The sequence below is a fragment of the Clarias gariepinus genome, chromosome 3 (assembly GCF_024256425.1).
Source record: "Clarias gariepinus isolate MV-2021 ecotype Netherlands chromosome 3, CGAR_prim_01v2, whole genome shotgun sequence".
Lineage (NCBI taxonomy): Eukaryota > Metazoa > Chordata > Actinopteri > Siluriformes > Clariidae > Clarias > Clarias gariepinus.
The window spans coordinates 30749916-30999406 of NC_071102.1; the positions used below are offsets into that span (position 1 = coordinate 30749916).

At 38.3% G+C, this 249491-nt stretch overlaps 11 protein-coding genes across 25 annotated transcripts; 5 read left to right on the plus strand and 6 right to left on the minus strand.

Moving 5' to 3' along the window:
• Window positions 1-15288: 15288 nt before the first annotated feature.
• Window positions 15289-24240, plus strand: klhl7 (kelch-like family member 7). 4 transcript variants are annotated; one of them, XM_053491343.1, is made up of 11 exons: window positions 15289-15632; window positions 16793-16862; window positions 17016-17121; window positions 17739-17863; window positions 18740-18915; window positions 19011-19185; window positions 19355-19497; window positions 19931-20171; window positions 21265-21466; window positions 22425-22522; window positions 23467-24240. In XM_053491343.1, the coding sequence occupies exons 1-11, from the start codon at window positions 15498-15500 to the stop codon at window positions 23826-23828; spliced, it is 1833 nt and encodes a 610-aa protein (XP_053347318.1). In that variant the 5' UTR covers window positions 15289-15497; the 3' UTR covers window positions 23829-24240. The 4 variants fall into 4 exon arrangements, with proteins under 4 accessions (XP_053347318.1, XP_053347316.1, XP_053347317.1 ...); XM_053491341.1 differs by having other exon boundaries at window positions 15290-15632; window positions 16760-16862; XM_053491342.1 differs by having other exon boundaries at window positions 15290-15632; window positions 16760-16862; window positions 17028-17121.
• A 1141-nt stretch (window positions 24241-25381) lies between these two features.
• dennd3a (DENN/MADD domain containing 3a) lies at window positions 25382-55631 on the plus strand. Of its 2 annotated transcripts, XM_053493197.1 has the most exons (25): window positions 25382-25551; window positions 31215-31399; window positions 33191-33455; window positions 33540-33655; window positions 33833-33963; window positions 34039-34150; window positions 34770-34889; window positions 35047-35265; window positions 35961-36070; window positions 36864-37019; window positions 37169-37265; window positions 37381-37484; window positions 38316-38503; window positions 39110-39634; window positions 40869-40931; window positions 42270-42529; window positions 42690-42860; window positions 44814-44943; window positions 45511-45618; window positions 47469-47608; window positions 48900-49060; window positions 50456-50595; window positions 51676-51794; window positions 52869-53006; window positions 54522-55631. In XM_053493197.1, the coding sequence occupies exons 2-25, from the start codon at window positions 31316-31318 to the stop codon at window positions 54720-54722; spliced, it is 3858 nt and encodes a 1285-aa protein (XP_053349172.1). In that variant the 5' UTR covers window positions 25382-25551; window positions 31215-31315; the 3' UTR covers window positions 54723-55631. The 2 variants fall into 2 exon arrangements, with proteins under 2 accessions (XP_053349172.1, XP_053349173.1); XM_053493198.1 differs by lacking the exon at window positions 40869-40931.
• Window positions 55632-58125: 2494 nt separating this feature from the next.
• LOC128519466 (tubulin alpha chain-like) lies at window positions 58126-60125 on the minus strand. Of its 2 annotated transcripts, XM_053493200.1 has the most exons (5): window positions 60020-60125; window positions 59713-59932; window positions 59379-59527; window positions 58491-59171; window positions 58256-58390 (listed from the first exon to the last, which is right to left on the minus strand). In XM_053493200.1, the coding sequence occupies exons 1-5, from the start codon at window positions 60020-60022 to the stop codon at window positions 58355-58357; spliced, it is 1089 nt and encodes a 362-aa protein (XP_053349175.1). In that variant the 5' UTR covers window positions 60023-60125; the 3' UTR covers window positions 58256-58354. The 2 variants fall into 2 exon arrangements, with proteins under 2 accessions (XP_053349174.1, XP_053349175.1); XM_053493199.1 differs by having other exon boundaries at window positions 58126-59171.
• Window positions 60126-62222: 2097 nt separating this feature from the next.
• LOC128518817 (tubulin alpha chain-like) lies at window positions 62223-64209 on the minus strand. Its single transcript, XM_053492127.1, has 4 exons — window positions 64103-64209; window positions 63799-64018; window positions 63465-63613; window positions 62223-63257 (listed from the first exon to the last, which is right to left on the minus strand). The coding sequence occupies exons 1-4, from the start codon at window positions 64103-64105 to the stop codon at window positions 62277-62279; spliced, it is 1353 nt and encodes a 450-aa protein (XP_053348102.1). The 5' UTR covers window positions 64106-64209; the 3' UTR covers window positions 62223-62276.
• A 2621-nt stretch (window positions 64210-66830) lies between these two features.
• Window positions 66831-172496, plus strand: ptk2aa (protein tyrosine kinase 2aa). Of its 10 annotated transcripts, none has more exons than XM_053492122.1 (36): window positions 66831-66980; window positions 97437-97463; window positions 114466-114701; window positions 120359-120525; window positions 128187-128274; window positions 130957-131036; window positions 131142-131204; window positions 134727-134781; window positions 138619-138759; window positions 139001-139078; window positions 139671-139778; window positions 140960-141077; window positions 141755-141785; window positions 142029-142093; window positions 142921-142968; window positions 143805-143894; window positions 147316-147333; window positions 148019-148075; window positions 151987-152010; window positions 152870-152967; window positions 153311-153395; window positions 154438-154538; window positions 154644-154759; window positions 155684-155784; window positions 156507-156596; window positions 156809-157013; window positions 157764-157875; window positions 159237-159323; window positions 161505-161642; window positions 162222-162353; window positions 165171-165233; window positions 165753-165792; window positions 165939-166042; window positions 169249-169404; window positions 169498-169578; window positions 171236-172496. In XM_053492122.1, the coding sequence occupies exons 3-36, from the start codon at window positions 114498-114500 to the stop codon at window positions 171446-171448; spliced, it is 3357 nt and encodes a 1118-aa protein (XP_053348097.1). In that variant the 5' UTR covers window positions 66831-66980; window positions 97437-97463; window positions 114466-114497; the 3' UTR covers window positions 171449-172496. The 10 variants fall into 10 exon arrangements, with proteins under 10 accessions (XP_053348097.1, XP_053348094.1, XP_053348091.1 ...); XM_053492119.1 differs by lacking the exon at window positions 66831-66980 and adding an exon at window positions 87131-87322; XM_053492116.1 differs by lacking the exons at window positions 66831-66980; window positions 97437-97463 and adding an exon at window positions 112094-112169.
• Window positions 172497-177123: 4627 nt separating this feature from the next.
• On the minus strand, window positions 177124-180105 carry rplp1 (ribosomal protein, large, P1). The gene is made up of 5 exons (XM_053492128.1): window positions 179891-180105; window positions 179413-179487; window positions 178007-178118; window positions 177731-177841; window positions 177124-177333 (listed from the first exon to the last, which is right to left on the minus strand). The coding sequence occupies exons 1-4, from the start codon at window positions 179960-179962 to the stop codon at window positions 177759-177761; spliced, it is 342 nt and encodes a 113-aa protein (XP_053348103.1). The 5' UTR covers window positions 179963-180105; the 3' UTR covers window positions 177124-177333; window positions 177731-177758.
• A 3109-nt stretch (window positions 180106-183214) lies between these two features.
• Window positions 183215-193600, minus strand: clptm1l (CLPTM1 like). The gene is made up of 17 exons (XM_053493379.1): window positions 193101-193600; window positions 192877-192971; window positions 191816-192005; window positions 191580-191725; window positions 190049-190127; window positions 189825-189942; window positions 188796-188890; window positions 188615-188699; window positions 188409-188512; window positions 188119-188184; window positions 187972-188022; window positions 187801-187883; window positions 187504-187538; window positions 186678-186733; window positions 186493-186537; window positions 184346-184461; window positions 183215-184258 (listed from the first exon to the last, which is right to left on the minus strand). The coding sequence occupies exons 1-17, from the start codon at window positions 193263-193265 to the stop codon at window positions 184177-184179; spliced, it is 1611 nt and encodes a 536-aa protein (XP_053349354.1). The 5' UTR covers window positions 193266-193600; the 3' UTR covers window positions 183215-184176.
• A 2540-nt stretch (window positions 193601-196140) lies between these two features.
• snrpd1 (small nuclear ribonucleoprotein D1 polypeptide) lies at window positions 196141-199395 on the plus strand. Its single transcript, XM_053493068.1, has 4 exons — window positions 196141-196289; window positions 197967-198043; window positions 198158-198349; window positions 199114-199395. The coding sequence occupies exons 1-4, from the start codon at window positions 196276-196278 to the stop codon at window positions 199188-199190; spliced, it is 360 nt and encodes a 119-aa protein (XP_053349043.1). The 5' UTR covers window positions 196141-196275; the 3' UTR covers window positions 199191-199395.
• A 2872-nt stretch (window positions 199396-202267) lies between these two features.
• On the plus strand, window positions 202268-210636 carry ggcta (gamma-glutamylcyclotransferase a). Its single transcript, XM_053493067.1, has 4 exons — window positions 202268-202500; window positions 206347-206492; window positions 208582-208714; window positions 209268-210636. Exons 1-4 carry the CDS (start codon window positions 202390-202392, stop codon window positions 209391-209393), a joined length of 516 nt encoding a protein of 171 aa, XP_053349042.1. The 5' UTR covers window positions 202268-202389; the 3' UTR covers window positions 209394-210636.
• Window positions 210637-210762: 126 nt separating this feature from the next.
• Window positions 210763-226190, minus strand: znrf2a (zinc and ring finger 2a). The gene is made up of 5 exons (XM_053493172.1): window positions 225393-226190; window positions 216584-216682; window positions 212155-212260; window positions 211978-212055; window positions 210763-211886 (listed from the first exon to the last, which is right to left on the minus strand). The coding sequence occupies exons 1-4, from the start codon at window positions 225712-225714 to the stop codon at window positions 211998-212000; spliced, it is 585 nt and encodes a 194-aa protein (XP_053349147.1). The 5' UTR covers window positions 225715-226190; the 3' UTR covers window positions 210763-211886; window positions 211978-211997.
• A 5446-nt stretch (window positions 226191-231636) lies between these two features.
• mturn (maturin, neural progenitor differentiation regulator homolog (Xenopus)) lies at window positions 231637-244630 on the minus strand. Its single transcript, XM_053491639.1, has 3 exons — window positions 244203-244630; window positions 238605-238727; window positions 231637-233859 (listed from the first exon to the last, which is right to left on the minus strand). The coding sequence occupies exons 1-3, from the start codon at window positions 244371-244373 to the stop codon at window positions 233755-233757; spliced, it is 399 nt and encodes a 132-aa protein (XP_053347614.1). The 5' UTR covers window positions 244374-244630; the 3' UTR covers window positions 231637-233754.
• Between the last annotated feature and the right edge of the window lie 4861 nt (window positions 244631-249491).

The window sequence follows — 249491 nt, forward strand, 5'->3', positions numbered from 1 at the left end:
TCAGGCAGCCCCAGAGGGCAAGATGAGCCACAGCAGTAGAGTTGTACAATCACTATGATCTAGATACAGATCAGCTTAACTTTTCTTTTGCATAAGTAGGCAAGCTGCAGAAGTGATTATTCCCATATTCTGATGATCATTATGTAATGGATTTAAGGTCACATGCTAAAAAAAAAGTGCATTCTGTAAGTTAAGGGTTACCTCCTACTCAAATGCCATGCAAGCCCTGTGAGCACCTGTTTAATTTCTCCCTAATTACATTCTTCATGGCGCTAATCCTCCTTTGCTAGTGCACAGAAAAATTTGAAAAGGATGAAAAAGATGAACAAGTATTAATAGTTTATTTTATTTAGGCTGGATTGACAGAAATGTGGTGTTTGCTTAGCTTTCTGATTTATAGTGAAGAACAACTGTTACATAATGTGTGAGAAAAATGTGTCAGTATTACATTGTTGTTTCCAAGTGATGAGTAACCATACATAAAATAAAAAAACCAAGGACATAGTGCAAGCCTTCCATGGCAACACGGTCCTCCTGAAAAAGATTGCAAATCTGCTTCTGCTCAAAGAATCCTGTTCTCATTTTACTGAGAGATAAAACATAGACATCTCTCGTTCTTTCTCTCTCGCTCTTTCTCTGTCTCTGTCTGTCTCTTCCTCCACTGCAGCTGCATTTGCACCTTTCATTTTAAATTTAGATTAAGCCCATGAATATGAATGTTTGAGTAATCTTTGAGTAAACCTAATCTTCAAGAGCAAACAACACAGTTATGTTTAGATTTAAAAAAAAATCCTAATACTAAAAATCCTTAGTCTGAACGTTTGCTGAGAATCTAATGATCATAAGAACATCGCTGAAAAATAATGACTGCATGTCATTTATTATACAGGGAAGAATTACCTTGTGGGCAAGGTACCCTGTAGTACAGTTTCCACCATTAAATGCAATAGTGCATAACATTTTATACCATAATATATATATTTTAATATAATATTTTACAGTATATATATATATATATACAACAACAAGTCATTTAACCATAACTGATCCTGTGTGTAGCTGCTAATTTCTTAACTACACAACCTTGTCAGAAGACATACTGTATCCTGAGGTCGTGACAAATATGTAACTTTGTTTCCGAAGGGTCAAATTATTGTCCTGCATCATGAAAAGAAACAAACAAGGAGATTGCTGAAACTACAAAAATTTAGAACTATGGAAAACTGTCCAAAATGATCGTGATGGGAAATCACTTAAATCTCTTAAATGCTTAGTAAAATCTAATTATAAAAAAAAAAATTAAAAAAAACTCCACAATAATTTAAGGGATTGGGACTAAACAATCTGTGATGTAGGATTGCTTCAGGCTTTACGCAGGGATCTGACTCTCCCATCATCAGACATTGGAGAGAAAGTAATGACAACGTCAATAAACGTTGTGACATTGCATAATGCCATGACTTTAATCAAAGTAAAAGGTGGTCTAACAAAATATTAGATTGTGTAACTTTTTTTTGTCCAGGCAGTGTACATTGTACAATATCTTGTTTAAAAAATATACACATTACTGCTGGTTTCCACGTATGATAGCATGATTTATATTTATACAGTAAACTGCCTGGTCATCCTTGAAGAGACCATTCATATCAGGATAGAAAGTTTCACCACTGGATAAAGGGGATCAGTCAGAAGAACTTTGCTATTGATTTGCTGTGAAGCTTTGCTCCAAGTGGATCCAAACCAGCCAATAAAATAAACAAACGCACTTCACAGCATAACAGAGCCACCATGTGTTCCTTTTATTTCTCACCTGTTTGTATATATTGTACTACATACACTTATCATAGATGAGATGGACATGGCATTTAAGTTTTTAGGTTAAGCATATACATTACAGCACAGTAAAATTCCTTCTTTGCATATCCCAGCGTAACTAGGGTCAGAGCACAGGGTCATCCATGATACGGCGCCCCTGGAGCAGTTAGGGTTAAGGACCTTGCTCAAGGGCCCAACAGTGGCAACCTGCTGGAGCTGGGGATCGAACCGCCGATCTTCCGATAAGTAACTCAGTGCCTTAGCCCTCTGAGCCACCACTCCCCCATATACTGCCTATATTGTATATGAAGTGTTACTATCTAACTGTGTGTTACTGCAAAATGATTGAAATATTACTGTTATTGTGTCACAAAGTGTAGTTTTAGGTTTGTATGTGTGTACAGCTCAAAACATCAATTGGTTATTAAAGATAGGGTCTATTAAAAAATTCCCTTAAGGATTTTAGAGATTTGAGCTCCAGGCAGGCCATACAGGTGCTCTGTGCTCAAGTAGCCTCCCAACGCTGCCTCACCTCGGAAAGAACTTCTGAAAACTACCGCTGGCTGTGATGTCTTTCACTGTCTTTCAAGATTTATTTCACTTTTGTGTAATACGGGTATAATATAATATATCGCGGCTGTGAGACGCATCCTGTAATCTGCATTCCATTTGCAATATACCCGGTGTCCACAAACCCTCGAGTGTGCACTTCCAAGTCAAGGCTGTTGTTTGCGTTCTTGGAATTGAGACACGACATGACAAACTTTCTGTATTCTTCAGTATTCTGTATTCTTCTTCGCCACTTAAAGCTGGCAGTATTTTATGGTTAGTTATAATAAATTTTTAACTAAATTTTAAATGTTGTAGTTGTGGTAGGAGCAAGCTCATTTTTATTTTCATTCACTTTTCCACCAAGTCGCACGTTGATATGGGGCTGTGGGGAGCTCATGTTTTTATATTCCGAAACTGATTCCAAATGTATTTTTGTGTATTGACAAGAGAAAAAACGTTTGGTGATGGTGATGGTGACGTGATGGTGTGTAATCCACAGGTGGGGACTAACATGATGGAAATGATATCTGCATAATAAGGAGATGTCTGGAGCACTGTTCCATATTTTGTGCCTTGGGGATGAGACAAGAGGAACCTGACAGACCTTTTCCATTGTTGGAGGCAACACTATTGATACAGACTTTTTGGTGAAGGCTGTTGATGTTTGTTTTAAATGTTAACTACACAAAGCAGTGTCTTCTCACCTGCGAGTTTCTCCAGCACACTGTAGATCAGATTGATGGACACGAGTACTCATCTAAATTTTTGAGAACAACCGTTTTCTCACCCCACATTTAATTAATAATATTTTTTAAAGTTTTTGTTTTCAATGTCACTTTGAAGGAGATTAAATAGTAATAGTTAAATAACTAATAGTTAAAATATTAAGATGAGGAATGTTTGATGTTATGTGTACATTACATTATAAGATTTGTATTTAAACTTTCTATATAAAAAGTGTTTAATCATTGTATTAAATGCAAAAAAAAAAGAGGGGCCTCTTGTTTTTATTGTTTTACAGAGTGTTTATCTAACATTTATTTTATATTTAACAAATGGCCACCTTGGGATTATATGATTTTGTCTGACATTTTTGTCAAAATTTAATTATTATATAGATATAAATTTGTATATAATATTTGTGCCCTACGATGTGTTTCATTACATCCAGGGTATACCCTGCCTTGTGCCCAAGTTCGCTGGGACAGGATCTGGGCCCTTTATGACCCTACACTGGATAAGTGGTACAGACAATGGGTGGAAAAATAAATAATAGAATAATTGCCAGAGTAATGTGGCTGCTACAGGACTGGCTAATAATTTATTTATATTGAGAAACGGAAACATTGTTAGCGAGGTCTCTATTAGGGGTATGGATTTTGTGAATGCGTGATTGTTTCTCGTAATAGTTGGCTGACGCACAGTCTGTGGCCAGTTATAAAGATTCCTGATTAAAATATTAATAGTAGTTTCATTCTGTTTTTTTTTTTTTTTTAATTAAAATTGGGAGCAGCACTAATTATTTTTTATAACCAACAAAAATGACACTGGCACCTACAAATTGTACAAGTCTTGCACCTTCTTCCCACAACTCCTTTGTTTTTCCCCCCACATTCTTTAATTATTCTCTGTCTATGCCATAATATCAACCTCCACACAAAAAATTAGAAAACTTTTCCGAGGTGTGAACCTACTGTACATTGTTTAAATATTTATATTCATATATTGTTGCCAGTATATTGCTTTTGTATTATGAAAAACATACTGTGTAAAATGCAAGTCATTGAGTTGCAGCTACAACAGTGCCATGAATATATCCTAAAATCACAGTTGGTGGTGCAGTGATGCAAGTACACAGATGGTGCCTAAAGACCCATAACCAAAGCTAAACATTATCTTTATATTTATTATTTAGGTGGAAGCAGTTAGGTTTGTTTAGTGCAGGGATATTCAGTGCAGGGATATTCATTAGTAAAGAAATACCATTTTTTTCACTGTTGTCAGCTACTGTAGATTAATAGTGAGTTTGTGATGTTATAGCAATATATTTATGTCATGTTTTATAGTATTTTGTGTTTTTTATTATTGAAAAAACTATCATTTTAAAGAAGGATATATAATATTATTATCACACTCACATGGTTTTATGCTACATTCTGGCAGATGTGTGCATTATGAACCTAAAACCATTAATAGTTTGAAGGGCCCTACTGTAGGTACTGTACTGTATGTGAAAAATCCAGCTGCAGGTGGATGGCCCCGGTGCAATACTATATCAGTTATATAATATCTAATATCACTCAGAAAAAAAAAAGATCTGTGTGTATGGTCAGGGTGGGTTTGAGGCATGGCACCGTGTCATAGGGGAGACGGGAACCAGTTTAGATGGACCACCGAAGCTCCCGTCAAAAGAGATGCCTGGTGAATCCAAATTAACCCAGGAGTGTCATGAAGATGCTTAATGCACATCAGGTACAGCACATTTAGAGATTTCAGAGCGCATTGTTGTATTTATTTCGGCCCATGCAATTTATTACAGTCACCGGTTTTTAAGCACAATCAATCCAGCCAGTAAATTGGTTTGAAGGCATTAGATACTCAAATGAGTGCAGAACAATATGACTGTAATGATCGACTTTTATCTTTACACCATTTCCATGTTTCACCACAACTTCCTGTTTACAGATTATATAAAACCAGTTAAAAAGTTTTGGCCCCATTTTCATCTGAATAATAGATGACTTAAAAAAATATTGAAAAACCAAAAGTTACTGCACTTTTGGTCTTGTTGCAAGCACACGCCATAATCTTGAACGAACTTGATTCAATTAAATTGATTTAAATTGCTCTTGGATACACAAAAGAGTGCACTACAGTGTGACGATAAGGATTGACTTTACCTCAACATCACCTCAAATTCTCACATTCACCTCAAACTCCTGTGTATAGTTTTACAAATAAATTTGGTTCAAAGTTTTAGACATTACAAAGTCCTGCAATATTTTTTTTAGAATTAGATAAATTTTGTAGAATTAATCAGTGAATCATTAAAAGTATTGGAAACCAAATGTTACTGGGCTTCTATTGTTGTGGTCCTCATGTGGAATAATCCCAAGTGTAGAATTAACCTCCAGAGCCTTGAATTAACACTTCAAGCTCTTTATATAGGTTAAGTAAGATTCAAATAAACTGTTAATTGCGTTTTAATCTAAAATGTTTTGGGTTTTAATCATATGTATATGTATACAGTATGTTTATCCATATGTGTAGGGATATGTCTAATTTTACAATAAACCAGATTGGGTGAACAACTGTTGCTTTAAATTGATTTGACTTGGCATGTACAGTATACTGTAAGCCTTATACTTTACTGTGATTGCTATTTATGGGTTAGATTTGTTACTATACTGCCTACACATTAATTCTCATCTCCTGAGTCCACTTCATTACAATGATTTAAATGTCTACCTTTATTCCATCAATGTCAATTGATGTGTCAAAGAATGCATTTTATTTACAATATGCTATTTATACATTCGTCCTTTACTCTTTATTTACATCTTGACATTTACAGACCCTATACAACTCTAACTGGCATCTTATGGTTCACACAATCGGTTGACTCTTTAGGAGCCTTTGGATCCTAAATGCAAAAGATTCAGGAACTAAATTGTAACACTTCTCATAACGCTCATATGGCTGTGCTTTACAGTACCAGCATTATCTGGTAATGACGACTGAATACTGACTAAGATCAGCTTGGATGACTGTACCCGAAAACCTTTGCTGCTTGACTCATTCTCTGTATCGGCGGTATCTAATGTAAAGGTTGCAGGGTTTAAATGGGCAGGCAGTGAGAAAAAAATGTCAGGGATTTTTCTTTTGCCCATTTGCAATTCACATCAGCAACTGCTTGTTGGCATGTGCATCCAAGTACATTCATAGTGAATGGAGCATGAAAGTACTGGAGCTTACGTGACAGTACAGCATGAGTGCATTCAATGCCAAAAACGCTGGTTAAATGTTTACAAAAGTATGACAGTTGAACGGTCTGATGAACTGTCTAATTTTTGTATTCATTATTGAACGCAGCCCTGCTGTACTATCAAACCTGTTCCTGCACTCTCATGCCAAGCAGGCAGGCAGGCTCAGGAGACAAAAGAGTCTATAACAGGATCAAAGATCCTTACATTTTTTTGGGTGGGGGATGGTTCCCGCTGCTGACTGTCTTATGCAAAATAAAAAGCATTAGGTTTATTGACAACCATTTCGGTCACTATCTACAGCTGAATACGGAGAGTACCCTAGTTATCATTGTTTCTTTTCACACAGTGAGGATACAGTAGATAGTGGTCTGACAGCTATTTTCCTGAATCCTAACTGCACATTGAATACTTGTGTTAAGTCAGACATAAATTAAATGCTGACAAACTCAATTATTGAGATATGTAGGCAGTATTTAATAAAGCGATATGATCAAATGAATTTAAAAAACGGTCCATCTAATAGACTAATAAACTAAACATAACAGCGTACATACTATACAGTGCTGTAAGAACCACAAAGAACCAACGAGTGTTTCTACCTTAGTCAAATATGAAGGTGAAACATTGCTATGATGTTTTGTTTCCTTTTATTTTCTTATGACAATAGCTCTGACATCCAGCAATGTAAACTTTGAGCAAATCACCTCAGGCAGGAAGACATCTTTATTCTTTTTTTCCTTCACCATCTTTCATTTGAACTTATTTTTAGTTTCAGTGCTGCTGATCATTAGCTGGACTTCAGAATCGGGGGCCCCTGAGTCTAGTATGCAAATTTGGATTGGGACGAGCTGTTTGTAGAGAGAAATCCTTCTGTTTGCTTTCATGTGCAAACGGCAGCTTGTTAGCGCGGAGCTTTTCACGACTCGACGAGCCAAGCCAGGCGGGCTGGCGAGAAGCAGAAGAGGTGTCTGCTGGGCCATGTGTGGAAGCACAGAGCTTGCAGAAAATCCCAGAGCATCTTTTAATGTGAGGAATAAAGCATGTCTTTGTTGCCCCCCTATTTGCGAAGATGCCTCGTAAATTAATTTCCTCCCACTGAGTCCTATGTGTCTTATTAAAGACAGATTGGTGTCAGTGTCTTTGTTATTTTTGCTCCACTGTCCCTTAAGGTGGTCATGATAAAATGGTATTTGTGGAGGGGAAAAAAAAGGGTGATGCTTAATTAGGCTACCTGTATTAATAAGCATTATCAGATGTACTTTTTTTCCTGTTATATTCTCTTTCAGTATTATGCATTTATTTTCATATGCTAATACAAATTTCACTTTTGTTCTACTTAAGGTTATGGTGAGTTCCAAAATTCCCAGAAGCATTGTCTTTAAAGAGATACAGAAGTGACAGGGTAGATCATGGACCGTGAAGTCTAATTAGTTTTCAGAGCTCTAAACACAGGCCAAGTCCAAATGTCATTATTAAGCGACATTAAAATGAGACAGAGTTTTGAAAGGGTTTATGGGCACTGGAGAATATGGTGCTTTAAAGTGGATTGTGGTTAATTAGCTGGATCTCCAGGCTTTAATAAATCCAACTTTTTACACCATTTTCTTCTTCATACAGCAAAGTTATTAACCTGCCTTGCTGTAGGAAAGACTCAGTTTCATTAACTTACTTAATTACTAGATATTACTAGATGTTAAATTCTGTTTTTTGGATGCTTGCAGCTGTTAAAGAATTTGCAGAAGAAAGTCTAAGAAGAAGCTCAGAGGTTTATTTACAGCGTCAAAGTTTCTAGATTATTACAAAAGACCCGCAGCCGCGAGTCACAATATGAGACTTTACTCTGCTCCCTGGATCTCTGCATGGAAAGGCCTCAATTCCTGCAGGATCTGCATGACTCCTCCACTACGTCACTTAAAAGGTCCAGCCACAGTGCCAACTGGGATAGTATATGTTAAAAAAAGCATGGTTTTTGCTGCTAATTTCCTGGCCTTCACAGACAATCCACATGAGGCCATATCAAAACTCACTGCGCAGAAATGAGTCCAAGACTCAAGAGAAATGAATCAAATGCAATAATAGGAGAGCACTAATCTGTGGATAAAAAAAAAAAGCTAAAACTCCCACAAATAGGAAATCAGTAATAGCACAAAGGCTTGCTATGTATGAATGAGTTCAAAATATGCAGGGTCACAGGAGGTCAGGGACAATCCTTTGTGCTAAACATTTTAGCGGTGCGCACACACACACACACACACACTGTATAAACCAAATGGTTCCCCGTTTGCCACTAGGGCATGGTCTCACAGGGCCTTTGGAGATGTGCCGGGATGTCTGGCACAGGGACCTTGGCAGTGGACCTTTCTGCCGTTGTGGGTTATAAGGTGGGGCCTCCATGGACAGATCTGTCCAGGGCATCTAATGGATGCTCGACTCAGTTGAGATCTGGGGATTTTGGAGGCTGGGTCAGTGGCGTGCTTGGGTGCACTGGGAATTCTGGTGCCTTTCTAGAATTCCCAGTCAATTCTGGTTCCGCTTTGGGTGTTTATGATCTGTCTCCAGTTCTGCTGGTGTGAAATTAATAATCAATGTTGTTTAATTAACCTGGCAGTTGTGTTAATATTGAAGATGCATTAGCCATTCTATGATTGATTGTGATCTTTACACTGATCAGATCACGAGCAATCATACAACCCCTAATGCCTTTTCAATATTGCTAGTCTACTATATGTCAGATTATTTATAGTAAGGCAGGTTTTTCTGTAGAAGTCATACGAAAACTACACAGAAGGATATGAAGAATTATGGATGGAGTATATACTGTAATTCATGCAGTCTACAAATTCATCAGTTACAGTCATGGCAGGTGATAACTCAAAGTGAGAATACAAATACTCTAGATGTGATATTAATTTAACCTGACATATTTCAGACACATCAGCAGCAGTGACTGCAGAAGGTGCGAGCTGAAGGTCAAACTATCCACAGACCGCTGTAGAATTAAACAGGCACGGACTGTATACGGTACAATAAAGGACAGACAAGAGTCAACTAAGTAGTTGACTAGCAACATGGATATTCAAAATTAAATCTATCACACAAGGATAATATAATTATAATATGATTAACCATGTACTGTACCAGCATGTATAAGCATTAGTGAAGACAAAGAGAAAACATTAGGACAAAAGACATTACAGTCTTTTACCAGATACCCACATTATGACAGGGGTCAGTCCAGGTGTTCATTTTCTGATCATACCACAAATCTTACATTCTCCAACACAAAAACATGCACATGCACATGCAGATCATAAAATTATAAACTAGATAACGCAAACTATTACATGTCAAACATCAACTACATGTCAAAATCTCACAGATTATAGAATTGTTCATACTTTAGTTTTTTTGTGTGTGCACTGCTAGTTTGGTGGTTGTATTTGATCTAAGTGTATGTTTGTGTATGTGTATGGAGATGTCTGTGGTATGATGGGATAATTGCATCCTGCGCTGTGTGTCATCTTTTGATGTGATGCGTTGCCGTGTTATTTGAATTTACAGGAGCTAATGAAGCTTTTCTGAAAGCACAGACCCCAGTGAAAAACAGCAGATGACGACTCAAATAAGAGTGTGTGTGTGTGCGTGTGTGTGTGTGTGTGCGTGCGTGCGTGCGTGTGTGTGTGTGTATGTTTCCCAATCAGCCAACACATGATGCGATGAGAGATCTCTCTATCCCTTTTAGAGAGACCATGTGAACTGATACATATTTTGGCACTGAAAAAGTGTGATTTTTTTTTTTTTTACTTTTTCCACTTTCAGAATACATTAGCACTGACTCAGGCATTGAAAAGATCTGAAACAGCACCAACGTGCAAATATGTTCACAAGTGCACTGTATGTGTGTTTTATCCTGTGTTTTAACAGTCTGGTGCAAGATTGATATCAACATGATTGTAAATGACCTGAAAATCACTTATAAGGTTTTCTTTTATTATTTTTATTTTTATTGATTGTTTCTGATCAGATATTAAAATGCACCCTAAAATAGCTTGACTACATGAATAAATGCACAAATAAAAAAAAAGTGAATAGGTGTTAAGTTAGTACAAATGTTACATCCATGAACATACTGTATTTTGGCTTTATGTATGCTCTCTCTCTCTCTCTCTCTCTTTCTCTCTCTCTCTCTGTCTCTATCTCTCGCTGTCCTTCACACACTCACACGTTCTCCTACCCATTTCAGTTATCCCAGGAGAACCAAGTTTAACACAGGGATCTTTAGCTTGGGAATGTCATCAATAATATAAACCCATGGGGGCAGGTTGGAGCCCATCACATCTGCCCCAGTTAACAGTTGACACCCTTTTTAATATCCCAGCTTTATGCCACTTCCGTACCTTATCAATACAAATCTCTGTGCTAGTCTTTGAATTTCTAAAATGTATATTATCCTTGGCTTTGTATGAAAATTCGTGTGAAATAATTATTGCATTTTTATACAGTACAGTGTTGGTTATACAAGCTCTTGTGTGATAAGTGCTTTAAGGTAGATGGGTGCTGGTCCATTTTGGTTTCTTCAGGCAAGCTACAGAAATGGAGTAATGTGGGAGGAATTAGGAAATTTGAAAACAAGTCATGCATGAGCAGGCCTGCTAGGAGCATGTTGCAGTAGTCCCGTCTCGAAATGACAAGGGACTTAACAAACACCTGATGTTGGACAGTGGTGGCTTAGTGGTTAAGGCTATGAGTTACTAGTTAAAAGGTCAGGGGTTCAAGTCCCGGCACTTCCAAGAGATATTAATTGTTGGGTATTAATTGCTGGGTCCTTTAGCACTTAATCCTAAACCCTCTCTGCTCCAGTTAACAGGATAATGGAATATACATAGAAAATAGTTTCACCATTGTATTTATTCCCATTTTGTATGCCGTGGTTGGACATCCTGTCAACATTTACACGCAAACTTACACACTACATACAGATTGAGAATGCCAATTAGCCTAATCTGCATGTCTTTGGACTGTGGTAGGAAACTGGAGAACCCAGGGGAAACTCACCAAACATGTGGAGGATATGCAAACTCCATGCACACAGACATGACGCATGAATTGAACCCAGGACATGGATGTGCAAGGCGACCTAACCACTAAGCCTTATCCATAATAATAGCCATATCAAAATGATACCAATAGGAAAAACTGGTTTTCTAAGTTTTTAATGCTCTAGTTCTTTAGGACATCTAAAGGACAACAGTGACTTTATAACTTTATCTAACCTCTTCACCTACCTGCCAAAGTGCTTGGCTAATCTATACTTATTCTTGTTGATACAGTACGTCAATTACTAATATTGTAAAGTAATATTTTGTATGATATAAGTGTGTAATCTTTTTTTTCCTGTAGATAAAAACATAAATAAATAACAGTATATGTATGTTTTTCTTTATTCCACGCATTAAAACCATAAGAAAACCTTCACAGTCATTAGTATGCCAACCACTATTAAATCATATTAAAAACTCAACAGTCTTTCCCACACACAATAAACATGGAAATAACAGTAATCCAAAGATTTCCTCAACATTACCTCATCATGCCGATTACCATATCACCGTATGACAGCATTTGCATGAAGCAATGAGAGGAAAGAACTTTCAAACTTGCACATGTCCCTGTACCTGTATGTGTGGATTATATTTAATATATAGAATTTATAGACATATCAGAGATGAGGTCAAGTGGCAATTATTGTTGGAAATCCTATTTCAAGGTTTCTTTCCAACTTGAAAGAAGATGGCATAAAACAACTTGGGGTAAAACATATCATTCATTCATTTACTCATCTGCTATACTACGTATCCTGTACAGACCTTGGGCATGAGTTCGGGTACACACTGGACAGGGTGACAATCCATTCCAGGACACACGACTAGGCAATTTGGAAACACTGCATGTCTTTGGAAGGAAATATGATGTTGCAACCCTTAATGGGCGCAGTAAAAAAAAGCACAACAACATAACGTTGTTGTTTAATCAGTACTGAATAAATGAACTTTTTTATGTACAGTATATGGCACTTTAGATCATTCATAAGCAAGCTAGACATTACAGTGTTGAGGATAAAAGAAACCATGATAGAACATACTGTAAGAAAGAAACCTTGAGAAGAAACAGATGTTAAATTGGAACACATCCTCTTCTGTGTAAAAGGTCAAACAGTGTTATATGTTTTTTAGGGGTGTCCTGTATGTGTGGATTGTAAATAATTATGGAAGAGCACAGGAGAGCGTTTATGATTATAGCAGCAGTTTTTAGATACAACATTGTCTGAGATCCACAGTACTGAGATGTGATTTTCTACTAAATTAAAGATGCTATTATTAACATTCATTAAGTTGTCAGAAATAACCAGAATAAATACATATAAAGAATTCAGGAGCTGTTTTCGTCAGTTTTAGAGCCTGTGCTTGCCTGCAATACTAACTGCACATCAGAAGCTTGCTTCCATCTGACCCTGCGCCACCCCTGCTGAAGCTACATATGTTTCATGAGTTGTCTTTTATGCAAAACAGGATGAGATGTGTAGCTCTGCTTCAGCTGGAGCTGGAGCTAATTTCGAGGCTGGAAACTGCAAAATGAAAATCATAAATGGCACGACTATATGTGCAGTTTATATAACTTTTATATGACAAATTTACAACCAATTTATAAACTGAAAACATATAATTCACTAAACACTACTGTAGGAATTCATAAAGATAAGTGGCTGATTCAGTACTGTTGCAAAAACCTTTTCAGTACACCAATCATATAACACAGGTTTCTGTCTGTGCTCATGCCCTTGACTTGGGAGCCAGACAATAAAGTAAAGGTCTTTGTACAACAAATACTGCAGCTTTGCAGCTTGCTCAACATTTTCTGCTCAGCTCACTGAAATGATCTGGGAAACAGCAGGGCTCAGGTGTGCCATGGTACTTATTGCTCATCTAGCTTTTCGGAAAGCACCACCATCCCAGGGCAGATGCACGCTACACCGCACCTTAACCTACTCAACATCTCCAGGGTCAGATGGCATATTCTTTACTGGCTGGCTTCTTCATGGGTTTTTAGCCAGAAGTGGCTCTGTTATGCCATTAGGGCCTGCTTAAAGAAAATGTGCACATTCTATTCAACCACATGTGCAATCAAAGCAAATGCTGACAAATTGACAAAAGAATGAATGTATAAGGACAACAGTGTAATTAGACATCTCTCTCTCTCTCTCTCTCTCTCTCTCTCTCTCTCTCTCTCTTTCTGTCTCTCTCTCTGTCTCTCTCTGTCTCTTTGCATGGATACCTGGAGCTCCAGTGGGACTTTTCAAAGCTAGTGCTCCTAATAGGCAAAGGCCTGCACATCAACTTAGTGTGATTAAGCTGAAATCAGCTGAGACCAGATGTCAACCTGCCACCTGTCTTACTACAGGAGATATTTAACCTACTGTATCGAGCAAACAGAAACTGGCTAGACAGTTATCATGACTGATTCATCTACATCACCTGATTGAACACAATACAAAAGATGCCAAATTGCATCTAAGGATGTTAGACAGGCTTTGATTAGTCTTATTCTCACTTTCTAATATATTTTTTTTTTTGTGTTATATTTTACAATATAATCTATAAATGTTAGGAAATTAAAAAGCATTATCAGAGCACATTGTGTATGTGCAAGACCATTACCGACACCTCACCAGCCTGATACTTCATCAAAGGAAACAAGGCCATCTAGTGTACAACTCACAAACTTACTTCACACTGTTTTGGGGATCTCGTTTGTAAAATTTAATTTGCTAAGATAATTTTTAGGTACAAAAAAAAAGGTACATTTTCTTTATTTAATTATGTTTGTATTCCACATAATGTACATAATGAACAAAATACATTAGAGCATTAAGACATTCCCCTGTGTCTTCATGTGACTGTTTTTTTCTAGACAAAAACACACAGACAGAGACAGACAAATATGATAGATAGATAGATAGATAGATAGATAGATAGATAGATAGATAGATAGATAGATAGATAGATAGATAGATAACAGAATAAATATATAAGGACAACGGTGTAATTGGACATCTCTCTCTCTTTGCATGGATACCTGGAGCTCCAGTGGGACTTTTTACAGCTAGTGCTCCTAATGGACAGAGGCCTGCTTATCAAGTTGGTGTGATTAAGCTGACATCTTAATGCTGATAGATAGATAGATAGATAGATAGATAGATAGATAGATAGATAGATAGATAGATAGATAGATAGATAGATAGATAGATAGATACTACAAAATACTTTAAAGCAAAATTTAGTTATAATAATAATAATAATAATAATAATAATAATAATAATAACAAATAGTAGGGGATATTGGTTATCAATGTGGCCTAGCACCTCCAGGGTCGAGGGGTCAATTCCTTAGGCATGCTCTCCCAGTGCTTGGTGGGTTTCCTCCGGGTACTCCAGTTTCCTCCCACAGACCAAAGACATGCAGAATAGGCTAATTTGGTGTTCCTAACTTGCCCATAGTGCGTGTGTGTATGTGTGTGTGTGTGTGTGTGTGTGTGTGTGTGTTTGCTTGTGCCCTGCGATGGATTGGCACTCGGTCCAGGGTGTATCCTCCCTTGTGCCCATGTTTTTTTGGGATAGCCTCCAGGAGAAGGGATAAGGGATTTTGTGATAGTTGTTTGGGATAGGCTCTAGGATAAGCAGTATATAAGATAAAAGAATGAATAAATAAACAATGAGTCAGAGGACTAGCGACAACAAAGATATTTTCACAGGAATTCATTTAAAGCCGTTTATGTCGCCCCCTGTCGTTTTTATAATGTATTGCAGGAACAGTTTTTCTCTACGGCGCTGCAGGGACCGGACTGCTGTGCGCATTTTAGCTTAAACGTCCGTTTTGTTTAGAATAATACCCATATTGTTTTGCTAAAATCAAATTGCTAAACTTCAAATTTAGTGACGAAACCTCGTTTAGGTAACGGTTTATGACTTTTATTTTGACAAGCAACTAGGGACAGTTTGTAGGTGTTGTGGCTGTGTGCTTCTGGCTTCAGCTCCTCCTGACTCGGTGTCATTACTGTAAACACATTGACAGTAGTGTGATCAGGACATGGACAGGATGGCCTCCTCGTCCTGTGAGAAACCTGCAGGCATTAAAAAGAAAAACGAAAAGAAAATCGCCTCCAAGGAGGAGTATAGACTACTGTCTAATATAATGGGAATGATGAATAACTTGAGAAAGCAGGTAGGATGAAATGTCTAGATGTGTTACAGAGTTAGAGTTTTATTTTGAAATTTAGATTATATGCTGATTTGTTTCAGTGACTTGGTGCATTGCTGAAGTAAAGCTGCAAAAACAGGATTTTATAAATTAAAGCTATCTATCTATGTGCAGATAGCTATACATTTCCTTTTTCAATTAAATAATAATTTAACCTACTATCAAAAATAAACCAATCCTTCTGTACTTTCTTATCTTTGAAGCATGTTCAAGTCAAACCAGGATTTTTCATTGCGCAGAATAAAAAACTCCCTTTATGACTCTATACAGTATAATCCTCTGCATTTCACTAGTGCCTGAAGCTATGATCAACCTGCATGCTTCATGTCTGAAACGCTGGCCTCCCAAGACCTCCTTTAAAAGCCCAAACATGTTGAAATGGCTTGGAGCAAGGTCAGGACTGTATGGGGGATGTGGCAGTAACTCTCAGCCAAGTTCCTGTAATGTGCAAGTGGTGTTGGTGAATGACTGTGTGTACAGCTCCTACAGAATGCATGTCTTCTACAGGTTGGCAACAAGTTACCCGTTGATTTTTTAAGGATCAGGCATTCCCCTAGCTAAACGTTCACAGGAACGACTGCAGCAGGCTTTGAGCCACCTCGTCTGGGATCGTCATTCATCGATGTACGGCCTTCTATAAAATGTTTGCACAATTCAGCAATGCTTTACTGTGGATAAGAGTCTGACCACTGTACTGTGCTTAAAGTCTTCATTTATAGGATTTTTTTGCCAGTCCTGGTTTGACTTGAACGCCCCTTGTATCTAGCTAGGTATCCATCACATTTTTGTCTGCCTGTTTATCTGTCTGTAAATCTACTAATCTGTGCATTTACAGTTACTCAAAATTTACAAATCACTATTACTTACATAGATAAATAGAAAGATAGATAGAGATTAGATAGTATTAGATAAGACAGTAAAATTGTATTGTAAAAAAACTTATAAAAGTAATACAGAATATATAAATATAACAATATATAAGAGAGTCATATTGCAGTATAATGGCAATAGAGACATCCATACAGCTTTAAAAATGTGCCAGTTTAACTAACAAATACAGCTAAAAGCAAGCTGTCACTTTTGCTGTTCAGGGAATCTTGTGTGATGTTATACTGGTGGTACAGGGCAAACACATCCTCGCACACAGAGTGGTCCTGGCCGCCGCGAGTCACTTCTTCAACCTCATGTTTACCAGTAAGTCCTTGTGACTTTTGTACTGTAATGCTAATGCATTTATTATTAATGGAACTTATCATTGTGATGTGAATAAATCCAGCTGGACAGTTTAACTGGTTTGGGTCAGAAGCCAGAAAAGAAATACATGAAGTATGAATGGTAACGTTTTAGTCTCTGCCACAGCCAATATGATGGAGTCGACAAACCATGAGGTGGAGCTCGGAGGTGCAGAGCCTGAGATCATCGAGCTGCTGGTGGAATTTGTCTACACCGCTCGGTAATAACAGTATATTTACTAATCTGCATTACGAACATGGTAGCTGGAGTTAATTTCAGAATTCCAGGCTTGCTGCATGAAAATTAATAAAACATGGAGGTGAAGATATTTTAAGCTACATTTTAAAGAATTTAAATCATTGACAGAGTACTTGAATAAGAGCAAGAGCCCCTGCTCTTACTGTAATTTCTACCAAAGTTAAAAAGACTCAGATTTATATTATTATTTATATTCTAACATAGTTTTTTTTTTCTTTTTTCAAAAATTGTTAAGACCACACTTTTATAAAAAGACCAAGATCTAATGACTTACATAGAAGGAGGGAAAATAGAAAGAAGAAAAAACAGCTTTAAGAAAATCACACAAAGTCACACATAAACACACACCAACAAATTATTGTGTAGTAGATGAACCATTTTATATAATCACATTTACTAATACTATACTAATACTATTAGCTAATACTGTTGCAGTTGGCTGAAAATGCAAAATGCATTATCATGTACAATTGCTATATGTGCTAGAAGTTTCTCAAACTTTGGAACAGCTTTTTAAAATTCTATTGAGAAGTATACACTTTGGATTTAATAAGCATTTTCTTTTTTCTTTTTTTTAAGCATCTCTGTCAACAGCAACAATGTCCAGTCTCTACTGAATGCTGCTAACCAGTACCAGGTAGAACCAGTCAAGAAAATGTGTGTGGATTTTCTGAAAGAGCAAGTGGACGCGACTAACTGCCTCGGTAAGAGGTACTGTAGTAGGCAGATACATGCATTGAACAAAGTAAGCCATTTGGTTCCAGTGAAAATGTAAAATTGTTGCGATCCGAAATGTACGAAACATTACGAAATATATGTAAGTAACAAAAATTTTGTTTTTCGCCCCGAGGAAAAGCACATCCCAAAGTGTTTTTCTTTTTTTATACTGCAGCATTTTGCAATCAGTTATTATTAAGCAATATCACATGAGAGGGAGTGCTGATATTCAGCACAACAGCACAGTCTGTGTTATTGCTTTTATACAACAGTTCCACAAACACGATATACTGTATTATCAACAGATTATTAACTGATTTGTTTGTTTATGTAACCAATTATTTTGCCTCGCCAACACAACACAAAAAGTAGAATAAACCATGGAGGTGGTGGACGTATTCTTTTTTAGATTATCAGTTTTGTTACCTTCTGGGTTCCAGAGATAAATCCCAAATAGTGTTAAATTGCTAGTGCGCTATGTGGTGGCTCGGTGGCTTAGTGGTTAGCACTGTTGCCTTGCACCTCTAGGCCTCAGGTTTGATTCCCCCAATGGGGAATGGGGTTTGCATGTTGGTGGGTTTCCTCCAGGTTCTCTGGTTTCCAACCACATTCCAAAGACATGCAGATTGGCTAGTTGGCGTTTCGTGTGAACGTTGACTGGAGGTCCTACCAAGGTCATACAAAGGGGAATAAATACAATGGTCACCAGTGGCAAGAAACCTCCACGGTCCCTAGTGGGACTACAGAGGTCCCTAGATGGATGGATGGAGTCTGTTATGTAGGGTACAATCACTTGTCAAACACACCCACTAGTTTAAGGAAAGCAAAGAACCATTTTAAATGTCTTAAAATTAATCCTACAGGTATCAGTGCATTGGCTGAGTGCCTTCACTGTCCTGAGCTGAAGGCTGCAGCAGACGAGTTCATCCATCAGCACTTTACTGACGTGTACAAACTGGATGAGTTCCTACAGCTGGACGTGAAGCAGGTCACACATCTGCTGCACCAGGACACGCTGACCGTCAAAGCTGAAGACCAGGTGAGGAAGATTTTCCACTATCCTCTACCCCTTGAGGAAGCAGATCCCTTTCATAGCTAGATGTCTGTAGAATTAATATGTCTGTTCTTCTGCAGATCTATGATGCCGCAGTGCGGTGGTTAAAGTATGACGTGTTGAATCGGCAGAAGTACATCGTGGACATACTGAGCAAAGTTCGCTTCCCACTCGTCTCCAAAAACTTCCTGAGTAAGACCGTGCAGGCCGAGCCTCTCATCCAGGACAATCCGGAGTGCCTCAAAATGGTTATCTGTGAGTCGCTTTAACTGCACGGATCATTAAGGCATTAAAAATAATTAGAAAATTAAAAGCATTCATTCATTTTTAATAGCAGCTGTTCTATTAGGGGAAATACTTTAAATGTGTTAGAGGTGATTACAGATTCTTGATTCTTGTTTGTGCATCTGCACGTGTGTATCAGGTGGAATGCGTTACCATCTCCTGTCTCCTGAGGACCGAGAGGAACTGGGTGAGAGCAGTCGTCCACGGCGCAAGAAACATGATTTCCGCATCGCACTGTTCGGTGGCTCACAGCCACAGTCCTGCCGCTACTTTAACCCCAAGGTGCAAATCAGTTACTAATGTGTATAGGTATAAAGAAAAGTGCTGTACCTATCCCTAGTGCTATAGCTTACACAGGTAAAGCAGTAGGCAGAAGAAACACAATTAGGAATAACTGGGTAAAAAAAAAAGGCAGTTCACGAGAGGGACATAGGATGTTGGAAGACACCTTTGGTTACAATAGCGGTTACTTTCACTTCACTCTTTCCTTATCTGGTGCATTGAATTTAGTGAGCTAATAGAAACCAAGCGGATGTGCCTGCGGGCTCTTAAAACAAATTGAGGAGCTGGTCTTTTTAAATTCTATAGACTTGCTGTCTAATGAAGGCAACCTTGGCACCTCTACAACTATGTCATTTAATGTGGAGCAAAGATGTGAATTGCAGTGATATTAACATTGCCTCATGTGCATGTTCGTTCTTTATGGCCATTTCAGGACTACAGCTGGACCGATATCCGCTGCCCCTTTGAGAAACGGCGCGATGCAGCAGCTGTTTTCTGGGACAACGTTGTGTACATCCTCGGAGGATCACAGCTTTTCCCTATTAAAAGAATGGACTGTTATAATGTGGTGAAGGACAGCTGGTACTCCAAACTGGGGCCTCCGAACCCCAGAGACAGTCTGGCAGCCTGCGCATCCAAGGGCAAGATCTACACTTCGGGTGGCTCGGAAGTTGGTGAGTTCATAGAGGAAGTGAAAAACAAGGCTGATGCTGATAAACTGTACTAAGGGTGTTCAAGTCAAACAGGGATTTATGATTGAATTTATTGTTAGTGAAGTTACAAGGCACACACTTACAGAAGATTGCACAGTACAGTGATGAGGTTCTTAGATGTAGAAAAAGATCTGAATGGTACAAGCGTTTTAAAGAATGCCGAACATATTTTAAATGATTGTCGTTCATTAACATTCTGTAAGAGAAATGCCTGATCCTTAAAAATTAACAGATAACTTGTCGCTAACTTGCGGAAGAGACACATCTGTCTGTGGTAACTGTACACACCATTATTCACTAACACCACTTGTTATAACACGTTATAGAAACTCGGCTGGGAATTAATGCCACATCCCCCATACATCCCCCTGACCTCACTTTCCACATGTTTGGGCCATTAAAGGAGTTCCTGCTTCAGTGAACTAAGAAAACTTTTTACCTTGCACTAGTGAAATAATGGGATAAATGAGTGGTGCAGAGGATTATATAGAGAAATAAATGGAGTATTTACTCTCATAACTGTTCTGTTATTCTGCACAATCAAATGTCCCAGCTTGACTTGAACACTGTACAAGTAATTGAACATTATTGTAGGATAAATAAAATGTCAACACAGTATCAAATCCAAAGGCATAATCTGATCTTATTATTTGATACTGTATAGTGACAAATGTTTTTTGCAAGAAATCATTCATTTCTTTTAGACCTCCATTACAGATAACATTTATTATAGCTTTATACACATACATATATTTATACTGTTGTACTATATACAATGATTTTTCTTAAGTATATGGGAAACAAGGTTATCTTTAGTTCATGTCTATTTTGTGCTTATTTGAAAAAATACTAAAATGATCATTTTATTTGATGTCTGTAATCTGTTTTCTCTTTTCGCTTTGCTTATGTCCTCATAGCAAAAGATACTGTATATAGATTGCACATACTGTAGCATATTATTGCTTAATCAAATTAAAATACTAACACTGGTAAAGATTGTAAAGCCTGTCTAACGTGTGGTGTGTATATGTGTGTATGTGTGCACATGTCATAGGGAGCTCTGCATTAAACCTATTTGAGTGCTATGACACTCGGACAGAGACGTGGCAGAACAAACCCAGCATGCTCCAGCCTCGCTGCAGCCACGGCTCGGTGGAGGCTTACGGTCTGATCTACGTATGCGGAGGCAGCCTGGGGAATAACGTATCCGGCAGAGTTCTCAACAATTGTGAAGTGTATGACCATAACACAGAGGAGTAAGGACACCTCTCTCACACACTGACCTCATAGTGCAGATTCAAGGCTCTGAGGACTTCATGCACGAGTATGTTTTATTTCATTTGACATGCCTGCTTCAACCTATTGGCCTCTGATGAGAGAGAGGTGTGATTTCGGAATTATACATGAGATCAATTTGTATTATAAATTTGTCTACAGATCTTTAAATCAATCATGTCCAATCAAGTATGCCAATTATTGCATTACTTTTTCCAACAACTGTTTATAGGAGGGATGTTCAAGACAAACCTGGACTTATTCATAAATGAAGGCATAAAACGGGTTGACATTTACAGAATACTTCAAGCACAGTACAGTGATAAAACATTTTAAAGATTTTTTTTTTTATGTTTTAAAGAAGCCTGTATGGCTCTGTATTATCATCACACCTGAGGTGGCTCAAAGCCCACTGCAGTCGATCCCTTGGACATTAAGCATGTGGAACACCTGATCCTTAAAAATCTTCAAATAACTTGTCGACCACTTCATGCAATCAATGAAATTATTGACACATACCCCTGTACAGTCCTGACCTCGCGCTAAGCCATTTCCACATGTTTGGGCCATTAAAGGAGTTCCTGGGAGGCCAGCGTTTTAGACGTGAAGCAGGCAGTGTTTATTGCTTTGGCAAAATAAGAAAACATTCCTTCTTCTTGATGGTGTCCAAGCACTAGTGAAACGCTGGGATAAGTGCATTAGTGTAGCAGGGGATTATAGCGAGAAATAAATGGAGTTTTTACTCTCGTAAGTGTGTTCTGTTATTCTGCACAATCAAAAGTCCTGGTTTGACTTGAACGCCCCTCGTGTCAGCTCAAATTGTATTGAAGATGAATCAATACTATTTCGGGTAACAGCTCTGTCTGAATCTAAAACAGGCTCTTGGAATTCATTAATGTTAACAATGGCTGATGATTAACCTGTGTTCTCTCCTTTGAGATGGAGGGTGCTATGCGGTATGAGGGAGGCCAGGAAGAACCACGGCTTGGTGGTAGTCAACTCAAGGATCTACGCTGTGGGTGGACAAAATGGTCTCGGTATGTTTCCTCTACACAAAAACTAGTACTTGGAAAAGTAAAAAAAAATGAGACCTTTTTGTTAACAGGCATGATGCATTTTTAGAAAGCATGTTCACCTACCGTAGGTTTCAATCATAATATTGTAGCGTTTTACCGCCGGAAATTATGTTAGAGAGACGAGTGAGCTTACTTGCTGCCCAATGCAACGGCTGGGAGTACTTTATTTTACACACGCAGTCATTAAAAAAGCATGAGCAGCACATTCACACAAAGCCTACCTCCAATTCAGCCTAAGCATGAACCGGAGCACCTTCCACACGTCACACACACACCACACACAAACAGGGCCAAAGCCACTAACCCAAACACCCTTCCCCAACATGGTGAACACACAGACATCCCTGAAAGGCATGCTGGTCGTCAGCCGCCGCCCCGCCCACGCCACAATATGTAATATAAGACATGACTATAAAGTCTAATAATTGTGTTCTTTGTCAATGACTGTAACTGCTTATGAATGAACTGATAATGGGAATTACACCACTCTCTCAGAAGAAAGAAAGAGTCCATTATTCGTCACATGTACCTTATAGCACAGTGAAACTATTTATACATATATATATATATATATATATATATATATATATAGCCAGTTGGATACTGTTACAGGAGTCAGAGCACAGAGTCAGCCAGGATACAGCGTGGATAGGGTTGAGGGCCTTGTTTAGGGGCTCAACCACGACTTGGTGGTGCAGGGGCTTGATCCCACAACCTTTCAATCAGAAATCATTCACTCTCCACCACTGCCCACTCTCTTAGTGACATATCCCTGTTTTTTATTTATTTATTATTATTATTATTATTATTATTACCACTACTACTACGACTAGTAGTGAATTAATATAAAGCATTGGTATTATGTTGCATTGTGTGAACCATTATACCAATAATTCATACTGCAGGTGGTCTTGACTCAGTGGAGTATTATGAAATAGGCAGTAACGAGTGGAAAATGGCATCGCCGATGCCGTGGAGAGGTGTGACAGTGAAGTGTGCAGCCGTGGGCTCCATCATTTATGTGCTGGCCGGGTTCCAGGGAGTGGGCCGTTTGGGTCATATCATGGAGTACCACACCGAGACAGACAAATGGGTGATGTCGAGCAAAGAGCGTGCCTTCCCTGTCACCAGCTGCCTCATCTGTGTGGTGGACACCTGTGGAGCCAACGAGGAAGAAATTAGCTTTTTTCATGAGCCTTCACCATCAACATCCTCTGCCTCATCATCTTCCACGTCTGCAGCTCCTCCAGCACATGGACAATGCTAATTTTGAGTGTGAGCTACTAGATTTTTTCTTTGTGTGTGTGTAAATTATGTACAGGTTGTGAGCTACAGACTCTGAGATACTTTTTATTGTTTTTGGATTTGTGAGGGTTTTTGTCGTTGTTTGTTTTTTAATGAATGGCTGAGAAAGTATTGGCTTTCTTGTAAGAATGTTTTCATCATTATTTTTGTTATTAGTTCTATTGTGATTTTTTTTGTTGGTTTGTTGGGGGTTTTTTGTAGCAAACTGTCACTTTTGCTATTGTTGGTGTATCATGCAAAATATCAGTCACACTACTTTTAATATGTTTTATACATTTAATTTTTTATGTTTTGTCACAAATGCCTGTTTTATACCTTTTATGTTATGTGTATCTGTGAAAGATTGCAAATGTTTATTCAATTTAAATAATAAAGTGGAAGAAAAAGTAAAGGAGGTCAAATCACCACTTTTCACAAAAAAAACAAACATTTTAAACACACTACCGCTCAAAGGTTTGGGAACTAACTTTATGGTTGTTCCTCTTTTATTTTTCTTTCTACATTGTAAAGCAAAATATGCGCTAATCTCCTCTGAACAGTTAAATTTGAGATGTCTCTGCTACTCATAATCTATAAAGCTCAGATCCGAGGTGCTGTTTTAATCTTGTCTTACTGGGATGGTCTTCATGGGAGCTTCATCATGGAGCTTGATGGGTTTTGCAAATGCACTCGACAATACTGCTCTTGCAATTACTGTATTCCAGACCAGCTGACCTACATGTCTTAAAATAATTGACTGTTGTTACATAATTACCTAATTCCTTATGTGTTATGTAATAGATTTGAAATTCCCAGTATCGTTGTAGAATGTAGTAAATCACCGAACAAAAACAAAGAAATTTGCAAGTGATCCCAAACTTTTAGCAGTAGTGTATATACTAGAGGATATTCTGAGTATACCTGTAAAGCAAAAATCAACACACAGAACCTCCAAAAGATGCAGGAGCATGTATGTGAGAGTTTTAAAAGTGTAGTCACACCAAATATTACTTAAGGTTTTTTTTTTCAGAATTCCTTATGACATTTGCATAGTACTGAAAATTAAATACAGCATGACAAAAACAGACCCATTTATTATGAAGTCCATGGTCACTGTATACACTGTATACACTGTACATAATACGCATGTCTAACCACTAGATGGCGACAAAACGCTTTATTATGAATTTGAGCTCTCGCATGAAACTTCATGCATTTTTTCAAAAGTAACCTGTAACAGCAACCATGAGCAAATAACACTTTACTGAGATTAGTATAGTATTACTAGGGTTTGTTGACAAGCGCTCATCGTTGATAATACAATGGAAAAATAATGAAAAATGAAATCGTTTTCTAGATTTGGTCCCACTCAGCATATTACTGTAGTACATGAAAGGGAGGTGGAATTAATACGCCTTGTTTAGTAACAAGAGAGAGAGAGAGAGAGAGCGGGCGTACGTTCTTACAGGAAGTGATTCTCGGGACATGCTTCTGATTTAAGCAGTTGTGTGTGTGTGTGTGTGTGAGAGAGAGAGAGAGAGAGAGAAGCACACGGGAAATTGGCGGTGTGTGACGAAGGACTGTCATATTTTACCTGGAACAGGTTGGACTGTCACCTGAAAGCTAATTCCGGGTGGAGGAAGATTGAAATGTTTGGTTAGTGACTGACACTCGGCACATGGAACAGCAACACTTTCACGATGCAGGTTCGTTCACGCTTGTTTGTTACGTTGTTGCGTTGTATTCGTGACAGAAAGAAAGAAATTGCTGGAAACGAGAACGTGTGTATACAGTAATTGTAAAATGTCATGTTTAATGTTCAAGTTTTGTAACACGTCCCATGCTGTAGTAGTAGTTGTTGTTTTTTTCTTCTCCTAAACTCTAAAGCTCCAAGTAAATATGATTCGGTTCAAGCAAATATTTTTTTATATATCTAAAAAAAAAAAAAAAAATTTAGTTTTTAGACCTGGACCGTGTGATTTTTAAAACGTTTGCCAATATACATTTATTTATACAAATTTGTTTGTTTTTTTTTTTCCACTAACTCAACGCTTTTTTGTCGTTGTAACTTTAATGCTGCCACTTTAACCGTCTCAAGTCAGTATGAGATGGTCGCTGTACATTTCTGCCATTTTTTGCATACTAATAGTTCTAGTCAGTAGTCTAGTTATTGAAACACGACCGTTTCCAATCCTGCTGGAGAAACGCAAACGCTCACACAAGCCCAGGTCCCATTGCGACATGTTATTCCTTGCCATAAAACACTTTTTTTCCCCTGAGCGATGAATGCGCTTTCTGTCTCAGCCCTCATTACCTCAGACCTGCCCTGCCTTAAAACTAAAAGGTGGCCGCGTCCCAATCCACCAACTACAACAGTCTCTCTTTCTCTCTCTGTTGGTGCGTGCATATGTGTGTTTGTGTGTGCTTCTGGTTTTCCATGTCAATGGAAACCAGATGTCAGTTTGGGATTTGGAGATAAAGAAAACCTGGGCTCCAGTGTGCACTTTGGCAAGCATGAGCCAGTGTGATAAGAATGTTCATATCCCATAAAGGTTCAGGATTCACATGAAATCTAAACCCTGAAAATGTGAAAACTGGGTGTAACCAGTAACAGGGATCCTTGACAAAATGACAAAACAATGTCTAAATAGCTCAAAGGTTATACTATCTGCTGTATATTGTGTATGTAAGTTAATCTGTAATTACAGGTTTATCATATTTAGGGTTCAAGTATCATTTTTCGATAAAGTAAAAATCCAATGTGTCCAGACAAAATTCCTGAATATCTAGAATTAAGATTTGAAACATGATCAGGAAGCAATTTTTGGTTCTCATTGCTTTTTTGCTTAAGAGCCTGATATCTTTACACTCATCAATAAAACAACAAGGAAAGCATAATGTGTGCAACTTCATAATCACCAAATGCCATCACTTTAACAGTCTGTAATCATGAGTCAGTGGTGCTATGAATGAACTAATAAGAAGAAAATATTTAAGCTTACTTACTAAAGTAAATATTGTGTATTTTAAGAGATTTAATCAATTCATCATTTAGTACTTGGTGGATTCAACCATTTATATGACAGCGCTGTTAAATCTGCAAATCCAGTTGATCAGAAGGTGTTGAAAGTGTCTTCAATTGGCTTTGACTGTAGTTCAGCTACAACATTTATTTTACAGTAATGCACTTGTTCTAATTGGTCACAAAGGAATTTGAAAATATGTTGATATTAGCTGACGGTGATTAGCATGCTTCTTTATCATGTCATGTTCCACAATTCCTATTTATAAACAAACTTGGCTAATAATGCCATTTTACCACCTCAAATGCCAAACTATCAAAATTAACATTAACACCATGATTACAGTATTTTAGACAATGTTATCAACATCTAAAACTGTAAGACTCCCTTAGTTTATAGTTTTGGCAATCCAAGTTGATGCTACTTTAATATCAAGCTCCCTGTTCATTCAGTGAATTATTTAAATACATGTCTATTAATTTTAAATTGGCAATCAGTGAGGGACTGTGTTGTTTTTTTGTTTTTGTTTTTTCATTTTTATTCCATTTTGAGTGAGGAAAGGTGGGGACACTGTCTTTTGTTTTGGTTTTTAAGTTTCATGACTGATTTCCTTTAAGCTATTTTAAGGAGCATCAAGGATAGGTTTGTTTAATCATGAATCCCTTCCTGCCACTTAATCAGAACCGGACTAAAAATTGATCTTTGTTAGGACATACAAAAGCAGTTTTTTAACATCCAGTTTAGTTTCAGAATAGGTTATGGTCTGTTATTTGGTTAATTTTTATTTGTGTAGAATGTTGAACCATTGCTTGTCACAGAGCAGATTTACAAAAAGCCAGGTCCCTAAGGAGCAAGCCATGTAGACCATTACAATAAAAAATTTATAATTTGAAAAAAATTAAGAGGGAAAAAAAAACGTTTAGTTGCCAGGAACAACTATTTAAACAATAGGATCACTATTTAGCTGTTTACAATAATATTTGGTATATTTGCCAAATAAATTATTATTATTATTATTATTATTATTATTATTATTATTATTATTACAGTAGGTTTGTATTAAATCCTTTTAATCAAAATGACCAGACATGCTCTCTAATAAATATAATCATTTTAATAAGGATGGATTGTGATTTCCATCACTGTAATTAATTAATTAAATAAATAAATAATAGACTCCACTTTATAGTTTATAGTGGCTCAAATGTGTTATCACCCAAAAGATTTATTTATATATTGTATAGTTATGTGTATAATTTCTTACATTTAAAGGAATGTATTTTAAATACTGTAAGTATGGTCAGTTTGTAGTCAGCTTTTGGGCTTAGGAGGTTTCTGTCTAAAGTGACAAAAATTCTGTTGTGCTTTTATACAGTTTATTTATATGTAATGCGTTTCCCAAAATAATTGAACCATCAATCAACAACTTTTGCAGCAGTTACAGGTTGTAAGATTTGCTTTTTGTGCTGTTGGGACATAAAGTATTTCACTTTACACAGATTTCTAGCTAACTAGAACAGGTTTCCCTCAAGAATTTGACCTGAATTTCCACTTGGACTGTGTTGGCCTTGGGCCAACAAGATTCTCAGTTTCTCCTGTTGAACACCATGATGCTAAAACAACCATACTTGATGGAAGGACCAACCATAATTCATTGTGTTGTCTACTATAGGCGTGCTGTATTTTATCTGAAAAACATTATATTCGATAATATTAGATTTGATTACTAGAGTAGCTATTAGATAGATTAGATATTAAATTGGATAATTTATATACCATATAAGACAAAATTATTTATTTATATAATAATAGATTTAATCTTTTTTATTATAATTTATTTGTATTATAAAATCTGCCATATTTTGTTATTGTTAATCTTTGTCAGAAGAGATTCCCTTCTGGCAACTTTCCTATAGAGGCCATATCCCTAAAGAGTTAATGATATTGTTGAGGTCTGCACAAGTTCTCCAGTTTCAGCCGGTAACTGGCATCTTCTCATACAAGTGCCCAAGCACATAGTAGGCCATAGTGTCCAGGCCCGTAGCCAGGGGGGGTTCGGGTGGTTCGAACGACCCACCCCCCACTGCCAAAGGTCCAGAATTTTTTGTTATTATTATTATTATTATTATTTCTTTTTTTTTTTTTGAGACAGATTAAAATTGTTGGGCATTATTTAAAATAACACTTTATTACAAAACAATTTACAAAAAAAAAAAAAAAAACGCGACGTGACAAACCTGCGCAGCAACTGACGTTTTTTAAATCTGTGCGGCGGCATCCAGCGGTGTATAATATATGGGTCAGAAAGAGCAGGAGAGACGGAAGAGAAAGCGGGCAGCAGCGTCATTATCGGAGAATATTGAACATATGTTCAAAAAGACTGCCAAACAGAGTAAGTCTGTTACTACCTCAAGATCAAATTGCTAACACTAGTTAAGTGGTAGCTAATCGTCAACCCCACATCACACACAGAATAGTTCTTTTGTGCCTTTTCTTGAGCAGTCTGAATGGCTATGACAAGTCTGTAACATCTTAAATGAACATTAACAGACAGTAGCCTATCTGATGGATCTGTGAATTTATTATGTTAAATAATGTTAATTCATCAAAAAAAAAGAAAAGAAAAGAAAGAACGACGAGTTCAATGCGTAAACAAACCTGCTTGACCATGCATAATATTAGGATTTATTAACATTTTATTTTGAATTAATAAATTATTCTATTAAATTAGTAAATTTATTAAATTATTCTATTAACCATAGGCGATGCTCTCTAGTGTCTATACGCGGTGTAGACAACATTCGAATAAAGTTTATCATTAATAATTGTTACATAAAACATAAAATAAAATAAGCCCACAAAAAAAAATTTTTATCCATCCCACAGTCTTGTAAGTACATTAACTGATCGTCTTTCCCCGTAATATTTGTATATTATTATTATTAGATAATTATTGGTAATATTTTTATATTTGTTTATATTCCTCATTTCGATCTCTTTACTTCACGTTCTGAATGTAAATGATAGCCTACTGTAAATGCTCGACATGCCAATAAAGATTGAATTATGCTATATGACTGGGATTTTAAAGGTTGAATTTAACATATTTTATTATATTTCGCCTAATTAATAGACTATATAAATAACAATTCGTTGAATATTAAATATATTTTATATAAGTTCAATAAAGTGAAGAGGCAAAGACAAAGAAATGAGAGAGCATGTTGATGAGAGAAGTTGAATTTGTAGTTTAATAATATCCCGGTAAAAATTCCTTAAATGTATTCTGTTTTTAGTGTGGTTTTTAAACTTTTGAACTCTGTGGGTGTGTTTTTGAAGTGAAAAAAGTCGCATGTGATCTTGATAAGCAATTTGACAACATTGTAGTAAATATTTTTGGTGCATCAAAAGCATGCACATTATGATACCAGCAGAAAAGCTAATCCAGCACATGACACTAAAATGCAGTATTTAATCCTCAAAATGAAATACAAAATGAGTAAATACTCAAATACAAAATGCTGAGAAAAAAGGTCCACTTTTTAAAAAAAAGAACCCCCCCTTGCACTAGGCTGGCTACGGGCCTGGTGTCTGCGTTAAGCCTTAAATTTATTCTGCCTTGTACTACTGGTGATCACAGTACTCCAAGGAAGGTTTAAAGCTTTGCTTATCATTTATAACAGTCTTCTCAATCTCTGAGCTTTAAGGTAGTCTTGACCGAAGGCTGGTTTTATGGATAAACTTTCAGGCCTCCCAAAGTCAGTTAACCATACAGGTGGTTTTGAAATAAACACAAGAATGCCTTGTTTAACATGTTTAGTGCGGGGCTCAAGAAAACTATATACTAGTCCTAATTTGGATTGTTAAAAATTTAGTCAATACAATTAAGTTGTTTGTTTGTTTTTTTAAGGGCATCTAAATATTTATTTGTTAATGGTATCTAAATGTTTATTTGGTTTTATTTGGTCATTTTGAAATAAGCTTTAAAAATCCCATTGAAGCATTCTTAAGCTTGATGTTGCAAAACAGGCAAATAGCCACTGTAATAAATAATATAGTTGTTGCTTAATTCATGAAATGTAGCTATCATTTTGATTTTTTTTTAAATTATTTTATAATTAAGATGCAGCAGTTTTATGTTATTGTGTCTTTTTAATAAAATGATTCCTGAACCTCCTACAATACTTGTCTTAAATGTCTTGCTGTCATGTATCTCTGCAATGTGGTTGTGTCAGTTACATCCTGAAATAAAAAGTATAATCAATATTCATCCTACCTACTCTTTTGCTTTGTAAAACTTTATCAAGTGGCCTGAACACTGTCTTGGCGCATGTCTGTCTGAACAGGGCTAGACGAGGCTGATGTTCCAGCACATTATCATTGTGAGTGTGGAGAAAGGGTTGTCACAGGGACCTGAATGTGTGTGATCAGATGAGGCATCCTTCAAATGGCGAATAACATCCCCTTGGGACTGCTGGAAGCTTGTGTGGTTGTAGGAGCATCCAGTGATCACCTGAAGGATTTACACGCGGTAATGTGACTCCATACAGTTGAGTGCAAAAGTTTGCATGACTTTACTCTGAACATGCTTGCAAGTTTAAGCAATTACATACAGTGGGTACAGAAAGTATTCAGACCCCCTTAAATTTTTCACTCGTTGTTATATTGCAGTCATTTGCTAAAATTTATTAAAAAAAGAAAAACTGAAATATCACATGGGCCTAAGTATTCAGACCCTTTGCTGTGACACTCATATATTTATCTCAGGTGCTGTGCATTTCTTCTGATCATCCTTGAGATGGTTCTACACTTTCATTTGAGTCTAGCTGTGTTAAATTATGCTGATTGGACTTGATTAGGAAAGCCACACACTTGTCTATATAAGACCTTACAGTTCACAATGCATGTCAGCAAATGAGAATCATGAGGCCAAAAGAACTGCCTGAAGAGCTCAGAGACAGAACTGTGGCAAGGCACAGATCTGGCCAAGGTTACAAAAAAATTTCTGCTGCACCTAAGGTTTCTAATAGCACAGTGGCCTCCAGAATCCTTAAATGACGTTTTGGGACAACTAGAACCCTTCCTAGAGCTGGCCATCTGGCCAAACTGAGCTATCAGAGGAGAAGAGCCTTGGTAAGAGAGGTAAAGAAGAACCCAAAAATCACTGTAGCTGAGCTCCAGAGATGCAGTTGGGACGAGTGGAAGAGTGGCCCGACGAAGCCTCTCCTCAGTGCAAGACACATTAAAAAATGCCTGAAGGACTCCAAGATGGTGAGAAATGAGATTCTCTGGTCTGATGAGACCAATATATAACTTTTTGGCCTTAATTTTAAGCTGTATGTGTAGAGAAAACCAGGCACTGCTGATCACCTGTTCAATACAGCCCCAACAGTGAAACATGGTGGTGGCAGCATCATGCTGTGCACGACATGGTTGCAATCGAGGGAAAGATTAATGCGGCCAAGTACACGGATATCCTGGTGTTCAGGACCTTAGACTGGGCCGAAGGTTTACCTTCCAACAAGACAATGACCCTAAGCACATAGCTAAAATAGTGGCTTCACAATAACTCTGTGAGTGTTCTTGAATTGCCCAGCCAGAGCCCTGACTTAAACCCAATTGAGCATCTCTGGAGAGACCTAAAAATGGCTGTCCACCAATGTTTACCATCCAACCTGACAGAACTGGAGAGGATCTGCAAGGGGGAATGGCAGAGGATCCCCAAATCCAGGTGTGAAAAACTTGTTGCATCTTTCCCAAAAGGCTCATGGCTGTATTACAGTAGATCAAAAGGGTGCTTCTACCAAATACTGAGCAAAGGGTCTGAATACTTAGGCCCATGTGATATATTTCAGTTTTTCTTTTTTAATAAATCTGCAAAAATGTCAACAATTCTGTGTTTTTTTGTCAATATGGAGTGCTATGTGTACATCAATGAGGGGAAAAAAATGAACTTGAATGATTTTAGCAAAAGCCTGCCATATAAATTTTAGTACTTTCCGTACCCACTGTAGCTACCTCAATGAATCATGTTCAGATTAATAAGATGGAGTTCATGGGGGGCCACAACTTTTTCATGTCTGTGAACTCGGTCATATTTAAAGCATTTTCTGCCAGGTTTTATTTAACATATTTTAAATGAATTTATGGAAAACTTTTTTTTTTTTTTTTATTATTATAAAATAAAGATTTAGATTTTTTTTTACCACGAAACCAATGGGATGGAAACTTTTGCACTTAGCTCTATATTTTACCCAAGACATTAATGAATAGATAATTATAGGTCACAAATAATGGGTAATTATTATCTTCTCATTCTCAGCTGCAGAATGGCAAAGAGAAAGAGCCAGTGCTGTTGGAGGCTGAGGTGTTACAGGTCCATGCCCCACCTTTTGTGACTAAAGGAGACACAAGCGATGATCAAGGTTATGCCTCAGCCTTCAGTAGGGTCCAGAGGAGACGCTCGTTCTTAAAAAAGAAAAGAGAGAGATCCGAGTCATCCCTCAACGGGACCAAGATCGCAACAGATGATCAGAGTGTGCCTAAAGACATCGACCTCATTGCCCTGCCTCAGCTCTGTTTCCCAGGTGAAGCTTTCTAGACCTCCTTAATACTTCATTTCACCACTGTTAAATCTGATAACAGTTTCTCTATTCTCTCTCATTGGTTAGATGGGTTGAGAGTCGTCAGTGAGAGTCAAGAAGACTCTTATCACTTCCTGGTTTTCACAGACGTCCTTGGGAACCAGACACATGGAGTGGTCGTTCAGTATTATAAATCCATACAGGTGATGAGAGTTCCTGCAATACAGCTTGGGTGAAATATTTACCACTGGTACACCACTTTGAAATTAGAGTACTGCTAGTGTGTGTTATAAGCCATGAATCCCTTGGAACAAAAATATTTAAATTAGTTCATTTAAATGAAACTAATATTGTTAACCGCAATACTTTTTGAATTTTAGGTATCTGTGAACAGTATAACATACAAAAATGAGCACTACTTGTCCAAACCAAAAAAGCTATTCACAGCCTATGGAATCTGCCTTATTTCCAAATACCCTTACTACACCGCTCTAAGAGACTGCCTGTCCGCGTGAGTACCATCACCAATTATGCATGAAATCTGTTCTGAGAACTTGTTGACACTGTCTTCTGTGCACACCCCTAGCTTCCTTGTCCAGCTCAAGACATCACGGATGTCGGAGTTCGAGGAGCAGGTGAGGGAATTCTCAGCCAAATTGGCACTGGTTCCCATTCCGCCACCTGGACAGCTGCAAGTGGTGAGTTGCTTTAGGGAGATTAGTCAAAAAATTGGTCTCCAGTTCTCATTAGAAGTGTCTATTTCACAGGGACCATAAGGTACACCAAAATGATTCGAAGTTTAATAACAAAATATAATGGAATGATGACTATTACTTTTTTCTAAAATAAGTGTTTAAATAGTTATTATAAAGATAAAATAAAGAATATTAAAATTTAATCAGTCAACATTTTTTTGACAATAACCAAATAATTAGTGTTATATATTTATTTTTATTTTTTTACTCTTGTTAAATTCAAATTGTATTTCAAATTGTATTTCAAAACATTTGGTTTTGATAGAAAAGTATTAGGTTTGTCAAAGGCCTATATTTAATCAATTATAATCTTTTACAATGTAGAGATTTTAGCACAAAGTTAACAAGTAATAAAATAATCTATTAGTCTGCACATTCATGGAGGAAATTATGACATATCTTTCTTTTTAAGGGTCAAATAACACATATAAGCTAATATAAACCACCAACCATAATTAACCATAATAAATTAAATGTTTTTTCTTATAGAAAAAAAAAACATTTGCTACCATATATTTGATTTTTTTTGTTCATATTTATTTCTTACTATTTTTCTTTATAGGCATTTAACCTGAAACCCCTACAGATCATTCTTCCACCTAGAGAAGATAAGGACTGTCCTGCCGTGGACCTGGATCTCCATTTACCTTTTCTCTGCTTTCGACCTGAGCAGATCTTACAGGTACAAAACATTTTTTATTACATTTTTTTTTTTAATTTTATATATTTTTTTCATGTTTGATAGCTGATGAAGTTTTAATATAATTACCAATAAGTAAAAAACTAACTGAATTGTTGCATTTGGAGTCCATACCCAAGAACTCAGCATGTTTCTGCAGGTGATCTGTAGTATCTTGACGGAGCAGCGGGTTGTGTTCTTCTCCTCGGAATGGGCCAGGCTCACGCTAGTGGCTGAGTGCTTCATGCTGTTCATCCACCCACTGCGCTGGCAACACCCTTACGTTCCTGTTCTTTCCCGAGAGATGATGGACTTCCTCATGGCTCCTACCTCTTACCTCATGGGCTGCCATGTTCAGCACCTAGAAGATGTAGCTGCAGTAAGGATGATGATATTTAATAAATGTCAGTAGTGTAACGTGCAATCTCATAGACAAAAAGGGCACCACAGATCAAAAATGGGAAGTCAAAGTGATGATCAAAGCAACAATGGCCAGTAACAAATTCAGTCTCATAATCCCATACGCCAGACATGGTTTAAAAACACAAAAATTCACTTTTATGCATTAAGCAGAGGTTCATGTAATAAAAAAAGGGCAAAACAATGATCAAAAACCAGGAAATCCTACCTGAAAACAAGTTAATGTAATCCCACATCTGTGTGGTCGAGATAACAATAGTCTGGATCAAGATTGAAGCACTAGAATCTCTTGTTATCCTCGTAAAGCCGAGAGCTTTTTAGGTGCACCAGAGAGATAGTATGAATAGAGGAACCAGAGTTGAGTGGGCAAGTGAGAAGTGGAGTAAGCACGTTAGAAATTATGATGTGACTGTACCAACCTGTTCTGGCTGATCCATGACAATTCCTAATTCCTTCCTGTTAGCAATTTCCTTATAGGTGGACTAGCCTTTAGATCTCTTGAAATAAAAAAATTAAAAAACAAATGTGGCTTGTAATTGGAAAAAAATAAATACAGTACATACATACATACAGTACTGTATATTAAACATTGGTCTTGTAAGTATTATGAACTTGAATATTTGAGAATGAAGTTGTATCTTCTTACCTCATTAGGAGACAGATGATCTGATCCTGATTGATATTGATAATGGAACAGTAACTTCATCAAATGCTGCAGACTTGCCAGATATGCCAGTGGCTGCCACAGAATGTTTTAAAAAACGGTAAGAAGAAGCTGATACAGTTTTAAATATTCTTTCTCCAACACACTTCAGCTGAAAATGCTATAGTGCAAGCCCGAAACAGCATCACAAAAGAAGGATGTAGCAGTGGTCACTGGCTTGGTGAAGTGATTTGCAACCATACTGCATGTTAAGTGTTACTTACATTTTTTTATTTTAAGACTATATAAACTAAAAGTTGGGTGTGCTGCGAACAAAGGTCATGGTCTAACACAAAAAAGCAAATATGGTTGGTAGAAAGCTAACACTGTTGGCCCTTGTGCATGGCCCTTAACTCTGACTGCTCCATGGCTGACCCTGTTTTCTGACCCCAGCTTCCTAACAAACTGAGATTATATGTGCATTTTCATTGTTTATTTTAGAGAAGGAAGTATAAACTTAAATCATTTTATTATTGCTTCTGTGTTGAGTAAGATTTATTTTTTATAAATATTTTTTCTGGAACATAAATTACATGCAGTAAGTACAGAGGGGCCCAAAAGAAGGTATACATGCTTCAGCATGAATATGAATATCTCTTTTGGTGGTCACATGATGGCATTAACAATTGTGTGACTACTAACATCTTTAGAGGAAACATAATACAACACATTGCTGCCATAATTCAATTTGAGTATAAGAAAAGGGTATATGTAAAAACTGTTCAAGTATGTATACACTTTTTGGGCCCCTCTGTATACTGAAGGTGTAATTTTATGGAAAATAACGAACCAGAAAGTTCCATCAGATGGTCAATTAAATCAGCATGAGGAATAACTTGAGTGTGTCTGTGCAGCGTCGAGGGGCTGCAGATTCACTATGACCTGGAGTCGTGCAGACATGGCAGCAGCATGGACGTGTCTGAGGTGCGGAGTCGCAGACGTCAGTGGCAGCGCAAACTCAACTCAGAAATCTTGAATATCAGCCTCGAGCTAATTGTCAACATCTTTAGGTAAGATTTAACAACGCTGTAATAGTTTCCTGTTTTTTTAAATAACTTTGAAGTATCAGATGTCCTTCTGCTTCCTGCTGATAGTGAGACACTTTGAGTTATTCGAATAAAGATTTCTGAGTGATTATTTTGTTTCCCACTTTAATTAGAGAGGTTCATGACCATCTAAACTTTGAGCATCGAGTTTTCAACAGTCAGGAGTTTTTTAGGGCACAGAATCCAGCGGACCAGCCATTTTACAAAAAGGTATAGAAATCAAATATTCACACCTGCTGTAATCACCAACACATCCACACAATTACTGTTCATGTCATCATGTAGGTAAGCATAAATGAACACATCTTTCTCTTTGTTCGTGCAGGTCTTGGATACACACATATTTCATTTTTTTTTAAAAGATTGTTTAAATAGGAAGATGGATGCTTTTGCACAGATGAAGAAAAATACTCAAGCAGAAGCTTACAGGTAAATTGACTGATTGCAGCATTCTTAATAGTTGTTCACTGGCATGCGTTTTAGTCTCTCATAATGTTATGCTCCAGTCTATTGATTAAAATCTGATTTTATGGATTTAATACTTTGTTTTGTTTTGCTTATTTTTGTTATTATCGTTTAACATGGCCAGGCTTAAGCCTAGTTTCTGCATAGCCCCTGATTTTTTTATTATTTTTTTTAAATAATTTTGTGATTGAAAGTTTTTATGAATAAATTAATTTTTCCCATGTGAAGTAGCACATGATGCAGTAAAAAAACATTGGACACTGAAATATACAGCATGGCAAGGTGGCTTAGTGGTTAGTTCTTTCACCTTGCATCTTCAGGGTCCGGATTCAATTCCCGCCTCGGGGTCTTTGTGCATGGAGTGTGGATGTTCTCCTCGTGTTTGGTGGGTTTCCTCTGGGTGCTCTGGTTTCCTTCCACACTCACAAACATGGCGATTAGATTAATTGGTGTTCCCAAATTGCCGTGAGTGTGTGTATATAAATTTATCATAAAGCCCAGTTTGTAGGAAACACATAGTAGTGTTTTTGTAGCAGCAGTTGCACAGTTTGTGGCTACAGTTGATAAGTGTATAAAAAGAATAGTTTTATAATGTCCTATTTATACTTTTATATTGAAGTTGCACTGCATGGTTTTGCATGTGTTGCAAGGTCCTGCATTTACATTTGCCACTTTGGACAGTTAACCCTACATGCAGGTTAATTACACTACATAAAAAAATACAACATCAGCTTGTTCTGAAGCATTAAAGTTCACTTCACGGTTAATATAACGTACAGGCTCTTTGCCTTTCAGAATGAGGACCATGCCAGAGTCCCTGCAGAGGCCGGACTTAAAGGAGTTGGCACACAAAAAGCCGGATTACCAGTTGCGTAAGAGGCTGGGTATGAGTCTGCCCAACCTGGTAGAGGACTCTTCTCTGATGGCACCTATACGTCAGCTGTCCTTCCAGAAATTTGACAAGAGAGCCACAGTCAAGTCAGGTCTGTGTAATGTTATTTCTAAATAACAATATTTTTCACATGCAAAAATTTTTCACATGTGGTGGTATTTATAAACTTTTTTTTAATCACTTTCTTTAGTTTAAGGGTAAATATTTGAGTATATTTTAAATGGAAATTCACCTCTATTTTACAATAAATTTCCAAAATATTAGGCAGAGAACAATATAATGAAGCTAGGGCGTGGACACTATTAATATCTACTAATCTCTTGAGACCTTGTCTTTCCTGTTGTGTACATAAACTACTTTTCACTGTTTCTTTTTAATATCACATGATAATTACAGTATACACTTACAGTATGTAGTGGAACTTTAATGACATTCCGCTCTCAATAATAATTGATTTCTTATTTGATTGTTTATAAAAAATTATTTATATATATATATATATATTATATATTAATATATAATATATTTATATGTATATATATATATATATATATATAGATATTTTTTTTTTTTTTAGTTAAATTTCTTTGTCTTAATTTTGTGTTAAGTGTAAATTCAAAAACTGTAGCACTTAATTGTATATTGAAAATGTATAAATCATTAATTTTTCACTTTATTTCCTGTCAAATGTTTACAGCTTTTAAGATTCCCCCAAAGCCAGTCAAAACATTTAAACTCCCAGAATTCCCTCCTCCTCTGGCCTATCACTATGTTCAAAACTATTATTCTGAAATTATCAGTCAACTCAGCAAGGCCATTAACTCTGCAACACCAGAGGACTCGTCCCTGCTAGCACGCTACTACTACCTACGCGGCCTGATCTGTTCCGTAGCAGGAAAACGGCTGGACGCTCTAACGGACTTCCAGAGTCTTCACAAGACAGATATGGACATCTTCCCTCTAGAGTTGGTGACTATGCTGACAGACTCACTAAGGACAGAAGAGCGCCGCGTGGCTGAGGGACGGCCAGAGCTGAAGCGCCTCATCAGCCGAGTGAAGAAAAGCTGCAGCCAGGACGACTACCCTGATGGCGGTTCGGTGAAGAAGTTTGAGCTCCCGCGTACACACATGTTTCTGGAAGATTTTGTGCGACGTGTGCAGGAGTCGGGCATCGTCAAAGACCTGGGAACCATCCAGCGCCTGTTTCAGGCTCTTACAGTGGGTGAGTGATACACTAAGGGGGAGGGAGTGAGATTGGATCTAACAGCACAGAAGAGGGAGAAAAGAGAAAACATCAGTGGCAGGGAATTATTCGCGAAATTTGTATTATCTTTTCGTCTTTTTGTCTCAGGTTAATTTAAGTGCACAGATAAACGAATGAAGAGAACCATTGATATTTATCTTTCCTAAAAAAAAATCCCAGATGGCTACATTTTAAAAGGCTTCAGTATAGACTGAGAGATTCCTTTCTGTGAGATGATTTGTAGTCTTTTTTAATGTGATTGTTATGCTGTACGAGGGATCAGCCCACTTTCCCTTCCTCACGAGCCTGAACAAATAGTAATAAGTTGATTTAAGTCGGTTCCATAATATTGCCACCTTATTGTATGGAGACAATGCTACATGTATAAGACCAGTTGAAGAGGGATTTGGACCAAAGCCCCATATACAGTAAAGGTTTTCTATGTTCCTCAATATTCCAAGTCTTGTGCATGTTGATACCCCCTTTGCATTTTAACGACTGGTTTAAAATGGGGTTTAGATCAGAAAGGCTGAAAGTGATTTTTTAATGAAAACGAAAGTGTTTTGATGCATTTTTGTTGTCATTATCTGTTTGGGGGAATTATTTTAGGCCAAGTAGCACAGTGGCTTAGTGGTTAGTGCTGTCACCTTGCACCTCCAGGGTAGGCGGTTTGATTCCCATGTTTTTCCCGTACTATGGTTTCCTCCCACAGTTCAAAGACGAGCAGATTACTTGTGTGTGTGTGTGTGTGTGTGTGTGTGTGTTTGTTTGTTTGTTTGTTTGTTTGTGTGTGTGTGTGTGTCCGCACCATGTGATAGATTGCCACCCTGTCCAGGGTGTCTCCTGGGATAGGCCCCTGGCCCCCCGCGACCCTGTATAAGATAAGCGATACAGAAGATGACAGAATGAATTTTAGGCCAAGTCTTGTTATCATGGCAAAGACGACCATAATTTATACTAAAATGTCTGAAACGTCTGTGGTTTTCCCCATGGTGATGGATTACAAAGGCGATAATTACTGGCATGACAATAAATTTTCGGTCATAGTCTATTTATGAATCCTGACAGCAATTGGTGGGGAGGGGTTTAAAAATAACTAGTTTTTTGTATTTAGGAGAAAGAATATGGTCACTAAAAAAAGTTCTTGTAGTTTGTTTAAGTGGTGAATGCCCTGCCGCAGTACAGACTAATGAAAGTGGATGTGGTTTGCCAGGTATGGAGTCTACAGCGAAGGTCACAGCCCAGTCTGTTTTTTACCTTGATTCCTCACCAGATGGTAAGCTTAGCCCATGCTGCACCCGTTAATTCACTGCATCTAAACGTTCTGTGTGCATGTGTGTGCGCAAGTGTGTCATTCATTACTCATTTATTGCCGGATCTGCTTTTAGCTGTTTAACTTAACTGTTTGCTTTAATCTCAAACCCAGTCGGCTATTTAGCCCAAAGCTTTCATTCCCCATGCTTAGCTCTTTAGGAGGTCATCCTGGCATGCTGCTGGTTAATGATTGTGGATTTTTTAGCTTTGTAATCCAGAATAAATTTGAGGTAGTGTTGATTTTTTTTTATTGATTCCTCTTTTTACAATTTAAACCAAGCTCATTGTTGATCACTGCATGTTTTATATATTTAAGTTTTATATATGTTTTATATATATTTTATATGTTACTCATACTTTCTCTCACACTCACACACACACACACACACACACACACTCATAGGCACACACATTTCTTGGCTAATACCTACATCTATACGTAACAAAGATATATTACACACAGCTCCAGGATCCCCGTTACTGTATGTGGAGTTTTGAATGTTTTTGCATGGGTTCCCTCCCACCAGCCAAAAATATATTCATTCATTCAGTTCAAGATTCAAAGAACTTTATTAATCCCAGACAGAAATTGCTTACCAGGATTGGCTACCCTTACTTTCCACTAAGGGTGAATGCATGAGTGAACAAAACTTTCGGGTTGAATTCCCACTTCACAGCCAAGAATCTCAGGATAGGCTGCAGATCTACCGCTATCCTGGCATGGATTATGCCTTTACTATACTATAAATAAACAACAGTTTAAAATTTTTAATTAATGAAATGTAGTGTGCTATAATTTTGAGTGAGGGACTAGATTAGATTTGGCAAGCGAGAATAGATGTAGATCCTCAGTGACAGCCGAGAAATTGTACTTTATATGTAGCGCTGCAATGGTGGTGTTCCATATACTGTAATATGTTGGACATCTTTACACAAACATTTTACATTTAATGGACAAGTGAGTCTAATATGTCTTTGTCATTTATTGTTACTCATCACCTCACCCTTATAGTCTAACACCTAGAATTATTTTTGCACTTTGGACTCTCCCAAATTCCAGTAAGTCATATTCTGGAATCTGTCATGAAATGAGGAAATGAATTTATGAGTCATGCTGTACAGTTTACAGCATGACTCATAAGTATTTACCTTGACTCCTTTTAGGTATCTATACATTTCCTTCTATTTATAGTCGATAATTACAAATGCAGTCCATCTAAAATATTCGAGTGATGATGGAAGAGACAAACCTAATCTGAGACCAGTCCAATTTGAACAATGCCTCTGTTTCCCCCTACAGGTCAACAGAAGCAGGTGGACCCAGAGGTTTTCCGCTTCTTCTACACCATCTGGAAGGAGACAGAGGCTGAAGCACAAGATGTATATTTGCCTGTAGCTGTGCTTGAACACCTGGAGGCCAACGAGCAAGTGTACAAGCTCTCATCATCGGTGAAGACTAGCCATGGAGTGGGCAAGATCGCCATGACTCCACGCCGACTTTTTCTCCTCACAGAGGGACGTCCAGGTTATGTGGAGGTCGCCAAGTTTAGAGACATAGAGGTGAGACAGTATTCTTGCATACAAAGGAAATAAATCACCTGTGTTCCATTTATGTTATATATGTGGGATATTCTTTTCGCCTCTGGTGATGCTTTTAACGTGAGACCCGTTCTCAGTGCTCCTCCTGACTTTAAAGTCTTTGTCCCTTTTTTTCATTCAGGAAGTGAAAATATCGTCAGCGCCTTTACTTCTTTTGAGGATCCCTTCTTTAAAGATTAAGACCCGCACGAGGAGGGAGACCTTCGAGGCGAATCTGAAATCTGAGTGTGATCTTTGGCATTTGATGATTAAGGAGCTGTGGGCAGGAAAGAAAATGTCAGATGAACACAAGGTTTGTTTGCTTAAGTTTTTTTCTGCTGAATTCTCTGTATAACATTTGTTAGATTACCTTTCATGTCCACCAGGGCTTTAGAGGATTTTGAGCAAAGAACAAAACTACAGTAATATGTTGGATATGTAAATGTGTCCCAGCATGTTTATTCACTTTATACTGAAGCAATTTCACAATAGTTCAAATGTTGTGGAAATGTCAGTGTAAGATGTGATGACACTTAAGTTGTATGAGCTATAACTATCTCTTAAAGTTAATAAGAGAAAAAAAAATCTTTTTTTTTTAACAAGGAAAAACAAGTATATTTTTAACAAGGATCTATCCTCAGGCTTTGCTAGGAGGGTAGGAAAAACTAAGTTACAGCTTTACCTCTGACTGTAACAAACCACTGGCACTAGAGAGTCCTTCCATAAATGTTAAATAAACATTACCTTACAGCAAACTTCACCATATAAACAATTAGATTAAAGGCGAAAACCAGAGGAAATCCCTGACAATTACAGATTTCAGGTACAGTACAGTACAGTGATGAGGCTCTTAGCCACAGTAAAACATTTGAATGGTGTAAACATTTCAAAGAAGGCCATATGACCATGTTGGATGATCCCAGCCAAGGTGGCTCAGAGCCCAGTGCAGTCATTCCCATGAACATTCAACAAATGGAACGCATGATTCTTGAAAATCGAAGGATAACTTGTTGCCAGCTGGCAGACGAGACACATCTGTCTGTGGGACTGGTGCACACAATCATTCACACACACCACTTGCACATCACAGGGACTCGTCTGGAAGTTATTTCCACTTCCCCTGTACAGTCCTGACCTCACTCTCAGCCATTTTCCCATGTTTGGCCATTAAAGGAGTTCCTGGGAGGCCAGCATTTCAAATGTGAAGCACTGAAGAAAATTTCTACCTTGATGGTATCCAAACATTAGTGAAACTTTAGTGGAATAAGTATCAGGGGGGGGTGTATAGAAAAATAACAAATAGGGAACTCGTAACAGTATTGTTTTTCTGCACAATCAAAAGTCCCTGTTTGACTTGAACACCTCTCGTAGTACAATCGAGTAATGTCTACCATCCATGTCCCTGTGAATTAGGTTTTGCCATAGAAGCGATAATGTAAATATACTTTTGATTCATCAAGTTTTAAATCTGTAGACCTTTAACTGTACTGCAATTTACTGCAACAAATTAAATAAAATATCAACCTTATTTTTAGTAAAAGCACAACTTGACTATTGCGCTTGCTGTAGTGCAGAGTCTTGGTGACTGGACAGTTTTTCTGAGCTTTAGAAAAAGTCATACCTGTGATGTCATGACACTAACATAACGACATACAGTAAAATGGTTTTAAAAATATTTTAAATGTTTTAAATAGTGTGTCAGAGTAAACATGTCAAGATGGCATTGTAAGAAGTAATGACTGATGCCGTCTCAGATGTTCCCCTCTGGTCAAAAATGGACATTCCAGTTCGACATGTATGGCTTCTTAAATTTCCCTTTTAAACCTGGCATTTTCTTGAAAAGAAGTATCTAGTTCTCAAATCTAGTTTTTTTGTTTAGGTGAAGGTAGACAGCTATGACCTGACCTGTTTTGCCACATTTAGAATTAGTTTAAGTCAGCGCACACATCCCTGCTCCCTGTATAGCAATGCATTCATTCTGTTGTTATCTGGACTTTTGGGAATGCAAGTTTCTGCCTGAGTATGCTATTAGACCACAATATTTAATGAAGGTCCTCCCGAGCTTTTCTGACCCTTGGTCTCAAAAGGATAATAAGGACATTGTGCGTTCTGTTCTTCCTCTATGGTGATGAGCCTATTAAACCTAGTTGTTATCTTAACAAATGCCCAATTTAGGTACAACAAAATAAGTTAAAACTTTTCTGATATTGATATCTGATATCTGAAAAGAAATGTAACCTTGTGGACTGTTTGTATGCATCTCCAGGACCATCAGTACATACAACAGGCTCTGACAAATGCCCTGCTGATGGATGCTGTGGTCAGATGTCTCCAGTCTCAAAAAGCTATTTATGCTGCCTCTAAATTGGCCTACTTCGACACAATGAAACGAGAAGGTTGGTAATTACAAGCCAGATCAAGATGGTCTGTGAATTTTCTTGGTTGCAGATGCATTTGCTCAAATTTATGTCTGGTTCATACTGTATCTCAGCTCATACACTCTTAAAGCAGCATCAAGATTCAAGAGTACCTTTTGGAGAATTACTGTAGATTTGTCTTTTAAAAGTTGCTATCAGCAATATAAGTATCAGCTCTAAATGTAGTGTTTTTTTTTTGTTTTGTTTTTTCATTTGAACAAAAGGATTAGGGTCTTTCTGTATGCTCTGGTTTCAGAGAAACATAACATGGAGCAAATAAGCATTACATACTTGAAACACTTGTAACACATGTAATATTTTATCTTGTGTTTTTATTTTAACTATTAATATTATTATTATTATGAGACATTGCAATGCCTATTACTGTATGCATTTCCTATCCTGATTCTTTCACTTTTAATAGATTTTAGTCTTCATGTCTAAGATCATGCCCAGACACCTTTGCCTTGGATCATCAGTATTAATCTGTACTAAGATTCCACCTTGGGCAAAACAGAGTTTTTACAGATCATTGTTTTTCAACAGTACCGATAATGGTGCCTAAAACAACATCAGAGACACTGAAACATAAAATCAACCCTTGTCTGGACTTGACGTCTCCTCAGGCTGTGGATGTCCTGCTGTACACTCCAGGTCAGACATGATCTGTTTCAATTTTTACTTAAAAGAAACGTGAGCTATATAGACCAGACAATACCTGCTTTACTGTGACAAGTGATAACTGTGATAAAGATGATCTTCCCGGGAAACACCTTCTTAGTTTCTGTCTAAAATAACCTGGTACATTCTGCCATGATGTACGAATGCTTTGGTTTAGACAATTGCCTGTTAGGGATGCTCATATTGACCGTTTAACCGTTAACCGAAAGAATGAATTTTGACCGATTATGACTATTAGTTAAATGGTTTAAAATGTTTTTGTTATATATACTGTACATATACAATTATTTTTATTTATTTATTTTGTAGGAGTAGTACTGTAGTAGTAGTATAAAATTTTGCGGCATAAATATGCTACACATATGCTATTTGTTTACTCATGGGGTGTTATCACGTGCCTTCAGACGTATTTTGCCGGGCAAGCAAAATGAGATGCCTCCTGTTTTTTTTTTGTTGTTTTTTTTGAAAAAACTTAATAGTCAATGTCTGAAAAAAATTGCCTATGCCTGATCGTCAAAGCTTCAAAGGTATTTAAGCGTATTTTCGTTTTGTAATCTTAATTTGTAATATAAGTAAAAAATATTTAGTTCAGGCCTATTTATTTTATTCTTTTTATTTATATTACTTTGTTCATATCTGTTTTTGGAAACGCTGCAGGTGCATGAAAATTACTACCAAGGAAACCTTATACTTCCAAACAGCTTTGGATTTATTTATTTAACAGTTTCTACCTTTTTTAGGTTTGCACATGCATACAGTAGATTGTACCACAGGTTTGGACTTATGATGACACGGTCCAAAATAATAAACACTAACTCTTGGTGTAAAAGAAATATTGTTTTGAATCTTCTTTCCTGGTTACAATCCAGAAGGTGATGTAGGTTTTTATTCAGGAATCTGACTTGGCCTGTTTGAACATATGCATTCATTACATATATTTGCTCTTGAGGTGGAGTGGCCCAACTAGGATAGAATTACTAGACTTCCTGATCGCAATATAAGTTAATATAAAATTTTATTTATTTAACTTATTATTAAAATCTTAACCTCTGATTAAAAGTTAAACTGGATTTGCTAGTAAATAGCTGTCTTTTTTTTTTTTTTACATCAACTATTATTATTAATTTTTTTATATTTTAAGTGACTACAGCTATAAAACTTCTTTTGCTAACTGCTTTCATTTCCCACAATTTTTTAAATGCATAAATATAAATGATTATAATTAAACTAAAGCTATTTGTGGGCCAATTTTGGTGACAAGCTGGCAGTTTTTAAAACTTTAATCTATCTTTTGGGTTAAAAGAGTCATAGATCAATTAAACATATTATTATTATTATTATTATTATTATCATTATCATTATGGTTGTTGTTAAGACAATTTATATACTATAAGAAGTACTTTTTTTTTTTTTTTTTTTGAGTCTCGGAACCATAGGAGGAAAAAACAGGAAGTGAAAATTGTCTATTTATGTCTGTTTTAGTGACAATTTTGAAATTCCCTTTTTTTAATCAATCTCTCAGCAGAAAAGTTTAAAACTCACTTAATGACGTTCCCTCAAATTATTCTAATTTCATGTTGTCTTTGTTTTGTGACAGTGATATGCTCTTCTACCTGTATTTGCATTAAATCACATGCAGTATTTTAAATACACAAAACAAAATGAAAGCTTGTATTATATCTCCTGGCAGTCTTCCAAGAAGTGCTTTCAATTTTCACCTTTACATTTGCATGAAAACAAAACTATTAAAGCAACAGAATGTTACATTTGTTTTAACCCCATCATGCTTTTAACAATCTTGCTGTGACTGTGTTTTATTTTAGGACAGCTGAGCGCTTCAGCCTCGGACAGCGGTGGTTACCCAAAACTTTGGTGTGCTTTGAGTGATGGGAAGGTGGTGGTGTTTGATGCAGCCAGCTGGTCCCTGCAGCAGAATTGCATTCAAGTGGGGACCTCCCGCCTTGTAAGGGACTTTCCCACTTTTCTTAGTGTTTCCAAATTAATAAAAACGGGGTCACATTCTATACTACGTTCATTTAGGAGAAAGTTATAGAGAAAGAATAAATAACCATATAACCAGAATATATCAATAAATGAATTGGCTTGATTTTGCATATTTTACCATTCGCTAGCTTACAGCTTCACTGAACCCTGCAGGTTTCCTTTAACTTGCTTTCTGTTTACTTTGTTGTAGAGCCTCTGAGGTGTGAAACTATTTTTAGGAAAGCATGCTTACAAAATAATATATTGAGAGAACAATTTAATATTACATGTCTAAAATCACATGACTCTCAGCCATAACTTGTGGTCCCGACATACTTTAAAGTATTCACTAAAGGCAATGGTATCCATATCGCAATGCTGCTGACACTAAGATTTTATTCATCATTTTAAAGTAGAAGTGAAGTGGAATATATAAACTTATACTTTTAAAGTATAAGTGAAGAGTCATCGCTGTACTTGGGTTCGGTTCCTGTTGTTGTTGTTTTCTTGTTTTTTTTATTGGTCTTGCTCCATTTGAACATATAATTGTTGGTATATTGATATATTTATATATTCTATTATATTATATAGATATAATACAGTGAAACCTCGGTTCATGACCGCCCCGGAGTACAACCAAATCGGTTTACGGCCCCAAAAATCGCCTAAAATTTGTCTCAATTCTCCATTAAAACTCCTCCTCGACACACGAACCAGAAACCACCACCCAATTTGCCGCTATCAGCTGAACAAAGGCATGAGTGCGTTGCACAACATCAGTTTTACTCAGTGGTCACGGATTGCGCACATGATGAAATAATTTTGTGCAAACTGGAGTGACTTCCAAGCCATTGCCTAGATCCATCTAACCAGAACTGTGGCAAACAGAGTGCCTTCACGTCACGGAGAAAGGAGAAAGGTGCACAAACAGTACATGTACAATTAAATGTTCGCTCTCTCCTATACAGTTTATATTTAGTCCTATAATATTTTAATATAATTAAGGCTTTTTAATACTTTGTTTTATATTTTGTGATATAAACAAAATACATCCAAATTTAAATATAGTTCATGGTAAAGGAGAACAGATTAATTCTATTTACATGTATTCCTATGAAAAACATTTACTCGGTCTATGACCAAATCGGGAGTATGACCAGAACTTGGGAATTAATTAAGTTTGTGAACTGAGGATCCACTCTATATTAAATTTTTTAGCATGCTCAGTACTTTAAGTTGCTCCTAACCCACTCTTGTTTTGGCTGGTTTAGAGTTGCATGCTGGGCCTAGACCATCAGCATTTGTGGATTGGTTCTCAGGACTCAATCATTTATATAATCAACCCAAACAGCATGTCCTGCAATAAACAGCTGACAGAGCACCGCGCTGAGGTCACTGGCCTCGCCCTGGAGGAAAAGCTTGACAAATACAGGTAACTCAGACCAACAAAGCTTGTCATGTATCTCCATAAATGCCTTTTAGTCACATGGAATAAGACTAGTACATTATTAGTACGTTGTTGTTTTATATAGATATAGGTTTATTGCTTTATATAGAACTATTGTTTGGTACTATAAACTCTAGAAATATAGGCACAGTTTTAGAAAATATTTTTTTAAAAACACTGTATTTAACATTAAATTAAACATGGTGTAAAAAAGGGGGTGAGTTTTTATTTTAAGGTCCCTTCTCCCATGCAGTAAGGCTGAAAAATTATTACAGCAAAGGTTCTAATTATAAGAAAAGAATGAGGTATACATATGACAAAACATTCACACTTGCATGCGAAGCAGGATAAAAAGCACTGTCTAACTAAAAGCATATCAAATGTGCCTTTTGTGTCTACTGCACAATTTGATCAAAGAACCACATTACAATTATTTATATATTTTACGATTATAACAACAAAAAGGCGGTAGAAACAATTCGTGACCCACCTAACAAGGGAACGCATTTACTAATCACTATTTTTTTTTTTTTTTTTTTTTTTTTTTATTGTCTCATTAAAAAAAGATCCTGATTTTCATATGCCAGCTTGGTTCCAGAGTGAATTTGTTCCATCAGCAAACAAATATAAACCCAAACTAAACAAAATGTTAGCATGTCTACTGTTAAAAGCCTGAAATGTAACACCAGTGCAACCTGGCTGTGTATAGAATTAATCCACTTTTACGCCTTGCTTTTATGCTTCTTGAGTATCAGGATTTTAAAATAGAGCATGTACATTTGTACAATATAAAAGAAATTTCACACTAGGTATTGGATTTATCATTCCTCAATATCATTTCCACTATTTTTTTATTTGGTTTGATAGTATGAACCCGAAACTTGCATGCCTCTGCATCGTTTGATTAATATACAAAGAATTAAAGCATACAGTATGAGTAATCATTTTATAGGTTCTTTCATCTTGGAGTAAATGTCAGTTCTCTTAAGGTTTACTTGGGTATCTATTAGGGTGTCTGTGAGGATAGAGTTTAAGACAGATTTTAAAAGAAGTGTGTCTTACCACAATAGGTCATCAATTCTAAAGGAAAGATGGAAAATAAAATTACTATATTCTTAATACATCAGACATTTTTCAACAGAAATAAAAACAAACGTCTCAAAACAAACAAACAAAAACTTCCCCTCTACATGTTGTTAGTTTTCATAGGCAATGTCATACAGACATATGCAAAACACATGTGTGCAGACTTCAGATCTGGCCCAGTGAAGGCACCTCAAAAATGCACCAGCATTTAATTTAGACATGACTCTGATTCTAAATGGAGCCTTCTAGTAAGCAGAAAAATAATAAATGCTTCTGTTTTCGTCGTCGTTGCAGCCAGTTGCTGGCGTACTCCTGCAGTGCAGAGGGAACAGTGATCGTTTGGGACGTGGCCACGCTGCAGGCGAAACGTGACATCAAACTGAATTGTGACAGACTGCAGTCCATTCAAATCCACAGTGGAAGACTATGGTGCTGTAAGTAGGTTTATTGCTTTATATAGAACTATTGTTTGGTACTATGAACTCTAGAAATATAGGCACAGTTTTAGAAAATATTTTTTTTAAAACACTGTATTTAACAGTAAATTAAACATGGTGTAAAAAAGGGGGTGAGTTTTTATTTTAAGGTCCCTTCTCCCATGCAGTAAGGCTGAAAAATCATTACAGCAAACGTTTAAAGGTTCTAATTATAAGAAAAGAATGAGGTATACATATGACAAAACATTCACACTTGCATGCGAAGCAGGATAAAAAGCACTGTCTAACTAAAAGCATATCAAATGTGCCTTTTGTGTCTACTGCACAATTTGATCAAAGAACCACATTACGATTATTTAGACACATTTTTCTATATAGTAAAATATGATACCCTTAAGATGCTGAAAAGTTAAAAATTTGCCAAAAGTTAAAAATAATAAATGCTTAAATGATTGACGGCAACAGGGTAGTATAGTGGTTAGCAGAATACAATAGTCTTGCACCAAGGTCAAGGGTTCCGGGTTCTCTCTTGTTTCTTCCTATAGTCCAAAGACATAGATTAGGCTAATTTTAGTGTCTGTGTGTGTTTGTGTGTGTGCCATGCAATGGATTGGCACCCTGACTGGTGCATACCCACACCTTGTGCCCAAAGTCTCCTGGGATAGGCTCCAGGCCCCCCGCAACCCAGGACAATCTAACCGGTATAAAAGCTGAATAAATTAATGAATGGTTGACAAACTCTTTATAAATTTATGACTACGTGTACATACTACAAACACAATTTCGATTTTTATTCAGTTAATTGTGCAGCTCTGGCCTCACTACTGCTTTTGTAAAATTCAAGACATTCAATCTTCACCAAGGTCAAAAATATCCTTTTTTGCCTCTTAACAAGCTGCACAGCACATCATTTGTTTAAGCTAAAAATATCACTATTTGCATTTATTAGTCATTTTAAATGTTCATTTTGATTATTTTCATAAGGAGGGAGTTGACTGTTTCATCGGATGTCAATGTTTTAGCCATGCCAGAATTCATGGTCGAAGGTTGGTAAGGGTTTTTGGTGTTTTTTTTCAGGTGCACGGGACTGTGTCATGGAGGTGCGGCGGAATGGCCAACTGCATCGCAGGATATCTCTCCCTGATCACCTCAGGAGTTCAACATTTTCCTACAGCAGCTTCTTAGTCTTTATTGAGGTAAATAATACTAGATATTTTTCCTGTTCCCCCTCCTAAAAACCTACATCATGCTGACCTGCCGCTTTTGAACACACTGTTTATACCACTTCCTGCCTGCTGGGAAAGGCAGCGTGAGTCATAATGACAGGGACCTTTTTTTGCAATAATGGTTAACAAATGTTTGGAGCAAAATGGGAACACTTACAAATACTGCAAACTGCAAGTACTGTAATAATGCATTATTATGCAAGTATAAAATGTATTAATGCAGTATATTGATTTGAAAAAGGAAATGGATTGAGGAGGGAAGAAAACAGCAAATCTGAATTAACCTGCTTTTTTTCAACTCAGAGATGTTGATAAAGCACAAGAATTGAAGCGAGCCAAAATAAAATTTGAGGGCACACGAGCTAGAAAGCTAGCGCAAGAGAGAGAGAGTTGAAGTGAGTGAAAATGAGAAACATATTTAAAGCCATACCTGGCAGAGTTTGAGAGCCCACGCTTGAATGCACGCACACCAACAGTAGCTGATATTAAACACAGTAGCTGATATTAAAGCATATGAAATATCCCATATCCTCCTTCAGTTGTCACAGCCAGATTATTTAGGTCTCTTAGACATGATGGTGATGATGCATTGCTTACTTAACCTCACATTGGTATGACTTGGCCAGAAAACAATTGGCTCATGAGAGCTGGGGGCAGGAGGCCAGGGAACGAGGAGGCTTCAGATGTAGCGTGATGGACACCTTCCTCAGCAAATTATTGTGCTTACGGAATAAAGAGTCTACTGCTGTTGGTTACTCCAAAACCATTTTTTATTTTACCACCCTTAACAAAATGCTACTCTAAGCAGTTGCCTACTTGGTGTATACAGATGCACCAGCGCTAGGTGAAAGAGGGATATTTGCTTAAAACTGGCCTCAATGGACAAGTAAAGCAAACCTAACAGAACAATTTTACTGAAACAAAGTGCTTATTCGAGCGGCTCCTTCGATAAATTGTTTGCAGAAACCTTTACCACACCTCAATTATTAAACTTCTATAAAACATGCGTATTTGTAGTTGAACTAAACTGATCTTATTTTGCAGAAGAATCAGATGTGGACTGGCTGCACAGAAGCAGGAGAGTTGTGTTTGTGGCACCTCGCTGACCTGGAGAAGCCCTTCCAGAGGATCCAGCTGCCTGACTGCACCGGTGTCATCTGCATGATTAGAGTCAAAAACCAGGTGAGGCGAGAAAAACACCTGTGAAAAATGCATACTTCATTCACGTGCACATTTTTTCAGGCCTGCTAGACTGAGAATTATTTACATTTATCTATGGACTGCCAGAAAGATTTTAACACCCAATATTTTAAAATAAATTTTGTTTCAATACTTTAATTAGAAAGGTTAATCAGGAAATACATAAAAGTCATTAAGTAGTGTTTAATAAAATATAATATGCACATTATTTATTTTGGATATTTGACATTTAGAAAATTATTATTATTATTAATCAAAATTTTATTTGTCACATACACAGTCATACACAATATGAAATGCAGTAAACTGCTCGTGACCTTAAAATATAAGACTAAAGAATAGGGAATAAATATAAAAAAAAATGAAAACAGAAGGAAAATTTAACTAAGAAAGAATAAAATATGTATCAAAAATAAGAAAGCTGTACAATATAGATATATAGAATTTTATGGACATTTGTGTGGGAATGAAGTTGAATATAGATTGAATATAAATGGAAGTGTCACATATTTAAAGTGTTTAAAGTGTGTTGTGCATCCGGGTAACAGAACGTCCAGGGGGTGTGCAAATATTAAAGGTATGGCATATGACACAGGATTTAAAACTTTAAATTGTTAAGTTAAGAACTAGATTAATTGATAGGCAACCTTACAGAGACTTTTTTTATGTGTGGGATTTTACATATTCATCACTAATGGAACTAGATAAAGCAGAATAACACTTCCGATAATGACAGTGAAACCTTGAATCTCAGATAAAACTGATACCCCTATTTTTTTCACAGTTAATACCTTGCATTATAAATATGTTACTGTAGCTATATATTATGAAATAAATATATTAAAATCAGTCCTAACTAAGGATAAGTCTGTTTAATTTTTGTAGTCCAAAAAATATATTTCTTTTTAAAATCAATACCTGGTACTTCTAGTTTTTAGTTAGAGTATAAGATCTGATTGGTATGTTTTTCGTCAATATCCAACCATTATTTTGGTATGGGTCTCATTTCCTTACTGGGTTCAGGAGGGAATTATTCTCCATGATCCTGATGATGCTTTTTTTTCAGTCCAGAATGAATCCTGCATATCCTTTGAACTGGATGAGGAAGTTAAATGACACCAAGCGTGTGTATCATCTTGTATGTTATGTGATTCTGAACTTTAGTTTAGTGTCTATGTAAAGTTTTCCATGGTTACCCGTGAGTGTGTAGGTTTCCTCCAGGCCCTCTGGTTTCCTCATACTTTCCAATGACATATTCATTTGTGAATTGTAATTGTCAGGTGTCAATAAATGTGATAATGTGTGTGCACAGTCCTCTGAAATGTATTGCCACTTAATATCCACTCATGTTCCTGGGTTTGACCGTGGTAACAGGAGAATGACACACTCTGTGAAGATGAATGAATAAAAAGTGTTAAATTATTTAAATGGAACATTTATGCAAAAAGCCAAGAATTGTTCAACATTAATTCTTGTTCTCTCCTGTCTCTTGATCAGATCTGGGTGGGAGGCCAAAGTAACAGTGGGGGGAAAACACGTGGAAAAATTTATGTGGTGGACACTGAGCGCCTCCTAGTGGAAAAGGAGTTACTGGCTCATTCGGACACCGTTCAGACTCTGTGCTCGGCCGAGGACCGCTACATCCTCAGCGGCGCTGCGGCCAAGGATGGAAAGATCGCCATCTGGAAAGTGGAATAGTATACAAGTTATGTGATTTCTGTCTGGATTATTCAGAAACTTGACTGCATTACTGCAAGAACAGGCACAAGGTCACGGAACGCTGTTGTACACTTAAAGACCGAGAGAGTTATTGAATTTTACTGAGGATTTTTTATTATTCTCTCTTTATTTTACATCTTGGCTTCAGGGTGAACTGCCTGCAACAAACAAGCAAAGAAGCAGACTGAAGTAGAATCTTTCTTGTAACTGAAGATTCATCCAATGGTCTCAGGAAGGACTATTTAAAATAAATAACCAGATTTTTTTCCCACTCCATCACTGCCTACTGTGCTTGAATTCAGCAATGTTAACAGTATTTTGTTATCCTAGTAGTCTCCAAACTCCTCGACAAAGCAGTCGGTGTGCCTGCAGGTTTTTATTTTAGCTACATAGAAGCTATACCAAATTTTAGGTTAAAAACACAGGATGAATTTATTAAAAAGTGAACTTAAGGTGTGATTTTAGCTTGGAATAAAAATTCCTGAATGTGTAAGTAGAATGCTTTGGATAATACTTGTAGTAATTATCAAAATATTTATTTTCATAAGTACTATTTGTACCTCTGTATTCTTACTGTGTATATAATGTTCTGAATTAGATTTCTTCTTTCATCTTAAAACTGTTTGCTTGCTCATATTTTCTTAATATTGTAAAGTATCAAGTTTCCTTTTGTAAACTATATTGTATTGGAGATTCACCTCCTGCTTCACTGAATTGTAACTTTTTTGTAATTTAGTATTATAAAATGTGCCAAGTAGTAATTCCCCATATATTTGAAAATGGCTCTGGAGACAATTCTGAATCGGAATTCTTTGGATGTAAAGAAAACACAACTACACACAACCATTAAAAAACTCCAGGGGGCAGCAGTGTGCCATTTGTGCCCAATCATGACTGCAAGCGTATTTATTTCTATCTCATGTGGAGACTTGAAACCCAGTCTAAAGCTCACTAAAGAGCCTTATAAGACACTTTGACAGTATGACTTTTATTGTTCAGTTCAGAGTTTTTGTTTTTTCCAGTAGATATATATTATATTAAACAAGATGCATTTCTGTTTTTTCACCTCTGCAGATATAAAAAAACAAATCCTTATTCAACCTAATTTTAAATACCCTACTTAATTAATAAAATGTCTAAAGAATTCAGTATGTGCAACTTGCATTTTAGTGTGACCTACAGTTTAACCTTGTATGGCATGTTTAATATTTACCATTTCTACCCATTCTCATTCAGACAGAGAATGAAAGCTACTAACAGTCATGAACGATACACCAGTTGCACTTCTGGAATGTGAACTAAATTTCTGAACCATAGGTAAATGATCCATTAAACTGGGAATAACCTTCAGTGACGTGGCTGGATTACACATTATGCCGGGTCTACTGTGACTAATAAATTGACCTTTTTAGTACATGGAAATATAGTAGGTACTTCTGAGAAATTGTAGCAACATATGTCATCACCAATGACTCAGGATATTTAAAAAAGGGGCAGAAAGCAACCACAGACAGTTTGGGAAATCATAGTAGTTCTGTTGCAATACTACATTTCTAATAAGTAAATACCTCTGTTAACATGATTTCTGGTCCCGGTTCTGATTAATGATTTTGTACACAAGAGAAGATTTGATTACATGGCTTAAAGACTTGGGTCATAGATTTAATCTTAACAATTGGGTTATTTTACAAGAAAATAGGGGTGATGCCCTACTCTTTGTGGCCTTTTGGTGGTTTTAATAAAACAAATTTTGGCCAGCAGGGAACATCCATGAAACTAAAAGAAGAGTGTGTGTCTCCATGGCTTCTATTATAAACAATAAGCTTAGAATTATCTGAATCATTGGTATTCATGCAGAATCAACAGCACAGTCAGTTACACACAATGCTACTTATGTCTCCATCAGAAGGACTTGGGTAACCATACTTTGCCAAAAAAAAAAAAAAAAAACTCAATAACTCCATTAAATACATCTGAAACTGCTGGTGGTATTGCTAATTATATAACTTAAGCTATTCAGATAAACCAAATGCTACACTTAAACCTTGGTGTAATCCTAAATGGCAAAAGAAAAACACATACAACACACTAAAAAAAACTAGTTTACACTTTAATCACACTTAGAAATTGTGATTGATGCATGGCCTTCCTGGCTGCACTGTTGGCCCTCTATGTAAACTGACATATTCCAGAAAACATTAGAAAAGTTAAATTAACCAACATCTCTTAATTTTAAAAAGAAATCCTTTTTTGCTGCACATGCCATTTTTGGTTTTCTTAAACATGCTGAACATTTTAGTCTCCCTCCCATCGCTATGCTAGAATGTGTGAAAGTATCAAAGTAAGTATATTTCAAGTGTGCAAGAGTGGAAAAGGGAGTGCCACGTGGATGCTTTGAAAGGTCCGGAAAAAGTAATCAATGTATAAATGATGAAAATTCTTTTTAGAAAGATTTCAAGCAGTATGCATACCACCTTCCTTACTCAGCTGCTAAATAAGTTCAGAAAAATAAGTCTGTATGCCATTTTTATTTATTGAACATTGTACAAAAATCATCCATTACAACAGAACAATTCTAGTATTCCTCCAGACAAAAGGGTAGAAATGCAGCAATAGATAAATATTCTGATTGCCTTACAAATTAATTCCTGATAGGCATGGTCTTTTTCAGATAGCAATGTCCCTGTCCACAGGACATGTAGACGCACTGAATGGCTTGATGAGGCTTAAATTTATGTAAATTACACTGTGGTGTTTGCAATCTTTGGGAAGAAAGGTGTGCATCTTTCCTGCAGAGTTCCAGGGATGAGTAGAATTTATGCCAATGTACATTAAAGCTGTTCTTAAGATTCACTTAGGGCCTAAAGAAAAGCACCGATACTTTTGCTATCCTCCCCCAAAGGATATGCACCCAAAATTACAGACATCAGATTATTACATTGATATAATGGGCTGTCCCAAAACTGTTGGTTTGAAGTTGGAAGCATAATCACAAATGCCTTTGTTTAGGCTACTTCAGCATTAATTTTAATTCACTGATCTAATGCCAAAACCCGTTCCAGCATGACAATGCTCAAAAGGGATGCAATGGCATGGCTTACCATTATTAGTGTTAAAGAAATTAAGTGCCATACACAAAACCCTGATCCTACCCCACAACAGTGTTCCAAAAGCTAAGGGAAACCTTACTTTTAGAAGCAGGTACAAATGCAAATTGCTTAAGCCAGAACTGGATAACTAGTGTCTTTAACTACAGAAAACTGGAAATTGTCAGTTCTCTTCATGTCCCATCTTTCAAGGCAACCTTTGTATACATTTACAAATGATGACCGTTCATTTTAGAACAGTGTTTTCTCTTGAATTACAAATTAAAAACAAAGTCTACATGCTGATTTTTATTGATTTAACATTTGTACAAAAAAGAACCACCATTACAACAGAACAATTCTAGTACTCTTCATCTACATCTTCCTCACAGTCCTCAGCAGAATCTGCTCCAACCTCCTCATAATCCTTTTCCAAGGCAGCCATGTCCTCTCTGGCTTCAGAGAACTCCCCTTCTTCCATTCCCTCACCAACGTACCAGTGCACAAATGCCCGCTTGGCATACATCAGGTCAAACTTGTGATCCAAGCGACTCCAGGCTTCTGCAATTGCAGTTGTGTTACTCAGCATGCATACAGCCCTTTGGACCTTGGCCAGATCTCCACCAGGTACTACAGTGGGAGGCTGGTAGTTAATACCCACCTTGAAGCCGGTGGGACACCAGTCCACAAACTGGATAGAGCGACGGGTCTTTATGCTGGCAATAGCAGCATTGACATCTTTAGGCACCACATCACCACGATAGAGCAAGCAACAGGCCATGTATTTGCCACGGCGAGGGTCACATTTCACCATCTGGTTGGCTGGTTCAAAGCAAGCATTTGAGATCTCCGCCACGGACAGCTGCTCATGGTACGCCTTTTCAGCAGATATAATAGGGGAGTAGGTAACCAGTGGGAAATGGATACGAGGGTACGGAACCAAATTGGTCTGGAACTCAGTTAGATCCACATTGAGAGCACCATCAAATCGTAAAGAAGCAGTGATGGAAGAAACGATCTGCGCGATTAGTCTGTTCAGGTTGCTGTAGGATGGGCGTTCTATGTCCAGATTGCGTTTGCAGATGTCGAAGATGGCCTCATTATCCACCATGAAGGAGCAGTCCGAGTGCTCAAGCGTGGTGTGAGTGGTTAAGATGGAGTTGTAGGGCTCGACTACTGCAGTGGAAACCTGGGGAGCAGGGTACACCGAGAACTCCAGCTTTGATTTTTTGCCATAGTCAACAGATAGGCGCTCCATCAACAGGGAGGTAAAACCAGATCCAGTCCCACCACCAAAGCTGTGGAAGATCAAGAATCCTTGCAGACCTGTACACTGGTCAGCCTACAAAAACAAAGACCATAAGGGATTTGATGGCACAAGTGATCTTTCTATTAAACATCCCTTAAACAAGCAAATAATTTAATGAGATATCCCTTATTTCAGTTAGAATTGCTTCAGAATTGCATTTTTCTAATAAAATTAAAAAAAGGTACAGACTTGGACATTGTCATTGGAACCATTAAAGTATTCTAAAATATAATAGCATACCATTTTTCGCATGCGATCAAGGACAGAGTCTACTATCTCCTTGCCGATAGTGTAATGGCCACGGGCATAGTTGTTAGCTGCATCTTCTTTGCCACTTATTAGCTGCTCTGGGTGGTAAAGTTGACGATATTGTCCATTCCTGATCTCATCTGTAAGCAGTTACAATTAAATCAATAAATCATTCATCATAAAAACAGAACCTAAACTCCAACACTACAACAAAATCAAATAGCTAGCAAGGTAGAACCTAGATATCCCTGGAACCATCACAGAACAAAACCAGCCAACTCAAAACAAAGTTAAAAGCAATCAGACTCATTAACACACTTTTTACCTACAACTGTTGGTTCCAGGTCAATGAAAACAGCTCGTGGAACATATTTTCCAGCTCCAGTTTCACTGAAGAAAGTACCAAAAGAAGAATCTGCCAAAGTAGTGTTGCCAGAAGTGATCCTCCCATCAGGCTGGATGCCATGCTCCAGGCAATACAACTCCCAGCAGGAATTCCCCATCTGGACTCCTGCTTGACCAATGTGCACCGAGATACACTCCCTCTGGAGATATAGGACATTGTAACAGTCAAACATCAGTCATAATACAGGTAGTTAGTAGATATTTCATTAACCATTTAATAATAATACCATTTTTGATCCTCAGTACTGAAGTAAAAATAGATCAGAAATAAAGAGATACTTCCTATATGTTAAAAGTAACACAAAAAAACCTCGGCCACACACCAGAGGCTTAGCTGCTTGCTTAAGAAAATGCGGCTAATACCGCTAGCCTAACTTTATAACAGGTGGCGGCAATTTGGGGGCGTGGTCGTTCAATTAAGACCGGAAGTAAAGGTGCAACTGATGAATCTTAAAGTAGAATCCCAGAACGCTGTTGATACACGTATGGAAGAGAGAGAGAGAGAGAGAGAGAGAAAGAAAGAAAGAAACTTGCCTCTATAACTTTCCTAGTCCCAATATGCACAATATGAGACATTTGGGATTCATCCTTAATTCGCAATATGGAAATGTCTTTAAGACTTATGAATATTCTTTTAATATAGCATGCATATATTTGAAATGGAAAAAAAAGAGATTTAGTGCTTGAAACAAGGCTTTTGGCACATATTACAGAATTTACAAATTTGTAAAAATCAGATTTAGGTAATCCCAGCGTTAGTAAAAAATCATTTGGCCTCACTTTATCAGCGTTTCCATTCAAGGCTACTGTCTCCCCAGCCCCTGCTGTGCAGATGTGAACATGTTATATCAATTCATTTGTAACTCCGGTGCGAGCAAAAATGGATGCCCAACTTGTGATTTGCACGAAAGAAATGCAGCGTTGAATGATTCTGCGTTTTTTTTTTGTTTGTGTTTTTGTGGTCTGAGAGTGTATAGTACTCTGCCGTTGTTGAAGACTTTTGTTTGCAGTATTAAGTGTTTTGTTGCAAGGAAGTGTATATGAATTTATAGAGAAGTTTAAGGAAGGTCACTGAAAATTATTACTGGTGTAGGATATAGATTCATCACTATGAGCCTGAGAGTAAACAGCAGAGGGTGGAACGGACATGCAAGTTCCATGAACACAGAGGCAGGAATCGATTCCGGACCCTAAGGTCCAAGGCGACAGTACTATCCACTAAGTCCCGTGCCACCCATGGGTAACCAGATATCCAATAGAAGTGAAGTGGTTGGAAATGTAGTAGATGAAATAGATCATGATGATATAACATTAGACTTGTTTTCCCTTTACATAGGGACATGGTAAATATGATTTAGTCGTGTTTTGCATGCTCATTTTCTAACAAATTAAGAGAAATAATAAACCTTAATTAATGCCTAGCAGATGTATTACATTTTATTTAGCAAACTCATACCACAAATGGTACTTCTTTCTTGTAAATTTAAATTTTAAAGCAGAACCTACTGTATATACAGACCATTGAGAAATAGGGGGAGTGGTTCTTTTAAGCTATGGTGCCAAAAAATTATTTTCCTGGCCTGGTTGTGAGTCCAATTGTTCCAGACAGAAGGGTAGAAATGCAGCAATAGATAAATATTCTGATTGCCTTACAAATTAATTCCTAATAGGTGTGGTCTTTTTCAGATAACAATGTCCCTGTCCACAGGACATGTAGACGCACTGAATGGCTTGATGAGGCTAAAATTTATGTAAATTACACTGTGGTGTTTGCAATCTTTGGGAAGAAAAGGCGTGCATCTTTCCTGCAGAGTTCCAGGGATGAGTAGAATTTATGCCAATGTACATTAAAGCTGTTCTTAAGATTCACTTTGGGCCTAAAGAAAAGCACCGATACTTTTGCCATCCTCCCCCAAAGGATATGCACCCAAAATTATAGACACCAGATTATCACACTGATATAATGGGCTGTCCCAAAACTGTTGGCTTGAAGTTGGAAGCATGACCACAAATGCCTTTGTTTAGGCTACTTCAGCATTAATTTTAATTCACTGACATAATGCCAAAACCTGTTCCAGCATGACAATGCTCAAAAGGGATGCAATGGCATGGCTTACCATTATTAGTGTTGAAGAAATTAAGTGCCATACACAAAACCCTGATCCCACCCCACAGCAGTGTTCCAAAAGCTAGGGGAAACCTTACTTGAGTAGAAGCGTGTACAGATGCAAATTGCGTAAGCCATAACTGGATAACTAGTGTCTTTAACTACAGAAAACTGGAAATTGTCAGTTCTCTTCTTGTCCCATCTTTCAAGGCAACCTTTGTATACATTTACAAATGATGACCGTTCATTTTAGAAGTGTTTTCTCAAATTTGTATGCCACAACCAACTGAATTACAAATCAAAAACAAAGTCTACATGCTAATTTTTATTAATTTAACATTTGTACAAAAAAGAACCACCATTACAACAGAAAAATTCTAGTACTCTTCATCTACATCTTCCTCACAGTCCTCAGCAGAATCTGCTCCAACCTCCTCATAATCCTTTTCCAAGGCAGCCATGTCCTCTCTGGCTTCAGAGAACTCCCCTTCTTCCATTCCCTCACCAACGTACCAGTGCACAAATGCCCGCTTGGCATACATCAGGTCGAACTTGTGATCCAAGCGACTCCAGGCTTCTGCAATTGCAGTTGTGTTACTCAGCATGCATACAGCCCTTTGGACCTTGGCCAGATCTCCACCAGGTACTACAGTGGGAGGCTGGTAGTTGATACCCACCTTGAAGCCAGTGGGACACCAGTCCACAAACTGGATAGAGCGACGGGTCTTTATGCTGGCAATAGCAGCATTGACATCTTTAGGCACCACATCACCACGATAGAGCAAGCAACAGGCCATGTATTTGCCACGGCGAGGGTCACATTTCACCATCTGGTTGGCTGGTTCAAAGCAAGCATTTGAGATCTCCGCCACGGACAGCTGCTCATGGTACGCCTTTTCAGCAGATATAATAGGGGAGTAGGTAACCAGTGGGAAATGGATACGAGGGTACGGAACCAAATTGGTCTGGAACTCAGTTAGATCCACATTGAGAGCACCATCAAATCGTAAAGAAGCAGTGATGGAAGAAACGATCTGCGCGATTAGTCTGTTCAGGTTGCTGTAGGATGGGCGTTCTATGTCCAGATTGCGTTTGCAGATGTCGAAGATGGCCTCATTATCCACCATGAAGGAGCAGTCCGAGTGCTCAAGCGTGGTGTGAGTGGTTAAGATGGAGTTGTAGGGCTCGACTACTGCAGTGGAAACCTGGGGAGCAGGGTACACCGAGAACTCCAGCTTTGATTTTTTGCCATAGTCAACAGATAGGCGCTCCATCAACAGGGAGGTAAAACCAGATCCAGTCCCACCACCAAAGCTGTGGAAGATCAAGAATCCTTGCAGACCTGTACACTGGTCAGCCTACAAAAACAAAGACCATAAGGGATTTGCTGGCACAAGTGATCTTTCTATTAAACATCCCTTAAACAAGCAAATAATTTAATGAGATATCCCTTATTTCAGTTAGAATTGCTTCAGAATTGCATTTTTCTAATAAAATTAAAAAAAGGTACAGACTTGGACATTGTCATTGGAACCATTAAAGTATTCTAAAATATAATAGCATACCATTTTTCGCATGCGATCAAGGACAGAGTCTACTATCTCCTTGCCGATAGTGTAATGGCCACGGGCATAGTTGTTAGCTGCATCTTCTTTGCCACTTATTAGCTGCTCTGGGTGGTAAAGTTGACGATATTGTCCATTCCTGATCTCATCTGTAAGCAGTTACAATTAAATCAATAAATCATTCATCATAAAAACAGAAACTAAACTCCAACACTACAACAAAATCAAATAGCTAGCAAGGTAGAACCTAGATATCCCTGGTACCATCACAGGACAAAACCAGCCACCTCAAAACAAAGTTAAAAGCAATCAGACTCATTAACACACATTTTACCTACAACTGTTGGTTCCAGGTCAATGAAAACAGCTCGTGGAACATATTTTCCAGCTCCAGTTTCACTGAAGAAAGTACCAAAAGAAGAATCTGCCAAAGTAGTGTTGCCAGAAGTGATCCTCCCATCAGGCTGGATGCCATGCTCCAGGCAATACAATTCCCAGCAGGAATTCCCCATCTGGACTCCTGCTTGACCAATGTGCACCGAGATACACTCCCTCTGGAGATATAGGACATTGTAACAGTCAAACATCAGTCTGAAAGTGAAGCAGATATTTTATTAACAATTCAATTAGAATATTACCATTTTTGCTCCTCAGTGTTCCAGTAAAACTGATATAGAGAGCTATTTATTTTGTTTGAAAAGTAACAAAAACAACCAGGTAGGTAATTCTTAGAGATTACACACCACAGCAACAATTAAAAAAAAAAAAAACATATATACATTGCTGCTTAACCAAACACTGCTACTTCAATCATCTGTGCTAACTTTATAACAGGTGACCACAATCTTATGGGTGTGGTCTTTCAATTAAGACCAGAAGTAAAAGCAGAACGGATGCATAAAAACACCCGTGACACACATAGATGCAAGTACTCGTAATGAAGAAAGCACTGGGTTTGGATTCTATAATTCACATAAGCAATGCACATGTAGCCTACACTTAAGAGACATTTGAGATTTTGCCTATACATAATGCAGGGGGAATATATGCTAAATTAAATTACACTAACAGGTGTAAACACTCATTTTACATAAAAGCAGCAGACAAACTTTATCAGATAAAAGTACTTTTTTACATAACTTTGTTACAATGGAAAGTCTTTTAAAAGCAAAGTTTTTAGAAAAAATGTTTTTAAATAGTTCTGTTAAAAATGCCCATCTGCCCCACAACTCTTAGGCCTCTTCGACACTGACAAGGAAGCAATGCGATACATTTTTATTGTATCATTCAACCAGAAAACGTTGCATTTGAAAAATTGTAGTGATGTTAAATTTATAGCTCTCTTGCAAATGAAATGAAATAAGGACTGGCTAAAAGAATAGAAAGCCACTACACAGAACTACTTGAAATGCAGAGCTTCCAATGATTCAGAACACTTTAAATATTAAAAGAGTAGATGCCATTAAGCGATGGGTCACCATTTACCACATCAATCACACCACTTCCAATCCAACCAAGCAACCCATCTCATCCCACATATTGCTCATGGCACACCCTCTCTCTAACACACATGCACAAGAACTCAAATAAATACACAGTTCACAGCACACACACACACACACTCGGGTGAGAGTCTATTTTCAGTATCAAAGGGACTCAACCAGCTTCAGCCTCAACAAAAGCAGTCATGCATATTCAGTATGCTGTTTTCTGTAAATACTAGGCTCTGCTCATTCAAATGTTTCAAAACAGCTAAGACCTTGATCTTAGCATTTACAACCACAAGGTTTAATGAGGTTTTTAAAATCTTTTTAATGCAAAACATTAGGTTATGTCACATTAGTGTAGGTTAATGTAAATCTGTTTTCAGCCTGTTCCTTAAGACATATACATAAACTTTTAAACTAAAGCTAACAAACATGGCCTTTAGGTTCATTATATTAATCTTGTGTCTTTAAATGAAATAAAAACAAATAAAAATGCTGACCTCTGCAAATTGTATTACTACTGAATTCACTCAACAACAGCACTCTCTCAACACACACACAGATATTATTACTAATGGATAAAAGCACATTTCAGGGTATGTTTCCTAGAAGGAGAAACACAGGTCAAATTGTTGTCAGGAATTTCCCATGGAAGTGTAAGGTCCCTCACTCATGCACAAGATATGAAATGAAAGAAGTCAAAGAAAAATCTTTTTTATATTCTTTTCTCAATGTTGACTTTTTCAGCCTGTATAACTGTTATATAGCATTATTTCAAGCCAAAACCTGTTTAAAATGTAAAACATGAAAATATATGAATTTCCAGTATGTGCCATATATGCCATATGAAATTGGTCCTTTTTCTATATGGCATACTGTACATGTGCAAACATAAAAACAGACATTGTTAATACTGTCCAAAGGTCTCAAGCGACCCCTTATTCCTTCATATTTTGCTTATATAAGAGCCAGACACCAGAGTGAGTCTGCCTCGGGTCTGTGTGTGTACTGGGGCACAGTACAAACATGTGTAATAATTACTGGTGGATTTTGGCACACCTGGAATGTGATTAATAGAGAACCTTAATAAACCACATGGAAGACTAATTGAGTTCATGACAGGGCGCTGTTGTGTAATGCTATTGTGTATTTTTAGCCACCTGCTTTGTGCACTGATGATCTAATGTCACTGAGTGCTCATACTGACATATTAAAATACATTTTCTAGTTAAATTTTGTACCGGAGTACATACAGTAAACTCACCAACACTGTGCAGCCTTACAATGTTTTAGATATACAGTACATATTCATCTTCATTCACGTTCTATACCGCTTATAGGAGACTTCAGGCACTAGGAATAGGGTAGGGTGCCTGGATAGGGTGCCATCCCATTGCAGGGCTCACCACCCACACTATGAGCAATTTGAGATAACTAGTTAACCTAATATACATGTCTTTAGAATGTGGTAGGAAACCGGAGTACCCGAAGGAAACCCACCAAACACAGAGTGAACAAGCAACCTCTATGCACACAAATCCTCGAACCTGGAGTTGTGAGGCCACTATGCTACTTACAATGCCACTATGCCACCAGATATACATTTATGATTTTACAGTTTATATTATTCATTTATCTATTTATTGTAGGACTCTTAATGTATATTGAACATTTGTGATGTATAAATATGTAAATAATAAACATTAAAGAATTCTGTCAGTGTAAGCATCCAGGTTATTAGAGTTGGGACTCGTCCACTGTGTGCTGGTCAGAGGGGTGTAGTTGGAGAGGATGGGTTGCTATGCGGCCGCCATGTTGGAATGTTCGATTCCCGAGGAAAGGCGGGGGGGGAAGTGGGGGGGAAGCGGAGAAAACCAAGGGAACGACTGTGAGTCGGGAGTGCTGGAGAAGCGCACACTGGATCTCTGGTGTCGTTGATATTGGAATTTAATCACAGCTTTTTACACTTGAATCAGAGTGAGGTGACACCGGGAAGACTGACCAGGTACCGCACGTGAAGGAAAAGCAGGTGAGGTGATGAGTATTTTTCCGGGAAAACCAATTCAAAGTGATTCGGTTCATGTGTGAATGTTAAGGAATCGCTGTTAGTGTTTTTCTTTTAAACATTGTAACCAGTGTAGCGGTGTTTTAATAGACAACAAACACTTTGTTTTGTTAGTGTGAAACATTGTTTTAACCCTTTTAGAGTTTGAGTGAAAACATTGGCTTTTATGAGGTATATGTTCCGGCAGTAAATGTCTGATATTTTGAAAATAACCGTTACGTTGTTACTAAATGTTGCATTGAATCGGGCGCGTGCTTAGTCATTCAGAACAACGTCATGTTTTATTTCTTCACGAGCCCAATCCTGTCGCTTTAGGTCAAAATGGTCGCTAGGTAAAAGTTAGATAAGCGCTCTCTCCATGAGCTTCTGCTTCAGCTGTTGGGTTCAGATGTGCTCTGGCACCTCTCTCTCTCTCTCTCTCTCTCTCTCTGATTTTCCCGTGTGTATATATATATATATGTGTGTATATATATATATGTGTGTGTGTATATATATATATATATATATATATATATATATATATGTGTGTATATATATGTGTATATATATATATATATATATATGTGTGTATATATATATATATATATATATATATATATATATATATATATATATACAGTAAATAGGATTTTTTTTGTACCTGGTTTGTTTCTATTTTATTTTTATTATAGAAAATATTATATATGATATTATCTTTTTTTTCCATCCCCCTAAGTAGTGTATGTTTTTAGCTGTCTTTGTGCTGCTGCAAAACTGCAATTTCCCTCAGGATTAGTAAGGATTTATCTTTTATCTTTTGATCCTGAGCTCAGGTTACTGTTTGTAAAGGTTTTCATATTGTTGTGTTCATCGTGGTTCTTTGGTTTCCTCCAACCCAACAAAAACATCAGTTAGCTGTTCTTTATACCTGTGTTGGGGGACGTTATTTTTTAAAGTAACTAATTACATTTCTCAAGTTACTGTCATTAAAAAGTAATCAGTTACATTAAAGTGTTACTTTTTGATAAATGTACCTAGTTAGAATACTTTTCCATTGCAGAAAATGAAAACTCCTTTTTGATTTTTTATGCACTCGCGGTGGCTCACAGTGATTAACACTGCTTCTCACCGTGAGTCGAATTGCATAGGTGAGATAGGGGTATAACAGCAGTAATAACGGGGGGCGGATGGCGTGTTATCAGTGGGCGGAGCTTGTAGGACGACTTTCAAATGCAAACACAGACAATAACAGAATCACTGATGTCTGGCTTACGGATTACATAAGTTGACTAAATAATGTAGTACTTAAATGGCGGTCCTAATGCTTAAGACTACTTGTTGCATAAAAAAAATTATTCTCTAACGTGTTACTTTGTAACGCGTTTCACCCAACACTGCTGAATACTTTGTCCATATAGGTTAATGATGCGCTGTATTTGGAAAACTTTTAACTTTGGGATGGTGATTGTAACACCGCTATGAATATCATCTTACGACAGCACACCTCCGAGTCTTTCTCTCTTACTTATCAAACTGATTTCTTTAACTAATTTTAACATCTTTAGGTGCAGATAGAGAGAGTCTCTCCTAAGCTTACTGTAGGTCCTCCAAGTCCATTACATCAGAACACACTTGGTTTAGGACTATTGTAGTTGACATATATATATATATATATATATATATATATATATATATATATATTATTTTTTTTTTTTTTGCAAAATGTAAAAAAATAAATAAAATTCCAACCTGTTGCATAAAACAAATAGAATCCCTACAATAAGTTAGTTTTTGTAATGAGCTCATTTGCATGTTAAATAAAGTATGGATATTAACTTTTCAACCTAAAAGGTAAATGCACATGACTTAAAATTTAATCAGGTGGCTATTCAGATATGAATAAAGTCACTTGAAATGTAAAGTCTAAGATTAATCGTGATTTTGTGCTAAACCTCAGGGTCAGAGGAGATACCTGAATATTTACAGTGTTTATTTAGGGCTTGGCTTTGCGTATAGCCTAAAGGAAAGTATAACGATTCATGTGGAGAATGCATCTTTCAGGTTGCACCGATTATAAGTGGACAGGAAGGGGGTTGTGTTTATAACAGGAAGTCTAAATGAGTGGTGTGTGTGTGTGTGTGTTGGGTAGTGCAGTAAGTGCTGCACTTTACTTTGAATTGTTCAGATCCCTCACTGCGTCCCTCAGGATGCTCAGGAAGACGCCTTTTTCCTTCCAGCGGCCGTGGCAACTGTGTGTGTGTGAGAGAGAAAGAGGTTGAAAGAGGATGTTTTAATGCAGTTGAGTCAGATCTTCCTAATATTCTGTTTCTGGGGTTCAGGTCTCATCCTGTCATGGTTTCATTTCAAGAAAAATTGTAATTTACAAGAGTAAAGTTTTTCTTTTTGTTCGTTGAGTGTAAAAGCTTTATTTTTGTAATGATTCACTCCAATAATAAGCTAATTCTATCCAGTTGTTTTTTTTATTTGTAGTGACTTTGTGGTTGCTATATTGCCTGGAAACACTGTTTAATCCGTTTTCGAAGTCCTGACATATGCATGTCATAAACGAACATGCTGGCTGTGAATCATTCCCGATTACCCCACAGGCTGTCCATGTAATTATTATCTCTTTAGTCAGCACAAGACACAAACTGCACGGTTTGAACAAGGCTTAATATGAAGGTGTCAAAATGTTAAAATGGGGTAAAGTACTGTAATTGAAATTCACTGAACTATTGTTTGCACTCTTTGCTGAAGATGCGACTAATGATATTTTCCAAGTCCATTGTAGTAAATATGGGATGGGAACCACAAGTGATCACGCGACATGATATTATAACGATATTTAGGTACCAATTTGTAATTGATTTATATTTCGATGCTGTAAGTATCGCAATTTTATAAATATCCAAATTTATAAATATTTTTTCCCAATTTTTTTTTTTAGATTTTGAAGACCTTTGATCTTAAAATTTTTAAACAGCTTCACAACTGAGATGAACATGAGCAATAAAATATAGCCCATTTCTTACAGCAATTTTTAAATGAGCCGCACGTATCTCTGTGATGTCGTCCAGCATAATTGTCACGTATATGAAAATGTGTCAATAGTTTAGAGAGTACCACCTGTAAAATCATAAAGATGGTTTACCGCCTCAAACGGCTCCAATGTCTCAAAATTTAACTTGACATTGACACTTGAGCGGCTGCTAGCACATGTCCGAATTTAGAGGCTAATTTGCGCTTGCGGTGTGAATTGACTCCTTGTTCCGGTGTTTGAACTCTTACATGAAATCTAAACATAATCGAGAGCCATCTCAAGACACGTCCTGTATGCTGTGAACTTCAAATAAATAGTATAAAATCATACGCTGTTTATTTGCTGGTTTGTTTTTTTGGTCACTGTAGGTGACGCATCTGGTTTGAATAAATTAGATTTTCGAACTAATATTCGAGGCATGTTCTTTTAATAAACAACTGCCTTTAGACTCCTAGACTCCATCGCCGTCACAGAAACATTGAAGCATGATTTCAACGCTTGCTCTGTGTGTGACTGAGAACAGCGAGTATGTTGAGCTGTGGTGCGATGGAAAAGCCCCCCTTGGCCTGATCAGGCTGTACTTGCAGTTTCAAGGCTGATGAATGCTCCATTCACCACCAGCTTTTCACTCCGAGCTGCCGTTAAAACCGCTCCGGGTGTTTACCCAAACGTCTTACACAACTGGTTCTTTTTCCCAGCATGGTGTGGATTTGGTGTAGATGTGCCCGCGCAGCAGGGTTGCTTTTTAATATTCAGTTTTCAGTCAGGGAAGTGTGTTCATGCACAGCAGGCCCATGGGGAGCTTATATTCAGCATCACCTAGTATCCTACAGTTTAAACCTGTAAACCATGCAGCCGGGAAAGATGGTGGCCCACTTCACTGCTGCTCATGAATAGACTCCTTCATGAGGAGAGGCACGGCTTTGTATGAGATGGCCGTGTGTACGTGTGTTTGTGTGTAGGCTGAAAGGCTTTACTTTCCATCTTGCTTACACTTGGGTGACAATAAATGACATTCACAAGATCGGGAAAATAAATTTCTTTACATCCAGCCACTTCTGTTTCTACCGGTGTCACATGCAGCCATGTGCTCATCACCGAAGCTCCAACATAGCAAAATCTCTCAATTAAAAGCTTTTGATGTGCCTTAAATATTTATTTGTGCAATTTTTAGAAATGTCATGCATTAGCAGGATATATAACGTTCCAAATAAATCTGTAAATATATTGCAATTTTTCTGAGCTGAGAAGAAAACAAGCATAACAAGAATAAACACACACCTACACATCACGGTAGAAATAATCTGCTCATGATCGTTTTTGTTTAAAATGCCACTCAACAGAATCAGGAGCGTGTGACGCGTCAAGCAGTTATTGTATTATACGTGTTCTAGTTTGGACCATGCCTAGATGGAAAAAAGATTTAATCCGAATCTATTTTAATCCGAGATGAAGGCACAGATTATTTTCTAGCGATTTATGACGAGTCTAAATTTGTACAGTGTTGGCAGATTAAGATTCACATATTTGTCATGTCTACATTTACAGTGAAATTATTTTCTTTTTTTGGATTTCTCTGCTAGGAAGCTGGGGTCAGAGCGCAGGGAGAGAAAGGAAATTCCGCCCCTGCAGCAGATAGGGTTAGGGTCCTTGCTTAAGGACTCAACAGTGACAACATGGCGGTGCTGGGGCTTCAACTCCAGACCTTCCAGCCAGAGCCTTAACTCTTTGAGCCCATATGTCAATGCACCGACCATTCACACACTTTCCTGTATGTGCATTCATCTGTATAATTGTACATCCATATATTCACTAGACTGTCTTCTCGTCTGTCTGTCCATCCACATGTTTGTCCACATGTTCACTCCAATTTTTGTTTGGTTGTTTGCCCACCAAAATTTTTATTTGTCCCCCCAACTATCCACATGTTCGTTTGTCTTTTCGTCTCCCCTACACCTTATGTTCACTCATCTGGCTACATGTTTGTCCTTCTGATTTTTTTAGATCTTAGTCCTCCTGTCTGTCCTCATCCTTGTTCTTCAGTCTGTCAGCGTTTTTGTCTGTCCATCAGGCCCCATGTTCCTCTGCCTATTCATACACACATTTGTCCTTCACCAATCCATCCATGTGCTCATTTGTCCACCCCTCCATTTACATGTTCGTTCATAATGTAAACCCACGTTTGTTTATCTGCCCGTCCATACGTTCTTATTTGTCTTCCTTCATATTTGTTTGCCCTTCCATCTGGCCAAGTGTTTGTCCTTGTTGATCGTTTTCGTCTTTCCATTTTTGTTCTCACACCCATCAGTTCCTGCCTTTTATCCATCCACATGCTTGTTTCTCCCTCCCTCTGTTCATACTGTACAGTATGTTTGTCCCTTCATCTGTCCTTCTGTCTAAACACCTGTGCATACATGCGTAGGTAAATAACTGGCTGCCCAGATTTTGAAGCAGAATCTGTACACAAAAACTACTAAAAGTATTGCTAATGCAGTCCGCCGTCATTAGAAGGAAACCACAGCATCCAAAAAAACCTGCAATAACAATTAGAAATAATTTCCTCTCTGTTATAGTTGTTTTTCCACTTGAGCACACAGAGCTTTCCTGCTGGGCATGGTGCTATTTTTTTTTTTCATGGTGTTTATAAGAAACAGGAGGAACTATGTTTGTGCTATAAAGGGGAGCATACTTGTGTAGGAGTGAACACAATGGCTCCTGTTCCTCTCTGCTCCTGTGGGAACAAGGCCTCGCACCTGCATGCGGTGTGGCTTATATGGTGGCTTATATACCAGAGCCAGGCGTTCTCATGCAGTGCTGTGGAGGAATGTACATACACATAGGACCAGGTGCACCATACCTTCATGCTTTATATGTGAAAATATAAAAAGTAGGAGCTAATCATATAATACACCATATGATAATACTTGATCATTATGGTGGTTGTATTAAAGTGTAGGATTACAATAAAAGGACCATTTTCCTGAAATTATCAGTAGGGTTTAACGAGAGACATGGGATATGACATGGGATATGGCATGGGATATGACATGGGATATGTGTAATATTTAACTCATAGCTTCTTTTAATTGTTTTATATTTGTGATTCCGCTGGAAGTTTGTTCCAGTAATTAAAAAAATGGCTTCAACAATTGGCACTCGAACATGATAAGGTCTAAAATTGCTATAAGTTAAGAAAAGGAAAGGATACCATGATCCAGGTCTATGTCCTACACTCCAGCTATGATTCTTAAGTGTCGCACTGACTACATTTGTAAAATGTCTTTGTGATAAATGAATGATTTGAAAAAAAAGAAGCAGGTGCAAGAAAGTGCACTGCCTTATAAATGGGGCAACCATTATATCAGAGCTGCTAACATCAAAAAACGCACCTGCGACCTAAATGAAATCATCACACACAATCCTGTAAATGGTTATGTCCCTAGAAAGGTGCATTTTGTATAGTAATAGCTATTATTATATCCCACATTACCAACATGTTTGGACATTAGTGTAGCGCCACCATGAGCATTATTGATTGTCTCAGATCCTGCTATATTCCACTCTCCTTTTTAGATCATCTCGCTTCTCTAGGATTTGCATTTTCTTACTTGAACATCTCGCGCATCCAGCATTTGATCAAATGTGTTCTTGGCCTCAGTATGCATTACATGAAAGACACTTCCATGATTCTTGATTTTAAAGTACACTTGCTATTAAGTGTAGAAACTGTCACCTCAGTAGTGTTAAATGGCCTTGAGTGATAGTCGTCTGTTTGTGCACATGTGAGTTGTGAAACCTATTTTTAAGCTTTATTGCAATGACATAAGAAGCTTAGCACTCAGCTGTGCATGAAGAGCAGATGACAGTTGTATTCTGTAACTATTCTGACGGGAGCTGGATCCTTGAGAACACACACAGACAGACAGACACGCACACAGAGACGCGCACACAGAGACGCGCACACAGAGACGCGCACACAGAGACGCGCACACAGAGACGCGCACACAGAGACGCGCACACAGAGACACACACCCTCTTCTTTATTAAGTCAGTTATGAGAACAGAGGACAAATATTTAGGCAAATCAAATATTGTGTTGTCACCAAGTTTCCGGAATGGATTCAAACACAATTTTATGGTCAAAAGAAAAGTGGTGACATTCAAACCAGAATCTGTACAGCTAAAGCACAGTACGCTGCAAACCTCTTCATCCGTCACTCATTTCTTCCTATTTTTGCTTTCAAAGAGCTAATTTTTTTTCTTGCATTATCTTAAAATTTAGCCTTGAGAAATAGTTCTCCAGGCACCCTGAAGGACTTTTTTGGCTCTAATTTTCAGTCCAGTTCATGTACAGTAACTGAGCAGTTTCAGAGGCATGATTTTTGTTTATTGAGCCAGATATGACCTATGAATCGTTTAATCATAAAAACAGGTGGATATGATGACCGATAACCAGGCTGGGGATTAGTGTATTGGTGCTGCTGAATGCTGAGTGGTTGGAACAGACGAGAAGGGAAATGAGGGTGCTGCTGAGGTTGTATAATTGTTTCTTGAGGCACTTTGCAACCTGCTGCAGTACAACATTTGTTCCCTTTCCTCTGAATTAATCTATGTCATTTAATCACTCACTGAATATATACGTCACTGAATATAATATAAAGGAATTATGGGTGGAACAAGAACAGAACTTTGCACAGTACTGTAGCTCTTAACTGGGAAACTCAGGAAGGAACTCATAAATATGTAATTTTTAAGAGCAGTCAGGGATTCAGTTATCTGAATGACTATTTTTGGTTCCCTACGAACAGTTCTTTGACCATTGTATGTTGCAGCCACCGAAAACCATAAAGATCCTTCCACATTTCTGCTGGGAAAATGTTTGATAAAGTGGTAAAAGATGCATAAATCGAAGTGTTGCATGTCGAGGTAGGGGTATGGGCTGGTTTCAGGTTCTTCAATAAAAAAAATGCAAAAACATTATTGATGTGTGATTTTGAATTAACTTAAAAGGCATGTGCTATTTGTTTTTTTTCTACTGGGCATGTTTGGTACCATTTAAGAAAGCTGAATGAAAACTATTAATTAATCAATTTTGTCAAAAAGGAACAACAAAAAATGAATCTGAATTTGAAAACCTAATTTATCTTCCAGGTGGCAATTATACAGAACAGGATTTAAACCCATCTCCTGTTTTATGTCCGTGTGAAAACATGGTCCACAATCATGTATACGCATCAGCCATACTATTAGAATCACCTGCCCGATATTGTACGGTAGATCTTCTTTGGGATTGTCTGAGACAGAGCAGGAACACCCCACAAGGCTTGCCGTTTTAGAGATACTCTGACGTCCAGCCTTTACAATTTTGTCCTTGTAAAAGTCGCTTAGATTCGTAGATTATTGCACTCAATATATTGTACGTTTAATTTATATCACATTTGTAATTCATGCAAACTAACTTCTGTCCTTTTTGTCTTTTTAGAATGTATTTAATTCGTCAGTTTTTCCACAGATGGGCCAGTGAGATTTTCCAAAATGTATAAAGATGTGTCAGTATGATTTTAATGCAGCTAGACTCTGAGACTCTCATCAGTAGTTTCTTGTCCAGCACACTGTGAAATTACAGCAGGTGTGTGTGGAGATAACAGAGCGAACAGGTCTTTACCTTCTGGCCTTTTACCAAACTCTCTGTGTGTGTGTGTGTGTGTGTGTGTGTGTGTTAATGTTGGTAGTTGTAAACATGTGATTTTGGGCAGAAACCTGGTTTAAAGCTGCGCTCGGAAACTTTTTGTAAGTAAGAAACTAGTTTTGTTATTTTATAATGTTCGCTACGAAGTGCAGTCTTAATTTGTATTATCCTATAAAAAAAAAAAGAAAATATTTGCCCAAATTATGTTTCCAGAAATGAGTAAGTTCATGGACATTTCTACTTGTTTAAAAAAAAAAAACCCTGCGGTGACGTTCCTTACGATGGGTCAAAACCAAAATGCCGCACCCGGTGAAAATTTTTTTTTCGCCTTCATGACAGCACGCCAGCCCATTCAGCTCACGGAACAGTGAAACTTGCGAGCCACTTAAGGTACAAAATCCTGACTTACCATCCCCCACTCTCTCGACCTCGCACCCAGTGACTTCTTTCTCTTCCATCACTTAAAGAAACCACTTCATGGCAAACGTCTGACGATGACGACGAGATCCTAACCGAGGTTGAAGTTTTCCTCAATTTGGAGAAATGTGTCGCCTTAGGTGAAAGATATGTTGAGAAGGATTAAGCTTAAGGTCTACTTTTATTTTCTTAGCAATAATAGAAATTTTATGACCGCGTCTTGTAGTTAGCTAATTGGCTGTTTTAGCTAGTTTTGCTAATTGATGTTGTATGTAGCACATTGGTCCTGGAGGAACGTCGTTTCGTGAACTCAAAATGGCAGTAAAAGCTGACTCGACTTGACTTGAATTTGTTAAACTCAGAAACTTATTTTAGAAAGCTTCTCGGTACCGATAAATATTATAAATTTACAACAGTTAGTGCTGACCAAGCAACTTGATTGGACAAGAGGCTTTTAATTACTGAGGATATTCTCAAGGGGAATTAGTGGAGACATAATGAGAAACGTACAAGATTTATGAAGTGTCCACCACCTCCATGGTTGATTCTCCTCTCTTTTTTTGACTACATTGAACCAGTAAGAATTTAAAACTTATTCCGCCATTGTTAATTACACTGCCGGTCGCTAACTGTCAGTCACCAGCTTAACGCTTTTTCCGCTAGTCAAAGGAGATGTGTTGGCAGAGTAAAATAACTGAACTGAAACTAACAGAACATATTAAGTGTAAGGTGGCAATTATTCTTCTGATTGTTTTTGGAGTTATGTTTAATTAATGTAATCAAAGTGTAAATGTTTACAGAATAGTTCATTTTACTTTTAGAAGTCCATGTGCTTTGTGTCACCCCCACCACCCTAAGATGGGGAGTAAAGACTGACCGAAATTTGCAGCAATGTGGGTCCAGTTTGTGTTTAGCATAGCTAACACGCATTCCAGTGTGTAAGTGCAAGTCAAGAGTCTTACACACAATGGGAGGAAATTACCTCATCATGTATCACTTCATGTAGTTAGGGGTTTGGTTGGACTGCGGTTTTGAATACACACATGCGCGCGCACACACACGCACATGCACACACACATGCTCACATTACTACACCCTGGCAGCTACACTGACACCCTGGCAGTACATGTGTAACCTTTCCCACCTCGCTCTGATCTCTTTGGAAGGTTATTGTCTAGAGATGTGTCTTTGACTAAAGGACAGCATGATGGATGAGCAGAAGAGAGAGAGAGACCTGGAGAGTTTCCATTAGTGTGTTTGTGTCAAGGCCGTCCGTCATGATGAATGAATAGAGAGCGAGAGAGACTGTGCTGGCGTTTCACTGCACCAATGAGATTGCTGACTGCATGACTCAAATGAAACAATGATCGGAGTCAGCGTGTTTGTGTGGTCTCGTATTAGTCCAAGTCCGTCTATTCGTCTCTGCATGATACTTAATTTTTCAGCATTGCATCATCTGGGACGCTGTGTAGATTCCTGAATCAGACTCATGCAGGAGGCCAAACAGGGTAGCTCGTTATCACCTGACCTTCGGACTGCCAACGTAACATCAGTTTACCATCAGAGAAGGGTTTCTTTTTGCGTTAGAGTCTGGAAGAAGGTTCCTTTAACTCTTGAGCAGGTAGGAACGAAGGAACGTCCTCGCTCATTTAGACTTCGCATTTTAAATGCACTGTTTACATGTAGTTTTAAATATTAGTCGTCATCCTGCTCAGAATCGAATCATACAACATATTAAATAGTTTTAATATGTATAAAGCGATCACACAGGCAGTTTTTGCCCTGTTTTGGATCACTTGTTTTGCAGCCAGCATGACCTCAGTGAGCATTGTGATAAATAAGCAGCACTGCTTTCAACTTGCACGCCTGCATGTCTTCTGTAGATCTAAACGATTATGTCCGAGCCAAATACCTTCTTTGGTCATGTTTAAATTTTGCAGCACAAATTAAATAATGATGGAGACTGTAACTACATTTACATGGACATCACTTCTTCAATCTGATCAGAGATTCCGACTTAACTGTTTTATATAGACGCTGATCCGATAAGAAAGGCTTTTATATGTTTAAAGCATTTCATCAGAATGTAACTTTTTTTCGACATGCTCAAAGTGGTTCTGCCCGCTGTGAAGCATTTAATCACCAAGAAATATAACAGAAGAAGGAGCTCTTTGGCTGCTGCTGAGGACGGCACCGTGTGGTCTGTGTGGGGTGCTTGTGGTGACCGATGATGGTTCTATTTGACCATAAAGATGGACTTGGACTCGGCTGATGCAGGCAGTTTTTCTCTGATGGCTCATGACTGGAGTCGCTCAATAGTTTAAGATTGAAATTCCAACTAACAGATTTGTACAGTCTTATGCAAAAGTTTGGGCACCCCTTAAGAAATAACAGATTTTGGTGATTTTTTAAAATTGAAAATATGTTAACACAGTGTCTCTTGGAAATGGAAAAAATGCACAATATTTTCAGCAAACATTAATGCATAGTTACTTCTTATGCCATAAATTAAACCAAAATCTGTTATTTATCAAGAGGTGCCTAAACTTTTGCATAAGACTGTATATGAGCCTCAAACAATGAATATTAACTTTAAAACCTTCTCCATTATACTGAACTGCACACAGTATGACTGCAAATCAATCCCTGCTTTATGAATCTGAGATCACCCTAATGAGGACGGGTTCCCTGTCTGTGTTCGCTCAGGGAGTTTTTCCACGGCTACCGTCTCCCTGGTTTGCTCATCAGGGACAAACTGATTTATAATTTATACACATTTATAATTTATACACATATTTCCTTACATTTTTCAAAAAGGTTTAAGGATATAAAGAAATATGTATAAATTATAATAACCATTGGTTCAACCTCTAAATAAATAAAAACGATTTGGCTCCTCATCTTTTTCTACAAATCCCGCCTTCTGCATTATGATTGGTTACAAGAATGCAGTCTCCTCTATAATTGGTTAGCCGCTTTACTGCATGTGAAATGCCAGCCAATCCTCAGCCAAAGACCCAGTGGTGGGAAGTATAGATAGCCTGGTGGAAAAGAATTGTTCTTAAGAAACAGAAGCAAAAGATTTATTCCTGGAAAATCTTCACGTCTCCAACTGGTACAAAAGTGTGCAGAAAGAATATTTATTCCAACGAGAGAGAAACAATCAGATCAAGTGTTTACGTAGCTAATATTTTTGTGTTTAGTGGATTATCAAAGGTTTACACCACCTCCTTTCATTCCCACTGAAAATTCATTCAGATCGAGGTCATACTGTTCAAATTGAGGTGTTTACGGGATGCGTTTTTATTCCTATTGAACTAGTATTCCCATTATTAATAAAATGTTAGTCCATGTAAATGCACATAGTGATGTGCAATTTTACCTGGATATTTCGCTTGCCTCGTTTGGCATGTTGCTTCACATAGTGCAATTTGTTTGGACACAATAAATGAATGCAGCCACCTTCAACGTGCATAATTAAAAACAAGTAGAACCCTGTGCTTAAATGCACCTTTTGCATAACTGAGTAAGCATCAGCTTTTCAAATTTGGACAGCTTATACTGTACAGTGGACCTTTGGATTACGAGCATAATTTCGTTCTGGAAGTGGGCTCGTCTTCTAAAACACTTGTAAATCAAAGCATAGGAAATAATGAAAAGGTGAGAGAGTGTGTGTGTGTGTGTGTGTGTGTGTGTGTGTGTGTGTGCGCGCGTGTGTGCGTGCGTGTGAGAGAAGGGGCACGGTGTCAAATTATGCGCACGCACATGCATAACGACAACCAGAAACAGAGAGGGAGAAAATGGATCTTTAACCTCTCTAACGAGACTTTCTTTTGCTTTACTCGCATGCACACATGTACACGCACGTTGTACACATGTGCCCACAAACACAAAATAAAAGATGTTTTACGCACACACACACACATGTGGTCACAGTGTTATAGTAAACAGTACACGCATGCATGGATGTTGATTATACCAGTGAGAGATGCCCACTAAGACCGAGCAGGGGAGACGATTACCCACAATTCCGCACCGCAAGAGAGAGAAAAAAAAACATTGCTTCAGTTGTGATTACGTACACTCGGCATAAAAACAAGAAGCGCATGCGTGATGCATAATACTCAGTGCTCGTAAACTAAGACTTTTCTTGTTTTTTTACATAAAAAGTTTATTAAAAAGCTTAAACCATGTTACTCACAATCCCAGGTTCCACTGTATATGACTCCAAAAGATGTCTTTTTCTATTTTGATACAGGGACGTGTAATAAACTTGGTCTAATAGTTTTGTACTGTAAAAGCAGTCTTGGGGTTTCTTCCTGTTTAAACACGCTTTATATATAATCTTAGCATCATCTACTACCTCTAAGAGAGAGTCTTTCTATCATTAGAGCCTCTCGATGTTTACATCATGCTTTGTGTAATAGTCATAATACCAGGAATTACTGCTGTTAGTGAAGTATTTATTTTTGTGTCAGCATGTGTAATGAATCTGTCCCGGTGACCCATCTCTTGCTTTTTAAGTTTATTTGATTACAAAATCTGGTGTCATTTCCCGCTAGGATTTTAAAAGACGAATGAATACAGTAACACTGATGCACGTAGACTAAATTGCCTAATTCCTAGATCCTCAGTGTAAATTAGATCCTCTGGGGCGTCTGCACACACCTCTTCTCTCGCTGACACATCAGCATCTCCACATTTCCCAACAAACCTGTACACCAGAGCTTGTGACTCAGCTCTGCTCGGACCCTGTAATTAAGCCAAAGTGAGTCACGGAGAAAGAGAGAGAATTAATAGAGACACGAAAGCCGTCACTGCGAGACGTTGTTAATGTTAGTCAGAATGCAGGGAGAGACAGAGTGGAGATTCTCTGGTTGGACATGTGGTCTATCCACTATAAGTCACTGTCTTGCAGGATGACACGTCTTGTCTCTCATTCTGCTCTCTGAAACACTAGTAGCTTTGTGAATGACCCGATCTCTCATCTGCATGACGCCACCTAGAATCTGCTGTGTCTGGTAAACAGCTCCACCACCCTCATCAGTATGTTTGTTACCTGGTATGACGAGAATCATTGCGCGCACACATTTATCACATCAGTCTTTTCCTGCATTTATTTTATTTGGGCGATGAGGGGAATGAGTGATGCCCCATGGATCCTATCTCATGTCCCTGTTGCAAACATTTCATCAATGTGGTCTACTTACTCCAGTTAATTGATCTTTTGTAGGTCGGTTTTTGATTTAGAAGCAATGCCAATCTTTATATTTATTAAGGCTTTTTGAAACGATTTAAAGCGGCACGGTGGCTTAGTGGTTTGCACTGTCACCTTGCACCTCCAGGGTCTGGGTTCGATTTCTGGCCAGGTTCGATTCTGTGTGCATGGAGTTTACATGTTTTCCCTGTGCTTGGTGGGTTTCCTCCGGGTGCTCTGGTTTCCCTCCACAATCCAAAGTCATGCAGATTAAGCTAATTGGCATTCCCAAATGGCATGTGATTGTGGATAGGGTCCTGGGACAGGCTCCAGGCCCTCCGAGACCCTGGATAAAGTGGTATAGACGATTAGCGAATGAGTGAGTGAAACTATGTACGAAAAATTTTATGATTATTAAACTGATAAATATCCTAAAATTATATAACCGAAAACGCAAAGTGCTTGAGCCTTCCACAAATACTCTTATTTTTGTAAATATTACTTTTAATTCCATTTCTTTTGAGTTTAAGAGTGGACGCGACCAAACTGGAATGTGGTGCAGGAGATTTGCAGGAAAATGTACAAGACATGACATTTTAACAATCAACAGAACAGAAGTTATACAGCATTTTACTGTTTGTTAGATTACTACTTTTAGTAGTTTTTTAATACACCAGAAGCTGTAAGAAATATAGCAGTTTGGAATGAATCCGACAGTAAACATTGTTGAGTCTAATCCTAATGAAAATAACAATGCTCAAAACTTGAATGAAATCAAATTATAACAGTTTGCTTCTGATTCACACCTCTACCTCTAATGTCATTTGTAAATGAATTAGTAAGATGCAAGAAGGAGACGTGGCTATCATCTCGCTGTTGTAGCCTCATCTAGTGGTAGAGACCTCTACATTTCAGCATAATTTCTAAACAGTCTCACCGTGATTGTAGAATGTTTTCAGCTAGGACAGATTAAAAGTTTCTTCACTGCTCTCCAGGATTCAAAACATTGCTGACGTGATGACGTGAGATTCGAATGTCGAGTCGGAGTCTCTGAGACACATCGAACCCTGTTCATGTCTGTCCTTAGCTCTGTATGATGGTATTACCCAGGACCCATGTTTTAGCTGGTAAATTTCATGGTAACCTTTACCATGTTGTTAATAATGTTTATATGAAGGAGACACAGTTGGTTTGTTAAAGACTTGAGATGCCTGCTGTTGTCAATTACATGCACTTTTTTTTATCTACATTTCTCTTTAGTACTATGTATACCTAAAGCCCAGCATTATAAATCTGAATCTTAGCACCACTGTACAGTACTTATTCAGTGATCGTGATCTGATATTTGTATAACATAGAGTATCTGGAGATTCAGTACTGAAGCCTGTTGAAGTGCTTAACTTCTAGTTAAACCTTGTGAATTCCTCAGGGCTCCAGCAGAACTCGGCTCGGTCTCCCCACTGTCTGCTTACATGTCTCCGAGCTGTTTGGCTCTGCTGCTCTTTGCCATGTTACTGGCAAGGCCGAGGCTGGAGAAACCCAGAGGAGGCTAAAACACAGCCAGTCGCCACTAGTGGGTGCTGTGGGTTCACTCTACACCCCTGGGCAAGCGCCACAATGTTCTCTATAATCAGAGATCAACCGCCTGCAGTCAGAGGTTCCCTGAAACAGATAAGCAGCAGTTGATGTGCAGTGTGTCTCTGGGTCTCACACTCGCTCTCTGTCTCAGTAAATATCTACTGACGTCGGTCTCAGTGGGGACGAAGAAGGGTTTAGGAATGAAGAAACGTTCAAGATTCTTCCCAGAGTTGTTAAAGGATTTCTTTCCTGTGTGTACGTGTGTGTGTAACTGAATCTGAATGGATGTCAATGGTTGTGTAAGCTTGAGCAAAATGGTTAATCCTGTGGCATGAAAAGATGTAATGTATTGAAACTAAAAATAGGGTTCATGCTTTTAATTATGTGAACAAATGTTTGCGCTTCCGATCCAGTTTCATACAAGGTATTTTCTGTACAAGGTCCATGAGCACCTCTGAAACTGTACTTTTTCTTCTCTTCTCTTGTTGCTAGATGTTCACGGCTAAACTAAGAAATGCATAATGCATTAGACAGTCTAGTAATTACATTTGGCCAATCCTGCCCTCTGTTGTGCCTTTCTCAAAAAAACAGTTTGTGCCTAAATGTGCTGAACAAGCTGTTAATCTTGGACTGAACTGAGTCCTGAAATGCCTTTTTTTTTTTTTCTTAAGTCTGCATCTTTGTAAAAGCAGAGATGGATTTGATTTCTCATCTCCAGACACTTCACTACTTTTAGGGCATTTTCACAATTGGCACGATTGATTTGTACCGTGCCCAGGAACGATTCTTTCCCACTCCACCGGTGGCTGGCATGCACGTTATTTTTGTTCTCCGTACTCGGGTACACTTGCGTATTCACACTCTCCGATACAGCAGGTGAGTCTGCGCATATTTGGTTTGTGAGCTGCTATTAAACACGAGAAGAAGAGAACAACAACTGTGACTGTATGCCTACTATTGTTGCTATTTTGGGGAAAAAATGTGGAGAGCAATGCTCTTGGTTGTCTTTCTACAGGGTCTAACTCATGATTAAGTAAGATTGGCTTTCATACCTGATCTGATCCGTGCCTGAGTACGTTGTTCAGCATCAGGCACGATTCCCCAGCCTGGAACAGTTAAAAATTAACCAGACAAGTGTTCCCTGAAACGATCCCAGACCCCTAATGTAAAAATGACTCTTAGTCTGTTTCGCCGCCTCAGCAGTTCATGTCACATTAACATTACTGGAATTGGGATAAGAACACATCCCATTATCTCCAAGTCTCTGGAGGCAGCGTTATGATCTGGGGTTGCTTCAGTTGCTCAGGTTTTAGGCTCAGCAACGTTATGTGTCAATAAAATGAATCACTTGAATACCTGAATGACCAGATTATCCCATATGGAGTTTTTCCCCCCCTGATGGTACGAGCAAATTCCTGGAGTCAAATTGTGAAAGTGGTTTTGGGAGCATGAGGAATCGCTTTCACATACACCACATTAAGCACCGTAATCAAAGCTAAAGGAGGATGAATGAAATATTAGAGTGTGTTTCATTTATTTATTTATTTTGGCCAGGCAGTGCATGATTCTGTTAAAAAAGGAAATGGATGATTGATTTTGTCATAAATCGTGATAACTTGGGACATCTTTAGGTCGATTTAGAGGAATAGATCATGGGGAATGATTTGTGGTGATGATGATGATTTGTGGTGATGATGATGAAGAGCAGGAGGATGTGTGTGCATGCAGGGTTTGCAGTTTAGTGTAATGCTATGATCATATGATGTTTTTTTTTTTTATTCCATACATATTTGTATTGGCTTGTTTTATGATGTAACCGTGGGTTCATTGAGTTCATCGTTTTGCGCTCAAAAGTTTTGTTCTGCATTTTATTTTTTCTGGGATATGTTTAAATTTGGCATCATCTGTACACCCTGTTACTGAATACACTCAGCTTCCCCTCGCTATATACAAATTTAATCAGAAACCTACTTATTAGGAAAATCTCATCTCATCTCATGATGCATTCCCATCAGCCAACTTTATATTTTTTTCGGCATATTTAAAAATATCCTTTTAATGTTTTCCTTTTTCATGACGGTAATAAGTGTGTGAGGTGGCATTCTCTGTCTGAGGCCCTCTCTGTTTCGTTCCAGAGCAGGTCGAGAGAGAGTAGCAGATGTTCGGGCTCTCTGGCACTGTGCCACCCGTCTGTGGCAGCCTGTGTGTAATTAAAGCTCAGCCATGGAGAGGTAAAAACCAGGGCACTTGTGTTGTGGATACCGTCTCTGAAGTTTATACTGCTTAACCGTGCCTCCTTCCTGTTTACTCTGCTCACCTCTCGCTCATCAAATCTTCACGTTTACACTGCGTTTGTACGCAGCTCACACACTTGCGTGCGATTATGTCATCGGAGTCGCATGTGGAGGTCGATCCACAGATGTCCATGTTGACGTGCTCCAGGATGTTAGCGCTTTCTGTTGATACTCGGAACAGTGGATTTGATTTTTTTTGAAAGCAAGTGAAGATGCTCATAAAACGGTTGTGAATGCCAGATTAAGATGTTTGGCTGCCTCGTAACATCTGCGCGTTATGATACCGTGGATGTTATTTGGACCAAATGTTTGGCCTTCAGAAACAGTCTGAAGAGTGAGCACCTGTGTCACGGTTCTTTAAAGAGCACCGTAGTGAAAAATATCATTTGTTTAGGAATCATCGGCGTTTTATTACATTTGTCGAGTGTTCCGTGTCGTTCATTATCATACTTGCAAGGAGGTCACGGATCTCCCGCTGCTTGTCTTTCATGTCTTTTAGAGACGAGTCTACCATCCTCCCCTTCGTCTTGCTGCAGGGTATTGTGGGAGATGAACCAATACAGGAGCGTGGCTGATTTCATTTTTGTTGTTCAGTACAGCTGGTCATATGATGATCTAAGACTGTGCCATAACAACTTTATCTGATATTGGGAATTTATCAATTTTATACAAGGGCTGTACTGCAAGTGGGCATAAGTTTATGAAAATTATTTTTAACTGTCATCCCGTACATCTCCTATACAAACTGTTCCTCTACACATCACAACACATGTCACAGTTGAAGTCTGTGTGTGTGTTCTTCTTTTTTTCGTGTCATTGTAGAGCACGAGCCAGCAAACCTCATGAACTCTGACGTTATCTCTCTTCTGCTCTCTGTCAGACCTCTCTTCCCTCTGACCGCATCAGCATCTAGATGCTTGCGCAACTCCTTGATAGAAAGGTGTGTGTGTGTGTGTGTGTGTGTGTGCGCGCACGTGCGTGTGTAGGGGTGAGTGTGTATATGTGTGTGTGTAGGGGTGAGTGTGTATATGTGTGTGTGTAGGGGTGAGTGTGTGTATATGTGTGTGTGTGTGTAGGGGTGAGTGTGTATATGTGTGTGTGTGTAGGGGTGAGTGTGTATATGTGTGTGTGTGTAGGGGTGAGTGTGTATATGTGTGTGTGTAGGGGTGTGTGTATAAATCACGTACTTTCATTTGTTTTAGAGATGTGTTGTCATGCCTGTGTGTGTTCGCGGTGGGGGTCGGTGATGACGTCGATCTCATCACCATGCCGGTGGTTACCGCTGGTTACCATAGACACCGCCATCACAGATAACACATCTTTGTTATGATTGTCTGACCACAGGCCGAGACAATACCCTCAGTGTCTGTCTGTCTTTCTCTCAGTTTCTTTCTCACTCACATATAGACATACAGATGTGTGTGTGTGTGTGTGTGTGTGTGTGTGTTACTCCCACTCAAGTCATGACTAAACTGAAAGTGACGGCTTTCAGTAATGTTGCGCTCGTCCATCTCTCCTCACACGCTGGTGTAGATTAGCATACTCGATCCCTCACTCTCATTGTTTTCTGCCTTGCTATTAACCCTGGGCTCTGCTCCGTTTCTCTCCCCAGAGTCTTTTGGTTCACTCCACCCTCTGTATAATCTCCTCCCTCCTTCTTTTCGCTCATCCCCCCCTCTTCTTTTTTTTTTTTTTCTTTTCTCCTCCCCCCTCTTTGCTACTGAATGAGCCAGCCGAGCCCCTACACAGCCTCCTCCTCCTCCTCCTCCTCCTCCTCCCCTGCCGTTTTCTCCCCCTTTTCCCTGCTGTTCATTTGCCGCACAAACTCCATGCACGCACACACACACACACACACACACACACACACACACACACACTCTCTCTCTCCCTCTCCCTCTCTCTCTCTCTCTCCATTACCCTCACGTTCATCTGAGACCAAGAGGCTCTTCTGCATGGCGGGATTTCTCTGTTAGTGCAGTGTGGAATATATAGAAACGTGGATTCTGTATATGTGCCCGTGTGTGTGAGCACAGATTGGAGTTTAGCATAACACAGAGAGCTGGATTACTAAGCAGTCAGAGTTCTCACCTTTAATGGAAGGACTATACCACGGTAAGCATTTTCCCCTCCCACTCACCCACTCGACCACTCGGCACCGTACTGAAAGGACACATGTGAATCTAGGTGAAAGTGTGACCACAGCGTTTTCGTGTACGTGTGCGTGCTGTTTTTAAAGGGAAAGAGAATTAGTCTGTTATTTATAGTGTAAAGGTGATCTCGTGTGGTTTTAAACCTCCTTCAGCTCTGATTCTTTTCAGCATGATTCGAATTCTTACCGCAGTAATGTAGATGTGGATAGGCTTAAAAACGCTCTCATTTCGCTCATCCATCTGTCCTCCTTTGGCTTGGCGCCATCGAGTGTGTATCTATCTAATCTATTTTGCCGAAGTGCCGATTGCATCATTATAACCTCCGTGAATGGTAGAGTGTCGCTATGATAAATAGCCTGTGTGGACCGAGTGGACCGGACGAGTCACAGCATCCTCCTCAGTCCTGCTGAATGTTTAATGCTGCTTTCTATCGGCTCTTTATCACATATCGATCAAGAGCTGTCTTTTTCACAAAACGAGTGGTCGTTTTTTTTTTTTTTTGTTCCCCCTGGTTGTATTGCAGCAGCAATGGCTTTTTGTAGGAATGTAGGTAAGAGACATGAAAGTCCTGCCAGAAGTAAAGTGCTCATTATGAAAGATGCGTTATTTACACACGTTATTTTAAAGACAACACTGTTAAGAAGTATAAGTGCATGGACAATATGGATCAAAAGATGAGGAGAAATCATGAGGTGTGATAAAGCAATCACTTTAATGTAACTTATGCTACTTTTAATATCTGCAAAATGCATGCAGTTTTTTTTTTTTGTTTGTTTATCAACCTTTGATGGCAATAGTGGTTTACAGACAATTTAGTTTAAGGAGTTGAGAAGAAATTCATAGACTTTACACCGACGTTGTGTCCGAGTGATGCAGCCTGTGCTGCGCTATTAACAGCGTACTGTGGTTACGGATCTACTGTACAGTAAACCATTAATTTTATATCTGTGCGTCCGTATAAGAGTGTTTGTGTACAACCTCGTGTGCAGTCAGGATCTGAGACGCAGATCAGAAAAGAGTTATAAAACAGATTACAGTACCGGATTTTACATACCGTACCGATCTGATGTACGTCACTGCACAGATAAAAAAAAAAACGGTATAACACACAGTTAAGTTTGCATGCTTCCCCCAGGTTCTCCGGTTTCCTCCCACAGTTCGAAGACATGCAGATTAGGCTAATTTTGGACACCCTGTCCAAAAGTGTCTCAATAGCTAACACGACATACTTGTTAGCTTACTGGATGTTCTCACCTACGAAGACATGGCTACAGGATAATACTCAAGTCTAACTCCGTTTTTATCAGAAGCTCATAAGAATGTTTTTTTGGACACGTGTGTGAATGCGTAAGCTTTGTTTTTTCAATAATGTGGACATTTCTGTTAGAAATTGCGCTTCAACACGTTGCCTTATAGAATGCACTGCATTTATTTGTGGTCATGCTATCTGCTGTCGGCTTAATGGGGACGGACTCCATCTCGAGTCTGGTTCCTCTCAGAGCCTCTTCCACATGTCGACTCAGGCAGTTTTTTTCCTTGCCGCTGTCGCCTCTGGTTTGCTCGTTACTGACAAACTGATTATGTATAATTCTGCATTAATTTACATGTATATATTTGGATTTTTTTATTTCTTTAAAGCTATTTTATTTTTTGCGGCAGTGTTGTTAAAAGCGCTATGCAAATAAAACTGAATAAAATTAAATTGAATGTACAGTTTAACAAATGCTGAGTTTTGAATTTTGTTTATTTGATTTGTGCATGTTATCGTAGTGAAATTATTTCCTCAACTATAATAATAACTGTTGTAAAATCACTGGGTCACCAAGGCAAAGACTAGGTGATTACGTTCACTTGAACTTTGGTCACACTGGTATTTTACATAAGCTGGCTCATTCATTCATTCTATGCATTCATGCATTATTGATTTGTCTACTTTTACTGTATGGTATGAATGTGTGTGCCTGTGCGTGTGTGTGTGCGTGTGTGTGTGTGTGAAAGACATCTTAAAAGAGGCATGTCTCCACCCTCTTTTTTGCCCTCAAGGACTGTCATCAAAGATACACCCCAAAAGTGGGAGGTGTGTGTGTGTGTGTGTGTGTGTGTGTGGTGAAATCAAATCAGTGCTCCAGCATGATGAGAAGGTTGCATGTGTGTTAATTTATAAGTCAGATACTCTCCGTACTCTGGCGTTCTTCTGGGACGCCCCCTGTGGGACTGTTTGTGTTGCATTTTAGTTAAACACACCTGGTGCATCAGTGCGACTGTCTAATGTGTAGTCGTTCTAACTAAAGATCAAAAGATTGCTGACTAAAACGACTTAATCTTTCCCTATCACATGAGTCTGACCTGCAACAGGGCTGGAGTATGTAATACTGACCGACGCTTTGCTGTGGACAGCACTGTCCTGTTTTTGCGCAATGTCACAGCGCTGTCGTTTCATTCGGGACTCTGGATATCGTCATAATATGTAATGGAGCAGCTGCTGATCTGTGCCGTTTGAAGGACGCCGTCTCTCCACTTCCTCCCGTTTCCTGTGACTGGATTGGCGCAGAGCGTCTGGCCTCGGATGCCTGACCTTGTCAGAACTCTGGTGGTTCAGCACTTCTGTTTGGTCGAGGATCTCGGGGGAATTGATTCCTACTGATCCGGTAGAGCTTCCTGCACTACAGAGAGCGAGCGAGAGAGAGAGAGAGACAGAGAGGAAGAGATGTATAGCACAGAGGATGTTGTACTTTATAGAGCAGTTCAGTGCAGCTTAATGCTCATAGTTCATTTGGCTAACTGTGCCTCTCTGAGCTCTGACATTTAAGCTCTGACAACTGTCACATGCTCTGAATTTTATAACAAATTCACACTGAATGGGAGCACTTCACTTCTGTAGAGCACTTAAACGTTAATCGCTGAAAAGATAAAACATTAAAAATGACATTAACTTTATTACAGTCATGAAAGTGTTGAGGATTTATTTCGATTCAGATATTTGAAAAGTTGCTCCAGAGTGAACGACTTGGTATCAAGGTCATTGATGATAGATAGGTCATATCTGTGAAGTAAAGCCCAGAAGTCAGAAAGATTCCCAATGACTCAGTAGCGTGTCTTCCAAGCATAAGCACCTTTTACACAAAACTCGCACTATATATACAGAAGCCATGCATGAACTCGGCACTAAGCTGCCTCAGTTTTTGCCTTTAAACATCACACAGCTTTCCGCTATCATGACGCATACCGTTGCTTTTTGAGCAACAAGGGTAGATGAACTGAGTGTTAAGGTGTGAGCCCTGCGCATTTGTATAAATTACCAAACGCAGCAATCTCCTCACAGCTCACTAACTCCGTGGTCCACTGCAATTTTTCATTAATTAGGCGCTTACCTGAAGAGAACTAAAATTTCGAAAGAAATTTAGAAAAACTTAAATTTTTGCAAGAAATTTGCCTCGGCATCTGGCACATTTTTAGCATGCAAGCAAATCCAAGGTTTTTTGCATTTTGCAAGGTTTTTTTTTTTTTTTTTTTTTTTTTTAAAGCACCATGGGTCTCAAGGATGTTATCAAGCTCGTCAGCAAAAAGAAATGGTAGCCACTCTTCGTTTCGTTTTTAAAGTAGCCGGTGCCTAAAGTAATCATAAATTAGGGTTAAATGAGGTTTTGATGTATATTTATTTTTTATTTTACTTCATTTACAGGCTTTTTAAAAATCTTTTGATTATTTTTATAAGCAAAAATCTAATTATTGTGTTGGAAAGTGGTAGTAATTTTTGGGTGGCTGAAACGGATTGTCTGCATTAACGCTATTTCCCCTGGGAAAATGTGTTTCGCAATTCCGCCTTAAGAACTCGTCCCCTGAACAGATTAAATTTGTATGCATATCGGTCTGTCTCTGATCAATCTCAATCTTAATTGATCCTTCAGTTAATGATTCTTGATGCACTGCAGCTTTAAAACTAATTAGGTTGGTGTGTATGTATGATCTTCTTCATATATAAGCCATCAGTGTGTTTGCTGTTAACTGTTTTACATGTGTTAAAACGTCATAGCCCTGTTCCACATGTCCCATCTCACCCCGTCACTTCTTCTGCTCCCGTATCAAAGAGGAGTCATTATCGCCCCCCGATTCCGCCTCTGTTGTTTTCCGATATTGTGTCATATCAGCACTTTAAAGGACCATCTACACATCTTGTCTCAGCTCTCTGGCATTCAGTTTGCAAATCCCGGGTGGCTTATGATTTGGTAGGCTGAGGTGTATCTACAGACACACAGGAGCCCTCGGTATCAGAGCTCAGTCCTGCGGCATCTCCACTGATCCACATGGTGTTCTTATGCAGCAGCGCTAGTCTGGGTGGGAGGCGGGGAATTCCTGTGTCTCAGTATTCCCAGTGCTCATTCTGTGATAGGGGGTGAGAGGGTGAGTGGACAAGGGCAAATGAAGGGAAAGCGAGGGGGAAAAAAAAAAGCAGTCTGGGCCGATGAAAGGCTGATGAAATCACTGACAGTGTGCTGCATGCGTGCGCTCGCTCTTCCTCTGCACTCCTGTGTCCGCCTGTGTAATTACTCAGCTCCGTAATTGCCGGGTTGAGCGCACTCTTACAAAGTAGGAGACTGTCTTCAGCAACAAAGCCTCTCGCTGTCTGCGAATGCAAAAGGAGAATCAATCATGGTTGCCAAAATTGCACCGAACTATTCATCTCTAGCTCTTTCAGGCGAGCAGCATGCCGCTGAACAGTAGTGAGGGATCTAATGAGTGCCGTACGGTCCTGACTTTTTCAACGACACTGTGCTGCTCATAGAGCAAGCGCTTGTTTGAGGTGAAACCTGGTTTATTTGATGTAAAAAGAAAAACAATTAAGGGATTTTTTTTTTTACCTTTGATTACATGTACTGAACAATGCCAGTCGTTTAGACATAACAGTTACAGTAAGGCACAACACTTGTGATTGAAACCAATGATCCAGTTTAAAACTCTTCAGGATCATTTTAGACACACAGTTGCTGAAGGTCAAGCTTTTATTTAGTTTGTTCTGATGATCAGAACCATCAATTCTCCCTAGAAGTGTTGATTTAAATGAATGCTGTAGGAATTGAATCGGTTCATAATGAATTGGGTTTCGATTCGATTCAGAAGCATTTTATGTTTTATAATTCAGTTAGACTCAATGCACTAAACAGCAGTTCAGTTTAGAGATTCAGGCTTCTTTGAGAATTATTTAAATGCATTCTGGAAAGCATAGCAAGCCTTACTGATAGCAGAATTCATGAATCCGTAATTAGCCTGTATCTGCTATTGAACGGTCACATGCTGTATAGAGTCTGTGGTCTTTATGTATGTAAAAGAGATTTCTTTTTTTTTTATTAAGGATTTTGGAAGGAAATCTAATCTGTCCATTAGAAAAATAATTATAATGACACAATTTGCATTTCATTTGCCCAATCCTTCACCCCACCCCACCCAAAATTTATTTTGCTATTCATTTAATATTTAAAACAGCTACAATAACAGCCTGGCTCGAATAGTTTCATGCTGATGAAATGATCATCTCCAGACTCCCAGACAATTTTCCTGAAGCCGATTTGTTCGGGTTCCAGATCAAGCATTAGTTTTGGCTTTAAAACCAGCGTTTTTCTTTTTTTTTTTTTTTTTTTGGAAACGGGCTAAATGACAGGCACACAGAATATCAACGCGATTAGCTCACGGACATACGTTTTGCATGGCGTATTGTGAAAACGCAACGTAGGAAATGTTCAAATAAACATCATGTCGATCGCCAGGGATCGAAAAAAGGCCCCGAGAAATTTGTCCTGGTTAATCCTGTTATAGTTGGGCTGAACATGTTAAGCAGCATACCTAAGAGACACATCAGAGAGAAATGTCTGAAGGTCACAGAACAGTACGGCTCAAACCGGATCGTTTATACCGAAAGATATAAAAGAAGCTGTGGACACGGGGAACGCTGCTGCTGACTGTATGTTGGGTTTAAAATGCCACTTGCTGTGCTTATCTAAAATTTCACACCGCTCCCTTTGAGAGAGCAGATGGGTGAATGTGTTTGAGCCAGAAATAGGTTCAAGTTGATTGATTAAAACCAGGCGTTCACTCATCTTGGCCTTGTTAATTCATATGAAGGGATTTATAAGAATAGTTTTTTATATATATCTAAAACTTTTATAAACTAATTTATCATGTACAATCTTTACTTTTAGAAGAACTGTATTTGGACAACATGATTGTTGATTTGATTTAATAGCACTATTACTATTCGAGTTGTTTTAAGAAGCTATTTTTATGTTTTTGGATCAATTAAATGACATTAACGAATTAAATTAAAAGGCACGGTGGCTTAGTGGTTAGCTTAGCGTGTTCGATTCCCATCTCGGACGGCGTGTGCATGGAGTTTGCATGTTCTTCCCGAGTTTCCATGCTTGGTGGGTTTCCTCCAGGTATAAAAACATGCAGATGAGGCTAATGTAAGTGTGTGTATGAGTGTGCCCTTTAATGGATTGATACCCCGTCTCATACCCTAAATCTCCTGGGATAGACCCCAGGACACACGTGACCATGTATACAGGATAAATCGGTATAAACGATAATGAATTTAATTGCACTGATCAAGTCCTAAACTCATTTTAGGCCTTTGGTGCATTGTCAGTGTAAGCAGAAATAATACAGTACATGGCTGATATTTGATCACAAACCAAATGTTTTCAGGTGCATAAAAAAAGAAGAGGCGGGGCACTTGTAGTCAGGAATGGGACAAAGCAATTGCATAAAATCTATACAGTGTATCCCACAAAATAATTATGATCCTACTCCTGATAATAGTTCACTTGTCAATCTCGATGGCTTTTCATACATCATACAGTATGTTTTCATATGAATACAGGATAACTGGGTGCCAGATGCCATAAACACACATGACTAGCACCCAGGTGCGCTCGCAAGAAGATTTTCCTTTTTCCCCCCTTCTGTTTAACACTTGCAGTTTGGAAGCGCTGCATCCCTCCTGGCACGACGTCACTGCACTTGTTTTCTCTTTCACATCTGTTTGACTTGCTCCCGGAGGATTACCCGTTAGTCTTGCCGCATGTGCTGAGTCGTTTAAAGATTTGTCAGCTAAACACTTTGCTGGTTTTGAGTATCTGCAGGATAAACGCGTGATGTTATTGGCCACAGATCATCAGACAGACTGCGGTTTTCTTCTCTGTTCCGTTATTTTTCTTTTTTCTTTCTCTGGAGTCAGTGCTGAGCCTGAACACCCTGACAAAGACATGCTTGTGTATTCACCCAGCTCAGCTAAACATCCAAGCCATATCTACAGTGTGGTCCTGGATGGAGGCAAATAATAAAGAGAATGAGTGAGAATATAAGAGGGGTCTCATGCTGACAGATTGTGAGGCAGGTGTTTGGGCTTCAGCCTGTGTGACAGATTTCTGGGAGGCACACACGAGGGCGGGGTGTTGATCTGACCCCGAGTCAGCGTCCTCGTTTTCACCAATTGATGTATTTGCCAGACTGGGATCCAGAGGTCAGGGTTCAAACCCCGAGACGGGTGATCAGTCTATTAAATATCACGCTTTGTCCGTGCAGCAGGAGACTGCAGCACACGCCAAGGCGGAATGGAAGTTTATTAAGGACAGCCATACTGAGGGTCACAGACCTTCAGGACATAATAGCTAGGGTGATCCTGGACAGCCAGTCAGCGCACATGGTAGCTTATACACCTCCATTCATGTGATTTAATCAGCTGAGTTGATGTATTGATTACCTGGTGTCCTATGTGAGAGAGATTTTGTTAATCATAACTCCTTTACAGGCTTAGGACCATTAAAGCTCTCAAAGTTGTGAGCGTAGGGAGAGATGTTAAATAAGCTGTACCACAGGATTTGTTCATGGAATTTCATAGTAAATTTTGTATGACGTCCTCAATGCACACATTAGTATCTTAGCTTCCGTGTTTGCAACTTGCATAAGAAATGAATGGTTGCTTTATTGCATCCAGGGTGAATGTGAGGTTGAGCTCGAACATGACCCTGCCTTCCATTAAGCCTCCATATCGGACCTCATATAAAAGTCCGAGAGACGGTCTGCTCCATAAATAATTGAGGCACCATAATGCAAGTTCAGCCCCATTAATGTGGTGGAGTAGTGCTCTCTGTGTGATGGATAGCAGGTTTTAGGAAATAATTCTGATGGTCTCATCTGTTTAAAAAAAAAAAAAAAAAAAAAAAAGTGTCAAGACGTGTCATACACTCAGCAACTCCTGTTTTATAGCCTGCAACACGACACCATTGTTATTCTGCGCCCTTTATGATCTGGAAATGAAATCTAGAAACCTAAAAGCTCAGTTATTTTTGTTCCCTGAGACGGAACCCAGTAAAGATCCTATGTAGAACGATACCACATTGTTTTTTTTTTTCCTTTCAGAGCAGGGTTCAAATGAAAGCATTTGGAAAACCAAGAAGCAACTAGATTTGCATTTATCTAAAGAAAATACACAGCGGTTACGAGAACCAGGAAATAATTAAGGGGTGGATGGGTGGATAGAAGAATGGAGGAGGTGGATGGAGGGAAGAAGGAAAGGAAGGATGGCTGGGGGGAGGAAGGAAGGAAGGATTGAAGAAGGAAAAACAAAAGAAGGAAAAACAAATTTGAAAAATAAAAATAGGGGAAGGAAATGAGGGAGAAAGAAATGAGGTACCAGTTGGGGAGATGTACAGTAAGAAATGGTGGACAAAAAATATGAAGAGAGAACAAATGAGAGAAGGTGATAGTGGTACTGATACTGAGGAAGAGTAAGAAACAAAAAGGAAGGAACAGTATAGAGGAGAGGAAGAATACGAGACAGAAATGAGAAAAGAAGAAAGAATGAACAAAACCCTAATTTTGTGAGAGATAGAGTAGAAATCGTTGCACTTGGCATTGAGTTCATGTACTTTTAACGTATTTTATGGCTGGAGTTCAGCAGCTGCCTTGACTTCCTTTATCAGTGTGCGTACAACATTAACCCTGATATACTGTATGTTCAACTATCTATCCCAATATGCTGCTTGGGAATCCCAGAGTATTCCTTTAACGTGCTGCTATCCCTTTTTTTTTTTTTTTCATCACACACTCTAACACACACTTTAACATTTCACTGTGTTTTTCTGTGTTTAAGGATGTAAACGCTTATTTACTGCCGGGGATAAGCAAACGGTTAAGCGTTGTTTATTACACTGGAAGAGGAATGACCCAGTTCTTTAATAGATGCTGTGATCATGTGACACTCTGAGACCTGGGTCTGAGACGAGAGCTCCGTGTTTATGGAAGATTTCCTTTTCCGTCTGATCCGTCATCATAATGTCTGATTATGTTCAGAAATCCAACAATTGGGATAAAACAAATAAAGTTACCTATACAAGCCTGTTACATTGAAACAGATAAAAGAACACACTTGTACTTTTTATTTGCATGACATCAGTGAGATGGCTTAATGGATGTGTTTGAAGGTTCTACTGCCTCTCATGTCTATCCAACACACACACACACTACTACTCTTACACACGTCTCGATCTTTTATATCTTTTAGAGTAAGCGCTGTTATTATGTCATTCATCGCTTATGGCTTTTAGTTTGCAGCTGATTGTTACTGTTTTTTTTGTGCAAGCTGAATTTTGTGCATAAGCTTTTTAAACTCGCCTCCTGTCCATGTAGCTCAGGAACGTTTTAGAAAGAAGCCTGCATTGCTCAACCACATAAGACTTTAAGTGGCATTCATACTCATCCATTCATTTGACCTGATGCCTGTGCAGCATCGTTAATTAATCACAGCCTGCTCATGCTGTATACGGTACATTTATTTACTGTTTATTTTGTGTCTTTTATTTTTATAATGGCATAACTAATAAGGGGAATTAGTGGAATGAGTGTGTCCCAGATTTGTGTGAGGACAGGCAGGGAGTGCTGTGTGTCCAGGCCCGTCTGTCTCCAGGCTTCCCCTGACGGATTAAGGCTGACCCACAAAACCACATGCTACCAAAAGTCTGTGCCAAATGGGCTAAAATGACTGTTTCACTGACACTCTCTCTCTCTTTCTCTCTCTACAGATATTTCAAGAATTTCCTATTACACAGGTGAGTGGCTCAGTTTCCCCTTAAACCCCTTTTACAACAGAGTTATCCCAGTGATGTATCCTATTAGTCATATTATCCATGCATGCAATACACTGCTGAAAATCCGGATTGAGGAGTACAGCGTCCCCTTTTCTACTGTGCTCGTCCTCTACTGCTGGGACCCAAGGACGCAGTTTTCATCGCCAAGTAAAAAATGCACGACAAAGTAAAATCTCAAAACTGCGTTCACATTACCAGCCTGAAATGACTCAATTCTGGCGTTTTTTTCCCCACCCTTATGTGCACTGATCTGTTTTTTTTTAAGCTGAATGAACGCACACATGTTTTTTAGATCAAATCCACGTACTTCTGTATGTGGTCCTTGATCAGATACATATCCGCCACATGGTCATGTGATGGACAGATTGGGATCCATGCAACTTTTATGCCTTTTGACTTTTTGGAGCGCTCACGGACATCAGTCAGCACCAGTAGCACTGGGATTTCACAGCAGCCCTAGCAATAGATGCTAAAACATCTAAAGTGAAGCATCTGTCTTTTCTCTGTACTCTGGACGTCAATAAATACAGCCGGCTACCTGCTGTCCTCCAGAGCAAAATCCCATGCATATTTTTTTTGCATGGGATTTCTAAAATGAATTGAAAAAAATGACCTTGTGACATGTATTTTAACCCAAAAATTTATCAACACGCACATACAGTACATGCCATTTCAAAGGACAGATGAATCCTCATTAGAGTCAAATAATTGTTACCTGTACGTGACCCGCCATGATGTGCAAATCCGATCTGACAAAAAAATAAATAAATCAGCATTGAGTGATGTGACCTGTAATGTGACTATAGCTCAAGTTGAAAACAAGCATGCATTTGGATGCAAAGCATAAGATGTTTGGTGGAAGATATTTTTGGTGCTCTTGTCCCTGTGCACAGAAGGCAGTGGTACTTTGGAGTGTAACAGCATTAATATTTCATGTGTTTTCCGCAGGGGTGTTTGAGGAGGAAGAGTGTCTGAGTGGCATTTTCCTCCCATACCTGATTTATTATGCCGTGTATGATCGTGTATGATGTGCAATACAGCAGGACTTGAACTTGGACTTGGGGGATTTTCCTCAGCGCTACACTGTCAGTCATACGAGTGGCATCGACAGGCTCCTAGAGGGAACTTTGTCGGGATTTTTTATGTTTTAAACAGAAATGAGAAATGCGAATCTGTACTGAGAATACACAACCGGATACCACAGTGGGCAAAAAAAAAAAAAACGTTTGAAATTGCTTGGCCAGGTCTGAGCCTCGTGACAGCAGAGGGGAAAGTTTTATCCAGTCAGCGATAAGTCATAACAGGCACGCTGTATATTTACATGTGTGTGGGGAACAGATAACATGCAGGAAAAATGATTTTGTAAAGGTCCCTCGGTCGAGATGATGTTGCTTATCTGGATGTTAGATGATCATCAAATGGTTCACCATGCAATTTTTTCCAAAAATCAGGGCTGAAGCGCTAATGGGCAAACTGTTCAACCTCCATTTAACCTCATGCCACCTAAACAGCCAAAAAGGGAAACACAACAGGGTTTTTTTCCCTCTTAAATATTGGTTTGCAGCCGGAAGAGTTCAGTTATAGAACACAAAAAGAAGAATCCAAAAGGACTTTCAGACAGGAAATTGCTCATACCGAGTAAAAGTTAAATGTGAGGACAGTAGCGGTGCAACGATGAATCAGCATTATTGACTAAAATCGATAATTGAATTGGTTATTTAAAGACGTTTATTTGTTTTTGATGTTTATGATTCGGATCGTTCATGACATCAACGCACTTGATTCCCGCATGAACTGTGAACGTTCTAGTGTGTAGCTGTTAAGCCTATTAGAGTGAAATGAGTAATAGTAAAAACACCTTACGAGCAATAAAACTCCCAGGTGTGTAAACATTTCATTCTTAACTTAAGTAAAACAGACGCTAGGTTTAGAGGGAAAGACTCTGGCGTTGTGAAAGGATTCACACCTAAAGAAAATGTAGATAGTTACTGACGGCATGTTGCTGTAAGTCGTGAGCTTTTTTGCTCACAGCAGCACACCTAATTAGCCTGGATAATTTTGCCATATTTGCCTCAGGTGTGTATGCTTTCCCCCACTTACCTCACTCTCCAGCCCTTCACACTTCACTTCACTTCACGTGACCCCGCCATTCGCCACAGACTTTAAGGTGCGTCCCAGTCGGCCTGAAGTACCCTGCGAAGTATACGTCGCTGGGTGTTCAGCCTTGTTAAGTGTGTTTCCAAACAGGGAGCGAAAATTTTCAGTTCAAAGGGAACTGCGAACGGTGTAGGGATCAGGGCTGCTTCACTTCACCGGGAAAAGGGAATGAAAATTTTCCCATAAGTCATTGCGTCTCAAAAAAATGGATTCATGTATTTATTATCATCACTATCGAGTACGACATCATATTAAAATAACAAAAATTTTAATGTTAATTTAATCAAGAAATCCTTAGTATTATATAGTAGACTTGTAATCTGGAAAAAAATGAATAAATCTCTGTACATTTTTAATCAATTATTACTATTAATAATTTTGTGTTTACAAGTTATAGACTGTTTATAATGGTATCAGTATTTGTTTCAATAAATAATTTTATAATTTAATGTCTGTAGTGTGAAATTTTCCACAGCAGCACCAACAGGTATCGGAGGTGCGTATGTTACCATGGTAACGCACAGAGGAAGTGTTGTCTGCGCTGGTGATGTCACAGTGTGTTCCGAATGACGGAGTTTTTTCAAGGGAAGTTGCAAACTGAGCAGGGATTAGGGAGCACCCTGTGAAGTACACTTCGGAATGAAACGCAGCTTTTATCTCTTAAACATTTCAACTTAGCTCCCATAATAACCATCTTCCATATTTAAGCTTTAATAAATAGACATATTTTACTGCCGATATTTTGTTTTTCCTTAGTTTTAGATTTTGTTTCATTAGAAAAGTTTATTAAAAGACATTTTTACTGATGGTTTAATCTTTAGTATCTTGATTGTTAGTTACCGCATGCACAGCACAACCTTAAGCTAAATTTAAATTTGTTTTTGGCCCGGTTACTATTTTTTAAAGTTTAAGAATAGATTGATGTACAAACTTTCCTCTTGTTAACGACATCAATCCCCATTCCTCACTGTAAAAGTTTTTTTTCTTTTTTTTCCCCCTTGACATTTTTTAAAGAAAACTACAGTCAGTCTCAGCACTTTGATGTCTAGGTGTTCTTTCAGTTTTAACTTTCAAAAGAGGATGGTGTGTTTTAAGGTTCCTGGTGTATTGGTTGTGTGACAAGCTGCATCTTTGTCCTATTTGCTGGTGAAAGAATGACTGTTTAGATTTTCTAAGTAAGTTACAACAGAGGTTAACTTGTTTCGTGCACGTTTCACAGCTTTAAACATAACTAAATATATGTGTTGGCAAATTGCTGAGGTATAATAGAAATAAAACATTTTGATGCATACTATTGCAAAATACTGCTCTCTGAAGTAATACAAGCAATTCACACCACAGAGTCTTTGATATAACCTTTTTTAACGTCTTTCCATCATCTTGTGTGCGTGCTTGTGTTGTGGCATTTTGTAAAGAGGATTAGGATGCCTGTGAAGAACTTTCTATTTCTTTATTCCCTCTTTCCTCTTCCCTTTGCAGCGGGTAATGAAGTAGAGTTACTCCTGATACAGAGCTCATAGCCTGCTGTAATCATGTAGTTGTCATCCTTAATAAAGCGCTCTGTTTTTTTGCGCTATAGAGTCAGTACACAGCTGAGCAATTAGTCTTCCCGGTGTTACCAAGGACACTTGTATAAAAGTGCTCGTCCTGTTCACTGCTTTATGCCTTATATTCAGCTTCAAGCTTTATTGTGTGTATTTGAATTGCACTTGTCATTTGTGTCATACTGCCAGTGTACACCAGGACTCATACTTTTGCTCAAGTTAGTGTGCACAGAGCAGCACTCGGGGTCTGATTTTCTTGTAGATGTTGGAGTTTAGTGTACTGAACAGGTGCTGCTTCAGGAGAGGTTCTGCATACTAATCTTGCTACAGCACACTTGATAAAAAATCAGGAAATGAGTACAGATCAGTTATGCATAGTAGTATTGATGCATCACACCCGAGACAATCAGGATCGGTTCTGTACACAAAATGGATGAATGCTGATCTGGGTTCAGTTCTTTATACTATTTATACTATGCAAACTGACCTGAGATCAGAGTTTATTATTAGGTTCTAAATAAAAGGCAGGGCTATAATAGCAGGTAGAACTGATCTTTGATCAGCATTTCATCATAAATTTCCAAACATTATTAAATATACACTAAAGGCTAATTTCTTCTTATGTTGAGATTTGCCCTAATCAGTATTCAGAACTGATCCTGAATCAGCCATTCATGTCCTGTGCTTCATATTTGTGCGCCGACATTATCAGTATGCAGAGCTGATCTTGGATCAAAGTTAATTTTTAATAATCTATTATCAAGTACATGCTAGAGCTTGTAGCTGTCCAAAAAAAAACTATTGTGTGAGCTTCATGAGTATAACGCCTGCTAATATATTTGTTTTATATCATATTATCCAAGATGCTTTAATGTGGTGCATTAAGGAGTGGCATCTGGGCTTATCAGGGCATTTACTGTTTATCTCCACTTTTTCAGACTGTGAAAGATAAATGATAATTAATCCACGTTAAGGATTAGGGACATTTGCATGTTGAGATCCTTGTGAAAAAAACATTAAACATAGTGGAGTGAATGCTTTACGCTGTAGTAAAATTGACTTGCAGCTGTCAGAAAGGAAGAGGATGAGAAGAACAAAGAGCAAGGGGAAGTGAAAGAGCAGGTTCGAAGTGCTAAAGGAAGCGACTCGGCTCATCTGCTTGGTTTCCGGTCTGCCAAAGGAATCCATGGACACCAGTTTATACCCTGATTATAATTTGACATTGTCCATTTGCAGGCCCTTCCTGTAGATTTACTTGTTATCCACTCTAATGCTATAAGCCACATGTCCCTTCTTTCTCTTCTCCATCTTTGTTTGGACAATATATGGCCGGAATTTGAATAGTACTTGACATCCCTTGGGTTTTCTGTCACAATAGGGACATTGACAGTCCGCTTTCTTAATGAGGCAGCTCCAGCTGTGGCAATAACACCTTCTGCTTGCAGATTTATTTGTTGATTTTTTTTCTTTTCTTGCAGCATATTTCAGCACTGACAATCTGCTGTGTGTTCAGCGTCAGCTCCGGTGATGGAAATATGACCATTGTGGTGCGAGGCCTTTGTTTGCATGTGCATGCTGCGTGAAGAAGGCAGTGGGCCGGACATAAGGGGTTTGTATATGGATGGGGAGACCACCACTCCTGTCTTAACCCTTTTCCTCTTTTGTGTTGAGCCTTTGTTTGAGAGATCTGTACCCCACTGTTAATGTGAATGACTGCTTTGGGGAAGGCCCTTCGACTTCCTCTTCCTCCTCCTGCTGTCCTGGAGCTGAAATGCAGTACTCTCTGGTGTGAAAACCCAAAGCGTCTCATTAGAACGGGCTTTTTTGTGTGATAGACTTTAATTTAGAGGCTACTTCATCCCAGCTGTAGTTGTGTTTCAGTATTTATGTTCCTTTAATTTAAAAGCTTTCTGGAGAATAAGGTGGTATTGCAAAAAGAAAGATGGTTTGCCTTTTGGTGGTTCGAGTTTTCTCTAGTCTGAGACACGGATGTTAATGTGTGGTGACAGAAGGTCTGAGCAGATTCCAGACTGAAATGTAGCCAGTCTGGTATTTCCATCGCGTCGGAGGAATAGTCGTATCAGTCTCTGAACGACTTGGCTGAATGCTATCTCTGCTTTCCAGGAATGCTGGACTGAAACGCACTCCTGGCTTCTCTGTGCTTCTCTTGAATGGGCGTCAAACACAGGGAGATCCCCTGCTGATAAAGCACTGAGATCGGCTTTATACTAAATTCCACCCCTCGGTGTCCATCTTTAAACCCCCCACCCCCCAATCTCTGGACCTCTAACGCTGGACTTCTGATCCTAATCATCTCACTCATTATATATGTACTAGAGTTGTTACATTTCTTCTGTTAACGGTCACACTTTGGGAATTTCATTTCAGTTTATTTTTTAGCATTTTATCGTACAGGGCAAACATTTTAACAGCTGGGAAATGGGAAATGGGACAAACGAGACACAATTTTTAGCTTAAAAAGTAAAAACCTTTTGCGGCAAAATATTTGAGCCTGCTCAGGATGTCACTGTATGTGTTTTTTTTTTATTTTATTTTTTTACATTTCTCAGTTGTGTTTTTGTGTAATAATGCCCGAATAAAGTGTATTTGTGTTTTAATCATTAGGTTATCAGAATTCGTGACTTACCATGAAGTTTTTTCAAACTGATATTAAAGCTAAACATTTCACATCATGTCTTATTGGGGATGCTTGTGTGTGTGACAAATTAAATGTGAATTTGAAAATTGTATTTAGGAAAGCTTAAAGGTAGCTTTGTAATAATAAGTTTTTTAGGTCCTGAGTGCCCTTTTTATTTCATTTTAAATGAACGTGCACTTTTTCAGTGTACAAAAGTTATTTTTAAGTCATTTAAAAGTGGTCCTGTGCTCCAAATTTTAAATTCTTTTTCTCCCCCCTTCCATGCGACTCCCAATACTACAAAGGTTTGCACTATTTACTTTTTAAGTTCCAATCGGTTGCCATTATCTCTATAAAATCCTTAAAATACCTTAATAACTGCAAATCAATCATTGCTAAATAAGATCGATCGGACGCTGATCAGTATCGATCGATAATCATTTAATTTTTTTTACAGATCTGTTGTCTCTCAACTTGCCGATCACATAAACCGATACTATTGTGATGATGCAAATCCATGAGTCGACAGACACATCAACATTCAATCTGGGAATATCACCAAGTCTCTTTAAAGGCGTCCGATTTGCAATATGCAAAGTAAATGTCTGACAAAAGCAGCAAATCTCATTCGCCGGCTAAGAAAAAAAACCACATAGTTTAAAGTGGCATTTTAGAAAAGCATTTCGGCCTGTATGAGAGCGTTTCGATGCTTGTTAAAGAATGGGAAATGTTTGCTCTTTAATCGAGAACAGGCTATTCTATTGGTTTCAGTTTTATTATAATCTGCATGAAATATCAAGAGAATGGTATATGTTGCCTTCCAATAAATAAAAGTTAAATAAATAAATTCTTGATGATTTTAAAAAAAAAATCTTAATTGTTGTAGTCATACACAGTGGTTTAGAATGGCAGTAAATAAATAAATACATCTGCAGAGTAAAGAGAACACTTTAATAGGCAGATCCCGATAACCCACACACACCTGTGATTCAGTATCATTATATGTATCAGCATTCTAATTTTAGTGATCGGACCCTAAATCCCTGATTGAACCTATTGCTTATGGTTGTGAGAATTCAATTCAGTTTTAGATAATATAATATAGAAATATTGGTGTGGGCTTTTTGCATCTTATTGCACCAGGCTACAGACACACGCCTCTGTTCAGGGTTAAGGACAGAGGTGTGTCTACATCAGTGCTGGTAAATGATTGATTGTGCTTCAGGGCACTAGGGTGAGTCCACAGCATTATGTCAGCATCTGCACCCTTCACAGCCTTTGTGAACTAATCCGAGGAAGCAGAGGAGTGTTTATTGGGCACGATGCCATACTGGTCAGAGAAGGCAGATGCAGGGCCGCGAACAGGGTCAGGCCTGATTTGCGGCCTGGTTTGCTTCGGTAAACAGCCATGGGACGGACTGAATGGGAAATGAGAGGAAGATTTGCATATTAATGAGCTTCGGTTGAGCTCCTCTGACCCCTCCTTTTCTCTCACTCTCTCTCTTCTCTTCTCGCTGCAGTTGCCACAGAGAAGCTGTGGAATACTCACAGGCTTGGGTCTATATCTCCCCATTTCTCTCTCTTTCACCAGATGCTGCTCAACGTATCCTCTCGCTCTTTCCTCTGGCCGCGTTGTTCTTTTCTCGTCTCTGTGATTTAAGACCGCGTCCTTTAAGCCGACTTTTAACTAAGCTGGCTGTGGCCTTATTCCTTGGTCGAGGGTCAGTTCTCAGGCTTGGACTCTGGCAGCCAGGTTGGCATTAGTATCCAGTGGCAGACCGAATTGGATCGGATCATCGGCTACACCCAGGACCGGAATCTTGCTGTTATTTCCTTGCTGGATTTGTATTCTCGACAGGACCATGAGCATCTGTCGTGCGTAACTAGAGCGGGGGATCGCCAGAGCCGGGGCCTAGGGTCCTATGCTGGTGTATGAAAACAGCGGCTGCTGGACGGCCGCTCGCATGCGGGTAGAGATGAACCACTGCATTCCCTTCCCGATGTGCCTGGCTGGAGGTAGTCGTCTTTCCGCCTGTTCATGTACTATATATTGACCTTTGTTTTCTTCTGTCTAAATCTTTAGCTCTTCCTCTTCAGCTCTGCAGTAGTGTAGTGTTTGATTGACACACAAGTTGTAGCCTCTTATTGTAGCCGTTAATTATTATCTTGGAGCTATGTGTTATATTTATTACATGCAAATGTGCGTAAAAAAAATCTAATGGTTAAAGTCGAGGATTTAGTCATGACTGTCTGGCGTGTGTATAGTTAACCTGTTGCTCATCTGAATAGTTCGCTGGAAATTAGACATGAGGTGACCCATCAGCTCCTGGGCCACCAGGAGATGGTTTGACATTTTTGTCCAAAAATCTGTCAATATATTAAATAAACAAATTTTGAGGTCTAGTAATTAAATTCAGTGCCAAAACAAATATTGGTCTTAATTAAGACTTGCCCTTTACGCAGTCAGATTTGTTGTTCACACATTTCTCGTTCCAAGCCTTGGGTATCATCTGCAGCAGAGATTTATCAAGCTGCACATTTATTCATATTTAATTTTTTGCTTTCTGATCTAATTAATTATAATCGGCTGTGATATGATTGAACCTGGCTGACATTGTTATCAGCTTTCGTTTTTATTTTGACTCGAAAATTTCATGCATGTAAAACAATACTGGCTTATAATTAAAGCGGAATAAATTGGACAAATAACAATATCGGAATTTAGCAAAGTGATGTCAACCCAGTTATGACTCGATTTATTATGCTACTGATCGGTAAAAGTCTTTTCTTACTAATGGCATCAACAGTGGACTGAAGCACAAAATGTTTTTCACCTCTGAAGGAAAGTCACACTGCAGCAGATCATTATACTGAACGGCATTGCAAAGTGTAGGGAAATTCAGCGTGCCCTCGTGGTTCAGAGGTGGGTGTGTGTCTGTGAAAGACGTCACTCTCGCATTCACTCGGCATGTTTTTGTCTGTGTGCTGGCTTTGCGTCAGCAGCTGCCTCAGCACCCATCAATCTCGCCAACAGTACCAAACAGCTTTATCTGACACACATTCTTACTAATTAGATCCTCTTTTCTTTTAGTGTGAATGCTGGAACTGTGCAAGATTAATGAGGTTTCGATTGTGAGAACGTTTATTATTAATTCGATGCAAAGTTTAAAACTAGCTATGGTATGCATAAAATTAGGTTGAAAATAATGAATAGAATATTTAATATGCTTGTGCTGCTTACTTCAAAAGGACTTTAAGGTATTAAAATTAGAAGAGAATGACCTCACAAATAGGAGTAAATACTTTCACATTGATTCTGTTTAGTATGAAGCAAAAGAGTGCTTCATGCACACAATTTAGTAAAAATTCATGCACATTAAATACTTTAACCATCATCAAAAAAATAGAGATAAATAAGTAAATTATCCTCTTTAATTACTTAAAGTGAGGGAATGAAGTAAGGAAAATATGAGACGTGCATACGCTATTAACACAAAACGTGCGGATGAATTATATCTGTCCACAGATGAAAAAAATAATACATGGGAATTAGTTTTATCTTGTGCACATGCAATAGTTTTTCATGTGCATTTTTCCCCCCTCTCTATTACTACAATGGCGCTCTATAGTTTAACATGTTTGCATCAAGGTTCTGATCCGTTTGCATACGTTTTGTTTGGTTTTATGTCATCGGTCAATGATAACTCCTAAGCAGTTGATATAAAGATTTAAAAACTGTCTGTTTTTTTTTATTTTATATATATATCTGTATAGTGCTGATAACAGTTGTACTGTCTTCTTGCTTGATTAACTCTGTTCAGCTTAATGAATATACAAAAAGTGCTTTTATTTCAAACAGGCTGTATTTGCAGTACCTCTGTTATTTGTTTGATATCGGCCATCAGAAACGGGCCTTAAGGGCCATGGTTTTTGATCTCGTAGTATCTTTGAAGCGTTTATGAATATTTAAGCAGCATCCTGCTGTTAGCGGGCAGCTATGGACATGTTTAAAGGTCTGGCTGGAGGACACGGGTGTTGCTTGGAGATCTGAGTCGAGCACTGACCCGAGACACCTTATTGCCAAAGGAGATCGGTCTGATCAAGCTGCGCGTCGGCTGAAGCAGCTGTTCAGATTGCAGATGTGGGTAATTTACGCTTGGTTGTGTTTGGTCCAGTTTCAACTGTACTGTAGTGTTTGTCCGTGTGTTGCAGCATTACTACTGTAACCGTACCCATTACCCCAACAATCACTTTGATCATCATTTTAAAGGACTACCTGTCTTACTGCCACGCTCTGTTTCAAGTTCTCAATGTTAATAAATGATCAAGAAGCAGAGCTCGTGTATTGCTGCTCATGCAACACTGCTTACATAACCACCTTATGTAAAGTCCTTTTTTTTTTATAAGCTCTTTTTTACCTTCTAGCCCTGATCATATACATCTCTCGACCTCCTAATGCAAATCCCTTCTGCAATAAAGTCTTTCTTCCGGGGTTTATTCATTTTTTTACTAAACCCACATAATATGATGAGATGTTTTAACTTGTTCCTGATGATCTATTTATTGATGATATTCTCAGAAGCAGGTTCAGGTCAGGATGTGTTCATATTAATGACTGATGTGTGTTATTTATGATTATTCATTTTATGGCTAAAAGCTTTGAGCTCATTTGGATGTGTACAGGTTTTAAATGTCATTCTCCGAGCTTGCTAATTGGCATAAAAGGCGCACTGAGCTGGCTGACTCCAGTGATGTTAAAGGACACTTTATCTGTCAAGACGTCCCCACTGTTCTGTCTTCCTGTGTGCTTCCGCTGAGTTAGTGTCATGCTCCAGTAAATCCTTATCAGTATACCAGACTCGGATCACATGATTTCACCCATCCAACAGCCACTGTGGTCTCCGCTTGCTGTCATATTCCCGTATTTTTCAGTCTTGCCGTACCGCTCCTGACGTTGCCCGCACGCTGACAGGCTTACTGTTCAGCTTCCTGCCTCACACCATGAGCGTCTGGGATATTAATAACTCTCTCGTATGCCGTCCCTGTTGTTTATCTTTCTTTTCATACCACCGGATCTATCAGCGTGGAGAACGTGTCCTTGCAAATAAAGCAAATGGGATTTCGAGTTAAACCCTAGGACAAAGCCGGTTTATCTCCCAGTGCAATTTAGAGGCTTTACACTGTTGCAGTAAAGGCCAAACAACAACAATGAGAAGATCAACAGGTGAACTTGCATAGTAATCATTTGAATGTATTGTCTGCTATGATTATTTTTTAAAGATCAAATAGAAATATTTAAATTAATACCTTCCATATGCTATTGTTAATTTAGGCATTGCCACAGTACAAAAGATAATAGAAATTTTATTATGCATTTTTATTTTGTATTTAATTAATTCATAAATTCTTTAATTATTGTCCTGAATTTAAATGTAATTTTCAGACAGTGTAGCCCTTATTGAACACGCTGTGTGTAGACCAGTGATCGTCATACAGTATTTACATTCACAAGCCATAGCTTTTTCTAATGGACTTGATAGGTCAGGTTTCAAATCAGAATCGATTCTTATATTTTAGGTAAACTTGTAAAATGTTTAAATGTTCTAAAAGTGAAGAATTCTTTAAACATGCATTACCAGAGTTAATGCACAAAAATACATACTCACTTGCAATTTCCCTCAAAAACTTGCATGTACATTAGTGATGGGTTGTTCATGAACGGTTTATTCTCTTTGAACGAGTCTTTAATGTGACTCAGAAGAACGAGTAGTCTCAGAGTGATTCGTTAATTTTTTTGTGTTGGGAGCGCATAGCATCACAAAACAAATGAGTAGATGCTTCTCAAGTCTCCTTGTACGAATCATTCGGTTTTTTTTGTCACAGGCTCCCATAGACGCTATGCAGTGCAATAGGTTTGAATTGACAGACCGACTCGCACTAGAAGACTCATGAGAAGAACCGCTCAATTCTGTTTCCTGTGTAATGCACTACATGGCATCTATGGGAGTTACGTGACAAAAAAACAAATGATTCGTACAAGAAGACTTAAGAATGATGCTCATTTGTTTTGTGATGCTTTGCTTTGAGTCACATTAAAGACTCGGAAGATTTGAGAGGTGAGCTGCACATTCTGTTTATCATATGTCCTTAGCTGCATTTTAATATTTTCATTACTGGAACTCTAGCCAAAACATTTTATTTTATTTCTGATCAAAATAATAAAATGAACTAAATGACTCAAAAAAAAGCTTCATTCATTTTGATGAACAAGATTTAAAGAACCGAGTCACTAAAACTTCCCATCACTAATGTGCATGAGTATCTCATCTTTCTCTACTTATGAGAGTATGAGCAGTTGGAGCAATACAGCCATTTAGTCAAATGGAACATGGCAGCTCAAGAAGCTTTTGCTTTGTTTAAAATATGACATTATGAAAAATCAACCATACAAGTTATACAGCATTTCATTGCATATTAGACATGTTCAGTCTCTTTTAACATTTTCAAACTTAAAAGACAGTTAAAAATATATCAGACAAATTTTAGACAAAAAGACAATTAACGTTAGTGCTTTTAATTAAAAGCAAATCCGCTTCTAACATTGTTCTAACATTTCTACATATTAAAGAAGAAAATAGCATGTAATGTTACTGACCGTTAGAAATAGAAAATGAGGACCCGAGTCTGTTCACATGAAGAGTTGAGTACGTTCAGTCCAAACTGTTTTTTAAACCCAGAAACCAGAATTTCTGATGCATCTAAATGCGGGGGTCCAAGGTTTGCTGTAATTGAACTCGGATGCAGAATACAGTACGGTATTTTAGCTTTGACTGATATTGACCAGTGATGACGTTTAAATCAAGAGTCACAGATAAGAATAATTTATTTACAGTTAGACATGTTGGTATAAATGTTTACACAGATATTGATCGGTAAAGATGGATTTTGTTTTTTGTTTTTACATAGGAAATGTTGTGAAGTCCTTAATCTGCTGAAAATATAACAAAAAGAACAAGAAAAGGTTAACCTTAAAGTTAGGTAGTTTTTACTCAACTTTAAGGTTAACTTTAAACTTACTAACGTTAACTTTTTTTAATTTATTTTTTCATAAACCCCACCTGCGTTATGATTGGTTACAAGAATTCAGTCTTATCTGTGATTGGGTAGATCCTCAATACACATCCTGTGTGTGTGGAAATGGCGAGCCAATCGGTGCTCGTCGCTCAGCCAGTGACCCAGTGAGTAAAACTAAAGACTGGTTCGAGATGGTTGTTTTCATGGAGTTTACTGATGAGGAACGGAAGCTAAATTTCCTTCCAGAAACTCATCGTTTCGCTTAATGTTAATGTGGGACAAATATGCTCAGGAAGAATATATGTATTCCACAAATATAGGAACAAGTGTTTAAATGGCTAATATCTCCCTAATGAATAGATTATCGAATGTTTACACCACCCCACTCAATCCAATTGAAAATCCATTTAGTTTGGGCCAGATGTTCAGATTGAGGTGTTTACCTCATGCATTTTTATTCCCATTGGGCTAGTATTTCCATTATTAGTACCTTCGTATAGGCGGAGTAACACCCTCCAGACCATGTTGTACAAAAAAAGTTGGTTCGTTTCTTCTCAGTTGATCCATCCTCAGCCTAAAAATACCATCCGTAAATAAAAACGTCCCCCAACAGAAATCTTCAATCACAGACCACAAACCAAATCACAAACCATCTGCGGTTTGGGAAGAAATTCAACAAATCTGTCATGACGGCAGGCTTGATTGCGTCGCAGCGCTCGCTTCCTGACGATTGGACGAGCCAAACTCTTCCAGTTTGTGGCTGTTTTGACTAAAGAGAGGGTGTGTAAATAAACTGTGGAGTACGCCTGACTCATGATAGCAATCATTCCAAATCATACCATTGAATTTTATTACTACCCTTGGCTTTTGAATGAAACTGTTCTTAAACTAATTCCAACATGTTGGAGAATGTGATAACGCAGTGGCCTGGAAACGCCGGTTGTGAAAGTGCTGCCTCAGTTATGTACCTGAAGGCCAGGTGATGAGTCCAGACATGAGATATGAAGCCCTGTCTAATCGCGCTCATGAGTCACACAGCAGCCTGCTTCAGCGATATGTACCGGATGTAGGGCTGCGTCAGACACAAGGGGTGTGTGTGTATGTGAGTGTGTGTGGACGCGTGTACGTGTGTGTTCGGCCGGACTAAGATGTTCTGAGAATTCCGTTTTCCTCTCGTCTGTTCGAACATGGCTGCGTGTTTGTGTCTCAATATGAGACCGGAGCGGTCTTCGTCCTTGATGTTTCTGCTTAAAGGTAGGAGATTTGATGATATGCTCCATGTAAGGTTGATTTGTAAGGTTGATGAGTTTTGTGCGTTTATTTGGGAGTGTTTCTTTACAGCGTGTGCTGGTCATACAGTGTAACTGACCTGGTGCAGGGGTAGCTAAGTGGTTAAGACATTGGACTACTGATTGGAACGTCCCGAGTTCAAACCCGTGGTTGGCTGTTAGGGTTCTGGATAAGGGCGTCGTAAACGTAAAATGATCATAATGATCGTAAAATAAATGTAAAAAATTTAAATAATGATCGAAAAAAAATATATAATAATAATGATCGGAAAATATAATAAAAGTCGCTCTGGATAAGGGCGTCATAATCCTAAAATGACTATAACATTTGAATGCATAATAGGGTTAATAAAGAAGAAGATGGGCAAATTTATTTGTAAATTGCCGGTAGATGTTCCTTTTAGAATGTTATATTGTCACTATTCCTTTACTGGCTTGGGTTTTATCACAATATGTATTGTTTCAGATTTGTGAGTATTTATTTACCTACCATAATTTTTTTTCTTTTTGCTGAACTGTATAGTGAGCTAGAGTGTATATACTCTAACTTTGTCTTTAAAACAAGAATCCCAAAATTTCGTGCTAAATCTCGGTACTGTCAAGTGGCATTGCAGTGTGTGTGTGTGTGTGTGTCTGTCTGTGTGTGTGTTGTTGTTGTTCCATACCAGAGGAAGTTTGTGCTATAATGGCACCAAAAGATAAACAGGGTATATGGGGTCTCAGAGGCCCAGACCATCTACGTGTGTGTGTGTGTGTGTGTGTGTGTGTGTGTGTGTGTGTGTGTGTGTGTGTGTGTGTGTGTGTGTGTGTGTGTGTGTGTGTGTGTGTGTGTGTGTGTGTGTGTGTGTGTGTGTGTGTGTGTGTGTGTGTGTGTGTGTGTGTGTGTGTGTGTGTGTGTGTGTGTGTGTGTGTGTGTGTGTGTGCCTCTGTCTGTTTATGTGTATGATGGGTGGTGTGGTCTTGCTGCCTCATGGGAGAACATTCCATCCCTTCTCAAAGTAATGACATGAGATCCCGAGATCATGTATATCACAGTGCACAGTAATAAACAAAACATTACGATTTAAATCACTCTAAAGTGTCGTACTGTGATAAGGGGTAGAACTTAATGTGCTGCACAGTATAGAACTTTTCAGACAGGAAATATGTGCAGTACTGTGCAGAAAGCCTTAGGCATTCTGCATTTATATTTTTATTATTACTTTATTATTACATTAGTACAAAAACTAAATTAGAATTTTGAAACCTCAGTATTCTACCATGAAATTAAAAGTGACAGAAACATATTTGTAAGTCAGAAACGAGAGCAGCATCTTATATAAGCGAACACTTTTTAGACAAAAAACAAAACAAAACAGACAGGACCACATGATAAAGAAGCATGGGTGTGACAGTCCAAGTCCTCGGGTACTTGATACTAAAGGATCTTTATAGCATTTTTTGAAGGCATTCTTGCTTTAAATATTGTTTGCATGTGCCGAAGACTTTTGCACAGTACTGTAACATAACCGGCTTCAAGTGATGGTTTCCGACATTTAGACACATGAATGTTCCTTCATTCTGACACCAATGACCATGACAGTCAAAATTTGCTACATAAACAAGATTATGCAGAACATCTAACATCTTTTTTTTATTTTTTTTATTTTTATGAAGAGGCGTTTGTCTTGAAGTTTTCCTGCATCATAGTGTTACACCATGTTTGTCACAAAGCTGTGTGCTCGGAGTTTCATTCTTAATTCATTGGATAAAAATTCTGTAAAATCCCCCACGAGCATGTGGTGTGTGGAACGCCAGACTTTCCATTCAGAGAAAATAAACAGTGCTAAGATGGTTTGTTTTTAAAGCGTCACTAAACTATAATGCAGCAAACAGTGTTTTAGCACCATGGACAGCTTCGCCGAGTGTCCCCGCGTCTGCCTGCTGAGGTCCGCGTCATCACTTTGCAGCTACATGAATCTGTAGTTGACCAGGCTTTTCTTCCAGTAATCCTCCTTTCGGAATATGTATCCAGCTCTGAGATTGTGTTATGGATCGAGCCTTCACAGGCATATTGATGAATTCTCCTCTTCTACTCGGTGAAAAACCTGTACTCCAAACATGTTGGGCAAAGTGAGTTGCTCAGGGGCATGTAAATTGAAATGCAGAGTAGCTCATAGTAAGGCAAGGTTTTAAATATTGTTTAGTCTGAAATAGTAATGATGGCCATTAATAATAATCGCAGGAATAAACTTGTGGTGTTTGTTGTCTCTCTCTAACAGAATATGACAGACACCTAGCGTACAGTAAAGGCATGGCGACGGCGTACCTGGAGCCCAGCCTGAGCCACGGCGTGGGCGGGGGGGTCAAGTCCCGGCTCAGCGGGGGAACAGAGCGTTCCGCCCCCGCCCCAGACCGCGTCCTCAAGGTCATCCACCACTTTGAGAGCAAGAGCGAACACAGCGAACACAGCACATGGTGCAGCAACATCCGCCACGGAGATGCCACAGACGTCCGGGTAAGAGATGCCTTTTACATTAGTGAGTGGGAAATCCTAAAATCATAAAACTGTAAACGTTTCAATATCGGCAAGACATAGTTGCAAATTGTTTTTATTTTAACTTAATATGATATTGGACGAACATTGTTGGATTGGAAATAGTGTGAAATGCAATGGAATGTTATGGTTAGAGTGGTCATTTGATTTCTATTGAGATTCTGGAATTATCAGAGTTTTAGAAATATCCCGATTCAGTTTAATTTTTTTAGGATTACGTTAAAGTTTTAAGACCAAAAAAGTTTTATACCTTAGTGTAATTCGTTTTTTTTTCTCGAAGAGCTTCACAATTGAGTTGAACATGATTTAATAAAATGTAGCTTATTCCTTATAGCTTACATTTATTCACTCATAAACTTACAGTTTTTAAAAATGTACAAACATAGTCCTTATTTCTAAACAAAATTTGCGAATACTGTCCTCCAACCACACTAAATTGCAGTGTGTCAATAGTTTCGAGAGCTCCACCTGTAAGATTAAAAGAAACAGCTACAGTAGGTTTTACCATCTTAAATTCCTTCACAGTCTCAAAACTCGGTCACGCAGCGCTTAAAGTGGGCAAGCGGCTTCTGATGCAACGTTCTAACGTGCATTTTTGTTGCACTTCTTGGAAGCTTGTGCGCTCAGCACAAAATCGGTCAACTTCCAGACATTTGCAGGTTCAAAGTTGAGTAATTCCAAGCTAGCGAAACAAGTGCTCATGTATGTATCGATGCTACACTATACTCCTGTGCTGTCCAGGCTAATGATCGTGGCAGGACCCTCCTGAAGCTCTAAGCTCTTGAGCCACAATCCCAGAAAGTCTCCCCAAATCCTGGGATCTTGAAGTATTGAATTGATTTAGACACTCAGTTTCCTGGCTCGGTAAAAGCAAATCAAGTCTGTTTTGGAGCAGATGCTCTATTGATCAGCGGGCTTTTCCATCTGCTGGGCGGATTAACATCTTGTTCCTCTTCCTGTGACAGTCCCTGATGGATTCTCACATGTCTCGTATTCATCCGAGCTTTAATCAGCGCCTGTAATCACACACTGCCACGTCCACACAGTGTGTAAGCAACCTGTGGGGTTTTATCACCCTTGAAGATCTGCATATTTCACTGTTTATATAAGCCTTGAAGTGAACTTAATAGTCTGGTGGTTTCGCTGTAAGCAGGAAACGGAGTTGATTAGATGAGCACAGGGAGTAATCCGCTTCCTGTAGTCATGCTCGTCTGAAAGAACACCGCTCAGGTTATCTCCTAAGCTTGAACGCTTATGTGCAGGTTGTCAGTGATAACTCGCGCAGCGTGGCTAGGTTATTAGTCTGATCCAATCTTAAAGATATCATATGGCTTCGGCCTTAGTCTCATGCATTCTGACTCTTGATCAAAACGCCACTTGGGTGTGAGATGTGTGTATTTAAGAGTTTTAGGATCCACGCTTGAGCTTTAGTATCAACACATTTCGGGAGAGCTGTCAGAAGCCCGAAAATAAACAAATCTCGCTGCCGCTCGCTGTAATAAACAGCGGCATCCACCAGGCAGCACATCAGAGCCAAAAGACCTTCCAAGTCAACCTGTAATGTTTAGCCATTTCATACACAGTGATGTCAAACACACTGATTGGCTCTGTTTCTCTTTAAAACCCAACATCTGTGTAATGTTGTAACGATCTGCCTCCTAAATCAGAAACCCTGCCTGTACTAAAATCTTCGAAACAGACTTTTCAGCAGCGAAAGGTTGTTTAATCAGCTGCGGACTTGGGTTGCACTTTTTCCTTCAGTCAAGAGTTGAACAATCAATAATTGATTAATCAGTAATGATTAATGATAACCAGACACACATTTCCCTCTCAGTTCTCGCCACAGTATCAACATTGATCTCAATGATTTACGTTGGTACTGCGCCATGCAGAGAATATCGCATTTATGTCTGTGAGATCACGCGCAAGCCAAACGAGCGCAGGGTCTGGGTAACTGGTTCTGCATTTGCTACCATGACTGATAGTTCCTCTTTTAGATTATGATTTTAAATACGGATCACAGCATGTCAAAATGTCTGATTACAAAAGGATGAACATTAAAAAAAACAGAGGAGGTTGGATGGAGTCTCGTACTGGCAGCCGTGAAATGGATTGAAGCGGGTCAAATGAAAGGATCCATGAGACAGGGATGAGATTTAGGATTTTAGAAATGTTTAGGAGTGAATTATCCATCAGGCAATGACCAGCGTTTTCTGGTCTTCGTGACTGATGAATGTGGTGTATAATTGCTAGCTAGAGGGATGTGGTGCACGTTTTGGGATTACTTGATTTAGTCGCTTATACTTTATTCAGATTGGCTGAGAGAATTGAATCTCGGCTCTGCTTGATAATTTCCATGGTACGAAATGCACAACAAGACAATCCCACCAAGGCATCACAAACTGCTGGGCAAATTACAGCATTTAATGGGACTTTAATGTTCGAGGGGCTAATTGTTTTTATTCCTAATTAAGCAGCGCTGTAAATGATCGTGCATTTTATTCATGCGTTCAGTGGAAACTGAATACATGCTGCACAAAGGCTGCCCTCAAACGCAAAAATGGAATGCTTAATACCACCACCCTGAAGAGTGTCCAGGATTGTAATCTAATCAGAGGAAAGCATAAACCGATCCAAACAAATGGAACAAGCTTGGAAATGTAGGCTCTCGCCCAATGCCATCGTGAACTCCCTAATTAGGCTAATGTGTAATGAGAACCACCCTGAGTTCCAAGCATACACACACACACACACACACACACACACACATACACATACACATACTCTCAATTCCACTGAGACTTCAGTCATTAACCTACCACTGACTACTAATACTCAATCATGAAATCCTGCCGAAGGCATGCTTGATAATCCACCTATCCATGTAATTGAAGATGTTCCGGTATTTGAAAAAACTGCTGGGTTGATTTATTTTTGTAATTTTTAGTTTTGGCTTTGGGATCCACTGGGTGAACACTATTCTAAAAACATTTTCCTATACTGAGTCTGTGAAAATGATCAAATGCTATTTCCTTTATAATAGAACAGAGGGAATTCCATAAATGAGTTTTGAAAAAAGTCAATAATATAACTTAAATTTAAAACTGCAATCATTGTAAAGTTTGAGGACATGAACATTTTTGAAACATTTACAAAAGCTTTTTTTTCAGGGTGTGTTTTCAGTAAGGTCTATTTTTGGTTTTAACATCATGCTTTTGTCATAGATATCAAGTGTAGCTAAGTGGTTAAGGCATTGGACTATTGACCAGAAGGTCTCAGGTTTAAATCCCAGCACCACCAAGTTGCCACTGTAGGACCGTCGAGCAAGGCCTTTAACTGTCAAATGCTCAAATAAAAAAAATAGGGTTAAATGTAAGAGCATCTGCCAAATGTTTAAATGTAAATCTTCAGAACTTGCTTTAATACAGTATATTCTTCAGAAATGCTCCTTTTTACTACAGATGTGCCAGATGTTTTACTTAAAAATAAAAAAATAAATAAATAAATAAATTAAGTTGCAAACTTTTTACAATATGGCTAATGACTCATTGCATTTAATATAGTAAAACAGCTATTTTATAGGAAGCTGAGCTTCTTCTACAAATTTACTTCAGCATTCTATTGCTGTTTATTCACAATTCATATGTGTTTTTTTTTTTTTTTTTTTTTTTTTCTCTCTCTCTCTTTTACTGGAGTCCTCGTCAGAGATGCCAGCGGTATGAATAAGTTGTTACAGTGGGGCACATTCAGAGCCTGGGCGTCTGCCATAGTGAAAAAAAATGTCATGAATATTCCATGCTGGGGAGTGTTTGGCTTGAGTTGTCTGTAGAGATAGAGCTTATGTGTCTCTTTCAGGGAGAGGCTGAGCAGCTAGTGCTGCTGTAACAGAGGTCCAGACACACGTGTGAGAAAGACCAGCAGGCTTTTGCTCCGAGACGAGCTGTCTCATCTGACAGAAACACCAGCGGTGAAGGTTAAAGCTTTAAATGTGATGCTGTTAATGTCAAGAGCCTCTGTATTGCCCATCAGGGTTTCAGTCTATAAAGCCACTTTGATTTATTGGCAGCAGTCAGGCCAAGAATATTTCTTTAGCACTAAGCTTCGTTGATCTCGGCTCTATGACTGACTGCTGTAGCATGTAATGCGGTGGAGAAGGGGGCAGAGTGAGGGTGCTGTGTGCTTATTGGACCAGCGGAGTGTGTGGGTGTTCAGTCCTCATCGGAGCGAGCTCCACATCAACCTATTCGACTCTCTGGAGCCAACAGCACAGCAGTAGTGTCACTCACTCTGTCAGCCTGTTGGTCCCCGGTCTCAGCTTCAGCACGGGTGAGGTCATCTCATGTGATGTCACCCGTGTCTCGCTATGAGCTGGTGTGCTTCCAGTACGTTAAAGGAACAGCAGTGTTTTTCTTTTGTGTGTGTGTGTGTGTGTGTGTGTGTGTGTGTGTGTGTGTGTGTGTGTGTGTGTGTGTGCGCACACGCGAGTATGTTGCTTCTGTAGATAGATATTGAATTAAATATCCGTGATCAAGCACTTGCGTCTGTAAAAAAAAAAAAAAAAAAAAAAAAAATCACTTTAATTATATATATTACATTAAAAGGAATATAAACCACAGAAATAGACACTTATGGACATTAATCATCTGTTTACTCATGCACAGTTGCACATACCCCAGGACGCTGTAGACCGGACACACATGGACATTGCACATTTGCACATACATGCACGTTTGCACACTTCCTGGACATTTTCATTTATTTTCATTTTTATTTGCATTTAAATTTGCTATTTTGTCTTAAACAGGTAAGTTTTTTAATTTTTTGTTTATATTTTCTTCTGTTTTCTTATGTTTCAACTAAATTTACTCTTATTTTATTCCACTATTTATTTCTTGTTGATTGTTTTTAAATTTTTAAGGTCACCGGCAGTCGTATAAGCCTTTCACTGCATATCGTCGTACTGTGTATGACTGTGTATGTGACAAATGAAATTTGAATTTGGTTTGAATTTGAAATGCAACTACAAAAGGATAAAAAGCATTTATAGTCCTTTAATAAATGAAAAAAAATTATGAGAGTGACACTTATGTCGTATAACTGTATATGAATTAAACATGCCTTTATGTTCTTTAAATACAACACTAACCATTTGGTACTGCATGTCAACACCTTTATAGAAATGTACAGTACATGCCACACTCATTTGACTTAATCACACACAGATTTTTTTTTTTTTTTTTATAAATGAAATTAAAAAAACAATAAAAAGGAGAATTTGGGGGAAAAACTCAATTAAAAACACTGGACTATGAACTCATATTTCTAGTGTATTCCATTCTTTATAATGTACTGTATAAAGTTGTACAGTATGTAAATGAATCCAAACCAACACTTTTTTTTTTTTTTTTAATGCAGCTATTCATCTTTTTCTTATGAAGTCAGAACGGCATCATTATGATAGCTATCACTCGGTGCTGTCAGTGCACAGATGTTGGTCCTATGTTGTTGTGCACATGCTTTATCCATTTCCTTATTTATATTTACTTGTATTCAGTATATGTTAGCACTATTTAAACTGGTAGTATTAACTTTTTGTTGTTGTTGTTGTTGCTTTACAGGGGATCATACAGAAGATCCTAGACATCCACAAGGTGAAATGTGTCTCATGCTTCGGTCTTCGTCTGAGCCATGTCCAATCGGGCGAGGTCCACTGGCTCCACCCAGACATGGGCGTGTCCCACGTCAGGGAGAAATATGAGCAGAACCGATCACAGGACGAGTGGAGGTAAGCCACATGCACATGTCTCTCGTTCGCTATGACATCCGGCGCCACCTGCCAGGAAACAAATTCTACGCTGGGTCATTTGTTTTGGAAATGCCACATTTGAATAGGGTTTAGAATTACTGCTTTCATGTGCGATGTCCTGGATACTCGTAACATGTTTTGGACAAGACAAGCATGTGTGTTTTTGTGGTGTTACTTTGTTGAAATTAAAACTCTTGTAAAGCAAAAAACATTTTAATAAAATTATACTTGATAAATTTTATTTGATCAGTACGTCACTTTTTTTCACTTCTTCAAGATCGATTCTCCTTCTTTTATCTACACAGTATTTTAGTTTTAGCTAAAATAGACTTAAATATGGAATTAAAACCAGTAGCCATATTTATTAGATGTCTATCCAGCTATTAAATATGTCTACTGGTTTTAACTAGGGTTACAAATCGTACACATTTATCTTAGGTAATTTTTAAGAACATTAACAATTAATGATCATTAATAATTAATGTAAAACCAGACACACTTTTCACCCTCAATTTAAGTTTTATTTTCAAAAGTTTTAGTAGCACAATTGGATGTTTCTCATATAAAGAGCTATTAGTGGTGGCTGCCACAGTATCCTCCACTTATTATTATTATTATTAATATTATTAATAGTGTTTATCATCATTTTACTCAGTGAAGAATTAAATAATAATAAAGTCTTAATTAATTGGTTGCAGGGCATATATTCACTCAACCACTCTTTCTCCTTCACACAAAAGCACAGATCCATCCGTGAATAGCCTGTGCCTCTCCATGCACACACATCGAAACACTCATAAAACGCTGGCAAACATGCAACTGCTCATGCTATTAAACGGTCAGGTTACCGGAAGCGTTTCAGAACAACAGCGTTCGTGATGAAGTACTCCGTGAAAAATAAGGATGACAGAAGCGAAAGTGGATTGTAAGCAGATTACTCGGTCTGGTTTGCACAAAAGAAATTATTGACTCTTCCAGTAAGTTCTTAGCAAACATGTGAGGAGCCTGGCTAGTAAGGATAGCCGTTAAATTGCGCTAACTGTAGATGATCCTCGCGGCTTATTATCCTGTAAGTGGCTGGATTGTCCAGTGCAGTGTGTGGACATGCTGTACACACACACATCTGATTGAAAGCATGCATGCCTTTTGATCCTTATAGTTTTGCTGTGTGTTTCATGTACAAGACGCCACATTGCGAACGTCATTGCACTGAAAGCGGAGGAGCTGCACAACTAAATGCCATAAATTTATTTCTAAGCTAAACAAAGTTAAAGCAAAAATGTTCATCATAGGCAATTCCTCAGTAAGAACATGACACAGCCACAGTAGATCTAACAGTAGAGAACTGTTAAAGAGAAATAACCTAAGCATGTTTGATAACTAGACAGAGGTTAGAATAATATCTAAATATGAATCTCTAAATCTGTTGCGTCAGGTATTGCTGATTCTGTAGATCAAGTTTTATGTGAAAAATTAACGTGAACATTTTGGAACATACCAGGAGCACGCTTTTCATAAGCATTCCACAGACACTATGATCATGTGTCTCGGTCAGCCACCATTTTGAAACATGTATTGTTGGTCTTTCGTCTGCTCCTGGCAAAGGGGTCGCCACAGCTGACCATCCGGTCTGCACATACAACCTTGGCAAAGGTTTTTATCCGAACTTGGGACCGGCAGCGCATCCTGGGGTTTGGTCACTGGCTGGGAATCGAATATGCCAGGCGAAACACCTACTACTGAGCCACTAGTGCCCTATGGCCTCACAACCGCTACAGGTGCTAAACTGGAAAGTTGATTTCCTCTCTGTTTAACCGTCTAATTCATGACCCCAATAACAGGGATGTTGGATTTAGTTAGAATGCTCAAATGGACAGTGGTTGATTACCTGTAATCACAATCGTTTTCCTCCGCTGGTGTGGAAATGTGACGATAGACGAATTGTAGTATGCTGGATAAACAACTTTGGTTGTTTTGGACACCATTTTCATTCTCAACCAGACGACTAGACTGAATTGTTTACTAAAATGTTGTATTGAGCTGTTGGGTTTATGCAGCGAGGGGATGTGGCTGACCTCACAGTGACGTGAAACACTCAGGCGTCTGTTGTTTTATATGGGTGGAAATAGTGTGTGTGAGTGTGTGTGTGCGTGTGTGTGTGTTTTTACTTTAAAATAAAGCAAAACAAAAGAAACAATGCAATATTGTGTGTGCGTGTGTGGGTGCACGTAAATCTATCCAACCCTCCCCTAAGATAAGTCTTTCCTCGTCGTCATGGAGACTTAGACGGCAGTTGTGGCACTGCAGCAGGCAGAGGTGTGTGTGTATGTGTGTGTGCACGCTTCCATTTTGAACGAGAGTATAGAGGTAGTTCCTGAGCAGTAGTCATTTGTGTGTATATATATATATATATTTTTTTTTATCTAATGGTCTCAAATGAAGTGTTGTGCAGGTCTGTTATATTGAACGTACAAATGGAGCATTGAGTGTAACTACGTGATTTGTTTTTACTGCACCTGCTGCAACAGCATTGCCATTGTAGTGCCCTGAATAGTGATCAGTACTTAAACTGTCACTGGACCAACTGGACGATGTGTCTGCTATTAGGTCATGGCGTACACGCAACATCTCACAGATGGCATTTTGTACATTGCTTCTCGCTCTAAACCACTTCAGACAATGTAGCGTTACTGCTGGCCGAACTGCACACATTCGGGCGCTGCTAGCCAGCTGTACCGTCTATTCACCCGCCTCAAATCGGCTATAACACGCTTTGTTAGCTTCACCGTACCTCAGAGACTTGGGAGCTTTAAAGAAACAAGAAGAAGGTCGCCCTGCTCTTTTAATCATCAGCTGTTTCATTTCCAATGCCATTTACAACTTGGCTTTGTCTTCAAGGACTTTGTTTGAAAGTGCACACTTTTACTGTGCTGTTAAAGCAGATGAGGTGCAGTCCAGTGATCATGAAGGCCATTGTTACCACTGTGCAAGTCCAAGCACGAGTCTGTGAACTGAATCGGAGATCACCGTTAAAAGGAATCTTTAAATGGTTAGTGATGTCATTTATACGAGAAAAGCAGGTTGTAGTTAAGCCGTTGGAAAAATTTTGTCTTTTTTCTCTAAACCGATGTCGTATCCTAGCTTTTGTTCCATCTGTTCATAGGTAATAGGAACAAATAAATACTTTTTTTCCAGAGGAAATGAAATAAAGGTAGCTCATCTTTTTCACTCTGCCATTTATTTTTTCATTATGCCGACTAAAACTGTGTTATCTGTCTGCGATTGACGAATATAACTTCAAGTTCCCATACATTTTCTTGTAAAAAACCACAGGTGTTCAAGTAACAGTAACAAGCCTGATGGCATTTCATTCAGGTTTCCAAAAACATCAGTACCAAATCAGTGTAGTAAATATCATGCTATTGATCAAATTTTAAAGTTTTACAGAGACAGTTAATGCCTGGGTGAGACCTGTTTGTTTGCATAAATCTAGTATGGGAATAATGGCGTCCCACAAGGTTCTTTTCTAAGTCCAGTTTTATTTTCGCTTTATGAAATCAATGCTTTACTTTGATGATAAACAACAACAATGTTGATACATCAGGATTCTGTCAGATTCAGCAGCACATTGCCACTCTATGAATCTCTGTATTAAAACATAAAAGTTTGGATGAGTAGAAACCTCTGTTAAAACAAAAATACTAAAGTTTCTCTACAATAAGGTAAGAAAAAATGTTAACACGTTTTTTTTTTTTTTTTTGCTAGTCAAAGCCTCAGGGGTGAGCTCAGCTATAAAGGATGAGTTGGAGCATTAAAAATAAAAAAAAAACACAGTCAGTGAATTACTGCTGACACACAGTGCTTGTTTGAGAAAACACACCCTTGGGGCAATAAGTGTTGCACTCTGACAGCTGTCTGAGCATGTCACCCAGGTGAGGTCACCCTCTAGCAGACTTCGGTTACATTCAGATGCAGGGGAGTCGTCCCTGCAGCACATCTGCACAGCCACACACGCTGCTCAGGTTTTCCGTAGGTGTTGATGGCCTCTTTGTCTTGTTTTGTGTGGTTAGGTGGAAGTGTGCAATCTTGGAGACTTATGGTATGATGTCATCGCTAAAGGACAATGTGCTTTGATCTTGAAGGAACGAGGGGCCTTTTTAGACCTCCCCGTTTCTAGCCCCATAGGCTTAAGTGCTGCAATGATGATAGTCCTGAAAATGGACTTTTTATGATGTCCTTACTTTATATAGGAGTCCAGGGATGATTACATCATCTTATGTCCTATCTGGTTACGACCTCAGTTCCGTTGTGGTATTAAAGTGTTACCATAGTAACCCATTTGATTATTTCTCTTATACCACAACAGTTTGCCAAATATTACATTTTGAAAATGAAAACTGGGTACATCAAACATTTTATTCATTTATAGTTAAATTTAATATTGTGGAACAACCACATATCATTTTCATCCCCAAATGTTTGTTTCTTTGGATTCTCTTGAGGCTCATAAGACATTAAAAGTAGTTTGTCATGCTGCTGAGAGAGAACACACATATACTCTGCCCTGAAGATTTTCCCAAGGCAGGGGAAAAAAAACAACAAAAGTGGTGATGTTAATGGTAAATAAACATTTCCTAAGAGTTTACATTTTTCTTCATTGATTAACGCCTTTTTTAGGGTGCTTACACACTAGGAAGTCGGGCACAGATCCAAGTACACTTGACCCCAGTATCCGGTACATTTGAGTAAATGTGAACAGTCTGTACTGTGCACAAGCACATATATACAACATATTGGAATAAAGTCAAGTATATAAGTGCATAGAAGGCGAACTATAGGATTTAAATGCGCCGTGGTAAAAAACATTTAATAGCATGATCAGAGTTTATGCACTGACAGGGGTGTCAATATAATCTATTCACAAATGTGTAATGATTCGCCATTGAAAGCTTCTAGCTCCCGAAGTATCAGGATAATATCATATCTCGTGCTCCCTAGTGACTCCCATCCCTACTCACCACATACGGTAATATATGTTGATAGAATGGAATTACATCAACCCTTTTGCAGTGGGTGTTTTCCTATAACAAATTAAACTGATGATTTTATACTGGAAAAGTGCCAAGTAGTCCTACTTTGGATTGAGAAAAAATCATTTGGGCAGCAAGAAATATGAAGAGTCAGATAGTAATTGCATGTTGGCACTCACTTTTTTTCTAATCGCATGTACAGCAATAATTGTCTGTTCGAGTTGTACGTTCTCACTGCATCAGCAGCAGTAGAGTCATTCATCATGGCAGAGACTAGGGATCTGATCAGAGTAACGGGGGGGAATGGAGTGCTGAGAGGATTGTGTAAAGCTGCAGCGAACACCGGATTGGAAAGAAGCAGGACCGGGAGCACCAGAGTGGACTTATCACCAAGCCTTCTGCCAAAGAAGGATCAATCCTAATGAATTACACTGCTAAAGAAATGAGGCAAAACCCATACACCCATGCACAAGCTTTCATTACATACACTCTGACTTAGTCACTCTTGCATGCACGCACACTCACACACACGCACACACAGGTTAGGTAAACTGAGCCAAATCTTCTCTTGTCCGTTTCCTTTCTTTTGCTCTCTCACACACACACACACACACACACACACACACACACACACACACACACACACATAGAGACACACCCTTGTTGCCTTGACTGCTGCTGGTGTAGCTGGTGGTATCAGATTTTCCATTGTTATTGGACAGGTTGAGAATATTATATTCCAAACTAGCAGGTCGAAAGGTAACGCACAAAACCATTGATGTAAATGGTAAGTGAATGCGGATGCAGACTGCTGCCACCTCTTGGTATAATGAGTCATTTCCTTTCGTACAGACGTGAAAATGCATGTACAGTATCCAGCCTGCAACCAAAATAAATACTCCCTTTAAATTGGAGTTCCCACTTCCTTATTTCTAGGAAATAAAGTCGTTAAATCGGCTCAGCCATGTCGAGCATTAAAAGTAAAGAAAGTACCATTTAAGTTTATATTATGATGTATATACTACTATATGGCATAAATAGATAAACCGTGCTTCAACAGAAATGACTCCGGAAAAAAAATTAATACAAATACTAATAAAATACTAAACTAATATTTTTTTTTAAAGCATGAGATGGACAGACTAGTGTAAATTGAGATATGCAACTAAATTATAGCACTTAAAAATGACAGCAGTGAAAAAAGTGAATTGTGCAATACTGAGGTCAATGCAGATTAGAGTACATGATGAGTAGATGAATATGATCGGGAACAGTCAGTCAGTGATGAAGGAGAGCTATGTCTGTAACCAAGGACGAGTAACGATTAGGGGACCATCACAACCTAGAATCCCAGTCACGTCCCCTGGCACCATAAAGGGGTGTTACAGCAGCGTATGGCCCCGGGAATGAAGGATTTCCTACGTGTGTGAGTAGAGCAGCTCTGTGATAGAAGAACATCACTGAACGCAAGTTAGTTCCCTGTTACATCTCTAATCACAATTAGCTGGAAAGTCGAATGCAGCAGTTGGCATGGTGAGGAGTAAACCAGAGTCCTTCCCACAACTCTTTTGTTTAGCCGTCCTCACAAGGGATTTTACAGGATGAAATGTAGTGATAAATTCAATGTATTGTCCTGGTGTGTCGGATACGAAGTGGGTAATTGAAAAAGAAATGGTTCACATTTTAGAATTCAAGGAAAAGCTATAAAAAAATATATCAAGTACCGAGCTTGGTATTGCAGTAAAGTGCACATGTAGCACTTATCAGAGAGCAGTGATGTGGTGCGGGTGTAAGGGGGATTATGGCCTGGGGAAAGAAGCTGTGCAGATGTCAGCTGGTGCACGACGACGACTTCTTTCGTATGAATAATCTTCAGTTTCTGCTGTGAAGGGGATTTCTAGGAGAGTGTTCCAGGAGGTGATGATTGTCACCTGGGTTTCGCACAATGCATTAAGAGACGAAGATGGATGATCAACTGCATCACAGGTTGCTGACCAGCAATTTTACTGCATCAACATGGATTCGGTGAATGCTCTTAACAAGCTTGTGCGCAACTCCGTTTAATGGCAACTTTTTTCATGTGTATTTTTCTTGTGGTTGTTTGTTTGTTTATTTATTTATTTATTTATTTCTCATGTAATAGTTTCTTTTCCCACTTGAGACATGATAAAGACTTCCATATGGCAACATCAGGTGTATATATAGTGATTTAATTATATACAGTACTCCTCCACATTGTTATTTCTGGCAGAGCATGGGGTCACAGGCTAGCCTGAGTCATGAGAAACCCAGAGGCTCCACTGCTGCACCATTAACGGTTGAGTTCAACAGCCGTAGCGGAAAAAGGTTCTTACGCGTATTTTCTGTGCAAGTAACTAACAATGCCTGTTAATGTCCACTCATGATTGTAAGAGATGCTGAGAGAATGTTTTATATAGCAGTATGATGAGGAGAGATGTTCAGCTTTAGGATGTGTGTTTGGATCCTTCTTTCTTCTGTATACGAAACAGCAGCCGGTTTGATGTTCCACTGTTTGATGCATGAAGTCCTCTCAGAACTCCCACACACTGCACCTTTTCACCATGCCTCCTCTCACTGTCCCTCTTTCAGGTATGAGCTGCGGATTCGCTACCTGCCAAAGGGCTTCCTGAATCAGTTTACCGACGACAAACCAACACTGAATTTCTTCTACCAGCAGGTGGGTCAGGAGGAGACCTTTCTAGTAGTAAGACGATGGGTTTAGCCGCGTAGTCGGTTTTCAATCTAAAACAGTTCAGCACATTTCCACTACAAACTATAAAGCAGTTCAAACGGTAAAGTGATTTGTTTCATCTCCAGGTCTGAGAGCCAGAACCAGTGTTTTGTAAGTGGTGGCATTTTGGGACCTGGCAACAAGACAAAATGCTTTTATCACTGACATAAAACAAAGATTAAGATATGACTATTCAGAATAAAAAGCTAAATATACAGTATATTTCATCTGCTAATCAAAAGATCTGTTATTTTAACCTCAAAACTTTACGGTTACCCGCGAAATCCGATTCAGGTTTACGTAGGTTTGGCAATTGTTGTACTAGTGAAAACTATGGATAGGAAAAAAATATATATATTTGTTTTATTTTCTTGTTTGTGTAGGCATAGTACGTTTAATAAAAAAAAAATATTGCAATGATTACTGCAGTAAAATAAATTAAGAAATTAAAGTTTTTTTTTCATAGCCATCAGAATGGACAGAATATGGTAAAAAGTAAGCTCAGGTGCTTTTTATATTTAATAGTTGCGAAAAAGGAAAAAAATTGCCCAGAATTAGGAAGCAAAATATTATATGGCAAAAATATAATTTTATTAATCTGATTAATGTTTAGCCTAGTGTTTTATTGTGATACATCATCCTATTCTATCCATCTATCTATCTACATGCACACACACAGACACACAGAGAGGTCCAATACACACTTTAACAGTCATGTTAGTCTTTTGATCCGCACACACCTTGGCACAGGTTTTACGCTGAATGCCCTTCCCGATGCAACCCTCCCATTTTATCCGGGTTTGGGATCGGCACTGCATCCACTGGCTGGGGTTTGAGTGTTGAATGGGAATTAAACCCAGGCCTTCTGCATGGTAGGCAAGAAACTTACCACTGAACTAGCAATGCACACCATTGCATGTTGACGTGTGTATCCATTTTTTGACATCCCTCTGTATATATGCATAAAGCTGCCTGAGAGAATCAGTTTCTAGTCACATCATGACTCCTTGAATTCCAACTCAAATTCAATCAAGAAGTCTCTGGAGATCCCCACTCCTGATGAAAACGTGGGCTGCTTGTCAAAAACAAGTACTTGCTCACACAGTCCCTAGAAAGAACATTAGCACTATGTGTGTGTGTAAGCGTGAGAGAGAGAGAGAGAGAGAGAGTCCTGCGGTTATATAGTGTAATAACCCAAGCCACCACTGCGAATGGTGCTGATCCACCATGAGTGTGGATTTATATGAAGAGATTTATGATTATGTGAAGGAACAGGCATGAAATGGACGGCTCCCTCTGACAGATGGAGGTGTGCGCCTCGGCCACAGGGTGTGTGTCAAATCGATTTATAACCCCGCTTAGAATGAATTTTTCATTCCCATTGGTCATCATGGATATGAGATTAGAGTTATTTGTGAGGGGAAAACCTCTGGCTTGGATTAATGCATTTCTTCTTATACGTTATTGTTCCTGGTGCAACTGTTTACACCGAGATTATTATGAAGGACAGTTCTCATAAACCGAAACATGGAGAAGGTAATTTCGCTGTTATGAAAGGAATCAGTGCATTGTCAGAGGTAAAGCTGGATTACAAGAGTTTGATGAGGGAATGACCGGTTTAGGCGATACTATATAAGTAACAACAGGAAATAACTTTAACTTTGCAGATCTTCCTAAAACATGGCTATTAAAGGGTACAATGTACAATCTGTCATGTTGTTAATCGAATCTATTCAACTTTGTTGTGGTAACAGTATCTCAGCTTTACATCAGGATGCATCACACTACCCTGGCGTTGATCTTTTTCCTACATCAGCTCACCGCCAAAGTTTTTAGGTGTGTCAGGCTATAAAGGTGATCCAGGCTATAATGGGAACAGCTCCAGGCTTTAAACTTGAGGCAGGACAAAGTTTCTCAAGCAACATGTGGAAGCAATGAATGAAAGATCAATAAAAGGATCATAACGAGGGGGGCTGACATGATTTCATCGGTTTCGTCTAGTGAACTCTGCAGAAACCAAATTCTGCTCATTACATCCGTCATATGAACGATAGAGGTTTGTTAGAGTTACATGTCCCTGGCAGTTCCACAGCAGGTGTGTCCAGGTTCATTAAACCATGCCTCTGACAGAGTAATGGTGATTATTACAGTAGGTGGGCTTTAATGGATGAGAGTTTAACATGCATCTCATTTTTAAGGCTGCAATCCGTAACATGTGCCTGGTCTTTTGTCTCAATTAGAGCGGCAAACATCTGCTCTTTTCAGTCTCAGTCCACACGGCCATGATTTACAATCTCTCTGTGTCCACCCTGTGACTCTGTTAGTCTTTATTATGGAATCTGGACGTTTATTACACAGCGTAAGCACAATGCAGATGTATGTGTCAGGGCCGGAGTTAGTGCTGATTAAGTGCTGATGAAAGGAATTGCTTGATTAATGAGAAACTGGTGAATTCTTTCAAGTGCATATGTTAGTCGTATAGATGTATTCAAGGTTCCAAAAAGGTTTAAAGAGATTGGTACAGCTTTGAGTTGCACAGTACTATGAGCTTAAAATGAGATACCAGGTTTTGTGCTTAATAAAGTCATGCGAAAAAGTCTCCCTCTCTCCCCCTCTGGCTTTTCTCAGGTGAAGAATGATTACATGTTAGAAATAGCTGATCAGGTCGACCAGGACATCGCGCTCAAGCTGGGGTGCCTCGAGATAAGGTCTGTTCCGCATCCGATTTCTCTTCAACTTCACATTCTGTATTAAATAATTACTGAACTGCATTACAAATTCATTCGGGTTCATTTGTCTCTCTGATCTTTTAGGAGATTTTACAGAGAAATGAGAGGAAATGCTTTGGACAAGAAATCCAACTACGAGCTGTTAGAGTGAGTACCATGATTTATTAAACACCGAACATCACAGAAGCTGTCAGAAACTCTGATATAACACTGATATATTTATGAGTCTTAAAAAGGTTGTCTAGAGTCCATCTTTTTGAAAAGAATCTAAAATTAACCTCCGAGATCACCGAGCGTTGACTTCTTTAAAGTATCCATAAGATGATCAGAGAGGTAGTAAGCAGCAGGGAGGACTGATTTAGGCTTATGATTTGTTGTTTATCCATATAGTAATTACCTAAGGTTTGTTGTGAAACATCCAGAACTGAGCTATGAAATTAGAAATTATTATTTATGGGAATGTTTAAATGAGTATTCGATTGTTAAATTTTTATGTAGTGAGTTGCTATTGGGCTGTAGTGGTTAGCACTGTGGCCTCGCACCTCCTGGGTCAAGGGTTCGATTCCCACCTCAGGTCTGTGTGCATGAAGTTTGCATGGTACTCATGGTACCTCCAGGTACTCATGTTCTCCCACAGTTCAAAGACATACATATTAAGTTAAATATAAATAAGTAAATTTTCCCTAGCGTGTGTGGGAGAGTGTACCCTGTTTCATGCCCTTAGACTCCTGAGATTGTCTCCTGGCCCCAACAACCCTGTACACAGGATAAGCGGTTTAGAAGATGAATGAAAAGGTTGCTACTGCAGACTTTAGAGTTAAAAAGCTCATTCTCATTAAAAAACTCACTCATTAAAAAGCTCACATTCTTTTCAAATCCCTAAACCTCAAATTTGTGTTAAAAAAATGAAACTCCTGTTACTGGTTAGAAGCTTTTTGATTTGAAAACGAATTATGTTTCCAACTCGCTATGGGAAATAATTTGATCCTGCGCCCAACACTGATCTATGAAGCATCTTTAAGGGTCATGCTGAGTCAGAGCTAACACTCATTTACATGATGATATTTACGCAACAGTACTAATGGATTCCGTACCAAAAGTAGAAACTCATAGAAAAAATTATAATAATAAAAAAGTGTGTGTGTGCGTATATATATACTGTATATGCACAGACATAGAAAACTGTACTGCTTTTCAGTAGTCACATGCAGAAGACCTACCGCATTGAATGTTAATGCTTTGCTCTTCCATTGCTTAAACTCTAATGAAAACCAAGGAGAGTGAGATTACTGTTCAAGAATTAAATGCTGAACCTTATTACTAAAGAGATCAAGTCATGTAAGAGCAATACAACGGTTTTGTTTTTCATAGTGTAACATTCTCTGCATGCCACTAATGAAAAGCACTACTATTTGTGTATTATATTTCATGCATTTTCACTGGTGTAATTACATTTCACTCTGGCGCAGCTTCTTCTCCATCCATACTGTAGCTACTGGGAGGATGCCATAAAAGTCGAAATAAAGTTCACGCTCCAATGCTTATCTGACCTGCTTATCTGAAGACTTTGTTTTCGCTTATTCCGTACAAAAAAATTAAATTATGTGCATATCGTATATTGAAGTATAGTGAATGTCTGTCTTATTTGTCCCGGCAAGACCTTTTGTGAGCCCAAGTGTTTGTGCAGTCCTGTACAGCGTTGATCCGATGCTGGCTGGAGAGCGTTTTTATTTATAGAGGGGAGGATGATTAATGAGGGAGGATGGCGATTTATTTCTGGCACGTTCATGGTGACTGTGACTGTGACAGCTAGCGTATTGATTACACTCCGGGACAAAATAATGTGCTCGTGCTCAGAAATCCTGAAGGGCAGACCACCTAAATAGTCACCTTTCTAATGCTGTTTACCAATTAGCCGCTGGCATCCGGACCCACTCAGCGCCAAAGCCTAGTAATTAGGGAAAGGATCTGTTTTCCACCGGTGCTAATGATGGTGCCGCTGATTCCCAGGCTTGTTTTATTGCATCCAGTGTTGTGTTTACTTGTTAGTCCATGTATGACATTGAGATCCACATACTCTTCGCACAGACACAATGCAGCTACACCCTGAGGGAAGAAGTGTCCAAGGCGTCAACATCCAGTCACTATGCCGGGCTTAATCAAGTCAAGAATAGATGTGACACTGTGAGGCCCGGAGGAAGATGTGTGTAGCATCTGGGCTGTGAATATGTAGAGCTGCGAGTTGTGCGTCAAACATATGACCATGAAACTCCACATAGATAAAATTGGTTTAATTGGTTTAAAAAGACTTGTGTCGTGAATAGCGAGCATGCTTATAATCTGTTGTGTGTAATTATGATTAGAAATTGGAAAGATTCAGAAACTGATTGGAGTTTATGACAAGGATGAAATCGTTCATGATTGAATGTTTATTGTAGCTTTATAAAATGTAGCAAGAAGCATTATAGACTTGAAAAATCCACCAAATACATTGTAGATGGTTTGCATAGCATTTTGTGCAACAGGACCATAGCAAGTCGTGAGCATTCTGGTGAAAGTTGAAATATAAGCTGCAAATGTAAATAACACCAAATAATAAAAGTATTGAAGCCATGAAATTAATTATAATATTCTGATTATTGTGTAAAAAGCCAAATAACGTTATAGGTTATAGGTTCCCGATCACAAAATAAGTGTGTCCAATAAACAACACTGCTGACAGTCCGCCCAGAGTCAGACATTCCAACACACACACACACACACACACACACACACACACACAGCTCTTGTCCTCACGTGTCCCCGATTCACATGCAGCAATGTCACTTCCAGGTCAATAGGTTCAGTGGCATATGAACTCAGCAGCCTGCTGGCTTGTTGGAGGCGGGGAACATCCTATCCCAAACCAGCTGTACTCTGAGTGACAGATTTAAGACATTTAAGAAAGCATTGGACAGGCGAGAGGCAGGAGTACGGTCCTAGATGGGGTTTCCTCTTTTTTATTGATCTGAAAAGCTGATTAATTTCATTTAGATTTTTGTATCTGTAATGATGACGGAACTGGATCGTGTTTGGTTTGGCGTTTATCAGAACTTTCAATATGGTGAATAATGACAGGCCTCATGTACAGTACAGCTCATGAATAGCACTGTATTAACACAATATTATAGGGTTCCCTGCCGAACCGTGTTAAGCGAGGCAGTTTGTACTGATTTATTTATTTATTTATTTTTATTCAAGATTACACAATAAGATGATTTGACACAAAAGAAGTCGGCACTTTTGGACATAAATCATTCCAAACCCTGACTGTGGTATTCAAGGTTTTAATAGTGCAAAAATGTTGCTTTGAACAGGGGAAAAGAAAGTGCGCATTAGAAATCCAGGGTGTTTTATAAGTGAAATGTGTTTTAAAAAAATATAATGAACTGCACAAAAACTATTTAAATACTTGGCGCCATACAGTATATCTATCCTGAACTCAAGTATAAACTGGTGAAAAAGCTACAGCCTAATGAGCGTCTTCCTCCGTAACATACAGACGGATGTCTCCTTTCAGGACGTTAGAAGATTTCTGACCGAACCCTTTTCTGCGAGGTAGACATTTTGGATATGTGTATTTTTTACAGAGTGTGTTCTAAACTGGTTTGCTTTTTGTTTGTTTTCCAGAAAAGATGTCGGTCTCCGGCGGTTCTTCCCTAAGAGTCTGCTGGACTCAGTCAAGGTGAGTTCAGCAAGTGTGCACAGAGCGGCGCACGCATTATGATGGACTTTTAATTCAACTGAAACAAAGTTTAATGTTTTCCAGCTTCCTCGTACACCATATTGGACTCATGTAGCGCTCAGTAGTTGGCTTTTATGATCGAGTGCGGTTGATTTCCCTGCATGTGATGAGAACAGATCATGAAGCTTATGCAACTGGGACACAGTAAGGGCTTGTAGCAGTCAGGGGTTTAGCAAAACAAGCTTTATTTATTCCCTTAAACATGCAGTTTCCTAATCAGAGATAACATAATTTACATCCCATTACAATCTTATAGGCAGTATAAATAATATTAGTGTATCAGTGTAGAAATTCAGCTTAACATTTGTGTTTGGACCTAATTTTATTTCCCCTAAAATATGTAGTTATGTAATCATATCAGCATTCGAGCTTATTGTGCAAATTCTGGACCGCTGGAAATGTATTTTATTTTACATAAACATATTCTTTAAGAAGGGTTTTATACGTTGAAGCTCATCTACTGTACTTTTTAACTGTTATTCGGCATGTAAGGCCTGTGCTGGGCTGTTATCACCACTAATGTTTGTGTGTGTGTAGAGCAAGATCGATCTGTGGCACACGTGAAGGCGTAGCAAACAGCAGCGCTATAAAGTGCCCAGTGTGCTCCATGACCCTGCAAAACATCCATGAACAGATGCTCAGTATAGAGAGGGGGGTGTCCCCTGACCCCTGAGGTCATTATTATCCTGTGTGTATGTGTGTCTGTGTGTGTGTGTGCACGCACAATATGGTGTTCTTTTACCATGTACCCCCAACCCAGAGACTGCCGGATATAAATATAACACACTTCCCTACATTGGACTGTGTACCAAAGTATTGGCACCCATACCCAGTCATTCTTTGCTGTTAATGGATCAGATTTTTTTGTATTTAAAGAAAAAAAAAAGAGGAGATATTTCTCTAATGAGATGTTTTGGATCTTGGAAGGTGAAACATTTTCCAACATGCTGTATCGACACAGCAAAGGTTCATCTTATTGCACACGGAGCTAAACTGCACCCATGGCCATCTGTCAAGTAATAAAGTCCAGACACTACACTCAATAGTGAGTATAATTAAATTAAGCATGGAAGAAATGATTGAGCACTCAGATGTGAGATTTGAATAATCAGCACTGTTCGCCCCATACCGTCTCTAACTAATACAGAGACATCTGGTGAGACGGATACAGTCTCTTAAAATCAGTGGTTAATTTTGGATTGATTTCTGTAAGCACTGTGAATTTAATGAACAAGCGCAGATGAAGGGGACTCCAGGAGGAGCTTTTTTTTTCTTTTTTTTTTTTCTGGCTGCAGCTTTATTCGGGTCTCTGTTCTTTGACTAAACTTTTCCCATGATTCCTCGGTTGATGCATGGAGAGATACACAACTGTTTCTTGTCAGGAAAGGGTGGTTTATACACTCTTACACACTGCTCACATGTTCCAGCCTGTTTAAGGTGATTTGTTTTTGTCTGTCTGCCCCTGGAATGCCTGTTTCCCCTCTCTCTGACCATGTTTAGTGAAAATATTCCTTATTGTGGGTTCTAAGATCATGGGTAGGATTCATTGTAAAAGTTGTTGGAGCACATATGATATATATAATTATCCAGTCATGTGAATAAAATATATATATATATATATACAGCATCATATTAATATATAAAAAATTATTTTATGCTTTTTATAAAAAAATATGATTGTGTGAGAAAGATCTGAGAAATATGAAAAGATCTCATGTACACTTAGTTGTGATCAGAATTTTTCATCAAGAAGAAGAGTCATTAAGAACATGCATGTCATGGCAATATTGGGCTTGCAGATACTTTAAAAAACCTTTTTTTTTTAAATATAGTTTTCTGGGGGGAAATGATTGTATAGCACTCATCCTTAATAGAAGAACGCACAAGGTTTAAGTCATTTTAGATTTTCTGTAATCAACCCATGGTCAAAAATGCATTTAGAGCACATCTAATATTTGGCTGATTGTCCCTTAGCAAGTTTCACCTTTTGCAGACATTTGGTAGCCAGAAGTCAGGGTGAAATATTGTAGGCATTTAACTACTGATTGGAAGGTCCCAGGTTCAAACCTCCAAACCAAGCCAAGTTGCCACGGTTGGGCTGTTGAGCAAAACCCTTAACCCTCAACTGCTGAGATGTAATGAGTCTACCAAATGGCATAAATGTAATGTCAATTTCACATTACAGTCTATACAAATATTATTGTAAATCAGCAAGCTTCTGTCAGAATTGGATATTTGATCCCACTTCTTGGCAGAATTAGTCGTATTCAGGTAAATTTGTTGATTTATTGGTACAGACCCAATTTTAGGCATCGTCCACACATTTTCTGCAGGTTTGAGTCTCTTAAAGCTAAACTTATCCTGCTTTATTCATTCCAAAATCAGCTTTGACGAGTGTTCAGGGTCATTGTCCTGTCAGAATAATTAGTTCAAGTTTCACCTGTGTATGCTGTAGACTTCTAAGGAAGTCTATTCTCTTCATGATGATGTAGAACTCGCTTGACTGTGGCAGCAGCTTCCAGTTCAAGGATCTTCTTCCAGACGTTTGCAAAATGCTGAGACATCCCAGTATCGTGTAATTGCGTACAGTTGTTCGAAACGATCTAGTATAAACCTACGTACATCCTCTTTGTCAGATCTGCACCGAGCACCTTGGACTCCAAGCACCACTTTATTAATATAAGTCGGGGTGTGTGTGTGTGTGCGTGTGTGTGTGTGTGTGTGTGTGTGTGTGTGTGTGTGTGTGTATATATATATATATATATATATATTTATTTATTTATTTATTTATTTATATACTTATGTTGATATCCAAAAATAACAGTATCAATACGTATATATTTAATATTGCTTTGTTCCTCTATTCTATTATATGTCTTCATTATCATGAATCTTTCTATGGAATTGGCATTTTGTCCAATTTGATAATTTCGTTTATTATTTGAATTGTGTAATAGTTTAAACCTAGTATTCCAAGGTTTTGACTTCTTGCATGTGACAATATCAGAACCACCTGAAAACTACCGTCTTCTACTTCTACATCAGTGAGAGCAACACAAAAAAGTTTCATCCAGCAGAAGAGACAATTCACTTAAAAAAAACACACAGACAGATACACACATGCATCTGGTAGCCGTTATGTTTTCTTTAGTGAAAAATAAAAAGAGAGAGAGAGAGAGAGCTGCTTATTATTAGGTAGCAGTTACACCAGATGTTTTCCCCACTGTTTTCTTACTATTGCATGACACACACATCTAGGGGAAGAATAGATATCTTGTTATTCACCGTTTCTTGTTAACAAAGCTGTAGATAAGGTTGTTATCTGCAGGTAGTGCAGTATTGGCGTGCAGTGATATGATATAAGAATGGTTATTAGATTATGATTACAGATTTGATCGCACATATACATGGGCATTTCAGAGCACCTCTGTTAGATGCCAAGGTGTTCTCACTTTTTTTTTTGTGGACAGACAGCATGTTATCCTCATTTTTACAGCTAAAGGAGATCACGACTATGATTATGATTAATTGTTATTTTCATATCATATTATTATAATCATAATATAATCATATTATTCCAATTAAAGGAATACTTCAATATTCATTTATAAACACTGGATACTTTGGTTTCGTGGTCATGTGCACGCAACATTTTTATAGTTTTACTGTTCATACAGCTAGGTGACAAGTCGTCTTCCTGGCAGTTGCGAAGAACCCGAATGAGTCACGCTGCATTGCAACCACTTATCTTTACCCCCTCCTCCATGTCCACTGCAGGCTAAAACCTTGAGGAAACAGATCCAGCAGACGTTTAAGCAGTTCGCCAGCCTGAACGATGAACAGAGCATCCTTAAGTTCTTTGAGATCCTCGCACCAGTGTACAGATTCGACAAGGAGTGCTTTAAATGTGCTCTTGGGGTAGGTGGTGTGTGTGCACTGTAGGTGTGGGAATTTGGCTGAAATGTTTCAGAGGCTTTGATTCTCTCTCTGTAAGAAGTCCTCTGCTGCCCCCTGTTGGCTATGAAAGTATTATCCTTTTGATTATAAAAAGCAACCTAAACATAATGTTAAATAATTAATACATTGTAGGTATTGAATAAATAGTAAGTAGTTAAAACTATATTAATGCTAAATTATTGTTTGTTTGTGTGTGTCTCAGTCGGGCTGGGTTATCTCTGTGGAGCTGGCCATCGGTCCTGAGGAAGGCATCAGCTACCTGACAGACAAGGGCTCAACAGTAAGCAGAATTCTCACCTACACAGACCTTTATAGCCTTGAGAGGACTATAAGGAATGTATTTACAGATTCTAAAAGAAATCGAATGCAGTATGCAGCAAAACAGAAAAGAGGCTCTACATACAGTACGTTCATACAATAGGAAAAATCTGTGCTTATGGCTTTAAGATTATGATATTTGAATATAAATATGCTGTTCTTATTCACGTTAACTTCCCATCTTGTTTTTCCACACGTGTCTTCAGAGATTCACCACACTAAGTGTACACCGGGTATTTCATACAACTGTAAGAACATGTGCCATTTGCCATGTATTGGACATCAGATGTACTTTTTTCAGGCTGATTCGCCATTTTTCATTTTTGGGGGGTATTTGTGAACTAGGCATCACTGATCTAATTTTCTTATCTTTTTAACTAATGGTCTAATCTCAGTGGATAGGATTGCGAAATTCTAAGATTGTATATCCACACGGTTAGGAACATCTGGACCAGACTGGACATAGAATCAAACTTTTGTCGGCCATTCTATGAGCAATTAATGTTGGTAGGTCTCGTCAGTTTTCTAAATGAGTTTGTGTTCTTTCCTTACAGCCAACACACTTGGCCAACTTCACTCAAGTGCAGAGCATCCACTACTCGTGCATGGAGGAGCGCGAGAGGAAGGGCATGCTGCAGCTGGATGTGGCCGGGGCTGCTGAGGTACGGCACAGGCTCTGAACATTAAAACACATGCATTTTCCTTTTAGGAGTAAAATACTAAAATAGGAGTTACGATGCAGTGCACCTTTCTAGATTTGTAATAAATAGCAGAGGGAAAAAAGGAACATTTATTTTTATTATACTTGAATAAGTCAACATCGACACATAATGATGTCATTAGGTTACTTCATTACATAAGCTATGAAATAAACAGATTTTTTTTTATTATGAATTATCAATAGTACTGGATCCCTTTAAGGGAAAATGAACAGTTTATGCTTGAAGCATTCAAACCAGTCACATTGCTTTTGTCCTAAAATAGGTTTTTAAACATTTAAACAAAGTTTAAATTCTTTTCTCATTTAAAAAAAATGATACTAATATTTGAACAGAAAATTATAATCGATTAAGGTTAGTCTTTTAATAAAGGATGGTGGTTCTGTGTTAATTGTTTTAATTGTTAGGTTTTTTTGGTCCATGTTTTTTTTTTCCCCCATAAAAACACATTTTCTTTTTTGATTGCTTTTATTTTCCTTTCCATCCTTCTCTCTCTCTCTTTCTGTCTGTCTCTCTTTTTTTCACTCCCTCCCCTCACAGATTCCACTGACCTCCATTCTTCCACTGATACACCAGATGAATGGATTCTTTCATTTCTTTCCTTTGGCTAAAAGCAGATATTGAGGGATTTTTATTCTAAAAGTCAATAACACATACACTCTCTGTGTTACATAAGTTGTCTCTGCTCCTGATAATCATTAAGTTTATAAAAGTAATATATCGTTTCTTTAAATCCCCTTTATCATCACAACCAGTTAATATTGTTATTATTAACGTGATTATATTATGTGCATTATATTTATTCATATATATTTATTGTTTTTCATTTTAAAATCCAAATATGGTTTTAAAAACAAGGATATAAAATACATGCATCCTTGCATCCTTGACCCTGCAGAACCGACTAAAGATTTTAGTGGTTACAGCGTAATTATTTGTGCGTGTGGGCGCAGTGTGTAGGGGTGTGTCTGTGGGTACAGACGGTCAGGGGTGGGTGTTACTGCAGCTGCAGCCGAGCAGCTCGTATAGTATAGTAGTATCTGCGTGACTGCTCCACACGGCTGGGCTGAACTGACAATGACTCATCTCTGTCTCTGTGTCCCTGTTCATCCCGTCTGATCCAGCCTCTCACCGTCACCACGCCGTCCTTCACCACCGCCGAGAACATGGCCGACCTGATCGACGGTTACTGTCGCTTGGTCACCAACGTCACCCAGTCGTTTATAGTCAGGCCACAGAAAGGTAAAACAACCTTCCTAATGCTACACAATGAAGCTGGTGTGTGATGAGATGCAGCCCAGATTTTGCTGCAGCTCCAGCCGGAGAGGACACTGAATAGAGACCGCATTGTGTGAACGAGAACATTCCAGAGTAATATGTTTAACTGCGCAGAAACGGAAAGTTTGAGCGATTTATTTATGATTTAACTTACTAAGCTATTGGAAATTGATCTGTATGAAAGTTATCACATTTCTGAAAATATTTTCAAGGTTGAATTTGTTGGCATAGATTTTATGCCACTAATGAAATTTGGTGGTTTTTTTTACTGACTTTTCTGTTTTAGTAAATTAATTTTAGATGAAACTTTTGCAGACTATTTCATACATATGAAATGTGTACATGTACCTTATATATGTAATATGTGTATCAATATATTTTTTTTAATGTGCTTTTCTTTGCATGACCGTTTTTAATAACATTTGTATATCTTGTATCTTACTGCTAATTTAATTATAGATCAGTGGATGGAGCAAATTACCAGTTGCAGTTAAAAAAAATATCAATTATATATATATATATATATATATATATATATATATATATATATATATATATATATGAAGCTGCTTGTGTCACAATCAATGTTGCAATGCTGAAATATATTAATGTAAGTTTTAATTTATTTTCTTGACCAACAGAGGGAGAGAGAGCACTTCCATCTATCCCAAAGTAAGTACAAACAGTTTGCATGTGTTTATTATTATTTTTATTTTTGAGCATTTTTTTCCATAAAAAAAACAATACAGTAAATAAAAACACGTTACTCATCCCCAGTTCATGGTTTACAATGTAAGATAAACTTTTAAAAATAATGTACTGTAAAATACAGCATGCAGTCAATTCTCATAACAATATACTGCAGAGTAAAGCTTGCAGAAGTGAGTATACTGATATACTGATGTTGCATTACAGGCTTGGAAACAGTGAGAAGCGGTTAGAAGCTGTTCGAGCAGGAGTCCGTGCTATCTCTGTATCAGGTGAGAACCCTTTTCAGCTCTAACCGCAGTTAATGTGAGTGCTTCAGGGTCCGTGTTAAGATAATAATAAACATAAAAACATCATCAAAGCAACTAATGTAAACAGAAATTGAATCAAATAAATGCTGATTTTACACTTCTCGGCTATATTATGAGTGTGGCGACAGGTTGGGTTTTTCGAAAAAAGAAAAAATGTAGCACTTTTATTTTATTGGCCAGTGGAAAAAAATAATTATATAAACTTTATATAGCAATTAAAATGTACAATTTTTTTAAAGGAGAAAAAAAAACGTGTTCCTGTGTATATCTTGTTTAGAATATTTAACATGCAGTACCTAACTTTAAATGTTAAATAGGAATAGCTAAGAGCTTTTTCCTATTTGGATATTAATAAGCTCAGTATGGTTTATAGTCATGTGACATGTTTTCACCATATTAAGGCCCTGTGCTTTTGATTTTAATGGATTATTCCAACATCTTGTATGTGGAGAATGTCCATGCGAGCATAAGGAAGTGGAGAGAGAGATTAAACATTAAAGCACGTAGATATGGAAACAGATCCAGAACAGAAAAGAGAAGCAGCAGGTGTCATCCAGATTGCAGCTGCCACAGTTTGTGTGATGCCAGAAGTACATAGCTGAGCCATCATAAGCTTCCAAAAGTGCCCGGTTCACAGGAAACCCACATCAGTGCAAGCCTCTTAGAGAGAGAAGAATTAAACACTCGGGTGCTGACTCATACCTGTTTGATTATGTTTCCTTTGTGCGTATTCAGTCTCATTTCCATGTCAACATTCTTCTTTTTATCTGCCGTTATATGGGGAAAAGAGAAAGGGACAGAAGAAGGAAAGCGTGAGAGACTCTGCAGTGAGCGTGGTAAGTGAGCGCGTTTAGCCGGAGGGCCGCGGCGCTGCAGAAAGAGCCGATTGATACGCGGAAGGCAGGAATCGCTGCTGACGTGCTGATGAGCCGCAGTCAGTGTGTGTGTGTGAAAGAGCTGCTTGTGTGACTGGTCATGAATGAGGCCAGAGCAGCGTGCTGTGTGCATGCGAGTGCCCGTTCTGCACAGATCTGCTGTGTTGTTACACGTGTGAAACATGAGACCGATGATTGATTTTTTTTCTCGTCAGGTGACCTGAGAATTCTGTCTGTTGACATTTTGAAATTTGACATATTGGCTTTGGATTAGCTCCACAGTGTATGCACCATCTGGACAATAAAACGCCATGTGATGTTCAGAAGAAGTGCAACATGACAAGCTAAAATTTTCAGGGTTATGAACCTTTTAAGATTTACAGTATGAGATTCTCAGCCGAAATGGTTTACCAAGATATTGCAGATTGTTCATGGCAGAGCTCGTAACTGTAATTAATGAATGAGGTTTAAACCGTACATGGTGCCTCAACGTCCTCATTCATGATTTCACCATGCACTATTTTTCCTACTACGATGACAGAATCAGGAAGTATAAAAAGCACTTTTGGTATCATTGGTCAAGTTAATAGTTGTAGTTTGTTATAACTGATACTGTACTGTAGGAATCAGCCCTTGACTATTTATTTGCGCATTTACACGTTTTGATGCATCATTTCAGTAGAAGCTTTAGACAGCTTTAGTGTTGTCTGTTTCATTTTACTGTTTTCATTTGCTTTCTATTTTCCTTCTTTTCCTTCTCCCTTTCTCTTCCATTCCTATTTCTCTTCCTCCTGAAGACTCTGCGACTCCGACGCCACCAAAAGCGGCTAAAGCTCGCCGCTTCCTCCTTCCTTTTGTCTTCTGCTCCCATGATTCTCCACCCAAGGGTAGCCTACGTGTGCTCTCTCTCTCTCCCTCTCTCTCTCTCTCTCCATGTGTGTCTTTAAATCTGTGTGTGTGTGTGCATGCACGCTTTAAACTAACTCTTATCAGCTGTGTGGACAACCTTTCCAGCTCCTCTATTCCTCATTTATTACCTTTGATTAAAGATCTTCCTTAATCCAGCCCATATCTCAACTATATTTCCATTGTGGTAGTGAGATGAGGACCTGTAAGTCTTTGTGTCAGGGTCCTGACTATTGATTTTATTTTTTTTCCATGATTCTTTATGATTTTTCCGCTTCACATTCAAAAACAATCAACGCAGCACTGGTTAAGAACTGAGACGGGTTCAAAGAATTCAGGGACAAACAAAATCTCGTTTACAGTGACATCATCAGGTCTTCTGTATATAATGACATGAAAGAATGTATCGATTTTGACATTGTCCCCTATGTCTCTTGGCTGGTTGGTAAACCGGGAGGAAGTCCTTGTAAAGAGCTGTGTGGAAAAAGGACTTGAGGATGATTTTAGATAATGTAAGATCAGTTTAGGAAACTTTCCCTTATTCAGAGAAGATTTCAGAGCCATTTCCACCGGTGAGATCATCCTAAATCCTCAACAAGATTTTTGTTGTTGTTGTTTTTAAGGAGTAAGTCATGCAGTGGGGAAAAAATTATCATGTTTTACGTTTCTCTTGTCTGCCAGGGACATTTTTGTGTGTGAATGTGAAATCTGATTCAAGATAAAGTGGGAAAAATACAGCATAATAATAATAATAATAATAATAATAATAATAATAGTGCATATTTTTAACCAATAGAAACATGTTTTGTTGATTTGTTTTTTCCTCCATGAGTTTTTAAAGAGCTTTCAGACAGTGACCATGCAGTAATTTCTGTAGGAAGTACAGAAAGTAGTATTATGCTTCATTCATGTTTGTAATTCTCTTAATTTTTCTATCCTCATTGCTTTTTCTTAATTATTATTATTTAAGGAGCAGAACTTGATTAACAGTTTTTGTAAGAAGTAACATAATTATGACAACCAGGAGGTATGTGCAGGTATTTAAGTTTCCTGGAGATGCCTTTAAAGTCATAAGGCATAGAGTAAGTAGTTATATAACACTTATATAATTTGAACATATATTTAATGTGAGGAGGGAAAGGCTCGGAGCAGCTCCCCTGCTGCTGCTGCTGCTTCACACTAGGAAAGTGGAGCTGAGCTGCAGAGTTCTGGCAGCTCTGCACACATTAAGTTAAGTCTCATTTGCCCCAGAATAGCCTGGCCTGCTGATTGTAGTCACGCTGCTGCCAGAAATCTGGTGAGGCTTCAACGCACAGACTTATGGGATACCGCTGGAGACAGAGGACTGGAGCGCTGGAGGCCACGTCAACACTTCATTTTATATTGTTTAACAAGTCCATACAAACAAAGTGCCACCGAAGATGATTATAATTTATAGTCTTTGAGACTTTCGAGGAATTTTATATTGTGTTTAGTCGGGCTGTCACGTGGACATCCAACCCATAAGGGTTTTTATTATTATTGGACCTCTTTTCTGTTGTATGTGGATTTTTTTTGGCAGCTCACCTAACAAACAAAAATGTCTGTTATGTAATGCCTCGTCTTATTAGCCACCGCCTTTGAGCATCTCCCCATCCTACTCCCACATCTCCAGCTCCTTCTCGTCTCACACGTGGGTGTGTGTGGTCTGCAAGAGGAACACAAGAGAATATAAACAGTGTTACATTACTCTAAAGCATGTTTGAATACTAAAACTAGGGTTATGGTTAGTAAGTGCCGATTTAATCTTCCCTCGGATACTCGTGTGGAGAAAACATCTGGATAGCAGAACTCCGCTCAGTGTTTGTTGTTCGAATATGACATGAATTGTGGAACAAAAAGAAATCGTTTGAGCATGCGATGTACATTCATGCAAATGCTCTGCTATAAATAGCTGTAGTCTAATGTGATCACAACACACTGTGTAATCTAAAAAATATGTTAATGATCTATATTTCCTAGAGGCTGTCCACTAATGACAGTCGTATTACAAGAGGATTTAGAGATAGTTAGGAAATTATCGCTCTCTAAAAAACGGATAAAAAACTTTTTTTTTTAATTCGTCTTATCAGCTCATGCCTTAACATCAGCTTTTATCAAGCAAAGCATACAGCACGGTCAAATTATTATTATTTTTATTATATTTATATAATTTTATATATTTATTATTTTATTATTAATTATATTATTCTATTTTTTTACTTTAGGGGTTACATTAACATTCTTTAATTAAAGATTCGATACAAAATTCCAAAGATTATACCTTATTTAACCTTTTCTATTGTCTCTTTTTTTCCCCAATATCCATCCTGATTAATGAGTCAGTGTCCCATTGTAGCCGTATCGTCCTGTTCTTGGCCGACAGGAGCGCGTTGTGGTTGTGATCTGCTCTTATAGGCTTTCTGCCTCAAGGTTTGACATGTTATTTGTGGTTTGAGACGCTTTTCTGCTCAGCACGGTTGTAAAGAGTGATTGTTTGATTTAACTTTCTGTCAGCTTAAACTCGTCTGTCTATTCTGCTCTGATCTCTCTCATCAAAAAGGTGTTTGTGTGTGAAAATCTCTGACGATCTGCAGTTTCTGAAATACTCAAATCAGCCCAGCTAGTGCTAAAAGGCACGACAATCTGATCATTTAGATTATAATTTCTTTTGATTGTGTAAAGCTGCATTTACAACAATGACAATTGTTTAAAGCGCTATACAAATAAAATTGAATAAAATTGAATGACAGGGTCAAAGTTACTGATTATACAGTATGTGTTGTGTTATTGCCTTGCAATTGATGTAAAACTGTTCACATATAATTTAGTGGCATGTAGTAGATGTTTATTTACTTAACTCATTCTTTGCTGTAAACATCATACAGTAATCTTATATATATATATATTATATAAAATCCTTTAAATGAACAGTAGTATTGCCTGAATGCTATTTATTTTTAATTATAGTACATATGTTTTTTCCCCCCTATTCGTAATGCTGATCCTGATCAACACCCACCACATTCTTGTGTATTTGTCATTTTATTGGTGGAAATTTGGAAGCCTAAGAGAATATCTCGCGTTTTTCGCTCCCCGTGCTTCAGGTGCCAGCAAGAATTGCACCACACTGGTCTCCAGGTCCAACTTAGGTCAAACCCCCACACATTCCATCAAGACCACTCAGCTGCTTAATTCCTTACAGAAATATTCCTACTTACCTTTCAGCTCTTTCCCACCAGACTGTTACGAGCGTTTGAATTAACCTTATTAACCTTTATGTTGTTGTAATGTGCACTCGAAGATGTTCTCATCCAGTAACCTCTCCTCTTTTTTTCCCCTCCCTCTGTTTCTCCTGTTTGCATGCCCTCTTCGGACACGCAGAAGATGTTAGTGGGGATGGTAAAGTCTTCTGCCTTTAATCTTGCATGTTTTCAACCTCGATCTGACTCTAACAGCTTGGTGCAAGAATCAACGCTAATAGTAGATATGTAGAGGTTTTTTCTGTCATAGTCTAGTTTGTAGATTTTTTTTTTATTATTTGTAGATTGAAATACAGCTTTTGGCTCTCAGTATTATATAAATCTCTCTTTTTCCGTTTCCATGCACGTTCCTGTTTTTTTTTTTTTTCCAATTAAACTTTTGAGGAAAAAACTAAGAAAAAAAAAATGGAATGAAGAAGTGACCCAGGTTGTTTCAAGACACAGATTGCTAAATCGGACGGAGCGAAGGAGGGAACAAGGAGTCACTTCCTTCCTTTTCTCCTCCCTCACACAACTGTGCTGCGCTGTGATTGGCCAGACAGGCAGACGGATAAATATGCACCACATGAGTGCATGAGCAGACTGCGTGGAGAGAGGGGAAAGAGAGAAGCCACACTTTAGAGCTTTGCATTAGTCTGTGTGTGTGCGCGTGTGTGTCCAGTCATGTGGGTGTGATTGTACAGGATTTTCCAGGCTGTTATTTATTTTTTGAGCCATTTGAAGAGTACACGGGTGTTTACTGCTCGAGGTGGTGTGTGGCGTTAGACTGGCCGCTGTGTGTTGTGACGTGCCGCTCCTGACCGCTGCCTCTTGTGTCCCCGCAGAAACAGACGACTATGCAGAGATCATAGATGAAGAGGACACATACACAATGCCATCCAGTAAGTACTGCTAATGTATTTATACAGAGTGTGTGTGAGCGTGTGCATCATCACAGACTGTCCTGGGACCCAGATGCTGTCCGGCTCACTGAACCCTTCTTTTTTTATTATTATTATTCTTTCTGGCTTGTTTGATTTGTTCATGTGGTAGCCAGGGAACTTTAAAATATCTAACTCCCAAATGCCAGAGTACTTACTCAGTTTCTTTGGGAAGGCAGTTTGGAATGTGGTAACAGACAAGAATAGGATCAGAGCCATTAATTACCAGTTAGTTATTTTGAATTATTTATCTACGTATAACGTCAATACATACATACAGTGCAAAACATCACTCCTGCATTTATAGCAATGCATTCGGCTGAATGTTACATTAGTGTGTTTTATAAATCAAGATAATTATCATAGTTAAAGATTATAGATCAAGATTATGATCACAGTTAAAGTGAGTTTCTAAGGAAATTCTCCGGGTGGTCATAATCTTTTTGCAATCCTGAAAATCACTTACGTCATTCTCGTTACCGCTCTGAACACTGCGACAGTCCTGGTGCTGATGTTGCCTTTGTTTTCTGGTGCATGGCATCAACACAACCAGTCCAAATCATTCACTATCCGCTTCCCAGACATACAGACAGATCTCTGGTATGAGAAGTGTGGAGTTGCTCTAAAACATGAATTTAGCATTAGATCATCAAATAACTAGAATTTGTTCCTTGGTCCAATATTTTATCTACTAACACATTTTTTCAGCGGTGTTCTTCAAAATCCCCTTCCTGTTCCTGTAACATTTAATGTTTATTATAGACGGAGTCATGAAAATGACGAGTTGATTAAATGGTCGTCATGGAGACCGATCCCGTTTCATGTTTCAAACCGGCGATATTTTAGCACCGCAGTCAAATCACTTCTAGCCACCTCCGACGAATTGTTGTAGTTCGAGGACAGGTACTGTAATCCGCACCACACCTTAAGCTCTGGAAAATCATATTCAAGACAAAGGCATTAACCAAACGCAGATGGAGGCGTGTCCGCATGCCTGTCAGTTATCTGCAGAGTTTGGTATGCGTAAAAAGGAATTAGGAGAATTGGGATTTGACCTACTTTAAGGAAATATAAATATAATTCACAGGGAAAAAATGAGATGGAAGGATTTTTGCCTAGCTATCTTCCTGCAGAGATGAGAAACGCGGTGGGAAAAAAAGCAGTTTGTCCAAAGATGTCTTAAACCTTGTAGCTCCGTGTGATTCTATCATACAGTGAAAGTCACACATTGATTACGTTGTTGGATAACTGACACACCTAATCAAGTCAGTTTGTAACCCAGTACATTTGGTAAAATACCCATATAAGGGGCTCCTTCATATATTACAATGAGCATGGTATACTGGTCAGGGGCACTTGAGTAGAGGTGAGAATAAAACCTGAACGGGACAGTGTAGCCAGTTTATGTGACCTGCTCGCGAAGCCTAGATGACACATATGGATTACTATCCGTCGTCTCATGTCAGTAGTATTGCCATCTAACTGTCGTAAATCCGTCCTTGTCACATTTTTTAACTGCCTGTAACTCCTCCTAAACCTTTCATGGGAATTCGACCAAACCTTCACAGAAACCCTTTGTTAGAAAGCACAGATGTGAATAGTTATTCTATTTTTCAGTGGGTAGGCGACATGTTTTCCTAGGAAGACTCGATTTTTTTTTTTTCTTTAATATGAATTTTTATAATATGATCAATATAAAAAATGTTTAAAACACCTATGCTTTTCTTTAATTGCTGAAGACAGTGCATAGCTTTATTTAGCATCAGATGTAATTAGCGCTGGCTGAAATAAACATTTCAAAAGTTTAAATCAAGAATCAATGACTTGCCTTATGTAAAGTGTTTTTAATAACTTTAGCCAAATTGCAAATAAAATTCAAGTTTCACATTTAATGGTTTAAACGAAGGGAATTAGATGTGTTATTATGTACTTCCTTGGCACTAAATTTCCCACAGTGGTGTTTTCAGGTCACTTATATTCATGTGCATGTGCAGGGTTAGTTCTTGCGAAAGCTCTCTTTTTTTCTCTTTTTTTATATTTAATAGACCAGTAATGTTCAGGTAATCAACTGATGACATTAAAACATCAAAAAAAGCCCATGACTGTGAACAATTTAGGCTTAAAGCGACTGATGTACAGTGCCATGCATCAGTAAGCGATATGATGGTGCCGGGAGCAGTAGTACTGTAAGGTGTAGTAGGAGTGTTGTTACAGAGTGAGTCAGTGGCTTGAGGTTGCTGGTGCGCAGTGTCATATGAGTGTGATGCATGGAGCATCTCCACGCTAAAACCTGCTACTGACACATCATAAGATACAACAATAATTGGCTTTTTGGAGGTTTTAGTTATTTATGATCAGAAATGAATTGTCCTTTTGAAGTTTGAGATTTGCTTGGAAGAATTTAAATATGGAAGCACATCTAGAATAATTTGAGATTAAACTTGTATATTATAACGTGTTAATGCATGTCATTAATCTAGAAATTTTAAGCCATTACTATTTTTTTAACAATAATTAATCATATGGGTAAGTTTGACCCTAATGGCTTCCCATAATCGCAGCGTGGTTACCTGGCTGTACTGTGTGTGATAAGGCCATGTTTAGGGCAGATAACAAGATGACTGAGGAACCATCACCGGGTGTACTGAACGGCAAGTTCGGATAAAATCAAAGTTGTGTGATCGAGCTACCTATTAAAATACAATTATTTAACATTTTACTATAACATTTGTTAAATTAATCATGATTAATCGGAGATGAGGACTGTGATTAACTAGATTAAACGTTTTAATCGATTGACAGCACTATATAAATATATATATATATATATATATATATATATATGAGACACACACTATATGTTCTCTCTCTCTCTATATATATATATATATATATATATATATATATATATACACACTTATATGCATGTATGTGAGAGATGTATGTAATTAAGTAGAAGTTACGAACATGCTACCTTTCATGTTATTTTTGTACATTTTCCATGTAGAAAAGAAAAAATGATGTAATTAAACTAAATTAAGTTTTTTTTTCATGAGCGATTCACACAAGCACACGCCCCTCTTTCGCAAATTACATTGTAAAAATAAGTCCTTCTGTGCAGCACATTTCAGGCCTAGTTACAGAAAATCAGTGTTTCCTGTTGAAATGATGCGTTTCTTGTGCATAATTTTGCAATGCTTACATGACGCTGTAAGTCTGCATATTCATTCATAATGACTTCTGGTTTGTCCTGGTTATGTTCATGTCGACCTTTTTTTAAACCTCTCCAGCTTATAAGTGTCATATCACTTTACTTATTTCTAAATCTCACTGCTGTTGAGTAGGACCTGGAAAGCATGTGCATAACTTTGTTAAAAGTGCTGGGGACGAGGCCAAAAAAGAGAAGGAAAAAAAAGTAATATATAATTTTAAAAAATTCAGTTTTCCTGAAAATGTGATTTTAGTCTTCCCATTAAAAAAAAAAAAAAAAACGACCAGTGGTTAAAAGAACATTATCTTTGTAAATAAATTGATAATTTGGGTGTAATGTATACTATAATATTATGGTCATAGGAGGAACAAGCTGTGTGTAATGTTCTCTAATAAAAGTGAAACATTATATCACGGAAAATCTTTTAGGTCTCATTAGAAAGCATTTGGCTCAAGTTATTAACTAAAATATTTTTACCTGAATTTTCGTGTAAAAAGTGGTGAGGAAGCACCCCTGGTGTCCTGAGTCTCCTCAGCATAAGCTGTGCCTGTGCTTCTAGTCATCTTTTCTATCATTCTGTCTCCTTCATGTTCTGTGTCCTTATTCTGATCAGTTCTAAAAATCAGCTCTCTCACTTTTTTCCCTATCGTAATCCCCCAAGCCGAGTGGTATGGAGTAGACAAAGGTAACCCACCTTTCTTGTTTTTTTTTTTGTTTTTTTGTCCTTCCCTTTTCTTGTTTCTTGTTTCTGTCTTCTCATGGTGGTGCTGATTGCTTGCGTTCTGTTGTGATAGACCTGAGGTTAATCTGGCTCATACTTCTCAAAGTAAGAGAGCTGATCTAAGAAAAAAAATTCTTCACTACTAATCCAGTTACAGTAGAAAAAAAGAACAAATGCTGTAGTTGCACTCTTACATGTGAGATGTTTGACTGGTATTAGCTCAGGTCACTCAGCATGCCTTCACCGTGTACAGTGTTGATGCAATGTCAGTTTACTCTGCGGGTTTTTACAATATTTCAGTTTGTATAAGTGTGACAACTCACATAATTGTGTATTAGGTAAAAAAAAAAATCTGCTTTACATGGAGAAAGTATGCAGTGTGGTTGAAACATCTGGCAATTTATAATAGTTACCACAGTAGTAGTAGTAATTTTTATGTATTACTTTTAAGAACTAAGGAAACAACCATTTGTGGGTGTGCTGTTATAGGAAATTAAACAACAACAGGGTGGTATGATGGAGCCTAATGCAAAGTCAAGTTACTTTCTCCCACCCTATTATATTTTCCTTTAACAGCACATCCTCTTGTGTTTGCCTTTTAGCGATGCACACTAATGTTTCAGTGTGTAGTTATCCATAAGGCAATGTGCATGTCATTGCTTTGTAATATGATGTGATGTTCTGATGTTAAGATAAGATAATACAAATAAATAAACCGCTGAACTCTCAGCTCTAGAGTAGCATGCTGTTTTGTGGTTATTTTGTACTATTTTTCTATATAAATAAAAAACTATAATAAAAATAATGTGTATTGTGTGTACAGCCAGAGATTATGAGATCCAGCGGGAGCGTATCGAGCTAGGCCGCTGCATTGGAGAAGGCCAGTTTGGAGACGTGCACCAGGGGATCTACGCCAGCCCAGTGAGCACCACCCCTTTCCCAGAAACGACCAACACAGCCTGACCAAACCATTAAACCCAATTTTACTGCAATTCCCCAAAAATGCTTTGTTTTTCTGATGATACTATAAGGTTTCAACCCATAATTAGCCCATCATTATTCCTGTTCATGATTTAGAGTTCATTTTGAGGAAGAAAAAGGTCTTTTATACAAGTCTTGAATACAAAAAACTGCATGAACCACAAGCATAAATATTTACACTCATGTCAAGGATTTTTCTTTGAAATACATTTCCACAAAGTTTAGTACTGACTTCCTCTCAGACATCCGGCCTGAACGGTTTTGTGTGATTTGTGATTCGCAGGAGAACCCTTCTCTGTCCGTGGCCATCAAAACATGCAAGAACTGCACCTCGGATAGTGTGCGGGAGAAATTCCTGCAGGAAGCCTGTGAGTATGACACGATATTACAGCAGACACTTCATGACTTCTGACACAGTAACTGTCCGTATGAAAAATCAAAATCACTTTCGTCATGTGAGAATCGGGAATTCGTGGTCTGAGTGTGTACCTGGTTAAAAAAAACTCATGGAACAGCATAAACATAAGTGTTCTGATATCTGCAAACAAAAATTATTGTCTATGACGTCCACATTGTCAATACTCTAAGAAATTCTCTAAGAAAAGTGAAGGTTTTTATATCAATACTGGGTTTAAGACATGGATTCATCGCTACAAGCCTTGAGAGTAAACGGCAAAGTATGGAAAGGAAAGGAAACTCCCTCAATTGCTGACCAAGAAAAAGTTCAAAAGTCAACCATCAGCGGGAAAATTGATCCCTACAATTTTCTGGGATTCTCAAGGGCCAGTATTGGAACATTATCAGGAAAAAGGTTCAAACAATCAACAGTGCACGTTAGAGTGCGATGCTTATGAAGAGATGAAGCTTAAACTTCGGGTTAAACATAGGGGACTGCTATCCCAGGGCATTGTGATCCTGCACGACGATGCTTGTCCGCACATTGTTGCCCACACTGTCGACACTGTAAAAACTTCATTTTGAGGCGTTAATGCATTCTCGCTATAGTCCTCACTTTCCCATGCTTGGTGCCCTAAAAACAACTCTATGCGGACAAAGATTCACTTCTGATGAAGAAGTGAAGACGTAAAAATGTAAAAGCTTAATAACAGATGGACTAAGTGTGAAAAGCAAAGAGGTTATGTAAAAAAAATAATCTATTTGTCTTTTTAAAAGCAAATTAAAATTCCAGTTCTGGCTGAAAGGTTTATATTAATGTCCTCATTATAAAGCCGAAGGACTTCAGCTTAAGGTCTGTCATTATTAAGTATCTGTTGTGCAGTAGAAAGTTTGCAGTGACCACTGTTAATTAGTCACGCAAGCTTTAGTGCCAACCTGTGAAACCGGCTCTGGTTTTACAATCAACAAACATTATATAAAATGTTTTATATAAAATTATTTCATTTCCCACAGTAACAATGCGACAGTTTGACCATCCTCACATTGTCAAGCTGATTGGTGTTATCACAGAGAACCCAGTCTGGATCATTATGGAACTCTGCACCCTTGGCGAGGTAAGATTCACTTGTTTAGGATTACCAAGATCAACGTATTTCTCCGCCGCAGTAAACGGTTTCTGTTAACTGAACATCTGGTGATTTTTTTTTTTTTTTCTTAAGTTGAGGTCATTCTTACAAGTAAGGAAATACAACCTGGATCTGGCGTCACTGATTTTATATGCACACCAGTTGAGCACAGCTTTGGCTTACCTGGAGAGCAAGAGATTTGTGCACAGGTGAGACCGAACACTTCAAACACAGCAAAGCTCATTCATTTCGAACAAGATGGAACACAGTTAAACATACAACCACATTTTTTTTTGGTCCAATTCAAGTGTGATCTGCAGGTCTCTGGTGATCAACATCTTGCTGAAATAACAAGCATATACAGTCAACTCCAGAATGATTGGCACCCTTTCGTGAAAATAAGCGAGTAGATAATGCATGTAATGATTCTGATCATTATGACTAATCTAGTATTATAGGTATTTAGGTAATTGGGATATGGATAATTCTGTCAAAAACATAGGTAGAAGAATTGTTTGAACCCTTGGATACTGTTAATAAAATTCGAAGAATTTGCTTCTTTGTGGAAAAACCATTCTTAATAAAGACATTAAGATACAGCTTTAATGTCTAGGAACATTATAGTTGTCTCTGACCATTTCCTGTTGTCCATCACTTTGGGGAGAAAAAAACTTTGCTTTGAACTTAAAACATTTGTGGGGGGAAAAACTGTTGAACCTGCTGAAGTTTGTGGTGCCAATTTTTTTTTTTTAAACTGTGTTATGAAAAAAAAAACAGATTTATTTAAGGAAAACATTCTGTTCCAAAAATCTGTTTGACGATAAAAGCATGGGGCTTATTCATTTGTTCAAGCCCAAAATATCACTCGCTGCATGTCTGGGTTTTTTAATAGATTAATTTTGGCTCATTTTCATGAAAGCTGCAAATAATTTTAAAGATGTCTAAGCTGGAAGCAACCACACACAGACACTCATTACACACTCACTTGATTGTCTTGAAAGTCAGCATATGATCAGGCCCATGCTGGCAAAAAAAAACAGCAGTTATAAAATAAATGGATTAGGAGTTAATAAGTATGCCCGTCATGTATGTGCTTATTCATGTGTGTCCTTCTATGTGTACGTTTTCTACAGGGACATCGCTGCCAGGAATGTGTTAGTGTCTTCCGCAGACTGTGTGAAACTCGGAGACTTTGGACTCTCCAGGTACATGGAGGACAGCTCTTATTACAAAGGTAACAGGCCCTGAAGGCTCTTGAGGCCACTCTCTGTTTTTTCTTACTGAAAATATTCAATTTGCACAATGCTACTAATGTCCTTTTGCTAAGTTTGTATCTTTTGGGTCAGTATAATATCCTGCACCTAAAAAAAAAATCATCCGCCACATAAAAAACACAGGTTAATCCAGGGTCCAATCATGTCCTCTGGGGTTTACATAGCATTAGCTATGACTCTTTCAGATCGTCAGGGATTGTTTGATTTATGTTTTCATATACAGTAGCACCCTCTGGTGGCCCAGGACAAATATGTAATAATTAACATGTTTTTTTTGTGTGTGTTTTTTTGGTAATAAATATATGCATTAATAAAGCACTGATCAGTATTTGGGTAAAACTTGCTTTTTATCCAGGACCAAGACTTTCTCAATACTTTGTATTTACACTCTGTTGTTAAATAAATACCCAAGAATATTAAGAGTTTGTGATTTTGAGATCTCACTTGTCTGCATGTGATAAATGTGAGCCATTCAGCATAGCAGAAAAATAAACATCTAAATCATTTCACAGTACTTTATGTAGTCATAGATCTTGGAATTATTTTAGTAAAGCATAAATATATTACCAGGTTAATTTATCTGTTTTTGGTATTAAAAGCATAATAAATAGTTTATGATTTTGCTGCATTTTGTGAACGTCTTCAATCATGATTTTTTATATTTTATTTATTTATTTTAAAGCCTCCAAAGGGAAACTGCCGATCAAATGGATGGCTCCAGAATCTATAAACTTCCGCCGCTTTACCTCAGCCAGTGATGTGTGGATGTTCGGTACATTGGACACTTTTTTTAATATATATTCTTTGTTAGTTTTGAGCCTTTTATTTACTAGGCTTTGAAATAACTTGAATTTTAGCTTAAGTCTTAAATTAACTAATGCTATAAAGGTAATAATCATTACTATATTAACATTATCGCATTCATTGTTGTGTAAAAATGAATCACTGTTTATATACCATGTGTCATCTATCACTCTGTCTTAGGAGTGTGCATGTGGGAGATACTCATGTATGGCATCAAGCCCTTCCAAGGTGTAAAGAACAATGATGTAATTGGACGAATAGAGAATGGCGAACGCTTGGCCATGCCTCCCAACTGCCCCCCTACCCTTTACAGCTTGATGACCAAATGCTGGGCGTACGACCCGGGCAAGAGGCCGCGCTTCACAGAACTGAAGACCCAGCTCAGGTTAGCCCGGTCTTCTTATATGGAGTTGACAAAGCTGTTAAAATAACGATATGAAAACCAGAAATATTGGATATGTTATTAGGTTGTGTTTTCGTGAAGGTTGTTTTGATGTCTGTGTGCACCGTTAAACACCAGGGGTCGCTGTTTTATTGCTAAATTTGGAGCTGATTTTTCTCTCCAGCGTTACGGAGCTAGACTGTGTAGTATTTAGTGTTTTTAAAAAAATTGTGTCGAGACCCACAAAAGAAAATGGAACAGTGGAATTTTGTACATTTTGGAACAACACTGGATTTTTCCAAAACTTTGGTCATTATTTCTGTAATTGTTCTATTCAAGTGCATACATGTAATTTAAAGTATAGCCAAGTGCATTTATAAACCCATCAAGCACCATGATGAAACTGTCTCTCGTGAAGAACATCCCAGGAAAGCAAAAGCAAGACTTACCTCTGCAGCAGAGGAGAAGTTCATTTAGAGTCACCAGCCAGAATTAACAGCAACTCAGATAGGCACATTATTTAAGAGATTGCTGCATATTGTGGAGGTCTTCAGCATTGTTGTACAATATCGAAAGACTGGTGATGTTTTATATAGTTTTGCTGGGCAGGCATGGATCATCCAGCAGCAGTGTCTTCTCATTTAAACTGTACTTGGGCTCCAGTAGGCAAATATATTTGGCTTTATAATACAGTGGATTGTATAGAATGCTCTTCATTGAGTTCACTAAAATACATCTTGCTTTTCTGGGTAGCACGATTCTGGATGAGGAGAAAGCTCAGCAGGAGGAACGCATGCGTATGGAGATGAGGCGTCAAGTCACGGTGTCCTGGGACTCCGGTGGATCAGATGATGCTCCTCCTAAAGTAAGCCACTGTGTGATTATTATGTTAGGCAACTTAAAGGAGTTATTGTAAAGACAAAGTGCTGTCAGTTCGTAAGCAGCTCTGTTGCAGTCGAGGGCAGAGCTCATTTCAGGACGAGGAAAGATTGCAGGACAAAATTCCACATTTTTGACGCTGTATTTAAGATATTTAACCATTAACGGGTTCTCCAAGAGATTCCTAATAATTTTGATTATGCTTATTGTTAATTACTGTACTTTTTGCAGACAGAACTGACTTGTAGTTCTATATATTATATTCCATCTGTCAATCCATCCAGGAACCTCTGTAGTCCAACCAGGCCCCATGCAGGCCTTTGGTGACCATTGTATTTATTCCCATTTTTGTATGACTGAGGTAGGACCTCCGGTCACCATTCACACACTACATGCAATTTGGGAACGCTAATTAGCTTAATCTGCATGTCTTTGTACTGTGGGGGAAAGCCGGAGAACCGGGAGGAAACCTACCAAGCACATGGAGAACTTCATGCACACGTGCCACCTCATACAGTATATTATAGTGTAATAAACATGCCGCCTTATACATTATAATATATTGTGATGATATTATAACAAATCATTTTTGGTTTTAAAGCTCTGGAATACATTGCACTGAATCCAAGCAAAGTGTTTTGGTATTACTATTGCCGTATGTTTTAATCTTGTACTTTCATATTACCCCATTTTAAGAAATCGCTTTAAGGATGATTTATGCATCCATGCAGTATTATAACCATTTGTTTTGGGACTCGCTCTTTCTGTTCATTCTATTATGCACCATTCACCTGCTGCTTCAATTAGTCATAAGAAGTAGCACTAATAGATAAATGTTTGTGTGTCTGTAACAGACCGCAAAGCGGTGGAAAGTACTTGTGATTTATGATGTTGTGTGTCAAGAAATGAACAGTCTGTTCTAAACGCTGGCTTCTGGTACTGAACATTTGAATTTTAAAATGTGGCACAGTCTCATCTTACTTTAAGATGTCACTCTGATTAGCCAGTGTACCTTTAACAGGGTTATATAATAGGCACATTCTTTCTGTCAGGTGAATAAGAGAAGCATTAGTTGATCTAATTTCCACTGCACGCTGGAAGAGTCTTTGTCCAGGAAAGTTCAGTGAGATGTCAGCTGTCTCTGGCCCGCCAGCTAAAATAAAGCAGCACTTTACATATTTTTATTCTCTGTCATAGTTGTCCGGTTTCCATTGTGTATAACGTGCAGAGGCTAACAGCGTTCAGTGAAGAATCTGTTCTAAGATAAACTGATACACGCTGTCAAATTGGCACTCGTAGCATTTTAGATCATCCTTTTGATTTCTGCTTCTTTTTTTTTTTAAAAAGCCCAGTCGGCCAGGTTATCCAAGTCCCCGGTCCAGTGAAGGGTTCTTCCCAAGTCCTCAGCATGCAGGCCAGCACAATCACTACCAGGTAACTGCATACCACCTATTAAACCATTTTGTGCCTAAACGAAGCTAGTCAAAGCTTTTCTGTGTAGTATGTTGGGTATTTGCCGGGAACCTTGCATGAAGCAAGTTAAATACAAACAACTTTCTATCTGTTTGTGTGTGTGTGTAAAAGTTTGCTCCATATGATTTTTTTAAATTCTTATTAAGGTTAGTCATATTATGCATTACTCAACTCAAATATGTTCTTTGTCAAGCTGTTGGTAGCTATTAGAGTTTCATCTCGCATATAAAATTACCGCCAGCCAACATTGGCACAGCTCAAGGTTATTTTCTGAGTTTGTGTTTTCTTATGAAACAGATGTGTGATGTTTAATTGCAGCCAAAAGTCCAAGATCTCTCGTTTGCATTTGTATTTACAATTTCGGTTTGCTTCAAATTTTGGTCAGCTTTGTAAACAGGCAATTCCATGCAAAGTTCAACCTTACCAAGGTAAGAAAAGGTTGGCATAATTTATCCTGTTTGGTTTCTACCAAATCATGCTAATGCACAAAAAGCACCAGGCAAATGCATTTGCTTATACTGATTAAACTTTTACTTATAAATTAAACTGTCCAATGCTGAGCGTCAATCATCAGTAAGCCATAAAATGATGAACACTACAAAGAAAGAGAGAGAAAAAGACCAGAAACAATGTAAGCAATAATTCCAAATGTAATAAATTCCTAGTTAGGTTTTTCATAATTCAAGCATGTTTTTATATTGTAATGCTTATATTAATTAATTTATCAAGATTACACAAATCACAGGACTTCTATCTTGTTTGCCAGAGTTAAAAAAAAGCCAAGAAAATTAAAGACGCATATAAACAACACACCTTATAACAAATCTAAACATGTATTATGCAAAATAAACACAGCAGTGCACAAAATACAAATATTTACACTATATACAATATTTTTTGACATGTATGCAAATGTATAACCAATACTGTGATTTGTGTAATCTTGATTAATTAACACGAGCCTAACATGGTGGTGGCCCGTACAGGATGCATTACAATATAGTTTGTAGACGACTGGTTTAGATAAGTATAAGTATATTAACTATTCCAAAAAACTAAATTAATGATTTCAAAAAACATTTTTAGATCTACAGTTGTGTGTTTATTTGGTGCACATGTAATACTTTTTGCAGTTGTTTTAAAATCCAGTGTTTGTATAAAACCTAAATTATTTATATTATGTTTATCCTTTTAACGTCACATACATAACGCTGCTAAAATACTGCATAACTTGAGTATGTAAGTGGTTATATGAATTTTATATCTTGTACAGTATGTGTCTAAGAATTGTTTTTACTTTTCTAAATTAGTTTAAAAGGACTAACACAAGACCTGTGTATTACACCATTTTGTACCCTTTTATTTTTGTGCATACCTTGGACGTTTTTTAAGTAGAGTCAGGAAGCAGTAGAATATATGTGCCACAGTTACTGGCCTGCTGCATGATGTCAGCACCACCAGAGTGTATTTAAGTTTATGTCAAGCTCCAGTAATGTTCAGGTCACTAAGTTTTTCTTTCTAAATTTAAATGAGATTCAAAACTTGATTAAATTTTTGAGAACTGGTGTAATTTCCTTTGACAAAATTGCTACCAGGCCGGACTCCTGTACAGAATTTCAGAAATGTAGTTATTATGCAGCAATTCATTGTAACTCAGCATCTCAGAAGCCATGTTCTCCTAGAATTCCTTGAAGGGAATAAGAACGAAAACCTATTAAGAACAAACTTAATCTAGATCCTGTTGTTATCCTTTCGGAGTCTGCTCATTTTTAACCTTATAAGGAGTCTGAGCAGAAGTCTTGGCTAATGTGGGGTTATTTTTGTAGCTTTTTATTTATTACTTCCGTTGGAAGAGAGAAGGAATGAGACCAGACTGTCGAGATCGAATCTAGGTCTCTGGGTCAAAGGTCAAGTAAATACTCGGTAGCATCAGTGATTGTTGGATATGATGATGATGGCTTTTTTTCCCTGCAGGTCACATTTTATTCATAATAATATTTTCATGACAGATTCTCTCTCTCTCTTTCTCTCTCTCTCTCGCTTAATGATCTTCTTGAGCATAAAAACAGCTGTTTCGTGCTTTGTGCTTTTATTTCTACTGGCCTTTGTGCTTGTTTTGACGTGTACTTTACTCTGCTGAAGGGATCGGGTTACCCTGGATCTCATGGCATGCCGGCAATGCCCAGTGGAGGATACCCAGCCCAGGCCTCTGTTCTGGAGTCACACGAGACCTGGAACCACCACAGACAAGACGTACCTGTTTGGTCTCCTAATATGGAGGTGAGCGTCACCCACCAGTTCAGTACAGTGGCGCTGCTCTGTTAATTTTAACTTTGAGTGCAAAAAAAAGTTACATTTTTGGGGTATTACTGAGAGGAATTTAATGTGTGATTTTATTTACATCTGGACTTGCGATGCGTTCATATCCACCCACACCTAAGAAAATTTCTGTTTAAACTACCTATGGGTTTTACTTTTTTTTTTTTTTTTTTTGACCAGTATCTATGTAGAGGCTGCCAAATTATGACTGCTCTAACTTGCTGTGCTGTGATTAATCGATTCTGCACACATTCAGACCTGTACATGTTTTTACATTTAAATGAAGAGTTTCTTTGTTTAATATACTTTGCATAAATTCGTTCATGAAAGTCTTCTTTTTTATCATGTGACAAAAAATATTACAGCATTATAATTTTATTTAATTTTACCTGTTTGCAGTAAATCACTGCTATTTTTTTTGTGTGCGTGTTTGTTCCATGTGTCTGTATTGTGGTTGCAATTGATGATAACTTAAATTCAAAGATTTTTCACTTTTAGTCTTGACCAGAAGTAATTTCTGTGTGCGCGCGCATGTAACAGGACGGAGGTGCTCTGGACATGCGGGCGCTGGGACAGGCGCTGCCACCTCATCTGATGGAGGAGAGATTAATGATGCAGCAGCAGCAGATGGAGGAGGATCAACGCTGGCTGGAGCAGGAGGAAAGCTTCCTGGTAATTTCATTTTATTCTCACCTCACTGTGTGCATGTCATTTTTAAAGGGCTTGTATTTTATATTTACAGTTATTTAGACTAGGTGGGACAGTGGCTTAGTGGTTAGCACTGTCGCCTTGCACCCCCAGAGTCCGGGTTAGATTCCTACCTTGGGGTCTGTGTGCATGGAGTTTGCATGTTCTCCCTGTGCTTGGTGGGTTTCCTCCAGGTACTCCGGTTTCCTCCTACAGTTGGAAGACATGCCCGTAGTGTGTGAATAAGCATGAGAATCTGATGTGTGTGTGCCCTGCGATGGATTGGCACCCTGTCCAGGGTTTTCCTCGCCTCGTGTTCCTGGGATAGGCTCCAGGCCCCCCGCGACTCTATATACAGTACATGATAAAGCGGTACAGACAATTAATGAGTTATCGAGACTCTTGTAGCTATGGACTGTTCACTAACTTTTAAACTTCAGTTTATTATATATGGCTAAATTCATAACTTACTCTAACATTATGTGGTGGAGGAACATATTTTTGGTAAAGTATTTGAATTAGAAGGACAAGTTTGTTGAACTGGCACATTAAACCAGTTGTGCATTTCATCAGCTGTAAATTGTATAACACTTAGACAAAACACCATATGAATGAAGTGAACAGTGGAATTGTGCCCTGTCCACCAGTGTGTGTGTGTTTGTGTGTGTGAAAGAGAGAGAGCCTGTGTGTGTGTGTTTATGTGCACTTGATTGAGCAAAATAGAGATATGAAAAACAAAGCCATAAATCCTGAGTGTGTTGCGTCTGGGAATCACACAGGCCTGCAGGGTGAGACTCCTCCTCTAGAAAGAGCTTGGCTACTGCTGTGGAAGAAGAGACCATGTTTCCATTTTAACCCCACAATATAAAAAGTTTCCTTAAGCAGCATATGGGTTATTCTCTGTGTAAACACCACAATTTGGGCGGAATTTCAGATCCATATTCATCAAGAAAGACTTTCCTACTAAACCAGTATGGACTTCATTTATTTCCTGAGCAGTCTTTTCATATAGCATCTTGCCTATGCATCACTATCATGCAGCAGAGAAAATTGCACAAAAAGTTTCACTGGGAAATCTCGCCTTTGTCCTGTTGCACATTTTATAGTAGTTGAACATCTTGCAAAAAAAAGTCTTACAACATGCACTGTAATTATTTATACTCCCAACTATACATTATCTCCTTTAAGACGGTTCAATTTTCAATCTGGTTTCTCTCGGGGTTTCTTCTTTAATTTGCCTAAGAAAAATTTTCCTGGCCACTTTGGTCTTCCTCGTTATAAAGCTACTTTTTGTGATGTGACAATATCTGTTTTCAAAAGAGCTATATACATACAGTACCGTGCAAAATTCTCAGATGCATGTGATTAACTGATCTAGATATAATTTCCACATTCAAAAATATGCTATAAAAAGCATTGCACAATAATTAATGAAACAAAGTCATTCATTGGTGTGACGAGCCTTTGCTTAAAACTTCTGAGGACTTAGTCATACTTGGTTTCTTTTTCTCATGCATGCAAAACCCAAAAGCTTTGTTTTTTTTTTACTTTTTTATGTCTGAAAAGTGCTCTTTTATGTAATATATTAATTTCTTTTATGGGTTACAGATTTTTTTTTTTTTTTCTGTAAGATTTTTTTTTTTTTTTTTGCAGGATTAATACTGTTTGGAACCAGGATTTAGTATTTTTGTTGTACTAACTTAGAAGTTATAAAATAAACATATATACTCTCTCTCTATATATATATATATATATATATATATATATATATATATATATAACAAAGCTTGCACTTAAAAAACATTTGCACTGTACTTTAAATTGACATACTTTATTTTTTATTGTCATTTTTTTAATGGCTGTATTTTTTAAACTATTTCAAGACAGTTTTGGCGTATTCTATCATTAACATTTTATTTCTCCTGTATTCATTCTGGAGGAAGATCTGGTATGATTTGGTTGTGCACAGTCATTCCTTCATAGGAATTTTATAATTGTCGCTTCATATGAGAACTGTGAAAACGACAGTGAAAAGAGGCAGGGAGGGAGAAGTGGGATGAGTTAGAGGGAGCCAGTGTAGGATGAGAGGAAAAAGAGCAAGAGCTTGTGGGAGTCATTTGGCTCTGCGTTTGCTCTGCCTGCTACAGTCGAGCACATTTAATCCACACTCCAGCCAGAAGCCAGATCTCAGTCCTCCTCCGGCACGCCGTCGTGCTGATGGAACAGTGCTCACCACACTCTCTCCTCGCCGTGGTGAGGACGCACTCCGCTCCAAGGATGCACCTTTTCAAGTCTTGCTTCGGAAAACCGGTACTGAGACGCTCAGAGCTGTTATTACTGTTTATTTTCGTGGATTGGTTCTGTTTCCTGTTTGCTTATATGACTTGGTGAGGACTCTGAATAGGTTTGAAGAGGACTTGGAAAGATGTTGTGGATTTTCAGTTTGTTACCCGAAGTAAAATCAGAATGATGAGAAGAGATGAAACTGAGTACATGATGCACGGTGCTGCTAGCACATTTGTAGTTGGATACCATACCCACATATGTTTGTCTGTTAATTTGTCAGTGGGTTTTGTTGCTTTTTGGGTAATTAGAGATGATATAACAACATTTGTACAAGGGATTATATCTACAAGGTTGTGTATGGCGGAGAATGGAGGTGTTTGTGTGTGTATGTATTCTTGTTATACAGTGAGAAAGACACTATTTAAATCAAAGACCAAGATGTTTCAGTGTAGTCTGTTCTTGGAATCAGGTGTGTAATTGTGTGTGGGGGTTTTTTTTTTTCCTGTGTGTCTTCAGAAGCCAGAGTCCAGGAATTCAAGGGGCAGTATTGACCGCGAGGACGGTGCTCTCCAGGGGCTGGTAAGTTCCCATAACCCTTTGCTTGTTTGTGTTTTATCCCAGAAGTCATGCCGAGTACAGACACATTACATCTTGGCGCCTTAAAGCCCTTTTAAGAGGCTTAGAAGTAACTCTAGAGCCATGATAGTTTCAGGGGTGCATTTACTTTTGTGTTCCACTGCAGTCAAGCTCTAGAAAAGATGTAGCGAAAGGTTAAAAGCAGTGGCTGGCTAGAGGAGTGTCACATGGAGCAGCAGCCACAAGTTGTTATTTCACATGCCATCTCCAAAAACAGCCGCGGGCAAACCAGACACATTTTCTCCGTGTAATTACAGAACTTTCTGTATGTTACTGTATGTTGGATAGAAAGTGTTTTGGAGATGTACAAATGCGTCAGTTATGCACGCTTTCCCACAAACCACTCACTCCCACCCGTAACACCAGCCATAATCCTGCATGCAGTAAAATCAGGGTAGGACAGCCAGTCGAGGCGAGTCAGCAAAGCCCTGAATGCTTGTTTACGTTTCTATTTTCTTTCAGACGGGAAATCAGCACGTATACCAACCTGTGGGCAAAGCAGGTACGTGCCTCAGTGCTGCCTTACTGGCGTTCTCAAATTGGCTAAACATACATTCGAACCGATCAGATTTTTTTGTATGTGTTTTGTTTTTTTGTTGTTGTTTTTTTCCCTCCCACTTCAATGCTTACAGTTTGTTTCTTCTGCAGATCCCGGAGCTCCACCTAAAAAGCCTCCTCGTCCCGGCGCTCCGACTCACCTGAGCAGCACAGCCAGCATCAGCCCCGTAGACAGCTATAACGAAGGCATCAAGGTACACCTGCCTTAAGCTCTCGGTTTATCAAGCATGTGCTTTCCGTAGTCAGACAGATCTGCTGCACAGGCATCACTCACTCAAGTCTGGCTGCACTTTATAACCAACCTGTAAGCATGGCAAAAAGCATGCAGTGTGCTTTTTATTTCATTTTTTTGCATCCTTTGTTTGCATGGTTTTTGGGACAAACTTTTGAGCCAAACAGATGGAAAAGTAAAAGAGTGCAAGTGTCAGAATTTCCCCTGCTTTCTTTAGCCAAGTGGCTTGAGTTGCAGCTCGTCAGCAGAACGGGAAAGTTTATTTTCCCAAGCATGCAGGAGGATAAAAGGGGTCCAAAAGACTGACCCGAACCCCCACCACCACTACCACCATGACCACCGCTCATTGACAGTGATGAGGGTCACTAATTAATACCTTTATCTAAATCTAATCCCATCCTGAAGTCTAGTAACCAATTAGACTCTTTCAGCTTTGAAAGTCTTTTCAAATCTGTCATAGAAGACGGAGTATCTGGACACACACACACACACACACACACACACACAAAAGATTGATGTTCATGGTGAGCTAGATAAAGAGACTAATCGGATGTGGTTTTCAGCTCCGGGAAAACCTTTCTTAGGCCAGTTGGAGGATAACAGCGTAGATAAAAACAGTTTTCTTTTACCACCTCCTTTCCACCACAAGACGGTGACCTCTGCTTCATGGTTCTCATCTGCTGCCAAAACCATAATGCAGAATGCACACTCATTCAGCGTTTTCGAGTCACTGGTCCTTTTTTTGTTTAAACCTTCCAGGCAGTTTTGCTTTCGAAAAGTGTTGTTTTAAAACTGTGTTGTGTACTTTGAAGAACATGCGCAATTTTATTTTACATTTAAAACAATAAAAAAAGATTCTTCTTACAGAACCAGAACCCTGTTAAAAAAAACATTTAACCACTAAATCATGCAGCACAGCTTTTTTCTCCTTAGTTGTCAGTATGTGCATGTTAATTTCTTCTTCGTTTATTTTTTTGCATCATTAATTCTTTGTTCCTGTTCTGTTTCCCTGCATCCCTCCCTCACCCCCCCTCACACTCGCCTGCTTTTTGCTGCACGTAGCCCTGGAGGGTAAGGACTTGTGTGTGTCGGTTATGTGTGTACTGTACTGTATGTGTCAGTTAGCAACTGCTGCTCTCACACTCATCTTTATGTTAAAGGGAGTCATCTATAAACATTAAGATACTAAAGTACTAAACACTAATGTACATACCGAGTCGGGCCAAAAATGTATACACACTTCAGGAAAAGAAAAATTGTATGATATATTATATTATTATAATATTATTATACTATTATCATATATCAATGTATATTGTACAGCAATACAATACTAAATGTAGTATTAAAATATTTATAAAATGTTTATTCTTTTCCTGTAATGTGTATACATTTTTTGGCTGACTCTGTATATCTATCTGCACACACACACACACACACACACACACTTGTACTTTATGTGTCTGCCCTGAACTAAATGAGTGTGAGACTTCAGTTACTGCTGTAATGTTTGTTATAGTTAGTGCTCTAGCATTAGAAATGAGCAAAGGTACAGTAAGTAAAGTTTTACTAAGAACTTCCTAGAAATTAGATTCCTTCCTAGATTACCTATTCAGTCTTATTAACGCCTCTGTCTACATTGTTTATCGCGCTAGCCCAGGAACTTCCACCTAATAAGATTTTGATTATTATTAGATCTAGATTAGACATCACGAGTGATCGAAGACCAGGAGAAACTCCTCATATTCCAGCCTTAACTTTTTATTCCCACACAGGTACATTACATAGTATTACACATGAGGCTAAAGTAGACTTACTTGGGATCTTTTCCCGATATGTTAGTCCTTTTAATGCAGGTCATCTTTGCCTTCTGTCTTTTCCTGGCGTTTGGTTGGAATAAAAGTCTGGAGATTAAAGGTTAAAGATCCAGGACAAAAGTAAAATAAAAAAGAAAATTGAAATATGCAACCTAAAAAAACCAATGTGGCACGCCAACACTGGTGTTTCAGTCAAGTGTATAAAATCATAGCAGAAGCTCTAGATTATAGTATGACGATAAAAATAATATAGAAGTTGACAGAGGCTTAGCTATAGAATGTAAAAAAAAAAAAAGACAGTGGTGTAACTCCATAGTTTGGAACGATCATGCGTTTCTGTTTATTTTGTGTAGTGAGCGATGTGCAGGCTTACTTTCTTATTGTACCTTTACCTTAGTGTCTTGTGTCACAAAAACACACATCTGGTAATTGGGAAATAGTTTTTTTTTTTTTGTCACAGCAATTAATTATCACATTTTAAGATATGTGGGCTTGTGGCTTGTGGACTTTAAAATCGTTTAACCAACCAACCAAAAAAAAAGGAACATCAGTAAATACTAGGGATGTCTAAAGAAATTTAAATACCCTGTTAATTGTGTGATGAGGCAGTTTTTGAAATGAAATCACTTTTAAAATATTTTTTATGCCTTACGCGCACAGAAAGTTCGTGAGAAATTATGAAGAAGTAAAAAAAAAAAGCCTTGTCTAGCCAAAGTTGTTAAATGAGCTCTGAAGGTTTGTAAATCAAAAGAAAGTTTCTGATCTAATCATCAACCTTCACAAAGTATGTTTTTTTTTTAAATAAGATCAGAGTATGGGCTCTTGTGTTAGGAATATCTGCTCAAATATTTAGCTAAGATGCATAAATGCTGTAAATCTCATAAGATTATCTTTATATTTCCACTTTAGAACATCGGCTCCTTTAACTTTGTGGTTTCTTTGGTGGAATCCCATTCAGCATTAAATATGAAAGCTTGTGCATTAAGTAGTGCCTTTAATCAGGCGTTAGAGAACGATTTAAGATTTAGCCTTGTGTTAGAATCTAGCTGTAGTTTGTGTTAGCTGTGAACAAACTAAATATAACTAAAGATGTATCCAGTGCGTATTAATCTAGTTTCTCACAGTGCACTGTTAAACCAAATTCATTAGTGTTCATCTGATATCTAAATGCTACTGCCATCTAGTGTTCAGACCTCAGCACTTTATTGCTTGATCTGGTTTCTTGAAACTGGTTTCTGTCTTCTGAAATGTTTTCTGCTTTCAAACCACAGCAGCAAAAAAAAAAAAAAAAAAAACTCATTCATCCATATACTCTCTTCCTAGTAACAATTTTGCACTGTTTGTTCACCAGATCCAGCCTCAGGAGATTAGTCCACCACCCACAGCCAACCTCGACCGCTCCAATGATAAGGTCTATGAGAATGTGACTGGACTGGTGAAGGCGGTGATAGAGATGTCCAGTAAAATCCAGCCTGCTTCCCCTGAAGAATACGTGCCCATGGTGAAGGTATAAGAACCACCACTACGCCTCCACCCCAATACATAAATGAATGTTTTAGCGATTGGACGTAGTGCTAATCTGTGCTGGTGGTGCTTGTAGGAGGTGGGACTGGCTCTGAGAACGCTGCTCGCGACTGTGGACGAGACCATCCCTATTTTACCGGCCAGCACCCACAGAGAGGTCAGTAACTGCCATCCTGCTAAATCTGCATTAAACCCATCCGTCATTAGGTTATAAAGTGTATATGAGGTTTGAGACATAGATGTTGGTTTCTGAAAGATTTAACCATCATGAATGGGTCAGGTACCCATTCAAAGTTCCCTGTTGAGTCTGGTTACTCTCAAGGTTTCTTCCTACTGCTATCTCATGGAGTTTTTCCTTTGCCGCCATCGCTCTCGGCTTGCTAAGGATTATGATTTATACACATTTTCTCACATTTTGTACACGTTTCCTTGCTGCTTTGAGGAAATGACCCTCGTTAAAAGCGCTATATAAATAAAAATTTAATTGAATTGAATTAGTCCGTCCAAAAAGGTTTAGTTTAACACATTGCTATACTATATAAATTCAGGTAATGCATGCTAAAATGTGTATTGTGTAGTTTATGTATGTATAAGAATACATCGATCAGCCATAACATTAAAACCACCTGGGTTTCCATTGTGCCACCAAACAGCTCTAGCCCCTCAAGGCATGACTCTGAGAACTCTGGAGGTGTGCTGGCAGTGTTGGGTTTAACCAAACTTGGATGTAACAAGTAATCTAACGCGTCAGGTCCGCCATTTAAGTACTCAGTCATTTAGTTATATTTTTAAAAATGAAATCCATTATTCAGACAATTTATGTAATCCGTGAGACAGACAGTAGTGATTCCGTTAGTGTGCGTGCGTAAAAGTCATCTTACAAGCCCCACCCCCGATAACCCGCCCCCCTCTGTTATTCCTGCTATTATTCTTGCTTGACTGGCTGTGAGAAGCGGTGTTAGGCACCATGAGCCATCGCGAGTGACCACCTGACATTTCGCGAAGTTCTGCAAACGCCAAAACTTGCAGTAAATTATGATAACCCATACTTATGGCCATTGCGTGAAACCACGTAGGTGAGATAGGTGTATTAGTAGTTAACAACTTCGCTGAGTGATAATGGTAGAATAATTATAAAGGTCTTGACTAAAACAACATGCAAGAGGAATCACAAAGGAGTTTTAATTTTCCGCAATGAAAAAAAAGTACTCTAACTTTTATCAGAAAGTAACGCTGTAATGTAACTGATTACTTTTTAAAGACAGGAATTTTGTAATGTAATTAGTTAATATCCCCCAACACTGTGTGCTGGCACCAGGACATTAGCAGCACATTTCCTGGATGCTGGATCAACAATCTTAAATCCTTTGCCTGCTAAGCCCCAAACACAGCAAGCTGTGATGCCCTGAGTGTTCTGATACCGTTCTATCATAGACAGCATTGACTTCCTTTATAGCAATTTGTTCTGCATTGGCTTTTCTGTAGGATCGGACAGGATAGGTTGTCCTTTGGTCCCCACAGACATAAATGACATAAATGATCACCAGTTTACTGGTATTTAATTGATATTCAGTGCTATTTTATTAATTCATTATTCTAGTATTGTTAGTCAGTGTATAGTATGTTACCATGAAACATATACTGATTATTTTAAACACGTTAGAACCAGAGAAATTGTGTAACTGCAGGAAGAGGAAACCTCTAAGCATTAGATTATATTGGGACTAATATTGGCATTAGATTATATTGGGACTAAGCATTAGATTATATTGTTGCAAAGTGTTTAATGTGAGCTGCTATCTCTGTGTGTTCAGATCGAGATGGCTCAGAAGCTGTTGAACTCGGACCTGGCCGAGCTGATCAATAAGATGAAGCTGGCGCAGCAATACATGCTCACGAGCCTGCAGCAGGACTACAAGAAACAGATGCTCACAGCGGCGCACGCCCTCGCCGTCGATGCCAAGAACCTGCTGGACGTAATCGACCAGGCCAGGCTGAAAATGATCACTCAAACACGGCCACACTAGGAAAAAAAAAGGCAAGTTTAGGAGACAGGGACCCTATGATGCAGCACAGGACACGAGGGGACGCAATGTCCACTGCTGGGACTATATGGTGATGTTGTTTACTGAATCACAGCACCAGTGGCTCTCGACATGAAACACACCTGTACGCCGGACGTCTCACTACAAGAATATGAAATATGAAGCCTTTTCTATAGAGACTTAAACACAGTATGTTCAGCGGACTCAGAGATACAGAGTCATGCTAATCATGTTTTTATTGTCCTGTTTGTGCTGGCTGTTTGCTTTCTTTTTCTTTTCTTTTTTTTTCCTTTTAAAATAAGTCCAGAGATGAACTCCAGCAACGGATACTTTTATCTGAGAAAACATCACAACTGGAATCCACATGGAGCTAATGCAGAGCCTGGAACAGCATGAGCTCTAACCCAAAGGTGTATCGCAGACACTCACCCACTTCCTGTTCTGAACTGTTGTACAGCAGAGTCTGCCATTGTTCTGATTTACACACACACACACATACGCACATCGAGGCTCACACTGTTCTTTTTATCCTCTGACTTCCACTCAGGGGGCACCTTGAGGCACGGCACGACACATCATGCTGTTTATCGTCATCATATTCCGCACAAGAATGCATATATTTTTTAAAGAATTGTCTATGGAATTAAGATTTAAAAAAAATGTGTATCTCTAATACTGGGGTATTAATGGGTAGAAGAAAAATGTCATCAGGGACTGTTAAAAAAAAGAAACTGAATTTAGTAAACACCTCTTCTTCGTATCAGACAGTAAAGCACAATTTTAGTAGCTTAAGACCTTTTTCTTACTCACTGCTTCCTCAAAGTAAATCTGGTAAATGTAGAAATGGTCCACATTTGCCACCAATATCTCTGCGTCTTTCCCCAGGCTGATCACCTCGGTCACGTCACGTCACCCCCCTGTGTATAGTACAATCTATAAATGAATCCTCTTTGTCACTCTGATAAATTATTCTCAGGAAACAAAACTGACTGTACAGAACCTTTAACTAATAAAATGTGTTACTCTTGTATTCATGATCCTCCTGGTTTTCTTTAACTGACCATTGATTAAGCTTAAAAAAAAAACAACATTGCGTACATTTCAGTTTAAACTCCGATTTTGCCTATAACTTGTATTTAGATTGTATTTACGTCTTTAAGACAGATAGTCCATGGGCATTTCTCTTTTTATGAGTTTTACATTTTCTTTGATCATTTTTATATTCACTGTCCCACAGCATCAAAAGACATAAATCTGAGCATTTTATTTTGAGTCAATTTCATTTAATTTGAGTAATTTATGCTTACATGAATGGTGTTCAAGTCAAACCTGTACTTGTGATGACATTTCTCATGCATGAAGGCTGATCGACTTACAGAAGACGCAAAGTACAGTGATGAGAATGGTTAAAAAATTTTACATCCGTGAATGACGATCCCAGGAGACGTGACTCTTAGCCCACTGCAGTCGTTCCTGTAAACATTCAGCAAATGGAACGCCCGATGCTTTTAAAAAAATCAACCATTGTGCAGAAGAGATGCATCTGTGTGTGTGAAAATCATTTACCAACACAATTTCAAATTACAGGAGCTCGGCTGGAAATTAATCCCACATTTCCGTACAGTCCTGTCCTCGCTCCAAGCCATTTCCACATGGGACATTAAAGGAGTTCCTGGGAGGCCAGCGTTTCAGGCCCGAAAAAGTCGTACTGAGAAAACTTTCTACCTTGATGGTATACAAGCACTGGTGAAACACTGGGATAAGTGTATTAGTGTAGCAGGGGGTTATATAAAGAAAGATTTTACTTTCATAACTGTTCTTTTATTCTGCGCAATTGAAAGTCCCGCTTTGCAATGTAAATAAATTTTACCTTTTGGGCCACCATGTATATTATAATTATACAGATCATTTTTATATTATAGAACACTGGTATGATTTGTGATGTGGTGAAAAAAAAAACTTGGGGGGGGGGGTGAAAAAACTATTTCTTTTTGGTAAAAACCTGATTTGCTTTAAAATGTCTCTGAGAATACATTTTTTGTTTTCTTTATATTGAGCTTTTGACATAGGCAAAAGCAGCTTTACAGAAATCTGTGTGTAGCTCTAGATCCTTAATGAACAAGCTAGAGGTGACAAGAGACAAAATAAAGCTCCCGATGTGACCTGAGACAATGTGAGGAAGGAATCTGGACAGGAACCAGACTCAGAATGGAGTCCAGCATGTACTCTGTGCAGAAGAGTAAAGACAAACAGGTCTGTGTTTACAGGATGTTATATATGAGCAGATTGTGAAACAGCATCTAGGTGAGATTATCATCTGTTTATAAATGTAAATGGCCTTGCACCTCCAGGATGAGGTTTGATCTCCCGTGTTTAGTGGGTTTCCTCTGCATACAGGGAATAGGAAATAGAAAAAGAATCAGCAGCCTTTATTTCTTATATATACATTACTTTTCTCTTTGCATATCCCAGCCTGTTAGAAACCCGGAGTCTGAGCTCAAGGTCAGCCATGATACACAGGCACGTGCACACACAGAGATCAAAGGGGGCTTGAGCACCTCCCCTTTTTATTCCTGGAGAGAAAGTGCCCTTTTTTCTGGGGTGCTTTTTTTTTTTTTTTTTTTTTTTTAAATAATATATATTCCTGTTTGCGCACAGCTTCCCTGTCAAACAAATATGTTTATTGAAGAACAGTATATCTAAATATCAGGTCAGGAGTTCTAAAGCGAACATCAGCTATATATTATCCCGCTTATTACATGGCTGCCTACCTACCAAATAAATAATTATGTTGACACTAAATATTAAAAGGGAGTTTATTGATTGAAGCCCGATTGTATTGCTTCCACTAAAGAAAATGGTCCACTCCGTCTCTACGGTTAGAATCTTGTGAGTCCATAGCAACGCTTTGTTTTTCATGTTCTGTTATACTCCGCACAGCGGTCTTTTATCAAGAAATAACGGACTGCATTCTACATTGGAATTCAACCAAGCCATCATGTAATAAAATAAGTTAGTAATAAGCTTAATAAAGTTACTAATAAGTATATATCATAGCATAAATTGGTGAATTTAGAAGAAATCTATAGATGCAAACAGATAGAGGATAGATACACTCTAAAAAATGTAGTAAATCTGAGTAACTGCATCTGGTACATTAATCAATAAAACTGAGTAGAAATAAGTTAACATTAAACATTAATATAACAATATTAAACAAAAATAACAATATTTATAAATTAACATTTTTTTTATTTCCTCTAAACCTTTATAAAATAGTAGTCCATACAACCACAAATACATACATGACATTGGCTTTTATTGAATTTTTCTCAATTATTTTGGTAAGTTTAATTCAAACAATCAAGTAAGATTTTCAGAGATTTTGTTAAGTTAATAAAGTTAAATATTTCTCTAATATTTACTAAGCCACAGAATATTTTTAGAGTGTAGTAGGTTTAAAACAAACTCCATCTAAATGTGGACTTTGAAGGTTTTATTTGATGATGGTGATACAGTCCTCCCTCGAATGTGAAACTAAGTCCATGTCTATGGCGTCAGATTTATGTCAAAAGTCACGAGCGCGTAAGACATGCTCACGAGCACATTATGTTATTTCACACGCGCAAAAATGAACCTTCAGGTGGCATGATAAAAGTACTCGCGCACAAATTCAACAACCGGGAGGTGTACAGGCACCTGCGCGCGAGCGCCTGGCATACTCTCATAGGTTAACTCTGCTCGCGCAGTGGAATCCTGCTCGCGCGCAGCGGGCTTCTGCTCGCGGAGCGCTGTTTTGCTCGCGCAGTGGATTTCTCCTCGCTCAGCTGATTTCTGCTCGCTCGAGTCTAGATGACTTTTGACAATTTGGGGGCGGAAACCAAGGAGGGCACTGACTCTCTTATAATTGGTCACTTTCATCGTAATCACACCCACAGGGACATCCTTGTACCTTGATTGACAGCTCTCATTACAGGAAGGCACGGAGTTGGGTTAAGTTACCACCGAAGAAGAGTGGGAATTAATTTTCTAATATACATAAACTGTCTATCCACGTATAAAATGCTGCGCAGATCATAGTTAAATCAATTACCATATTTTCTCTTACATCTATAAACGGCCAGATGAGCTGGAGCCACACAAAAATACAATAAGGGACAAGGTGTTAGCCTGCAAAATCAAATGCATTAAATCAGCGTCAGTAAGAATAGCACTTGTACATGTGAAAACAATTATGTTATGATTCAGTTAGCCTAATGTTAGTTGTCTAAGATGCAGTTTTTAAAGATTACAAGTTTTAAAATGAGTGTCGGGCGATCAGCATCACAAGTGTTGGCTAAGGCGTTAGCTACAGAACGAATAGGCTAGCTAGTTACGTTACTTATTGCTAAAAAATATGGTAATTGATTTAACTATGATCTGCGCAGCATTTTATACGTGGATAGACAGTTTATGTTTATTAGAAAATTAATTCCCACTCTTCTTCGGTGGTAACTTAACCCAACTCCGTGCCTTCCTGTAATGAGAGCTGTCAATCAAGGTACAAGGATGTCCCTGTGGGTGTGATTACGATGAAAGTGACCAATCATAAGAGAGTCAGTGCCCTCCTTGGTTTCCGCCCCCAAATTGTCAAAAGTCATCTAGACTCGAGCGAGCAGAAATCAGCTGAGCGAGGAGAAATCCACTGCGCGAGCAAAACAGCGCTCCGCGAGCAGAAGCCCGCTGCGCGCGAGCAGGATTCCACTGCGCGAGCAGAGTTAACCTATGAGAGTATGCCAGGCGCTCGCGCGCAGGTGCCTGTACACCTCCCGGTTGTTGAATTTGTGCGCGAGTACTTTTATCATGCCACCTGAAGGTTCATTTTTGCGCGTGTGAAATAACATAATGTGCTCGTGAGCATGTCTTACGCGCTCGTGACTTTTGACATAAATCTGACGCCATACATGTCAGTCACCATCAGTTATTGTGTATGTGTACATGCATAGCAATAATAATATTAATGTATTTGATTAAAACATTAAGGCAGTATTCTGATGCTTGGTTGTGTGGAGCTAAAAAGTTATTTTGCTTGTGAAACAAAAAGTATTTAAACAATTACTTTTATTCATGCTTCAGTGCAGGGCCATGCAAGGGCAATTGCATGAGTTTGAGGAAGATAAAATTAACTTAAATTATTTTTTAAAAAAGGAAGTCAGTGTTGCGTTAATATATATACTTTTTTTGTTTAAAAAAAGAAAAAAATACGTAATTATGAGAAGTGCCTTTATTTCACTTGAGCCCCTGCCCCTCAAAATGTCTGTGCACGTCCCTGATGATACAGCACCTATACAGCAAACAGGGTTGAGGGCCTTAATCAGCTTTCCTCCGAGTGTGTTACTCCGCCCCTAACGGTGCTTTTCAAGCAGCTCGAAAAGAGGCGGTCGGCAGACGTCACGCGGTTCGGAGGAAACACGTGATAGTCTTCGGCCCTCCCGCCTGAGTGGTAGTAGTAGCCTTAATGTGGGAGCCCCCTAGTGACGGGGAGGAATTTGTCACGACTAAATTAGGGGAGAAAATTTGAAAAAAAAAAAAAAAAAAGAGAACAGCTGATTCAACTTCACTCAAATCACTCTGATTTTGATGTCATGTTTCATGGATCAGATGCAGAATTTACCGACTTGATCAAGCATTCAGCTTTAATGAATAAAGGCCTAAATTACTAAGATTTTTCACCTATAAGCAGGTCACCATTTGGACTTACATAAATAAGCCTGTGACTGACTGATTACTACATTGATTAATTTCACAGCTGGCAGCAATTCTTTTAACCCTAAATAATGCAGTGAGAAGATTCTCATGTCTTGAACAGCCATGTCAGATGATGTATCCTGTGGTCATGAAAAAAAAAATTGTTTCAGAAGATTTAAATCAGCTTACAATAAATTTAATGAAAAAGATTCCTACTACCTGAATGTACTGAATCTGAGGATATAAACTATACTGATTTGCACCCCTTTTGCATGGATCCAAAATTAAATCAGTTCATCTGCTAATTACAATAATTATATAGTCAACTCTAGTGACTTTGTAACACATATGCCAGTCTTTCTCAGGCTACCTTCATGTTGCTTGTAGCACTCAGATTCTGGATTTTATTTTAACATTTAAAATACTAAAAGTATATGCACCAAAAAGTAGCTGCTATAATTAGAGATTAATTAGAGTTACAGTAGTTTTTAATTTTTAAAAAATCAACATGAGTAAAAACAAGACGCATTAAATTACATTTTCTGGTTTTTATTGTAAAAGCACTTTAGTCAAAGAGACCAAAGCCCATGTCATCATCAGACTCCTCAGACTCTTCCTTCTTCTCTTCCTTCTTCTCCTCTGCCTTGGCTGAAAGAGCAAACAAACAAGATGTAAACACAGCCCAAGTAAGCAGTGCTTGTTTTATATGAAGTGTGCTGTACAATTAGAATTGTTTAGATATGCTCAGTCATAGCATTTGGATACCAGGACACATGTACATTATATAAATTAATGTGTTGTGATCGGATTTACCTGGGGCGTCTCCACCAGCAGCAGGAGCAGCTCCACCAGTGGTGGGAGCAGGAGCAGCACCACCAGCTCCCACGTTGCAGATCAGGCTACCAATGTCCACGCTGGCCAGAGCCTGAAACAAATTTTAGCCATTTAGCTGAAAGAACACCAGCACTAGTACCAGCTTGACCAGCAAGTGTTGAGCCCATCAATCCATCTAGCATGGGCCATGTCTATTAATTTGCAAACAAGTGAGAACGATGAGCAGCCACTTTCTCAGCATTTTTATTAAGAGTGAGCACATCAGCTTTCTTACAAGCCCATCAAATTGATATTGGGGTTTGCAGGCAAATTAAAGATCTTGGAAGAACTATGGTACCAAAAACCCCTTGATGCAGGCTACAGTCGGGTGAAATTAGAGGTAATCGTGGCATTTTAGGTGCACTCCACCTTTTGCTGTAAAATCCTAAAATACTCACTCCTGGCTCACAATGATACCCAAGTGAAAATTTTGAGTTGCAAATCCGTATGATTTGCATGGCAATGTGTTTAGAGCACCATCTGTAGGATTGCAGAGGAACTGCAACATTTTACCACCTATAATAAACATACAAATTAAACTTTTTTTTAATTAAAATAGCTAATGCTTAATCACAATACATTGCTGAATCAACATCCCATCTCATTTTACATAACATGTATAAGTGTACAGGTTGCAAATTTTGCCTCATTTTGTTTGCTGAACATCCACAAGAGGCATGCACATTACATCACACATTATGTCAGAGGGTCAAAGTGTCTGGAATACCTTGAGGACAAATTACAGAGCAGGACAAACCTCCCTGTCTTACCTGAAGGCTAACTGTACATACACAAAACAATGAGCTATGATTTAAGCAATGCATTACAATAATGAGACTCCAGTTTAATTACATCTCTGCTTCCTGATCCAACAGCATTCCACTTAAGTAATAAGTTGGATTATACCATCGCTGATCAAGACACAGGCTAATCTTTTGGACATACACTTGTTGCACTGTTTAAAACTATATGCAGTGTTACAAACCTATCCCAATAATCTAGCTATTAAAAAAGGCATTTCTAATAATGGCATAAAGATGTGATGTGTCTAAGTGACGCGTTAAAATGCCATGATGCATTATGGGATTCAACAACTGCTCTGAACACCAATCCGAGTACACAAGATTACCTACTCCGTGTTTTCAGTGAAGTCCTTTCTGTGAATTATGGGTAACTTCCAAAAGTCTGGTACAGTACATCTATGAGAGAAGCCTGATCTCAGGTCCATGTGACTGCAGATCAAGCTAAAGTAACTACCATGCGGACCTGATCCATTAGCATTACTGGTCAGCAGAAATCTGAAAACTTATTCCAAAACACTTCTTAAATCAATAAACACCGCCTACCTTGGCGAACAGACCGGGCCAGAAAGGCTCGATGGTCACTCCAGCAGCCTTGATCAGAGCGTTGAGCTTGTCCTCCTGTGAAACACCAATTCATTAGCATCATTGCCTATATACTAGTGTCAATATTATTTTTATTATTGACCGTGTTTACACCCATACTAACTTTAAAAGAAAAACACAAGATAACCTTGTGCAACTGATTATATATTAACTTCCTTTACAAACTAAAGCTTAGTGAAAGCTAGCAACTACTGGACATGCTAACAATGCTAGCTGACTAGCAACCCGGCTCCTAAATTATTCTTATTAGGTTACATGAACCACTCGTTACTAGACTTTTTAGCCCGTTTTTAATATCAGCTTTAATGCGAAACTAGTATCGGTAACACAAGCCCGCTTTTTCCCGCTACACCATGTGACAGTGATGTTGCCGCTAAAGATGGCGGCGCGCCGTCCCGAGCTCAAACTGAACACCTACCGTGACGGTCACTTCATCATCATGGAGGATGAGAGCGGAGTAAATACAGGCGAGCTCGGAGACAGAGGCCATTGTTCTTTGATTTTAACAGAGTTTAGGACCTGGATGCCTAAGTTTTGACGGTGCCAGTCGCCGGATTCAAGGGCCTTAGCTTCGCTAGAAGAACCGAGCACCTTTAGGCACGTTCTCGTCTTCTGTACAGAGCGGAAAGGGACTGAACGAAGGCGGGACATCGGTATATATACTCATGTACGTCACTTCGTGGGCGGGGCGATCTTAAAGGCGTGGCATTTAGACATCAATCTAGAGTGAGTTTATGGATAGATAATCTTATCACCATTGCATATTACAACAGGTTTACAGGTAACAGCGATAAAATACAGTTTAGTATGTACTATCTATCAGAAGTTTAAAAATTATATATATAAAAATCAGTAAATGGAGTAAATATTGTATAACCTTGCTATGTAGTAAATATGTGCAGTATTCTTATATTATAGAATATAACTATAGAATAAAACAACTAAATGGAAAAGGGCATATAAGCAGGAATGCAGGAACACACCACACACACAAACACAACTGATTAATTATTAGTACAATTTATATAGGGATAAAGTGTATACTAATTTACTAATAAATAATTTTCAAGGCTATATAAAAAATTTTTTACCTAGCAGTCGATATGCTTCCACCTTTTACCCTTTTACTGCTATTTCTTATTTTTTAAAAATCTTGTGTTATTTAGATTTTTCTTTAAATATACACTCTAAATAAAAAAAAAATTGTTATACTGTATTTTAAAATTAGGAGAAAAAAAAAAAACTAAACTGTTTATCTCACCAATACATGCACCTGTAAGAAAAAAAACATCATAAACTTATTATTTTGCAGTGGCCCAGAGCTGTATTATGTAACTGTACATCTATTACTGTGATATAATATTTTTTTATTTTACTTTATTTACTTTGTACAATTTTTTATCTTCTTATTCTATTTTATGAACAGTCCTTTAAGCATTTCACTGGGTATACTGAATAAAATTAGATTTTAACATTTTAAGTATTTTTATTTATTAATTAATATACAACAAATATCAATTTATTTAGATAACATAAACCAGATTCCAGATTCCACACCATTTCTTATCTCAAATTATTATTTCTTACTTGAATTAAATTTAAACATACACATTGTGTGCTTGTTTAATAGTAACAAAAACATGTGTATTATCTGTATTAATATGTCAAAATATAAATGTTCAAATACATTTTTAAGTATAGTCTAACATATATTATTATTACTGTTATTATTTTAATAACACACCAAATCTTCAACTCATGTATGTAACTTATGTAATTAATTAAAATATATTTATTTAAAATAATATTTTTCTGTATTTTTTTTACATGTGACAAGCATGATGCATAGTTTAAAGGGTAAAATGTCATAACCACTCAATATTTTTTTTCCTATATAAAAGACTGACTTTTAGGAATTATGTTGATGTCACTCATTTGATTGAAAGAGTGTGCATAAACCAAAATTGTTGTATTAAATTGACAGACAAACATAACATTGGGGGGAAAATTGTCTAAAATATTGTCTAAAAGCAATTAGATAATTTATGGAATACCACTAACTATATCACTTCATTCTGTGTTCAGGGTTGCGGAGAGAAAGACTGGAGCCTATCCCTGGAGGCATAGGGCACAAGCCAGGGTACCTTGAACAGAGTGCCAATCCATCACAAGCACACACACTACAGGCAATTGGGGAAGGCCAATTAGAGGCATCTATTCAATTCAATTTTATTTGTATAGTGCTTTTAAGAATTGTTGCAGAGCAGCTTTACATACTCAAAAGAATTTTGTATAAAAATTGAATGTGTATAAATCAAAATGATTGTCCCTAATGAGCAAGCCGAGGACGACGGCGACAGTGGCATCTCCCTGGGATGGTAATAGGAAAAAACCTTGAGAGGAACCAGACTCAACAGGGAACCCATCCTCATTTGGGTAAAGCGGATAGCAGGGATTGATCTGCATCATACTGTGTGAGACTGGAATTTCAGTATAACAGGAGATAAGTTAAAATAGAATCCAGTTCGTTCTTGGAGGCTCAGGTAAGACTGTATGAAACTTCAGTCCTAAAATATCAAGGGACTGAAGTCACAAGTCCTTAGAGAACAGCTGTCTGCATCAGCTGAGGAGAGGACCGTCTTCGCGGGAAAGTGGAACCGTCCCCAGTCACCACACGCATCCCAGGCAGACCACACGGGGCATCCATGTGACGAGATCTCCAACCAGAAGCAAGACACCAGAACGAGTCGGACAGCTCCAGGGGGCAGAGGGGATCTGGATGTGTAGAGAGGGACAGGTACAGGGAGAGAGAATGTGAATGTAAATTTAGTGCAGAGTGCAAGCAGGGACTCCGGCAGGACTAAGATGTAAAGCAACCGATCACCTCACAAGGCGACAGTGCTAAGCACTAAGTCTATGTAGTGCTAATCTACATAATAGAATTAAAGTAAAAGTATAACAACGAAGTAAGGCCCATGTATTCTGATCCAATAGAGAGCTACTGTAGCTCAAATTGCTATAAATGCTGGTTCTGAGAGAAAGCAGTCAGAAAACAGTTTGTTGGTTATGAGGCTGCATAACTGCAGACCAGTCAGGGTGTCCATGCAGACCCGTGTCCACCACCAAAAGGGTTCACAATGAGCATGTGAGCAAGAAGAATGGAAGAAGTTGGGCTAATCTGATGAATCAGGTTTTCTTTTACATCATGTAGATTGCCAGGTGCATGTGCGACACTCTCCTGTGGAAGAGATGGCACCAGAATGCACTATGGGAAGAAGGTAAGAGGCAGCATGATGTTATGAGCAATGTTCTGCTTGGAAACCTTGGGCTCTGCCAGTCATGTGAATGTTACTTTGACACATACCGCCTACCTAAACATTACTGTCAATGCGATAGGCCAAGGAAATTTTGGTGGCAGAAGTGGAACTACTCAATAATAGCCATTGCAAGAAATTACTGTCACAATGTTATGACTGATCGGTGTAAATGTACATCAATTCATTAATGCATTCACTGCACATCGTACTGTGTAGGCTGTGTATGTGATAAATTAAATTTGAATTTGAATTTAATGAAAATCAATTTGTCATGCCTGTTTGCATCCATACCCAAGAGGAATAATCTATACATAATAAACCTTTTTTTTAATTATTAAATTAAATTAAATTAAATTAAATTAAATTAAATTTAATTTAGTTTATCATCACACAGACATCACTCAGAAATCACACAGATGCCAGAATTTGGTGGAGGATTTCATTTATTTTGCTAAAGAAGCAAAAGAACATTAGAAAATGAATATTAAAAACATAATTGCATTTGCGTGTTTTTTCATGCATCACCGTAATGTAATAACCAGAACATCAGGAATGTGAGTACCAGAGCTGATGGTGATAGGGAGAAAAATCCCACTCATACACAGCTGTTTATTTTCAGTAAAGGTGGTTCGATCAGCTTTCTGATTTTAAAAATATATATACCAAAAAGTGCTAACTGTTGCAATTCTAAGCAAGTAGAAATATCCTCCTTATAAACCAATGCATGGACTTTATGAATAAATGTCAAATCAAGGCCCTTTAAACACTTTAGTGGAATATAGTACACAAGCACACAGATCATTCTCACCAGATACACAGAAACATCACAATCCCATCAGGACATTCAACTTACTATCAAACCTTTTGTTCATTTGGCACAAATGTGACTTTTTTTAAACACTTTTTTTTTATAATTCTGCCTTCAGCTGAGCTTCTTGTCCTCTCATCATAATTAGAGATACGGTCAAATTAAATTAGTGACATTTGGGTCACCAGCAGGATAGCAGGGAATAACAGGCAGATAGTGCGCATTAATAATCAGCTCTGATTTTAATGATGCGTGTGTGTTAATGAGCTAACTCTGCTCCATCCTGAGAAAATCAAGGACTGAATACCAAACCACCTTAAGCTCACCCGTTAGCTCAATAACATCAAATCAGTTCATTTAGTAATCACCACCCTAGTAGTTCATTTTCATGTGAGGATTACAACAAGAAACACGAGGAGAACAGGACACGAGAACACCAAGCACACGTAAGAGACAGAAGTCCAACTCCAAACGAGCCAGCATCCATTGTGCTATCGATGCATGTGTCCATGTCCTCGCCACTGTCTCCGAGTGTCCGCGTGGACGTCTCCAGCAGGTCAATTAGATGCCGTGGTCCGTTTATTCTTTGTGTGGTTTTCGTTTTGGTTCGTCGTAAGACACGCCGTACTCGTTCACCCTGGTCTTGTCCACTGGATACAGCCTGCAAAAGACAAAAGCAGCGTTTCCACCTGAATCTAACAATCATTCACACTTTCATTTGTACATCTGAAGTGCAAGTCTGGCTCACCATCTCTGATACAGGTAAATAATAAACACGGCATCATCCCTGAAGCAGGCCAGCCGGTGAGACGTTGGCATGGTAATGATGAAGGCAAAGACATCGTCAATAAACGTGTTGAATGCCTGAGGATCAAAAACACACGTAAAGAAAATCAGTAAACACTAGGAGATATTGTATGGAGGGCATTTTCTATAAAATCAGCTCTGAGGATAAATACGGCTAGATCCACAAATCACAGGTTTATACAGTATCATATAAAAGTCTGTTCTGACCGAGTTTGCACATGAGTGGTGATATAGAGCATAACAGCACTGAAACATTTAGCTTATACACATCACCTCAAATTCAAGGTCATCATCTGTCATTAATCACACTAACTGTTGGATGCAGCATGGGTGAAAGTAGGTCTACCTGCCAAAATTAGTCATCGCTTCTAAGTCGTTCCGAATCGTCTCTGAACGGTCCTGATTGTTCTGTTTACTGCTAACAAGATCTACAAAGCTAATAAGCTTTTAACACAAGGCTAAATACTAAATCCCTCTGTAAACCTTGATGAAGGGCATTTCTTGCTGGGTGGAACGAGGGATTGTACACCTTACATAGTGCACTTGCTTTCCATTTAATGCTATTTGTGATTTAACCTTTGAGATTTTAAAGTGGGATAAGTGCAAATAAAAAGCACATCTCATAAGCTTCTGAAGACTGTCCACCAACTCCATAGTGTATTCTCCTCATCTTCTGGCTATATGGCATGGGTAAGAACGTAAAACTGTTTCCACCCCTGTTAATTGCACTAACTGTTAGTTGGTATCTGCCAGTCACCAAGGTCACCGCTTTGGTTGCACCATCCTGCCTACGACTGCACAACAGCCATCCCTCTTATGTGATAATGCACTCCTGGGCACTCCACAAAATATAATTTTGCTGTCATTTAAGAAAAGTCTAATTATTGATATGATAAAGCATTTATTTGTGCTTTTAAATGTCTTTCTTTGACTTCTTTCATTTAATCTAGATTAAAAAGGGAGGTTGCTGAGGGAATGACCTGTTCTATTGTAAGTATCGGTAAGATACTATGGTGTAAGAATACAGGGTGTCCCAAAAAATTTCACAACATTTCATAGTCTAACAACATAGTCAATTCTCGCATTTTAACAAGATTGTAAAAACTAAGTAAGTTTAATGTTTTACTTTTGGATCTGCATGCCAGTGATAATGACAATGTTCGGTTATAATGGCCACCAGGTTCATCTGACTTGTGATTTTTTTTCTATGGGGCTATTTAAAAGAACTGGTCTTTGTCCCCCTCTTCCTACAAGCCTAGAGGAATTCAGAGCAGAGAATCATTGAAAATCAATGATCGATACATAAATCTTTTATTTTTCAGCATAAAGTCTATTAAGCCTACAATTTTGTTTGCCTAGGACATGTAGTTACTCAGATATTCATATGATGTAAAACCTTTTGGGACACCCTTTACTGTTACTGGAAAGCTTGAGAGTGTTTAGGATGGGTTTGCCCTGTAACAGACCACATCACATTATTTATTTTCCTATAACTGCATGCTTTATTATTTTCTTAGATAAATCAATAGATCAGACTTTCCATCAACATCCAAAATCATTTTGCAAAAAGCAACAACTTTTTAGTTGTTATCTTTAGACCTGACATAAAAAAATGGGTGTTGACTCAGTTTTTTATTTTTTAAATAATTAATTTATTTAAGGTTTTTTACCTTATTTTTCTAATTTTCTAGATGTACCTATCCGTGGACTACTGGATCTTGTGAATTTCCCCATTGGGATGGAAAAAGTATCTATCCATCTATCTATCCATCTATCTATCTCTTATACTGCAGCAGATACATTACAGTAAAAAAATGCACCTATGCTGAAAATTGTAGACCCCTCCATGATTTCTAAGTAAGAGAACTTGCAAAATCACAGGGTGATCAAATACTTATTGACCTCACTATGTGTGTGTGTATATATATATATATATATATATTAAAAAAAGTGGTCCATTGTTACAGTAACACTTTTTTTTTTAGCTCGGTGTTGAGAATTTTCACTGTAAACTCGATGATGTTTCCGTTTTTCAGTTTTAATGGTGAAGAAGCTATCTTAAAAAGCTATCCTAAACCTATCACTTACCTTGTACATAAAGGCTTTCCAGGGCAGATGAGCCACTGATTTTAACTGTTAAAATGAAGAAGAAACATAACGATAAAGTGTAAACACCAGTGTTACTTGAAATAAAAGATTAAACAGCTTTAAACAGCTTTTTGAATCAAAACTAAAAAAGTGGAGCAGCATGCGCTGTTTAAATTGATGCCAACCTTGTAGTTCACAAAGAGCTGAGGTAGCATGAAGAGGAATCCAAAAGCATATACTCCTGTTAGGAGAAAGAGAAATGAATTTATTAAAACCGGCCTCTCAAAGGTTTTGCCTTCAAGAATCACAGTAGTGCACAAAACAGATTTCTTTAATAATGTTTTCACAAACTATGGAAATATTTTACTGTTATTAAAATATGCACCAATAACATATTTGCTATTTTTGGAGATTTATCTCACGAACTCACAACTTAGAGAATAATTTTGTTTGTTGACATTAGATTTAACTCTATATTGTTCATAGATGTACATATTTTAAGGAGTGGGGGTAGCGTAGTGTTCAAGACATTAGGTTACTGATGTCACACAAGGTCACACGTTCAAACCCCAGGAACAGCAAGCTGTCCACTCTAACCCTGAGCAAAACCCTCAACTGCCCAGATGCAAGTGGGTGTTTAAGTCAAACCAGGACTTTTGCTTGTGCAGAATAAAAGAACACAGTTATTAAAATTTTAATGAAATTTCAAGTCCCAGTTTGACTTGAAAACCTCTTGTACAATAGGATAATTTGTAAGTCGCCCTGTATAAGGACAAAGTTTAAATCCCCAAATAACTACGCTTACATTATATAAATGTAGTTATGTAGTTAAATGTAGTTGGGATTTAAACCTGGTCAATTATGTTGTGCTTCACACACTCCACTTCTAGAGCCAATTTAAAACACTATTCAGGATCCCTTTTGAAATGTTAGGATTTACACATCAGACCTATACAACAATAAGCATGAAGTGAGATTCAGTAATAATCGCAAAATATTATAAAAACGTACCGTTGACTAAACTGTTGATCAGCCAGGAGTACCAACTGTTAACACGACGAAACATTCAGAGTTAAAGTGAAGTGAAAGAAGTGAAACTGCTAAACGCTAAGCTCAGCATACAGAGGTGCCACTACTTTTAACAAAAACAAGACATTTACTAAATTAATAAAATAAAATAAAAAAACACACAAAGCAAGAGAAAATAAACAGTCAAGCAAAATTTAGGGATCGAAAAAAATCAATCGCTGCCATAAATATTGGCACCTCAAAGCATAGCGGTAGCAATAATAAATTAAAGCAGTTTACCTTTTATACTTCACAAATACAAGTGCATAAACGGCTCCACCCACACACAGTGGGTACAGCAGGTATGACAGGTATTTCATCGCCTGTTAATAACAACCAGTTATAATTATTATTAAATATTACACCACATATTGCACACTTACAGTACAACTCTGATTAACCACTTCTTACCAAACTGTCATATTCCTCAGTCCTTCTCTCGGATTCGTCAGATTTGCCGAACTGAAAGACGAATTATCACACAGATTATAAAAGACCTGATTTGAAAAGAAGCTGTGTGGATTAATATAAATAAAATCAACAAATCTGCACTCTGACCATGAATGTTGGAGTAATCCCCTTCCAGAAAATGTAGATTTTGAAGGCTTTCTTCACTTTCCACACCTGTACAAGAAAACCAAAATACTAAAGATGAAAGCATTTACTGTATTACACTGAATTCATGCGCATTTTTGTTTATTTACACTAATGCTAATTAATTACCCTTTTTACCACTCTAGTCCATCAGATGCACGGTGTAAGAGTCAATTTATTTACTTATTTATTTAGCCAAACTTTTTTTTTCTTTCCTTTTCTTTTCTTCTTTTTTCTGTGGTGTTTGGACATACCTCAATCAGAGATCCTATTCCAGCAGGGATGAGCACCAGCAGGCTCGTCTGTTCATCCAGCAGATAGAGAAAAATCACTAACGTGCTGAAACACCTCCACAGCACTGGGAAAGCACACCGTCACGTCAACACAGGTACTGATAAAGCCGCTAACTCTACAGGAAAACGTTTCTCATGAAAGAAAGAAAGTAAGTATCTGGTGTCACCTGCTTTGCTGGACATTCCCACCATGCTCTTCTTCTGCTTCCAAAAGCTGATGTCATTTTTAAACGCCAGGAAGTCGAATAAGAGCTAAAGAGAATAACCGTGTTTAAAAGCACCACAATAAAACTACTACTTTGTTTCAAGTGACTTAAAAAGACTGTACAGTGTTATACATGTACTTACATGAAACGCGGCGACAAAGAAGGTCAGGGCAAGAAAGTAGAGATTGGTGTCCACGAATATGCCCTTGATTTCATCCGCATCCTTTTCAGTAAAGCCTACAGAAGCGAAACAGTACGTGCAGTGTTAAGCATTGTGGTTGTACCTTTTGTTATGGTGATCTACGGTGCAAATGGAGATTACTACAGTATCAACCACCATGGTTATGTTGTTTTGTACTTAGTAGGCACCTTATTGTGGTCAGAGCTGCTGTGGATCCTGAGTCTATCCCAGTAGCCCTAGTGGGCACGAGGCAAGAATGAGACATCTATCTATATCATTTATCTATCTATAGCAATCTATCTAACAACACGGTTTCATATTGGTTATGAAACCGATGTGAACATGAGGACGGCACGAACAGTAACTCCACACTGACAGTAACCTGAGCTCAGGCTCTGAGATGCGACTCCATTTTTGGTATTTATGTCCAGGTGGTTTGTTAATCACATGGTATTAATCCAAATGGAAAAGCGTTTTTACTAAATGTTACGGTTCGATTCCCACCTCGGGTACTCCGTTTTCTTCCTACAGTCCAAAGACATGCGGATTATGTTAATCGGCATCCCCAAATTGACTGTAGTGTATGTGTGTGCCCTGCAATGGATTGGCACCCTGTCCAGGGTGTGTCCCCCCAAGTCTCCTGGGATAGGCTTCAAGCCCCCCGCAACCTCGTACAGGATAAGTGGTATAGAAGATGAATGATGAACATTAAAGTGTTACGGTAGCTCGCAATGCTTCAATGAATGTGCAGGAGAAATTAATATCCATCCAACTAGGAGAATTTTTCCATCCTTTCTTTTTCATTTAACACCAGGTATCTTCGGCTTAACCCATGAAATAAATTATCATTCAATAAAACCCAAAGCCCTGCTTGTGGGCATGTCCAGACTGAAACCGACATTCAGCACACTTAATCTCTTTAGGTGACGTCATTTAAACATGATCGTAACTCATGACGACACGCAGGTAGGAACCTGTTTTGTTTCTCACCGAACTGCTGCAGCGAGTACACAGCGTCCTGCATGTGAATCCAGAAACGCAGCTTTCCCAGAGTGATGGTGTCATACGAAATAGTGAGAGGGAGCTCGGTGGTGCTGCTGTTGATCTCCTGGAAAAAAAAATAAAAAAATTATATATATATATATATATATATATATATATATAAACGTGACACGTTGTTCATCTTCTGACAATGAAATGAGGGAGACACGTACCACCAAATCTTTCACTCGGTTACTCAGCTCGTCTATAAACAGCAGCGGCAGGTACACAAACTTCTTCCCACTCTGATACCTAAAAACCAGACAGAACACAAGGCAGTGTTCTGTTAAAACATGCAGTGCTGTGCAAAAGTCTTGACCATACTGTACATTTCTTCATATTAAACAAAGAAAATGATGTAGATTAAATTACCGAAATAACACATTTTTATGCAACAACCTCAGCAGCAACCTCATTTTCCCTCTCGTCTGGTCCAATCACTCGGCATTCAGCATCACCAGTATACTAATCTCCGGCTTGATCATTTATCATCATCTGCCCCCTTTTCTCACTGGTTCATGCCTCAAGTTAGATGATTTTTACGCTTGACTGATATGTACGTCATTGTATTGTTCAAGAAACAAAAACATTCCTTTGAAACTTGTTTAAAAGTTTCACTTTTTTTCGCTACACTTTAACTCTGAACGTTTTGTCATGTTAAGAGTTAATACTCGTGGCTGATCAAAAGTTTAGTCAACATTACGTTTTTATGCTACATTAAGATTAATGTATTGCTTAATCGCACTTTGTCCTTATGAAAGTTTATATCAAAGAGGATCCTGAATGGTGTAATATAATGGCACTGGAATTGGGTTGGTGCAGCGACTGGACTGAAAATAAGAGCCAAAAAGTCCTTCATGAAGCCTGGAGAACTAGTCCTCAAGACTACATTAAAAATACAAGAAATTCTTCCTTTTTTTTTTAAGCAAAATCTGAAGTAATGAGGGCTGCCTCAAGAGTTTTAAAGAGTATCGTAATATGCTTTTTGCATACACCGATCACTCATGTTTAAATTGCTTTTAAGATCTCATTAATACAAAATAAGAGCATGTAAAAAAAAAGCATTTTAAGATTAATAATACCAAAAAAAAAAAAAAAAAAGATAAGTGACTGATCTAGTATGCCTCAATCTACAAAAGTTACAATTTAAACCTCCTAGGGTTTGCAAATACAGTATATGTGAGCAGATTCCTCCTCCAGTCCTAAATGAAAACCCCGGTTTGAGCGCAGTTACCACAAGTCAGCACCTCGTCTGCTTATAAAGCAAAGGTTTCTAGCATAAACTGAAGAAATTCAGCCATCCATGTAACATACACAGCAAGATTTAGTTTTACATTTTAGTGTTTGTGGAAAGTTGCATATGAAGAAAATTGGAAATGTGAAAATCCAACAGGATTTTTTGTTGGGTTTTTCACCAAACGTCACTAAAGTCTTATTATGTACAGCAAGAAGGCAAGCAAGAAGGTAAGGGGGAAAAAGCAAGAGAGGAATGAGGAACTATGGCAATAAAGCACAAGAGAAAGGAATAAAGAAAAAAAAAAAGCAAAACATCAAGCTAGCAAGAAACAAAGAAAGCGCTGTTTCTGTGTCACGGGAGAGTCTGACAGTTGTTACTTGGGAGCCTAGAAATGTTAATTCAGAAATCCAAATGGCTCACGATAAACCTCGCCTTCTAAAAATCAAAGTGCACTTAAGGAGGCTTACACTCTCATATAGCGATGCACATCACTCGGTATGGCCTCTCGGTCGAACATGAAGTTCTCAGCAACGATGTTCAGTGTGAGACGGGAGCGCCAGTGAGAGACGGGTCGGTCCACCTCTCCATCCCCCCCAGGGGTTTTCTGCTCCTGCTGCCGGGTGATAAGATTCATAAACGGTCACAATTTGGTGGCTGCAGGAAAAAGACTACAAAAGATACGAGTGCAAACATGGCGTCTCACCCGAGGCAGCTCTTGGCCGGTGATCAGGCTGACCTCCGGGGGTTTGGGCAGCATGTAGGTGGTGAGCTGTGTGACCAGATGCACCTGGCGTGGGTCCTGCCACGGAGACACTCCTGCTTGATGAACAAACACCATTCCGTATAGAGTTCCATTCTTCCGTGTCTTCTTCGGCAGGGACACATTTATTAACCTTCAAAGAGAGAAAAAAAAACAGAAAAGAGGAAAAAGTGTTAAAATATTTGTCTAATTATACATTTATTTAGTAATTTTACACAGCTGTTAAAGTTGTTGTGAGTGTCATGATAAATAGTATGCTGCCTTCTTGGACAGGTGTCACTTAAAAAAAAATAATGATTATCTCAGTGTGACTACATGCGTGTTAAAATAAAACCGATATAACTTTACTCTGCAGAGCGATGGGTGGTGTAGTGGTCAGCACTGTCGCCTTACAACTTCAGATCCGGGTTTGATTCCCGTGCATGTAGCTTGCATGCTCTCTCCATGCTTAATTCAGTCCTCCCACAGTCCAGTTTAAGCTAACTGGCATTCCCAAATTGACCATAGCGTGTTAAGGTGCGTATACAAGTGTTAGAAAATGGATTTGCAACCCGACCCCACTTCGTACCCCAAGTCTCCTGAGATAGGATCCAGGCCCCCCGCAAGGATGTATACAGAATAAAGCGCTATAAAAGATGAATGAGTGAGTGAGCGAGTGATAACATAACACTTCCTGTGTTTGTGAGCTGTGTTTGTTTGACTTTTTTCTCTTGGTCACTTTAGAAAAGAGGAAACCAATAATGGGTTGTGATGGTGCAACTGGTTGTAGAGATTGTGATAACAGGAACTTGTCCATCCGATCCGCACAGGTTTTAACGCCAAATACCCTGACGCAACCCTACCACTTTTATCCGTGCTTGGGACCGGCACTGCGTCCAGTTCCCAGGGTTTGTGGGTACTGGGTGGAAATCAAACCCATGGTAGGTGAGAAAATGACCACTAAGCCACCAATGTCCCCTTTCAAAGGAATATCGAGTGCAATTATTTTTTTCCAGGCATTTTACCTCTCAAATTTGCTGTGCACATCGAAATCCTCTTCCCTGTGGATGAGTGTGTGTCCTCCATCAGCATTGGCGCGCAGAGCCGTGTAGATGCTCATCTGTACACATCAGGAGAATGAGAACACATCTGTAAGACTTCTTCCAGCTGTTACTCCTCTCACCACACATACACACACAGATGTTAATACACACAAGGTGAAGACAAAGTGAAGGTGCATGATGCTGACCTGCAGTCGAGGTTTCCCTGCCAGATAAGGGCTGACGCAGGTGTCACTGCTGGGCTTGTCACAGGGTTTGGTGTACACGATGCCGTACATCACCCAGCACGTGTGCAGCACGTACACGATGAAGACCCCCACTATGATGGTGGTCAGAGAGGTCTTCTGAAACATGCTGCCTGTTCTCCTCAAATATCAGAAGTGGATGAACTGGATTAATACTGCTCTGTAGAACTCACACACACATGACGTGACCCGGGTTACCCGGCATGCCAGTGCTGCTGCGGCACGCGCAGCTTGTGACACGTAAGGATTAAGTCCTGATGCTTCATCACCGCCTAAACACCCAACATCATCCTCACAAAGCTCCTTCACAATCCTCTGGAAGATCTTTAATCCCAAAATAACGCGCACAACGCACCGGGGAGGAGAATAAACACAAAGCTGTGTGATTTTTTTTAAGCGTTTCGTGCTTCCTGGTTTACCCTCAGAGCCGTGTTCTAACTTCCGCGTTGAGTTCTTTTTCCGGGTTGCCAGATTTGACTTTACAAAGCCTTGAAACTAAAATAGCGCCCTGCTGACCTGTATTGTTTTAAACTATATATATATATATATATATATATATATATATATATATTTTTTTTTTAAGCGGCTCGGTGGCCACTGTCGCCGTGCACCTCCAGGGTCTGGATTTGATTACTGCCTGAGCTTGCATGTTCTCCCTGGGCTTGGTGGGTTTCCTCTTGGTACTCTGGTTTCCTCCCACAGTCCAAAAACCTGCAGATTAGGCTAATTGGCGTTCCCAAATTACCTGCAGCGTGTGTATGTGTGTGTATGTGTGTGTGCCCCGCGATGGATTGGTACCCGGTCCGGGGTGTACCCTGCCTCATGCCCTAAGGCTCCTGGGATAGATTTTCCTCGCGTACTCCAAACCCTAACCCTCCAGGCTTCCACAATCCTGAATACAGGATTAAGCAGTATAGACAAGTACTTTATTTAACATTTGATTTATATATATTTATATATATATATCTTTTTTTTAGTAATAAGTACTCGTATTTTAGAAATAAATACTCGTCTATACGAGTACTTATTACTTTTTTAAAAAAGCTTATTATTGTGGCTGATAACTCTAAATGAACTTCTCGTCTGCGGCAGAGGTAGGTTTTGGTCTCACCCTCCTGAGATGGCCTTCATGAGAGCCAGTTTCATTATGGTGCTTGACGGATTTTGCAAATGAACTTGACAATACTGTTCTTGTAAGAACTATTACAGAAAGGCTGACCTCTGTGTCTTAAAATAACAACTAACTGTTGTTTTTGTTGTTACGTAATTACCTAATTCCATATGTGTTATTTTATAGTTTTGAAATCCCCAGTATTGTTGTAGAATGTAGAAAATAAATCACTAAACAAAAACAAAGAAATTTGCAAGTGTTCTAAAACTTTTGAACGGTAGTGTATATTGTGTCATATTTGTAAAACAAAGGAAAGAACATTAAAATAAACAACATATAAAACTATAAAGACAATATTTTAGCAGGTCAGGGAGGATCATCTTGATGCAGTCAGTGTAAGATACACCACTCAGTGTATCAGCAAGCAAGTATACACCAATTGGTGTAAGCTGCAAGTGCAGCAGGTCAGTGATGATGAACCAGTGCCTGCTGATGATGACCAACACCTCTCCCCTGATCCACCAGATCCGAGTGAAAAAAATTAAACTGAACAGGTAAGCTGGAATAAAATCAGTAGCAGCATCAGCTCATGCTAGTAATTATTATTGTAGTCAATATTATTTCAAAATAATATTTTCTCAACCTTATTTTGAATTAATATTGTCTACAATAATAATTAAAATGAGTAAGTTTACTAGCCCGTGCTAATGCTGCCTCTGATTTTATTCCAGTTTATCTGTTCAGTTGATTTTCACTTGGCTCGGGTATATACTGTAAGGGGAGAGGTGCTGGTCATCATCTTCACTGACCCTGAGGCTGCTGGATCCAGACTCACTGTCCCTGACCAGAATGTTAGAGCTGTCAGAGCCTGCGGAACTGTAATTTCCCCTCAAGCAAAAGGCAGAATCTGTTAATTTGAAGAATTTCACAGCATCTGCTTTTAAAGCTTTTTCTTCTTGTCGCATAAATTTTCAGCTCCACCTTTTCTTTTTTTTTTTTAATTTTTATCCATGGCAACTATTCATTCTTTGCTGTATCGAGAAATGATCCATATATCTCCCTCTGTAAATTAAAAGTGAATGGGGGCGTGGTTTCAGAACACGTATGGAATAGGATTACAATACATTCACATGCACACAAACTGTGCCGCTTTGGGCCGTTTTTTATAAACCTTTATCAGCCTTTTTCAGCGTCACAAAACATACAGTAAAAGTAAAGAAAAGTGTAAAACAATAGAGCGTTTCGGGGGGGGGCCGCACAGCTGAGCTCCTCCTCATCGGACACGCGCAGCAACTCATAAAGGGCAACATACTGTACATACATGATGTGATATACAACATAGTGGTGGCCGTTACAAAACACACGCACTTTATCGGCGGCGCCCGTACGATTAATGCACTTATCTATCTGCGTAAAAAAAGATGCAATATTATAGTTTCTGTCATGTTTTTAATAAATTTACGTACTGACTGGGCCGGCCACATTGACCAGCGGCCCACCGGCAGAACGCCATCGTGAAAAACGGGATTTTAAAATAAAAACTGACTTTGAAAGAAATAACATTTTGAAATAAAACCAGCATGAATTAAATAAAATGCCTCTGCAATATTCTCTGTTGTTGGGAAAAATAATTTGCAGAATGCAATATATTTCACAATAATAAGCTTTTTTTCAAAATATGTTCCATTATTTCACAATATCATTCTCATAATACATATATGTCTTATTTATTCATAGAGTTATTTATTTCATCATGTCCTATTTAGTTATTTAATTTTGAACACTTTGGCGTTCCATAGACAATAACTAAAAACTATTTAAAATCACAAATATGTTTATTATCCCAAGCTGGCAACAAACCCATGATGGCGACACCAAGAGTTCTTCCGTTTTAGACCGGAAGTAGTTCTCGGTGTTTCCGTAGCCATTGACGAACTCCTGTTGTCCTGTGCTACAATTTTTTTCTCACTTCGGCAGAGGGTTTAGTTTAAGAAATTCACTGCCATCATGAAACTCGTTCGGTAAGTTGAGTTTTGTTCAATAGTTTAACAGTATCCGGGGGTTAATTGCAAGAAAATGTGGATGAGTGTGTCGGATGGTGTTGGATTTGAATTAGCGGCTAAGAGGCTAAGACGCTAAGACGCTAGCTGAGTTGTATAGAAGGCGGGAAGAATGAATGAAAACAACGCAAATATTTTATACACATTTCTTTATCCGTCGTGTGTAACAAGCAAAATAAAAAGCGATGTATATAAATTTCATATGAGCCTCTTTATAATAAAAACAGGAAATATGGCACAAAATTCAACTGTGTGTCGGGCAACTATGGCTGCTTAATCAACATCTGTGTTTAATGTTAATCAGTAACACTAATCCTTTTAATATCTTTCACTTCTTCATCTCTAACCTATTAAGAAGTGTTAAAGTTTGCAGGACTAAAATACTTCTCGGCCACATTGCACTATTTTAAGTGCACTGTTCTTTGAAATAAATAATCTTATGTAAAGGTAAAAGTTGACCCTAACAGACGAACATAGGGGCCGCTGTGGCCTCGCACCTCCTGGGTCTGTGTGTGGTTTGCATGTTTTCCCTGTGTTTGGTGGGTTTCCTCCCACAGCCCAAAGGTAGTACAAGGTAATTGCATGTAGAGTGCGTGTGTGCCCTGCAGTGGATTGGCACCCCATCCAGGGTGTACCCACCTTGTACCCTGAGTCCCCTGGGATATACGCCAGGTCCCTTGTGACCCTGAACAGCAGGGGTGATTAGATCCACTCCTGGACGGCCGGTTTCCAGCACATGTTGCCCAGACAAAGGTGATTTAAGGTTTAGTTAACCAGGTCAGTAACCCATAGCCATGATTGTTGAAATCATCATTTAACTAATCTGTTCATCGCCAGGTTTAGTGTGTGTAAATGTTCAATAACAAGCTGTGCACAACATCTGCACTCTAGGACTGGATCTAAAAACCGCTGCTGCAAAAATGAGAGAGAACCAGAGAACTTGTATTATAAAATATATAATTTATATTGAGTGAAAGTGAGAACACACAACTGCAGTTGAGTGAGAGAGCTGGGCTTGTTTGGATTAAATGTCCGAAGCGTAAAATTTCACCTTACAAATTTAGATCTGACCCACATCACTACTTTGATTGAAATCATTCGTCATTCGACCAAAGCATTGGTCTGATTTTTCTATTCCTTTCAGTGTTCATGGCTGTGGTAGATTCAGCACTCATCCAGTTTGACAGATTGAGCTATCACATATTTCTTAAATCAAGCTTATACTTTATGTGTAGCCATACCTTAAATGTAGTAAAAGTTAATACAAATTTTTGACCTCGTCTGCATCTCAGACGCCCTCGCTATTAAAAATGTCTGGATTAAGGCTCTGGGGTAGTTTCATTGATAGAGCTGAAGTTCATTTTGAGTCTCTTGAGCCGCAATTCTGACCATTCTCATGCCAGATTCTCAAGCTTAATCCGGCAAACCTGCATGTCCTTCGTATTTTAGTGTTTTCCTGCTTTAATGCCACTCAGGAAGCGCTGGTACTGAGCTGATTATTGGAATCCAGAATGGTGGATCACTGTGACATTGACAGATGTATGAGACAGGCAGTACTCCTGGACCTATGGAACCTGGGTGGTTTGTGGTTTTGTGTCTGTTTATATGAATAACTCTGGTTCTGCTTCCATCCTGCAGATTTTTGATGAAATTGAGCCATGAAACGGTTACCATTGAGCTGAAGAATGGCACCCAAGTCCATGGCACTATCACAGGTATCATATGTATTAACTTGTCACTGCTGTAACAGTGTTTAAGGATAATTCCCACTTAAAAAAATCTTTATATTAAATGTTGATTGTTCCCTCACCCCACTTCACCCTAATCAGGTGTTGATGTAAGTATGAACACTCATCTGAAGGCTGTAAAGATGACCCTGAAAAATAGAGAGCCCACCCAGCTTGAGTCCCTGAGCATCCGCGGCAACAACATCCGCTACTTCATCCTGCCTGACAGCCTTCCCCTCGACACCCTGCTGGTGGACATTGAGCCCAAGATTAAGTCGAAGAAGAGGGAGGCGGGTGAGTGCAAAGCCAGGGACAGAGCTCTAACGTGAAAATAATGCTTTATATTGCTTTTCAATATGAAATCGTGTCATGGACGTTTTTGCAGAAAATGCAACACTCCTCTATCTTTTGCAAATACTTGTGAGATTTTTGCTTTTTAAGTTTATGGTTGTATGGTGTAATACTGTCATATCAGACTGGAGTATGGAACAGAAGGATAAATTATTGCTTCGTATGAAGTATGTCATTTAACAAACAAGTTACCAAGCATTTTACTTTTTATCTTTGGTAGTTTTCAGAAAGAAATTAGTAATATTTATGCTTGATTTACAAAAAAAAAACTTTAAATCAATTTAAATTGCCCAAAAATCAATTTGAATGGACAGTCAACAGACTTTAGAGCGCAAAATGTTTGGTGTATAATGCACTGTTTTATGACTGTTAAGGTCTGCCCTATGTAGTCACCACTTTTAAACAAGATGGTGGCATGTACAGCTTAGTTATATAATTAAAATCGCAAAACCACAATTAATAGCATTACAATAAACTTCTGAAAAGTATTGCAGGTATAATTTTTAGGGCATTTTTTTTTTTTTAGAAGAACCTTCGTAGAAGAGTTAGTATATATTGTGATGTTATTTTTGTCATATGGCAACCATGAACGTGCTGAAACAAGGATTAAGTAAAAATGCCCTATGAAGTATTAAATAGAAAATGAATATAAAATGAAATATAAAATGAGTTTAACTCTTATATATATATATTTTTTTTTTTTGCAGTGGCTGGCCGTGGGCGAGGAAGAGGTAGAGGACGTGGCAGAGGAAGGGGCCGTGGAAGAGGTGGACCGAGGAGATAAATCGTTTGAGCGGGTTTTTTTTCCGTTTTTGTTTTTTCTCCAGTGTGTACAGGACTTTTTTTTTTTCCCTTTCATTTGGAAATACTGATTCATTTTCCTTTTGTACATTAAACTCAACATTTTTGAAAAGTAAAGTTTTCGAAATCAGTGATTTGAGTGATGTGATGGCTCACTGAGATATGCTTGTCTGAAATACACTGTGGTGGGAGTGGGGGTTTTTGGTAGTTTTTTTTTTTCTTGGTGATATTCAAGGTCTTATGGGAATTTAAATATTAAAGGATTATGATTGAGTTCTCTGAGTAGGAACTTTTTGTTTCTTTTTTTTCATGTTTGTGGTCTTTGAAGTTGGGTAATAGGGTGGTGTTTTTATAACAAAAGGTAAATACACTGCAAATTAAATATCTTTTAGGTTGCAAACATTAATCATTGGAGCTGTTCCTGTATACAACACTTTTGGCAATCCGACAAGATTAGGTTGTCTTTTAATTCCAGTTCAGATTTGTGTATAATCAATGGTGGACCTTGTTGCAAAGCAGTTTCACATAAAGATCTTATGGTTATAAATTAGAAATGTAAGGGGGAAAAGTGATAAATTATAACAGTTTGATCCTGATGACCCAGCTGCGGGCGATGAGATTATCAGTGATTGTGAGGTGAGGCTTTATTTGGGTGTCGAGGCTTCTCAGACAAGAATTTAACCAAAAGGTTAATTTCATGACGCTTCATTTAAGGACTCATTGCACTGCCATCTAGTGGACAGATGTTATGTAGCAACTAGATCGTAACATCGCAAGCAAGCACAATTAATATGGACATGCAGCTGCAAGTTCTGTAATGTTGCAATCATTGACTAACCTTGAGGAAAAAAACATCATTTCCAAGTCTTTAGGCTTTTGCTCTGTGTGTGTGTGTGAGAGAAAGGGAGAGATGCAAAACATGTAATTCCTAAATTTATAGTACCTAAATGTGTTTATTACTTTGTTGAAAGTCTGCCTTCATTTCTACACTGTGTACACTAAAAAAAAACTAAAGTGACTTTAGTCGCTTTTACACAGAGTTTTTCAAGCTACAATAGCCCAGAAAGTGTTATTTGACACTTATTCTGATTTGCCCTTTATAAAAGTAGACTAAAGACAAGGCCTAAACCATGATCATTATTATCTGGAGGTCAAATCATGTCGATTTGGTTTCTCAGACTAAAGAAGCTACTTGTACGAACAGTGAAACATTTCAAAATAAGTCCTCTTGGCATGACCCCCCTTCCAGACAACTTCAGCTGGATGCCTGAGTTGACACATGGACTTTTGATCTTTATTATTATTGCTGTGTTGTAACTTTTTTTTTCCACGTTTTTAATTCATTAACGGTTTAGAAAAGGGTGCATACAGGTTTGCTAAATATGTATCCAACTTCATTATTGCCTGAATATGCACCTGTAAATTACTAAAATGTGACAATTTAGAAAAAAAGGTTTGGCCTGAATTGACATGAATTATGAATTGACATCATACCAAAAACAAATCAGATATTTTGTAAATGTAAGTTTGTCATATAAATATTAAGTACTGCTCTCCTGTGTAAACCCGAACACACCACTAAGTTTATTCCCTTCTCCAAAACATCGGGATCTTCACTTCTTTTACACAACCGATCATTTTAACCTCAAAAATTTGTCATTTAAATCATAAAAAGGGTAACACCTGCCATGGCATTTGGATTGCGTCCTAGTCTTTATAATTATATGGCAAATAACCAACGTGTCTCTGAAAAATGTTGTTCATCTGAAGTTTAATCTTTTCTCAGAGCTTTAGCAGTAATCTTTGACTTGGAAGTAAGATTAATTAAATCTAGATTAAGTTAAATTTAGGACTATTTCTATAATGACCGGTCCTTAACCCATAAAATCCCTGTAAGGGAAATGATCGGGGATATAAAACAGACTAAACAGGCCACATGGAACACATTTTTATAGACATGACAAGACATTTCCCATGACAATTTTAGGGTGTGACATAGGTACTGTACTTGTGTCAACATCTCAACTGCCCAAATCCATCCATTTATTTAGAAACTGTGGAGGTCAGTGATGCTTATCATTGTCTTGATTCCCATTTTATATTCACACGTGTATTCACACTCACTGGGCAATTTGGGAACGCCAGCCTGGAGGAAACTCACCAAGCACAGGGAGAACATTTACACTCCATGCACACAAACCCCGAGGTGGGAATAGAACCCGGAGGTACAAGCAAACAGTGCTAATCACCAAGCCAACATGTCATCAAATGCCTAAAAGTAAATATAAAATGAGTTATTTCTGTCATATTGGCTACACAGGCATACCAGAATTTTGGAAATGATATCATGGAAGCACACTGCACCAGGATGTTCAATAGATGTCACTCAGGGATGAGTTAAAGTCAGTGATGAAGCTGAATAAGGAACTTTGCAGAATAAACAGTATTAATGAGTTTCAATGGACTACAGTCTGGTTATGTGCCTTGAATCATTTGATAGTACGTACAAAAATGCAGATGTGGGTGGAACCTAGGGACAAAGAAACGTAGAGTAATTTGTGAAAGAAAATATATCTCATGTAACATACTTTAAAAGTCAAAAACTATTTATAGATTATGGTGTAGTATAGAGGATGTCCCTGTGGGTGTGATTACGATGAAAGTGACCAATCATAAGAGAGTCAGTGCCCTCCTTGGTTTCCGCCCCCAAATTGTCAAAAGTCATCTAGACTCGAGCGAGCAGAAATCAGCTGAGCGAGGAGAAATCCACTGCGCGAGCAAAACAGCGCTCCGCGAGCAGAAGCCCGCTGCGCGAGCAGAGTTAACCTATGAGAGTATGCCAGGCGCTCGCGCGCAGGTGCCTGTACACCTCCCGGTTGTTGAATTTGTGCGCGAGTACTTTTATCATGCCACCTGAAGGTTCATTTTTGCGCGTGTGAAATAACATAATGTGCTCGTGAGCATGTCTTACGCGCTCGTGACTTTTGACATAAATCTGACGCCATACAGGACTTTTATTCTGACACTGGAGAGGACAAGTGCCTCAGTCCCCTGACTGCCTGGTGTTACGTTTGTAGAATTTCTGTGGGAGGCAGCGCATGTTATTTTCTCATGAAAGAGAGGGCTGGTAGTTTTAATGCTTAGCTTTTGATGTAGAACACTAGCTGTATATAATCTCAGTCATGTCAGGAGCTGGATATTTCCTTTACTTCGCTTTTGGGAGTAATTTATTGAAAGAGAGATTACAGCTACAGAATCCATCAGCAGTCTTTCATTCTGTCGCGAGACTCGAGGTAACGCGAACGTACACTCCATTCAAAGTGTTATCATCTCTAGCTGGGGTGTTGACATGTAAATATGAGTTGTATCCTCAGGACAAATATAACGGGTGCAGCACAGTTTCTCACAGTTACGTTGTGTAAGCTAAAGACATTGATCAGGCTCAGAAGTTATAAGTTGCAAATTAACAAAGAGTAAAAAAAAAAAAAATTCTAAGGTACAGAACACTGGAGTCTGGGATCTCGCGGCATAAATAAAGTATAAGTATAGCGCCCCTAGTGGAAGTTAGAGTAGATAGCTAGAGATGGACTACTTGGGGGCCAGGGGTAGCTCAGTGGTTAAGGCATTGGACTACGGTTCGGAAGATCCCAGGTTCAAAGCGCACAACCACCAAGTTGCCACTGTTGGGCCCTTGAGCAAGGCCCTTAACCCTCAACTGCTCAGATGTGTAATGAGATAAAAAAAAAAATTTAAGTCGCTCTGGATAAGCGCGTCTGCCAAATGTAAATGTATTCAAATTCATTGCGGCGTATTCAAATTCATTCCACTAGGGGCGCTATACTTAAATGAAGCGCCCCTAGCGGAGGTTAGAGTAGATAGTTAAATATGGACTACTTTAAAGTATAGCGCCCCTAGTGGAGGTTAGAGTAGATAGATCGATATGGACTACAAAATTGTATTTTTAACTATAGCGCCCCCTATCTATAGATAGAAAGATAGACAGATAGATAAGTAGATAGATACTTTATTGATCCAAAGGGATATTTCAGATATCCAGTAGCACAAAGACAGGTTTTTAGATGTGATTGCACACTATATCTTACATACTGTATAGTCGGTAGACACAGAGTAGATGTGAGAGCTGACCAAAAGTTTCTAGTATAATGTTTACACTACTGAAATATAGAAGAATATAAGTCACGACTATAACAATATATGGAAGCATTTAAGTGATAGGTAATTTCAGGGCTGCAACTAACGATTATTTTAATAATCGATTAATCTGTCGATTAGTTTTTTCGATTAATCGGATAAAAACAAAATAACAAGAAAAGCATTTATTTCCAACCCTTTATTCAAAAACAACTAAAATCTTTAGAAAGTGCACAAACATGTTGCTCCCTGAGCTGTTATAATAATAATAAAATAAAATAAAAATGGCCTAACACAAAAAACATAGACATTTATGCTTTGCATCTGCCAAATATATATTGTGGAACCTTGGATTACGAGCATAATTAGTTCTGGAAGTGGCTTGTATTCCAAAACACTTGAAAAGCAAATTAAATTTTTAAAAACACACTAACAGAATCACTGCTGTAAAGTAAAAATAAAACAAATTAACTTGCACTTTACCTTTGAAAAGAATCACGCAGTGTTTCTGTTTAAAGCAGAGAAAAAGCGTTTGTGTGTGTCTGTAAAGGTAAAAATAGACAGAGAAAAATTGTTGGTTTAGTTGTGATCATGTGACGCTCGGCTTCAAAACAAGAAGCACATGCGTGATACATGATACTCGGTACTCGTAAACCAAGACTTGGTTCGTTTTCCAAGTCAAGTGACAACAGTGCAAATTGTAATAATAATAAGAAGTGTCTGATAGGGCTGAAACGATTCCTCGAGTAACTTGAGTAATTTGATTACAAAAAATGATCGAGGCAAAATCGTCTTATTTTAAAAGCGTGCATTATGTTTTTGCGCGATTATTTTAAGAAAAAGAAGCTTTACTAAGAAAAGCGCTTATGTCACCAAGACTTGTTCACTGTGTATTGATTTGAGGGAGCGTTCTGTTGCGGGCTGCAAATTGGAAGGAAGCAATAAAAATATCAGCGAGCCAAGAGAAGAAGAAAGCAGCAAGAGAAAACGACAGAAATTGTCAGTAAAGGCTTATGTTATGTTCTATGTAAATTTAGAAACATTTAGATTTTTTTGATACTTAGTCATTTGAAATACATTTATTGAAGTTTTTGCATCTAAGAAAAGGCTTTAAAATAAGAATGTAATGCACTTTAAGCTGTTTAAGCTATTCCATCTATTGTGAATAATGACAATGTTTATTTTTGATAAAATGCTGTATGCATTTAAAAAATAAAAGTTAATTTTTATAAAAAGAAAACCAATTAATCTTTGTTTCTCTTATATATTTTACTTTGCTGTTTAAATAAGCAAAATGACATTTTATCAGATTACTCGATTAATCAATAAAAGTTTTGACAGAATACTATAATATTCGATTCGACTAAAATATTCGATAGCTACAGCTGTATAATATGTACAGTAATGAGAGAAGTGAGCAGACCTTGCAGCTTAAAATGAGTAAGTTATGCAGGTAGCACCATGATGTTCTGTATATAGCAGAAGATCCTTAAGCTTAAACCTTCCAGTCCACATTCCCATGCTCCTGTACAGAGGTGTAGAAAAACCAAATGGCTCTGGGAACAAAGGATTTCCTGTGTCTGCCAGTTGAGCAGCTTTGCAACTGCTTTTTAAATAATGTTTTAAATGTTTTCAAATCTTAAAATTAGTTTTTAGCTCCTAATTATAAATGCCATTTAAAGGACACAATGGTGTGTTGATAAAGTGTGTGTGAGTGTGTAAGTGTGCATGAGTGTGAGTATGCGCGTGAGTGTGCACGAGCAAGCGTATGCATGCGAGTATGTGCATGCGCGACACAGACCTGATCTCCAATTTTAAATTTGAGTCATGCAAATCCGAAATGCAAAACCTTTCTTTGTTTCACTTGTGAACTAGTCGTGGGATTTTCAGTCTTCACAACTTTGGTCACTAATTTACTGAAACAGCTGCAACTCATGAGTGCTCATGCATCAGTAGATAAAACTTGAAAGACCTGTATGTCAGAAGATTCCAAAGTCATGTGCAAACTTTTTTGTGGACAATTTGCTTGACAATGATTAAAGGAGCTGGTTGTGTGTTAGGGACGGTCTCAAAAGTGCTACAAGTTAAATAAGCAATTGCATATTTATTGAGGATAGATAATGTAAATCTCAGTGGTATAAAGAAAACCACCAGCAAGATTAATAAACATTTATTATGAATGTTTACATCAAATATTTAGTTTCTTGCAGTACATGCATGCCTTTTCAAAATATTTGCACTACCAGTCAAAAGTTTGGACACACCTTCTAATTTCATGGTCTTTCCTGATTTTTTTTTTCTACACTGTAAAATAATACTGAAGGCCAAAATATGCAATAATTGCCTTTAAGCAGTTAATATCAAGATGTGTCTGCTACTTATGCTCTGTAAAGCATAATTTAAACTGCTATTAATTGGTGATTTATGAAGCTGGTAACTCTAAATCTGCAGCAGAGGTACGGTTTGGTCTTATTTTCCTGGGGTGGTCTCCACGAGAGACAGTTTCATCATGGTGCTTGATGGGTTTGGCAAATGCAAACGACAATACTGTTCTTGCAAGAACTATTCCAGAACAGCTGGCCTTCATGTCTTAAAATAACAATTGACCGCAATATGCATTTCAAAAATCGAGTATGGTTCTAGAATGCAGAAAATAAGTCTGTAGATTCATGCCATGTGCATTGTTGATAGGAAAGTGGATTTACTTCAGTTTAGTTAGAATTATTTTTATTATTGAATCTCTATGAAACAAGTTTGTCACTTACATTACAGCACAATATAAACAGTTGTGTCCACCCAATCCGTTTTTCTCTTTAAAAACCTTCTGGTTTGCTTATCAGAAATCAGAAGGTCCCAAGGTCCTAAATGCTGTTTTAGAAAATGTAAAGTCATAGCTTGACTCATTTATGCACCTTAGCGTCTACAACAATGTGTCCTGTCATTTAATGTAACACAGCGTCCTGTCCTTTCATTCATTGTCCTCTCAGGGTTATGTGCTACAGTTCGGTCTGTGGGAAGATAACATGGTCAACAGTTGGAATGGTGGAGTAGCCACGATTGAGGAATGTGCGGATAAGGAGGTCTGGGGTGTTGTGTGGAAAATGGCAACTGAAGACATCACGTCTTTAGATAAGTATGACAACTTGCTCCTTCTGCTTTCTCCAGTTTACATTCTCTAATTATTAGTGGTAAAATATTTAAATTTGTTCAAAATCCTTGTTTTCATTTGGGTTTTTTTTCGGTTTGTGAGAATTTATTTTAATATATGTGTATATCACATTGATTTCACATTGTTTAGATAAGCAAACAACCATAACCCTACCATTTTTGTGTTCCTGTGAATCAATTAAGGTAGTCTGCCACTACAGAGCGGAGATGTAGTGTATGAGGGGCGTTCAAGTCAAACTGGGACTTTGGGATGCAAATTTCTTGTGAATGAAAAAGAAAAAACGGTTGACTTCAAGCATAATACGATGATGAGACTCTTAGTCACAGTGAAGCATTCAAATAATGCAACAATTTTAAGAAAGGCTGTACATGTCTGAAAGACGAAGCGCACTGCAGTCGTTTCTGTAAAAGTAGATTTTGCTCGCATAACTGGTGTTTTCTTGTTTTGTAAAATCAAAAATCAAAGGGCCTCATATCACCACATTTATTTCTCATGTGACAAATAAAATTTGAATTTGATATGTTCCATTTCTCTTTTCCTGCTCTGATTTCTGAATTAGAGAATCCAGACTCCTGCTGTCCTCCATCTATCTGCTGTCCTCCATCTATCTCCATCATGTAACTTATCAGCCGTCCTCCATATGGCATGTAACAGCCATGTAACTGTCCTCCATCAGCCTTGTAACTTACATATAATATGCATTTTTTTTCCCCACTTTTATATTCATGGCCTGAAAACAGGTGGCAAATGGTTGATGAGGTCCCAAACATGGATTTTTCCACTCCTGGTGTCCTGATTGGCTAGTTAAATGCACTTTCTTAAAGTGGTGTTCAGGGTCAGTTCATTTAAACTGACCCCCATGCCAGGGGTAGCTCAGTGGTTAAGACATTGGACTACGGTTTGGAAGATCCCAGGTTCAAATCCCACAACCACCAAGTTGCCACTGTTGGGCCCTTAAACAAGGTCCTCAACCCTCAACTGCTCAGATGTAGATTAAAAAAAAAAAAAAAAAAAATGTAAGTCGCTATGGATAAGAGTGTCTGCCAAATGCCTAAATGTAAATTTAAACCTACAGTCACATTAGCAAAGGAGTGAAAAGAAAGAATATTAAGCACACCAGAATACATGATCCAAGGCTACGTTTAGACTGCAGGTCTCGATGCCCGATTTGTTGCCTATATCTGATTTTTTTGACCGTCTGTTTACACGTTCTTTCGACTATGACTCATATCCGATACACGTGTTTACACTTGCCAGGCCATCTAAAACATCGCGCATACTTAAAGGGAGGTTCTTGCGCTACACACTATCCAAGATAGACGAAGGTGAAGTATGCTTGACGCTCTACTATATATGCAAAGTTCGCGAAATGTCACCATGGTTTTAAAATGAAGGACGAGAAAAAAACGGCGTAATTGCAGCCTGCGCATATGCTTTATTCACCAAATACTGATTTCTTAATTTTATTTAGCCCTAATAAGCATTAAAAAGAGGGGGGGGCTGGGTGCTTTTCCTTTTCCATATCACCTGCGATGTTATAATTTCACACGCGATTCCACCGGAGAATAACATTACGTCATTAAACCGCGAAGAAGTCGCAGTTCTTAATGGCGTACAGAACGCAATGCCTCTGGAAATCCGATCTGTCTGTTTACACGACAATCACATTAGCACATATCTGATTTATTTCCACATATGAAGAAGGCCTAAAACGATCTCGAAATATCGGAATGCATGCGTTTTTTTTCCTGTTTACACGGACATAGAGCATATCCGATATGTGTCACATATGAGCATTTACCGATATGTGTCACATTTACCTGACAGTGTAAACGTAGCCTAAGTTGTATTTCTTTATTTTTCTTTTTTAACGCCATGCCTGCTTCTACGTTTATACTCATGGCGAGAGTTGGTTTTGGTTTTGTCAATATTAAAACTAGATAAGATGTTTAAGATTTTAGCTTTAACATAACCAGATGCATTTTAGAGACCTCTAAGGCTTGTAAATATGTGACCTTTAAGAAAATTTATTGTGTTTTGTTTTACACATTAGACAGGAGGGCGTAAACAAGGGCTTCTATAGCCCCATGAAGGTGACTGTGGAGACAGAAACCGGCCCGCTTCTCTGTCGAACATATAAGATGAACAATTTCAGACCTTGCGCACCATCACCACCATATAAAGAGGTACATTTTACTTAAAATTTTACTCAGGAACCAACCATTTCCCCACACATTCACAGATATACACCATCAGAGCTTCACATAAACATAAGCACTTGTACTTAAGTAAGTAAGGCGAGTATTAAATGCATGTCTAAAAGGATCATTTTAGCAAAAGAAAATCCATAAAAAGAGTATTGTGTCTATTAATGATTGACTACATGAGAGCATTCATGGAAAAGTGTAAACAGTGAGACGGTTGCTTTTAGCTCAGCCATCTAATTAGTCCAACGGTGTCCTGCACCTTCTCATAGATCTAGCTAATGTTTCCGCACATCTGCTTTTGTGAAATGGTTTCAGAAATACACTAACAGGACTTCATGATCCAGAGAGCTCTTCCCATGTGTATTATTAAAAGAGTAGTTTTCTCTTTTTTTCCCCCCCTGTATCTGAATTAATAATCATACATTGCAGTACCCACACTCTCTGTTGGCATGTATTCTACTTCTTACATGGCAAAGCCTTCATTTTTTAAAACTGACTGGGATGTTAAAATCTTTCTCTCCCTCTCCAACAGGTCGTTTGTTTAGGAGCCCAACAGAATGGATTACCTGAAGACTACATAAAGATGCTAAAGGCTGTGGTGACCAACACCTACACAGGACCTTCAATATTAGATGACATTAAACAGAATAAGAACTGAGTGTGTGAGTTTTACTTAAAGAAAAGTTAAAGTAAGCGATCCCCCACTGTAACTGTGTTAACTGCTATAAAGTCAAGTAGTACAATTGTCATCAAGGAAATACATTAGATTTTTCACATGAATTAATTTTTTGTTGAAGTTGAACTGTTTACTAATGAAGACCTGAATACAAACATATTCATAGCATTGTAAATCTTTCTTGGCAATTGTAATCACAAACTATTGTAGCAAAACTGTTTGAATCTTTTGCATTTCAGTGCCCACTTCATGCTTTCCATATACCATTAATATGGGACTTTGTAAAAGAAAGCTCTGGCAATTATTGTAAATGTCACTATATGAGGTACCAACAAATAGCTATCACCTTTTGATTGAAAGGGGGGTTTCAGATAAAAGAGCAGCAGTTAGTTAAGAGTCAGCTACTGTGGCAAAAGGCCATTGAATTTCTATAGTTCAATAGTTAAAATCAAGGCAAAATCTCACTAGACCCAGTGCAGTGTGAAGATATCATCTGGATCTAGTGTGTTCTGGACCAACTGGAGCTTTTTATTCCAAATTTTTTCATGAACTAGTTTCTGTAAATCATGCAGTGACATTTTAGCACACATTGATTTTTAAAGGTGTATGTTATACCAGGGTGCTAGTTTTTCTTCCCTAATTATTTTTCCCTTTGAGTGGAGTTTCATTGTCTAGAGTGTAGCAAAACATTAAATGTAAGCATACAGCCACCTGATTAAGTTCTGTGGGTTCAGACGGTGATCCGATCATTAAAAACATTCCAATTAACCCTTAAAGAATCCAGATAAATTTTTAATAATAGCTGATATGACAATAATGCTGGCTATATTTTATATTACATGTTTATCTTAATAGATTTTCTGAATAGATATATGCATGAGGATATGTTTGTTGGTTGCTCCAGAGAAATTGAGGATTTGGAAGGAGTCTCCAGTGTCAGAGCTCAGGGTATGGAGAACTCTGTACTGTAACTTTATTTTCTTTGCAGTTTTTCTGTAAAAGCAGTCTTTTTTGTCTTTCTAACTCCAAGAGAGGGGAAAAAATGCTGATGTTGGTGAAAAATGGTGACTGATGTTTTTAAGTAGCATAAAAAGAATAGCGCGTTTCAGCACGGCCGCTTGTAGGATGGTAGAAAAAAGAATGGTAGTTTTAAGTGTTACCATGCAGAATATGACTGGAGTGGACTGTGCTTCAACAATATTTATATTGTTGAATAAATGCTTTAACAATATTTGCAGTTTCCAGTGCTTTATTGTGAGTTTTGACAAGAAATGATGAGACAAATACAGATTTTTATTGATGAAACAGTAAAAGTTTCTGGATATTTATTAGATATATATATATATATATATATATTTTTTTTTTTTAACTAAACTTAAACACATCTTCAATAAAGTTTCAGTTATGCAGCAATATTTCATTATGAAACAGCAAAAACCATCTACCTCACAAACTTTTTTTTTTTCCAAAAACAGTATTTTTGTAATTCATTAAAGTGGATTTTTCTTCAGATTATTCCATCATCCTGTATTAGTGCAATGTATTGGTCTGCTGGCGTTTCTAAAAAAAAACAAAAAAAAAACATTTTGTAGAAAATAGAACTGAATAAGTAAATTTGAGTATTTTTGTGTAATAAGCCTACCTACAGTACACATCTAACATAAGGGTATCTCACTCTTATATTAAGTGTACAATCAGAACATGGACTAGAAATAACGACTCGTTGCATGATTTTCAAAAAGCTACGATGTCGCTACGATGTCGATGGACAAAACAAAACTACAACAACAACAAGTGGTCAGATTACAGTGAGCTTTCAGTTCTGTATTCACCTTGAACAGCCTGTTCCTTTGAAATTCTGAACACAAACTCATAGAAAAAAAGAGAAATGCTTCAGTAAAATTTCATTCACGACTACTGTCTGTGAGACATAGCAGCACGTTTTAGCAAAAAAAATGGCACTTGATTATTTTAGCACCAGACTATGTAATCTCCAGACTAAAAAAAAGAAAGAAAAAGGAATAAAATGGACCAATGCTTTTAAATGAAGAAGTGAAAATTAGTTGCTACTCCAGATTTCTATTTACAGGAAAATTATCCCAAAAGTGGGGACAAGTTCACCCAGCATGCTTGATTTCTACAACTTGGCTGTGTTCAATGATGAATGTCCTTGTTCTCCGTGTTACTTATGCAGGAGGGGGAAAAAACGTGTCCAGTGTAGATACGTCAAAGCTACATCCTGAAGCCCAGATGGTTTAACACAGCAGTGTAATTTGCACTCTGCTGTCCTTTGGTGTGCTAAAATGGAAAAAGTGAAGAAAAGAAAATAATAAATCACACATGGGCAGGATCCCTGAGTCAGTTTTAATTGTCTTTGGGCACAGCCATGAATCCGAGGTGATGACAGGTCTTCGTAAAAATCACAGAGGTTCTGGACCACAGGGTGTGTAGTCTTCAGTGAAAAAATGGCAGAACCTAAAAAGGAAAATAAAAGATGCTATATTTTTTGTCCAGGGCATAAATTTATTCTTAAAACAGGGTATTATTTTATCATCATGTACAATACCTGTGCAGTGTTAGAATTGTTTAATCAGTAGGGTGTTCTGGGCACGACCTGTTCACCTCGAACCATTCATCAATACACCTGGGAAAACAAAAACGAGCGAGCGAGTAAATACAGATTTGTAACCAGAGACATGCACGCTTCGATTAGGTTTGTCTTGCGTGTTTGTCTTGTCTTTACCCTTTGTGGTAGATACAGAGGCAGGGGAGTCTGGCAATGGTGTCTCCCTGGGCCATGTCATCCAAGCATATTGCACACTCCCCAGAGTCCTTCGTCAAGACGTCCTCTAAAGTCAAAGGAAAAGACAGAACCCGTTTGTACGGCTGATACAATGTCATGGTTAGATAAATGTTGCCTTTTTAAAATCTAGTATAAAGTTAATTTCCATCTACTCCCATCTACCTGTTCAGCTTTTCACCAGAAGTTCCTTACTCTAATGATTCTTATCTCTTTTGCACCTTATGTGATCTGTGAGGGACAGGATTTTATAACCTTCTCCATCTGCTCTAAAATCGCACGCTAAAACGCTGAACTTCAAAGTTAAAGCTTTTAAAGAACGTAAAGATGTTCGACTGATTTGAATCTTATTTCTTAATTCGATGTTCATTCTCTGAGCAGCCATGTTGATATGACATCCTGTGATTACCTCACAATGAGGACGACCCCAATGTTCCAAATAGGAATTGTTGATTGTATTTTCTTAGTTTTTTTCTGGACAATGGTCAGAAATTCAGAGCTTCAGTTGAACACAACAAGCTCTGTGTCTTTGCACAGGGGACACTGAAAACCCTCTGGCTGCTATCAGCTCTGCTGCTGTAAACACATTACATCACTACTTCTATACGCTGATCTTTTCGTAATGAATCTTTATGTTACTACCCACTGTAACTTTATTACTGGGGTCTTTTTGTAATTACATTTTAAAGGTAAAGCTTTCACTCTATGCATAATCATATCGTAATATAGGATATAGGTGATCATATATGAGCATTTCAAACCGCAACACTCATACATGTTTGCAAATAAATAATAAATGTGTGAAATAGCTCAAGCATTGTTTAGGTAATAGTCTGTTTATACTGTACAATACTTCTGAAATTACAGCTGAAGCTAATAAAGGGAACATATAAACAGGTGATGTTAAGTGTTGAAAGGCTGCCAGCAGTGCAGAGTGCAACTTCTGCAGAGTCATCAGGCAACGTCCTTCACCACATGAGGGACAACACCTACTCTGTGCCTACTTGTTTGGCTTGTATTTTAACGTGAGGGTGGTTGGGACAGGATTACACCATGAATTGGACTCTTATGTTCTAAACAGTAAATCATACAAATGCACATTTCACAGGGCATTTTTACATTAGGGCTCTGGCATCGTTTCCGATAACACTTAAACCGAAAGTTTGATTAATTTTGATCTGTGAGAACACAATCGTTTCAGGCTTGGAAAACCGTGCCCAAGTCTGCTTGAACAGGTGGTCTCAGACACAGTGCAATGTACTTGGGCACAGATCAAATCAGATATGGAAGCCAATCTTTCCTGCGCAAGGAAGAACGCTGTTGGTGCACGTCTCCTCCGAAAACTCCATGACCTACACAGCCATACCTGATAAAGCAGGAAGGTGCGCGAGAATGTTACTCATGAATTTTTTTCCGGAATATCAAGAATATTTGGTATAGTGTGAAAGTTAACTTTTTTCCCTTTTCTTCTCGTGTTTAATAACAGCTCACAAACCAAGTAGATGCATACTGCAACCTCCTGTATCAGAGTGTAAAAACGGGAAAATTTGAGACATTAAACATCTGAACATTAAAAAAAAAATCTGGGGGACAAAAAAAAGCTTGGGGAGTAAAAACCCTAATTGCAAATATAAATATAAATGGTGGTCTTAAACTTTTGATCGGGACTGTACATACATACACACACACATACACACACACACACATACACACACACACACACATATACACACACATATACACACACATATACACACACACACACATATACACACACACACACATATACACACACACACACATATACACACACACACACACACACACACCCACATATACACCCACATATACACACACATATACACACACATATACACACACATATACACACACATATACACACACATATACACACACACACACACATACACAGGGTATTTTTCCAACCCGCGGGTCCCGCTTTTATGAAAATATTCGCCCCCCCCCCGTTCCCCACCCCCACCCATACCTGACCTTTTCTTCTTTTAATGATGTAAATTCCCGACCTCAATGTCTCCCGAACCTCGTCTTCCATCTTCACTTTTATTTTTAATTTTTTGTTGTGACTGGCATTGGTAGCTGCTTGGCGCTTTTGTGACTTGTCACGTGACGTAACTAATTAAGAACTTAATAAAATATGAAAATAGATATACCCAAATATATAATATAGGCTATATGGAATTGCACGCAACATACATGGATTTTTTATTTAATTTTGTTTTTAATGACCCGCTCCAACCCGCACCGCAAATAAAGTGACGATTTCTTTCGGGGTCCGCGGGTTACCAGACGACCCGCGCATCACTAATACACACACATATACACACAGTCCCAATCAAAAGTTTAAGACAAGAAGAAATGGGAGTAAGACAAAACATTTTTTGAGCATGCAATTTAATGAAAACAACGAATAAACTGAAACAGGCTGTTTTACAGCTGATCAAAAGTTTAGGACCACTCCAAAAAAAAACATAAACCCCCCAAAAACAGAAATCAAACTTCCAAACATGAACTCAGTACTGAGTAGCTCCACTGTTATTATTGACCACTTAAAAAATTCGTGGCGGCATGCTTGATGCAAGCGTTTCCATGAGGTGAGTGGGAACATTTCTCCAAGTGGTGAAGAAGCCCTTCAGTCTCAGATGCCGTCTGATGGTTATGGGGCTGCAGTCAGCACCAGTAACGGCCTTAATTTGGGTCGAGGATTGTCCAGTGTCCTGACGGACAGCCAACTGGATCCACTAGCTCAGTGCTGGTGAAACTTTTTTGGGTCATCCGCTTGACTTTTTGCTCCATAACCCTCAGGATCATTTAAGAAATTCCAAACGACTGTCTTACTGCGTCCCACCTCAGCAGCGATGGCGCGCTGTGAGAGACCCTGCTTATGCAGTTCAACAACCCGACCACGTTCAAAAAGGGAGAGTTTTTGCCTTTGCCATCAGAACGTGTGACTACCTGACAGAAAATGACAATGAATCCACATCTTTGCACAGATTTGGCCTTATAAAGGCATGTGGTCCTAAAATTTTGATCAGCTATATAAACAGTGAAATGTGAAAAAACAGTGAATACAGATATGTGTGTGTTAGTGTGCGCTTAAATATTCATTCGTTTTTTTTAAAGCACCTTATAATCCATGTCCACCTAAAATGGTTAAAACAGACTTTGCATAATTATTACAGGCACTGCAATGCTGAGACCAGGAAATTCTCACTCTGAGCTCCTAAGAAAGTCTGACTTTCTCAACAGGTACTGTAAAGGCCACGTCAGTGGATTTTTACTACGGCAAAGCTGGAAATGTCTCAAGTCGCATTCATCTGGCAGTCATTAACCTGGCATTACACCAGCACAGGTAAATCTTTGACTAATCATAGGAATCACAAGTCCCAAGTAAGGAATAAAATAAGTGGGGGGCATAGTGATGGAAAGATCATTGAAAGCAGCCTTTTATCAGCCCAAAGTTGATTATTTTTCTATAACAGCATGCCCTGCAGTGTTTGTTAAGAAAGCAATTTCCTCCCTTTATATGCGCATTTATTGTTGTGAAACATCTCTGAGGGCTTTTGGTTCCCTTTAGCACTATGTAGCGGTTAGGGGGGGAAAAGCAAACTGTTATGTTTCCAAACACGTTTCCTGTCCTGAAGCTTGTTGTGTCAGAAAAATCTATTACTTTTTCAAAACGATGAAACAGGAGACATTGCATAAATGTTAGACATCTTTTCACAGAAAGCTTCAGATTCAGTGATTCCACATTTGTTAAACAGCAGTATAATTAGCTGTGGATTATGTGGTGTGTGTTCGACACGAGTCCTTGGGTGAGTTGTTACTACAGAAACAACCACATTAAAAACAAGCATGTTCGAGAGGATGGGTTGAATCGCAGCCAGACCTGCTGTTAAAGAAAAAACTGTCTAAACCTTCTGCCCAATCAGAATCAAGAGTTCAGCGTCTGTGTTGTATAAGCAGGAATTAAATACACATTCCTTTTTAACAACGGCGTTTTACCCACGTTAATCAGCTGCCAAACATGATCTGCTGCCGTGAGTCATTGAACATTCCCTTTAATGTTGTGTATTAACTGAACAACGCAGAACTGTGTAAAAGGTAATTATATACAACTAAACTGCCAGCTCGAATCCGGACACCATGGAGATCACATTGTTAAGAGGGACGCGCTGAAAGCAATCCAAAAAGACCTGCACAGGGTTAAACGAGAAGAGCCACGTCAGGGCTTTGTGTTAATGATTACTGACTGTGATTAAGCTGACTGCTGAAGCTGAACAGCGTCCAAACAATGGAAAAAAACCTAACCTAAATAAACTGGTGGTCTTACCGTTATAGGTGAGTCTTGGTTTGGTGAGACACATGACAAGGTGAAGGTCAATTTCATCTGAAGCAACAAACTTGGAACATACGGGACAGTTGAATCCAGCTACAACACACACACACACACGAGAGGGAAGAGAAGAGAAAGATAAGTGCACAATACTTTGTGGATTACATTTAGAAAAATGTGCAAAATGTTCATCAAGTCTTCAATTATCTCTCTCTGGTAAACTAGTTATAACTCTATGTTAGACCCGACACAACACGAGGCTCTCCCATCATATGGTTAGGGGTAGAACCAATTTGGGCAGCTAATGGTCCATCTTAAAGAATCATTTATATAACAGGAGGAAAGCACACAAGCCAAGTATGCAGGGTGAAATGTCTAGTTTCAAATATATTTACTTTACAACAGTTAGCATACAGTGTATAAAGCAAGAATAAAAATTATCCTAATCATTTTCCATATTTACAAGTCAAATTAGAATGAAATCTGTAACCAAGCTGCACAATTAATCGTATAAAAACGATTCGCAATTGTTTAATCACAAAATTATTACAGGTAATATACACATAGTCTAGAATTTTTATGGCGTTCGTCAATAAATTAATAACCTGTTAATTAAAAAATACATAATTTCAGATGATCGATATTAGAAAACATCCTATTTATGAAATAATTTGTGCCAATATTATTTTTTTATTTATACATTTATGGGGGAGGGGGATTTTTCACCCCTAATTTTTTTTTGTCGTATCTAATTCCCATTGGTCCGTCCCCCCCATCAAGGCTTCTACTACCAGTCAGGGAGGGACAAAGACCGTGTATTATTCCACTTGCACAAGTCTTCTATTTGTTAAATAAACATAAATCATACTTTTTAACAGTTTTAAGTTACATTTGATGTTATGGGATGCCTCACAGCAGCTACATAAATGTAGATGTTTATGCACCATCCTGTCTTTTTCCTCTCTCTTTAAGTAAATAAATCTTACCAATGTTATGTGACCGAAATTCCCCCCCACATCAGGAAGGTTACTTACAGTCACAAAAGTCTGACACTTTCTTTAGGCATCTCGCGACAGAACATTTCAACACATAATATGTGGTACACCCATCAGCCATAACTTTTAAACCATTAATGTTAAAACCAACTAGGGTTTAGGTTCCCCTGGTGCCAAGAAAACAGCTGTGACCCTCGAGGCAGGACTCCACAAGACCTCTGATACTGTGGTATCTGGCACCGGGACGTTAGCAGCAAATTCCTAAAGTGCTGCAAGTTGCAATGTGGGATGTCCATGGATCAGACTTGTTTCTCGCGTGGATATTTAATTGGATTGAGATCTGTAGAATTTGGAGAAAAACAACCTCTTGACTTGCATTGCCAAGTTGCTGCTCCTGTTTGCACATTTGCACGTGCGCTTTATGTTGTCTTGTTTTATCTTTTGTATAGTAAATGTTTTTTATATAATACTTTAGAATAGTTTTTAATGTATTGTGTACATTTGGTTCTTTTTAGACTTTTTTGGTCTGTTTACGATAGTCAGCTAGTTAGGTGTCCTAGTTAGTTAGTAAGTTTACATGTATGTAGCACCTTGGACCTGGAGGAATACCGTTTCGTTTCACTGTGTACTGAACTGTATAGGGTTGAAAAGACAATAAAGCCGACTTGACCTGACTTGAACCTCGAACTCTTTGCCTGCTACGACCCAGTGATGCACTGAGTGTTCTGGTATCTTTCTACGGTGGCCAGCATTGATTTTTTATTTTCCAGCAATTTGTGCTGCATTGGCTTTTCTGTTGGATTAGATTGGACAGGCAGCCCTTAGATCCCTACAGGAATAGATGAGCCTTGGGCGCCCATGACTCTGTCTGTGGTTTACTTGTGTGTGTGTGTGTGTGTGTATATATATATATATAATTGATAATCAATGTTATTCAGTTCACCTTGTGGTGATGTTAGTGTTGTGGCTGATTGATGAATTTCTGTTAAAAATCACATTTTCTTCAAATCCCTTTATTAACCTTAGATTATCTAGTAAGTTTTCCCACACAAGTCTTATTAATATCTCATGAACCAACTTATTAATCTTATTGAAAAGTAAATCAGACTATGGTACAAATCTAACTCATGTACATTTCTAAAAATCAATCAAGTTCAGCTTTATTTATCTTTAAACAGAAATTGCCGGATGTAGATGTAGAGTTATATTTAAATCCAAACCAGGGACGACAAAATCTAAGACTACAAAATCAAGACTACTAAGACTACTTTTCATCTTACTTTTGCATACAGGAAACTGTTGATTCTATCGAGATTAAGATTCAAACATCTACTTTAAAAATCTCTCTCTGAGAAAAAGCTAGGCTGCTAAAACACTAGAATTCCTGAAGCTCCTTCAAAGTGTACAAAGTAATGATTTTATAAATATGAAAAATGATTGCAAACAAAAATATAAATATGTAAATACAGTTATTAAACCTTAATTTAAAATAAACATAACTTCTTTACTGTTCTGCAGTCAACAGTCTGAGGAAATAAATGTTCTTCACAACCTCAAGGCTCGTACTTTGATAGGTTTGTAGCTAGAATGTTTTTCCATCATGAACTCTCTGACATTTTGTTGCATCATTTTTGCAATTTTTTGTTTTTAGGATCATTTTTCACTTCGATACATTTATCCAGGATGTTAAACAGAGTAGCAGGACTAGAATTTGGAGTGCAGAGCTTGAACCCTACAGTGTGCCCACTCACAGAACTATGATACGTAACCCAACATGCTACAACAACGTGAAGCTGTTTGCTTAGTGCTGGATACAACTACTTAAAATAATGTGTTTTGGTAAACACAAAAATTATGATAACAGCATGTTTTTTTAGGTTTAAGCTTAATGCTTTGATCACCACACATATTTCCACCAATAGATACCTACATGTGTATTTCTTAAGTAATAGTCAGTAGTAAACCAACAACCTTTGGAAATCCCTGAGCTTTTGACCAAAGAGTTGCAACACATGCAACAGACCACATGCAAAAACACAACACCTGCGCCTAAAGGCCACAGCCGACGCATACCTTCCCACTGTTTACTTGATGCTTAATGTCGGTCACATGCGACAAAATGGAGCACTACCTCATCCGTGCTCTCTGTTCCTTATTGCATATTCTCTCCGTACACTTTATAATGCTAATTGTACGTAATGTTAAGTCATACAATAACAAATCACAGAATGACTAATTCAATTTATAGCAATTGCTTCTGCTGCTCATGAGTGCTGGAGATCAATAAGGGAACAAAACCAAGGAAAGTAGCTAGGACTGGTCTGCAATATTAGAATACTCTTTGCTAACCAGAATACCTAAACCAAGGTCAATGATTCTAAACAAATGAGCAAGTTAAACCTGCTTTTCATACAACTTATTCAACCATATAGGTCCCATACAGATAATCATACAGCGCCACTGAATGCTGCATTCTGATTGGCCAGAAAGCGTAGAGTAATTTTCTATTTCTATATTAACAGCAGCTGTAATTCAAATTAGTCGATTTAATAAGAAAAGGCGTGCAATCTCTGTGCTACAAAATAAAAATAAAAAACATGCACTTTAGGACATACTGTTATAGGAAAACAATCAACTTCAGGCCGCATTGCACTTTCCAATCATAGATTCATTTATTTATTTATAATTACTTACCTATTATTATCATCTATTACGGCAATTAAGATGAACACTTCTCGAGCAATGCTAGTGGGTTACATTTACATTTTTTTCATCACAACCTGATGACTAACAACTGAGCAGTAGCGCAATTACTTCCAGTGAACCGCTGGGTGTTGACTAAAACAGATGTCCAAATATGTGAGTGAGGCTTAAAATGACTTAAGCAATTAAGTAACATTAATTACTAAGATTAATATTTATTAATATAAGCAACATGAGTCATCGATAAACTGGTAAGACTTGTACATACTGTTCCATACAATACATTCTACAACGTATAATAATTTGCACAGCTCGGTGAAGAAGTGCTTTCGTTCTACGTATTAAAGGGTTCACACTGACTCTGCCCTCTGACTGTATCAAACTGCAGCAAAAAGTCAAATTAAACGTCTGGTTAGCAATTCCTTTATTGTTTTTAACCAATCAGGGACGCCCAAGTCCTGCCCACGTGCGCTCAACTGACTTACAAGACCAAGGCTGATGGGGATAAACAGATCAGATTTGTCTAACAGAAACGGCAATTTACAGACACTCAAAATAAGCCATGAATTTGCTTTTGTAGGTGCTTAGCTTCACTTCACAGCAACTTATTTTAGGTTATAATTTCATTAAAGTTTTAATTTAATTTTATTTAAGTTTGACCTCATAAGCCTTGGTCTTGAGGATACAAAACGTTGTATTGACTGGAAAAGAGAGGAGGGGGAACAAAAAAAGAAAAGAAAAAAAAAGCAGAAGCGTAGTTTGCTCATGTTTCCTGTATTTAAGAAACTACATAGATAATATCTATAGCCCAATAATAAGGGTAGTTAATGTTTACTGATGCATTGCAGCTAAATATGTGCAGGCACACTTGGACTGAAACAGATACCACCCAATAGCGTATAAGAGGACAACATAACCTTAAAAATAATTTATAAGAAAATGATTCAATTACTTGACCTTGTTGACGTGCCTCTAATACCGATTTGAAGTTTCAACCAGCTACTAGGATATATTACTAGAAAATTAGACTGCATGAAACCTTTAGCTCTAGTTAAGCAACAGCAGGAAGCAACATTTATAGCTTGAATTATCAGATTACACAAGCCAATATCTGATCTTTTACAGTGATCAGATTATTCATTGCCATCTAAACATGTATTGAAAAACTATTCTGCACTACAAGATTAAAAGTCTAATAGTAATCGTGCTTACTGATTAGCATGGATAAGTTATTAATTAAGATAAATGGTTATGCAATAACCAATAGTTTTGCTCTAAAAATGCAGAAGACCCAGACGATTTAGCATGCACTCACAAAGAAAAGAAAATGATATAACTCGGGGGAAAAAAAGTGCTTTCACTCAGCAAAAGGGTCTGACTGATTGCACTGATTTCAGCTGCCCCTTGAAGTGTACTTCAGGCTTAGTAGAGCAACATGACAAGTGCTAAAAACACACTGCACAATTCTGCAAAGCATGTGACTTAGAGGAAGTCACTAGTCAGAGTCTTCTTCCTCTTCAGCGCTCCTGTGCGTGTTCCATTTTCCCTTCAGCAAGCTAAGCCAGCTCAGGTTATTATCTGTTTTGGGTGAAGGTTTTAAAGCAATCCCCTCGCCGGAAATAGGCCATGGCCAATGTACGGTAAAGAGGGCACAACAGCCTGATGTTTCCTTGTTCCGTTGGGAAAAAATTCCTAGAGTGAGCGGTTTATTACTCTTCAATGCAATCAGCATTGGACTATCATGATGTTCATTAAAAAATTTTTTATGGAGGTCTGACAAACGAAAGTCATTAAAACATCTTAGTTGTAAAAATACCTGTACACCCTAGTATACCTCTGGTTGTAAAAATGTAGAAAATGAGTGACGGAACATGTGTAGTACCTCTTCACCGAGCTTAAAGCATTCCTTTAGGAATTATTTTAAAGACACTTCCAATATTTGTGTTTCATTACTTACATTTACGCATTATGTGAATTTTAATTAAATGACTAGATTGTATAGGAATGACAAAAAAATAATAAAACATAATATAAAAACAAAATCTTCAAACATGTTTAGAAAAAAAACTAACAACATTCAGGTTGATAGATAATGTTATTGACTTAAATTATATATATATATATATACATATACATATAAAATATATAAAGTAGTGCTCTTTCATGTTACATGAAATTTAATCTACATTCAGTTACAGCTATGCAATTACATCATTTCTTTCTTTTTTTTTTATGACGACATTGAGATTATTTTGAGACATACTGCAATTGCAGTTTAAACTAATTTGATGCATCATCTTGTATTCAGTCATATTTTTCTAAGCTAACGGCAAACCATGGGCCAAATGTTCTCTTTAAGATGTTTGGCACTATTCATTCATCACTTCTTTAAAAAAAAAAAAACTTAAATTTAACGACAGCATTTACATGAATTCCACATAACATAACCTGTAAAATTATAGCATTTTGTGATTAGATAACTGAGAAGAGAAGGTACATAGTGTAATTGTGATAAATTGTGCAGCTCTGTTTTAAGTTAATAAAAAAATGCTGTCAGGCAATTTAGTACAAAATGTTCTATTTTATTCAAAAAGTGTGGAAAAGTGCTAAAGTATGGCAATAAAATTACAACAGTAACATTCATAAATAATTTATGTCTTGAAATTTTACAAAAAGAAGCTTCAAATGACCAAGTATGAACACCATGCATAAAGGGTTAAATGGGCAGTAAGATGACTTGCACTGTTTTGCTGCTGTGCTTATACTAACCCCAATAGACCATGACCAATTCATTTCCAAAACAAATAATAACTGAGAAATTAAGGCAACTTCGAGGTATAGAAGGTATAAGGCAAGTTTGATATGAAAATATCAACTGACAAAGACGAATAAACAAACACGACTGCAATATTTAGCGTCAAACTGGTTAGTTTATAGCATGCGTAACTGAATGAAGTTTGATCCAGGAAATACATCCACACGTGTCATAATGAGAATGTGCAGTTCCACATTTGGCTGCGTTATGTCCGAGGCTCATGTGGCTTCTCTCATAAGGTTAGCGTAGATTTGTAACCGATAACTTCTGCGTTAGTCAAAACACTGTTCTGGACTTTATTCACAAACTACTCATACATAACATAACTTTGAAATAGTAATTAGTGTATATTTTAAACACACAGCTATTAAAAAGTAATCCTTTATAAATGACATATGAGGACCCCTTTTCTTAAGTTTCTTCCTTATGTTGTCTCAGGGAGATTACTATTGCTACCGTCACCTCTGGCTTGATCATTAGAGATCTTAAGCTATACCCTGACTGCTGTTAAGTGCTATATGGAACCTTTTGAATTGAACCGAAAGGGCAACATGGCCAAGAAAAAGGTTTTTAGCCAGAAGTGATACTGTGCTATTGCAAATATATTGTCAGAACTTTGTTGCTCTAATTTTCTTTAGAATTACATAAAATCTTCTTAAAACAAACAATAATAGGTTGTCTTTCGAATTATCTAAAACAGAATACCTGCTATCCTTAAGCTGCCCACTTCTTCCCTAATTAAGTTACAGTCTCCCAAAAAAAAAAAAAAAAAAAAAAAAACAGGAACAGTGAAAAGTGTATGCAATATCAGTTTCATGCCCGCTTACCACGATACACTCCTAAAAATAAAATTACCAGAACTGGTTCTTGAGGGTGATGCCATATAAAAAGTCTATTGTAATCTTTTTCTCTCATTATTTTTTTAGTTTATCAGCAACAAAAGAAAAGTGGTAATCATTTTCCAGCAAAAAGATCTTTCTACATAATAGTAACAATTAAAACAGGAAAAAGAATTAGGTCTGTGTGGCACCAAAAAATTAAACCTCAAAGATTCAACTTTGCAATCATTATTTGTAATATTTATTTTCATTTCTTTGGTTTCCCCAACAGACAGGCATGGTTCCAACTGTATTTTATTGATCAGTTTGGATCGAAATAAACAAAACATATGTCAGAATTGGTCCTCCAAGAATTTTAAAGATCTGTAACACAGCACCTCTTTACTGGTGGTTATGAACAATATTCGATCTGATTCAAAACTCAAGTATTTTGTACTTTTTCAAACCGTTCAGTTTGTGTCCGTGTTGTGTTAATCCATGATACCTATAATTTTTTATAATTCTGTGCATACAAATACCAACAAGCTTGGGAACTGTTTAATTCATTTTGTTGATTATGTACTGGTAGCATTATTTGATGTGGATATTTTTTTCTACCAAAATAGATAGAAAAAATGTACTCCTAAATTTTTTAATCTGTCCATCTATTTATAAAACAGAAATTCTGTTTGTGTTTCTATGGCCCGTGTTTGCACTGCTAACCGCTCTTTATAATGTTGTCAACTTGTGCACAGATGAGCATATCACAGTATGTCATTCCTCACTCTATTCAACAGTGGGCAGCGTCATTAGCTACTTTTATGTCATACTGTAAGCGTGTCACAAGCGTTCCTCCCAAGAGTGGGCACACAACAAAATCTTTACATATACCTGCTAAATGGCCAAATGAAAAATATTGTCTATCCCAAGATGTCATGTATACTCAGCATTTCATTATTGCAGTGATTGTTGATACTACCTTGCACACAAACTAGAGATCTATGTACACACAATTGACAATTTGGAAATGCCAATTAACCTGATCTGCACGTCTTTGGACTGTGGGAGGAAACCAGAGTACTCAGAGGAAATCCACCAAGCACGGGAAGAACGTGCAAACTCTGTGCACAAAGACCAAACCCTCGACCCTGGCGACTGTGCTAACCACTACGCCACCGTGCCACCCTCCATGCACTTTTATATTTGTGACCTAGTTTGATTGATTGAGGTGTGAAAGAGAACAAATCCTGGCAAGAACACCAATCTTTTAAATCTTGAAAAAATTTACAAATCAATCAGTGGCTCGGGTGACCTTTGATTGATTTATTTATAGATCAGACAGTGTCTTTTAAACCATAATGTAACAATGTTCTGATTAAAGGCTCAGCTCTACTGTTAGTTATTGTTGACTCTAAAGGTCAATCACATCTGTTCACTTGTGACGCGCGTGCGTGCTCATGGCGCACTTGTCTTACCTCCGAGCAGGTGAGGGGACAGATGGGACGGTAACGAGCCTATCAGTAACCTCGGACCGGACTGACTCCGCTCTCCGTCCGCGTCTTCATCGCTTTGTGTCCCGCTGCCTTGCGCTATGATGGTGGGCTGAAAAAGCGAATTGGGTCTCGCACCGTCCGCCGCGTACCGTCCGCGCGCTCCGACCTGCTGCTGGTTTCCGGTGTAGTACCGAATCGCCGCTGCGCTCGCGCTCCCGGTGGCTGTGGTGGAAGTGGGAACATCGGAGCCTGAATAAGCCCTGAGGCGGGCACTAGCTGCCGGACTGCTCTGTTTAGGGCCCATGTGTTTATCTCAGTGCCTTTGTTGTTGTTGTTGTTGTTGTTTAGGACGCACAAATCGGCCCTAAAAAAAACCTTTTAAAACCAAACCCAAAACCGCGACTCGTGACTATTTAAATAACGTCTGAGCTCAGATGTGGACGGACTTGAACTCCAGGTGTTACGATACTCCTAAACCGAGTCCCTACATGGTATAAAGTAAAAGGTCATGTGTCTGCACACTAGTTGCTCTTCCGTAGCTGAAGTTTTGCGACGCTGTAGAAAGGCCTGCTGACTGTCAACAACCTCCAGAATATTTGGACAAACTCCTGCGTCCACACTAAAACAAATACATAACAACACACGCGCGTTTGAAGTGGTCGGAGATGAAAGGTCCGAACGCTACATAATAACAGCGCCGACAAAAACAAGCCGCCACGACCGGTGCGCGCGCGCGCGGACACTGCGCGAGCCGAAGGTTATTATGGTTTGTGTGTGTGCGCGCGTGTGTGAAAAGCACGGATTGCCCTCCTCCTACTTTATGTGCGTCACGTGACGTCAACGCGGAAGTGCTTACAGCATAAACACTAGAATTCTTATTATTCTACTATATGTGACACGCAGTCTGCTTTATTAGTGTACCCATAGTCTGTTGTTATTATTAAACGTAAAAATATATATATATATATTTATAAAAGATGAATATGGCGAAGTTAATGGCTGTATGTAAAATAATGTCCACTCAGTGGACAGTGCAACACACTGCATGTAGCACATCTGTTGCTATGTACAATTTCAGATTTTCAGCGCTCCTGTATTTCAGATAACTGACAGCTGCCACCACTAGAGGTCACTCAGGTTGGATTTGGGAAGTTGTGGATAAGGCTTAATCAAAAGGTTGTGAGGTTAAATCCCAGCTACAGCAAATCATGTACAGGTGCCTTTATGGCCAAAGGCTTTTACACACATGACCCTCACCTTATTTTCTGTTACAAAAACCTCTACACTTCTGGAAAGGTTTCTACTCAATTAAATTTTATTACTAAGCATAGCTATGGGAGTTTCAAGTCAGTCACTGGTACTGGGTGAAGGAGTCTGGGGAGCAGGCATTATCTCAGTTTATGCCAAAGGTGTTTAATGCAGTTGAGATAAAACTCTGTGCAGGATACTCAAATTATGTGAGTAATAGCCATTAACTCAACATGTACATGAAAAAGGTGGATGAAAAGGTAACGTAATAAAATGGCCACTAAAATATACATTACATCACCAGTGGCCCTGCCCATGTTAAGAACCTGATGCCTGCATGCTACCATCACCACTCGTCTGCCACTCTGCAGTCTGATCTGGGTTTTCAGTAGCCCTAAGCTCGGCCTGACATACCTGTTTTCGCTGTAGATGACGCTGGCTACTATTACATTAAGTAAGAACTCTGCCTATTATTACATTAAGAACGCTTGTGACAAAAGGAGCATTTATTAGCTTGTTGTACCAAATAAGCCAGTTTATATAAAATAAACTGTGTCATAATTGATCATTGTACTTAAACATATATTTACTTACTTATAACCTATACCGCTTTATCCTGTATTCAGGGTCACGGGGGGCTTGGAGAGGACTCCAACCTAGGAGACTTAGGGCCCAAGGCAGGGTACACCCTGGACAGGGTGCCATTCCATCGCAGGGCACACTCATTCACACACTACAGACAATTTGAGAATGCCAATAGGCTTAATCTGCATGTCTTTGGACAGTGGGAGGAAACCGGAGTATCCTGGAAGAAACCCACCAAGCACTGGGAGAACATGCAAACTCCATGCACACAGAGATGGGAATCGAGCCTGGCCGGGAATCGGACCCGGACCCTAAAGGTGCAAGACGACAGTGCTAACCATACCGCCTAAACATATGTGTTGATTTTAAAGAGTGGTTCTTTGGGTTTCTGTAGCCTTCCTGTCAGCTCTAACCTGTCTGGCCATTATCCTCTGATTTCTCTCATCAACAAGGTGTTTCTGTCCATATCTCTGCTTACTGGATGTTTTTTCCCCCTTCATCATTATATGTAAACTCTAGAGAATTGGATTAGAGCACCTCTATAACCTGGACATAGTTTGCTTAACACTCAGACATGCTTTTTTGTTAAGTTAAACCCAATATGAACAGAAAGCTATGATGCCTCCAAACGGTATGCAACTGAATTAATTAGTCTTTCAGCACTGTTGCTGCCAACAGATAGCGATAGCTAACCTAAGCTAATGTGTAACGGTAAGTTTACTATCAAGGCCAAAAACTAAAGAAAAAAAACATTAGACCACATATGTACATATGTAGAGTTAGAAGCAAGAGTACCACTTTTTTAAAATAATGACTATTGAACACAGACTGATAAAACCTGCAGTTATTTGTTTATAATTATTATACACAAAGTTTAATTAATAATAATTAGGATATATCTTAATTTACCAGTTTTGCAGCTTAAATTTTAGCTATCTTGATCTTTTGTGAATCGTAAAACCTGAAAAGACACTCTGAAAATCAGATACAGTGTCTTTAAACACTCATTTTGATGTAATTGTCAAGACATACTCAAAAACATATGCTCAAATTTAAATATTACTTTGTACTCATTATTTTTTGCTTTGTGTTTACTGTAATGGGCATCAAATTAGATTTTGAATCACTTTTGAATACAACTGGCTCTAGCAAACGTTTTCTTATTTCTGCAAATTAACTTCTGAACACTGGAGGACTGAGGACTCGTAAACCATGCCATGCAAGTTTTCATCTTAGATATTGATGTAAGTCCAGACTTGAACAAACAGAATTTTGTTGCCATTGGCACAGCTATTCAACATGTTCCTCAGGGACTCCTTCTTTATTTACATGCCAACTTTAGCCATATCACATCAACACAGGCTTAGAATGATGTTAAAATGATAATGCATGGACTTGTGCTTTGAAAATGTATAATAAATACATTTGTATACATTTGGAAATGTATATGTACAGTGGTGTGAAAAACTATTTGCCCCCTTCCTGATTTCTTATTCTTTTGCATGTTTGTCACACTTAAATGTTTCTGCTCATCAAAAACCGTTAACTATTAGTCAAAGATAACATAATTGAACACAAAATGCAGTTTTTAAATGAAGATTATGTTATTAAGGGAGAAAAAAACCCTCCAAATCTACATGGCCCTGTGTGAAAAAGTAATTGCCCCCCTTGTTAAAAAATAACTTAACTGTAGTTTATCATACCTGAGTTCAATTTCTGTAGTCACCCCCAGGCCTGATTACTGCCACACCTGTTTCAATCAAAAAATCACTTAAATAGGAGCTACCTGACACAGAGAAGTAGACCAAAAGCACTTCAAAAGCTAGACATTATGCCAAGATCCAAAGAAATTCAGAAAAAAATGAGAACAAAAGTAATTGAGATCTATCAGGCTGGTAAAGGTTATAAAGCCATTTCCAAAGCCTTGGGACTCCAGCGAACCACAGTGAGAGCCATTATCCACAAATGGCAAAAACATGGAACAGTGGTGAACCTTCCCAGGAGTGGCCAGCTGACCAAAATTACCCCAAGAGCGCAGAGACAACTCATCCGAGAGGCCACAAAAGACCCCAGGACAACAACTAAAGAACTGCAGGCCTCACTTGCCTCAATTAAGGTCAGTGTTCACGACTCCACCAAAAGAAAGAGACTGGGCAAAAACGGCCTGCATGGCAGATTTCCAAGGCGCAAACCACTTAAGCAAAAAGAACATCAAGGCTCGTCTCAATTTTGCTAAAAAACATCTCAATGATTGCCAAGACTTTTGGGAAAATACCGTGTGGACCGACGGACTAAAGTTTAACTTTTTGGAAGGTGCGTGTCCCGTTACATCTGGCGTAAAAGTAACACAGCATTTCAGAAAAAGAACACCATACCAACAGTAAAATATGGGGGTGGTAGTGTGATGGTCTGGGGTTGTTTTGCTGCTTCAGGACCTGGATGGCTTGCTGTGATAGATGGAACCATGAATTCTACTGTCTACCAAAAAATCCTGAAGGAGAATGTCCGGCCATCTGTTCGTCAACTCAAGCTGAAGCGATCTTGGGTGCTGCAGCAGGACAATGACCCAAAACACACCAGCAAATCCACCTCTGAATGGCTGAAGAAAAACAAAATGAAGACTTTGGAGTGGCCCAGTCAAAGTCCTGACCTGAATCCTATTGAGATGTTGTGGCATGACCTTAAAAAGGCGGTTCATGCTAGAAAACTCTCAAATAAAGCTGAATTACAACAATTCTGCAAAGATGAGTGGGCCAAAATTCCTCCAGAGCTCTGTAAAAGACTCGTTGCAAGTTATCGCAAACACTTGATTGCAGTTATTGCTGCTAAGGGTGGCCCAATCAGTTATTAGGTTCAGGGGGCAATTACTTTTTCACACAGGGCCATGTAAGTTTGGATTTTTTTTCTCCCTAAATAATAAAAACCATCATTTAAAAACTGCATTTTGTGTTTACTTGTGTTATCTTTGACTAATAGTTAAATGTGTTTGATGATCAGAAACATTTAAGTGTGACAAACATGCAAAAGAATAAGAAATCAGGAAGGGGGCAAATAGTTTTTCACACCACTGTATATCTTGTTGAACGTGTTATCATCTTGACTTATCTTTGCTGTCCACTGCACAATGTTTGAACAATTATACTATTTATTGCCATACAATAGGCAATTATAGGCCACTTGTGCTCTTATTGTTAGATGCTGACTGCAATCCATTGGCTCTGTATGTGTACTTTGCACAATGACAAAAAAGTTAAACCTCATCTAATCTAATGTGATCTAATGTAATCTATACTAATGGTATCTGGCATTGGGAACACGATGTGAGGTTAGTTCTGATGTGCGGTTAGTGAGGTATTTAGCACCTGGGACACCGTGCCTCTGTCTTCCAGAGAATAATACAAAACATTTCCTCTTTTAAAATAAAAGTGTAGAAAACCCTTCGACAATTTTTACTTTTATACTTAAAAAAAAAAAAAACATTTTCCTTATTGGTTTTAGGTTATTAAAGAACAGTGTCACACTTGAATACTGTAAATGATGCTTTAAATGCTGACTTACCATTTTTCTAACCATTTTTGAGAGCTGCTTGTTTGATATGTCTACTCAACCTTTCAATTAAATTTCTCTTTAAGCTGCATGACTGGGTTATGCTCAGTTCACTTATGACTTAAACCTAGTATTTCCCCATTCTCTAAAGATTCCATTAAAGTATGTGTGTCCTCATCCCAGGATACGTATTCATTATCTAATCACACTGAACATCCTTTAAACACAATTAGTACAGTTTGTACTGTATTTACTCTTTGTTTTTGTCTCTACATCAGTTTACTGTAATGATTTAAAATCTCTCGTGTCATGCTGAAAACGGAGTTCCTTTTTTTTGTCAGGTTCCTCTCAAATCTTAGGGAGTTTTTCCCTTGCGCCTGTTATTTCTGGCTTGCTCACGAGGGATCTAAATATAAATCTATATCCAGATTTTTGTAAAGCTGTTTTGTGTACATCTCTATATAAAAAAAGTAATATAGTAGAAGTAGTAGAATGACTGTCTGTATTATACTACATTGTGTACTAGTCCTCTAAAGTATTATAGTTACATTTAAATAATTCAAATATTTTAACAGTTCATTCTGGTACCTTGGCTAGAACAGTGAAATGGGAGACTCACTAAGGGAACAGAACAAGCTGAAAGAACGTCACCTCCACATGATTTAATTTGGGAACATACACAAACTTTAGGACGAAACAAATTTGATGACAAAGCAAGGAATAAAACAAGACATTGATATAAAATTACATCTTTAAGCAAACTTTACTTAAAACTCAAAGTCAGTAAAATAGTCATAGTTGTTTAATCGGGGAAATACCCAAAGGTGAGCACTTGGGGGTGGGGGGGGGGGGGGGGGGGGGTTGCTATACAAAAGCTTGCAGAGTGCTAAAGCGAGATGATTAAATAAATATTCATGAGGAAGAATAGCTCTGATTGATCTTACACCAGACACCAGTGCATGTGGACGATGTAACGCTAAGGAAGACAGTATGGAAGCAGTGATACATCATACAGGGGATTGATGGCAGAATTAAGTGTGTACTAAATTTATGAAGTAAGCAGGATCATATCAAAGTTCTTTATATCCTGGTATATCATGTGATGTTCCTGCTAACCTGCTTACATCACTGGAAAGAAAGTGCTGTGAGATGGGTTAGACTTCAGCCACTTCAATGCCTTTGCGCTTTAAAAGAAGGATCATATTTTCCTCAGTCAGCACTAGAGAATGAAAACGCAGATAAGCCGCTTCAGATGAATATGTTCATACTTATTGTACTTCACAATTTAAAGCTTACCTCAGGCTTTAACTTTCGCCTAACCTGGGAGGAAAACATCATGGTGGAAGTCCGTAATTAATTAGATTGGTGTGAAAACATGCCTGAAGCAGGCTAGAGTTTAATACAATCAAAGACTATTAAAGGGCAAACAGAAACGTAACCACGACGCATAAGTGCAAACAAAGGCTTGTCTTTACAGAAAGCTGAAAACGCAATCACGCTACGTCGGATCTAGAGCTATTATGCATTAAGTATCGCAGGCTGAAAGCTTCACTGGGATCACTATTCCTATTCAGCCCATGGCCATATGATTAAAGATATTGAGATATAATGAACAAAGCTGATGATGAGTATTCCAAAGATTTTGATAAATTATCACTTACTGTTTGGTGTCAGACGTTAAAATGTTATGTCACAATCACTTCTTCACCTATTCTCCAGAAAATCAATTGTGACTTTCTAAGTACGGACATTTAGAAAGACAAGCTCTATCCATCCTTATTAATAGGAGAACCTACGTAAACCTATGTCTTTTATTCAGGAGAACTATGTGAATGAATGTATTTTTAATACTAATAGCAATATGTTACATAATTATGCTTGCTCAAAAAAAAAAGAATTCAACATTTTTTGGGATTTATTGGTAACGGGTTTAGCTTAAAGGTTTCCATTAAACAATTTTATAAGATCTAATGGTTTTAATATTTCCAAGTGTATATTAGATATTGATATAGTTGATCCGATATTGAAGATGGTGGATTGAATATTGGAGAAAAACAAAGAATTCGATCTGATTTTGGAATTGAATTTAAAACGATTCTTAGGAAACAAAGACTATAAAGAGAAAAAACAAAAAATAAAGAGTACTAGTTTTTTTTGGTAAAAATTATTTAATTATTTTTATGCCTCATGCTTTATTAAAATGTGTTATTACATTTATAAACAAAAATTTAATTTGATTTTCAATTTTCAATAATTTTTTTTGGTAGGGGAGGTCTAGCTATGTCCTTTTCTTATATTTTTAAGTGAAGTTTTTCAGTAAAAAAAAAAACAACATTAAACCTTGGTAGGATGAATATCGAGTCAATGTCGACTGATCTTCACAAGGCTTCAGAGTTGGCATCAGAATGTGAAAAGAAAAACTGGTAGGTTGCCATTTTTAATATTTATATTAACTGAATGAAGTATTTTTCATTTGAACCTAGAAGTTTAAATGCTGCATATAAATGTTTTTTTTCTGTTGTCTAACCCACAACCTGAAATGCATGATTATATAACAAATCTTCTAGGTCCATTATGCAAATGAACCACAGTTATTATTAATTTTTTTTACTATAACCTTACCATCAGAAACTATTAGGACCCATTACACTGTGATATCAACCCATTACACAAAGTATCATACACAGGAACCGACAGAAACCTGAAATGGTCTCTGTCTTTTTTTTTTCCCCAAGCAAGAACTTGCTAAATAAAACAAGAAGAACATAGGAGGTCTACTGAGAATGTTTTTCTTTGCAGCATGAAATCGTGCATTATAACAAGCTGTGGTGCGAGTGTGTAAGACAGAGGGATAGTGCATATCATAAAACGATAGAAATGTGAAGGTGGTTTGGAAGAAGGAAAAAAGCGAGAGAATGAAGCAACACTCCGGCCCATGGAAGGTCGATCCGCCTCACTGAGCATACTATTGGCTAACACCCATCTGCTGATGGTCTGTCTCGGCTTCCTCCTCCACGTCTCCATGGTACTGCTCGTACGTGTCGTCGTCAATGTCTGGAAGACCCAAGAGCTAGAAAACAACATCATGTTTATTAGTTCAATTCAATTCAATTCAATTCAATTTTATTTGTATAGCGCTTTTAACAATTGTCATTGTCGCAAAGCAGCTTTACACAATCAAAAGAATTATTTAAGTTTGTATGGAATGTGAATGTGTATGAATCCAAATGGTCAGATAGTCCCTGATGAGCAAGTCGAGGGCGACAGTGGCAAGGAAAAACTCTCTGAGATTGCAATAGGAAGACACCTTGAGAGGAACCAGACTCAACAGGGAACCCATCCTCATAATACTTTGTTTCAACTCGGGTAACAAATAGGGGCGGTCAAGTCAAATCTGGACTTTTGATTGAGCAGAATTAACACCACATGTTATATGAGAGTAAACATTCTCTTTCTTTCTCCATATAATCCCCTGCTACACTAATGCACTTATCCCAGCGTTTTACCAGTGCTGGATACCATTAAGACGCCAAGATCAGACTAGTAAATGGTTGTGTGTACAGTTCCCACAGACCAATGTGTCTTTTCTGCAAGTTGTCGACAAATTATCCGTTGAATCCGTTAGACTTGCGGAATGGTCACAGGAACGACTGTAGTGGGCTTCAGGTGGGATTGTTATTCAGAGACTTACAGAATTCCTTAAACTGTTTACACTATTCAGATGTTTTGTTGCTACTAAGGATCTCATCACTGTACTGTGATTGATGTCTTCTGTAAATGTCAATCAGTTTTTATGCCTTTCATTCAGGAGAAATTTTGGGTGAAGTCTTGGTTTGACTTGAACGCCCCCCACACTACAAACTTTTTTTTGCTCTTTTCTGAAGATGTTAATAAATAACTTTAAAAACAAGGACTTGGACTAGGATTAGGACTGGGAAATTTATTAGATTGTTAAACCAAACAAAAAAGGACTTGGGGCAGTGGTTACATTAATGCCATTAAAATGAGTATTCTTCCAAAATTTTTATATCTTTTTCATTCTGTACGTGTTTTTATTCCCAAATCTTACCTTTGGAAAGGTAAACATCCTCGATTAAATAAGTCCCTACTTCAAAGATCTAAAAGAGACGGTGGCATGGCTCTACCTAATTTTTATTTTTACTACAGCAAACATTCATCTTTTGGATATATTTTCATAAACCCAACCTAAATGGCCTGCCTGGGTGGAAATGGAGGAAAAATCTGTCAAAAACCTCTCTGTCTCTGCACTCCTTGGACCTGTACTCCCTATCCTCTTGAGTAAATCAATCAAAAATTCAGTTATTAGGCATACATTAAGAGTATGGTTTCTGTTCGGAAAGCACAGCAATCATCTGGGCCTTTCTTTTTCCAGTCCTATCGTCTCTAAAAATCTCTTCCAACCTTCTTTACATGATTCAGTGTTTCAGGAATGGTACAATAAGGGCATTAGGCTTTGCAAAGATCTGTTTGTTAATCATAGGTTTGCATCATTTGAACAGAAAGGTTTAACCTACACAATTCTCATTTTTTAAGATATCTGCAAGTAAGACACTTCATTAGCTCCGAATTATCTCAAATTTCCCTGAGGCTCTTGATGCATATATTATAGGTATCGCCTCTGTTTGTCCCTGCTGCATAAAGGCCTAATATCCACTATTTATGGTGGATTGATGTGTTTGAGTCACATCTCTTTGAGTAAAATTAAAACTGCTTAAAAAAAAGACCTTAATTTGACACTGTCAGATGACACTGGGCTCATTTCTCCACACCTAAGCTTTCCTGTTTTTACCCTTTGCTTTTTTTATATACATTTTTAGTTTTATTCCCTTCCTATTTAATTCTTTTCTCTCTCTCTCTCTCTCTCTCTCTCTCTTTCCCTTTTTTTGGGCACAGAACCAAAAAAACTTCCAGCTACATGTTTTTCCGTTTCTTTCCTTTCCTTTTTTAAATATGCCTGGCATCTAGCCTTTCTTACACATGTAAAGCTGGTCAGTAAGTCAGGGAAGGGTGGGGTGGGTGTTATAGGGGTTTATAAGGAGGTTATAAAATGTGCATTGAAACACTACATGTTTATTCTGTTTCCCTGTTTAAAATTAATAAAATATTGTTAAAAAGAAGACACAACCTGCTCACTTTGGGAGTAAAGCACTCGGCCTATCATCCGGAGATCGCTGGTTTGATCCCCAGGTGATGCTGTAACCTCTCACAGCCGGAGGCCTAGAGAGAGCTGATTGGCCGAGCTCTCTCGGGGGGGAGGAATGAGGGGTACTCAGTGCTCCCATATTAATGATGGCTCTACAAGCCAATCAGGGGCGTCTGTGAGCTCGTGCAGGCGGGAGAAGCGGATAGCGCTGTCCCTCCGAGTGTTTTACGTGTTCGCGTGAGCAACCGGTTCGAAAAGATGGTCGGTGACGTCACGTGGATCGGAGGAAACACGTGGGTCGGTCTGTGGCCCTCCCGATTGATTGGCGGCAGAGCCTTCAGTGACTGGGTGAAATTGAACACGACTAAATTAGGGGAGAAAATCGGAAAAATTCGGAAAAAAAGGGGATAATTATTTTTTTTAAATGTCTGTGAAACCACAATAATAATAATAATAATAATAATAATAATAATAATACAGTGGAACCTTGGATTACAAGCATAATTCATCCTGGAAGTGGACTCATATTCCAAAACACTTTAAATTTTAAATTAAATTTTCCCATAAGAATTAATGAAAACTCAAATTATTCATTCTACAGCCCCCCCCCCCCCCCAAATAAATACATAAAAACAATTTATACAAAATATAAAGTAAAAATAAAACAAATTAACCTGCACTTTACCTTTAAAAAAAAGTAAAAAATAAATTACGACAGATTAATGTTTTCGTTTGTGTGCGCTGGCGCTGTATATGAAGCTAAAGTGAGCTCCCCTCTCCCCCTTCTCGTCTTACGCAATTACCCTTCCTCCACTCCAATACGCGTGCGCACACAACAAAAACACCAGTTCATCAGAAAAATAAACAAGAAATCTCTCTAATGACACTCGATCACTGCTGTAAAGTAAAAATAAAACAAATTAACCTGCACTTTACCTTTGAAAAGAATCGCTACAAGGCAGTGTTTCTGTGTAAAGCAGAGAGAAAGTGTGTGTGTGTGAGCAGGCTAAGCCTTGAGCAGAGAGAAAAAAAGGATCTTTAACCTCTCTAATGAGACTTGCTTTTGCTTTACACGCGCGCTGTACACACGCATACAGACACAAAATAAAACATGTTTTACACACACACACATGGTCACAGTGTTATAGTAAACAGTACACGCGTGCACGGATGTTGATTATACCAGTGGGAGACACGCACCAAGACCCAGCAGGGGAGACGATTACCCACAATTCGACAGCACAAGAGAGAGAAAAAACGTTGGTTCAGTTGTGACCATGTGATGCTTGGCATCAAAACAAGAAGCGCATGCGTGATACATGATACTCGGTACTCGTAAACCAAGACTTGTTCGTTTTCCAAGTAAAAATTTATTAAAAATCTTTGCCCGTATTGCGAAACACTCGCAAACAGCGTTACTCGCAATCTGAGGTTTCACTGTAATTAGGACTTTCTATTTTATTATAATAAGTTAATAAACTAATAATAAGGGATACATCCTTCAAATGTCCTTCACATGATTTGTGTAACTTGCAGTATGTATGTCCAGAGAAATAGTTTGAAAGCAGACATTTATCTAACATTTATTTAAGATGTCTCAAGAGTCAGAACATTTAAATTTTAGATTACAGAAATGACTTGAGGACAAAGATGATCGAAAATGAAAAAGCAAAGCAGGTGAGGAAAACACTGCTTATCACAAATGATGTGGGCTCATTTATTCGACCTAGAGACTGAAAGTTAACTCATACCTGAAATTTCATGACTCGTGCATCCAACATTTATCCTTCAAGATCCTATACAAACCCATTATTGTTTAGTTAATATGAGGAGTGTTCAAGTCAAACTGGGACTAGTGAATGAAGGTGTAAAACCGAGTAACATTTAAAGAAAAGTTTAAGCACAGTACGGTCATGAGACCCTTTATCCACAGTATTTTTTTTTAAAGAAGTCCCAGTTTGGCTTTAATGTCTGACTGATTCATGTCTCTATTTTGTTCTTGTCACCCTGTGCACACACAGGGAATTGCAGCCTCATGTCTCTCACCACAGAATGTCAGTAATAGCTACAAAAAAAAACAGCCAGAGCTCTGCGACTGTCCTCTTTTCACCTTCTCATCCCGATCAGGAGCTAATGAGCTCCGGCTGACCTCAAAAACAAGTCATGTGCTTCTAAGCTGTTTATGTCATCGCTACTGTAACGCAGAACTGTCACAAATTTTGACGTGGTTGTTGTTGTTGTTTCGAACGCAGGTGCATCCTGAAGATGATGTAATTGCAGGTTACGTAGGTTATTGCAGGACAAAGATTGTGTCACATTAATGAGTGTTTTGAGTGTTTCACTTATAGTACAAAGCCGATGGTGAGGAAAAAATATAAAGTGGGCTGAGAGAGCTTTTTAGATATCTGAGCATTTTAGGCGAATTCGCTGTGTGGGTGTGTACACACAAGGAAAGATTTTTTTTTTTTTAACCACAAGAACGGTCTGTTCTGCAGAGAGGACTGTACACTTTTACACAGTAAAAATCAGGCTAAAAATTAAATTAAACATTTACAAAAATGTTAAATGATAGAAATCCTTTGTGTGTGTGTGTGCGTGCGTGTGTGTGTGTGTGTGTGTGTGTGTGTGTGTGTGTGATGAACAGCACTCACAGGTCTGAAGGATCTGAAAACTTTGTCAAGGACCTCCAGCAGGGTTTTGTGTCCGCAGGAGGAGATGTAATCCTGTGCCAGCTGCAGGAACGGCAGGCAGTCCTCACTCTCACTCCACACATGCTACACACACACATAGCACAGACATCTTATTACTCAATACATATATGTTACACTTATCTGCATTTTCCCACAAATGGAACATTTTACATATTTTTACTTTACTCAGGATGGACACTATGAATATAAATCACACTTCTAAATGATACAGCTCCACTACACTTACCATGCAATAGATTAAACCCAATGTCTTAACCTAAGATATAACACACTTTAAATCTGTGCTGCATTAACTTTACCAGTGTACATTTTTTTTAAGAACATCTTAATTAAAAGGTAGTGAATATTAGGGTACTGAATGCTGTTTGAGCAAACATGTGTTTTTATCTTATCAACAGCACTCCACATTCTGCGCATGAAAAGCCTGCAATCAATACTGTACAGAAACACATCATATCATACACCAATCAGCCCTAACATTATAGTAATATTGAGTAGGCGCTGCAGTTTCTGGCACCAAAATGTCAATAGCAGATCCTGTACGTTGTGGGCTTCTATGGATCAAACTTGTTTATAGGATGTTTATAACGAACCCGTTATTGTGTTCTTTAAACCATTTTTGAACCATTTCCGCACTATTTCAGCAACAATGTTTAGGTAGATTGTATGCTTCAAAGTAACATCCACATGACTGTCATTGCCCAGAGCATCACACTGCCTTTACCTCGGATTGCCCATAGTGCATTCTGGTGCAATCTCTCCTCCCAGCCATCCACAAGATGTTAAAGGATCCAAGGACATTTTCTTCCATTGCTCTGTGGTCCAGTTCTGATGCCCATTGCAGGTGCTTTAGGTGGTGAATACAGGTCAGCATGGGCACCCTGACCGGTCTGCAGCTACACAGCCACAAACGCAAGAAACTGCGATGCACTGTGTGCTTTGACAGCTCGGACCCACATGCATCAATTAGCCTTGGCTCTCCATGACCCTGTCGCCAGTTCACTGGTTTTCCTTCCTTGAATTACGTTTGGTAGATCCTGACCACCGCAAACCAGGAACATCCCACAACAGCTGCAGTTTTGGAGTTGCTCTGACTTAGTGGTCTAGCCATCACAATTCGGTTCTAGTCAAAGTCAATAAAATCCTTACGCTTGCCCATTTTTTTCTGCTTCCAACACTACAACTTCAGGAACAAAATGTTTACTCCGTGTGTAATATATATCCCACCCACTTACAGGTGCCATTAAAATTTGATAATCAAAGTTATTCACGTCACCTGGTATAATGTTATGGCTAATCATCTAAACCACCTACATATAAATATTATTTCTATTTTGATCTATAAAAAGAGAATGATTTTTAAAGAGATACAGAATGGATGTGCAGTATTCTTTTTTTGGTTGCCACTAGACAAAAGATCTTGGATTTTTACTTTCATGTAGGTGAATGGTCAGAACTGCAACTTATGGGATACTGCATTCATTAACAATAAATTCATTGAAACTAAATTTAAAGGATTCCTTTATTTATCCGTAGTACCTGCCTGGTCAATGTCAATGTGGTTTAAATGAGTCTCCTTCTTTCTTGTTTGTTTTATAGGACAAAATAAATTATATTTGTAAGATTAAAAAAACAATTTCTGCTTCTGCTTTAGGCCTTACCCACTTAAAAATCCAATACAGAAATGTAATATTTGAAGCAGTAAACAGACACTGATACACTGTACAAAATTATTTCAATAATGTACAGTATGTGAATAGTATACTGCTCATTTCTCAGTTTACCCTTTTAATTTATTTTTCAAATACTATACATCCAAGAGGCCATCACACCCATATGTAATTCTTCACCTTTGTTCTTGGCAAAATGTTGGAATCACATAATTGTATAGCATGTCTTTGTATGCTGTGGGATTACAATTTGCTTTTACTGACACTATGTGCTTTCAAACTAGGCATCTGAGAACTCCTGAACTCAAAATCTGATTCATTTTAAACCGCCCCAGGTATTCGAGCAAAGTTCAAATCAGATGTGAAAGCAAATATACCAAAACACAAAAGGGGACCACTATTTACAATGTGACACCAACATTGCATGTCTACTGTATCTTTGAATGCATGCAGCACATGCAGTTCCCATCCTATAAGGTAAGAGGGTCTCATCTTTAACTTTTCTCTTTCCTTGTACACTTCTTATTTGTGTTCAGAAACAGCTGTCAACAAACTTTTGTTCATACAGTGTCCCTTAATTATGGAGAAGAATATCCAGTTATTTCTATCATATTGCTAGGAAACATTAGATAACCCTAGTGTTTGCTCATGGTATAGCAGGAGAACTGTTTTATCCAGTAAATCACTTTTGGTTTAATATTGCCTAGCTGAAAAATCGAAAGTCAAAACCTGGATTTAACTAAGTTAATAGTTAAAAGCCTTCTATTAAATAATTACTGCATTAATTAACATGGTTCTGCTGGAAACAAGTAATTCAACCCTAACAGTAAGTAGCTTCTTATTTCTTGTCGGAAGACATATCCTGTATTCACGATAGCTGAAAATACTAACATTGGGTTAAAACCAAAATTTGGAAATAAATTTTGTGAAATTGCATAAGCTTATTAAAACAATGCCAAGACCATAATCAATGCAAAAGGTGGTCCAATAAAGTATTAGTTTATTTTTATATAGTAATATAAGTATATAGATAGATAGAGTGACAAGTATACAAGTACTTCTTAATGAAAAATTACATACTTAAAGACATAAAAATATCCCTTATCTTGTAGTCTCCTTTAGATGAAAACCTCGATAAATAACACTCATCTCAATAAAGTAAGGGTTTAAAGGGCATCTATACTGCCCCCTTATTCTTTACTCCACTGGCAGCTGAATCCACAAAAATGAAAGCATGAACTAATCTTGAGCTGTCTGTTATATTAATGGTTTTGATACCCTAAGCAGTTTAGAGCAATGTAAGTAGTAGTAGTAGCTCTTCATTTGGCTGGAAAAATAGACATAGTACCTTACAGAAGCCAACTGCAGAGTCATATTCATTGCCAGCTCAGCTATCCTAACCATTATTTTTATGCATTCGCTCTCACACTGACTTCGCTGGCATTGCAGGAGAAGAGCGCTGAGTAACGCAAAAGAACAGGCATTAGGCCAAGCCACTCCTTGCTGAAACTGCTCGCAAATATTCATGATGTGATGCCTCAGAGTCAGCATTATCTGATAATATAGCGTGATCAGCCTGCCAGCAACCACAGATCAAGTGCTGTCTTTTCTATTAATGGATAAGGCTGCTTTTTATATCGCAAATATCAAAACTGACTGATCAAAAAAGTCTTGATTAATTCTTTATAAGAGGAGCTCTGACAGTAGTGTCACGTGCAAGTCACATGTGTATATTAATGTTTTCACAGCAACCACTGCTAGCAGAATAAAGGATCTTTCTGATTTCGATATAACGTGAGAAGCTGGTATTTTGTTGCTTATTAAGTTAAAGAATTTTGCAAATCTAAATAAAAAGATAGAAATAAACTATTTGTGTGGATATTCCACAATCTTCTAGGAAATGCTAGTATAAACTGATAAAAAGCACATTGTGTCAGTTGTTAAGAAATGAAAAAATAATAGTCATTGGCAAACTGCTATGGTATAAAATATACCTGAAAATTATGCAATTGAAAAAATAATGAGTTTCAAGGTGAGTTTCAACCAGAGTAACTCATGCCAGATAGAACCTCTTAAAGTTCTCTTATTTTACTGTTTCTTTAACAAGCTAACATATGTTTTAGAGCTACCCCAAAATATGTGTGTGTGTTTTAATGCTCCAGCTGAAATTCCCCTTACATTTCTTTATACAAACTTCCTTTATTTTACTCCTCATCCAAAGCCACTTAATTTCCTTTTAATTCTATTTATTTTTGTGTAAAAACATAAAAACATTTGAACAAATTCCATATAACTATTTCACTGTGCTATTCTTTATTTAACTAAAATAAAGCCAACTCTTACACCCCCACCCATTACTGCTTCCACAGGATTCATCTGTATCATGACTTTGCTAATAATCATCAGACCTTGATTAATTGATCATCAGCAGATGTGCAGACTGCTGTAAAAAAAAATGAGAATTTGGCAGTTGGGTGTGTTAACACAAAATCAAGAGAGAAAAACATAACCAATTATTTTAGAGAAGCAAATGTTGCTGCATATTAATCTGGAAAAAGTATATAAAACCATTTCGAAACAATTTGTAGTTCAACGTTCTACAAACGTCCTACATTTGGGCTTGTTTCGTATCCATAGGACCTAAGCACGTTGAAGTTTTAAGTTGACCATGAACTCCTCTGTATACCCGAGTACTCTAGAGGCACATGTGAGACCATCGGTTCGACAGCTAAAACTTGGTCAAAATTGGGTCACTGGGTCATCATATATATGCATATGTGTGTGTGTGTGTGTGTGTGTGTGTGTGTGTGTGTGTGTGTGTGTGAAAGGAGAAAAGTATTTGGCCAATGTGTTAATTACTGAATTTAGATGTTTTAATCAGGCCCCAGTGAAGGGATCTTAATAGATCTTAATCTTAAATCTTAATGCTTCATTAAAAATATAATGATTGAAACCTGAACCTTGAACAATGCTATGCTTACAATTTTGTGCCAAAGGTTTGGGGCATGCCCTTTTCTATTCCAACAAAACTGGCCCACACGGAACCCAGACCTCAACCCTATTAAGCACCTTTGGGATGAACTGGAACAGAGACTTGCATGTGATCCAGGCCTTCTCGTCCAACATCAGTGCCTGACCATATAAATGCTCTACAGAATGAATGGAGAGGAATTCCCACAGAAACACTTGAAAATCTTGTGGACAGCCTTTAAAGAAGAGTAGGAGCTATTATATTCAAATATATGTATTTGGATACAATGTTATTGCATGTTTGGTCTATTACTTGACCATATAGTGTATGTATATTATTTAGATGCAAACCTTATTACATAATAAGCATAAACCATAAAACAGGTTTAGTTAAATGGTGATATAAAAATGGATGTTATTCTTCATTTGCTAAGCTGATGATCGAAGCGGGAAGCCAACACCTGATACTGGGAGCTGCTGCCACAGTGGATCACATCACATAAAAAGGAGAGGAGAGAGGAACGAGAGGACTTCACTCTTGTAATCAACTATTCATGCGGCCATGACAAGGCCAGAGAGGGAACATTATACCCTTTAAACCTGGTGCTGACACAATGCCTCTGTGTGCCGTCATCCAGTCGGAAAATGGCGGCACTGATGGAGCTTCATTACCTGCGCACCCTGCTTTACTAACCGCGCGTCAGAATCACAGGTGGCGTCACTGCAGCACCACAATGGGTTACGTTTATGTGTGTTGTGGTTTTTCCTAGGGCAGATTAGCCCAAAGACTCAACATGCACAATCATAGACAGGCCTACACACTCCCTCTGAAGCCTCCTCCCCTTCACACACACACGCACGCACGCTCGCGCGCGCGAGTCGTTCTTCTCGTACTTACAAAAGTGTCGGTACCTCCTGTCATGTTGTCGGGACAGAGCACGTAAAACGAAATGCCAGGCTCGGCGTAGAAGTCCATCCTGCGCTCGTCCAGCTCCTCGGCGAAGATCAGCTCGAACGGGTTTCCCGAGCACCATTTCTCCGCCGCGTCCACCAGCTGCTTAAACTCCATCCTGCCGCAGCGTAACGGCGCACCTGCGCAGCAAAGCTCAGCCTCCAGATCACGGTATTACGCACAGATCTCAGCGCTCCCAGCCTCCCTAAATCATCCGCATCGTGCTGTTATTATCCTAATTATGTGTTGGGGGGGGTGGAGGGGGGGCGCGCGTGATGGGAAGCCGATTTCGACGCTAACACCGTCGCATCGTGGCCCTGGCCTCCGTTTAGAGAGAAATAAACCGACTGCGTCTCCCCGGAGTCGCGCGCGCTCACGCCAGAACCGGCGCGATGTGACGTTAAGGTGAACGCGCGCTCCCGACACAAAGGGCCCGCGCGCGCGCTGGCGTGCATCGATCTCATAGCTGCCTACCAGAGCAGACCTCTTTTATTTTAGAAAGCCCTTTATATATAATAGAGCGACGTCACAATAAACAGTACACAGCCCACTGTACACCCAGTACGCACTATAGCTGACTGTTGCTGTGTATAACACCATGGTATTTAATTTGCAATAGTGTTAAGTGCTTCAGCTACAAGTCACAGGAAAGCTGTAGACAGGGTGCAGGTCCACTGCAGGGCACACGCTCACTACAGGCAATTTGTGAAATTACCCAATTAACCAAACCTGCATGTCTTTGGACTGTGGGAGGAAACTGGAGTACCCAGAGGAAACCCACCAAGCACAGGGAGAACATGCAAACCCGAGGTGTCAATCGAACCCTCGACCCTGGAGGTGCAAGGCAACAGAGCTAACCACTATGCCGCCGTGCTGCATTAACTGGATAATCACAGTTGCATTGTTCAATATGAATATGGTTCATCTAGCAAAGCTCACAGCTACGTAAAAAACTCATTGGCAGTTATCGCAGAAGCTTAACAGCTTTTTTCTATCAATAAATAAAATCGTCATTTAAACACTGCATTTTGTATTTACTCGTGTTACATTGGTTTAATATTAGAATTAGTTTGATGATCTCATTCATTTAAGTAAGACAAATATGCAAAACAATAAAAACAGTAAAAAAAATACTTTTGTCATGGCACTATGTATGTCTTTTAATCATAATTATTTTTACTATCTTAGTTCATTAGTTGAAGATTCCAAAACATGTAGGAATTATTTCACCTCACACTATTTCACATTCACATTTGTTCATACAGTTGTCAAAAAGGTCTTTTGCTCAAATAAATTCCAAACGTATTTTTACAGTACCATGATGTTTTGCAGTAAAGAAGAAAAGTAAAGGACTTTGAATAACCCCATAGCTAGTGTAATATATCAATTTAGCCTTTTATGATGTAATATTCAGTTAATATTTAAGTGACTATTCAGTAATATCAGATAAATTGGTATAATGGTTGTCAGGTGAAATGTGAAAACATCAGTTATGTGAAGTCTCCAAAATCTCAAGTTTTGACTTACATAAGCTACTGTTAAAAAATCATATCTTAAATGCAACAAAAATACTAGACTTTCTAAGTATGAAGGACTCTGAACATGCAGACATTGCATAAGGGAAACAGTCTGCTCGAGGAAGAGAAAGAAGAGTTAGAAAGCATGGAGGTCTACAAAGAGGATGACAGAGAAAGAGGTAGTGAAAAATAAAGACATCAAAATGTCCCAGAATTTAGTTTTAAAACATGATGACATGAAACAACTCTTTGGGTGAGTTGTTTGCTTTTGCTGTTTAACTATGGTGTTGTAATGCTTGTATGACCAGTTTTGATAAATGCACATGAAGTAAAAAGATAAGGAGGTATTTTTTTTAAATCCAAAGCAATAACGCAAAACTGTAAGGTCAAATTCAAATTCAAATTCAAATTTTATTTGTCACATACACAAACATACACAGTACGAAATGTAGTGAAATGCATTATACGACTGCCATTGACCCTAAAAAGAGAGTTAAATTTTACAAATAAGAAATAAATATGAATAAAAGAAATACGATAGAAATTAAATTACAAAATTAAATTAAACTAGGAAAAATAGAACTAAAAATAAAAATAGAAATGTGCTATGAAAAAATAGAACTAAAAATAAAAATAGAAATAGGATGTACAAAATAGAAATATACTGTGCAAATTGAAATATACTTTACGGTGTGTGCAAATATGCATGGAACAAAGTGTCTTAGTGCAGAGGTTATTAAAGTGTCTTTGTGCACTGGTCCAGGATGTAAACGTAAAACTGTAAAATGTAGTGTAGTTGTGAAGGTAGGTGTGCAAAGTTATTAAAGTGTCTTTGTGCAATGGTCCAGGATGTAACGTACGACATGTGGTGTATATATGAAGGAAGGTGAGCGTGTAATTGTCCATAGTGTTCATGGATGTAAGAAGATTGATAGATTTGACCAATTATGAAAATATTGTGTAGTTCTGCATAGTGGTGTGGTTGTGGTTGAGAGACCTTATCGCCTGCGGGAAGAAGCTCCTCCTCAGTCTCTCTGTGTTGGCCTTCAAGGAGCGGAATCGCTTCCCAGACCGCAACAGAGTGAACAGTCCGTTATTGGGGTGGCTGAGGTCCTTCACGATCTTCCTGGCCTTGGTCAAGCACCGCTTGTTGTAGATCGAGTGCAGGTCAGGGAGCTCGATGCGGATGATGCGCTCAGCTGATCGCACCACCCTCTGTAGAGCTCGTCTGTCCTGCATGGTGCTGTTCCCGAACCAGGTCGTGATATTTCCCGTCAGGATGCTCTCGATGGTGCAGGAGTAGAAATTCCTGAGCACCTTGGAGGGCAGTCTAAAGTCTCTCAAGCGTCTGAGGTGGTAGAGACGCTGCCGGGCCTTTTTTACCACGGTGTTGATGTGACAGGACCATGCCAGGTCCTGCGTGATGTGAACACCGAGGTATCTGAAGCTGTCCACTCTCTCCACTGGGCTCCTGTTGATGACGGGGGTCTGGTAGTTCCTCACCTGCTTTGTACTAAAGTCCACTATCAGCTCCTTTGTCTTACTGACGTTCAAGAGGAGATTGTTTCTCTGGCACCAGTTCTCCAGATTTCCAACCTCCTCCAGGTAGGCCGTCTCATCATTGTTCGTGATCAGGCCCACCACAACAGTGTCGTCAGCAAACTTGATGATGGTGGTGGAGCTGGTAGTGGCCACGCAGTCGTGGGTGTACAGAGAGTACAACAGGGGGCTCAGAACACAACCCTGGGGGGCTCCAGTGCTGAGAGTGACAGGGGCTGAGACATGTCCGCCCATCCTTACTGCCTGTGGTCTGCCAGTTAGGAAGTTGGAGATCCACTGACACATAGATGAGCTGAGTCCCAGGTGCTCCAGCTTGGTGGTAAGTGTGGAGGGAATTATGGTATTAAATGCAGAACTGTAGTCGATGAAGAGCATTTTCACATAATTCCCCCTCCGAGTGTCCAGGTGAGTGAGAGATGTATGGAGGAGATGAGAGATTGCATCGTCCGTGGAACGGTTTGGACGATAAGCAAACTATAGGTCCAATAATGTTCCTTAAATGTTTTCTAAAAAAAATAAAATAAAATAAAGCTCTGTACAGATTGGTGCTTGTATGAGTGTGTATAGGGCTTCGTAATTGCTTACCTACCATATACTGCATAACTGATCATATAATGTACAGTATACTTTCTTTCTTTGATATTAAACTTATATATAAACTGTATACTAAATAACTATTTAATAACTACAGCAATCAGCCATAACATTACAACACAAATCATTAAGACCAATATTTACATTTGCATTTGGCAGACACACTTATCTAGAGGGACTTACATTTTATCTTTTTTTTTCACATCTGAGCAATTGAGGATTAAGGGCCTTGCTCAAAAGCCCAACAGTGGTAGCTTGGTGGTGCTAGGCCAGGACCTCCCGTTCCATAGTCCAACATCTTAACCACCAATGATCTTAAAGATCCTTTGGGATACTTTGGGACGTGGGTTTTTTGCCTAGTGAGTGGCGAGCTGTGGTAAACTGGGTGTTCTGGTGCCTTTCTATGATGGCCAGCATTGACTTGACTTTTTGGTAATTTGTGCTGCATTGGGTTTTCTGTGGGATTAGTCCAGATGGGCTGGCCCTGTGTCCCTATGGATATGATGGTGGATAATTAATGGTGCTAATGTTATGAAAGGCATTACCCTTCTCTCTCTCTCTCTCTCTCTCTCTCTCTCTCTCTCTCTCTCTCTCTCTCTCTCACTGTTTATATATGAAGAGAGAGAGAATTGTAATGTCATTGTGCCTTAGCTGGTAATGTTTCCAGCAGCTGCCTTTGTTCATCCAGACACACCACTCAGAGACCCAGACAGTGCTGCATGTGGATCTGGGGATCAAGCTTAAATAGCAACTGGTACAAAAGCAACACCCTAACAATGTAGCAATGTGCTGATTACAACGTTGTGTGTATGTAAGAGAGAGAGAGAGAGAGAGAGAAACCATAGACTAGATTCAGACACTAAGGTACATGTGGTCACAGGAGCACCTCACTCCTACCTTTACCCAAGAGCTTCTTTAGGTCTTATATCAGGGCTGTTGATTTGTGCTAGACTTGAACACTTGTATTAAGTGGGTCGTTTTATTCTCAGGTTGCCCCAGTTAGTGTTGCATTAAAATCAGTGAAGGGATCTGCACACAAAAATTACCAAATAAATGAAAAGACAGTCAGACAGTCAGATAGATAGATAGGGAGGCAGACAGTCATTCATTCAGTCAGTCAGTCAGACAGACAGACAGACAGACAGATAGATAGATAGATAGATAGATAGATAGATAGATAGATAGATAGATAGATAGATAGATAGACATACAAACAGACAGATTGTGAGGAAGACAGTCAGTTAGACAGATAGATAGATAGATAGATAGATAGATAGATGGATGGATGGATGGATGGATGGATAGATAGATAGATAGATAGATAGATAGATAGATAGATAGATAGATAGATAGATAGGATGACTTTTTTCTCCAGACAAAAAGTCAGATAAGTTGATAGCTAGACAGACAGTAAGATATCCAGACAGACAAAGAGATTGATAGCTAGACAGGCAGACATACAATTAGATTTCCAGACAGACAGACAGACAGACAGTCAGATAGATAGCTAGACATAGAGATATATAGGCAAACAGAGACAGACATACATACATACAATAGAAAT

Excerpts from the sequence above, each read along its gene's own strand:
- klhl7 (XM_053491341.1), top strand. The coding sequence starts at position 15,498 with ATGGACAGGATGGCCTCCTCGTCCTGTGAGAAACCTGCAGGCATTAAA. Across the intron at positions 15,633-16,759 it reads TGAATAACTTGAGAAAGCAG|GGAATCTTGTGTGATGTTAT; the intron begins GTAGGATGAAAT and ends TTTGCTGTTCAG. Across the intron at positions 17,864-18,739 it reads GGACGCGACTAACTGCCTCG|GTATCAGTGCATTGGCTGAG; the intron begins GTAAGAGGTACT and ends TTAATCCTACAG.
- dennd3a (XM_053493197.1), top strand. The coding sequence starts at position 31,316 with ATGGCGAATAACATCCCCTTGGGACTGCTGGAAGCTTGTGTGGTTGTA. Across the intron at positions 34,890-35,046 it reads GACCTGAGCAGATCTTACAG|GTGATCTGTAGTATCTTGAC; the intron begins GTACAAAACATT and ends ATGTTTCTGCAG. Across the intron at positions 51,795-52,868 it reads GCTTCTTAGTCTTTATTGAG|AAGAATCAGATGTGGACTGG; the intron begins GTAAATAATACT and ends CTTATTTTGCAG.
- LOC128519466 (XM_053493199.1), bottom strand. Across the intron at positions 59,528-59,712 it reads CCTGGAACCAACAGTTGTAG|ATGAGATCAGGAATGGACAA; the intron begins GTAAAAAGTGTG and ends AACTGCTTACAG. Across the intron at positions 59,172-59,378 it reads TTGATCGCATGCGAAAAATG|GCTGACCAGTGTACAGGTCT; the intron begins GTATGCTATTAT and ends TTGTTTTTGTAG.
- LOC128518817 (XM_053492127.1), bottom strand. Across the intron at positions 63,614-63,798 it reads CCTGGAACCAACAGTTGTAG|ATGAGATCAGGAATGGACAA; the intron begins GTAAAATGTGTG and ends AACTGCTTACAG. Across the intron at positions 63,258-63,464 it reads TTGATCGCATGCGAAAAATG|GCTGACCAGTGTACAGGTCT; the intron begins GTATGCTATTAT and ends TTGTTTTTGTAG.
- ptk2aa (XM_053492116.1), top strand. The coding sequence starts at position 112,103 with ATGGCTGCGTGTTTGTGTCTCAATATGAGACCGGAGCGGTCTTCGTCC. Across the intron at positions 139,079-139,670 it reads TGACAGACAAGGGCTCAACA|CCAACACACTTGGCCAACTT; the intron begins GTAAGCAGAATT and ends CTTTCCTTACAG. Across the intron at positions 148,076-151,986 it reads CACATACACAATGCCATCCA|CCGAGTGGTATGGAGTAGAC; the intron begins GTAAGTACTGCT and ends TAATCCCCCAAG.
- rplp1 (XM_053492128.1), bottom strand. The coding sequence starts at position 179,962 with ATGGCCTCTGTCTCCGAGCTCGCCTGTATTTACTCCGCTCTCATCCTC. Across the intron at positions 179,488-179,890 it reads ATGATGAAGTGACCGTCACG|GAGGACAAGCTCAACGCTCT; the intron begins GTAGGTGTTCAG and ends GGTGTTTCACAG. Across the intron at positions 178,119-179,412 it reads GGCCCGGTCTGTTCGCCAAG|GCTCTGGCCAGCGTGGACAT; the intron begins GTAGGCGGTGTT and ends AATTTGTTTCAG.
- clptm1l (XM_053493379.1), bottom strand. The coding sequence starts at position 193,265 with ATGTTTCAGAAGACCTCTCTGACCACCATCATAGTGGGGGTCTTCATC. Across the intron at positions 186,538-186,677 it reads AGCTCTTTGTGAACTACAAG|TTAAAATCAGTGGCTCATCT; the intron begins GTTGGCATCAAT and ends TCATTTTAACAG. Across the intron at positions 184,259-184,345 it reads ATTTACCTGTATCAGAGATG|GCTGTATCCAGTGGACAAGA; the intron begins GTGAGCCAGACT and ends TGTCTTTTGCAG.
- snrpd1 (XM_053493068.1), top strand. Across the intron at positions 198,044-198,157 it reads AGTCCATGGCACTATCACAG|GTGTTGATGTAAGTATGAAC; the intron begins GTATCATATGTA and ends CACCCTAATCAG. Across the intron at positions 198,350-199,113 it reads GTCGAAGAAGAGGGAGGCGG|TGGCTGGCCGTGGGCGAGGA; the intron begins GTGAGTGCAAAG and ends TTTTTTTTGCAG.
- ggcta (XM_053493067.1), top strand. The coding sequence starts at position 202,390 with ATGTCAGGAGCTGGATATTTCCTTTACTTCGCTTTTGGGAGTAATTTA. Across the intron at positions 202,501-206,346 it reads ATTCTGTCGCGAGACTCGAG|GGTTATGTGCTACAGTTCGG; the intron begins GTAACGCGAACG and ends TTGTCCTCTCAG. Across the intron at positions 206,493-208,581 it reads GACATCACGTCTTTAGATAA|ACAGGAGGGCGTAAACAAGG; the intron begins GTATGACAACTT and ends TTTACACATTAG.
- znrf2a (XM_053493172.1), bottom strand. The coding sequence starts at position 225,714 with ATGGGCCCTAAACAGAGCAGTCCGGCAGCTAGTGCCCGCCTCAGGGCT. Across the intron at positions 216,683-225,392 it reads GTCCCCTCACCTGCTCGGAG|CTGGATTCAACTGTCCCGTA; the intron begins GTAAGACAAGTG and ends TGTGTGTTGTAG. Across the intron at positions 212,261-216,583 it reads ACCAAGACTCACCTATAACG|AGGACGTCTTGACGAAGGAC; the intron begins GTAAGACCACCA and ends CTTTGACTTTAG.
- mturn (XM_053491639.1), bottom strand. The coding sequence starts at position 244,373 with ATGGAGTTTAAGCAGCTGGTGGACGCGGCGGAGAAATGGTGCTCGGGA. Across the intron at positions 238,728-244,202 it reads CAGGAGGTACCGACACTTTT|CATGTGTGGAGTGAGAGTGA; the intron begins GTAAGTACGAGA and ends GTGTGTGTGTAG. Across the intron at positions 233,860-238,604 it reads TTTTCAGATCCTTCAGACCT|CTCTTGGGTCTTCCAGACAT; the intron begins GTGAGTGCTGTT and ends GTTGTTTTCTAG.